This window comes from Bos indicus, chromosome 26 (genome assembly GCF_029378745.1).
Source record: "Bos indicus isolate NIAB-ARS_2022 breed Sahiwal x Tharparkar chromosome 26, NIAB-ARS_B.indTharparkar_mat_pri_1.0, whole genome shotgun sequence".
In the NCBI taxonomy this organism is placed as follows: domain Eukaryota; kingdom Metazoa; phylum Chordata; class Mammalia; order Artiodactyla; family Bovidae; genus Bos; species Bos indicus.
In genome coordinates, this window is record NC_091785.1 from 30662004 (window position 1) to 30906160 (window position 244157).

At 44.9% G+C, this 244157-nt stretch overlaps 1 protein-coding gene and 1 long non-coding RNA gene across 5 annotated transcripts; both read left to right on the forward strand.

The window, feature by feature from the left end:
- Window positions 1-10922: 10922 nt before the first annotated feature.
- Window positions 10923-208115, forward strand: RBM20 (RNA binding motif protein 20). 4 transcript variants are annotated; one of them, XM_019988725.2, is made up of 14 exons: window positions 10923-11525; window positions 151720-152797; window positions 154187-154248; window positions 156858-156949; window positions 157727-157824; window positions 169996-170139; window positions 172929-173060; window positions 182026-182105; window positions 183992-184610; window positions 188916-189020; window positions 190582-191242; window positions 192832-192966; window positions 200919-201040; window positions 205200-208115. In XM_019988725.2, the coding sequence occupies exons 1-14, from the start codon at window positions 11347-11349 to the stop codon at window positions 205308-205310; spliced, it is 3618 nt and encodes a 1205-aa protein (XP_019844284.2). In that variant the 5' UTR covers window positions 10923-11346; the 3' UTR covers window positions 205311-208115. The 4 variants fall into 4 exon arrangements, with proteins under 4 accessions (XP_019844284.2, XP_070636919.1, XP_019844286.2 ...); XM_070780818.1 differs by lacking the exon at window positions 10923-11525 and adding an exon at window positions 11666-12154; XM_019988727.2 differs by lacking the exon at window positions 10923-11525 and adding an exon at window positions 133541-133887.
- Window positions 208116-213825: 5710 nt separating this feature from the next.
- On the forward strand, window positions 213826-237397 carry LOC109578942 (uncharacterized). The gene is made up of 3 exons (XR_002183755.2): window positions 213826-218562; window positions 220255-220308; window positions 230410-237397. It is a non-coding gene; the product is annotated as an uncharacterized lncRNA (long non-coding RNA).
- Window positions 237398-244157: the final 6760 nt, after the last annotated feature.

Sequence of the window (244157 nt, forward strand, 5' to 3'; positions counted from 1 at the left end):
TATCCAACAGCTCAGAAGCCTCTCCAGGGCTAAGATTTAAAACTCCACTTGAGCACTCCGTGGATGCTTTTTTCCACCATTTATTAGGAATACATATTTATTTCATTTTTAAAAGCAGACATTCCTCTGAGTCAGACACCCTGCAATCAGTGCATGTTGCACTTCCCATCAGCATGTCCTTCATTCTCAGTGGGCACTTGCTCTACCATAGGCTGTTCCTATGCTAACATTCTTTTCAGTTAAAGAACAGACGTTTGTCAGGCTTTCACAGTACAGCGTCCATCTGTTCCTGGCACTCTCAGATTTTCCACTAGGGGAATCACAGGCTCTGCAATTTTCAATCTGCCTGCTTCAGGTGGAGTGCATGGGGCATCTGGCACCAGGGGTCAGCATGAGGCTCTGGCTCAGCCAGTGAGATTATCACATTTTCTGGCTGTAGATTGGTTCACAAATAGGCACAGGACTCAATCAGAGCCAAAGAAATGTAATAAGGATTTTGTTAGGGTGATTGGGAGGGGCATACTCACTCTTCTAAGACTTGTACCTAGAGGGAGTGTTGATGTGGAAATGCTGAGAGCCATTTGCCTCAATGGATAAGGTGGATGACCCCAGCCTCAGAATCTCCGTGGAGTTGGTTGAGGTCTCCACTTAGACTTTTTCAGAGCCTGGTATCTCTTTCGGCCCAATTCTGCTTCCTTCTATTCTCTTCCACTTTATTGATCAGCCATGAGCGGCCCCAAATAAAGCTGCTATAGCCTGTCTCAGAGTCTGCTTCCCAGGGAACTTTGGCAGGCATGGTGCCAAGCACTTACATTCATCACACAGATGAATTCTGAAGGCACCCTGTGCGTTACACACAGTGCCGTCACTCTCAGTCTATGAACTTCATTTTAGAGGTGAGGAAACTGAAGCATACACAGGTTAGGTAACTTACCCAAGGTCACACAGCTATTAATTGACAGCATCAGGATTCAAGATCTGGTCTGTCTGATTTTAATGGCCACGCCCCTAATGATACAAACAAGCCAATGGCAGAACTAAAAAAAAAAAAACTACTCTAGATTTCCAGATCTTCATAGCCAACATTCTTGTGCTGGGCTTCCCTGGTGTTCAGTGGTTAAGAAGATGCTTTGCAATGCAGAAGACTGGTTCCATCCTTGGTCCGGGAAGACTCTACATGCCGTGGGGCAGCTAAGCCCATGCATCACAACTACAGAGCCTGAGCTCTGCGGCCTGCACGCTGCAATGACTGAGCCCATGTGCAGCAGCTACTGAAATCCGCATGGTCTAGAGCCCGTACTCCACCAGAAAAGTCACCACAATGAGAACCCCATGCACTGCAACTAGAGAGTAGCCCCTACTCTCCACGACTAGAGAAAGCCCTTGTGCAGCAGTGAAGACCCAGCGCAGCCAAAACACAAAACAAAACATCTTTGGGCTGAATCAAGGAAACAACTATACATTCTACATGGGCAGATCTCCATGTTTGAGGATGAAAGGGCAGTTTGGAGAGGCATGCCCAGTCCTTGCATACCAAGATACCTGATATAGTCACGAGAACAAGGCACGACATGTGAAAACCTAAACCACAAACCAGTAAAAAGGGATCACTTTATCAAATAAAAAGTACACACAATTTACCGGGGAGTACACGATCAGCTGCTAAGTGAGATGCGCAGTCCAGCAGTGCAATACATGCTCCAAGAAGGGAGACATTCCGGGGCTGGAAGGTGCTCCCAGGATGGAGGTGGGCTCAGTTAGGCAGGGCACAGAGGGAGAAAGGCAGACAAGAAGAGACTCAGGGGGACAGAACACATAAGATGCTTTTCCAGGGAAAGAATTAGACTAGCCTGGCCAGATTTAAGTGTCGAAGGAGTTGAGCCTGGAGGCTGGACCACAGAGAGGCTGTGAAGGCTTTTGGGTGGGAGAGTCCTTCCTTCTTGGACCATGGAACTTGTCTCTGGCTCTTCTCTGCTTGGTTCAAACATTGTTTCTCACTTGGTTCAAATATCTTGCCTTCCTTGGTGGCCTCTCGGGCTGGAGGATAAGGTGGGGAGCCCCCAAGGACCCTCTAGCTGGGCATCTCTTCACCTGGCTTTCTGGGCCCACCGTTCCTCCCACGTCCCCAGTCCCTTTCCTCCCCGTATTACTCTCCTCCTGGCTGCTGTAACAAAGCACTGCAAACTAGATGGCTTAAGACAACAGAAATGGATCCTCTCAGAATGCTAGAGGCCAGAGTCAGAAATCTAGGTGTCAGCAGGGCCATCTGAGCCTCTGGGGAATCCTTCCTCCCATCTTCTTGGCTCCTGGTGGAGTTCCCAGCCTTGCAACTGCATCATGCCAGTCTCTGCCTCTGTCGTCACAGGGCATTCTCCCTGCGGAATCGATGTCTCAATTTCCCTGTTCTTGTAAGACATCGGTCACATTGGATCAGAGCCCACTCTAACAACTGCATCTTAACTTGAGGACATCTGCAAAAACCCTGTTTCCAAATAAGGTCACATTCACAGATATCAGGGGCTAGGACTTCAACAGATCTTTTTAGAGGACACATTTCAACCCACAACACGACCTTAGACCTTTTAGACGTGCTGCTTTACTCCTTGCTGGGGAGAGTGGAGGAGAGTGAAGCAGACATATGTTAACAACCCTCCTTCTCCCAAACGAACCCTAACTGGCTTTCTTTAGGATTCTTTAAATCATCAGAGTGAAGTTCCTGGGGGAAATATACCAAGGAACAGGCACTCCTCCAGCAAGTTCCACCTGCCACGAATTCCTACCCCCCAAACCAAACCCAAACATACCTTTCACTTCCACACCCTCTCCTCTTGTGGGCATCCTGCTCTCACCGGATTTGTGTTACCTGTTACAGAGAGTAGGTCATCATTCCAGCCTCTGGGACTGAGAAGAGACTCTGGGCCAGCCTTGGGTTCATCCTCACAACAACAGAAAGGAAATGATTGTTATCCCATTTCATGGATGAGGAAACTGAGGGCAGAGAGCTCACAAAGCAAGCCCAACGTCATGAGACTGGCAAGGGCAACCCAGGTCTGTGAATCTCTTTTCCAATGTGTTCTTCTGACAGTACCCACTTTTCCCCAGTTTTCCTTCCAGATGGTTCTTATGATTACATCCTTTTTCCCCTGGGACTTTTACATGCAGGAGGTGACAGACATCCTGGACTCAGAGCACCCCTCTCTCTTTTAAGAGCAGTCTATGGATTATGATTGTTGATTCTCCATTGGGAAGCCCGGTAATCATAATATTAAAAGCAGCTAACAACAGCTTGCTGACCTCAATCATATGCCTATCTGAAGTGCTTTAAGAAAATAATCAGCTTTATAGAGGTATAATTGACACATAAAAGGATAAGATATTTAAAGTACATATTGTGGTGGTTTGATATACATATTCATTGTGAAAGAGTTCCTGCCACCTAGTTAATTAACACGTCCATCACCTCACATATTTATCTTGTGGGTGAGTACACGGAAGTTCTACTCTCAGCAAATTTCAATGATACAACACATTGTTATCAACTACAGTCACTATGTTTACATTAGATCCATAGACCTATTTATCTCTGAGCTGAAAGTTTGTACTCTTTTACCAACATCCCAAGTGCCTTACACTTAATCCTAACAATTACTTTATGATGGGGGCACTATTGACCCCATTTTTCAGATGGAAACACTGAGGCTCCCATCTGAAGGGAGCACAGAGAGGTAAAGTAGCCTAAAGTCATGCAGCTAACTGATCATGGGGCTGGGCTTCTAATCCAGCTCTTCTGACTCCAGAGTCTACACTGAGAGGGGGCTGGGCAGGACATCCGGCATCAGGTGACCCTGGGATGATCAAAGGTACCACATCGGGGAGTGGCACCAGTTTCCTCACTCAAGCCAGCTGCATGGGTGCCCACTCAGTGAGGTCAGCACATCACAGGCTCTCACTGTTCCTGGCGTCAGGCTGGCATGCAGAGGCCTCCGGTGTTGCCTTCCATAATGGTCACCTGATCTCCGCGCTGGTGGGCAAACAGCTTGAGATGTTTATTCCCTGCAGACCAACTGGCCTGACAGCCCTGGTGATAAGGGAAGACAGAGCAGGCGACTGGGGGGAAGGGCTTGATAAAGGAATCCCCTGCCTCTAAGAAGTGCTGTTTGGCTTGGCTGGGGCCCCGAGTCACACTAGCAGCCTCTGAATGACAGTGACATTCCCCAGGGATTAAGCTTGCAGTGTAGAAGCTGGGTCTCCACGGGGGGTGCGGAGCCCCATGGAACTTAAATCACGCAATTAGCCACCAGCTAACGTTTCTCCCACATTCGCTTCATACCTCCGTCACTTCCCATCCCCCCTCCAAGAAAATTCAGCTGCAACTTGTTTTATGACACCCCTTATTGTACCCTGCTGCTTTGCTTTCTCTTGGTAATAGCAAAAGAGATGAAGCCATTCTCTCCTTCAAAACAAAGCTCAAAATTTTTCTTTTCCTGGAAGCCAGACCCAGGTAACTCTGCCCTATAATACCATGAGCCCCCTAGGATTCTAACTCAATCCTCTGTTGGTTTGTGGCCAGGTCCTGAGCAAGTGCTGGAACAGCAGAGCTCAAGTCACCTGGGCTTGGAGTTGTGATGCTTTTAGAGGAGGCAAAGATGTTGATTTCACCCCTGGTTTGGGATGACTGCTTTTCTGTTCAGGAACATTGGATACACCTAGAGGTCCAGAACTCAGATTTTCTGACTCCCAGTCAACTGTTCCTTTGATTATAATACAAGACTTGCACGGCTCATCAGAGGACAAGGAGCCTGGCTGGTAAATCCACCACCAGAGAGACAGTGGCTAAGCCTTACCCGGCAGCCAATGAGGGACATTCTGCATGAGTTGTTAGGCAGAAAAGAACCATATGGGTCATGTCCTCACTTTTCCTCAGCTAGAGTTCCCTGACTGTCGCCTTCACATTCAAATGTGCATCCAGTTCCATGAGTAACCATATTATTTTTAAACAGCATCCTTCAGCCGCTGCCTCTCTGGCATTTTCAGAGAGGTGATCCTTTCCAAAGCTAGCACAGGATTTTATTTTATGATTGTTTTAAGACACATGCAGGGATTCCATGAAGTTTAAGTAAAAGATTAGGGTGTAGCTCTGAAAGAGGAGCCAGCAAACAGATAAAGCTGACCTCAGGGGGGATGGAAAAAAGAAGCCAGGTTTGGTGGAGAGATGGGAAACCAAAGCATGAGGTACTGGAGATAGCAGAGAGGTCAAACCAGCCATCATTTAGCAGAGGAATATCTGGTCTTAAAAGCCCCATTATACCAAGAAACATCATTGCCACCATGTTGGAATAGTTAAAAGCCCTGTTCTAGGAGGAATGGAGACTGGCATTAGATGTGCAGTTCTTCCACAAAGTAGCTGTCAAGTGGCTGAACTTCTTTGAGTCTTGGTTTTCTTATCTGTAAAATGGGCATAAACACAGCCAACTAACAAGGAAGTTGTGAGGATTAAATGAGAAACATTATGTGCTCAAGACAGCTTGACATAGAGTAATACTAAAGAAATGATAACTGTTTATTAACACCCAGATAACAGTTAATATGTTATAGCTAATGTTGATAGGTTGCTTATATGATTATCAAACTGATAACAGACTGTATCAAAATGACTGTTGGGAATTAATGAATTAATTATCCAGTTGTCTCTACTGGGGTTGTTAGGATAACAAAAGACTACTCTGGACAATACATGGTCCAAGGCATTTCTCCTTCAATCTTCCAGATGATGTTTTGCTTAAAAAAATATCCTATTTGTGTGCTAAGTGCTGTTAAGAAAGACTAGTTGAAGAGGGAAAGAACGGCTTTGTTGTTAGTGATCAGTAATAAAAAACAATACGTTTATAGTAAAAAATTTCAAACGGTACATATACTTCAATAAAATTTTATTTCAAATATTCAAATGTAAGAGAGTTCCTGCCCTATCCCAACTTCCAGAAGTAATTACTGTTAGTAGTTACTTGCATACTTTTCTAGAAGTGTTTTATACTCTTTGGTTTTATACAGATTTAATTATACTGCACTACTGCTGAGGAACTTGCATTTTCTCCTTAGTGATACATCTTGGAAATTTGGAGAAGGAAATGGCAACCCACTCCAGTGTTCTTGCCTGGAGAATCCCAGGGACGGGGGAGCCTGGTGGCTGCCGTCTATGGGGTCGCACAGAGTCGGACACGACTGAAGTGACTTAGCATAGCATAGCGTAGTGCATACAGACCTAGCCTGTGTTTTTTCAGGGCTGCATTGTATTCCTTTCCAGGCAGGGACCATCCATTATGTAACCAGGCCCCCTTTGGCACCCCACTCCAGTATTCTTGCCTGGAAAATCCCACGGATGGAGGAGCCTGGTAGGCTGCAGCCCATGGGGTTGTGAAGAGTAGGACATGACTGAGCAACTTCACTTTCACTTTTCACTTTCATGCATTGGAGAAGGAAATGGCAACCCACTCCAGTGTTCTTGCCTGGAGAATCCCAGGGACGAGGGAGCCTGATGGGCTGCCGTCTACGGGGTCGCACAGAGTCGGACACGACTGAAGGGACTTAGCAGTAGCAGTAGCAGTGATTGTTTCTGGTTTTTGCTGTTACAAACAATGCCACAATCAACTTCCTTGCACATGGAACTTTGGTTGTTGCTATAAATAAACCTACCTATAGGATAAATTCCTAGAAGGATAACTACTGAGTCAGTTTCCTTTGTTGTAATTGTAACAGACAGTGCCAACTCACTTCCAAAGAGGCTGTAGCAACTGACACTTTCATCCACAGTATATGAGAATATTTGCAGTCCTGTATTTTTACCAGCTCTATTTATTATCAAACTTTACAACCTAAGTAAACTGGTTTTTTTTTAATAGTAATTACACATAGGGAAAAACAATACATATGAAACGATCTCATCTGTGGAGCTGAATGCTCACAATCACCTTGAACAGAGGACAGCGAGTTGCAGGGAGTCAGACCAGGGAATGAACTTCAACTCCACTATGTATTATCCTTGTGACCTTGGAAAGATTCATCAAGCTTCTCTGTCTGCAAACTGGTGATAATTAGAGAAATTAGGCATGAGAAAGCTCCTAGAACCACTGTCTGGAACCTAGTAAACATTTATTAACATTACAGAACAAACCAGTGTGCCAGAATCCCTGGCAAGTTTGAGAATGACAGAGACCTGGTTTCTAGTTTTTGTTCCTTTCTACTATCCCCTGCTAGGCTGCTTAATTTCTTTAAATTTTCTTGCTTATGTCAATTTGGACCTTGCCTGATAATTTACTGATTAGATAAATATGAGTGGCAGAGTTGAATCACAATGCAGGGGGTATTTTACATTCACTAGAAGATGCAGGCAGTTATCACAGCAAAAGACTAGGTGGCTTCTCGGGTCTCTGTGTGCCACTGAAGCAGTGGGTGAGGTTTGGGGTCCGATCGGTCTAACTGCAGTTCTGCTTCTGCAGCTTAAAAGGCAGGTGACCTGAGGCAAATTCTTTTAGTCCTCTAGCCTCACTTTCAATTATAAAACATGGGTCAGTAACATGGAAACTTACATTACTATATGTAAAATAGATAGCCAACGGGAATTTGCTGTATGGCTCAGGGAACTCTGACAGAGGCTCCTTATCAACCTAGAGGGGTGGGATGGTGAGGGAGATGGGAGGGAGGTTCAAAAGGAAGGGGATATATGTATATCTATGGCTGATTCATGTTGAGATTTGACAGAAAACAGCAAAGTTCTGTAAAGCAGTTATCCTTCAATTAAAAAACAAATAAAAACATGGGCAGCTACCTCATGGGATTATTATGAATATGAAGTAAGTAATAATCTATGAAAGCATTTAACAGCTGACTCCCATGTAGTCATGTATGGATGTGAGAGCTGGACCATAAAGAAGACTGAGGGCCAAAGAACTGATGCTCTTAAACTGTGGTGTTGGAGAAGACTTTTGAGAGTCCTTTGGACAGCAAAGAGATCAAACTGTTGCAGGACAATCCCAAAGGAAATCAACCCTGAATATTCACTGGAAGGACTGATGCTGAAGCTCCAGTACTTTGGCCACCTGATGGAAAGAGCCAACTCATCGGAAAGTTGACAGAGGATGAGATGGTTGGATGGCATCACCGACTCAACGGACTTGAGTTTGAGGAAGCTCCGGGAGATGGTGAAGGACAAGGAAGCCTGTTGTGCTGCAGTCCATGGAGTCACAAAGAGTCAGACACGACTGAGCGACTGAACAACAACAATAACCTATGAAATGTTCAATATATTCATAGACAGCAAAAGCCTCACTGACCTCAGTTTCCTGGTATGTCAGCAGGGACAGAGCGCTTCTGCAGAGTGGAACAGAGATGTTACCAACCCCTCCCCTTTTCCCATTTGTCAAGTCAGGTGACCCCTACAGCCTTTCCCTCAGGTCAGTAACCGCAAGCACATCCCGGTGTGGTGGGGGTGGTGAGGACGCAGGGCAGACAAAGGCAAACCTACTAAAGGATTCCTGAACGGCTGCAACCCCATCCCGGGAGCTTTCTCATTTTTTCCTGGAAAGGAGTGAAATGACATTACGTTAATAAATATTTTTCACTGGACTTGCTTAATACGCTGAACACCTGACTTGCAAAATGGAAAGTCTCGTTTGTTGTTATCCTGGACAATATTTTGAGGGGATCTGAGGTAGGACCAGAACTAGCTTTAGGTTTTTGCTGCAGTGCTTCCCTCTCCCTTCACATCTGCTTCAAGTTTCAGTTCTTACGTAACACATACATTGCAAATATTCAGCTACACTCACAGAAATGGCGCTTCTTAAAAACACCTTGTGTATTATTAATTTTCTCCATTTGGGGGGAAATTTTCAACTTACAGAAAGGATGGAAGAAAAGTCTAATAAATACCCTATATGTATCCACTGTTATTTTGTCACAAAAGCTAATACCTTATTTTTGAGATACAGAGAGCTGCATTTGTATAATATGAATTTCCTCTCCTCCCTCTCTCCCTTCCTTTTATCCTTTCTCCCTTCTTCCCTCCCTCCTTTCTTTCCTTCCTTTATGTTTCTGCCAGGAAAAACGTTATGAGGATGGATTAAGCTATATCAATATTATGATTTCCAGGCACTCGGCTTCCTAGAGTTTGAGATCTATTGTTCTACTCGGTTGTAAGGTTGGAAGATAAAGAATCACTTTTGTGATAACTTGCCATATCTCTTGTACCAATTATGCATCAATTATGCAGGATACATTATCTCTAATCCTAACAGTGACTCTGCAAGTCAGGGTCTCATCACTGCCAGTTTACATATTTGGTAACTGACGCTCAGAGAGACTGAGTCAGTCAACCTCTCTGGTAAAAAGTGATCTGTCTTTTTTTGACTACAAAGCTTTCTTTCACAAAGGTTTTGCCGGATTCTCAGAGGGATAGTTTAATACAAGCATATGGAAAGTTTTCCTTTCTGGGAGAGTTGCAATGTTAATTTCAGATCATTTCCCTCAACCAAGGAGGTGGGGTGGGGGGTGGCAGTGGAAGGTGGAGTTTTATGAAAACCATGGTCAGTACTTCAGTGATAGAAACTGAAAATGATGAACTAACTACTCTTAGAGCCCAAGAGGACTCTGGGACAGCCTTTTCCTAGCCATATATAGTTGAACAAATAAATCACCCTGACTTGCCCCATTGGCGAAATGAATAAACAATTGGTTCGTCTTTACCTGGGCTTTCTGGTGAGATTCAAATTTGAGAATTATGATTACTCTTACGAATACAAGGCATTGGGTGTATCATTTTATCTGTAAGGGGAAGAAGGGAGAGAGTGAGAGAAAAGAAGGAAGCCAGAGAGTAGACAGGACCCTGTGTGTACAGGAGAGAGGGACGTGGGGGAGGATCTAGGTAGGATGACAGCAAAAGGGAGGCTAAACTTCTTGAAACTGGCAGGAAAGTTGACAGAAACTCACAGTCTAGGGAGAGAAGAAATAATCTTTCAGGGGATTCAATAGTTGCTGGTCCCCGGAGAATTCATCTTCAGAATTCTGCGGGAGGAAGATGGGTTGGCTTGAGACCCCCAGGAAGCTTCGTTCCAGGCCCTGGGGCACCCTGGCGCGCGCTCTGGCTTCCAAGGCACCCAAGGGACGCCTTTCCTCGTTTCTCGGGGCGCCTGTGTCAGGATTTAGAAAGTTATGTGTCCGCCAGACGGTAAGGATCTCCAGGGTAACCACTGTCCGAGATCTTTGCCCAGCTTCTGGACGTTTCCGCGGCACCAGGTGCGTCCCCAGATCTCTGCCGGTGCTCTAGGACATTACGCTGCACCTCGTGGGGTGACTCCTCAGCGCAGGACGCCCGCGTCCACCGCCGTGAACCGCCGTGTGCAGGTGAGCTGGCGCACGGTGGCTCCCGGGCAACCAGCAGAGCTTCAGAGGCGGTGATCCTGGGGAGAGCCATGGTAGCGAACTCCTCTTCATCCTTTACTTTCCTACTGAGATTTGGCCAATAAATAACAAGAATAAAACATACACGTTGTTTTGTCTTTGAGCTCGCGGAACAGCGGCAGGTCTTGTAGAAAAGTGGGGAAATAAATGAAGAGAAATCACGGCGGCCCCACAGGCTGCCTCTGGGGATTGCCAATTTGGAGAGCCCTCGGGTCCGGTCATCTTAGACCTAGGGTTACCAGTCGCATCGACCTGAGGGAGTTGTGGGCTTTCCCCCCCGCGGGTTCGGGCCCCTCAGCCACGAGTGGCGCTGGCTGGGCACCAATCGCGGGAAGGTGCCAAGGCCCGCGCACCTCGCGCTGGCGATGCGCGCAGACGCCCGGGGCGCACTCGGTCCGCCCCGCTTGGCAGGAGCGCGCGAGGCCGCGCGCGTCGTCCCCGGGGACAGTCCGGAGGCCGCCGGCTAGCGGGAGAGGCGAGAGCTCGGCGTCCGGCGGCGGGTTGCCGTGTGTCTCGCCGCCTTACGCGGTGGAGCTGAGCTGCCGAGAGCCGACCCGGGGACCCTGAAGGCGCGCGGGTGGCGGGTGGAGAACGCAGCGCCCAGGAGCTACGGGCAGAGATCCCCTGACCACCCGGGCGCCGAACGTCTCCCGCTGGCTGGGAGACGCCCCCTGGCCCCCACCTCTGAGTGGCCCGGCTGGGCGAGCGGGACCCGCGGGAGGAGGCGGAGGCGGCGCCGCCGGGACTGCCTCCTCTCCGCCCATCGCGTCTCCTCCCCGCGCTACCGGGAAGGACAAGGGGACTGGGCACGGGGACCCCGGCCAGTGAGCGCCCGTGCCCCGGGGCCGCCCCTCGCGCGCGCTCTCCCGCCGCGAGCCCGGGCCGGTCTCGCCTCACATGGTGCTGGCCGCAGCCATGAGCCAGGACGCCGAGCCCAGCGGCCCCGAGCAACCGGACAGAGATGCCCGCAGCGTGCCCGGTGCCCCGGCGCCCCCGGCGCCCCCAGGCCCGCGAGGGATGCAGCCGCCGCCGCCGCCGCCTCCGCCCCAAGCCAGCCTGCCCCAGATCATCCAAAAGTAAGAGGAGGGAAGGGGGAGCGGGGACCTGGATGCGCTTGGGGGACGCGCCCTGGGCGCCCCCTTCTGTGGCTTCCTCTCTACGGACCCGGCTAAACTTCGCTCGGCCGCCTCGCGTTTGAAGTTTTCTTGCCCTCCCTCTCGGCAGGGTTGGTGTCATTCCGGCTGTTCGTCAGCTTGGGGAGAGGAAAACCAAGCTATTTGGGGAAAATAATTTTGTTCTTTCTCATCCCCTTTCTTTTCTCTACTGGATATTTTAAACTCAATTAGCTCAATTCCGGGGGAATGGCCTAGAGACGATATTTCATCTTTCCAGCCTCAGGAGGCCGGTGAAATGTATGGAGAGTCGCGCGCGAGTATGTGCGCGCGCGTGCGGGAGGGCGCGTCAGTAAGACGCCCGCCCGAAGAAACCACCTTAAATGGTGACCCTGATACTGGGTACAAAGGGTACCGACGGTTTGTGGACAACATAGTTTGCTTTGCCCCGCAAGAAGTGTTAACACTTTCCAAGAAGGCCCTTGCGAAGAGTTCTTAGCAGCGGAACCGTTTTCCATTAATGTTACCATCTCGTGGTTCGGCGGAACCGTGCGGCTTGGGTCGCGAATATTCCGGGCCGGACGTCCCAATGCGTGAGTAGGTTGGGGATGGCCAGTGTGCTCTCAGAAGCTCTATTCAACCCATCTGGGGGAGATAAAAGTAAAATGGTGAGGTTCCGTTCATTCTTTCCAGATTTTGTTGGACAGTTTAAGGCCTAGAATGTTGGTTTGTTGAAAGGATCTTTATTTCCCTAAAAATTTTCCTCAGTCTGTAGTGAAGTCCTCAAAACTAGGGTAAGAAGTGTTGGAAAGCCTGGACGATGAGTGCTTTGGTGAAGCTGGAGAAAGTAAGAGAAATAAACACAAGTTCAGCAAAATCAGTCCTATGGAACGAAGCGGAGGTTTTCCAGCGCTGTTGTGTTGATGCTTTGAGTTATTAAGCTTATTAAAATGTAGTAAGAGAAATAACCGGTAATGGGGCGTAAATGGAAGTAAATATTGTTTTTAAGACTAACATGTCATTGAAGAATAGTGAAAATTTATGTTTGACATCAAAGAACATTGGTATCCTGTTGCAGAACAAAATGGTTCCCCCCCTCTTTTTCTTTTGACTGGTAGAACATTAAAAGCTCCATTTATGACAACTTTTGGCTTTAGTTTGATTTTATAAAACTTTTCAACTACCTATAAGTAGCTAATTATTTGAAACTGAAAATATTTTATATTGTTATTCTGTTCCCTTTGTTTTGCAAGTCATTTCAGCTAAGATTTACTAAGTATGATGGACAGTTTAAGTACATCATTATTTAAAATTTCTCTTTAGTCCTTAATATAAAGTAACACAGAAAAGATGTTTAAAACCTAAAGTTTATTTAGTAAAAGAGGAAAAAGCCCTAATTGACTGATTATTAATTGGGAAACATCTAATGTGCTTCTTATCAGTGTCTCCTGGCTTGAAATTAGGCTGCAGGTTAAGTTTACTGAACTTGTTTTGGTATTGTAATCACCCTACATTTTCCAGTCACTTACTTTTAATTAGGAAAAAGCCAAGAATTTTATGTTCACAGAAAAATCTTTGTAAATGGGTGTCTGACTATGAAATATTGCCCGGTTGAAAATAAAGGCTATTTTTGTGGGAGATGAATCATTTCAAGTGTATATCAATTACCTCATGTAATAAAAAATTAACCTTGTAAATTCACCCCAGTTTTGAAAATTCCACCTCTGGAATATTTTACTTTAATTGATGAGCCTGAGCTGTTCAAAGATGGCCCCTTCTGCTAGTAGTTGCAGGATGGAGACCTCAGGAACTACCTGATGGCTTTTCCTTGTTTTGCACTGGTGACGGATCAGTCTTCAGGCGCCAAGTCCAAGGCTGGTGAATGTGCGCATGGGATTTGATGTTTGTGCGCTTATGTTTCAGAGTCTTTCTTTTTATAAGGATGACTTGGGTTTTGTGCTCGCCTGATCACCCACTGTGATTCTGCTGGAAGCAGGCATAACATGACAAATGATTTGCAGGTCCATCTTTAATGCGCTGAAACTTGAGCAGGTTATTTTGAAACTGCGTTTGCATAATTTAATCTGAGCAACCATTTTTATGTAGTTATGAGGTGCTGTTTGCATCAGCCATCTTTGAGAAAATGTGGCGGGGAGAGATTGCCCTCAGCGGCAAAAAGAGTTGTCCGCCTCTTGATTTGAGAATTTTGTGAAGCTAGAGCTTTGGTTGTAATTCTCTAGAGGATGGCATGTTAAATGCATTGTATTGAGGAAACGTGTTTTTTCTAGTTATTTAAATGAGGTTATTATGTAATTTGTAAGAGGAGCTTTGATTGCTTTCAAAATGATGAAGATATCAATCTTCATGTTGCATAGCGTTTAAGGATTACAATAATTTTTTCACTTAAATTCTGTGTTTACTGATCTTCTTTAATAACGTTTTCATTTGGGGTGACATCAAGGATTTTGGTAAAGTAACAGTCATGAACATGATACATACTGAATCCTATTCACCTACGTTACATTTGGTCTCAAGAGAATGAGGTGTGACAATGAATAATGTGATTGACTTTGGGGTTTATTTTATAGAATCCAGTCTCTGTATTTATGAAGACTGCATCAGAAGTTAACTACCCTGGAGGTCTTTCGTCCTGTTCAGGTGTATTTAGTTTTTTCATTGTTGTATTGTTAGCTTCAGTCAAGCATGGTGCATGACCTCTCCACCCTGGTTAACCCCTGACCTCAGGCTAGTATTTGCCTTACCTATGAAGATTATCAGCCATGTTTAGACGCATATAACTAACGTCTTATAAGATATGTGTTTTAAACATGCATTCTTTAAGCTGGCCAGTGTGGAGATATTACTGAATAAAATCTGAAGCATTATGTAAGCCATTTGGGCAAAGGAATTATAAATAACACCTTAAGAGATTTGGAATAAGTTTAGGAAATCAGAATAATTTGAGAGCTTAAAAAATATATATTATCTTCCTATGAACAGAAAAAGAACAACATTGATATGTGTCAGTGAATGTTTTACAAGGATTTATCTCCTCAAATATTCACAATATTTTATTTTCAAAAGTATTTTATTTTTTAATTTTGTGCTTTATAACCAAACCTAATTCTTGATTTATAAGAAGTTATTTATTAATCCTGATGAACATCAGAAATTACAATTTTAGGTTGTAAGTTTTAAAACTCTTCAGAATGAAAGCAGTCATTGGTTCTGTGTGCAGTGTGGAAGTCAGTTGTCAGATGCAGTTAGAAAGTATGATACTAATCATGGTGAAAATTAACCAAGCAAGCATATACATCTACGAGATGAGCACTCAGGTGATTTTCCTAAATTATTTGATTTGCAGTGAAATACTCCTGACTAATGCTTGATGTCAGGTTGCATCTTTAATTTGTATATTGATGACTTATTTTTTTCCTTTCCAGATTATTTTGGTATGAAGTAAATAAAAATCAATTATGAAAAGGAAAAAGTTTTGATTTAGCATTTGATAGTGTCACCTGCGTGTATTGTGATTTATGAAGATATAAATCCAGTTTTGATTGCTTTTTCAGTCTTCTGCCTAGAGTTAAGATGCTGGCCGGCTGTGTCTTCAGTGCACAGTGCTCCCCGGATCAGTCTAGGGAATATTATAAGTAGTCACTCTGATTGCAGATAATTTTACAGATGTCTTGTATTTGGAAGGATCTCCATGTAACTCGTATGGTGACACTCAGACAAGTTGTGTGTGATGTCCACCCACTTTAATGGGCATGTTGACAATTACTTCCAGAATCTGAGAGAAAATAAGAGTTTGCCAAAAAGGGACATTATCTCAACTCATACTTGGTCCTGTTCTGGAAAGAGGTTGGAATTTCTAACATCTGTGCCACTTTCTAACATCAGTTTGGGTCCATTTTTAGAGGAAACAGGGATACACTTGTAGAAGGAATTTTGAAAATTTTAAACACCATCTTAAACTGCACATAAGACAAGCATTCAGCAGGAGAAAACATCTGAGAGGATTAAGCATTTACCCAAAACAGGGAGGGTTCTTGACATTCTGAAAAGTTTCTTTGCTTCACTAAAAAGCCTATTAAGGGTTGTTTTTTAAAAAAGAAATTTTGCTTGAGGGTTTGTTTTGATAAGTACTTTTAGATAGTAAGTGTAGCCATCCAGTGTTTTCTCAAATTGCCAGAGATCAGTTTTATGAAATGTGGTACATTATTCCCATTAGTCACACTAAATGACTGTACATATGGTGTACACAGAGCTTTTCTAATGCCAATGCTGCACGGGAAGAAAAAGAAGACAAATTTTATCACCTATTTTATTCTTCTGTCCACTTATTCTCTTGCTACTGCTTTAGCAGTTCATCAAATTAATAATTTAAAAAACCGTATCTGTCAGTTGGAATGTGGACTTGGATCTGTTAAGTTCTTTTTGCCTATGCATAAAGTCACCAGGGGGGAAAAAAACCCCACCAGGATCGACTCACAGTGAAATGATCCCCCATTATCCAGTTTCTCTCTCTGCTTTATTTTTCTTGTGGCTGTAGGTTCTTGACTCCAGTTGAACAAATATTTCTTCCTTGACCACAACAGCTAATCCTCAAATAAACACACCAGTATAGCTCAGTTCACATCTCTGATAAACAAGAATCTACAAAATGTTAGGAACTGAGATCTAACCAAGGGATAGAATTAAAACAGATCAAACTAAACTTGAAAAACTAGAATGGAAGAAGTTTGAGACAGTGGAATTAAAACTCCAAAGGCAAATTCGTCCTCCTTGGTCCCTCTGTCAGGCAAAAGCTTAAAGGGGTCTCCTGTGCCACGAAATTCCGCTTAATCTGATTTTTTATTTCCTGACACAGTAATTACCTTGTTTGGGATGGTGTAGCCGATACGATTTTGTGTATTTTAACAAGGAAAGTCGCTGTGAATCCACAGCTGGTGTGAGTGACTGATGGCTGTGTTTAGAATAGTGCATTGAAAAGTTTTGCAGAAAGTAAAGTGATCCGTATTCCAAAATCAGGCAAAAGACGGTAATTAGCAGCTTGTAGAAAGGAGCACATGGCAATTCCCTTTCTGGTTAATGAACCTGACTGGATCTTGCTGATGTGTGTGTTCTGGAAGCTTCATGTTGCCTCTTCCCACTAGTGAGAAGACTGGGAAATCCTGACTTTAATTAAGTAGGCACATTTTTAATCAGGAATGTGAATTTGGTTTCCAACAACCACCAAGGGGATATTGGCAGTGGGCTGATATTTTGCCTGGCGCAATGGGTGGTCACTGTTAATTCCACCCAACTAAGGTTTCAGTCTTCGACATTTTCAAGACAGCAAGTTGGGGGTATTTTGGATTTAAGGCGTATATCCATCTAATAGGATAAAGTCTTTACAGTGGCAGAAGTTACAGACAAGTTAATTGAGCCTCTCTTTTACTACAATTCCTGCTGGGTTTTATAAGATAAATAAGTCCCCTGATAGTTTACAAGGAAACTTTTCCAGCTCGCTGACAGCAGCTCTGTCAGGGGGATGGTCCATATTGATGGGAATGTACTTTATGAGCAAAACAGGAGCTGTGAAGCAAGTTGAATGAGGATGTGTTAATAACTTGCAGCTCAATTTGCCAAATAATTCTTTCCATGTGTTCAAAAGCAAAAGGCTGGAGGTCATGCCTGCATTTGGGGGTGGTTGTCACCCCATGAAGATAGTTTTCACGCCACTTTTCCCTTCTTTAATGTGGGTATTTGCTTCAAGGATGCACCAGAGCTATTTGCTGCTCTTTCTTTGCACCTGCTTTCTCTGGATCACAGTGATGACCCACCAGTTCTCAGTTGCCACTTCCACTCCGATCTAAACCTGGAAACCTCCATTCACGGCTGTCTAAACATCCTGAGTACTTTTCATTGGTGCAGCTTGTCTGCAGACTGTCTTCCAGATGTGTTTTTGGTTCTTATTAGACCCACCCTTAAGCCTGACCTCCAGTGCTATGATGCTGAAGGAGAAGACAAGGTAATATATATTTTAAGGACGTATTCATTTCACAGAGTTACTTCTTTGGCTCTATTTTGAATTCATTACTGAATTGAATGACAGGTAGGATCTTTCTGGTGTTGTCAAATGTAAAATGAGTATCTTTGTATTAAATTAATAGTTGGGTTTCTGACAAAGAGGGTCAGAGAGGAAAAGGAAACCCTGGATTGGGAGCGGGTAACCTGGACACATCAATTAATCTTCCTAATCCTGCTTCTCCAGGGTTTGGAAATGATCAATGTCAGTTCCTTCCAAGAATAAAATTATGTGAATCCCCAGGAATATTGCTGAGTGCTTATCACTGTAGGAGGCCTCTCCTTGCCTTCACATGTGATGGAGAATCAGTTACATTTTAATCAAGGGCTCAGGTACATGTTTGTGAGACTGATTACTCACGGAAACAGCAGTAGCCACAAAAAGAGAATTAAAAGTGTTCTTCAGCACTTGCAAAGTGCTGGATCAATGACATTTGGATCAATGACATAATTTTAAAACAGGTGGATTCTAATGTCAGTGAAAAGGAGGGCATTTCATACTGTTTCCTAATTATTACCAACTTAAAAAAAATAAAAACAAATACTTTGGAATGTTCATTATTTTGGAATGTTAAAGTGAATGCTTGAGTTTGTAGAAAGAGTATGGTTCTTAATTTGGGAAACAGATCTAGTAATTTTCATGTGTCTAAATTAGATTGTATTGAATATAGGCAGGTGGGAGTGTGTTTGGTGGCGTTATTATTTTTAAAGGCAGAAAACATAAGCATAGGCCGACAGACATTTGGAGGAGCCTGCTGGCTGCCCAGGCTAGGACTAGATGCTGCCTGCTGTACTCATTTGCCGCAGCCTGGGCCGCAGACTCGCCCAGAACTCTGCGCCGACAAACACTTTGCAAAGAGATCACAGTTATCCAGAAGCTGGGCCTCAGGTTTCTGAGTGCCTCCTTGAAATCAAAGAGATCAAACGTTGCTTCCAGAGCATTCTAAAGCCCAGGTCTCCTCAGGGCCCTGCATGCTCCTGGGCTGGCAGGCTCACTGTAGTCTGGAGTTACGGGAGAGCCTTTATTTAATACTTGAAAAGAGATTTTTTTTTTAAACTTTTATGAAAAGGGAGAGGGGTAGTGTGATTAAATCTTGATTTAGATACTTTGTTATTTACATAATGAGGATGAACTTGAGGATATTTATTGCAGCATTGTCTAGAAGGACAAAAAATTACAAACCACCCAGATGTTTCTCATTGAGAAAATAAATCACGTGCTTGTATAATAGCATGTACCATTCATCCATTAGAATGATGCCTTTATTCTATATTTGTTAATATGGAATGTAAACCATATAATATTGTTAACTAAAAGAATTACAAACAGCACATATATTGGGATCTTATGTTTTTTAAAAAACCTTTATGAGCATGTGCTGGTTCCTCAAGCCTGAAAAACCATCTAAAGAACAAATAAAAGATATTAATAGTGGTTTTAACTCTAGGTGGTGCAATTAGAGTGGTTTGTCTTTCTTTTTTCCCTTTTTATAGTTTTTTTTTTTTTTTTTCCAGTGAGCATGTATTAATTTTCTAATCAGAGAGGAAACACTTATTTCCATTAAAAAAAAGAAGGAATAGACTTTTCACATTGGCATTGCATGTTGTCTGTAAGACTGAATGAGCCATTCGCATCTTAAATTTTAGATCTGGAAGGCATCTGAGAGCTGCTTTAGCCCAGCCGCCCTGTTTTTCAGGGTAAGGCAAGTGAGCATCAGAGAAGTCAAGAGAATTGTTTGAAGTCATACAGCAAGTGGGGGTCAGGCTAGCATAAGAATCCTCATAATTCTGTCTGTCGTGTTTTCTGTTATTTGCCCTTTTCTCCTGCCTGGAAATGAGCGAGAAGGAAATGGAGAGCATTCCTTTTTATCTGCCAGCTCTAGTCGACCTCTGAAAGAGAATTTTGAAAATTATCTCTGGGTGTGTTATCTCCTCCCATCTCTCCCCACAAAGATCTTTCTGTTTTCTTTTTTAAAAAATTATTTATCTATTTTTGGCTGCACTGGCTCTTCATTGCTTTGCCGGGGCTGTCTCTAGTTGTGGCAAGCAGAGGTTACTCTGTTGCTGTGCTAGGGCTTCTCATTGCGCTGGCATTTCTTGTGCCAGGCTCTAGGCACACCGGCTTCAGTAGTTACAGCATGAGGGCTCAGTAGTTGTGGCTTGAGGGCTGTAGAGTGTGGGCTCAGTACTTCCCACAAAGATCTTTCTACGTGTAGGGGTAGACTGGGTCTCTCTAGGGCATCTCACACTCTGTTCCATATTTCCAAACAGAAGCAGTGTCACGTATTTTTCTTTAGCACCTGGAAGTAAATTGCATAGCCATGATGCTGTTGTCGCATCTAAGATGGTTAGTCTTACTTAAATGATTTCTCCAATAAACACTTAATTTTTAACTTTTTCCAGTTGTCAGAAAAATGTCTCATATAGCAATTCTTAAACCCCTCTGGTTCAGATTCAAGTACATTGTTTATGGTATCTCTTTGAATTTAGCACCTGCTAAACTTTGAATTTAGTACCTGCTCTTTTCTGCTCTTCGTGACCAGAGTCCCCACTACAGAATGAACCATGAACTGAGGACTTCCCTGGTAGTCCAGTGGTTAAGACTCTGTCTTCCAGTGCAGGAGGCAGGGGTTCAATCCCTGGTTGGGGAATTAAGGTTCCATATGCAGTGGGGTATAGTCAAATTCTTTTTAAAAAATAAATATGTAAAAAAATAAGAAGGAACCATGATCAGGATGTATTTGTTGTTTCCTCATGGCCAGATTCAGGTTAAGCATTTTGGCAAGGGTATGCATTCAACAGGTGATATATGTTCCACTAAGTTTGATCCCTTGGTTAACATGGTCACTGCCAGATCTCTCTATCTAATCTGTCTATGATTAGGTTGTCTTTGGAAGTGATCCTTTGAGACCCTCTGAATACCCTGTTTCCCAACAAACTTTCGTCTAGTGATTTTATCTTTTAACTTGACCACCTTAAACAAACAAACAAGCAAAAAAAAAAACCCTTCTCAATGAAATTCCTGGAACTGGAAACTTAACTAAATATCACTTTAGAATAGGTAATTTGGATAAATAGATTAAATCAGACAGCCTTGCAAATATGTTTGCATTGTTATCTGGAGCCTCTGGATTTTTCTAGTCTTGACCTGATAAGAAAGGACTTAATTGATGGGCCTGCCGCTTTCCATGTAACCCCTCCAGAGACATTCTGTCCTGAGCTGCAGTACTTTTTAATGTCCATACAAAGTGAATGTAAACCCCTTTTAATGTTGAAGCAGTGAGTGGGCGATAATGTCATTTTTGCTAGCTGGCACAATTTGGGGGGCATCCTCAAAGCTCAGTTGACTCTTTGCAGAAACCTTTAATCTCCTTTTTCAAAATCACTATATGAAGCCGACTTTAAAAATGACTGATGACTTGCCCTGGGGCCTAAACTGGATGAGTCTTGGAGTTGGTCTGTGCCTACCAATTTGTTCATGCTTTTTAGATTTAAGTTACACAACTATTTTTGTCTCTTCTCGATTGGTACTCTTATTTTCATGCACAAAATATGTATGGGTGGGGAAAGTGGTGTGGAGTAGTGAAAAGAATCAGGAATAAGCATGCTCTGTGTTCTGGATTCAGCTTTGCCACCACTAGCGCTGAGCCTCAGTGTTCTCATCTGTAAAAGGGAATAGTAATAATTACGTGAATAACACTGAACATTCATTGAGTGATTCCTGTGAGTCAGCCAATAGTCTCAGCACTTTATATATGTTTAATATCCAACAATAATCCTGTGAAGTTAATGCCCCTATTCACCCCATTTTACAGATGAAGAAATCAAGTCACAAACTTCAAAGGGCTCAACAAAGCTAAAGGAAAATAGTATTTATGAAAGAACTGGTGGTGTGGGGCTGGGATGGGAGAATGTTATATAAATTCAAGTGATCATGTCATCTGTATGTAAATATCTGCATCCTCAGAATAATTATTTAAAAACCCATTATTTACAAAGAAAATATTATTATGGAAAGATTACGGAAATAAATTTGAAACTCTGCCAAATTTAATTTGAGACAAACTAAGCAGTCTGATCAGAAACCTCTTTTTCCATTTCTGGTGGCTTTAAGTATTACTTTTGGTTTAAAGTGAAATCCATATCCCAATTTAAATTCCACGAGCAAATCTGACTCTGGCATTTGATTCACTGTCTTATTCTGTCGTTATGCATGTTAGGCAAGATCTGAACTGGATGCTCACGGAGAGTACATAAACACTTATAATCCTCTCAGCATGTGCTCAACTAATAACAGATATGATCGTTTGATTTGCAGAGTGAGCCTCTGCCAAGTTCTACCAGACCTTTTTTGAACCAATTCAAAAAACCAGGATTCAGCAATGATTAAAGTGTCCTAGGTGCCTATTAATAGCAAAAAGAATTTCTGACTTGAAACATGGCCACATCAAGCTCGCTTAGTCTCCACCAGACATACTCTTGAACGGTTTTAGCAGATATTGTTACAGGTGTTCTTTTGCTTTAAGAAACCATTGAATGTAAAAAGCACACTTAATAGAATCAATAAATCAGGGAAAGATTGTTTGCTTTTGACTTTCAAAAGGGTTTATAGCAAAGATCCTCTAAACAGTTCCCCCGTGTATTTCAAATATAAATTTAGTAAGTGTAAGAATTTAGAGGGCCAGGGATAATTTTTAAAACATTTGTTGATCTTTTCTCAGTTTTGCAGAAGTGTAATTGAAGTTCACTAAGCTGTACATGTTTAAAACATCCATCAAACAATAAAGATAGTAAACATTTGTATCACCCCCAAGAGTTTCTTCATGCCTTTTATAATTTATCCTTCTCTCTTTTCCTTAACCCCTTTCCTCTCAGGCTACTAGTGATCTAGCATTATAGATGAGTTTGCATTTTCTAGAATTTTATACAAATGAAATCATAGTATGCACTCTTTTTGTTACTTGGCTCTTTCACTCGCATAATGATTTGGGGGGAAATAATATTTTTCAAAACTGTGATAAAATACATGTACATTAACCATTTTAATGGTTTTCAAGTGTAATTTGGTCGTTTTAAGTATATTCACAATGTTGCTTAACGGCTACTGCTGTCTGTTTCCAGAACATCTGCATCCGCCCGAAAGGAAACCCTGTCCTCATTAAGCAGTTGTTCCCTCCTCTCCCAGGCCTTTGGCAATCACTAATCTGTTTTTTCCGTGTCTATGGACTTGCCTGTTCTGGACAGTTCATATAAATGGAATCATATAATATGTGGCCTTTTATATTAGCTTTCTTTCCCTTAGTGTAGTATTTTCAGGGTTCATCCATATTGTGACCTGTATCAGTACCTGATTCCTTTTTATTGCTGAGTAATTGTATGGATAGATAATGTTTTGTTTTTCCATTCATCAGTTGATGGATTTGGGCTGTTTCTACCTTTTGACTATTGTGAACCATTCTGCTATGAATTTTGTGTGCAAGTTTTGGCTTGAACATCTGTTTCCAATCCGTTTGGGTATGTATCTTGACGTGGAATTGCTGAGTCATATGGTAATTCTGTGTTTAATTTATTGAGGCACTTCCAAAGTGTTTTCCAAGTAACTGCACCATTTTACATTTCCACCAGTAATGAATGAGGGTTCCAGTTTCTTTTCAGCTTTGCCAACACTTGTTATTTTCCATTAAAAAAAAAAATTTATGGCCATCCTGGTGAGTGTGAAGTGCGATCCCATGGTGGTTTTGATTTGCATTCCCTAATGACTAATAACGCTGAGCATCTTTTCATGTGTTTGTTGTGTTTATCTTTTTCAGAGAAAAGTCCTTTGTCTCTTTTTAAACGGAGTTGTTTATTTTTTTGTGTGAAGTTATGAATCAGATTCACTGAATCCTAGACCCTTATCAGATACATGATTTGCAAGTATTTTCTCTCATTCTGTGAGTTTTCTTTCAGCTTACAATTTTATCTGTTCTTTTGCGCATATCGAAAGTTTGGTCCTTTTCATTGCTGAGTGGCTTTCTGTTTTATGGATATGTCATACATTGTTTACCACTTACCTGCTGATGGACATTTACACTGTTTCCAATTTTTTGGCTATTACAATAAAGTTGTATGAATATTTCTTTGCAAGTTTTAATGTGGACATGTCTTTAGTTTTCTTAGGTAAATATCTAAGCCAATGATAATTCAACCTTTTGGGAGCACAGATGTTATAAATAAGAATCAGTTTGGGGGAGATGAAAATTCCTTTGAATTTTTATGACTGTCTTTGAATGGAACTTATTGATACGATCCTTCAGGGCTTTTAAAGAACACACACTTTATCACCTTAGTTTTCAGTGTCAATCTCTCATTAGCTTGGTTCTTTTCCTTCTATTGATGATTCTTCTGTCAATAAGTTTTCATTTGACAAATAATTATTACTCTGGAAATTGGGCTACAAGGCGAATAAGAAAGCAAAACTTCAAGCTGAAAGGGGCCCTGGAGATCATCTGATTCAGTTCTCTTGTAGAAAAGGAAGCCAGGTCCAGAAGGAAGATGAGATTTACCAAAGGCCACTTAGCTGTCAGAGAAGTTCAGTGAGCAGAGGAAACCTTCGTGTCTGTGAGGGTAAATTTAAGTCTCCTAGCGATGAAGGGTCTACAGATGCGACAGTGCAGGAGGGATTGGACAGCACTGGTGTCCTGCCGTGCTCTGTGGCTCACAAGGCACTGTTTTTCCTCCTAGGTTATCCCATTTAATCCTCCAACAGCCCTGTGAAGTAGGTAGGGATTAAGTAAGTACGAGGAGTTCAGGGTCCTCCCGCCAGTGATTGGAGAGCCCAGGCTCAGAGCCCAGCTCTGACCCGCTCCAGTTTACACTGCCTCCTTCCTGGGGAACCCCTCCCCACTTTCCGTGCCCACCACCTCTTCCCCAGGCCTCCCAGTGGGGCCTGTCCTCAGATCTTTCTTTTCTCTACGGGAGCACAGTGCTAACCATATCATCTGCTTGCTTAAAGCCCTGGGGAAGTTTCTCGTCGCCTGTAGGTCGAGATTCAAGCCCCTTCTGGCCTTGCCCCCCATTAACTCTCTCTGTTCTCTCTTGGCTGCCATCCCGTCCCATTTCCTTCACCTGAACTACCTTCTCTCTCCTCAGATGGAACATTCCTTTTGTCTTCAAGGATGGGGTGAGAGCCTGTTTCCTGTAACACTCTGTGGCCTCACCTGTAGCATTCACCTCAAGCTCAGTCCATGGGGTCACAAAGAGTCAGACACAACTGAGCGACTAACGCACCTCCTGTTGGTCTTCCCTGAACACCCTGCAGAGTCTTTGCAGGCAGGACCACTGTCATTTGTCTGGGTGTCCTCAGCGTCTGGCAGGGTCCCTGGCACATAGTATGTTGAGTCCATGAGAGATGGAGCAAGTTAGCTGCAACCTAACTTTCGATCTCAGCAACTTTGTGACGAGAAAATCCACTTGGAAGGGCCTCATGGCTGAGAACTGATGGGAGACCAAAGCTTGGTGTTTGGTCTTTATGATTGGAGAGGTGGTCTAAGCAGTTGGGTGTGTGGGGGCACAGACTCAGGAAGTAAGAAGCTCTAGCTTAGGGCCGGATGCCACCTTCAAGTCACAATGTGGGCCGAGGTGCAGGGCTTCTGAGAGAGTGCGGGCTTCTCACAGGATGTGAGGTTGGTTGTAAGAATCAACGATGTGACACAGGAATATAGGAAGGACATGCTGAACACACGTTTGTCTCAATGTAACCTGGCTTTCTGTCTCACTCCACCATCTCCAGCCGGGGACCTGATTGTGCCTTTAAAGGCACAGGAAATTTCCAGGCTGAATTTCTTCTCTGAGATTCATTTCAAACAGGGGAAGTTTGAAATGAAACGGGACCACTTGGGACATCCTTTAAGCCCCATTGCCTCAAAGCTTTCCAAGAAAGAAATTTCTAGGTCACAAAAAGGGTTTTCAAGCCCTCCGTGAATACTCTGCTTATTTCAAGCAATTTCTAGAACAACACAATTCAAGACGACTGCAACCCTCAGATACTTTGTTGTTACCTTGACACTGTGATGATGGTGACAGTTTAATTGTGGCAGTGCTAATGACAGTTGACCTGTGACAGCTGCAAAAAGGAGTTGCCCCCGAAATAATTTATTTGTCATGATTTCCCACTGAGATCTACTTTGACCACTGTACTTCAGTTGCATCCTGTATCTTCCAGTCCAAACTCCCTTACTTTGTTCTATCTTTTCCATAGTACTCGTCATCTTCAAACAGATTATATCATTTACTTATTGTACTTATGTATTATTATTATTATTTTGGCCATACCATACAGCATGCAGGATCTTCGTTACCTGACCAGGGATCAAACCCATGTTTCTGCAGTGGAAGTGTAGAGTCTTAACCACTGGACCACCAAGGAAGTCCCTATTTATTATGGTTTCCTTGTCTGTTTTATTTCCTAGCATCCTGCCTGTGCCAGTGAGCTTTACCCAGTGATTTATACCCCCATCAGTGGGTAAAGAATCTTATCTGCCTGCAATGCAGGAGACACAGGAGAAATGGGTTCAATCCTTGAGTCAGGAAGATCCCCTTGAGGAAGGCATAGAAACCCACTCCAGTATTTTTGCCTGGAGCACCCCATGGACAGAGGAGCCTGGCAGGCTACAGTCCATAGGGACGCAGAGTCAGACACAACTGGAGCGACTGAGCATGCATGTGTGCACACCTAAGAACAATACCTGGTACCTAGAAGCAGTTCACTAAATATTTGTTGAATGACTAGATGAAATGCCAAGTTTAGTTAATGACACATGGTACCATTTGTTTCCTCTTTGAGTCCACCTAAGATGTGAACTCTGTGGGCTACTGGATCTGAATTTTGTGGTTCTGTAAACTGAAGCGAAATTCCAAGATGTTAGAGAATCGTAAACTTCCAGATGTTCAAGCTGGATTTAGAAAAGGCAGAGGAACCAGAGGTCAAATGGCCATCTATTGGATAATTGAAAAAGCAAGAGTTCCAGAAAAACATCTACTTATGCTTTACTGACTATGCCAAAGCCTTTGATTGTGTGGATCACAACAAACTGTGGAAAATTCTTAAAGAGGTAGAATACCGGACCACCTGACCTGCCTCCTGAGAAATCTGTATGCAGGTCAAGTAACAACAGTTAGAATTGGACATGGAACAACAGACTGGTTCCAGATCAGGAAAGGAGTATGTCAAGGCTGTATATTGTCACCCTGCTTATTTAATTTATATGCAGAGTACAGCATATGAAATGCCAAGCTGGATGAAGCACAAGCTGGAATCAAGATTGCCGGGAGAAATATCAATAACCTCAGCTATGCAGATGATACCACCCTTAGTGCAGAAAGCAAAGAAGAGCTAAAGAGCCTCTTGATGAAAGTGAAAAAGGAGAGTGAAAAAGTTGGCTTAAAACTCAACATTCAGAAAACTAAGATCATGGCATCTGGTCTCATCACTTCATGGCAAACAGATGGGGAAACAATGGAAACAGTGACTTTATTTTTGGGGGCTCCATAATCACTGTAGATGGTGACTTCAGCCACGAAATTAAAAGACACCTGCTCCTTGGAAAAAAAGTTATGACCAACCTAGACAGCATATTATAAAGCAGAGACATTACTTTGCAAACAAAGGTCCATCTAGTCAAGGTTATGGTTTTTCCAGTAGTCATGTATGGATGTGAGAGTTGGACTATAAAGAAAGCTGAACGCCGAAGAATTGATACTTTTGAACTGTGGTGTTGGAAAAGACTCTTGAGAGTCCTTTGGACTGCAAGGAGATCCAACCAGTCCATCCTAAAGGAAGTCAGTCTTGAATATTCGTTGGAAGAACTGATGCTGAAGCTGAAACTCCAATCCTTTGGCCACTTGATGTGAAGAACTGATTCATTTGAAAAGCCCCTGATGCTGGGAAAGATTGAAGGCAGGAGGAGAAGGGGATGACAGAGGATGAGATGGTTGGATGGCATCACCGACTCAATGGACATGAGTTTGAGTAAGCTCCGGGAGTTCGTGATAAATGGGGAAGCCTGGCGTGCTGCAGTCTATGGGGTTGCAAAGAGTCAAACACGACTGAGTGACTGAACTGAACTGAACTGAACTGAAAGGATCATAGCCTCTGCTCTGGTGTGATTCTTGGACGTAAAAGAAGGTACAGAACCTGAGCTGCTCCTGCTGACATCAGTAACTTGGTCTCTTATTGTGGCTCTGGCAGTGGCCAGTCTCATTGGACTCTCTTTGGCAGAGATCTAAGCTGTGCATCCAGTGGGATCTTGATGTTGGTTGAAGAGCAACAGGACTGGGTCTCATTCAGTCCCTTGAAATAAGGGGATATACTCTACTCCAAGTCGAGCAACAGGCGATGAGTAAATAGATGTGGCTCTATCCTCTCATACTACAAGGACCATCTCTGTGTGCTGTAACAGAGAAATGCCAAGGATATATCAAGCAGAAAAAGTAGGGTGCAAAAAGTGTGTATAGTTGGCTACCTTTTGTGTAAGAAAAGGGGAGAATAGGAACATATGTATAATATTATCATGTAAATTATATGTATATATATTATATACAGATTTTATGTATCAGTTCTGTTCAGTTCAGTCACTCAGTCATGTCCAACTCTTTGTGACCCCATGAATTGCAGCACGCCAGGCCTCCCTGTCCATCACCAACTCCCAGAGTTCACTCAAACCCATGTCCATCGAGTCAGTGATACCATCCAGCCATCTCATCCTCTGTCATCTCCTTCTCCTCCTGCCCTCAATCCCTCCCAGCATCAGGGTCTTTTCCAATGAGTCAACTCTTCACATGAGGTGGCCAAAATATTGGGGTTTCAGCTTCAGCATCAGTCCTCCCAATGAACATCCAGGACTGATCTCCTTTAGGATGGACTGGTTGGATCTCCTTGCAGTCCAAGGGACTCTCAAGAGTCTTCTCCAACACCACAGTTCAAAAGCATCAATTCTTCGGCGCTCAGCTTTCTTCACAGTCCAACTCTCACATCTATACATGACCACTGGAAAAACCATAGACTTGACTAGATGGACCTTTATTGGCAAAGTAATGTCTCTGCTTTTGAATATGCTGTCTAGGTTAGTCATAACTTTCCTTCCAAGGAGTAAGCATCTTTTAATTTCATGGCTGCAGTCACCATCTGCAGTGATTTTGGAGCCCAAAAAAATGAAGTCTGACACTGTTTCCACTGTTTCCCCATCTATTTCCCATGAAGTGATGGGACCAGATGCCATGATCTTAGTTTTCTGAATGTTGAGCTTTAATGTATACTTTGTTAAAAAAAAAAATACTAGAAGGATAAACAAAAGAAGACCTGATAAAATGAGTACCTCTGAGTGCAGGTGGAGAAGAGGGTTGAGGTAGTGAGAATGAGAGTCATGTTATAGCAGGTTTTGTATAGGCATAGAGGGTAGAGGAGAGGGCGTCCAGGAAGGACCAGCCCAGATATTTGAGGAAGCCATTCTGAGCTGGTTCTGAATCTCAGCATAAGAAGGTCTTGTGAAGTAGATGGGAGAGGGTGGGATCTAGATGGAGGTGGGAGAAAAGACTCATTTTCTGAGAGGAGAAAAACCACGATGACCTGGGAGCCTCAGAGTAATTCCACATGACTGGAGATCAGAATGTGTTTTTAACTAATGGGATGGAGTGTCTGGGAATGGCTAGCACTGAGGATGCAGACAGGCAGGATGCTGGTGATACAGAACATGTTTCTCAAGGTAAGGAGTTTGGATGTTCTCTTTTGAGTAGTCATTTGTGAGCAGGGGTCTGATGTAATGAGATCTGTTTTCTGGAAAGATTATATTGGTATTGGAGAAGGATAAATGGCAGAGTTTTGTGCATGTGTGCACAAGTGTTTGTGTGTGTAGGTGCGCTCCTAGAGGTGGGTTGGGTATAGTTGGGAGGCCGCTGCACTGGTTGGGCAAAAGATGATGAAGGTCTGAAACGTGGAAGCACCACAGCACAACAGTTAAAGGTAGGCTTTAGAGCTGGAATGCCTGCGTGCACATCCTGGCTCCCTATTTGCTTGCTAACTGTGTGACCTTGGACAAGTAGCTTCACTTCTCTGCTCTTTCATTTCTTCAGGTTTAAAAGGGGGCTAATAGGGCATCCACCTCATAGTGTTATTGTGAGGTAAATGAGTAAATGAGATAACACATGTAACAGTGCCTAACCTTAGACTCTGGGAGGATCCTGTGCGGAAAAGGAGGCTGGGGGAGATGTTCTGCGGTGGATGTGGACGGGAGCCAGTATCCACGTGTGGTGCCATCATAATGCACATCAGATCTTACTTGTTAAACAGGGGGAAGGAGAGGGCACTGAGGAGTCTCCCGGTCTCCTCCGTGAACTTCAGTTTCAGTTCAGGGAACCACTTGTAGTTTGCAAAGACCTAAGCTAACCTGTGATATTTTCAATCTGAATGTTTAATATTGTGCTTGATTTCTCTGACATGAAAAGAATTATGTGTAAACTGTATATTTAAAAGTCAGGAAAGGTGAGGGATAAAGGCAGTTCCTTGAGCACATCATTGCCCTTTCTCAAAAGAAATTTCCTTTGTCCAGAATATGGAGAATTGAATTAGATGGCTTTGGTTAAAATCCCTTTCAGGGATTTTAAAGGAAGTCCCCTGAGATGTCAAGAGATTTATATATATATATATATATATATATATATATAAAATTTAGCATGTAAGACTTATCACCTCATGATGGGAATACAAAAATGGCACCACCTCTAAGGAGAGGAATTTGACAATATTGAGCAAAATTACACGTACATTGTCTTTTGACCACACAATCCTATTTATAAGATCTATTCCAAAAATACACAGGTGAAAATAAGAAAAGACGTGCAGAGGGTATTCTGTGGTGGCATTACTTGTAATAGCAGTAAGCCACGGGACATCTATACAGTAGGATGCTGTAGGGCTATATAAGGAAGCAGAATTATCTCTCTGCACAACTACGGCTATGGAATGGTCTCCGGGGTGTACTGTTAAGTGAAAAAAAGCAGGGTGCAGAAATAATGGATAGCATATTACCTTTTATCTGAGAAATACATATATATTTGCCTGTTATTAAAAGAAATGGAAGAGTAAACTAAAATTTTACACTAATAAACTAATAAAATTTACGAATACTGAATAACCTATATGGAGTGGGAAGAAATGGATGGGTAGGTCAGGGTCAGGTCAGCTAGACTGTTAAAAAAATATTTGTTTATTTGACTGTGCTGGGTCTTAGCTGTGACACGTGGGATCTTTAGTTGTGGCATTCGGATTCTTAGGTGCAGCATGTGGGATCTAGTTCCCTGGCCAGGGATTGAACTTGGGCCCCCTGTACTGGACAAAACAGAGTCTTAGCCACTGGACCACCAGGGAAGTCCCTAGACTGTTTTGAATGTATTTTGTTTTATAGATTTGACTTTGGAACACTATAAATATTTTCCTTAACTCTAAACAAAATTTAATTAAAATAGAAAAATTCACCCAATCAAGATGAAAATAAAAGGTTTATGTATCAAGTTGGTAGCTTAATCACACAGAGAATTATTTCACATACTTTAAAACATAATAATTTGATTATACAGCTAAGTGGAATATATCTTAAGGTCAAAACAAATTCTAAATAAATCTTAAGCTGTTTTCAGTAATATTGTTAGTAATAATATTGGTTTTACTATTTTGAATCTATTATATATATATGTAGTAATTATGTTAAAATAATCAGAAAGCAATATTTTTAGTATGATTTTATAATCAAAGATGTTAAGTAAAAATCCTGTAACCCTAAATTTTTGAAGATATTGGTGTGAAAGCCTGATATGCCTTCTCTTTAACAAGTGAAAAAGTATTTCCCAACTTTGTCCACTGAGAAGCCAGAAATAAGGACCAGCTCAGTAGCAATGAGCACCTGTAACACCTAGATTGTGGCTTCTAAATGCAAGTCCCCACTAGGCTGAGGGCAGGAGGAGAATGGGGCAGCAGAAGATGAGATGGTTGGATGGCATCCTTGACTCAAAGGACATGAGTTTGCACAGACTCTGGGAGACGGTGAAGGACAGGGAAGCCTGGCATGCGGCAGTCCACGGGGTCGCCAAGAGTCAGACATGACTGAGCACCTGAGCAGCAACACTAAAAGGGACTAAGGAGCCTGAGAAAAATGGCTGATTCCAGTTCTGGGACAGGAAATGTACAAAATGAGTTGACTTATCTTGTATCAGAAAACAAAGGAGCTGTCAAAGACCACTTGTGTCCTGTCAAAAGGACTTGGGAACCAAGTTAAAGGGCTTCCCAGTGCCCAAATATGGAATAATTTGAGCATTAAAAAGAGTAACTATAGTGGATTAACACATATTAAATATGTTCCAATGTGTAAAATGCATGAGTTAAAAATTCAGTGGTTTTTCACTGGAGGATGTTGGGGAACCAACTCATTCTGAACACTGTTCAAGAAAGGGAATGAATCAGACATTCATTCTGTCCTTTCTTATTGGTTACCTCATCCAAACTGGATGAGGAAAAATCCTTTTGTAGAAGAACTTTCTAATGGATGGATCAGCCTGGTGACATCAAACCCACTGATCAATCTTAACGTCACAAAAAAGAAAGACTTCCAAGCATCACGTGCCTACTGTTGCAGTAGGAAGTACACAACACCATAAAAAAAAATAGAAGCTCAATCTATGCCAGACTCAAGATCGAACCACCAGTTCATAGAAAATACAGGGAACAGAGGAACATGTCAAAACAACACCACAGAGGTAGAAATCCACCAATTGGAATGTGGGCATTCTGTGGGCCAGAAAACCTATTTTCTTTCTTTCTTTATTTAAAAAAATATTTAATCTATGTATTTATTTGGGGGCTTCCCTGGTGGCTCAGACAGTAAAGAATCTATCTGAATGTAGGAGACCCAAGTTCGATCACTGTGTTGGGAAGATCCCCTGGAGAAGGACATGGTTTCCCACTTGGTTGTTCCTGGTCTTAGCTGTGGCACACAGGCTGCTTAATCCTTGCTGTGGCATGCAAGATCTTTCAATTGCAGCATGTAGGATCCAGTTCCCCAACCAGGGACGGAACGCAGGCCCCCAGTGTGGAATCCCAGCCACAGGAACACCAGGGAAGTCCTCAGAAGACTTGTTTTCTTCAACAAATCAATTATAAGAATAAGAACTGCAGGAGTATGGATTAAGAGAGACTAAGAATACTTACCCCCATTCTCATGGCTTAGCAGTTAAGTATCTGCCTGCAATGCAGGAGCCTTGGGTTCAATCTCTGGGTCAGGAAGATCCCCTGGAGAAGGAAATGGCAACCCACTCCAGTATTCTTGCCTAGGAAATCCTGTAGACAGAAGAGCCTGGTGGGCGACAGTCCATGGGGTTGCAAAGAGCAGGACATGACTGAGCACATACACATACATAGGAATGCTTAACAGCAAAATGCAGTCTGTGCTTTTTGGGTCTTAGCTCAAACAAACCAGCAATTAAAAAACAAACTATGCTCCAGGTCTTGAATGCCTAACACATACAGACATTTAATAAATATTTTAAAAATTGCTATACTAGGGAAACACAAGATCTACAGGTTAAAATCCTAAAGTAGTTAGGATAAGCTCCCATGGAAGATGCTCATTGTGCCAAGTCACTCCAGTCGTGTCTGACTCTGTGATGCTATGGACTGTAGGCCACCAGGCTCCTCTGTCCACGGGGATTCAGGGAATAATACTGGAGTGGGTTGCCATGTCCTCCTCCAGGGGCTCTTCCTGACCCAGGGATTGAACCCACGTCGCTTACATCTCCTGCATTGGCAGGTGGGTTGTTTACCACTAGCACCACCTGCTCATTAGTCTTGATTAAATAAGGTCCCTTATTTTTTTACAGGCTATAGAATTGACTTTGATTTCTACAGTTTTCATTTTGGCTTGTGCTGGCTACTGGGTGGAAATTAAGTCTTTTAAGTGTAGTGTGCACATATGAATAAAGTACTATCCAAAACAAAACAAAAACTAAGAGATTATTTAGGATGTTTGAACAGACTGGATATTGAGGCTAAAGAATTATTTATGTATTGTTGTGATCAAGATACTGAAATTATGTTAAAATTGAAATGATATATTTTAGTGCTAGATAGCGAAATACTTATAGATGAAATGATGTATCTGGAATTGGCTTCAAAATAATAGTGTGGAGGGTGAGAACAGGTAGTAATAAACAAGGCTGACCAAAAGTTAGTATTAATAATTGTCGAAGCTGGGTGATATGTTTGAGACTTCATTGTATTGTTTTCTAAGGTAGCGCTAGTGGTAAAGAACATGCCTGCCAATGCAGGGAACATAAAAGATGCAGGTTTGATCCCTGGGTTGGGAAGATCCCCTAGAGAAAGAAATGGCAACCCATTCCAGTATTGCCTGGAGAATCTCATGGACAGAGGAGTCTGGCAGGCTACAATCAACAGAGTTGGACAAGACTGAGGCAATTTAGCAGTCACTCACCTTTGTGTAGTTAGAAAATTTCCATAATAAAAGTTTAAAAAAAGCCACAAGCTCAGTCAGTTGGCCAATTCTTAGTCCAACTGTTTCTGAATTTAATTTTGGGCTGTGGAGTATACCCTTGTTGAAGTCACTTGGCTAGTAAGTAGATGGGCTGGGATGGGAACTTGCATCTCTCTGGCCCCAATGCTTAAGGTCTCTCTATTTTCCCCTATATTTTATGCCATTCTATGGCTTGGAGAAGGAAATAGCAACTCACTCCAGTATTCTTGCCTGGAAAATTCCATGGACAGAGGAGCCTGGCAGACTACAGTTCATGAGGTTGCAAAGAGTCGGACACAACTGAGCAACTTCACTCACTCACTCAGGGCTCAGACTATCATGGCATTGTTTAGACTGAGGGTTTATAGGATTTTACAAGTGGCCTTAAAAAAAACACACAAAAAAATAGGGGCAGAAGCAAAACAAAAAGCAAAAATTGAAACCAAAACATTATAATTGTTCCCTTTGAGGGGAGGAAATTAACCCAAGTGAAAGGCAAGAAAGTGGAAAAAGACAGCTTACCTTTGACCTTGACTTTGTCAGGCTTTTCCTGTTACACCATCCTGAGTTGTGGATTGAGAGAGGCCTGATTAAAGCAAGAACTACCCCTTGCTAGTTGTGTGACCTTACTGTTCTGTGCCTCGGTCTCGGTCTCTTCAACCAGCCTCGTCTGGTTGTTGGGAGGATTATGTGAGTTTGTGAGGGCCTTAGAAAAGAACGCAGAATCGCAGGTCACTGAGATCCTAAGAATCCCTAAGCTGGGCTGGGGATTGTGTGTTTAAAAGTGCCCTGTGACCTGGGCACAACACACACACACACACACACACCCCTCCCCCTCAGTCCTAGCACTTTCTCCAGGACCAGGGGCAGCCCTGCCCAAGCTTGGAGTTAACCAGTTAGCCTGGGTGGGGAGGCTCAGTGCCCTAAGGGTGGTAATTTTCCCCACCTGGCCACATTTTATTTTGTTAGGTAGCTTGATAGCCAAGGGTCACTGGAGAAGATCCTTCTTTGGCGGGTCCATCAAAAAGTCCAGCCACATAGCCGGAGGCCAGTTTTAACTTCGCCATCTTTGAGATAAGAAGGAGAAGTTGAAATTGTGTGTCATTTCTGAAGGAAGCATCACATTTTCTCTCTCTTTTACCCCGTGTACCTTCCGCAACCAAAACCGTCCCTCTCTCCTCACTAAATCTTGTAACACAGGGCTCCATCCTGGCAATGAGGATCTTTTCAGGAGCCCTTTAAAAGAGTTCCTGGCGAATGCTCTTGGTTGAATCATTTGGTCACCTGGAAAGTGTCCAGGAGCCATACCTTACTGTCTTTGATCTGGTATGGCCTCTGACCCCTGGGTGTCTGGCTCACTTTGCCCCACTGCGTGTGACAGGCCCACTTGCACACTTGCTGGGGGCTTGGGTGTGAGGGAGCTGCCGACCTGGGGAAACTCAGCTGGAGAGAGTCCTGATTTACGAACTGTCCAGATTTAACTGAGGCTACAGCACTTTTATTAATAGAACATGCTGCATTTCCTTTTTATAAAAATATGAAGATCGCTGCCCTCAGGAAAATGCCTGGTGACTTTCTGTCTTTAGGGCATGTTCATCATCAGGCTAAAATTAAAAATGAAGTCAGGCCCTTCTTGAGCCTATTTTTAACTGAGTTTAGCATATGAATGTGAACGTGAAGTCTTTCTTTAGATCTCCCTTAACTCAATTACTCACTTATGCTAAGCATCCCGCCTGGAATTCCTGAGCTGTGGCTGGATCTACCTACTCTGGGAGGCCCAGAGGGAAGTTAGGGGCACCTCACCGATCCCGGCTTTCTGACTTTTCATGCCTTTGCCCATCCCAACCCCATAGAAGGTTATTCTGGAAGGTTAAGGTGGAGCTAGTCATTATACTGAAAAAAATAAAAGGAAAAATCCCATCAGCCAGCGTATGGCCGATCTGCGATGCTTAGTTATCAAGTAGCCCTTAATTGGTACATATTTTTCTTGGGGCCCCAATTTAGAAGCAGCCACTTGGGTGGAAGAGGAGACACCAGATTGCAGGGGAGACTTTGTCATTCAAGCAGAAAGCGCGAAGGGCCCCAGCATACCACGGAGACTTGGGACGACAGGTGGAGGGAGGGAGACGGGAAAAAACTTAACAAGTGTCATTCCTGTCCAAAGAGTTCCTGATGAGTGATGAGGGTGCCAGGGAAAACTCAGAAACCCTCTTAAATTCCCTCTTTGAAATCTTTTTAATGTCTGCTCTTTGAGGACTGTGAAGGGAGGGGAGGGCAGAGGGTAGAATTGATCCTAACTCTTAAGATTCTTTGGCCTAAAGTTTCACTGGAAGGGCGGGACTGACAAAGGCTCTTTTTTTGAACTTGTCCTAGAGCAGTTCTATGTGAATGTATTTTTTTGGGGGGAAAATAGCCTGTTTATCATCATAAATTCTGGCCCTTGTTTTTTTTTTAAAGTGATTCCCCTCCCCCACTCCCCTACCCACTTCTTTTCTTGTGTGGCTTGTGGGATCTTAGTTCCTGACCAGGGATAGAATCTGTTGTGCCCTCGGCAGAGTCCTAACTGCTGGACCATCAGGGAATTCCAGAAATGTGATTTTTTTTTTAAATGGTGATTTTATGTGAAATAATAATGACAGTTTGCTCGAGTTGTGTCATTTCTCTTTGCACTTTTAAATGGTTATGTATTCAACTCCTGTTGTTTAAGGTGTTGTCATTTTTAAGCAAAGGGAAAACTTCCTTCTCTTTTTTTGGTATGCAAGCAAAGCCACTGTTGAGGATAAGTAGATTAATTTAAAACCCAGTGACTTTTGCTAAGCCGCTGACGGTGAGGTTGTTTATGGCTAGAGAATTTTGAAAATGTCTCCTGATAGAGTCTGAGAGGGGAGCACAGGAAGAGATGTGTGTATATGTATGTATGTATGTAAGTGTGTGTGGTGTGTGTGTGGTCATTTTATTTTAGGGGAGTAGTAAAGATATTTGAACAATGAGCTCCTTCCATATATTAGTTGCATTTTCTGTTAAAAGCAATCAAAATGAAGTATGATGTGTTTATAGTCCACTACCATCTGTTTGGACTCTTATGGGTTTTTGCCTGCACTTCAAAAAGCCATTTGCAGGCTTTAATGATCTTTTCAATAATATTTTGTATTAAATTACAGCACTGTTAGGCTCAGAATGTTGTTGTGAAAACTCTGCACCTTCGTTTGCAGTAAATTTTAAGGGACAGGCTCTCCCAGCCAGATTGATAGTTTGGGTTCTGTCCATTTAGTGAAAGAAGGAAAGGGCAGGGCTGGGGCGGGTTACACATTGTCATAGTCCTTAAGCACAGTGACTGAAAGATGCTCTCCTAGTCTGAATAAGGCAATTTCTTGGGACTTGGTAAACAGACAAACCCCTCATAACCAGACTTCCTGAATTCAAAATAATATGCTATTTCGTTGAAACCATTCAGTTTTGCTCTTTTCACTTGTTCAGATATTTCTGTCTTACTTTTGACCTTAACTTTAATGGTTGAGCCTGTGAAACCTTTCGGTGTCACTTTGGTTGTTCATGTTAAGGAGAGCATTTTTTTGTCTGATTTTTCCCTTGTCTCAACGTGGCTCCTTGTAGAGAAGGTAAGGATTTCACCTCTGGGAGTTTCAGGGTAGATCAAGAAAAGGTCAAGATCACTCTTACATCTTTCCCAGGAACTGTTGGGTGGTGCCTGGCGTTTACAGGTTGGGAAGTGAAGAATGTGGCACTTTCTGAGATGGTCCACTGAGGTGAGAGTGGAGCCAAAATTTCTCACAACTGGACTGTGTTTCTTTAGATCGCGTGCTTGTGTGTGAAAAGCCTCTGGCGTTATTAGCCTTGCTTCTTTCACTGTTACCGTGATTTGTGGGGTTGAGGCTAGGCCTGGAATCCCAACAGTGTTGTCTCAGCTGGAGTTTCCTAGCACAGGGGCTGAGAGCAGTACTAATCCCAGCTGCCGCCGGATCCTCCTCCTTCCCTGGCTAGGGGCAGCCGGGCTCAGGGAACATTTAAATACAATAGAACTATCTCTTAACAAGTTTCCATCTGAATGCTCCTGACTTGTGCAGATTTGGCTTATTCTCTCATAAATCCTTTAAGACAAACTTCCCTTTCTCCAGATTTTATTTATAACAGCTCAACTGTAATTATATAAAGGGAAGTTTTTGAAAGAAAACATTATTACCCGTGATCTTTGTCAGACTCAGTTATTTGCCTGCTTTGTCTTCATTCCTTTAATGTTTGGTTGTGTTGCATGTATTTTGAAATATTACATGCAACTTATTTTTTCTACTTAACAATATATTGTATTTGCAGCTGCATCATCTTCATAATTTAATTTTCCATGACTACTTGATATTCCACTGAGCTGACCTACCAAAATGCATCTAATTATTCACCAACTGATAGAAAACTATGGTCTCAGTTTTTCCCACTCTTAATACTATAGTAATGGATATCTTCATTTCTGGAGCTTTGGAATATTTCCCAGGAATTGGATTATTAGGTCAGAGGGTATGAATGTTTTTATTGCTCTTGATATATCTGCTGTGTTGCTTTATGATGAAGTTACAGCAGTTTACAAAGTTAGCAGTTACTTAGGAGGGCATGAATTGCACTGTGAAACTTCTGATTTTCATGAGTGGATAGGAGGACCTTTGCCTGGGTTGAATCCCAGGTTTGTCAGTTGCCACTTACCAGCTGTGTGTCCTTGCGCAGGCCTTTTAACCTCTCTATACCTCAGTTACATCCTTTGTATAACCATGTATGGGGATAACCATAGTACCTACCTCAAGGGGCTATTATTAGGAATAAGTTAATATTTTTATAGTGTCTTGAACAGAGTATGCAAGTATTACACACTGTGTGTTCGTAAAACATAACTCTCTAGTTCAAGATTTAAGAAAAATTAATAAAGTGACATTTTATTTTAGAAATAGTGACAGAAATGCTGTTAACAAATACGTAAAAATAGAAAAAAACCAAAGTGTCACTGTATTTCTATAAAATCAATTTTTAAAAATCTTGAAGTAGAGAGAGAGGTGTTAATAGTATTTCTAAGTAACATCCGGTTTAAAAATCTATTTTTTTGGAAAACGTAGATTTATAATGTTAATTTACAGAACATATCCATTCTGGTGGGACTATTCACATTATTTAGGAGCCGTTAACTTTCAAAACCGGAGCGCCTGTCTGCCCTTTGGTTCGTGTGTGAAGGTCAGATGTCAGCCAGCCGAGGTGGGAGGTGCTGAGACTGACAGCCACCCATCTCTAAGGAATTGGAATAATTAAATGAGGCCTCCCTCCTCTCCTCCCGACTCGCTAGGGGTGGGGTGGGGATGGGCAAATATGTGGGTACTTTTAGGCCTGTATTAAGGGATCTTCTTCTTCCTCTCCTGTTGAATGGATGGCTGTTAATGTAGAATTTGGGTTTGTGGGTCCGAGATAATTTTCACCTGGGAGCATGCACGGGACCCTTCTTGCGGCTCCCGCGTGTCTTGGCGCACGTGGAGCGGGTCCTTCCGTCCCGGGTGGCGATGCCCGGGACTCTGCGGGCGCGGGCGGTGGTGAGGTTTCAGCTCGCATCGGGCGGCTGGGGTTGGAGGGCGAAAGAGGTGGCAGCGCTTCTCACTTTATGGCTCGATCAGCTTTCCTCTCTAATCCTGGTTGTTTCTGCTGAGCTCTCCGAATAATTCAATCCTTGTGTGTGCTTAAAAACTCTAGAAGCCTGAGAAATCTCCGCGAGCCGGTCAAAGAGAAGGCTGCCCGTGCGCCGTATGTCAACTGCGCCGGGGCCCTGCGTCCTCCCTCGGTCAAGACCGCTTCTCCCTTCTGGGCGGCCGGGGCTGTCGGACTCGTCGAACTTTCGGGGGTCGTCGGTCGGAAGCCCCGGGGCCGGTGCGCTGGGCCCCGGGGGGTGTGCGCGCACGCCGGCCCGGTTCGCCCGCGCCCCAGAAGCTTCTCGGTCCGCAACTTCTGCCGTCTGCGTGGAAACCTTCCCAGGCCTGGGCGGGGACAGCGGCCCGGAAAATGGTCTTTCTTCCTGGGTTGAGAACGCAGGTTCTTTCTTTTGGGGTGCCAGTGTCCCCATCATGCTGGGATGTACCGTGGAGTTGAACCTTACCAGTTTTTCAAACAGGGCTTAAAACGTGCTTAATACAGGACAGTAGAAAAGTTGGGAAAAAACCCTCATGGGTCCATTTCCCAAAATCAGTGGCTGTTTGGGATAGTTCCTTTGCCTTCCTCTTCTATCCATAAATTAGTTTTTCCCTTTTTCCTGCTTTTAATTGTACTATAATGTTGAAGTTTGAAGTCTGCTTTTTTCATTTGACATTATCTTACAAACATACATACTGGCGCATAACAGCCCTTCCTCTGTGGATATTTACACGGTTGGGGTTTGCTTGTTCTTTAAAAAAAAAAAAAAATTCCGTGATAAACACCGTTTTGCCTAAAGCTTTCTTTGTATTAATTGGTAGTCTCATTATTATAATTTTTTGGAGCAAAATGTGGGGTTATTTTTAAGTCTTTCTCTTTGTGTGTGTGTGTGTGTGTGTATTTCAAGTCATTTTCCAAAAAGTTTGTACCAGTTTTCACTTCTGCTGGCTATGTCTGAACTTGTGTTTTATGCCAGCCTCGCCAGCACTGGGTATTATGAAAATCCTCATCAGACACTGAGGTTAAGGCCACAGACATAGAGCATTAGGAAGTACTGACTGGAAGCCTGCCTTCTGTAACCCACTTATTTCCAACTCCCTGCATTTTAAAGATATCAGCCTATACTGAACCTGAGGGAATGAGGTTTAGTTGTGTGTCAGGGATTGAGGTGGGTTCTAGAAGTTTTTCTTGGATTGATGTGTTTAAGATAGAGTGCTATCTGAAATTATCATGGCTTGGCAAGTAACGCAGGAGCTAGAGTTACATATAAAGGGAATATCATTTTCTATGAATATCATTTTCTATCACCTTTGGGGATTGGCTTCCATTTTGAGCAGAATGAGTCCATAGCAGAGAGGCTTTCTTTCTGCAGTTTGAGGTTGTGTCTTGCTGGGGCGAGGGCTGAATCTGAGATTGCTGGGTACACTTCCCCCTCACCAGCCCCAGAGGTTATACTACAGTTTCTTCTTGAGGTTGTTGCCTGGAGAGAGAGGGTCTCTCTTCCAGGATATCAGGTGGGTGGGAAGAAATGCAGAAATCACTTATAACCATTAGTCTGCTAATGTATTAGAAGTGTTGCCGACCAGGGTTCTTGGCCTTTCCTGAAAGTGAAAGTTAGTTGCACAGTTGTGTCTCTTTGTGATCCCATGGCCTGTAGCCCGCCAGGCTCCTCTGTCCCTGGAATTCTCCAGGCAAGAGTACTGGAGTGAGGTTGCCATTCCCTTCTCCAGGGTATCTTCCCGACCCAGAGATTGAACCTGGGTCTCCTGCATTGCAGGCAGATTCTTTACCAACTAAGCTACTAGGGAAGCCTTTCTTAACCAACAGAAATTGATAAAGAGGCCAGACAAGAAATTCAGGCAAGGCTTCATTGGGGCCCTAATTGCAGCAGGAGGGGGCAGAAACAAGCAACCAGTTCCCTTGCTGGCTCTCTGAGCAGGGCAAGCTCCTTCCTTATACAGTGATAAGGTAGGAATCAGGTGGAGGGGTGGCTTAGGTGGTTTGCCCACTGTTTTGGTTGTGGTACGTACAGAGTGCATGCGCAGTACCCTGCTTTTGCTCTAGGTACCTCAGAAGTGGCGCTTGGGTTTTTTTGGTGGGGAGGTTATAGTTTTTTTTCATAAACTTGCCCCAACTGTGCATGCGCACAGTCCCATATTGTTTCTTTGTATTTTGTTTGTCCAGGTGAAGACACTGCAGCAAAGGGTCCCAGGTCCCAGCCTGTCTCAGAAGGGCTAAGTTTTAATAAGTAAACTATGTAGGATGGTATTCATGTTTGACTTGTTCATGGTCAGTACTTATTTTCTGTAAAATCCATTAGAAAACCTGTAACTGTATCACCAGTTCACATATTCTGTGCTTGGCTCTCGTGTTCCTGGGGCTTTGCTTACAACGCTGGTTTCTTAAATCCAAGGCTGTTGTATTTGCCCTACTGCTTTAGAGTTAGAGCAGGGCTTCAGTGTCCTGCAGTTTAAACATGTTCTGAGTATCTTCTTAGAATTATTCTCAACTCCCAGCGCATGTCCAGATGATGGACAGATGTGAATTACGCAACCTGTAGCTGGACATTTGTGCCATGACTACACAGGCTCAGTAATGTGTCCCGTCTTTGTGGCTCACAAGATTAATAGTATTGAAGCTTTTAAATTGCGTAAAGGAAGCCAGCATATTAAGCTGATAGCAAGTGCAGGCATTAAGATCGATACTGCTTAAGGCTTTAAGATCAAAAATTAATAAATAAGGTTAGATAGGATGGTGGATGTAGGTTGGGAGGAGCCCAAGGCCAGGAAGAAAGGCTGATCCTTGAAATGCCCATCATCGTCATCAATAGTGTAGTGTTAGCACCTAGCCTTTATTTTGTGCTTGCTGTATGGTTCCCAGGATTTTACATGTGTTATCTTATTTAATCTTTGAACAGCCTTATGAAGCAATGACTAATATGTCTGCTTTACAGCAAAGTGAGATGTAGAGAAGTTAAGTAACTTCCAGCTGGGGTTGGATAGAGGTGGAGTTCAGATAGATTGAGTCAGGCAGCTTGGTTTCAGTCTGTGTTTTCACCATAATATATTATGGCCTTTTAGTAATAGTTGCGAGCCCTTGATAAGATTAACAAGGTCTTCCCCCCTGCCACTGGCCCCCATTCCCCACGTCCTCCCTTGGGTTTTGGAGGAGATCAGCATTTCAAGTCAGACAGACCTGGGCTCACATTCTGGCTTTGCTGCTTATTAACTGTAACCTTACAAGTTATTTCTCTGATCCTGGATTTCATCATTTATCAAGAAAGGATAATAATAATGCTTACTTCAGGGTTGTTGAGAGGGTTAAATGAGATAATGTATGTAAAATCATCTAGCAGAATACCCAGCAGGGAGTTAGCAGGCAGAAAATGATAGCTACTATGGTTCTGAGATATACCTCTATAAAGAAGCCTCTGAGGAGAAGGATAAGGGTAAGACATGATTCAGGTAGAATTTATTTGGTGTCATTTGCAATAATAATTAGCCAACACAGATACCAGAAGCTGGATTCCTTCTGCCAGGGTGTTCCAGGAATGGACTATAAATTCCAGATGTGGTTCTGCATTGTTTCCATGAACTGAGTGCATTTCCCTTTGTCCTCTGAAACTTGGAGGGTAAAACCAGGACATTGCCATTGTGCTGAAATTTGGCACATAGTTCGGTGCCAATTGTGCATTCCACGGGCTGAAATTGGGATCTGCTGAAATTATGAGTGTCCTTTCTCTGCTGCTTCCTGCTTCCTGATGGTGCTTGACCGCAGATAATTGGCCTGCCTCTTAGAAAGGACCATAAATATTTGAAAGTTTGAAAGCATTTGAAAGCAATTAAATTTGAAAGCATATTTAATTGTCTATAAAGTTAAATGATGCATGGAATAATTATAACTAAGACAGAGACATTTGAACAAAATATTTAAAAGAAAAAAAAAACCAGTAGAAGAAAAGCCGTGGACTAAGATGAAACACTGTTTAGAAACATGACTCTCAGAATTGGTAGAGGAACAGTACCCAGTGCTTCTGTTTGAGTCCCTGCACATTTCAAACTGTCCTCATGGTAGCTCTCCTCTGTGATATTCCATGGCTGTAGTTTTTCTTAGCATTGCTTCCTCTGAGAATTTCAAAAGCCACAATGTAAAGTGAAGTCGCTCAGTCGTGTCTGACTCTTTGCGACCCCATGGACTGTAGCCTATCAGGCTCCTCTGTCCATGGGATTTTCCAGGCTGGCAAGTGCTGGAGTGGATTGCCGTTTCCTTCTCCAGGGGATCTTCCCGACCCAGGAATCGAACCCGAGTCTCCCGCATTTCAGGCAGACGCTTTACCGTACACAAAAAGAACAGTTTCTAGTTTTTTTTTTTCTGATTTTCAGCCTCCTTGGTTGTGACACATCTATTTGTTTCTAGTTTCTGTGCCCTTGGTATAATGCACCTTGGTTTCTTTGAAACTACTTAACATTCTTTGTTGCTCTTAATCCACTATTGGTTTTGACATTTGGGAATGCAAGAGAAGGTATAAAGGGAAATAAATGCTAAAAAATAGGTTGTTGTTCAGTTGCTAAGTCGTGTCCAACTCTTTGCGACCCCGTGGACTGCAGCGCCAAAAAAATGTAGTGTTTCTGAAAATGTGAAAATTTATTAAAATTTTTACAAATTTTAGAAAAAAATTATTAAAGTTCTACAGAAAATTTATTTCTGTAGAAACAGATTTCTAAAAATTTATAGAAAAATAAATGTCTAAAAATTTCTAGAAACTTTATTAAAAATTCTGCAGATTTGCTTTAGAATTTTTACGTTTTCAAATATGGCTAGAGTCAGATTGTAATCTGCTAGATCTGTTTGGTGCTATGGGGTATTTTGGAAAAATTGCAGTGTTGCCCAGTTTTTCATATTCCAGTTTTCTAGATTGGTGCATTTTAAAATGGAGGTCTGAAATGGTTGGTTATTTTGATGAACATATATCTCACGTTGCATGTCTTCATGTGATGGATGACCACTGAAAGGTAATGATGTCAACCTGGTTGGTAAAATAATGGTTTTCTGAACTGTTTTGCTCTAAGAAAAGGGGGTTCACATTCTTCAGAGGCTGGTGCTTCCCAGCCTAACACGTGGGACACTTCATTCAACTAGGAGAAGTATATATTAAACACCTACTAATGCTGGGTGCTGATGTGAAGTGACGTGATGTCAAGTGATAAACAGAACAGGTGTGGGCCTTATGGGTGGAAATTACAGTCTAATGAATAAAACAGAAACCAAATAATACAGATAACTATAAAAGCATAAATTGAGACAAGTAATATGAAGGAAGAAAAAGGAGTTCTTTCTACCCAAAGTGGGAAAATAGAGCTAGGGGAACTAAAACTAAAAAGTTTATTCGTATAAAAAAAGTTTCTATAAAAGCCTAAACAAAGAGCCAAGGTTAAGAATGATTATGCAAAAGATGTGATGTCAAGGTGTTCAAATATATCAAGTTGCCATTAATTGGCCCTGAGGGGGTCACTAATGAATTCAAGACACGTTTGAGCCATGCTGAGACCATAAGCAATGAATCGTCTCATAATTTGGTTCATTTTAGTTAAAACAGCCTTGTACTTACTGCAGTCTCACTGGGGAAAGGACCCCCTGAGGCAGGGCTACCACCGCAAATGTCTCATTGGGTGACTCCCCCTCATTGTTTATTTCTGATGCAATTTTGTTCCGGAAAGCACGCTTGAACATGTAAGGCCAGGGGGATGTGGGGTCTACTCTGTGTTCTGCTGTATCTCCTTTATTCAAGGAGGTTGGCTTCGCTGAAACTAGAAGAGTTGGAATATAAAGGGGTTGAGCTTGATGGCCTTAAAGAGTTTTCCTAGGTCCAAATTTTATCTTAGAAGAAATGGGCAGTAGGAGAATGTTCGGGTAGAATCCCTTTATGCTTAATCAAGACGTGACATTTTCATGGTGCGGTGCAGCAGAGGGAGCTCTGGACCAGAAGTCTGAAAGGTCCAGGCTCAAGGATACCATGGACTCCTGGAATGACTTAATTTGTGCTCATTCAGACCCAGAGCACAAATGAGCTCATGCTTGGCTGCAGCCCACATTCAGAGACGGGAGGGCTCCACAGTGGGTAGGCTTGCAGGCTGTGGGTCCAAACCCAGAAAACCATGCCAAGTAGCTGTGTGGACTTGGGCAGAAAACTTGGCCTTCTTGAGCCTTGGTTTTCACATCAATGAAATGGAGCCTCCATTTCTCATCTATAAACACTCCTCTCTTCCTCTGAATGTTCTTCCTGATAAATGTCCATCATTGCTGACATTTTTCTTATTAATGTTTATAATGGCTTCAGTTACTGCAGTTTTCCAGTTAGGCACATCACAGACCCTGCTGTGTCTTGGTGTCCTGCCTGCGGTGCCTGCCTCATGGGATTGTTTGGAAAGTCAAATGTGATTGTGTGAACGTGCTTTGTGAGCGCTTAGATCCTCTCCAAGGCGCAGGTGGTAGGACTGGGCAGGTAAAAGAGGAAGGCTGGAGGTCTGTCTGTGTGCAGAGTAGCTGTTTTCCGAGAGAGGGCTTGGCTGAGGCTGGAAGGCAGGTCTGTTTCTCCTGCCCTGACGGACTGGGGCACATGCAGACACGCTTCCCGTCCAGACAGACGGGCCCGGCCCGCAGATGGCCACCGAGTCATTCACTTGGTGATTGTCATTCACAACTCCTGCCGGCTCAGGCCAGAGGCAGTCGGAGGTCATCTCCATCTCAGTTTCATCTCCCCACTGACCCTGCTTCCCTAGGCTCTTCCTCTGAGGTGTCCAGAGAAGGGCATAGTAAGGCAGAGCTGTTTTTAAATGACGTTAAAAACAATCATATAGGCCAGTTAACAAGGATAAAATCCAGAAACTGAGTGGTGGCACTGGGGCCGGGCACCTGTTGTCACGCAGGCTGGCCTGGGGGAGAGCAATTAGTTTGTTTGGCAAAACCACTGGAATGTTCCTGGTGGGGGCGGAAGCTGGGGAGTGGGTGGTGGGTGTGCTCCCCGGGTGTGTTGCCTCCTTCCGAGCAGATGGGGCTGAAAGAATTTCCAGAGGGAGGAGGGACAGCTCCGCCCGGGGAAGGCCCGAAGGGCTGTTTTCCTGTCCAGATGGCCCATTCATAAAACGCCTCTTCTTCCTTCTCCACATGGCACCGGCCCTGGCCTAGTTTTCCCCACCCCAGGGGTTCATTTCTCTCAAGGCGGGGAGGAGGAGCACCGTTGGCTGAAGAAGCACCTGGTTCTCCAGGCCCTACCGGGGCACTCTCAGTGGGCGCAGATGCTCAGGAATGGATGGCCGGCCTTTGCGGGGCACGGGTTCGGCCGGGAACCATCATCTGCCAAGGGTGTCTGGCCAGCTCCGGGACTGACTCACACGGTGCCCCAGTTCAGGCTCCGAGACTCTGTCCCAGGGTGCTTGTCACAGCGGCAGCTCACCTGGGGGCCCAGGGCGCTTGGGGACCACGTGATGGACTTGGCCCGGTTTGTCTGGACTTTGCCCTCCACCCAGCTTCATCCGCTTACTCAGGGGCTGATCAGTAAGGTTGCGGGGAGACAGGTGGTCTTTGAGGGTCCTTTGCAGGGAAGAGCTGCACCCACACTTTTCCTTGCCATTCCTCCTGTGTGTTCCCCCTGACCCCCGACCCGTGCTCCCCTTAGCATCTTTTTGCCACGTCTTTCTGGCAGTCTCAAACTGATTGTCTCTCTCTATTCTGGCATATTTATAGTGTGACTTGTTGAAACACGTGAAAAATCCCAACTCTGTGGCTTGTTTTTGCTCAGGGGCAGTTGCCTGATGGGAGAGAAGCAGAGGTCCTTAGCCTCAAGCTCCTTGCTAACCCCGAAGGGCTCAGCCCTTGAGTAAATGAAGAAGGGACATCTCTGCTGAAGGCATTTCACTGCTGTGTCAGGGCTGCACGGGGAACCGGTGACAGAACTGGACGTGCAACCCAGGAGGACGCTATCTCCCCCTGCTGTCAGACCAGGGTCCTCGGCAGTGGGGTCTGCACCCAGCCTAACCCCCTCGACTCTTCCAAGACAGTCTTCCTGTCCACCTACTTGTTATAGCTCGTTAGAGCTGGTTATAGGCTCCGACAGACCTCATGGGAGAAATTTAGATGTCTTAGTTCATCCTTTTATTCAGTACTTTGTATTTAAGGACAGGAATCCCCAAGCTCAAATATATTTTTAAAGGCAGTATTGGTTGAAGCAGGAGTACTCTCTGCTAATCCTGTCTCCCTTCAGGCCACTGGCATGAAGTGCCAGTGACACTGGAATTATTTTCACAGTTGCCTTTAAGCCCCATAAAGACAAACTTTGGAAGGTGATGCTGGCCTCAAGACGGCTGCTGCCACTCCCTCAGCCTCATAGCAGGCTGAGGAAGTCATCACAGTTCTTTCTTAACTTTTTATTTTGAAATAATTTTAGACTTACAGAAAATCTGCAAAAAATAGCAAGCAGCACAGAGAATTCCTGTATACTCTTCATCCAGCTTCCTCTTGTGTTGACTACATAAGCGTAGTCCATTTATCAAAACCAAGAAAGGAATCTTGGTACAATATTTGAAACCAAATTGCAAAGGTTTTTTTTTTTTTTTTAATTTTAGCAGCTTTTCCACGAATTTTATTGTCTATTCAAGGATATTAAACAGGGTGGTCCCACATGGGATTTAATTGTGATGTCTCTGCTTGGATGGTATCACCGATTCAATGGACGTGAGTTTGAGCAAACTCAGGGAGATAGTGAAGGACAGGGAAGCATGGCAAGTTGCAGTCCATGGGGTTGCAGAGTAGGACATGACTGAGCGACTGAACAACAAACTGTAGTTTACTCCAGTGTGTGACAATTCTTCACTCTTGCCTTGCCTTTCACTCTTGAGGTGTCCTTTTTAAAAAACAAGGATCAGCCAGAGTTTTCTGTCAAGGGTCAAACAGTAAATATTTTAGACTTTGCAGGCTGTACGGTCTCTGTTGTGAATCCTCAGCTTTACGGTTGTAACCCCAAAGCAGTCTTAGACACCATGAAAATGAGTGAGTTCATCAACGTAACTTCATTTATGAAAATAGGCAGAGGCCTAGGTTAGGCCCTCAGGTTGAAGTTTGCAACCCCTGTTGTAGAAGGACTCTCTGTTTGAGTTTGTTGGACGGGTTCTCATGATCTGATTGAGGTTAGACATTTTTAAATGGGAATCCCACAGAAGGGTTGTGTCCATCTCAGTGACCTCTTAATCACTTGGTTAAGGTGGCATTAACTGTAAATTTAACAGTTATCCACCACCCCGCCCCCCCGCACTGTGTAATTAAAAATATCTCAAGGGCTTCCCCGGTGGCTCAGACAGTAAAGCATCTGCTGCAATGTGGGAGACCCGGGTTCAATTCCTGGGTCAGCAAAGATCCCCTGGAGAAGGCAGTGGCAACCCACTCCAGTACTCTTGCCTGGAAAATCCCATGGATGGAGGAGCCTGGTAGGCTATAGTCCATGGGGTCGCAAAGAATCAGACATGACTGAGCAATTTCACACTCACTCAAAGCAGATACTCTATGCAAATGTCCCATTTCTCCTCAAACTTTCGTCTGCACATTTTAGCTTCCATCAGTGGATCTTGCCTGTAACAGTTATCTCTGTGGTGTTCTAATGGTGAATTTCTATTTCTATTCCACTCATTTCGTCTACATTTATTAATAGGAATTTTGTGAAGAAAAACTCTTCGTTTGTATCAGTGTGCACTCATAGCTATTTCTTCTGTATTTTGGATTAGGATGATCATGATTTTTGAAGTAGTTGCAAGTGTGTCGTCTTTTGGATTTCTCTGGTCTCATCTAACTCTTGACCATCCTCTTGATTTCATAGTTGGCTTTATTCTGCCTAACTTCCGCTTTGTGGACATCTGGCCCTAGACTAGTAGGTTTGCTTTTGTTCACTTGTCAGTGGCAGAGGCAGTTTTATTTTTCAGCCCAAAATGCTGGCCAAATTTATATTCTGTGTGTACTGCACAGCTGGTTGAGTTGCACTGGGAATGTGAGCCTTGGGGTGATTGAAGCTGGTCAGGAGCTGGCAATAGGTTTTCATTAATTTTGTTGGGTGAAGGAGGAGTTTGGAGTATTTTCTGGTGCATTCTAGATCGGGTTTGAATTGTGAGTGTGGTCCAAGTTACTAGTTCTCCCTCCCTTCTGGCTCTTAAAGAACTTTCTTTTTACTCGTTGGAAAACTGTAAGGGTGAAAAACCTGGCTGAGGAACAGAGTTTAAAGTAAATAGAGTTTCCTTGCTTTTGTATGCATGTTTCTAGCTTGAAGTAAGATGTTGTCTTAAATGATTTGGCCTCAGTTAGAAAGCCCAAAGTGAAGTGAAAGTGTTAGTCTCTCAGTTATGTCCAACTCTTTGTGACTTCATGGACTGTAGCCTGCCAGGCTCCTCTGTCCATGGAGTTCTCCGGGCAAAAATACTGGAGTGGGTAGCCATTTTCTTCTCCAGAGGACCTTCTCAGGAATCGAACCTGCGTCTCCTGCATTGCAAGTGAATTCTTTACTACTGAGCCACCAAGGAAGCCCTTAGAAAGTCAAACAGATTTCCAAAAAACAGGCTGTCCGATCTATTTTTAAACACAAGGTGAATATGTTGAGTCAGCTTTCTAAAATAGGAGAAACTTCTGTTTTTTCCTGTAAAAACCATTCCTTTAATAGCCATACAAAAGATGAACTGAAGAGTGGTGGGTGTGACTGTTCCATTTTTGTAGGTCCTTTAGGTGAGTTCAAAAATGTTCTTTACTTAGGGCTTTGTGGTCAATGATGATAGAAAGAAGAGAAAAGTCAAGGCACGTCCTGTGACAAAGATTTTTGAACTGATTAATTTTGGGGGGACAAGTTACATCAGCCCAGCTTTTAAAGAAATTTGTAGGAAAAAATTCTCCTATAGTATCAGTTTTAAAAAAAAGACACAGAAAGGAAAGAATTTTCATTTGCCCAAGACATTATTGGAGTGAAGAATAGGAAGGAAATTTGGGTGCTTCTGATGTTGTCCTAGACAGAATTTACTAAAACATGGACCCTTAAAAACTGCAGCTTAAGTCCTACCTTCTTTGGTGTAAAAAGGAATGGGTTGGGGAAGTTCAGGCGGGTTCCCACTAGTACTGAGAAAATGCATCCAAATCTCTGGCATGCTGTTTCTCCATAAGTTGTTCATCTTCCCTGATTGTAGGATTGGATGAAAAACCAAGATATTAATTTTTTAAACATTTATGAAAGGGAATCATAGACTTTGTCGCCATGTATTCTTATCAGTGTTTATGAAGCAGCCTAGTAAAGTCACACGCATGAGTCAGATGTAGATCCCTTGAAGCTCAGGGCCTCTAAAAGAACATAATGTGAAGGAGACAAAAGAACTGCTGGTGACATCTGTGTATGACTATGGGAGCTCCTGACATCTCGGGAAGGGAATAAATTCACAAAAGCTCTAGCACAGGTTCCTGAACCTGCCCTTTAGTCTGAAATGAAGTGCAGACTGCGGACGCTGTTTGTGAAATGAGGTGATTGAACGAGCTGTAGGTTTGGGAAAGATGTCGTGTGGGCCACTCCTGGCCTTTCTGGGGTTTGTGGTCACAGTGGAAACAGCGCTGTCACTTTCGACCTTACAGATTCGTTGTCCTCTTGTCCTTGGCGGGCCTGTCAAAGAGGAGTTATTTCGAAAGCATATCGCTGATTGTACATTTCATTCCATCAAGTGCTCAGCGCATTTCACCTAACTGCTGGAGGCTGCTGAGATAAGAGTGGAAAAGTGCCTTGTGCCCTTCTGAGCGGTGGGTGATCTATTTTCGACTTGGAGACTGGTGACAAACCTGTCTTCTGTCAGGTCAAACTCGCGTGGACTTTCTTGTTTTCTGTTCTTCTGTTGACAGCTGTGTCCGTGTGCAGGATGGTCATAGGGTAACTGGAAGATAGCTCTGGCATTTAAACACCTAGATAGGAAGGGGAGATGGAATGCATTTTTCTTTTCTATTTTGGTTAGCAAGTCCCCAGTCGTTCACAACAAGAGGTAAAGAGGTGAAGGGAGACCTCCGGGAGGGTGGGAAAATACACATAGAGAGAGACATTTCTGCCTTTGGATTTAGTGCCTGGAAAGGGGATGGCTGGAAGGAAAGTGGAAAATAAAAGTTGGATTTGGGGTGGCCTTGGGTAGTGGGAGAGAATGGAAGAGGGATGGAGGTGATACGAAAAGTAGGCTTTGTTTTGTTTTTTGCATGATGTATAAAACACAAATTAAAATTGATGCACTGCAAATTACATTTCTATAGTACTTTAAATAGTGTAAGGTTTTGTTTTAAAACCAGTGGTGCAATCTGATGTGATAGAAACACTGTTAGCTCCTCAGCTCTAATTTAATATAAATGTGCAGGTAGCTCTGATGAGGATTGGTTTAAATGACATCTGAATTTCCATTGTCTTGAATCCACATCTATTGGCCACGGAGCTAATCAAAGCTCTTTAGTTTCCTCATCCTCAAAACGGAACCAGGTCTCCCCGCCTGCCTCACAGAGCTGCTACATGGTCTATAATACAGTGCTATACTGCATTCTTGAGGCTTTTCAGATGTTTCATAAAACCTGCAACAGAAACAAGGGGTCTCATGTCCAAACCTCACTTTCTGCTATTTATAGTAGCTAGCGAGTCTTCTCCTCACCCTTCCTTTATTTAAGATCATGGCTCCATTCGAGAGTGTTGTATGGGCTTTCTTTCCACACACACACACACACACACACACAGACACACACACACAGAGTTTAGCATTGATGTCAGAGGTTCATAGTCCAAAGCTCAGTTGAGAACCTCTGATTTGATTCTAGTTTTCTTTTATGGAAATTATAATTCCATTAGAAAGAACTAGGTTTTTACAGATGCCTGGCATTTGGCATTTTCTGTGTCTATGCATCTTTTTTAGATCACTTACTTTTCTAGAAGAAGAAATCATTAAATTGTGTCCTTTTGAGCTCAGTGCTTTTTCTAGGACTGCTGCGGTGTACTGCGTACAGCAGGATTGTAAAACTGTCAAAAGCAAGATCGTAAATGCAATGGAAGGAAAAGCTGAGTCGTATGGTACCAATCAGGAAAGTAGTAAGATAAATCACAGGCCCCCAAATCACGTTTCCCTTTCCATCCTCAAAATGTCCTAGTTAACCAGAGGGTTTTTTTTTTTTTTTTTAGTGATGAGCCCAATCAATGTGATTTAAGTCATCTGTGATATTATATTTATAGCCAAATAATTAAGTTGGATGATGTGACAAAACACTTAAATTGTATTTATGGTCATTGAAGGTTTTACACATTATTAGAGGGAAGCATAGTTACACCAAATTAGATGGGGACATCTGATCCAGACTTCAGTTCAGTAATTTCATGGGAAAAAATAAATCTAAATGAGCAAAAAATGTTTTGGTATTAACTCCAATGTGATGATATTACAAGTTTTCCCAGTTAATTAGTAACACATATTGTAGAACAAATGTTTGAAGCCGAAATCTCATGTTTTTGCATAACAGATAGAACCCTGCACTAGGGGTTGAGCTGGGAGTCTTAGCTCTCCCACTGCATTGCTGTGTGACCTTGGGCAGCTCACTTCACCACTCTGGAACTGTGGAGCCAGGAAATGGGACTACATATCTTCAGTGAGAGAAGATTTCTTGCAGTGTTAGCATTTGGTGACTTTGAATTTAATTCTGTTGATTACTGCTTTTGAAAAAAAAAAGTCAACATTTAATGTACACGCAGAAAAGTGGCCAAATCATACATGCATAGCTCATTGAATTTTCACATTTCTAACCAGCCGTGGATTATGATACATAATTTTAATGTTATCAACATTCTAGAAGCCACCGTGGGGCTTGGATGCAACTCCTAAATGTAGGGAAAAAGTGAGAGAGGGAGGGAGAGAGGAAAAAAGAATTGAGATGGTAATACTTTTTAGAAATTTGAAAGTTTACCATTAACAGTCAAAATTTTTTGTTTAACGTTCTCTTTTTTTAAAAACTTTTTGGCTATGCCATGCTGCATGCAGGCTCTTAGTTCCCCCACCAAAGATCGAACCTGCACCTCTGCAGTGGAAGTGTGGAATCTTGACTACTGGACCCCCAGGGAAGCCCCTTAAAGGACAAAATTTTATTCATTTGGAATCCTCTATAATCCAGTCTGTAACCTCCTGTCTGCTATTTTAATATCCAAATAGCTCTGAAAACTGCAAGTTTTTAGAAAAATTTTTAGGCAACAAGATCTCACCCAAAAGAATGGTGGCTGTTGGCCGTCTTCATTTACCCTGCAGGTGTGACTGCTCACGCATCTTGCTAAAGAATTTTTCATGCGTTTGACAATAAACTGCTTCCTGGACCCCACTGGGGTTTCATGAACAGCACACATCATGTTTCTTCTTTGAAATCAAGTAGATTCTAAATTCCAAAACAAATCTGGTCACAAGGATTTTGGATGAGGAATTGTGGATTCAAATCACAGCATAATTGTTTACAAGAGTAGACACTTAGTGTTTTTTTGCTTGTTGTTGTTGCTGTTGTTGCTTCATCACTCAGTCATGTCCGACTCCTTGCGACCTCATGGGCTGCAGCACGCCAGGCTTCCTTGTCCTTCACTATCTCCTGGAGTTTGCTCAAACTCATGTCCAGTCAATGATGCCATTCAACCATCTTATCCTCTGTCACTCCCTTCTCCTAATGCCCTCAATCTTTACCAGCATCAGGGTCTTTTCCAATAATTGTTATTGCTTAGATTTGTATGATTTTATCTGAAAAATTAGCAGGTGTAGTTTCAGTTAACTACCCGGTGGGTTAACAGATGTTTCTCTTCCAACAGTAAATTTTTTAAAAATTAACTTTTATTTTGGAATAGTTTTAGATTTAACAAAATGTTGCAAAGATAGTACAGAGAGTTTCCATATGGCCTTCACCCAGCTTCCCCTAACCTTAACAGTGTACATTTGTCAAAACTAAGAAAATAGCATTGGGTACCATCCTATTGACTCAATTATAGACATTATTCAAATGTCCCCAGTTTTCACACTAACATCCTTTTTCTGTTCCGGCATTCAGTCCAGGATCTCATGTAACGTTTAGTTGTCTTGTCTCTCTGATCTTTTCCAGTCTATGACAGCTTCTTAGTCTTTTCTTTTCATACCCTGATATCTTTGAAGAATACTGATTAGGTGTTTTGTAGAATATCTTTTAGGAATTTGTGTTATTTGCTTAAATTTTCATAAGCTTCTTAAAATTAAACTTTTTATTTTGAAATTATTGTAGATTCACATGCAGTTGTATGAAATAATATATATAGACCCTTTATTCCATTTCCCTCAATGGTAACATCTTGAAAACTACAGTCCAGTATTACAGTCAGGATGTTGATACAGTCAGGATACAGAACATTCCCACCACCACAAGGTTCCATCATCCAGCCCAACACTTGAACCCTCTTGATTCAGTGCATGTTGACTGAGGGCTTGTGGGGGTCAGGCTCTGTTCAAGTTCCAGGGAGGCAGGAGGTGAACAAGAGAGAAAAAGCTGCCCTCTTGGAGCCTAGCTTCTGGGAGGCAGACATGAACAAAGAAACACGTGCAGAGATAACAGGATGGCAGCTAATCAGTGCCATGAAGAGAGACTACACTCAGAGAGAGGAGGAAATCCAGAATTCCAGCTTCTCTTGAAAATTGAGATCCCTGGTCCCATGGGGTGGGAGCATCAGAGAAACTGCTTGCTTTTGACAGGGTAGCTGATTGTATTTCACATTAAAATCATGTATAACTACTTTACACCCTGTTTATTGAAAATCCTTGGTATTGTTCTGTGCTGGTAGTGGGTCTTTAAAAATCTCAGGAGTTTAAGTGAAATTCCATGGAGAGCCTTGTTTCCATTGCTTGTAGTCCCGCAGCGTAGGGTCTGGCCTCACAGTGGTGGTGTTTTGTGCATTTAGTGACAACAGGTGTGGTGTATAAAGCCTGTTACTTTGTTTTTATTCCTTAGTGTTTTTGGTACCTGAAGAAGTTGTGACACGATCAAAGGGCCAGGGAAGGTTTCGGATTGCAAGTGTTTAGAACGGGCTTTTCATCTGAATGTCGAATTGTGTCCCTCAGAAAAGAGGAATGGGTATTAAAAAATACTTAAATAGGGTTTTCAGCTCAATATACTGAGTGATATCAGTTATTTTCTACTCTGGAAATGAACGATTTCAAATGAACAACTAAGGCCATTTTTTTTTTTTTAATTGGCGGCAAAGTATACATAACATGAAAGAAAGAAAGAAAGTGAAGCTGCTCAATCATGTCCAACTCTTTGCAACCCCATGGACTATAGCCCACCAGTTTCCTCTGTCCATGGGATTCTCCAGGCAAGAGTACTGGAGTGAGTTGCCATTCCCTTCTCTAGGGGATCTTCCCGACCCAGGGACTGAACCCAGGTCTCCTGCCTTGCACACAGATGCTTTACCCTCTGAGCCACCAGGGAAGCCCATAACCATTGAACAAAATCATTCTTAACTGTACAATTCAGTGGCATTATATACGTTTATAATGTTGTAGAGTTATTATCCACACTATTTCCTGGACTTCTCATCATTCCCTAATAGAAATTCTGAACCCATTAAACAGTAACTCTCCTTTCCTTCCTTCCCCAAACCCCTGGTAAGCTCTTGTTTACCTCCTGTCTATATGAATTTGCCCATTTTAGATATCTCATGTAAGTGGAATCAGATAGTATTTGTCCTTTTGTATTTGGCTTATGTTACCTGCTACCTGCTGCAAAGTCACTTCAGTCATGTCCGACTCTGTGCGACCCCATAGACGGTGGCCCACCAGGCTCCCCCGTCCCTGGGATTCTCCAGGCAAGAACACTGGAGTGAGTTGCCATTTCCTTCTCCAATATGTTACCTAGCATAGTATTTTCAAGATCATCCATATTGTAGTATATGTCAGAATTTCATTCCATATTTCAGCTGAATACTATTCCATTGTATGTGCATTGTATGTGTTTTGTTTATCCATTCATCTGTTGGTGAACACATGGGTTGTTTCTATGTTTTGGTTACTGTGAATAACACCGCCATGATCATTGGTGTAAAAGCATCTGTTTGGGTTCCTGCTTTCAGTTCTTTTGGGTATATACCTAGGAATGGAATTGCTGGATCATCTAATTCTATGGTAAGGTTTTCAAGGAATTGCCAAATTATTTTCTGCAGTGGCTATACCATTTTACATTCCCACTAGCAATGAACAAGAATTCTGGTTTCTCCACATCCTCAAAAAATGCTTGCTATTTTGCTTGCTTGTTTGTTTTTTATTATGGCCATCCTAGTGAGCATGAAATGATGTCTCTTTATGGTTTTGATTTCCATTTCTCTAATGACTAATGAGAGCTTCCTCAGTGGCTCACCAATAAAGAATCTGCCTGCAACACAGGAGACGCAGGTAAGGTGGGTTCAATCCCTGGATTGGGAAGATTTCATGGAGGAGGGCATGTCAACCTACTCCAATATTCTTGCTGGGAAAATCCCAAGGACAGAGGAGCCTAGCAGTTTACAGTCCATGGGTTGCAAAGAATCAGACAAAACTGAGGGAGCATGCACGCACGCAGTGGCTAATGATGTTCAGCATCTTTTCATATGCTTATTGGCCACTTACATATCTTCTTTGGAGAAATGTCTATTCAAGTCCTTTGCCCATTTGTTGTAGAAGCATAGTGTCTCATCTACTATATTTTTTTATTTTTAATTTTTAAAATTCTTGGTCTGCACCACGTGGCATGTGGTGTCCTATTTCCCCTACCAGGAATTGAACCTGTGCCCCCTGCAGTGGAATTGCAGAGTCCCGGCCCCTGGACCGCCAGGAAATTCCCTGTCCTTTGCCCATTTTTGAATTGGGTTGTTTGTTTTTTGTTGTTGAATTGTAGGATTTCTTTATATGTTTTACGTATTAATCACTTATCAGCTGTATGATTTGCATGTCTTTTCTCCCATCTGCGGGTTTTCTCTTCACTCTGTTGATGATACCCTTCAGTGTTCCTAATAGTTAAATTTGGAAGTCCTGTTTATTTTTTTCCTTTTGTTGTTTGTGCTTTTGGTGTCATATCCAAGAAATCATTGCTAAATCCAGTGTCATGAAGCTTTCCCCTATGATTTCTTCTAAGAGTTTTATAGTTTTAGTGCTTACGTTTAGATCTTTGACCATTTTGAGTTAATTTTTGTATGTTGCATAAGGTAAGGGTCTAACTTCATTCCTTTGCATGTGGATTTCCAGTTTTTCCAACACCATTTATTGAAAAGATGGCCTTTCCTCTGTAGATGTGAGTTTTTCCCTGTTTGTTTCTTTGGTATATATGTCTGTCCGTATGCCAGTATTATTTTGATTACTACAGCTTTGTAGTAAGTTTTGAAATCAAGAAGTGTTAGTCTGCCATTTTTTTTCTTTATTTTTTTGCAATTCAGAGTCCCTTGAGGTTCTGTATGAATTTTTTGATGGATTTTTTGTTTCTTCCAAAATTTTTCATTGGGAAAATTCCATTGAATCTGTAGATCGCTTTGGGCAGTATTGACATCTTAACAATATGATTATATTTTCCAACCCACGGGCACGAAAAGTTTTTCTATTTATTTCTGTCTTCTTTAATTTTTTTCAGCAATGCTTTGTAGTTTTCAGTGTACAAATCTTTCACCTTCTTCATTAAGTTTATTCCTAAATATCTTATTCTTTTTGATGTTACTGTAAATTGAATTATTTTAGTACTTTATGGTTTGTTCATTGCTACTGTATAGAAATTAAAATGATTTTTGTGTGTTGGTTTTGTATCATGCAAATTTGCTGACTTGTTGATTAGCATGAATGGTTTTATTCATGGAATATTTAGTATTTTCTACATATAAGATCTTGCCGTCTGCAAGCAGAAATAATTTTACTTTTTCCTTTCCAATTCAAGTGGTTTTTGTTTCTTTTTCTTGCCTAATGTTCAGGCTGGAATGTCCAGTACTGTGTTAGATAGAATGGTGAAAGCTGGCATCTTTGTTTTGTTCCTCATCTTAGGGAGAAAGCTTTCAGTCTTTCACCATTGAGTATGATGTTAGCTATGAGTTTTTCATAAATGCCTTTATCATGATGAAGAAGTTTTCTTTTATTTGTAGTTTATTATTTTTACCATTAAGGGGTGTTGAATTTTGTCAGATGCTTGTCTGTATCAATTGAGGTGACCATGTGTTTTTTTCCTTCTTTTTTTTGAATGTGGTGTATTACATTGATTGAATTTTTATGGTGAACCGTCCTTGTATTCTGGGAATAAATCTCATTTGGTCATAGTCTATAGTTTTTTTTTTTTTTCTATTATGCTGCTGAATTAACTTTGCTAGTATGTTATTAAGGATTTTCCATAAATATTCATAAGGGATACAGGCTTATAGTTTTCTTGTAGTGTCTTTGGGATCAGTATCGGGGTTATGCTGGCCTCATAGAATAAGTTAGGAAGTGTTCTCTCCCTCATCGTTTTTCTGGGTAGAGTTTGCGAAAGATTAGTGTTAATTCTCTAAAATTCCCCAATAAAGTTATTTCATCCTGAAATTTTCTTTGTTGAGAGGTTTTAGATTAATGATTCAACCTCCTACTTTTTTATAGATTTTCTCAGGTTTCCTATTTTTTTATGGATCAGTTTTTGCAAATTGTATGTTGCCTGGTATCTATCAATCTCAATTATGACCATTTGAAAATTGAACTTTTGGCAAATTATTTGTTTGATTTTATTACTGTCTTGCCTAAGAGTGAAATTCTCATTTTAAATGACATGTTGTCTCTTTACAAAGTAAAATCCAATGAAATATGAGAGTTTCATTGTATATAGTATTGATGTGTATTCTATTTTTGTCAAATATTTAATAAAATACTTTACGGTGTGTTTTGTGACTCATTCAAGGTGGAGGGTATATGTTATTTTATGTTATCAGGGTATAATATTATATTTATAATATAATATAAAATATTATATTTTATGTTATAAAATATATATTTTATATAAATATATTTTATGTTATAAAATATGTTTTATATAAATATATTTTATAACATAAAATATATATTATATTTTATAACATAAAATATATTTTTTATAACATATATATATTATATTTTATAACATAAAATATATATTATATTTTATAACATAAAATATATATTGTATTTTATAACATAAAATATATATTGTATTTTATAACATAAAATATATATTGTATTTTATAACATAAAATATATATTGTATTTTATAACATAAAATATATATTGTATTTTATAACATAAAATATATATGTATTTTATAACATAAAATATATATGTATTTTATAACATAAAATATATATTATATTTTATAACATAAAATATATATTATATTTTATAACATAAAATATAATATTTTATAACATAAAATATATATTATATTTTATAACATAAAATATATATTATATTTTATAATATATAAAATATATTTATATAAAATATATTTTATAAATATAAAATATTTATAAATTATTTTGTGTTTATAAAATATTATAAATATTATACCCTGGGTATATAAAATACCCAGGGTATATAAAATATTATACCCTGATAATATTATCAGGGTATATATAAATGTTTCCAATATACTGATTACTTATAACTTAGATTATAGGGCTTCTGTGGAGTTTTTGCTATCATATCAGAATAGACTAACAATTATTCTTACTCTTATAAACTGACTTTGTATTTTATGATCTTGAGCCTGTTTAATTGGTATGACATAATGAACCAGTGATATATTTGGCTCAAGTTTAGATTTCTCAAGTTTCTTTTTAGCAACTGGGTCAGACAAAGCCAAGAGAAGCAACCCCCATCTGTGTGGTATAAGAACTTTGTGACTTTCCCCTCTGCTTCTGTCTGGTCCTCAGGCTGGGTGTTTTCTGGTAGAAAGTCATTCATTCAACATTATTTGAGCACCTGTTGTGTCCCAAACACTGTTGTAACCATAGATTTCCCAGTGATGCAAAATGCAGAAACACACAAGAAAGGTAACTTTCCTGTCTGTTGGGAGAATCAAGGGGTAAATCCAAAACCAAAAGGCAGGGTTGGTCCTCAAAAAGAAAATAATTCTGCCATCCAATGGTACAGTCTAGGACCTTTTGTCCTGTTCCTTTTAATGGACTAACTGCATTCCCAGGTGCTGCCATCTTGGCTGTCATCTCAGTCGGTGCTGGGTTGGCCCTTGTGTTGGAAGCTTGAGTAGCTCCTTGAAGTGGAGGGAGACTGATGAAGCAGTAGCTAAATTTGTGCAGGACCTTGGAAGCCTTTCAGAATTATATGTGAAAAGTGATACTGTTGCCACAAAGGAAAATATAAGCAAAATGGGAATCTAACCCTTTCACTGAAACAAAAGATTGGACCTACTAATGCAGGGCTAGACGGATACAGAAGAGGTGAGGTTTGAATTCTAAGTTGGTCTGCATGAAGTGAAAAGCTGATGATGGTTTGGTTAAAATAGTTATTTCCAAGCTATAGGTCTTTCAACAACAGCAAACTAGATCTTACTATAAGAGAGGAGCTAGTTCTATTAGAACATACCTTGGTTTTGCATTTTAATCACAGTCCCTGAGAAGCTGACTGGTGTTTAACTTGAGAATTGCTACAATTTTAAAATATTTTCTACCCAAGAAATTGGAGTAAATATGGCCAGTGGCCTCCTACCACAAGTCAGACGTGTGTGAGGAAAGACATTTTAGCAAAAGTGCTGTGTCCATGGTCCAAATGTTGTGCCTTTACGTCTTGAGTTACGTTGTCATTGAGAGAATAGAATTGGGTTTTTTCAGATATTGTCACTTCAAAGTGTTCTTAAAACTCTTCCTCACATGATCGAATTTCATGAGGACATCCTTCGAGAGTGAGATGATATCCCTAGTTGCTGAAATCACTAAGTTTTCCGGCCCCTGCTGAGTGGTCACCCAGAACCCCCCTGCAGTTTAACTGAGATGCTTTATTCATCTGCAGACTGGAAGCCCAGGATTGGAAATCTAACACGAGATAAATAATTAAATCTCGGCTTCCACAAGTGCAAAGGGCATAAATAATCCAACAGCATGCTGCCCGGGCATTCCATACCATGGGCCATTTCGATTTCATGCCCAGGCACTCACTCGTAACTGAATATGTCAGAACGTGGTTCTTGCCCGGGACAGGGAGAGGGTGCTGTTTCAGAGAAGTGTGCTTGCCTGTCTGCTGGAAGGCTGCCTCCACCCTCTGACTCTCCTGGAGACCCTGTGCTGGCTTAGTCTCCAGGAAAATTCATCTTCCCCATGTTGAGCCCTGAGTACAAAAGATCTGTAATTAACTCCTTTTCTAGTTAAATGAAGGAGGTGATATATTGAAAGGAGACCCAGGAAAATCACTGATTTATTTGAAGAAACAGATGAGTTCACTGATGGCAGCGGACTTTGAAAACTTCATTCTCAGAATCAGGAGTTTGAACCTGAGACCATTTGAGCATTGGGGAGTGGCCTCAAGTTGGTGTCATTTTCTGCTTCAACGGCAAGTCTTGTGAAGGGTACAGAGGAGTAGCAATCCATTTTCTGGTGCCCAGAGGAGAGAAGACAACGGCTGGTTCTAATTATGTCTGCATCTTTTGTATGACTTTGCTCCTGGCAGAGACTTGATAAAATTTTGTTAAATGAACAAAGGAAAGAACACTGATGCATCGTGATGTTTCACACTTCCTGCTTGTGGTCTCGTCTGGTGCCAGTTCCAGGGAGGTCCTTGGACTATCAGTACCAGCATCACTCAAGTTAGTTTGGAATGAAAATGCCCAGACTTTGTTTCAGACCTCCTGATCTGTAAGTCTGGGATGGGTCCAGGAATTTGTTGTTAACAAACTCGCCAGAGGTTCTGATGCTTGCTAAACTTTGAGCACCACTGGCCTGGAGGTGCTTGAACCAGAGAGATGACTTAAGAATCTTACCCATACTCACTTCCTCTCTCAGTAGGAAGTCACCACATCTGGTTACAAGAGAATCACATTTAAAATCCTTACATGGGTCTGTTTCTTCACCCTCTTACCCAGGATGCAGCTGGTCTCCTGGCTTTGTTCTGCAGATGTCATGTTTCCAGATTTTACACTGTCCGTTCTAGGAAAATAGAGATGAGGTGTGCTGGGGGACATCCTTCTATTTGCTGATTGCCCGAAGGAGGATGAGCTGTCATGGCAGACACTAACGCCCACCATGTGCCAGACTGGACCCCAGTGAACAGTACACAGTCCCTGGCTCCAGCACCTCAGGGGCTCCCAAGGAGTCAGACAAGGAGGTGACAGGTGCTGGGGGGTGAAGAAGTCACTCCCTGGACTGTGTCTGGGAGCAGCCAAATGGGCCCAGCTTAAATCTGGGCTGGCCTGGGGTAGGAGAGTCTTCCTGGAAGAGGTGCTGCCTGGGCCACCTCTTACTGGATGGGTTGATGGCAGCAGGGTGTCGAGAGGGAGGGGCTGAAGGGAATTATAGGTGGAAGGGGCAACATCACAGAGAGCACACTCTAGAGAGCGTGGGGAGACTCCATTTAAATTGCATTGTAACCTACAAATAGTCAAGGGTGCAGCTCTTCAGTTTGCAGCTGGGTGAATTTTTAAGTATGTCCTCACTCTTGGGGGGCTTTTCAGGTGGCTCAGTGGTAAAGAACCCATGTGCCAATGTAGGAGACGTGGGTTCTAGCCCTAAGTCGGGAAGATCCCCTGGAGAAGGAAATGGCAACCCACTCCACTATTCTTGCCTGGAGAATCCCAGCGATGGAGGAGCCTGGTGGGCTACAGTCCATGGGGTTGCAAAGAGTCGGATAGGACTGAGCAACAACAATAACCTCACTCTTGTAACTCACCACCCAGATCAAAATATGGAACATTTCTAGTCTTCCTGTACTCATTCTAGTCCAGAGGCCCCGCTCCCAAAGGAAAACCCATTCTCACTTCTGTTACTGGGGACTTTTTTACATTATAAACTTCTTGCGCAGAAAGTTTATCCTGAATAGCCAAAGATCGCTAACAGGCTGGATATGGCTCCAAAGTATGTTTTGTTTGGCTTGCACAGTTTATTTTTTAAAAAATTATTGTCTACATTTTAAAATTGGGGTGTTTCATAAAATAATCAAAACATCTGATAATTCTGGACTCGTGTACCTCTGTGGTGGCGCTGGGCTGCGGTTGGGTGGGGACTTTCCCCCGAAGACGGGCTTCTGCACTGCGGTAGCTCCCCCTGCTTCTACCCATTTCCTGCTCCATTGCTTACCCCTAGCCGGCTATGCTTGTTGCCTGCCTGGCCCTGTGGGCATTTGTGTTTGCAGCCCCTGCCATTGGGTATTGTTTAGTTTCTTGGTTTGGGGCCTCTAGCAAGGATGAGGGTCCTTAGTAATTTTTACTCACTGATTCATCAGCATTTGTGGAGGACAGCCTCTGAGTCAGGCACATGCTGGATGCTGGAAATACAGAGGTGTTCACGGGCAGAAAGATGAGGCATTGCTTGTTAGCTTGCCCTGCAGCTCACTGGATGTGTGGCGTGTCCCGTCTTTGTGGGTTCATTTTCGCTACCCTTTTGGGTGCCACCCATGCTGGCTGTGTCCTGGCCCCTGAGCCTAGGGACGTACAACCATCACACTTCTGCTGTCTCCCTCTCTTTTTTCTCCCTGTCTGACCTTCACCCTTCCCTGAAGCATTTGCTCAAGTTCCTTTTCTTCAGAGAAGTCTTTGCTGACCATCCCTTTCTCCTGTGACGTCTCCCTCCTCTGAACTTTTAATCAGTATATCTCTTACAGCAAACAGTGAGCTCTGTCTTTGGTTTCCTCACATTAAAAAAGAAAGACCTTATTTCTCAAACTACAGGTGGCATGCTCTGTGGGCAGACTTTGCCTTTAATTCCTGACATGGCTGCATAATCCCCTCCATGGCTGAGCTTATAGAGGCATCCAGTAAATACAGGAGGTGGTCTGGGAAAGTAAGTGGAACTCAAAAGAAGAGGCTGCAGATGGTAGCACCTGGGGTGGGAGGCGGAGAGGAAAGCACTGGGAGATGCCCCCGCTGGCGGTTGCCCAGTAGGAATCCAGCCTGGGAGGACCTCTCGTCCTTGTGAGAGTGTTGACACCCACGTGGAGATACAGACATTCTGGCTGGCCATCAGGCTGCAGGCATTCCAAGCAGTGTCATGTGAGGTGGCCTTTGAGGTTCTCCCCTTACAGCCTGACAGAGTGTCCCTGCAGGATGGCAGGAGAAGGTTCACTGAAGACAGCCAGTGGCTAGAAAGGAAAGGTGTCATTTTGATGGCCGTTGCCCCAGCTCTGCTCCATCAAGAGCCTGAGTGCCTCGCTCAGTCTCACTTTCAGTTCCGAACTTGGTGATACTGATCGCTAAGGGTAATCTAATTGCAAATAGCCCCACACCTTGTCACATTGCCTCCTTGAAAAATACCTTAGATGCTGGAAAAGAATAATGACCTTTCTTACTGGACTTCTGCACCCAGTCGGACCCCTTGCAGTGGAGGTGAAAGAGGTAAGAAGAGTCTTTAAATTTAAGGGCACTTGGCAACGAGCCACCTTGCTTGCTAGGGTTCTGTAATATGTCACTTGGTGTGCAGAGTTCCAAGAACTACTTGGCCTCCTGACAGGGAACATGATAGAATGTCAGGACCTAAGCTAATGTAAAATATGCTTTGCTCCGCCAAGTCATGCACAAGGCAGTACCAGAAGCCCATCGGTCATTCGCATGTCTGCACCATGTGGCCGAGGGGCTCTCCTGATGGGATCTGGCCTTCCCAGAGCTCCGTGATGATGGAGATCAGGCACTCAGCTGCTTTTTACTCAGAGTGTGCTGATTTTGAAAGCACGAGGGCATCCCTCAAAAAAAAAAAGAAAAAAAAATGCACATTCTTACAGAGCGCTTGTTTCCTGTCTCTTCTTCCCCCCATACTTCTCTCTTCCTGTCCCTCCCCACCCACCCTCCTTTCCTCCTCCTTTCCATGTCTTTGTGTTTACTCACTGTGCCTTTGGCAGTAACTCCTGAGGTCCAGGTGACACGGCCTGCTAGCTTTATAGGTGCTACACTGTGTTATGTGGGAGCTTCAGATTAAGTACAAGGATAAAGAGGTCTACAGGTTTCATCCAACTTTCAGCCATGGGCCAGTTAGGGAATGTGACTTTGGCAGCTATAATACAGTTGTTGAGCAAAATCATTATGGGAGCTTTATGCCAATTGACAAATGTTTGCCTGACAACAGAAAAGTCAAACAGTAGGTTTAACCTGAGGGACATTTATCATCTTCTTAACAAGAAGTCTGGAGGCAGGAGGCCCAGGGTTGCTTTAGTGGTTCAACAGGGTCCTCAGGAACTCCATCCAGGGTCTTCCCATTTGTCTACCTTGATGCTTTTGTTCTTCTGTCTGTGGCCTCCTTTTCCCAGGGTCTTGACCCAAGTATCATGTACTTTCATGCCAACAGGCAGAGCAGGAAGTTAGGGGTGGATGGAGGGCAACGGAACGAGGTTCCGTAAACGGAACGGCTCTTTGTTTACATCTCTCTTATCTGGGAGCAGAACATTTTGGATCTTTGTTGCAAGTGAAAGTGAAAGTTGCTCAGCCATGTCTGATTCTTTGCGACCCCATGGATTGTCGCCCGCCAGGCTCCTCTGTCCATGGAATTCTCCAGGCAAGAATACTGGAGTGGGTTGCCATTCCCTTCTCCAGGGGATCTTCCCAACCCAGGGATCGAACTTGGATCTCCTACATGGCAGGCAGATTCTTTACTGTCTAAGCCACCAGGGAAGTGCTGTTTAGATGTGAAAACTGACATGGATCCCAGTCATCTGGGTGACAGAGTGAGCCAAGACTCCATTTTCCCAGTGCATATTTCCAACTCCATTCCCAATTATTCTTTCTTAAAATCACAGTTTGAGAAAAACTATTTCCTCTTAGTTTCTTTCAGCTCAGAATTCTTAGTTGGGCTTAATTTTCATCAACTGAAGAGCCAAAGCTCATCTGAGAGTATCTACGAGTTCTCATCTTAGAAACCAATAAATTCCCTTTTCTGAATGGTGCATCGTATCAGCCTGGACCACTGGTAACATACTGTTCACCTCATTCACCCAGTGGAAACTCTGAGCTAGAGTGTTCACGATTAGTGTGAAGTTACAGTGCCCTCTGGTTGGTAGTCTGTCTTTTGAAAAATCTGGGTCTTTAGCCCTCCCTTTGCCCTTTCTAGCACTGAATCTTGGGAAGTGATTTCTCTGCTAAAATGACTTTGGTTTGTCCACACACACCAGCACATGCACATACCCCAGCTCTGTGCAACTCCAGTGGGAAAGGGAGACTGTGGTTTCATGGTAGCTGTCTTTTTGATGAATGTCCCCATGTCCACCCACAGAGGCCGTGACATTCCTGCCTTCCCCACTTGATAATCTGAAAATCTTCTGAGCCAGATGGCCTTTGCTATAGGCCTGCTACTCTAGAATGCCACGCAGGTTCTGGGTTTCAATCCCCAGGGCCCTCCCTGGCTCTTATTTGTAAGAGCTGGTGGGCTTGAAGCTGATAAGGCGGGGAGCTCCCTGAGGTCCGTTCCCAGAGTCAGGAAAGACACAGTGCTGGAGGCAGGGCAGCAGGGCGGAGAGAGCTGGGGTTAGGGTGCGCAGAGCTTGACGCAACTACATGGTCTTGTTTGAGCTTTCCCCTTTCATCTACTCTCAGATGCATTTTGCTTTTTACGGCTCCACACTCTTGCAGTGTGTTCCCAAACATGCCCAACTCTTACCTCCATCTTCTGACCTCTGTTGGCTAAAGTGACAAAGGGAAGTGTAGACTTTACTCTGTGGTGAGTTGTTCCTGTGTTAGAAGTTTTCATCCTCTCACCCGGTGGGAGATTTTTACACTAGAATCTGATAATTCGTTTACTTCCTTTAAAGTTGACAGCTTGGGAAGTTTATGGTTGACTTTCTGGTCAGAAGGATTTGTCAGATATTCGGCCTGGATTTTGGGGACTCTTCTAGAAGAGCCACTGTCAGCATCCAAGGTCTAGTCTGTTTGGTGGTCCCCAGACTCTGAAAGTGAAATGCAGAGATCTCTGAGGGGAGAGTTTTGGATCTTAATTGCCTGCCTTGGGAACTTCCCAGGTGGTCCAGTGGTTAAGAACGTGCCTCGATTCAATGCAGGCAACACAGATTCGATTTCTGGCCGGGGAACTAAGATCCCACATGCTGCGGAGCAGCTAAGTGCATGCCCCACAATGAATGATCCTGCGTGGTGTGATGAAGGTCTCCCATGCTGCAACTAAGACCTGATGCAGCCAAATAAATAAGTAAATAAATATTTTAAAAATTAAAAAACTTGTATGTCAAAATAATCCTCATAAAGAAAGAATCGCCTGCCTTTGGATCAGTTTCATCAGTTAACCTATTTGCTATGTGTCCTTTGGACAAAGTGTTCTAACTTCTCTGTACTTCAGTTTTTCCATCTGTAAAATGGGAATGGTAATAGTCATGCCACCTGTGGTAGTTAGGAGGAGTCATGAGATGATATTTAAGTGCTTATAATATTCAGTTCAGTTCAGTTGCTCACTTGTGTCCGACTCTGTGACCCCATGAACCGCAGCATGCCCAATATAGCAATTTTTAATGTAGAATATACCTAGGCACTATGAACATTTTGTGCTTAATGTTGATGACTCTTCAGTTCAGTTCAGTTCATTTCCGTCGCTCAGTCGCGTCCAACTCTTGGCGACCCCATGAATCGCAGCACGCCAGGCCTCCCTGTCCATCACCAACTCCAGGAGTTCACCCAGACTCACGTCCATCGAGTCAGTGATGCCATCCAGCCATCTCATCCTCTGTCGTCCCCTTCTCCTCCTGCCCCCAATTCCTCCCAGCATCAGAGTCTTTTCCAATGAGTCAACTCTTCGCAGGAGGTGGCCAAAGTACTGGAGTTTCAGCTTTAGCATCATTCCTTCCAAAGAAATCCCAGGGCTGATCTCCTTCAGAATGGACTGGTTGGATCTCCTTGCAGTCCAAGGGACTCTCAAGAGTCTTCTCCAACACCACAGTTCAAAAGCATCAATTCTTTGGCGTTCAGCCTTCTTCACAGTCCAACTCTCACATCCATACATGACATACCTGGTAATTAGTAAGCTCTTTATAAGTGTTATAAGAAATGGCAACCCACTCCAGTATTCTTGCCTGGAGGATTCCATGGATAGTGGAGCCTGGCAGCCTACAGTCCATGGGGTCGCAAATAATCAGACATGACAAATATATTTAAAGTAAATATATTACTTTAAATAAGTAAATATTATTAGTTTGAGATATTCTTGTTAGCTTACTGCTTTTCTGCTATGATTATAGCAGATTTTACTGCTATGATTATAAATTTAGATGTAGTTGTAAGAAATAATACAGACAGTTCTCATGTTCCTTGTTCCATTTATCTAGTTTTCTCCATTCTGCAAAACTGTAGTACAGTAGCACAACCAGGATATTAACACGGATGCAATCCATTTACCCTATTCCGATTTCCCCAGTGTTACGTGTACTCACTTGTATATGTGTGTACATTTCGTTCTGTGCAATTTATCACGTGTAGGTTTACGCTTGCACCACCACAGTTAAGATCCTGAACAGCTCCATCATCCAAGGACTCTTCACATTGCCCTTGTGTAAATACACCCACATCCCTCCTTTTCAAGCAACCCCTGGCAAAGACTAATCTGTTTTCCATGTCTAATATTTTGTCATTTTAAGAATGTTAGAGACTTCACTGGCAATCTGGTTGGTAAGACTCCAGGCTTTCTCCCACTGGGGACATGGATTTGATCCCTGGTCAGGGAACTAAGATTTTGTAAGCTGCGTGGTGCAGCCTTTAAAAACAATACTATATAAATGGGAATCTTACAGTTTGCAACCTTTTTGGATTAACTTGATTCACTCAATATTAATTTCCTGGCGACTGACCCAAGTTCTTGAGTCTATCAATAGTTCATTCCTTTTTCTTGCTTGATAATATACCATGATATAGATGTAGCTCTTTGTCTAACCATTCACTCAATAAAGAACATCTAGGCTTTCCCCCATTTTTAGTTATTACAAGAAAAGCTGCTATGAACATTTGTGTACAGATTAGTATGTGAACTTGTGTTAATTTCTCTGGGAGGAGTGTCCAGGAGTGTGGTTGTTGGGTGGTTTGGCACATGTTTAAGCTTACTACTGTAAACGTAACACTTCGTTGTACCCCTCAACAGTAAATTTATGTTCAGTTCTTTGATTTATAGTAAGTACTTTGTAAGTATTTGTTAAATAAGTTAAAACGGGCCACTGACTTTTATAATGTGTGCAAGACTATATAAGAGATAGGCAAGGGAAAGAGATTCAAATGGTATGGTGATGGTTTTTGTCTTCAGGAATGTTTTACCCTGGGTGTGGGAATTGAGTGGTTGCAAATAAGAGCCCATATATAAAAACTGTGTGCTATCTAATTATAGATGGCTTGAAAAAGCCCAGTGGACAGGTGCAGAGGTGTGAGGTGCGGGATGGGGAGAGTGGAGATCTGGGAAAGGGTTTGCAATGTTGGTGCCACCACTGCTTAAGATTGGGAATTTGCTGGTCTTCTGTATTTGAGAAAAATTTGGAAACGTTTGAATTTGAGGAAAAGCATCAATTTTGCATGAAAAGTATGTTTTGATCAAATACAGTGATCATTGTAGAATCAAATTTCTTCACAAGGGCATTCTTACAAGAGAGAGCAGAGCGTGGCATTGTTGGAACACCAGCTGGATTTAACATTTTACCATTGTGGACAAAGGACTCACACCTGGCCAGGTCACATGCTGGTTTTCCCAGGCTCTGGAAGGATGTTGGGTCTTCCTGTGAAGAGGGGTCAGTTTGATGGAGTGCAGTGAAAACTCACCTAGCACATCTGACATCTGGAGCAGATAATTTTTCACATTCCTATCCTCCAAATGACCAAATTATTTCCAGTAAAAGCCATGTAACCAGTACTTATTATTTTCTTGATTGGTTTCTTTAGTTTGTAAACACCGAAGAATTGAAAAAGAATACATTTAAGGTTTAAAAATACTACTCAAATTTAATATTTCACTAAACTAAATTCACTAAATTTAGTATTTCACTGAATTAAAATTTATACTTCCAAGCAAAATTATCACATCTTGTAGTTTGGTATTATACTGTTTTAAATTTTAAACAGGAATGAAAGCTCCAAGTGGTCTCATAGCAGGACTGAATTAAAGTAACTTAAGTTCTGTTTCTTCATTTTTACAGTCACTGTGCTATTGCTGTTTATTTTAAATTGGCTTAAACACAGGAATATATAGTACTGTAGGGACTGGAGACATGACTGTCTGAATTGAAATCAAGATTCTGATCTATTATAAATTTATTTTTGAGGTCTAGTTTGCATGGATGGGGCCAACTGAAAAGCTAGGGATGCTCTAAGTTACCTTTCCTGTAAATACAATGTTTATCAAAGGATAAATAACACAGATATGCTCATTTGAAGCTTACATATATGTTGTTGTTCAGTCATTAAGTCGTATCCGACCCTTTGCAACCCCGCGAACTGCAGCACGCCAGGCTTCCCTGTCCTTTACTATCTCTCCCTCCAAGTTTAGTCAAACTCATGTCCATTGAGTCGGTGATGCCATCCAACCATCTCATCCTCTGTCGCCTCCTTCTCCTCCTGCCCTCAGTCTTTCCCAGCATTAGGGTCTTTTCCAATGAATCGGCTCTTCGCTACAGGTAGCTCAACAGTAACTGCAGGGATATTTTAGAACTTAAGCCAACAAAATATGCTTTCCAAGAGGAATAGCTTCTCACTGACATTATTGCTGATGGTTGGTGATAAGAAAAAGAAGGTGGCTTTTCGTGGTTTTAAGTTCTCTAGGGACAAAGCCTTGTCTCATTGCCTGCACTGGGCAAGCCCCACATTGGGCTTCATTGCTGATGAAAGGCAGGGGCAACGTCTGTGTGTCTCTGGGACTAGCCCTGGACTCTGAGAAGGGAGTTCAGGCTGGCTGCTCACAGACCTGCCTCCCTTATCCTGTCTGCCATTCCCTCGGGAAAGGCCACAGTTCATTTAAATAGAGTTCACTGAAAGACTCTACTGAAGACTCCCAGGAGAAGCCCTCTCCCTGGGATTCCAAGATGCATCCATCAGAAGGCGATATTGGGTGTGGACGGTTATTCTGGTCTCTCCTGGGCTGAAAGGTTGGGAGTCTCAGCACGATGTGTCTAGATTGTCTATCAGAAGGGTGACCCTCAGGAACACAAGTGATTTTCCTTTGCTTGGGCGAGAAGAGCCCTGCAGCTGTTTCTCTTAAATGAAGAGGCTGGGGTGTAGTCAAGGCTTTTTACAAACCACTTTCCCCTTCTCTCTGCCGCCTCCTCACACTGATAATTGCCAAAGAATGTGGTCCAGGCCTTTGGTTGGCTTTGGTGAGCCTTTTATAGACGTTTAGAAAGAATTCCTGGTATTCTTATCATGTATTAAAGATCAAGCTATTCTTATTCATGACCTAGCTCATGTTAAACATGGAAATACATTTAAATGACCCAGGGAGTTGCTAGGATGACTATTTTATGTAGCAAATATTTGTTGTTGTTGTTGTAAAATGAACCTTTGTGCTTTGGAGAGACTAAAGAGAATTCTTAATTTTATACAGTATAATCTGGCAAGTGTTCAGGTTTTCTTTTCCCTTGCTTTTAAGGGAAGTCTATTTAGTTGTGGTTTACTGGAGCAGAAAGAAGTACATATTTTGTTGTTTTTAAAAAACTGAAAGCTTATTACAAAATTTATCCTAGAAAATTATCTCTTGTAAATAATCTCAATTATAGATTTTTGAATGTGAAATGGAGTTTAAGATTTTATTTTTGCTACATTGATACTCCAGACTGTTTTGTGTTTGCAGTATTAGCTACATAATCAGTGCATTCTTACTGGAAAATATGTCAGAAAACATACAACTTAATCAAAGTCAAGCTGAAAATATACTGTTTTGGGGGGTGTGTTTTGCGTTTGGCTGAGCAGCATGTGGGATCTTAGGGCCCATGAGGGATTGAACCTGTGTGCATTGGAAGAGTGAAGTCTTAACCACTTATGTGCGTGTGCTCAGTCACTCAGTTGTGTCCAACTCTGCGACTTCATGGACTGTAGCCCACTAGGCTCTGTCCTTGGAATTCTCCAGGCAAGAATACTGGAGTAGGTTGCCATTTCTTCCTCCAGGGGATCTTCCCAACCCAGGGATCGAACCCAAGTCTTTTGCATCTCCTGCCTTGGCAAGTGGATTCTTTACCACTCTGCCACCTGGGAAGCCCTTAACCAGTGGACCACTGGGAAATTTCCTGTACTGTTTTTTTTTTTTTTTTTTTAACATTTTTTCCTGGCCTTGCTGCTGCTGCTGCTAAGTCGCTTCAGTCGTGTCTGACTCTGTGCGACTCCATAGACGGCTGGCCTTAGTCTCACCTAATTCTCATTCATTCCTTCGAGAATGATAGACATTTTTAGAAAATAAAATGAATGGTCTTGAAGGCAAACATGATAGATCTGAAGCCTTAAAAATACAAAGATTTGGCAATCATTGGTTAAAGTAATGTGACTGGCAGTGACATGAGCAGTCACACAAGGCCCCATGCTTAGAAGGGTCCTGTGCTTGGTTTAATGCTCTTGTATCACTGTTTGAAAATTCTTAATAATTTTCGAACATGGGGCCCCACCATTTTCTTTTGCTCTGGGCTCTGCAAATTAGGTAGCTGGTCCCATGAATCAGCCACCCGGTAATTCACCTTAAACTAGTTTTAGCCTTGTGAATTTCCAGCTTGATCCTAACCAGATGTTTACCAGTTCTCTCTCCCTAAATATGAATTGTGAGGACCAGGATCACACAGGACTTTCGTTTAGATACATTTCTTTTCAACTATTTTCAGAGTTCACAGATAAGTCTATGTTTATGAACATTTTTATTTTGTTGCATATGATATAAAACTAAAACCCTGGTTTTTTTTTTCTAATATCTATTAAAATATGTAGATTCCACATATTTTTGCTAGGTAAGAATAAGTGAAACGAAACTCTTGTTTCTCAAATTATTAATGGTGGCTTTTGCTAGAGGCTGAGATTTCAGAGGATTTCCACTTTTTCTGTTTTATGTTATGGCTCTGAATTCAAGTTTCTACAACCAGTGGGAATTATTTTTGTAATAAGGGAAGCAGGGGTAGGAAGGAGAAACAATAAAGCTAAAAAACCCAAACTGACTCATTCATTTTAGCTTTCAAAGGAACATCTCCTTAAAGGAACATCTCCTTTTGGTTCTGGCAGGCAGCCTTACAGAGTTGGGATGCTAGGGTTCCCATTCCTGCAGGGCAGTCAGAGAAATGTTAGTAGGGGTCAAGAAATGGCTTGGAGCGTGTGTGGCCGAGAGCGGGTGGTACTATTTTGGCAGAAATATTCAGTGGGTGTTTGTAAACTTGAGGGTAATCTGGGCCTGGGATCCAATTTTACAGGAGGCGCTGATGGCATCTTATTTCATTTTAAGTCCTTGGCTATCAAGTGTTGTGTTCCTTTGTTTTTCTTGTGTGTGTGTAAGTATCATCTATAAGTCTTGCATTTTTTTTCTTGTTTTAAACGCTCCTCTCACCCTTCAACAACAAGATAGGAAATGTATTGCTTTTGGGCAAAGCTGCAGTTGGCCTTTGAACCAGGGCAGGGCTGTCCTTCTTCTGATGTGGGGTCAGATCCAGTGTGAGATAAACAGCTTTGGCCTCAAAACTCTTGTTGACATCTCACCCCACTGCTATGCACAGTGGCACCACTAAAGCCCTCCTGCTGGTTGTGGACTGGCCAGGAATTAAATGCCAGGTTGAGAGTAAGAGAACTAGGGGGTGACCGGGGCGTCCTCCTGGACGCCTGCCTTGGAGAGGGCAACCCTGAGGGCATCCTGGGAACACTAGACCAGACGCCAGGCCAGTCTGGGACAAGCCCCACTCCAGCCAGCCTCTGTCCGGTCCCTCTGCTAAGGGGAATTTCTGCCCTGATGCCCGGGGGTCATCTTTTATTTTTCTGTCTGTGGCCAGAAATGCTTTGGTCTACTCCATGCTTTTTAAAGAGAAATTGTAATTTCAAAAATTATAAGGCTCAAAGTAGAGCAGGATGAAAACCCTTCTGAGGTTAAGAGAATGTTATGTTTGATCCATTCAGCTGGCTTTTGAACTTGTGTCCCCTGAAGCCCCAGGGGCTGGGGCAAAGGGACAGGATGGGGTGAGGGTTCCCTCCAGGTCCCTGCCCTCGCATCTCCCAGAACTCCTTCAATCACATCAGCATTATATTTTAGTCTTCCACCTATTATTTCACACGAGGAAAGAGTTCATTACTAAAAGCCACAGAATTTGACCATTACCTTGCAATGCTGTTCAGCTCTTAGCATCTGCCATCTCTTTAGCGCTCATATTGTGCTGAGGTGTGAAAGCAGGTACCAGCAGTTGGGCCATGACTGAGTTGAACATGGTGCTTTGTATTTGAGGTGGGTTTTAGCATGACAGGTTGGTGGTTGAGCTGAGTAGCTTCACCCCAACAACCTGGAAATGCAGCCAAGACTCCAGTGATGAGGACAATCGCTTCCGTAGCTGTCACTGGCCTAAGTGCTCCGTGTTCACTCATTTAATCCTCACAACAACCCCATGGGGTAAATACTGTTCTTATTCACATTTCACAGCACCTCTGGTTCTAAGTTTAGAGAATAACTAAATGTTGGGGCTCCTGAGGGCTGCTTGGAAATTAAAGAGGAGGCCGGCCCTTCCCTTTCTGAGCCGGGAGAGAAGAGAAGAGAATAGGTGGGGTTCCTTTCCCAAAGTCTCCTGTGGAGACTGGGCACCCCTGTGGCTGGCTTCCCAGTTGGACAGCCTGCTTTGTCAGGATGTGCTATCTGCTCTGGGCTCCTGGTGCAGGGGGAGAAGAGAGATAGGACCCCCACCTCGGAGATAGGTCCCACGTGAGCTTCAGACCCTAGAATGTGGAGGAGAACAGGTGACACTGGGCCACAGTTTGTGGGACTGTCATTACTTGAGGAACGAGGAGGCTACGTGGACAGGTTGTCCGGAGATGTCACCACTGGAAGGGGGCACCCAGGTTTCTCAAGGTTCCTCCAGAGGAGTGGCTTTGGAGGGAGGTTCTCGTCAGTGTCCAAAGCCAGAGACCACAGAGGAGGTTCTGTGTGTGTGTGTGTAGTAGTAGTAGTAGTAATAGTGAACAAAATTGAGTCCTTTTAAACTAATGACTACTGCAATTTAGTAGGGCTTCCCTAGTGGCTCAGATGATAAAGAATCCACCTGCAATGCAGGAAACTAGGATTGATTACTAAGTCAGAAGGATCCACTGGAGAAGGGAATGGCTACCCACTCTAGTATTCTTGCCTAGAGGATTCCATGGACAGAGGATCTTGGAGGGCTACAGTCGATGGGATTTCAAGAGAGTCAGACACGATTGATCAACTAACAGACACGTGATAGTTCAATCATGACATGAAAAGACTTTCTAGAATTTTTCAGTCTTTATTTTGTTAAGATTATGTTATTATTCATATTGCTATTTTTAATTTACTTTTATTTTTTGACTGTGCTGCACAGCATGTGGGATCTTATTTCCTTACAGGGATCAAATCCATGTCCCCTGCTTTGGAAACGTGGAGTCTTAACCACTGGGACACCAGGGAAATTTCTTTCAGTCTGTATTGATTGAGGCTAATAACCTGTTCTGGAGACCTCAGTAACCACTCTCCTGTCATGTCATAGGTGTTACTTTATCACCTAGACTCAAATATGTGTTTCTGTTTGGCAGAAACAGTTTTTGCCTTTTCTGTAATGCCCCATCACATCCATGACTACATTTCTTATATTCTCTATAGAGTGTCTTGAAGTGGTTTTCTGTCCTTTGAGGTCACCCATCTCTTTGGCTTCCATATTCTGAGCGTTTCTTCTTCTCCTTTGAGCCTCAGTTCTGGGCTATCTGCTGTAGTGGTCTTTTGTTCTGCCCACTGTCTCAGTTCTTGTTTTTTTTTCCTGTATTCTTCAGGACTTTCAATATGAGGATCACAAAGATGAGTAGTGGATATAGAGCCTGGACTAATAGGGCACATGCAGAGAAGTGGATTTATTTCATTGTTGTTCAGTCGCTAAGACGTGTCCAACTCTTTGCTGCCCCATGGGCTACAGCATGCCAGGCTTCCCTGTCCTCTGGTATTTCCCAGTTTGCTGAAACTCACAGCTATTGAGTCGGTGATGCTATCTAACCATTTTATCCTCTCTTGCCCCCTTTTCCTCTTGCCTTCAATCTTTCCCAGCATCAGGGTCTTTTCCAATGAGTCAGCTTTTTGCACCAGGTGGCTAAAGTATTGGAGCTTCAGCTTCTGCGTCAGTCCTTCCAATGAATATTCAGGGCTGATTTTCTTTAGGATTGACTGGCTTGACTTCCTAGCAGTCCAAGGGACTCTCAAGAGTCTTCTCTAGTTCCACAATTCAAAAGCATCAGTTCTTCAGTGCTGAGCCTTTTTTGTGGTCCGATTTTCACATCTGTACATAATTACTGGATTTATATGTACATGGGAATAGTCCTGGCCAAGCAGTCTGGACACTCACACTTGGGTTCCAGGCCTGGCTGGGCTCCAGTCCTGCTGGGCCATCCTAAGCAAGTCTCCAAACAGAGTAATACACAGTAAGTGTTAGCTAGCATTATAGCTGCTGTTGATTATTAGTTAACCATTCTGGGCCTCAGTTTCCCTCTATCTTATGTGGGGGACATGGCTGGGATGAGATTCTGAGTCCTCTCCACTCGTATTTTAAATTATAGCCCTGATGAGAATAAGACACTAAGGAACAAGGACCATGCCTTAAACCTCTCTGGGTCTCTTGTGATACTTTGCACACTTAAGGGCCAGAGTAGGTAGTTAGTAATTTAGTATTGTAAGCTGATTAATTATGACATTGATAAGAAATTCTAAAAATTAAATATATGTATTTGCTGCAAATAAAAGAATAAATGAACTAGTACCACCCAGAGTTTGCATAGTGTTTTGAAAGAGTGTTCACATTCACCAATTTTATTATTGATCCAATTTTTTATTTCTGTATCAGTGTATTTTCCAAAGAGCTGTCTTGTTAGATGGGTGGGAAACAGTATAGAAATACTTGCTCATGAAGATCGATTATATTTTGATGTATTTTTAATCCCTAGAAGATGCATGTCCAAGAGGATCAAAACCCAGGAATATTCCAAGGGTGATGCTCACGCATCTATGGTGGGGACCTGGGTTAAGCAGGTCTGTGCCCGAGGTTAGTCTCAGAGGCGATACTTATCCTGCATCTGTGGTTCTGGAGGAAGAATTCGGACTTCTGCAGACCCACTGAGTGGACACTGGAGCCTTGGCACACTTGGGATTGAGGGATAGTAGGAGATATCTACTCTTAAGGGAGATGTGGTGTTCCCTGATCCAAGAGGCTCATCAGCTTGGGTCTTGCCCATGCTGGGCAGCTAGAAATGTTAACTATAAGTCCTTGAAGGGAAGTGAAAAGATTTTGTCAAGGAGGAGTTTGTTGGCAGATGTCTTCAGTACCATTGTTGCAACAAAGAAGGCTGGCCTGGCATGGGCTTATCTGAAGTGATGCCTTGCATTAACCCTGCTGGCAGGGCTGCTGGACTGTCTTAGAACTGCTGGTTGGGTAAGGCAGTGAGGACCCCAAGAGCAGCCATCAGAAGGCAGCCCTGGAAGATCACTTTACCTGAGAGCAGGAGATTTTGCTACCAGGATAGTTGAGTGACCTGTTGATGAGAGCATCTGCTGGCCACAGTCAGAAAGAACCGCTGCCCCCGGAGAGCAGGAATAGCCAATGGGAGCTGTGGGTGCCCTGTAGCCAATGGGAGCCCCCAGTGGGAGCAGCAGATAGAGTTCCAGGCATTTAAGCATCCTCTGTATGACAGTATCTTTCCTGCTATTAATAACAGGGAGCAGGGTGGTTAGAGCAGGCCCAGATCCCTCCATCCAAGGCAAGGTGTGACCTCATTTCCTATGAGGCAACAAGGGCTAGAACACCACCCCATGCCTGAACACCAGAGTGCTGGCTTCTCTTGCTGTCCAGGCCTGGGTGAAGGCAATCTTAATTATGTGGCAGCCAACATAATTAAAAAGTGCATCATCTACCTTTATATACTCAACCACCATTGAAAACGTGTGGTTTGGGATTGACGTAGGCTGGTTGATTCAGTAGTGCAAAATGTAGATTGTATCCTAATTTTGAATGAAGCCCAAGAGTGGTCAGGATTTCAGAAGGCAGAGGGTATTTGAGTAAGCAAGTATTTATTGAATAAATGGCTAGAATATGGGAGTAAAAGGGTTAAACAATATGGAAAAATTGAATCTACAACTGTGCCTGTTATCCTTCCTGTTATTATATTTTTCATTTATCTGTTGGTGACTTTGGGTTGGGTTTCTGTCATGTGCAATTAAAGAGTTTGAACAAGTATCATCAGCCTGTAGAGCTTTAAAAGATTTTGCAAGCAATCATCTGTTGTGTTGTGTTAGTCGCTCAGTCATGTCTGACTCTTGGCAACCCCATGGACTGTAGCCCACCAGGCTCCTCTGTCCTTGGGATTCTCCAGGCAAAAATACTGGAGTGGGTAGCCATTCCTGTCTCTAGGGGATCTTCCTGACCCAGGGATCAAACATAGATCTCCTATGTTACAGGCAGATTCTTTACTGTCTGAGCCACCAGGGAAAGGAATATGAATTCATAATTAGAAACATTCAAATAGCTTAGTGTTTCCTTAGAAGCATTGAGTAGTAAGTGAGGGGCTCCTTCTTCCGCACCCCTACCCAATAGAAATCCCTTCTCCCAAAGTCTAACTGCTGTGAACTTCTAGCTTTTTTTCTTTGTATTTACATCCTTATAAATGTATATACATACTCAATTTGTGTTTTATTTTTTAACATTTAGAGTAACATTATGCATATTATTCTATAATGTTTTTTCAGGTTTTTTTGGAAATCTTTAAGGCTAATACATATAGTTCTACTTCATTCTTTTTAAAAGACTTCACTGTATTTGATAGCGTGGATAATTTGCTTAAGTAATCCCATGTTGATGGACGTTTAATTGTTACTGTCATGGCTTTTTCTTTCTGTAACAGCACTGCTGCAGTGAATAATTTCACGTGTTTTCTTGAACACATATGGGCATATATCTGTAGACAGAGCCTTCTAGCAGAATGGCTGAGTCGTAGGAAATACACGTGAAATGTTTTGACAGATTCTGCCATGTCATGTTCCAAAAAGGCCAGACTGATGACTCAGAGTAATTTCCACTCCCTACCCTACTAATCCCCAAAGTCAAAGCATGAGGTCCTTGTTCACATGAATTCCTCTGAATGCTGGGGAGGTGAGCACCCTGTCACAGCGGTTCTGAATTTCTTCTTTGGGCCAGTGGGTATCCATAGTTTTTGCTTGTTAAAAATGTATTTCTTTGACTTTTTCTTATGGATTTGAATATATTCTTTGCACGTTATAGATAACTGTTACTGATGTAAATAGTTTCTCATATTGCTTTTAGTTTTGTTTACAGATAAGTTTGAATTTGTTTTGTTTTTGTCTCTTGGGTGTGTGTGCATAGTTTTAAGTTTTGTCTTTTTATGTTTGATCAGGCAAACATTTTACATTCTTATGAATTCAAATTTGTTAATCTTTTTCTTTATGGCTTCTGAGTTTTGCGTCTTGTTTGGGAAGGCCTTTCCCATCCCAGATTGTAAAGAGTTTCTCCTATGAGTATTTTTACAACTTTAGATATTTCATCCAGCAATGTCACCTTCATCTATAAATGAAGACATATGTTCTTCCTGAGGATTGTATGAGATACTGTGAAAAGGGTCCTGCCTCCCTCTCCAACCTCCTACATTTCCAAGCACTGCACTGAAGCCTTCTTCCATCATACTGGTGTTATCGGGCTGTTTCTTTGATGCCAGGGAGTTTGGGCACAATATTCGGGAATCCTGTGTCCATTCTGCCACCAGTGGGTGACCAGCTCCTTCCAGGGAGTACCCAGGACTTCACTTGCTGTCCTCGAAAAGCAAAACTCTGCCCATGTCTACTGTCTTAATGCACAGTTGGCACCATAACTTAATGCACAGTTTGAGACTCAACATATTCTCAGATCCCAAACCTTAAAGTCATCTGGGACTTTCATCTTTCTCTCCCACATCCAGTCCATCGGCAAATCCCTTTCAGATCAGATCAGATCAGATCAGTTGCTCAGTCGTGTCCGACTCTTTGCGAACCCATGAATCGCAGCACGCCAGGCCTCCCTGTCCATCACCAACTCCAGGAGTTCACCCAGACTCACGTCCATCGAGTCAGTGATGCCATCCAGCCATCTCATCCTCTGTCGTCCCCTTCTCCTCCTGCCCCCGATCCCTCCCAGCATCAGAGTCTTTTCCAATGAGTCAACTCTTCGCATGAGGGGGCCAAAGTACTGGAGTTTCAGCTTTAGCATCATTCCTTCCAAAGAAATCCCAGGGCTAATCTCCTTCAGAATGGACTGGTTGGATCTCCTTGCAGTCCAAGGAACTCGCAAGGGTCTTCTCCAACACCACAGTTCAAAAGCATCAATTCTTCGGCGCTCAGTCTTCTTCACAGTCCAACTCTCACATCCATACATGACCACAGGAAAAACCATAGCCTTGACTAGACGAACCTTTGTTGGCAAAGTAATGTCTCTGCTTTTGAACATGCTATCTAGGTTGGTCATAACTTTCCTTCCAAGGAGTAAGCATCTTTTAATTTCATGGCTGCAGTCACCATCTGTAGTGATTTTGGAGCCCAGAAAAATAAAGTCTGACACTGTTTCCACTGTTTCCCCATCTATTTCCCATAAAGTGATGGGACCAGATACCATGATCTTCCTGAATGTTTTCTGAATGTTGAGCTTTAAGCCAACTTTTTCACTCTCCACTTTCACTTTCATCAAGAGGCTTTTTAGTTCCTCTTCACTTTCTGCCATAAGGATGGTGTCATATGCATATCTGAGCTTTTTGATATTTCTCCCGGAAATCTTGATTCCAGTTTGTGTTTCTTCTAGTCCAGCGTTTCTCGTGATGTACTCTGCATATAAGTTAAATAAACAGGGTGACAATATACAGGCTTGATGTACTCCTTTTCCTATTTCGAAGCAGTCTGTTGTTCCATGTCCAGTTCTAACTGTTGCTTCCTGACCTGCATACAAATTTCTCAAGAGGCAGATCAGGTGGTCTGGTATTCCCATCTCTTTCAGAATTTTCCATAGTTTATTGTGATCCATACAGTCAAAGGCTTTGGCATAGTCAATAAAGCAGAAATAGATGTTTTTCTGGAACTCTCTTGCTTTTTCTATGATCCAGCGGATGTTGGCAATTTGATCTCTGGTTCCTCTGCCTTTTCTAAAACTAGCTTGAACATCAGGAAGTTCACGGTTCACATATTGCTTAAGCCTGGCTTGGAGAATTTTGAGCATTACTTTACTAGCATGTGAGATGAGTGCAATTGTGCAGTAGTTTGAGCATTCTTTGGCATTGCCTTTCTTTGGGATTGGAATGAAAACTGACCTTTTCCAGTCCTGTGGCCACTGCTGAGTTTTCCAAATTTGCTGGCATATTGAGTGCAGCATTTTCACAGCATCATCTTTCAGGATTTGGAATAGCTCCACTGGAATTCCATCACCTCCACTAGCTTTGTTCGTAGTGATGCTTTCTAACTTGCCACTTCTTACCACCTCCTCTGCCACCCCTGGGGCCAGGCTGCTATGGCCTTTCACCCAGATACTTGGTGTCCTTCCCATTCCTCCAGCAGCAGCCAGAGGTGCCCTTTGAAATGCAAATCCAGTCACTTCCTTTCTCTCTCTGAAACCCTCCCAGGTGACTCAGAACAGAATCCAGAGGTCTTAGCTGCAAGGCCCTCCGTTTTACCTTCAGGTCCTCTTTTTTCACTCTTGGCCTTTCTTGGACACTCTCCCCAGGTATCTTGCTCTTTCTGTGGTGCCCCAGGGCCTTCGCACCTGCTGTCGGGAGTCCTGGTCTTCTGGATGCCTACTGCATTCACTCCCTTGCTTCATGTGGCCACCTGCTCAACTGTCACCTTATCCAGAGGCCCCTTTCTCCATTTCCCATTTTTCTTTTAGCCCTTACCCACGCCAGACACATTATACATTTATCAATTTTTCTCTTTGTGTACTGGAATGTAATTTCCTTGTGAAGAGAGATTTTGTTTCCTGTTGAATGAATCTCCAGCACCCAGACCAGTGCCTGGCATGTCCAAGTCCTTCATTTATTTGTTGAATGAACATAGAAAGGTCCAACCTGGACTCTTCCTGATGAGGGCCCGGCCTGCTGTTAGAACCTTGCCTGCCTTCTCATTGATCAGCTCCAGGACTCGGGCCATGGGATCGCTTGCTCTTGTTAACGCCGTTTCCCGGGGGGTCTCTGGACTGGGGTAGGCTCAGCCTGGACAGGCAGGGTCGGTGTTTGTGTGTGTCTGCCGTACATTTGGGTCCAAGCAGGCAGAGTCCTTCCAGCGGTAAATCATCACTTCTGAGACCATGCCTGTGCGTATGACCCAAGGGCAAATCACCAAGCTCTTCAGCAGCCTCCCTAATTGGTGTCATCTTCAAACACCCCCTGTGGCTTCCGACTCTGGCTTTGCTTATGAAAGCGTCTCCCTGCTTCTCAGAAGACATCTTAATGTAGCCAGGTATTTGGATCTCTCCACACTTTCTCAGCTCATCAAGCTATAAAACGAAGGCCTAAAAATAGGTGTGATAAGCATCACAGCAATGATGCCAGAGCTCCCCACCGCCCCCCCCCCCCTACAGCTCAAGTGCATGCGGAGACCTCAAATGTCGGCCCGAGGTGTGTGGGGGCCGAGTCTTGTTTCCCCTTTTATTTGAGGAGGGGAGGGCTCCCCAGTGGGCACCTGCTCCTGCCCCTGCCTCTGACCATTTCCTTTTCTGTGCCTTTGGTTAATCGTGGGTGGGGGAGGGCTGTCGTTAGTAGTTGGGAACAGTGAATTTAGTTGTGTTTCTTTCGATGGCAATGTTTCCTTGGTAAAGCCTTCCTGGCTCTTGGTTGCTATTTGTGTTTAAATGACTGTTAGAATGGACGATTTGAAATGATTCATTGTTGTTCACTCAGTCCTGTTCCAGTCTTTGTGACCCCATGGACTGCAGCACGCCAAGCTTCCCTGTCCTTCACCATCTCTTGAATCTTGCTCAAATTCATGTCTGTCGAGTCGGTGATGCCATCCAACTATCTCATCCTTTGTCACCCTTTCTCCTTCTGCCCTCAATCTTTCCCCTTATCAGGGGCTTTTCCAGTGAGTCAGCTCTTCCTATTAGGTGGCCAAAGAATTGAAGCTTCAGCTTCAGTCCTTCCAATGAATATTCAGGGTTGATTTCCTTTAGGGTTGATTGGTTTGATCTCCTTGCAGTCTAAGAGACTCTCAAAGAGTTTTCTCCAGAACCACGGTTCGAAAGCATCATTTCTTTGATGCGCAGCCTTTTTTATGGTCCAAATCTCGCATTCATACACGACTGCTGGAAAAATCATAGCTTTGACTGTATGGACCTTTGTTGGCGAAGTGATGTCTCTGCTTTTTAATATGCTGTTTAGGTTGGTCATAGCTTTTCTTCCAAGGAGCAAGTGTCTTTTAACTTCATGGCTGCAGTCACTGTCCACAGTGATTTTGGTGCCCAAGAAAATAAAGTCTGTCACTGTTTCCATTTTTTTCCTATCTATTTGCCATGAAATGATTAATAGTAAAAGGTATTTCTAGCATAGAAGTAGGCATTGAAATTTTAATTTTAATTACTCAAGTAGTATGTGAATATGTTCTGCTTTGAAGTATTAAAACATTGCATATAAAGCTAGTGTTTGTTTTTCTTTGCACCACCCAGAATCTCAGATCCTGCCCCCAAACCAGTCTTCTTGTCCGTCTGTGTCCTTCGTTTTGCTCCCCAGGAGGCCTGGAGCACAGGGTGACAGTACTAGTTCCATCTAGAGTGCTGTTGACCAGAGTCCCAGGACTCAGGTTCAAGGGCGATGCAGCAGCAGGCTGGGTAATTCTCCCAGCAGCCCTGGGAGGGGGAGGGGGAGTACCCATGGCTGGTAACAGCTCCACTGAAGTACATGTCATACGCTATACAGTTCACTCTTTCGTCTGCAGATCAGTGTTCTGTCTAGTCACCGAATTCTACATCCATTGCTAATATCTCATTCCAAAACGTTTTCATACCCAGAAGGAGATTGTAGATCCACTGGAATGGCGGCCACTCCATGTCCTTGCATGTAAGTTGTTCCCATGGGTTGCAGGCTGCTCCAGCTGAATTGGCCCAAAGCAGGGGGCTTGCAGCACTGAGGTGGCTTTGTCGGAGGATGTTGGAAGGTGTTTCCGTGCAGGAGAGCTTCTCCAGGATGACCTCAGTGCTGTTTCTGGGGCTGAAGACGGTGGTTGGGTCACTGGGTCGTTGACTCACTTTACAGTGTGAGAGGAGAGAAGGGTCAGTACTCAGACTGCCCAGCATCCTTCTAGTGAACCTTAGACTTTTCCTCCCAAATAGCTGCGGTGATGCCCAGTGATGTCCCTGCTGCCACTGGTATGCTGGATCATATTGTTGCCCTGAGGGAAGCCAGCCCTTCAAGACTGAGAGAGGGTATTTTTTTTTTTTTTTTAGCCAAAGCAGATTATTTTTGCTGCGTGTGAATTGTCTGAAGAGTGAGAATAGCAGACAAGGCAAGACATGACCATAAAAAGCATTTCCCGAGCACCCTCTGTGCGTGTGTTTGGTTTACTCTGGCTGTGCCAGGCATCTCCTGTGCCAGGAATTTGACCTTTTGGACCTCAATTGCACACCTAGCACGTGCTGGGTGTTCAGTGACTGAGGCCCCATCTCTGTCTTTTTTTTTTTTTTTTTCCGGCTGCACCATAGGGGATCCACACCCCCAGCCTTGGAAGCGTGGAGTCTTAACCACTGGACTGTGAGGGAAGTCCCTCATCTCTGTCTTCAAGAAATGTTAAGTCTTTGGTTTGGTGAAAACGTCTGTGGACCAGGTGGACTGTGATAAAGAAGTCCTGAGCCGCTGATCAAGTTGACAGGCACACCTCCTGAACTTGGACTATCCCTGCCCTTTCCCTCCTGCCCAGCAAGGTGATCATTCACTCGCTGTTTAGTTCACTGGGATGTCTTGAGAGTAAATGAGACAGAGAATGTGCCAGCCCTGGATGTGCTGGTAGCTCTTAACATTTTAGGGTCAGAGATCCCTTTAAAGAGCTGATGAAAGCTTTGGACTTTCACCTCAGAAAAATTGCTCTGGGGCGCACACCCGTGTGATTCTGCAGACAATTTCAATTTCATGGTTTTTATGGACATCCTGAAACCCATCCATGGACCCCCGAGGGGCTGGAGGCTAATAACACCTGTTTTAGAGCTTATCTCTCACAGGGTGTTTTTAAAATCCTGGATGGTAATTCATATTACTGTTATTAAGAATACTGTTTCTCAGTTATTTCTATGTCAAAATCCTTTCTCGTTAATGGTATCATTTTCCAAAGGTTCCTTATGATGCGGTATTATTTAGATTCTTGAGCCTCAAGAATAAAGCAAAAGCAGGATAATCTGATAAACTAAATTTTTTTTGTCCTGGTATACATGTATAAAATAAAGTAGAAAACAATGACATAGGAGCAGACTTTATATATATACAATGCATCTGGATTTTAGGAGTGACATCCTGCTTGGTTGTGTAGTTGGGGGCTGCAGAGCCCACAGAATTGTTTTAGGGGAGGGCAGCATTAAATCCACTGCTCTTATAAAACGAATTTGATGGCGCAGAGCTGGAGGTGGGGCGTGTGGGTAGGAGGCTGAGGGCACTGGCCATGCCAGGTTTCCCAAGACGCGGAGGCAGGATTGACAGGCACAGCTTGGTCTGGCGCGGTCGGGGAATCTGCTGCGTGTGCAGCCTCCTTCCTGCCCCTCCCCACGCTGGCAGGCAGCGGTGCCACCGTTAGCCGCCCCGTCTGCCCCCGCCTGCTGGAGTCCCCTCTCTGAGCACCCCCCTCTCCGCTCCCCTGACGCAGCCCCTCCACCGGCCTCCTGGTGGAATGTCCTGTCCTGGGAGGTGTTGCATCAGTCTATGCAGGCGCCCGCTCCCCAGGGCTGGTGTGACTCTTGACCATGAAAGGGCTGAGGTTTGGGTTTCAGGGCTGATGTGGTATCTGTGTCCTGGGTGGCATGTCTCAAAGCTGAAATGGTAAGGTCACAATACCACGCAGCATCTATATACAGCATAGGATTTTTTATTTTTTCTTCCTACTGAGGCACTTCCTAAGATCTCCCCACGGCATGGCCTGCTGTTCAAAGCGAGGCCCTCTGTTCACTGGTCCGCAGCTCTCGGAGTAGTCTGAGACGTGGTCCGGCAGGTGGCAGCAGGACCACGCGTGCCCAGGTGAGAGTTCCAATACTGATGCTGTGGCTTAGTGGTTAACGCCAGGTCCCCCACCTGTCGGGTGTGGGATTGTGGGTCGCAATGACCTCTATCAACTACTCAGGCTCCCTGTCTCTGAGGTGAGAATGAAACACCTGTTTCCTTGGGTTTACGTGCGAATGAAACAACAATGCCGAGGGGCTACAGAACTCGGAGGCCCCAGGGCCCTGCCTTTACGTCTGACACCAGCTGCAAAGTTTGGAGTCTCCAAGACCATCCTCTGGAGTGATCATTCATTAAAAAGACTTAGAGAACTTATTGCAAACTGTGCTAATTGCAGTTGTGGTGAAAGGATACAGATTAAAATAGGCCATGGAAGAGATGCCAAGAGCAGAGTCTATAAGAATTCCATGCCCAGAGCTTCTGATTGTCTTCTCTTGCTGTCTTTCCGTGAGGCTGACCTTAGTGTCCAGCTTCTTAAAGGTTATGCTGATTCAATATGGCTCAGAGCCACCACCATAAATCATATTGTTAGACTGATGTGGCCCTAAGTTCAGTAACAGACACTCTTACCAGGCAGGACAATCTGAGGGCGTAAGATCACCTCCCAGAGCCAAGAGCAAGGCAAAGGCCAGCTGTCTGTGAAGCTTGACTCTACTGCACGTCTGTAAAATGGGCACAGTACCCGGCCCATGGCTGGCCCTCAGGCCGTGTCACCACATCCTCCTCTCCAAAGCTTGTCACAGTGGGGTGGGGAGCCCCCTCCCGTCTTTCTCAGATTCCTGTGCCGCGACAAAGAGCCCTCGGACCCTGCGCTAAGTGCCTGCCTCCCCCTGTTTCTCTCCTCTTCCTATTTAACAACAATGCTGGGGCAAAATCACACATCAGAGGCTGGCAGGCAGGGAACCAGGCGGAAAGGAAAAGGGAGGCACCCTTTCCTGCCCACCCTCCCAACACACACACCCTGCTCAGGGTGGGCACAGAGGGTCAGTTGTCCCGTACTGTCCCAGGAAAGCAGTGTGCTCGATCTGGCCTTTAATGTGTAACGTACATGCTTTGTGTTGAGTCGTTGCTAAGTATCCCAGTATTTCATTCAATGACTAAGGTAAGTTTTAGGCATGAAACTGTTTTGTCCTTTCTTGGTATGAAAGGTCATCATCCCCTTAGTTACTCTGAGTGCGGTCAGCTCTCAGCATTCGGAAGCTGTTTACTATCCCTGCTGGAAAATAGCCAGGCTCCTTCCTACTTTCTTCTCACTGTGCCTGTCCTCAAACTCAGACACAACACAGGCAAGCAAGCCAAAAAGCTGCTGGCCTCCCTGCTGTATTCCTTTCCTTGAGAGAATGGAAGAAGAAAGAGGGGTATCCTGTTTGACTTCTTGGCTAACAATAAAAAGATGGGAGGGATGAGGGGGGAAGTTGAAACTGTGTTTGGAATTTCAGTCAGTGCAGTGATATCCCTTCCATATTATCTTACATTTGTTCCCCAGGATACAGACTTCCTGTCATACCCCATATATCTGAAAAATCTAGGAATCCGTGCTTTTTAGCTAAATTCATGAATCTGCTTTAGTTCCAGTTCTGTCATTTTTATATGTGCTGCCATCCTGATCCTTAAAATTATTTTTCAGCAGCTCTTTATCTTACACGTCTGTAGATAATATCTTTTTTATCTGCTTTGTTTTGTTGTCTAGGCTGGCTTACCTGAGACTGCTGAGAATATGGTAAAGACAGTGTACAGGCATCTCTTCCCCTAGTCTCCTTTCTCAGATTTTTTTGAAAAAACTGGGGGGAAGCTTTTCTTCTCATCGGGTATAAGCAGTGTCACTTGCTCATTGATCCTGACTTCTGACAGCAGTAACACTGGGTTTTCAAGGGCAAGGCCAGTTCACTGCTTGTCCCTGAGAGTTGGGGCTCATTCCTTGGTAGGTCCTGAAATCATTCTCTAAATTTCTTTTCTTTCCCGAACACCAGTTGTTCCATCCTGAGGCCCTGGGGCCTTCTGGGCTGAGTGTGAATCCCCAACAGTGAGGTTTGTCCTCGCCGGTCACTGACACCCCATTATTGGATTCCGGAGCAGAAATTCTGTGAGAGATGCTTTCTCTTTTTCTTGCCCCAAAAAGACTGAGCTGGTGTTAAGTGTGAGAACCTTGTCTTCTGAGCCTAGGAGACTTGAGGACCTTGCTGAAAACCTTTGACCCCTGGAACCATCAGCAGCTCCTTCTCCCCAATATCTAGTTTCCAAGAACAGACCACAGAAAGCCCTGGTAAACCTCCCCAGGCAGCAGGATCTGGCCTGAAGTCAATCATGGCCTCTCTCAGTTACCTGTATTATCAGGCCTATTAAGCAGGCTCAGAAAACCTCTTCTCTTAATCACTTCTTTCCTTATAGAATCACTCGTTATGGGTGCTAGCATCCATGGTGGGTGTCCTATCTCAGTCAAAATTCTCTGCTCCCTTTCTGTCTCTGTCTCAGCATCATCACTTAAAAATACAACAAGAAGGAAGCTGGCAAGGCTCGGAAATGAAGCACCCTGGACAAACAACGCCCTTGGGACAAATGGAGTTCTTCTGGAAGCCATTCTGGGAGTCCCTTTCTGGCCTGCTAGCTCCAGAGTTTGCTTCATGGTGACTCAGTTCCGTCCAGCCCTGTCCCGCCATGACTTTCCTTCTAGGGCAGAATCAGTGACCCCCTCTCCCTTGCTGAGATGCTGCTTGTGTAGGGATGAGCAGAACTGTCAGGTGAGACCACGGAGCACAGAGCCTTGTGTATGGATGAGAGGGCTGTGCATGTTCCTGCCAGATGTCTACCCAGCGGGGGTCTTGTGGAGGAGACTGCCTCTGGACAGAATTCCGGATATGCTGAGGAGGCAAACATTGTGATTTACGGCAACCTACTCCAGTATTCTTGCCTGGAAAATCCAATGGACAGAGGAGGCTGGCAGGCTAAAGTCCATAGGATCGCAGAGTCAGACACGACTGAGGCGACTTAGCAGGCACTCATGCATGAATAGAGTTGCCCATGCATGGCAAGTTCTTTGGTGTGTGCACCTTGATTAACGTCATGGCAAATCAGGGGTGCAGCCCCTTGAATGATCCCTTGGGATCTTGTCTGGGGTGTCTGCTTAGTTCTGGAAATACTGGCTTGGCTTGGCTACACTTTGCCCACTTTTGTGACTCAGCACTTCCTGGCCAGCTGATGCTCGTGACTGCAGAATGACCAAGAACTGCTCGCTCAGCTACCTTCACTTTCACTTTTTTAAAGGTTGATGGCCTCTAAACCAAGATAATGGACAAATTTTTATACTCAGTAATATGATGTTCCCTTCTAGAGTGCTTTCTCAAGAGAGCAGTCTTACATGTGACTTCAGCTAAGCAGCTTGTGGGGGGTGTGCTGTTTAGCCACACCTGTCTTCCTCATCTTTTCAGTGTGCTTGAGACTGCCTGTTAAACCACGTTCACTAGACTCATTGCTTCCCTTTCTTCGTGAAAATAAAACCAATTCCTTCCTTCCATTTGATGAAGACATCGTTTTTACCGTTTACTAAAAATCTTCCTTCTGTCTTGAATTATTGGTCTTTGGGTAAGAGCTAGAAAGAAGCATGCTAACTCAAAAACCTCTTCTTGATTGATTTGGTTTTTATAATGTCATAAAGTGTGATAGAAGGTCTTATTTGTGTCCTTGGAGAAATTTATTTGTGCCTCCCTTGATGCTGTGAGCTACTCTTGAGGTATTGAGCAGAAGGATGGTGAAATTCTGGGAGAAGAAAAAGGAATGCAGAAGAGAATGGAACAAGGACAGTTAGGTCCAGGAGTCCTGTCTTATCAGTTCAGAAATGAACTCAAGACTTGACTCTGGGAGCTCGTATGTATTGGTGATTTTTAAGTCATGAACTTTCAGGTATGGTTTTGAGTATTTTTAAAAAATATTTGTTTGGCTGCACTGAGTCTTAGTTGCAGAATACAAACTCTTTACTTGCAGCATGTGGGATCTAGTTCCCTGGCCAGTGATGGAACCCTGGCCCCCTGAATTGGGAACATGGAGCCTTAGCTGCTGAACCACCAGGGAAGTCCCTGGTTTTGAGTATTTTCTGAATTTCGGGTTTCTTTGGAAATTATTCTTTCTGTTCAGTCTTTTCCCCTCATTAAAACTGGATTTGCATCTGCATCAAATTTTATGTTTTAGCTTACCTTATGCAATCCTGTGGGTGAATTCATTTTACCCTATAAGTCAAGATGTTAAAACTTTGGCATGGAGACTACATAAAAATTCCCTCGTATTCCTGTTTCAAGCAGATCCTGAATGTACCTAGACCACAACCTACTATGATGAGTAGTAATCTTAATGCACGATATTTTCTCATTTGTAAAATAGGGTTGCTGAGAGGATGGGGTGAGGTTAGGCATATGCCTGACACACCTCTCAGGTAGCTCTCTCATGATCATGTTCCCACTCAGCAGCCCCTATTGAGCCCAGCTCAGCTATTACAATGAGGGACGTTCTGACCAGGCTGTCTGTCCTGTGGCCTCAGGCGGCCCTTGAGGCACATCCATGGTGGAGAATAATTGTCCCTTAGAAGGCAGTGGCAACCCACTCCAGCACTCTTGCCTGGAAAATCCCATGGACGGAGGAGCCTGATAGGCTGCAGTCCATGGGGTCGCTAAGAGTTGGACACGACTGAGCGACTTCACTTTCACTTTTCACTTTCACACATTGGAGAAGGAAATGGCAACCCACTCCAGTGTTCTTGCCTGGAGAATCCCAGGGACGGGGGAGCCTGGTGGGCTGCCGTCTATGGGGTCGCACAGAGTCAGCCACGAAGTGACTTAGCAGCAGCAGCAGCAGCCTCTCTGAAATGAGAGGTGGCTCGGTGGTAAAGAATCTGCCTGCCAATGCAGGAGACACAGGAGACCCAGGTTTGATCCCTGGGTCAGGAAGATCCCCTGGAGGAGGGTATGGCTACCCACTCCAGTATTCTGGCCTAGGAAATCCCATGGACAGAGGAGCCTGATAGGCTCCAGTTCATGGGGTTGCCAAGAGTTGGATACAACTTAACAACTGAGCACGAGCCTTTCTGAAGCCTGAGTGTCAGACCAGAACTGGCTGCCCAGCTGGCTCTGGGGCTCTTTGGTTAGGTTGGAGGCAATGAGGCTCCTTACCTCTGCCCAGGTCCCTGGGGCAGCACCCAGACCCCTCTCGCCTACCCCACTGGAAAGCCAGATGGAAGTCTTAGAAGCCAGGCATGCTCCCCTGCTAACCTGTTAACCACCACTGTCTTCAGGAGCAGGTTGAGTGAGAGGCAAAATAGGGAAATGTGATGATGGTCACTGCCTGCCATTCACTGAGTGCTAACTTCATCCCAGTGGTTAGGGCCCTGGGATAAGCGCGCTTGCCTCCAGGACTTCTTTAACTTTCACAGTGGACACTACCAGGAAGGGTTACTCTCTGTACTTTACAGATGAGGAAACAGAAAGTGTCATCTGCCTAATGACACATGCCGAGTAAGTGGCCAAGCCAGGATTTTAACCCGAGCCCGTTTGGCTTGAAATGTGTGATCTTAACAAGTCCCTAGAGAAATGTATATTTAATGAATATAATAATAATACCAAGATGGGACTTCCCTAACTGTCCAGTGGTTAAGACTTTGCCTTCCAATGCCTGGGTTCGATCCCTGGTCAGGAACTAGATCCCACATGCCTTGTGGTCAAAAAACCAAAACATAAAAAAAAAGAAGGTAATATTATAACAAATTCAATTGACTTCTTTAAAAAGTACACTTAAAACATAATAATAATACCAAGATAACTGAGGCCAAGAGGGAAAATGGATTGAACTTTCTCACAGGCACACCAAAGATAGAAAACATTTCAGAGATTTATTTTATATGTCTGTCTGGGGGGTCTAATTGTGTCATATCCTTCTGGCCCTTGCTCAGAGCTGCTTGCGCTTGGAGTTGTTCCCAAATACCCTAAACAACACCACTTGCTTTAAAGTCTGTTTTGATACCTCCTTGCAAGCTGTGTATTGAAGCTGCTATTTATCTCATATTCATTAGGGCAAAAATCAAGTTTCTGTCTTTGGTATGTGTATTTCCCAGTGAATAAAATTAAACTAAATTTATTATTTGAAAACATTGTGTTAAAGTGTGTTAGTGGTTCAGTCATGCCCGACTCTTTGCAATCCCATGGACTGTAGTCTGCCAGGCTCCTCTGTCTGTGGAATTTCCCAGGTAAAAATACTGGAGTGGTTGCCATTCCTTCTCTGGGGGATCTTCCCAACCCAGGGATTGAACCTGGGTCTCTTGCATTGCAGGCAGATGCTTTACCATCTGAGCCACTTTGAAAAAATTGTGTAAGTATGATAAACATGCAAATAGTGCAAAGTTATAGATAACAATTAGTAAATCTCCCTTCTTCTGAGACATTATTCACTTCTCTGTTTCCGCTGTTGGGTTTCTTGGATGTCTTTCTATTCCCTGCTTATATAAACATCTATCTGCGTGCATACCTTTTTTATGCAAAAAGTAATGTGTGATACTACTAAGCACCGTATGTAACTTTGTTTTAACAATATGTCTCTGAAGAAATTGGTGCCTGTGAGCACATAGAAAACCACTTTGTGCTTTTGTTGATAAAGTAGTATTCCACTGTACGAATTAACCATAATTTATTTGCATAGTCCCTGTTGATCTACATTGTTCCCAATATTGAGTATTTTGCTGTCACTGACAGGGCTCCACTGAGTATGCTAGCACATGTGTCTTTGCATGTATATATAAGTCCACTCGGAGAATACATGTCTGTAAGTAGGATTGCTGGGTGGAAGGAATATGCTTCTTTATCTTGTTAAGGTATGAGAGTACCTGCCTGCCATTGTCTCTAGATTTTATGCCTTCTAAGAACCTGCTCACCACCCATAGAACCCAGGACACTGACCCACACACAAAAGTTATATAATCAAAGTTGCTGCTTAAGATTGATCTTAATAGGCATTTGGAATGTTTGCTCAGGATTGCCAATTTCATGGCTCAAGCATTCAGCCTAAGGAGTGAAAGGCTTAGGAATTTAACCACAAATTCAGGCTGTTAAAAGGTCTGCACAATAGGGCTGTGTGTGTGTGTATCTGGCACCAGCTGGGTGTTTTACAGTTTTAACTCGATTCTGACACTCTGTACCTGGAAAGAGCGTCAGATTCTCACAGGTGAAAGGCTTAGTCTCACAAGACTGTCCTCTTACTCTGTCCCTCGTCTGTAGATACCAGGTGGCTACAGATTAGAGAGTCCAACAGTCCCCTCCTTAAGTTGGGTTAATTTGCTCGAGCGACTCACAGAACTCAGAGAAACATTTTACTTCCTAGATCACTGGGTTATTGTAAAACTATATAACTCAGGAACAGCCAGATAGAAGAGACACATAGAACAAGGTTTGGGGAAAGGGTGAGGAGCCCCCATGCCCTCTCCGGGCTGGCACTGCCCCTGAATCTGCATGTGTCACCAACCTGGAAGCTCTCCAGACCCTGTCCTTTTGGGTTTTTATGGAGGCTTCATTATAGGCCCGACTGAACCTGGGTGAAGACAGCATGTATATTTCTTACTCTAAATCGCAGTATCATAGCTATGAAGGCCCACTATTCCCCACCCTTTGTTCTGACTATTAGCTGTGTGGTGGGCAGACCTGTCCCTTCCTCCTGCCAGCTGGTCTGCCTCAGAGCACAAATGCATTTGCACAAAACATTCACACTTTCAGACCCAGAGAGGATGAAACTCAATCTTTTGGCAGCAAATACTCAATAACAGGCATTTAGGATTACAACTTCTTCGGAACCATAGCATTTGGGAAGAAGTCGCTTAAACCAAGAAATCCATAATGCAGTTTTTACAGAAATTAAAGAGGTTGAAGTCCACTTGCCCAAATGGCATTTTGTCATTTGCTTGCTGCTCTACAGTGCGATTTGCACAAAACAGACCCAGTTCACACTGAATTCCATTTCTTGCTCCTTTCTGTATCACACACTATTTGTGTTTGTCAACACATTTACAGCATATAGGAGAAAGTGTTTTATTTTTTTGGCATTAAATTTCATACATTTTTGGGTTAGGTCGTTCAACAATAATCCTGTTTCTATTAGTGTTTCATGGGTGAGCAAAAGATTTATCCCCATCCTAAAAAAAAAGTGCAAGAGGAAACCCCGATAACAGACAAAGAGGAACACGGTGGCTGCAAGTGCCCGCATGTGCTGAGAGTACAGAAACACGCACATGTGTGCTCTGAAACCGCTCAAACACCCTCCTGGCTTGTTGAGATCCAGCAACAGCTAATGAAGGAGCTGTCCTTCCAATTTTTTTTCAGCAAGCTTTTTATGGCAAGTATAACATACCTACAGAAATAATAAGTGAACATTCGATGGATTTCATGCAATGAACATATCCCTAAAAATTCAGACACAGATCAAGAAACAATATTATCAACATCCCTGGAGCTCTTTTGCCCCCTGGCCTTCAAAGGTCATTCTACTTTTGACCGTTCTGACCATAATTTAGTTTGCCTGATTTTGATTTTCACATATTTGGAATTATATAATATGTTCTTGTGTCTAACTTTCTTTTGCTCAGTGTTATGTTTGTGCCATTCATCATATTATAGCCAGTAATGGTACTTTCTTCATTTTCATTGCAGTGTAGTATTCCATTAAATGAGCATCCTGCAATCTATTTATTTATTTTACTGTTCATGGATATTTAGATTGGTCCAGTTTCTGGTGGTTACAAATAGTGTGGTCATGAACATGTTTGTACATGCCTTTTGGAGAACATGTGCACACATTTCTGCCAGGATATAGAATTGTTGGGTCTTTGGGTGTCTTATTAGGTGCTGTTGCCTGTCACTAAACTCTTTGTGGTCATTCATTCATTTGGCAGGCCCTGTGCAAGACACTGGGATGTGGTAATGAGCAGAAACAGATGTGGTTTCTGTTCTTATGCAGACATTAATCAAACACACTAAACTGGGGTGGTGTAATTGCGACAGAGATGAGTGTTAAAGAGGAAAGAAGCAGCATTCCAAGAGAACGTCTGACTTGGGAAATAGATCTGGACTCAGAGAAGGAGTGGTATGTAAGGGAAGGCTTCCCTAAAGAGTTGACAAAGCTGGGATTTGAAGGATGAAGAGGAGTCAGCAGGGTGATGGGAAAGCTTGCCATGCAGTTGAGAGAGCCTGTGAGTCACATTCCTGAAGCTGAAGGAATGCCAGGATGGCCAGAGCACAGAGCAGGATTAGGTGGTAGAGAGAGGGTAGTGAGGCTGAGATTGCGGTGGGGTGGGGGTGGCAGACCTCTGTGTTAGAGCAAAGGGAAGCCATTGAGGTGTTCATGAATGCAGTCATGTGATCCTGTAGGAACCACAAGGACCTCTCTCTCTGTTTGTTCACCTTCCTCTGCAACAAGATGAGGCTGGGCTGGCAGTGCTGAGTGTGGGAATGACAGCCCTCAGAAGGGACTATTGGCCAACGGGATGCTCTCTCTTGGACCAGTCTTATCTGGACCTGGCGTTGGCTCAGGATCCTTTTAGGTCTGTGTGTCACCCTGTGGACATAATCCAGCTTCTTTTGTCTTTCTTCTGTCTCTTACGTCTCTCACTGGCTTTTGTCTGTGTGTTTTGTTCTGGCACCTTCCCCATAAAAAAGGCAATTGAATCCCATCCTAAAACCCTAGCTGTAGCAGTGACATGAAAAGCTCTTTATAGATTTCACATTAATAAACCTCTTCGACTTTACCTGGCTCCACACTCCATCTGCAGCATTCCTGTCAAAGCAGGTCTCTTTCCTGGCCCCACATTCTCAGAGTCTACTTTCTGCCTTCCATCACGATGTTCCCTTTGCATAGAATGTATGCCTGTTTACTCATGGTTGTAACCTGTTCTTCAAGTCCCAGGTGAGGTCGCTTCCATAGGAAGCCTTCCCTGGTTACTCCCACTCATGTTTATTTGCCCCTTTCCTATTTCTAACAACTACTATTATAACTGGAGAAGGTGATGGCACCCCACTCCAGTACTCCTGCCTGGAAAATCCCATGGACGGAAGAGCCTGGTGGGCTGCAGTCCATGGGGTCGCTAAGAGTCGGACACGACTGAGCGACTTCACTTTCACTTTTCACTTCCATGCATTGGAGAAGGAAATGGCAACCTACTCCAGTGTTCTTGCCTGGAGAATCCCAGGGACGGGGGAGCCTGGTGGGCTGCCGTCTATGGGGTCGCACAGAGTCGGACACGACTGAAGCGACTTAGCAGCAGCAGCAGCAGCACTATTATAACTGGGGACAGAAGCACTGATGAAATGTTTCTTTGGATGGCTGATTAGCTGAATTTCCTCATTTTGAAAAGATCTATTTGTATTTTCACATTATTCTGGTTAATGAAACAATGCCAGCCTTTTGTAACAGAGCCTGTAGGGGTTAAAACCTGGCAGATGTTCTTGTCTAGTGATTCTCCGTGAGGTGGATGGGTATTAGCACCTATATGTGGGGCATAAAGGGGAGCTGGAGGTGGAGAGTATAGAGTATGAAAAGATGCTTCTAGGAAAATGCAGCTTACAACCATATGGAAGATGCTGCTAAACACCAGAATGACTAAACTCTAGGAAGACTGAAAATAGCAACTGTTGGTGACCATGTGGAAAAATTGGAACCGTCATTCATTAATGGTGAAATCATAAAAAATGGTGCAGCCACTTTGGAAAACAGTCTAGCAGTTGCTCACGGATTTACCAGCAAAGTCCATTCCTAGGTATATCCCAAGAGAAGTAAAAAAGTATGTCCACACAATGACTTGTACATGAATGTTCAGAGTAGCATTATCATAGTAATAGTAACAGCTCAATATATATCAACTGATGAACGCGTAAACACAGTGTACTTTAGCCACAAGCTGGAATGTTACTTGGCCGGGAAAAAGAAATGAAGTACTCACATGTGCAACTGGAGCTTGCATACACTGCTTGGGGGAAGGTAAAATGGTACAGCCATTAAGGGACACAGGCAGTGTCCACTGAGGTTAAATATATGTCTACCCTGTAAGCATGTCAATCTGCTGCTAGATATGAAGTTCACAATCAGGTAAACCCATATTTGACATTAGAAAAATGGTGGTTTTGTTGGGGATATATGTAGACCAAAAGGGAGACGTATCTTTTGAGGTGCTGCAACTATTTCATATATCCTAATTTTCATGGTGGTTTAGGTGGATATACATGCATGTTAACAAAATTAGTGCCTTTTATATACTTTATTGTGCATTTATTATTTCACAACAAAAAACATCTTATTAAAAATTAAATGTTATTTTAAAATAAATTTTTTAAACTTTAAACACTTGAAAATCAGTTTAAAAGTTGTCTTGATCTTCACACTAGCTGCAAGCTCTGTGAGACAGAGACCTTGGTTTATTCCCAGCTGGGGGCCATTCCCAAGCTGACAGGGGTGCCCAGCATCTTAGGTGTGGTTTTCTTTCAGGTCGGCAGAAATAATATGGGGGAAAGGGGAGCTTGCCCAGTTTCAGGAGGGTCAGAGCAATCAGTCTGCTCTTCTCTTAAAGGAAATGAGTGCAGTGGAAGGGTCTTCAGACACAGCACCCCCTACAGGGAGTCTGGCTGAGGGGCTCTGTGAGATGTGCAGAGCCCCACCTATCTGTCATTTCCTGGTGGGGCTCAGGAGCCCTGTGTTGGGAGCTCAGGCCAGCAGCACTGATGGGTTAAGAAGGGCTCACTGGCTGCAGGCTTAGTGGGAAGTGTTTGAAATGTTCCACTGCTCAGAGTCCTTCAGGAGCTGACACTGACTGAAAGGGGTGAGGCTTATTTCCTCCCAGGATCCCACTGTTGCTGGGGACATTTCTGGCTGGACAGGGAAAGCCAGATGGATGTCTTTCTGTTTGTTGAGTGAAGGTTGGTCCCATGAAGACTGATAGCTGCCCACAACTGAGTTAGGCTGTCACGGTTACTTTAGCCTAGCCAAGGGCACTTGAAACCTTGCCTTGTCTTTATGAAAGAGACTGACCAGGAACTGTGATATCTTTGCAAGAATCTGCAGTCTAGGAGGGCGTTTTTTCAATGAACTGTTGATTGGATGTCTTCTCTGTGTGAGCACATGCTGGGCACTGTCTCAGACACTGACACTCCAGAGTGAACAAAATATACACAAATTCCCATCCTCGTGATGCTACAGTCATCTATGGTCTTCTCTTAATATGGGGTTGTTTTGTCGAACTGCCTGTTTTCTTAACATCTCAGACAATTTTCCCTTAGGAAAAAGTGCTTATCATAGGTATAAGGAAGAAAGTAGGGAGGAAATTGGGCTTTCCCGGTGCCCCAGTGGTAAAGAATCTGCCAGCAATGCAGGAGACAGGTTTGATTCCTGGGTCGGGAAGATCCCGTGTAGGAGGGCCTGGCAACCCACTTCCATACTCTTGCCTGGAGATTCCCATGGACAGAGGAGCCTGGCAGGCTGTAGTCCATAGCGTTGCAGAGTCCTTCACGACCAAAACAACTTGGCACGCACTCAGGGAGGAAATTAGCAAGGCTTCCAGATAGAACTCAGGGGGCTGATCTGGTCAGGGAGGCAGAGTAGAGGAAAGACATCAGCCTCAGTTTGAACCTCTGGGGGTGACTTCTTGGAGGTAGGGCTTTTGGCAACTTTGATCTGTAAAACGTAAAATAATCCCCACTGGCGGGATTGTTATGAAGACTAAGCTGAAATTGTGGAGGTAGGTCAAGACCCTGGCCTGAGTACTGGTGGGCAGCTATCTTGGCCATCAAGGTGGGGGGCTTCCCAAATGCACACTGCAGAACAACAAGAAAACCTCACCCACTCAACAGCCCCGCCCGTTCTGAGTGTTCTCAGCCTTGGCTGGGCCGTCTTCCACTGCTCCCTGTTCCGGTTCCCAGACCTGCTCCAGCCTCCCTCTGATCCTCAGCAATGCAGACTTGTCTGGGAACTCGAGCGCTAAAGCAGCCTGGCATTTCCGGCCAACTGCTGAGCTGAGACGAGGTTCTTGGTCAATGCCGGGCCAAGGAAGGAAGTCTGATCTGCAGCCCCCTGGGCTGCTTGTCTCAGAGCTCTGGAAAGATGGCTGCTCAGGATTTTGTGAAAGTCTGTTTCTTGGGTGTATGTTTGATGGCCTTGGCATGGAGTAATGTTGACCTTGGAAGGGGAGATTGCTTTTGTTTCTGATGCAGTTGCTCAGTGTAGGTCACTAGGATTGTGTGCTGGAAAGAAAACAATTTTTTTTTTTTTTCTCCTGAGATTGGGTGTTTCTGAGTCAGCCAGATCTATATGGGCTGGGCAGACCCAGGTCCCCTGAATTGGTACAGCTAATGTGAGTGTTTTGTGGGTGAGAGCAGGGTCTGGGGAGTGAAGATTGGCCAAGGTCCAGCTGGAGAGGAAGGCGGCAGCGGAGCTGGTAGGAACCCAGGGGTGGTGGCTGCCTTCTGCAGGGCCGGGCTGAGCATCTGCCAGAGATGGAGCCCACCCTCCCTTTTCTCCCCTCCACAGCTTCCTCTCTCACGAGACTCGGTGGGGAGCATTGTTTGTGGTGGGGGGCAACTTGTGGCCAATCTAATCTCCTTTGGGGGCTTCTTCCTGGGCTGAGGTGACTTGGTTTCTTCACCTTACTCAGGAGAATGGTAGCAGATATGGTATCCTTATTTGTGTGAAAACATGTAACACGTTCTCCACAGAAGACAGTGTTCCGCAGGCGCACGGGTCATCCACCATAGCTCTCGTGGGTTCAGAGAGGGGATTCAGAGGCTAGCTGGATCCTCAGCGATCCTTGGTGTTGGGAGTTTCTGTCTTGGGTAACGTGGCTCTCATATCTGGAGTCCAGATCCTTCTCTACCTGATTATTTTGTCTTTTCTTTTGGTTCTGTGGTGTTCAGCTGGGCTCTCCTTAACTTCTTGACATTCAAGATGGAGCCCCTGCTCTGGGTGGGCTCGGTCTCCCTCAATGGCTCCCCAACACATCCTCCAGCTTGTCTTGCTTCTCCAGTGTCCCCCACCCCTCTAAGTACATTCTTTGTCTTTGCCTTCTGTACCATTTTCCATCTGGGGCCTCTTCCACCCCTCCCCATGCTGGAGGCTCTAGTGAATAAGCTGAAGAGCATATATAGAGACGTGTTAGGCTGTCATGTGAGTCACTGGACACCGCCTTGCTGATATAGCTATTCCTTCCCGAGCAGCTCAGACTTGGGTTCTGAGAACCTCATGGTTTAATCGCTGCTCTGTTGGGGGAGCTAAGACAAACTAAATTCTAATAACTATTTTTAAAAGGTTTATGATAACATGGTGAATTTTATGTTTTGTGTATTTTATCCAAAAAAAAAAAAATTGTAATGGCTTATGAACTAAATAGAAGCTTTCACATATTAATACATTATCTTACTTCATTCTCTTAACCTCCAATGGTGAAAAAGAGTCCCATTTTACCTGTTATGAAATCAAGGCACAGTGAGGTTAGGTGGCTTGCCCAAAAGTATGAACTAACTGGGTTCCAGTCTCCAGTCAGCATTACTTGGAAGCTTATCCCTCTTCCCACCTTCTCACTGCCGGCTGACCCAGTGATCAGAGACACACAAACTCCAGTCAGCTATACTCTGAAGCTTGTCCCTCTTCCCACCTTCTCCCCGCTGTGTGAACCCAGAGTTCACACACACACACACACACACCTTCAGTCCCTACACTGCCCGTTTGCTATATTTTTATTAGGTGTTTCTTCTTGGAAGAAATCAGCTTCTCTTCCCAAGAGAGATTTGTCAGTCATCCACATCTCAGACAGTGGGGGCTCCAGGCCCCTTTTAATGTGGAGGAAGTAGAACAGAATGATCAAGATCACAGGACCTGAGTTTGAACCCCAGCTTCTCCACTTGCCAGCTGTGTGACTCTGGGCAAGTTACTTCACCTTTCTGAGTCTCAGATGCCTCATCCCTTAAGACGAAATGCAAGTATAGCCCGCCAGGCTCCCCTGTCCATGGGGTTCTCCAGGCAAGAATACTAGTGGGTTGCCCTCCTCCAGGGCGTCTTCCCCACCCAGGATCGAGCCTGGCTTGTCTCCTGCATTGGCAGGTGGGTTCTTTACCACAAGTGCCACCTGGGAAGCCCAAGTAGAAATACAAAGAGGATTAAATGAATTTGCGCCCGTCCGTTAGCGAGTGCCTGGCACCTGATAGGCTTACAGGATGCCAGTGGTTCCTGTGGTCCAGGAGCCTGTGAGGAGAGCAGCCCAGACTCTCAGATCTTCTTGTGGGGAGGAAGTGGCAGGGAAGTGTTTCACAAGCAGCCAGCTGATGCTTGTTGGGACAGCTGAGATGGCCACTGATGTGACAAGTCTATAAAGGTGTTGTTCAGTCGCTCAGTCATGTCCAACTTTTTGTGACCCCATAAACTGCAGCATGCCAGCTTTCCCTGTCCTTCACTATCTTCCAGAGTTTGTTCAAACTCATATCCATTGAATTGGTATTGCTATCTAACCATCTCATCCTCTGTCACCCCCTTCTCCTGCCCGCAGTCTTTCCCAGCATCAGGGTCTTTTCCAGTGATTCGGCTCTTTGCATCAGGTGGCCAGAGTACTGGAGCTTCAGCCTCAGTCCTTCCAGTGCAGAGGTGATTTGATATAGACAGTAAAAGGTCTTGGGGGTAAGTTAGAACATTCTTTTTCCAAGTGTGGTCCTGGACCAGCAGCTTCATATCTGGGAACTTCATAGAATGCAGATCCTCGGACCTTAGTCTAGATTTAGGGACTCACAAACTCTGGGGGTGGATGCTAGCAATACTGTGCTCTAATACACCCTCCAGGTGATTCTGATGCCTGCTGAAATTTGTCAGCCATGTCTTAGAATTAAAGAGCCACCCCATTATTTCATTTCAAATACATTTAGATGTACATGTAGCAATTGAGGGAAAAATTGTAAAGATGCGTTCACTTGTACCAAGAAGAGAGAAGAATTTGTGCATATGGGACTCGGCTCTGTTTCTGGCAAAGGCAGTAAGTCCATCCTGGTCTTTGGCTTGTCTTGTGGTGAAACACTGCAACTGGTGTGTGGACCAGAGAAACTGAGTTGAGGATCTGAGCAGTGGCCTCAACCTTGCCTCTTCTGGTACTGACAAGGGCCTGGTGCGAGCAGCTCTTTCTGCTGCTTGGGTGTACCAGCATCCTTCTCTACCCTCTTTGTCATTTCGGTTGGTAGTCAGTGTTGAAAGCAATCGCTCAGTTACAAACCTTCTCCCTCCTCATCCTTGTTCCTCCTGGGCAAGCCCAAGTGGTGACAGCCGAAGACCTCTGAATAGTCACATTTTTCTCAGTGTCTCCCACCCAGTTCAGCAAAATACCCCCCTCTAGTGGCAGCGGAGCCGTCTGTGTACCCATGAGTGTAGCTTGTAGTTGGTGGAATCAGGATGTACCCGTGACAGAACCAACATCACAGTCCTCCCCATGGAAGATAAGACCCTCCTGATACAAGATCTGCAAGGAAGGCGCGATAAAGGAATGGGATATTACTGCCTTTAACTCCTTATTTGTTATCTCTGTTGCTTCCTGCTCCTCTGAAGCCATCACATCACCCTTCTGTACTTTCTGTGGGTATCACAAATCTCTTAGGCAAAGTGTTCCCATTTTCTTCTTCCTCTTCTATCGTTTTTACTGCCCCATGAAAAAGTTGGCTTAAAGCTCAACATTCAGAAAACGAAGATCATGGCATCCGGTCCCATCACTTCATGGGAAATAGATGGGGAAACAGTGGAAACAGTGTCAGACTTTATTTTTTTGGGCTCCAAAATCACTGCAGATGGTGACTGCAGCCATGAAATTAAAAGACGCTTACTCCTTGGAAGGAAAGTTATGACCAACCTAGATAACATATTCAAAAGCAGAGACATCACTTTGTCAACAAAGGTTCGTCTAGTCAAGGCTATGGTGTTTCCAGTGGTCATGTATGGATGTGAGAGTTGGACTGTGAAGAAGGCTGAGCGCCGAAGAATTGATGCTTTTGAACTGTGGTGTTGGAGAAGACTCTTGAGAGTCCCTTGGACTGCAAGGAGATCCAACCAGTCCATTCTGAAGGAGATCAGCCCTGGGATTTCTTTGGAAGGAATGATGCTAAAGCTGAAACTCCAGTACTTTGGCCACCTCATGCGAAGATTTGACTCATTGGAAAAGACTCTGATGCTGGGAGGGATCGGGGGCAGGAGGAGAAGGGGACGACAGAGGATGAGATGGCTGGATGGCATCACTGACTCGATGGATGTGAGTCTGGGTGATCTCCGGGAGTTGGTGATGGACAAGGAGGCCTGGCGTGCTGTGATTAATGGGGTCGCAAAGAGTCGGACACGACTGAGCAACTGAACTGAATTGAGCCGAATCTCTGGGCTGAGATTTTTCTCTGCTCAGACTTTCTCCTACTTTATTAAGACCGGATATTTCTTTTCTTTTGTATCTTCTCCCTCCCTTGGAAAGCCTCCGTCCCTTTCCCCCTCACTCCATTTGAGATATTCCCAGACTCCTCTGGGATGTGGAAAAACATCTCATCTCTAGCAGATAGGGTCAGTAATAGTCCTGGGCAGGCCTGTTATAGCTGGGACCTGGGAGGGCTGGCCCTGAGGTTATCTCGGCAGTGGGGCTGGTCTGTGGGGTAGCAGCGGGGTGCTCCATACTACTCACAGTTGGTGTTGAAGCTCACAGACTTGGATGTCCTCACATTCCAGCTCCTCCCAAATGATTCCAGCAATTGGTGATACATAAACATTTTCCTTTTCCAAAATCATCCCTTAAAGCTTTGAAATAGCAGTAACAGCTACTATTATTGATGGTCCACTGTGTTCTAGCTGCATCAGTGGTTCTCAAACTTTAACAGGCACCAGAATCCCTAGAGGGTGTATGCTGCTGCTGCTGCTAAGTCGCTTCAGTTGTGTCCGACTCTGTGCGACCCCATAGATTGCTGGGCTCACCCCTGAGTTTCTGACTCAGTGTGTCTGGGGTGGAGCCCCAGAAACTTCCATTGTAACAAGTTCCCAGGTGATGCTGATGTTCCTGGTGCAGGGACTCCACTCTGAAAGCCATAGTCCTAGATCATCTGACAGGTGCTCAGGCAGTCAGCTTCATCCTCCTAACACCCTGTAAGTTTAGGAATGATTGCCCCCACTTTACAGACAAGAAAACAAAGGGAGGGAACAGCTTGCTGCAGGTCTTGGATAGCCAGCAGCAGAGCTCGGATGTGAACCCATAGCCCTGGTAGTGGCTGTCCACCATCAAGTCACAGTTTCTCCCAGCCCTGCCCTGTTGTACAGGCTGTAGAGGGGCTCAAGGCTCTCTTCCAGATTTGTCTAAGGACATGAGACCCAAAAGAGCCTTAGCACATCTTAGCCCAGCCCCATACCATTCAGGGAGCAGCCCAAGTTTCCCCCGGGTTTCTCCTCTGGCTGAAATCTTGACTCAACCAGATGCTCAGTCCTTTATCCCATGTAGTTTAGTGCTTCTTATTTAAATGTTCCTCGAGATTCTCCTTTGAGAAAGGCCCATGGAGGCACAAAAGGAATCATGTCACCTCTACTGTGGTGGCCTTTGACCCTCTTTCATGGCAGAGTTAGAACTGCACCAGGATGAAAGATCATCAGAGACCCCGATTCTGCTCCCCCCAAGGTGGGGGAGAGGCAGGTAGAGACATGGATGAGGTGGCATCAAATAACCTGATCATCCCATGAGTTGTAAAGCCTTCTAGCCCACAGCACCCCACATGGCAGCTCCTAAGCCTGTTTGCTGGCATTCTTTCCTGTTCTTCCCGTGTGGTGCTCCACCTCCAGAGTGCTCATCCCCACGGGCAGCATCTCCTTGGCTCCTGCTAGGTTTGACCAGTGCCAGGCACTGGGGGGAGATTGTTGGGGGGAGGGGGGAGGAAGGGAGAGGCCCACGCACTGCTGCCCCTCCTTCAGTATGGGTGGCATCTCTCGCAGTGACTGACTATCTTCCAGGGCTCGACCCACCCCTTCCTGTCCCACCATCTTTAGTTTGCCTTCTCACTTGTATAACAAAGTCCCTGGATTAAATTTTCTTTGTTCTAAATATGTGGAGTGGTTTCTCTTTTTCTAATTGGGTTTTGACTAATATATCCATCCTACCACCCCTCACTGCCCCTGTCCAGGTAGTTGCTCCTGTGTTCTAAACTAACACGTACCCAGTGTTATGATGCATTTGCATATGTGTCTTTTCCAGCCGTAACCTTCTTAAGGGTTGGCATCGTATTTAATTCAGTGCCAAATCTTTTAGTGCCTCTTCAGTCACTATTGTGACATGCTTGGTTCATTAATGAATGAAAATATGTAGCAGGGTCTGAAAATGCATAAGGTGGAAATATGTAACATTCAAAAGTTGTGCATTAGCCAAAATTCATCATGTGGAAATACTGATTTCTCCCCCCATCCCCATGTTTAAAATAGTAATAATAAACCTTAAAGTTCAGAATTGTTTAGTTGCTAAGTTGTGTCCAACTCTTTTGCAACCCCATGGACTGTAGCCCACCAGGCCCCTCTAGTCCATGGGATTTTCCAGGCAAGAATACTGGAGTGAGTTGTGCTTTCCTTTTACAGGGTATCTTCTGAGCCACGATTGAACCCGTGTCTCCAGCATTGGTAGGTGGATTCTCTACCACCGAGCCACCAGGGAAAGCCCCTATGTTAGTTATCTACTGCTATTTTACAAGCCACCCCAGAATTTAGTGGCTTAGAACAACAGTTTACTGTTTCTCATGATCGAGTTGGCTTCCTCTGGTCTTGCCTCGGCTCATTTGTCACTGCATTTGGTAGTGGTTGGGCTGGGACTGCTGGTCTTGCATGGCCTCACTCGCACGTCTGGGACCTTAGAAGAAATGACTGAGATGGCTGGTTCTCTCTGCCTCTGCGTGGAGTTCCGTCCTCACAGAGGTTAGCCTGGGCTTGTTCTAAAGGTGGCAGTGTTCCAAGAAGGGGAGGTGGAAGCTCTGAAGCCTCTTGAAGCAGCAGCTTGGAAGTTAAGCAGCATCACTTCTGTGCATCCCTGTTCCAAAGCGAGTCACCAGCCCAGCCCAGATTCCAGAGATAGACTCCACCTCTTCATGGAAAGGGCTTCATGGAAACATCTTCAAGGAAAGGGCTTCAGAGAATTTGTGGCCATATTTAATTTACAGAAGAGTAGTTATTTCTCATTACAAAACATTTCTGATTAGAATATTCAGTGCCTTAAGTACGCCTTTTCCTGGAGTAGATTTATGAAGAGAGTAGGTAACTCAACATCCATAAAGAGCTACCCATTATCACTGATTTTCTTAGTTCTTTGTCTGACCACCAGATGGCGTCATTGCTTAGTCAAGCTGGAGTTTTGAAGGTCAGCACCAAATTCCATCTGGATGTGCCCTTACAGCTGAGGACTCCTGTAATTCTGCTGGGTGGATCAAGGGCTGGGTGGTGATGATCACAGAGGGGGCCTGGGCTGAGGACCGTCATGGGTGTTGGCTGGGAAACACCAACTCTTCCTTATTATAGAACTGTCACAGGAACAAATACTTGTGAAGCCTCTTCACCTCTGGGATGGGAGATTCTGTAAATATAAACAAATAAGATGCTCCAAATATCATCCCATGACAATGGGTACAACACAAAAAAATACTGTTTGTGATACTGTTTGTAACTGCACACACAGGTGCTGCCTATCAAAATTAACATTGTGTTGATTTCATTCCAATGTTGTAAATTATTCTACACCAGTGCTTTCTTTATCCTCTACCAGTATAGCTGTTTGTAAACTTAAGTGTATGCAAAAACTGTTGACATCCAAATGAGATCTGTGGTCTAGTTCCTCCTATGGATCTCCTGTCAGGTCCTGGTTTTGATAATGTAATATAGTTACATAAGATGTTACCACTGGGAGAAGCTGAGTAATAGGGACAGAGACCTCTCTGTGCTATTTTTGCAACTTCTTGTGACTCTATAATTATTTCAGAATAGAAAGTGAAAAAAAATCCTCTCTATAAATAACCCCCACCTGCTTGTGTATTACTCATATTTGCATTATTGTTTTGGAAGAGTTGAGCCTCAATTTAAAAACCTTGTTTTTTTTTTTTTTTTTGGTTGTTCTGCCAGAGTAGCATCCTCTCCCACTTCAGATCCACTGGCCGTTTCCACAGAGCGCCTGGTAGACCAGCTGACTAGCTGTGCAGAGGGGCTGGAACCAAAGACTTGGGGGTGGTTGCCTCCCTCCCCTCTGGGCTCAGGTCTCGTTCCAGGTGCCTCCTGCACTCAGGGCTCTGCCTTTTACTAAGCACTTTCCCTTTTGGAGTATTAATGATGTCTTACAGCATCCTCCGAGGCTCATAGGAAGACCCTTTCAGTCCCATTTTGTGGATAGAAATACTAACTCTGAAGGCTGAAGGACCTCCCCAAGGTGATGAGTAAGAGATGGACCCAAGGCTAGCATTTGGACCTTGACCTCTAACCTAGGTTTTCCTTGCCAATTCCTAAATAGAGTAAGAAGGGAAAAAAGTTTTTCAAGTGTAGTAATAAAACTTGTTTTGAAGTCTCCATGTTTAAACACTAGGCCACTATTTCATGTGTTTTTATTTATTGGCTTGCTCTATAAAAAGGCAGCCTGTGATGTTCAGTTTTTGAAGTAGAGAAATGAAACTTTCTCTTATGAATAAGTGGAGAAAGTGGTGTTAACTTTTGTTTTTCCCACCCATTAGAAAACAATAGGTAGCAATTGGCTTAGTAGTTCTGTGGCAAAAAGCTATTTCCTGAGATTGAATCACTGGCAGAAGCAGACTGTGGTGTTTTGCTGACCAAAGAGCGTGGGAACTTTTCTGTTAAAATGCAAGTCAAAACCTTGAAAAATATAATGGTGCCCAGGGTGCTTGTCAGTGCCCGCCACACCGGTGAGGTCAGTAAGGCTGGTGGGAAGGCTGTACCGAGGGTTCTGCCCTCGAAGACCTTATGGTCTGGCCGTGGAGACCCAGACCAGTGTGCCGAAGGCCGCCAGAGAGAAACAGGGCGCGGTGGACCTTTTGTGCCAAGCTGCGTAGCACAGTCACGGTGATTCTGAAAACGAGGGCTCCTGAGGCCTGGATCACTCAGAGAGGATGCCTGGACTCGGGCTGCATGTGGCGATGTGGGGGGACAGCTCTTGACTCTTAAAATTGCAGTGAAAAGCTGGACTCTTAAAATCAACTCCTGCAGTCACACTCACTAGCTATGTGCCCCTGGAATAATTGTATCTTTTCAGTCTCAGTTTTTTAAAAGTGAAGTATAGTTGACTTACAGTACTGTGTTAGTTTCGAGTATACAGCAAAGTGATTCATTTATATATATCTTTATTCAGTTCAGATTCTATTCCAGTGTTGGTTATTACAAGATACTGAACATTGTTCCATGTGTTACACAGTAAATCCTTGTTGTTGATCTGTTTTATATATAATAGTGTATATCTGTTAATTCCATACTCCTAACTTACACCCCCACCTGCTTTCCCCTTTGGTAACCATAGTTTGTTTCCAATCTGTGAGTCTGTTTCTGTTTTGTAAATAAGTTCATTTGAATTATTTTTTAGATTCCACGTATAAGCGATATTGTCTAATATTTGTCTTTACTTCACTCAATGTGATATCTAGGTCCATCCATATTGTTGTAAATGGCAAATTTTATTCTTTTTTATGGCTGAGTAATGTTCCTTTGTATGTATGTACAACATCTTCTTTATCCATTTTCTGTTGATGGGCACTTAGGTTGGTCCATGTCTTGGTTATTGTAAATACTGTTGTTATGAACACTGGAGAGCGTGTATCATGAGAGTTTTCATCCTTCAGCTTCAGTTTTGTTTGTGTGGTAAAGTACCCATAGCATAACATTTACCATTTTAACCATTTAAAGGTATACAGTTCAGTGTAATAATGTTGTATAACATCACCACTGTCCATCAGTAGTTCCAGAACTTTTTCATCATCCACAAAAGAGACCTTATACCCAGTTAACAGTCACTCTCTTCTGCTCCCAAAACCCACTAATCTATTTTCTGTCCCTATGGATTTGCCTACTGTGGGTATTTCCCATAAATGGAATTATGCTATATGTGGCTTTTTGTGTCTGGCTTTTTTCACTCTGCATGGTGTGTTCAAGGGTCTTCCATGTTATTTAGGCTTAGTTTTACATCCTAAAAAACCACCATGTAAGGGACACTGTGGGGCACAACTGGAAAAATGAAACTTAGTTCATGCCCCTAAGGGTGCTGGTCTGCTGGAGAAGAGAGGCGTGTATCTGGTTCATTCTGTCCACAAAGTAGGGACACTCGTGACACGGGAAAGAACACCCAGGTTCAGGGTGAAAGATGTAGGTGTGTTTGGGTAAATGCCATTAGTCCAGGTGGCTCGTGCATAAGACCCGTAGAGAAGCAAGGTGGGGGATGAATCCAGCTCAGAGCTGAATGTCTTTCTGGAATGTCTGGATTCATTCAATGTCAAGTAGGAGCCATTGGCAGTTTTGAGCAGAGCAGTGACTGCTCCAAGATGAGCACCATGGTCATGGTAGCATCATGGAGCTCCATTAGGGCCTGGGAATGATGGGAAAGGGTATTAGAATCATTCAGGTGAGAATGTTGACTAGTGAACTGGCAGTGAGAACAGCAAGAAGTGATGAGTTTGCCATTTGCAGTTCAGGCTGACTCAAAAGGATTTGGCCTCTGTGGTGACTGTGGGGTCTGAGGGAGGTGGGGAGGTGAAGATGGGCCCAAGGGGATCCTGTAGGAGGCCCGGCGGTCCGGCCAGCCTGTCCAGCCTTTCTCATTTCTGCTTCATTCCACATTGAGCTGGCTGTGTGCTGAGCCTGGTTGCTAAGTAATAGAGGAGTTCTCATGGCACCGTGAGGGAAGGCTTTATGAGTCTTCCTGGTGGCACCCAGGTAATAACTTATTCCCAGTTTTCTCAGTTTGCCCTGGTCCTTCAAGCCAACCATTCAGGAACTTTCAATCTCTAGCTTCAGCGAAAAATTTCCCTTAGGGGCTTGGGTGTTTCAGGGACTAAGCAGGCTGTCCCTCGTCCCTGGCCAATGCTGTAGTTGAACTTGGGACCGTGGTGCCTGTCCCCATTTTACAGATGAGGTACTTAGAGACTGAAAGTTTGCCTGTGGTGATAAGACAAGTGAGTGGTGGGGCTGAACCTGAACCCAGGCCCCCTGTCTCCAGCAGAGTGTGAGCCTCTCACCACTGCCTGAGCCTGCTCCCCGCTTTGTACCCTGCTTCCCAGGAGCAGATCACTGCCAGCAGTCTTTCTGATTTCACCCTGCATGTGCACCATTATCCAGTTTTCCCTTTCTAGCTGTTGGCTTGAACGAGGCTAAGGAGAGTTTGGGGTGGGGGTCAAAATCATCCCATCTGCTGACATTCTCATTCCTCCATATACCTCAGGCCAAGTGAGCTGATCACTGGGGAAAGTGACTTGGGGATGCAGCTGAGGAGGGCAGGGAGCAGGAACTTGAGCATGAGAGAGAAGCATGGACTGTAGTTCTGTTTCTCTCTTCCTCACCACAGGCATTTTCTCGTCAGCATGAATGGAGTTCCTGGTGGTTTTGTGTGCACAGCCTCAGGGGGACTATGCTGGACAGACTCCCAGGAATTGCTGAGAAGCCAGAGGTGTGTGGCATCACTCCAGCTGAACCGTGAGGACAGTGTTCTCCGGCCTGTGGAGCTACTGCTCTACACAAAGGAATAGATCCTGTGAATCTGAAAAAGTCAGTGACCCATTCGGGGGCCGATTAGTCTCTCTAGTTAATCCTTACTTATATGGGATGAACAAGGAATGAGCAGATAAACAGTCTCCAGAGGTAATCAAATCTCAAGTACTTGCAAGAATTCGCTTTTTGAAAACCTGAATTCTTTGTTTTCTTTATGAACCTTCATAGCCTCACTACTTAGGCTATCATCTCCATGAAGTTAAGTATGAACACATATACACTTGAAGAACACCCATCTTACAACCATCTAGCCAAGGGTTGCTGAAGAGTCTACCATATTTATGCAGGTTAGAGAAGCAAAAAGTGTTAAACATAAGTAGAAGAGTTTAAAAGTATATGAACAATCTCAACCATCTATTGTGCACTAATTATATGACCAGCACTATACTATAATGAGTGGAAAGATGTATGAGATTTAGGCCTTGCCCTGAAGGAGCTTGGGGCTTCCCTGGTGGCTCAGTGGTAAAGAATCTTGCCTGCAAGTCCTGAGATACAGGAGATTCAGGTTTGATCTCTGGGAAGATTCCCTGGAGAAGGGCATGGTAACCCACTCCAGTATTCTTGCTGGGAAAAATCCCATGGACAGAGGAGCCTGGTGGGCTATGGTCCACAGAGTTCCAAAGAGTCAGATGCAACTGAAGCAACTGAACACACAGACGCTGAAGGAGCGTCCTAGTTGTGAAGATGCCATCTGAGGACACAAAAAAGGCAACTGCCATGCTGTGGCCAGCATCGTGCTTACTAGGGTAACCTTAGAAGCATTTACAGCTAGAGTCAGAAATGAGATAAGGATACTAGATATCACTGCTGTTCAACATTGTGCTGGAGGATCTAGCCAATGCAACAAGACAAGAAAAAGAAATGAAGCTTAAGGACAGAAAATAAGAGGCCAAAGTTTTTCTTACGTGAACATGGGATGATTGTATACCCTCGAAATTCAAGAATTTTGAAAACATTATATGTAATAAAAGAGATAAACGTGGTGCAGAGTACAGTATCTACATACAAAGAGCAGTAGCACTTCAGTGTAGCAATAACCTATAGGAAATGCACTAGGAAAAGAGATATTTTAATAGCAACTAATCTGTATGGTACCTAGGAATCAAGTAAAACATATATAAGGCTTTAATGGAGATGTCATAAAACATTATTAGAAAACAGGAAGGAAACCCAAGGGAGAAGGCTACACGTATATGTGTGGCTGATTCACTTTGCTGTACAACAGAAACTAACACAACATTGTAAAGCAATTACACTCCAGTAAAGAATATTAAAGTTTAAAATAAATGGACAATGATACATTCATAGACAGGACAACTTACTGCCACTGCTGCTAAGTTGCTTCAGTCATGTCCTAGATATAAGGATATCTAGTACTAGTCGTGTACTAGATATAAGGATATCTAGTATCCTTATCTCATTCAGTCATATCTGACTCCATGCGACCCCATAGACGGCAGCCCACCAGGCTCTGCCATCCCTGGGATTCTCCAGGCAAGAACACTGGAGTGGGTTGCCATTTCCTTCTCTGGGACAACTTACTGGCATATCATTATTTATTAGTGAATAGTAGAAGGATCTGACTTAAAAGTATACACATAGATGTTGTCTCTGGACAGCGAGAGAGGGGAGAGAATGAGACAGGGAACTCAACTTTATCCATAATGTTAAAAATGAAGAAATGTTAACACTGGTTGATTCTGGATGGTGGGAACATAAAGTTTGTTACATTTATGAATATTTTTTATATTTTCAACATTTTGTTTTATTTTTTTCTTCAAGTTTTATTGAAATATAATTTTTTAAATTATATTTTTATTTATTTGTTTTCGGTTGTACTCAGTCTTCGTTGCTGCGCACGAGCTTTCTCTGGTTGGGACCGGTGGGGACTATGCTTTGTTGTGGTACCTGGGCTTCTCACTGCAGTGGCTTCTCTTGTTGCAGAGCCCAGTCTCCAGGTGCGTGGGCTTCAGTACTTGTAGCACACGGGCTCAGTAGTTGTGGCCCATGGGCTTAGTTGCTGCAGGGCATGTAGAACCTTCCTGGACCAGCGGTCGAATCCATGTCCCCTGCATTGGCAGGTGGATTCTTATCCACTGAACCACCAGGGAAGTCCTTGAGATATAATTGGCATACAGCGCAGTATAAGTGTAAGGTGCACAGCATAATTCTTTGAGTTACATTATGAACTGATTATCACAGTTAAGTTTAATAAACAGTCATCATCTCAAATAGGTGCAAAATTAAAGAAATAGAGAAAAGGTTTTTCTTTGTGATTTACTCTCTTAACAACTTTCGTGTATAACATACAGCAGTGTTGTGCATTACAGCCCTGGTGTTATTACCTTATAACTGAAAGTTTGTAACTTTTCACTGCCATCTTCCAGTTCACCTGCCCCCCCATTTATAAATATTTTTGTATTTAAAATTGTTTTTAAGAAAACACTAAGCAACTCTCAACCCAAATCAGCAAGCAGTGTGAAAGCTGCGGCTGTATAAGGGAAATTGCCTGGACCCCAAAGGTCTGATTCTCACCATAGCACTGCCGTCAGCAAGCTGGGTCCCTGGGTAAGACCCTCCTTCTCAAGGACTTTTCACTCTGGAAAACAAAAGTCTGCTAATGTCCTCTCCCTTGCCAGCTTTCACTGTTTCTCTTCTTTCCATGGGAGAGGTTAACAACTGCTGGAGGAACAGAAAAAGAAGAATGCACAGGCAAGAGCATTGTCACAAGCCTAAGTTCTGTACAAGCACGGGGAGCTGATTATCACTGCGGTCACGTCCTGTTTGCCTGACCTCTTAATTCATGGGCCCCGCCTGACTTCTTTTAAACCTTTGACCTTGCTGTTTTCCTCAACAGGGTGGATCTGGGTGCCCTGTGGTGACAAGTGTGCTCCCTACCAAGTGGCAGAGGTTCTTAATTAGCTGCCACTGAGCAGGAGTGGCGTGCCACTGACACCACTGAGCAGGAGTGGCGTGCCACTGACACCACTGAGCAGGAGTGGCGTGCCACTGACATTGAAGCCCCAGCTTAATTGGTCTCCATTATTACTGCTCTGGAGTCAGAGCCTGAAAAAGAGCCAACGATTCACTCGGGTATGGTTGGGTAGGGTGGGTAAGGATGTCAGGGTCGCCAAGGAGGTGTGATGTTTGGATCAAGGTGGTTTCTGTGGGCTGTTCATTTAGAAACAGGAGTCTTGGAATCCTACCAGTCATCTGTGGATCTGCTGGTCTGTCCTGCCTTAGTTTTCTCATCTGTGAAATGGAACTGACCAGATGAGACCAGAGTGGTGTAGAGGGTCATTTCCTTTTTACCTGCAGAGAGGGAGAAAGAGGACTTTGAAACCAGGAAGGGAGTGGCGCACAGGTTTCCACTGGCTGAGTATTTATAATTACAGTTATCACTGTTCTCAACCCCGGCAGGGCGTGTGACCAAGACCTCCGTCATCTTAAATGATTTGTCTGTGTGGACACATTCTTCAGACCTTACACGATGTCCTTGTGAAACTGGTCGGGTGCTCAATGACAACAAAATCAGAGTGGAGAGGCAGGGCATCCTCTAATGGCCCGTGTTTGCCACAGGAATGAATTTTATGAGACTCAGTTGAGGATCTAAATGGAGTACTGGTTGTAGCAGGATCAGGTTGGGAGTGTAGGCACGCACTCCTTATGTTCATCTCCATCTTTCTGCTGCAGGTACAAAAGAAATTCATTTTCTACCACCACCTGACTCCTATCTTTTCCTCCCTTCTCTGTTTCTTCCACTCTTCACTTCATTTAGCCATCTCCTGAAAGACATGGCTACCCACTCCAGTATTCTTGCCTGGAGAACCCCATGGACAGAGGAGCCTGGTGGGCTACAGTACATGGGGTCACAGAGAGACTGACACGACTGAGCAACTAAACAACTGCATCTTCTAGGTTCTTTCCCTGCAAGGTCATTTGGGAAATCCTCCAGAGGCTTCATTCTGTTGTCACAACAGTGTTTTGTAGGGTAGGCTCTAGAGATGGGGTGTGCATGCTCAGTGGTGTCCAAGCCTCTGGGACCTTATAGACTGTAGTCCTCTGTCCATGGGATTCTCCAGGCAAGGATACTGGAGTGGGTTGTTATTTCCTCCTCCAGGGGATCTTCCAGATTCAGGGTTCAAACCCACGTCTCCTGTGTCTCCTGCATTGGCAGGCAGATTTTTTACCATTGAGCCACCTGGGAAGCCCGAGGCTCTAGAGATGACCCTAAAAAAAAATGCACTGTGGCTTTCTGTGACCTGAAGGATTGTAATGAAAATAGCCACTATGTAATGAAAATGGCCAATAGCTTTTTGCAACACAAAAGTACTGGCTGTGATTTAACTTGGCAACTTTTAAACTTCATCACTAGCTCGTTGACATCCGTGAAAAGACTGTCCTCATTTGAGTGAGTTCACTGAAGGGATAGTGTTTGCGTAGCAGAGGCTGAAGCTGAGAGGGACCTGGGAAAGTGGACATTGCTCAGAGGCAAATATGAAGTTGCTGTGTTTTCAGTGACCAGTGTTGAAAGTCTTGTGCTTTATGGCAGTTGTTTTGATCTGTTCAGTTCAGTTCAATCGCTTTGATCTGTTAGGAGGTTGTAATTAAAAATTAGCAATAAATAAAATTGCTGTCTAAGCAGTTACTTGTATCAAGATGAATATCAAGATGAAATTGATTTCTTTAAAACTGCTGCTACTGCTGCTGCGTCGCTTCAGTCGTGTCCGACTCTGTGCGACCCCATAGACGGCAGCCCACCAGGCAAGAACACTGGAGTGAGTTGCCATTTCCTTCTCCAATGCATGAAAGTGAAAAGTGAAAGTGAAGTTGCTCAGTCGTGTCTGACTCTTAGCGACCCTATGGACTGCAGCCTACCAGGCTCCTCCGTCCATGGGATTTTCCAGGCAAGAGTACTGGGGTCTATGCAGATTTATTTCTTAAGCCACTGTGACTATTTGTGCCTCTCCTTCTCCACCCTGCCTGTTCCTCTCCCCCCACCCCCTCCACAGGACTGTGTGAGGCTTCCTCCCTGAATGAGTTCCTCCTTCCTGGTATGGTGCTGTTTGCCTTTGGTTTGATGCATGACTTGTGGTTTTAGCAGTGTTGTTTTTGGTGAGCATCTCACTGAGAAGCCACGTCAAGTCCGGGCTTGATTATGTGCCCCCCCTTTTTTTAAGTCCCTGTTCTTGTATTATTGCATCAATATTAAGGGGGAGTCTTGCAAAAACACTGTTAATTACAAGCAGTCACACGTTTCTGGCCACTAGCACGTCATACTTAAATATGCAATAGAGGCAAGAGGATGCAAGCTCAGTTCTGGGGCTCTCTCAGTGTGACAGATACCACCCTGGGTGGTATCTTCAGATGTGTTTGTGAAAAATAGAATTTGCTTTATTTTTGAAAAGCAGAAGTAAAAGTTATTCTCAGGTAACTATCTGGATGAAATCACTGTGGCCTTGGATAAATGATTCAACTTTGTTAGACTTCAGTTGCATCACCTATAAACGAGGTAAAACAAGAATTTGCTTCTCTGTAAATAACGAGGCTGGATGAATGTCCTCTGGAGAACTCATTAGGGATATTTGATTTGCTAAACACTGAGCTGAGATGAAAGAGTCTGGACATAGTATGGTTGAAAGGGGTACATATGTGATTGTTGTTTTCAGTTATTTTCCACTGCAAAAAAAAATGTGTATACACCAAAAAATACTTAAAACACATATGCAGAGTTCAACAAATGAACACCTATGTAACTATCACCAGGTGGATGAATAGGATGCTACTGGCTCCCAGAGCCTCTGAGAGTGCCTGATCCATCCCAGCCTCTTTCCTCACTTATGTTTTACAGTAACTTCCTGCTTTCTCTCTAGTTTTACCATCTGTGTTTCCCTTTGCTCCTTTGAAAGTTACGTGCTCTTTGTATTCTAAAAATTACAATATTTGTACTTGGAGTTTAAGGTTGATGAAAGCTTTCATTTCCCACTGGGTAACACCAGGTCCTTGGAACACCCCAAAACATTTACCCCCTCCTCACTATTTTATCTCATTGCCGTGTGTTTTAATTCTGTATGTTTTGAAGAACACCATGAAATAAATTGTGCTACACAGTCAGCGTTCAGTTAGATTTATTCGTGCATTTGTCACTGTCTTGTGCTCTTTCCTCCTTTTTGTGTTTCCAGTCTTCCGTCTAGAATCCCTCTGCTCCTGCCTGATGTACAGCCTTTAGAATTTCCTTTGCCAATAAGGAACTCTCTCAGGTCTTGCCTGCCTGAAAACGCCTGAATTTCACCTTCTTTGTGGAAGGATAGTCTTGACAGTTGTATTGGTTTCCTATGGCTGCTGTACAGATGTGGTGACTTAAATCAGCAGGATATTTATCCTTGGAGAGTTTTGGAGGCTGGATACCCGAACCCTACGTCACTGGGCTTGTCTAGATGTCAGCAGAGCTGTGCTCCTTCCAGAAGCTCCAGGGCAGAAATGGTTTCCTTGCTTTTTCCAGCTTCTAGAGCTGCGTTCCTGGTATCCTGTGGTTCGTGACTCCTTCCCCCATCTTCAAAGCCAGCATTGCAGCATCTTCAAATCTCCATCTCCTCCCACATGCCTTTCTCGACTCTGTGTGGAGTTTCCTTCCGCCTCTCTCTTGTAGTAACATTCATGATTGTATTGAGGACCTACAAATAATCCAGGATAATCCACCCATCTGGAGGTGCTTAACTTAATCATATCTGCAAAGTCTTTTTTTACCGTATAAGGTAATATTGCAGGTTCTAGGGACTGTGACCTGGTTATCTTTGGAGACCACTATTAATCTTTGCACAGGACTGTATAAAACTACGTGTTGATTTTTATTTTCTTTCAGCATATTAAAGATGTGATTCTACTGTCTTCTGGCTTCCAGTTTTAAACCATTTTTTAAAGTTGAAGTGTAGTTAATATACAATGTTGTCTTAGTTTCGGATGTATAGCAAAGTGATTCAGTTCTTTTTCAGATTCTTTTCCATTATAGGTTATTATAAGATTGTGAATATAGTTCCCTGTGCTATACCTAGGCCCTTGCTGTTTATCTGTTTTATATCATCTGTGCTGTGCTGGGATTAGTCGCTCAGTCATGTCTGACTCTTTGCAACCCCATGGACTGTAGCCTGCCAGGCTTCTCTGCCCATGCAGATTCTCTAGGCAGGAATACTGGAGTGAGTTGCCATACCCTCCTCCAGGGGATCGTCCCAACCCAGGGAACCCAGGTCTCCCACATTGCAGGCAGATTCTTTACCATCTGAGCCACCAGAGAAGCCCATATCAATGTATAGTTGTATGTCTATGTTAATCCCAAACTCCTGATTTGCCTCCCCGTTCTTTCCCCTTTGGTAACCATAAGTTGGGTTTCTATGTCTGTTAGGCTATTTCGGTTTTGTAAGTAAGTTTATTTGTGTCATTTTTTAAGATCCCACATATAAGTGATATCGTACGACATCTGTCTTTCTCTGGCTGACTTCACTTAAGATGACAATCTCTAGGTCTACCCATGTTGCTGCACATGGCGTTATTTCATTCTCTTTACGGCTGAGTAATATTTCATTATGTATATATACCACATCTTCTTTTTCTGTTCATCTGCTGGTGAACAGTTAGGTTGCTTCCCTGTCTTGACTATTGTAAATAGTGCTGCTGTGATCATTGGGGTGTGTGTCTTTTTGAACTAGAGTTTTCTCCAAACATATGCCCAGATGTGGGCTTCCCTGGTGATTCAGACAGTAAAGAATCTGCCCATAATGCAGAAGACCTGGGTTCGATCCCTGGGTTGGGAAGATCCCCCAGAGAAGGGAATGGCAACCCACTCCAGTATTCTTGCCCGGAGAATCCCATGGACAGAGGAGCCTGGCGGGCTACAGTCGTCCATGGGGTCATAAAGAATCAGATACTGTTGAGCAACTAACACACACACACATGCCCAGGTGTGGGGTTGCTAGATCACATGCTACTCTATTTTTAGTTCCTTAAGAAACCTCCCTACTATTCTCCATAGCGGCTGCACCAATATAGGAGTGTTCCCCTTTTTCTCCTCACCCTCTCCAGCATTTATTTGTAGACTTTTTGATGATGGCCATTCTGGCCAGTGTTAGGTGATACCTCATTGTAGTTTTGATGTGCTTTTCTCTAATAATTAGTGACATTGAGCATCTTTTCATGTGCCTGTTGGCCATCTGTATGTCTTCTTTGGAGAAATGTCTGTTTAGATCTTTTGCCCAGTTTTTGATTGGGTTATTTGTTTTATTTTTTATATTAAGCAGTATGAGCTGTTTATATATTTTGGAAATTAAGCCCTAGTTGGTAGCATCACTTGAAAATATTTTTTCCCCAATAGATTGTCTTTTCATTTTGTTTATGGTTTCATTTGCTGTGCAAAAGCTTTTAAGTTTAACTAGGTCCCATTTGTTTGTTTTTGGTTTTATTTCCTTTAGGAGACAGATAAAAAAAAAATTATTGCTTCAATTTCTGTTAAAGACTGTTCTATGTTTTCCTCCATGAGTTTTATAGTACATGGTCTTACATTTAGGCATGTAATCCACCCTGAGTTTATTTTTGTGTATTTTGTTAGAAAATGATCTGATTTCATTCTCTTACATGTTGCTATACTGTTTTCCCAGCACCATTTATTAAGGAGACTGTCTTTTCATCATTTTATTTTCTTGCTGGTTTCCATTTTTGATGTTGAGATGTTATCTCTCAGTCTGCTCATCATTTGTTTTAAGGTAATCTATACTTTTTCTTTAAGATTTTTAATCTTTGTTTTGATAACTATGATGTGTCTAGGTGTACATTTCTTTGTATTTATTCTGTTTGGTAGTCTCTGGGTCTTTTGAATTCATGGTATCTTTCAATAGTTTAGGAAAATCCTTAGCTGTTATCTCCTCAAAATTATCTCAACCCCATACCCCCTTTCCTCCTCTTCTGGGACTCCAGTGAAATGTATGTTAGAATTTTTTTACTATATTCTCCTTGTCATAAACTCACTCTTCTGTGTTTTCCCTGTTTTTACTTTTCTGTACTATATTCTGGATATTTTCCTCTGATCTTACCTCTGGTTTATAATTCTCTCTTCCATTGTGTTTAATCTGCTGCCAAACACTTCTATTGAAATTTTAATGTGTTACTATATTTTTTCTTTCCAGAAGTTCTATTTGATCCTCTTCCAGATCTGCTTAGGCATGTTTTATAGTCTTTTCTCCTTAGTTATGTGTGAACTTGTCTCATTTTTTCATGTGGTAAGCATGTATAAGCTTAATAAGCCTATATCTGAAATCTGTCCACGTCTGTTTCTGCTCTCAATTGTTTATACTGGGTCTCACTCGTGTTGCCTTATTTCTCTATGTGTGTACTTATCTTTTAACTGTTTCACTGGTTATTGTCCTTAAAACATTTTTTGTGATTCCCTGAGGCTTGAAATAAGTGTACTGTCCTCCTCTGACTGTCTTTTCAGGGCACTACAAGTTGGGGATCACATCAAACCAAATTCATTGCCTATCTGTGCTGTACATTCTTGGGGTGAAATGTGCATGAGGGTGGGCCTGTGGCCATGTTTTCTCAAAATTATTTTCACCACCTTCCTTTTCCTCCTCCTGCTCTGCTTCAGTATAAAGCAACCTCCCTTAGCCTGTGGAGCTGGGGAGAAATAGGAAGTGGCAGATCAGCTCAGAGTCCTCCTACTTGTGAGCGTGTACTCTGGGAGCCTGCTTCATGCAGGGAGAAGTATCCTGTAAGTCTTTACATTGAATGTCCTCTTTGCCTGGATATCTGTTACCCTTACCCCTCCAGTGTCTTTAAGGTGAAAGCAACTTGGCTACTCAAATAGTTCTCTGGTCACTTTGAATTCAAGCTTCCCCTCAACATTGGCCTGGCAGGGCTGCACTATCTTTTCAGCTCCTAAGTGCTTAAAGGTGATTTATCCAGAGTTTCTTCTTTTCAGTGAGAGATTTATCTGAATAACCTATAACCTAACCTTCCCTTATGGAAAACAGCTATTCCATTTTTATTGTATAAAATTAAGCATTTGTGTTTAACAACTATGTTTACCCTTAGGAAAGTTATAGTGCAAGAAGATAAAGGGAATGTAAGCCCATAAGTTCTTTTGTGTGTGGTAACAGATTTAGTCTTAACCAGTCAATCCTAAAGGAAATCAACCCTGAATATTCAGTGGAAGGACTGATGCTGATGCTGAAGCTGAAGCTCCAATACTTTGGCCACCTGATGAGAAGAGCCAACTCATTGTAAAAAAAAAAACCTGATCCAGGGAAAGACTGAGGGCAGGAAGAGAAGGGGACAACAGATCACGAGATGGTTGGATGGCATCACTGATTCAATGGATATGAGTTTGAGCAAGCTCCAGGAGATAGTGAAGGACAGGGAACCCTGGTGTGCTACAGTCCATGGGGTCACAAAGAATCAGGCACAGCTGAGCGACTGAACAACAAGAGATTTAGCAGTCATCCTTTGGAAGACTGATCTGGAGTAGAATTTGAGGAGTAAAAGGTGTGAGTCTTGGATGGATTGTCCCAGTGACATTACAAACTTGCAGAGCCCGTCTTGCTTGATACCACTTGTTCTTTCCTTAAGGTGTGTCTTCAGCTAATAAGTTGCATCTTTGCCTTGAAAAAATAACCTCCAAAGGAAAAGCTCTCTTAGCCGGTCTCCCTGCCACTTCAGGCTGGCCCTGAACTGCGCTGTAGTGGTGGAGGTCCAGCTTTTTCGAATTCGAGGCAGCGGTGAGGGCAGCTGGTTTTGGCTCAGACGGTGGAGACAGCGCTCGTCAGCAGCTGCCTATCTCGTGGCCTGATGCCTGAGCACTGCGACGTGAGTCTGTGACAGTGAAGGTGGGTTGCTGACTCTGGCGGTGGATAAATGCACATGCTTGGGCCGGGTTTATGGGTCCAGTCTTTGGCCTACCCTCAGCATCACGCTTTGACCAGTTGGTCTTGGATCAAGTCTTCAAAACGTTAAATCTCACATGTCAGGAATGAATTTTTGACCCTTTAGTCTTCCAATCCCAACTTTGGATGGAAGCCTCTGAAATGACAGTCAACATGAGGAAAAGCTTGTAAATCATTTGTTGATTCAGAAAACACTTAATGGACTTCTGCCACCTGGAAAGCATCATTCTGGGTATTGCAGTATCCTGGCCTCCAGAATGCTTATAATCTTGCAAAGTATTAAGGCTGATCACCTAAGAGAGAAACTGAGATTGAGGGGGGACCTGAAGCTGGTTGTGAGGCTGATCTGTGATGTTTGTCATCCCATTGCTCGTGAGGGTTGATTTGGCTGCCCCGGCTGGCTGGAGTTCTCTTTCTTCCCCACATTTCAGGGAGCATCCCTCCCAAAACTGGGTTCATCTCTGAAAGTATGACCTTTTCACCAAGAGGCAGCTGTCCTTTGGTCAAGTATAAAGGTGGCCGCGCTTCTCTTTTTAAGACCTCAGTTCAGTTCAGTTCAGTTCACTCGCTCAGTCGCGTCTGACTCTGCGACCACATGAACTGCAGCACTCCAGGCTTCCCTGTCCATCACCAACTTCCAGAGCCTACTCAAACTCATGTCCATTGAGTCAGTAATGCCATCCAACCGTCTCATCCTCTGTCATCCCCTTCTCCTCCTGCCTTCAATCTTTCCCAGCATCAGGATCTTTTTAAATGAGTCAGTTCTTCACATCAGGTGGCCAAAGTATTGGAGTTTCAGCTTCAGCATCAGTCCTTCCTTTTGGATTGACTGGTTTGACCTGCTTGCAGTCCAAGGGACTCTCAAGAGTCTTCTCCAACACCACAGTTCAAAAGCATCAATTCTTTGGCGCTCAGCTTTCTTCACAGTCCAACTCTCATATCCATACATGACCACTGGAAAAACCATAGCTTTGACTAGATGGACCTTTGTTTGCAAAGTAATGTATCTGCTTTTTAATATGCTATCTATGTTGGTCATAGCTTTTCTTCCAAGAAGCAAGCGTCTTTTAATTTCATGGCTGCAATCACCATCTGCAGTGATTTGGGAGAAGATATAGTCTCTCACTGTTTCCATTGTTTTCCCATCTACTTGCCATGAAGTGATGGGACCGGATGCCCTGATCTTAGTTTTCTGAATGTTGAGTTTTAAGCCAACTTTTTTTTTTTAAGACCTAGCGAAAGACAAAGTGGAGAAAGATGGCAACCAATCTTGCTGCTTATCTTGGACAAAGCTTCATGCAGTCTTGGACAAAGAAACAAGAATTAATGAGTGATTTATGTGTGAGAATAAACTCAGTTTTCTGGAAATCATCTTAGAATGGATATTGGAATTTGATTAATAAAACATGGCTGGAGTGGAAGATGTGTTCTCTTTGCCAGTTCGCTCAGAAGTCACTGCTGGGACTTCCCTGGCGTTCCAGTGGTGAAGACTTTGCCTTCTGATGCAGGGGGTGCAGATTCAGTCCCTGGGTGGGGAGCTAAGATCCCACATGCCTCCTGGCTAAAAAAAAAAAAAAAAAAAAACCCAAATATAAAGCAGAAGCAATATTGTAACAAGTAATGAAGACTTTAAAAATGGTCCACGTCAAAAAATCTTTAAAAAATCATTGTTGTGCATTGTTCTACAAAAATGAGTTTGGTGCACTTTTTAATTAATACACTAAGAGTGCGGGTAGAGCTCAGTAGACAGTTGCCAATGTGTGCCTTTAAGGGGAAACCAGCTTAAAATCAGATTTGTTTCTTCATCAAGAATTAGAGGATACACTAGAAAGATTCTCCAAGCCGCCCCTCTCTTTCTTGGCAAGCGGTCAGGCTGTTAGCTTCTAGCCCCCCAGCTTCCTTGACTATGGGAATTCCTTCCTAGTTTGACTCTGAGCGCAGATTCCTCCTGCTTTTTTGTTTTCTTTTTGCCTGTTGTTCTTCTTTCATTGCACATGCTCTTTTTCTATGTCCTGTTCCTCTGTCTTGCTGAGTTTTTTTTGATCCCAAACAAGGATGACTTTGTATTCAGCTTGCTATGAAAGTTCAATAACATGTGACACGTGGTATGTTTTCCAACTTTTATATCTTAATACTCTTCTAGCATTTAGCCATGGGGTCATGTTTTGCTGAATGTAATACTCTTGCCACTCAAATTTTAATTGAAGTAAATAGTAAAACACAATTGTAGTGGGCCTGTACCTCCCCTCCTCCTCCCTGTCCCCACCTTCTCCCCCTCCCTGTCCCCACCTTCTCCCCCTCCCCACCTTCTCCTCCTACTCCTCTTCTCTTTCCTCTTCCTCTTCTCCCAGGGGAGGTGTCAGAAAGCACAAGAGTCTGCAGAGTAGTAAAATACCAACTCCTTTTTAAAAATTTTACCATTTTATTTATTTATTTTTTAATATAAATTTATTTGTTTTAATTGGAGGCTAATTACTTTACAATATTGTAGTGGTTTTGCCATACATTGACATGGATCCGCCACAGGTGTACATGTGTTCCTCATCCTGAATCCCCCTCCCACCTCCCTCCTCATCCCATCCCTCTGGGTCATCCCAGTGCACCAGCCCCGAGCACCCTGTCTCATGTATCAAACCTGGACTGGCGATCTGTTTCACATATGATAATATACATGTTTCAGTGCCATTCTCCCAAATCATCCCACCCTCACCTTCTCCCACAGAGTCCAAAAGACTGTTCTATACATCTGTGTCTCTTTTGCTGTCTCACGTATAGGGTCATCGTTACCATCTTTCTAAATTCCATATATATGCGTTAGTATACTGTATTGGTGTTTTTCTTTCTGGCTTACTTCACTCTGTATAAATGGCTTCATTTTCATTCACCTCATTAGAACTGATTCAAATGTATTCTTTTTAATGACTGAGTAATACTCCATTGTGCCTATGTACCACAGCTTTCTTATCCATTCGTCTGCTGATGGATATCTAGGTTGCTTCCATGTCCTGGCTATTATAAACAGTGCTGCGATGAACATTGGGGTACACGTGTCTCTTTCAATTTTGGTTTCCTCAATGTGTATGCTCAGCAAGGGGATTGCTGGGTCATATGGCAGTTCTATTTCCAGTTTTTAAAGGAATCTCCACACTGTTCTCCAAAGTGGCTGTACTAGTTTGCATTCCCACCAACAGTGTAAGAGGGTTCCCTTTTCTCCACACCCTCTCCAGCAATTATTGCTTGTAGACTTTTGGATAGCAGCCATCCTGACTGGCGTGAAATGGTACCTCATTGTGGATTTGATTTGCATTTCTCTGATAATGAGTGATGTTGAGCATCTTTTCATGTGTTTGTTAGCCATCTGTATGTCTTCTTTAGAGAAATGTCTATTTAGTTCTTTGGCCCATTTTTTGATTGGGTTGTTTATTTTTCTGGAATTGAGCTGCAGGAGTTGCTTGTATATTTTTGAGATTATTTCTTTGTCACCAACTCCTTAAACTTAGGATAAATCTCATTCTGTCACTTGCTTTTGTATATACACATGGAGGAAAAGTGATCACCTTTTGAAAAGTATCTAATACTGTGTTAGAGGTTACTTTGATCTTTTGCAAAAGCAGAGAAGGAAGACAATGCAAGTGTTGGGCACAGCACTGTTGACTGACTGGTAGCAGTGATGAAGGGTAACCAGTGTTCTAGGAGGAGAATCAGATCAAGGTTGGGTGTTGGCTACTCTGCTATTACGTAGGCACACCCACAACCCTCAATCTCCCCAGGTGATCTCATGAGCCCATGCTTGGATATTATCTCGGCCTGTGGGGAAATAAGATGCAGCTGTGTTGGGTGGCTAGTGTCCTCTGATCCCAGAATGTTGAGGTAGACCCTACTGCGAGTCATTTATGCAATAGTGTTTACCAAGCTTCTGCTTGTGCCAGGTATGGCCGTTGGGAAGGCAGCAATGAAAGAGGCCTGTTCTCATGGGGCTTATATTCCAGGGGAGTGACAGGCAATAAAGCACAAAATAAACAAGGTAATTTCAGATATCGACAAAGGTAGGATAAAGGGACGGAGAGTGACTGTCCTTCCTTTAGGTTCCTGGGTCTGAGGTGGGCCTCTTTGGGAAGGGGACAGGAGCACAGGAAGCTGAGGTTGCGAAGGGGCTGGTCACATGAGGGTCTGAAGCAGTGATGTCCTGTAGAACTTGCTGCATGCTGAAGATGTTGCATATCATGCTGTCCAGTATGTGTGGCCATGACTCTCATGGCTACTGTGGCTGGTACAGCTGAGGAACTGAGTTTTAAATTATATTTAATATTAATAACTTCATGTGTTAATAGCTACTCTCTTGGACAGTGCAAGATCTAGAGAAAGGCCTTGCAAGGAGAGGCCTTGCAAAGGTCCTGAGGACATGGGGCCCCTGAAAACCCAGCATGGGATCTGGTCTGGAAGCTGGGCCCAGTCTTCAAAGAGCAAATCTGGAAAACTTACAATTGCTTCCTGCCTCTGTTTTGTGAGCCCCTGGAGAACCTACAGAGGAACAACAGTTAACCAGATGAGAACGAAAAGCTCCTGCCCAACAAAAAACCTGCTTCCTTTTCTAGGAAGGGCTCATTCCCACATCGTCTGACTCACAACTCTTGACTGGTTTCCTCTGCTCACAGGCAGGGCTGGCCTTTGTCTTGCAGGATGTAGCCATTACATAGATCTTGCTTGTTCATTCTGGGAACGAATCCTGTGTTTGTTCTTTCCTTGAAGCTTTTTGTAATGAGAGGCTGGAATCTCTACAATTTTTCTTTTAAGGGGATCTCTAAAGAGCCTCTTTAGAGAGGTGATGAGGTGAAAGAGGAGTGTGAAAAAGCTGACTTAAAACTCAACATTCAAAATACTAAGATCATACATCCAGTCCCATCACTTTATGGCAAACAGCAGGGGAAAAAGTGAAAACAGTGACAGATTTTTGTTTTCTTGGGTTCCAAAATCACTGCAGACACTGACTGCAGCCATAAAATTAAGACACTTGCTCCTTGGAAGGAAAGCTATGACAAACCTACACAGCATATTAAAAAACAGAGATATCATTTTGCCAACAAAGGTCTGTATAGTCAAAGCTGTGGTTTTCCCAGTAGTCATGTATGGATGTGAGAGTTTTACCATAAAGAAGGCTGAGCACTGAAGAATGGATGCTTTAGAATTATGGTGTTAGAGAGGACTCTTGAGAGTCCCTTGGACTGCAAGGAGATCAAACCAATCAACCCTAAAGGACATCAACCCTGAATATTGATTAGAAAGACTGATGCTGAAGTCAAAGCTCCAATACTTTGGCCATCTGATTCGAAGAGCCAACTCATTTTAAAAGACCCTGATGCTGGGAAGGATTGAGGGCAGAAGGAGAAGGGGGCAACAGAGGACGAGATGGTTGGATGGCATCACTGACTCAATGCACATGAATTTGAGCAAACTCCGGGAGATAGAGGACAGGGAAGGATGTCGTTCTGCAGTCCATGGGGTTGCAGTTTCGGACATGGCTTAGAGACTGAACAACGACAATTCTGCATTCTTCTTACTTCCCTCCAGTTATCTCAGGGGCCAAGGCTCCAACTTTTCTGGCTTAGCTATTCCCTCCAACCCCCTGTCACAAGCTAGGATGGCATAATCAGTCCTGGTTATAAAGAGAAACTGGTCTTTGGAAATAGTTTTACCCTGAATTGCCACTTCTGTTGAAAAGGTTATGAAGGAAAAGAGGAAAGGAAACGAGTGGGAAAAAAAGACTCCAGGAATGTTTGCAGTGGTTTTCTCACATGCCGTGTGTGTGCTGGGATCTCTTAGGCCGTGGAAACCTCTGTACCTCTTGGCCAAGAATTGGGCTATTCACTCTTGCCTGGAAAATCCCATGGACGGAAGAGCCTGGTGGGCTGCAGTCCATGGGGTCGCTAGGAGTCAGACGCGACTGAGCGACTTCACTTTTCACTTTCATGCCTTGGAGAAAGAAATGGCAACCCACTCCAGTATTCTTGCCTGGAGAATCCCGGGGACAGAGGAGCCTAGTGGCACAGAGTCGGACACGACTGAAGCGACTTAGCAGCAGCAGTAGCAGCAGCAAGCAGCTTCTGGCTTATCCCGGCAGAGTGGAGGAGGGAGTGGATGCCGCAGGGACCAGCTCTGCCTCTCCAGTGCAGGGGGAGATTCGGCTCCAGCAAGATTTTCAGCCAAACACAGAGGTGAAGTAGCCCGTCCAGGGTCAGTGTGCTGCAGGTTAGAGGAGGCCCAGCTGTGGTCTCTAGTCCAGGCCTGGCCTGGATTAGTCATTGTGCTTGCACATCCCATGGGAGGTGCAGTTACTTAGTCCCCCTCTGAAGGGTGCGAGAGACTGAGTCTCTGGGCCCAGGCCTGCTTCTGGGGGTTGAGCTATGACTGTCGTTTCCCTTCGGCCTTGCCTAGCCGTCTGCAGTTAACAGAGAGTTCCCCCTCCCCACCCCCAGACCTGCATGGGAAAGGGAAAGAGGCTGCTTTTTTTTTGTTTTTAATTGGAGGATAATTGCTTTACAATGTTCTATATGTCTGCGTTTCTGTTCCTGCCCTGCAGATAGGTTCATCAGTTCTGTTTTTCTTGATTCCATGTATTTGGGTTCATGTATGATATTCATTTTTCTCTTTCTGACTTACTTCACTCTGGCATGACAGACTCTAGATTCTTCTACTTCTCTGCTGATGACCTAATTTCATTCCTTTTTATGGCTGAGTAATATTCCATTATATATATGTACAACAGTGTGTACACGCACCATACGAGAAGCGGTCCCCTGCCGATGACCTTGATCTCTCTGGTCAGAAGTCTGAGGTCCTAAAATGGGCCTTTGTTGACCCCTGAACAGTGTGCTGGCTCCTCCACCTACCTTGTGCAGGTGCCTTCCTGGCATACAAGTGTGAAAACACACCTGCATCTTGCACTTGGGCCTCCACAAGAGAACATGGATGCCTCCCTCCTCCAGGTGCCTTGCCCTTACATTCTGGCATAATGGTTCTCCAACAGAGAAGTGCCTGCTATGGCAAGGAGCCTTGATGGACAATTTAATATAAGGGAGTTCACTGAAAAGTCCTTATGCGCTAGATGGTACAGTATGCTTGTCCAGCTGAATTCAGTTTGTCCCTGAAAAAATTTTTTCCCCGGAAAAATAAATGTGCTTATTAAAGAAAAATTGGAACATTTACCCAAGGAGAAAGGAGGAAGCAATGACCTAAGAATCCACCATCTAAACTCAGCTGCCCTTGTTACTATTTTGGTGTGGTCTCTGATAGTATTTTTTCTTTCTACCTAAGGGTTGTTTTGCCTTTTACATGTCTATAACCATAACGTATATACAATTCTGTGCACTGTTGTTTTTTTTTAATTAAAAAACTTTTAATTGAATTTTAGTTTATTTACACTGTTGTGTTAGTTTCTGTTATACAGTGAAGTGATTCAGTTATATATACATACTTTTATATATCTTTCCATTATAGTTTATTACAAGATATTGAATATAGTTCCCTATGCTATACAGTAGGCCCTTGTTGATTTTTTGTATAGCAGTGTGTATCTGCTAATTCCAAACTCCTCATTTATCCTTCCCACCCCTTTTTCCTTTGGTTACCCTAAATTTGTTTTCTGTATCTGTGACTCTGTTTCTGTTTTATAAATAAGTTCATTTGTATCATTTTTTTTAGATTCCACATGAAGTGGTATCATGTTTTTTGTCTTTGTTCGACTTACTTCACTCAGTATGATACTCTCTGGGTTTATCCATGTTGCCACAAATGGCAGTATCTCATTCTTTTTAGGGCTGAGTAGTGCTCTTGCCTGGAAGATCCCATGGACGGAGGATCCTGGCAGGCTGCAGTCCAGCGGGTCGCTAAGAGTCGGACACCACTGAGCGACTTCACTTTCACTTTTCACTTTCATGCATTGGAGAAGGAAATGGCACCCCACTCCAGTGTTCTTGCCTGGAGAATCCCAGGGACGGGGGAGCCTGGTGGGCTGCCGTCTATGGGGTCGCACAGAGTCGGACATGACTGAAGCGACTTAGCAGCAGTAGCAGTATTCCATTCTGCACAAACCGCCCCCCCCTCCATCTTTTACATCCATTCATCTGTCAATGGACATTTAGGTTGCTTCCATATCTTGGCTATTGTAAATAGTGCTGCTGTGAAAATTGGGGTGCCTGTATCTTTTCAAATTAGAGTTTTTGTCTTTTCTGGGTATATGCCCAGGAGCGAGATTGCTGGATCATATGATAATTCTACTTTTAGTTTTTTACAGAACCTGGTTTTTAACATTCAATAGTAAGTAGATTATAGACTTCACTTTGCATGGCTATATGTTATGCCCTTAAGTTCCTGTGTGCTTAGCACTTGGATGTTTTGAGCTCTGAGGACTCTGCAGGGGCTGGTGGCCACACGCTGAGTCATTGATGAAGCCAGGGGCCATGAAGCAATGCTTCCCACCTCCCTATTCTTAATCTTCCGCTGCCTTCACCATTCACCATGGGCTGTACACGCCTGCCAGGTGTGTCTCATGTTGCACTACTGTGTGTAGCCCCTCCCCCACCTCCACTGAGGGTCACTACACCACCTGGTTTGGGATGTTGCTCCTGGAGCAGAGGCCACATGATCCCCTTCCATCGTGTCACCTCAAGGAACTCATAGTCTCATAATAAACAGCAGCATTTCATCTGGGATAGAATTGCCTCCTGCTTCTTCCAGCCCAGGGCCCCTGAACCCTTCCCATCCACTTGGTGCTGGCTTGGTAGCAGGAGAAAGGCAGAGCCTTAGATCCGGGTTTGGGGAGATGTGTGTGGTGGAGCACTTTGTAGTAAACCCTTATCCTAAGCAAGTCCCGAGTGTAATGAGATGAGACAACAGACAAGAGGAACGGCAAAATGTGGCGCCACCTCGCACCTTGAGGAGGACTAGTTGATTGTGGGAGGGGCCCAGGCCTGAGCGGAAATGCAGCTGCGGCCAGGCTGGCTGGATCCTGTGCGGCAGGATCTGGGACTGGCTCCTTTAGGTGTCTGTGACTGAGTGGGCGGCAGAGAGCCAGGGTGCCTGGGGCAGCCTGTGGGCTATGACTAAATTAGGAAGAAGGAGCCCTCGGGCTCTCAGGGAGCTCAGTGGGCAAGTGGGCGGTGGACCGGCCTCTGGTGGGCAGCTGTTCAGGCAGGCAAGAGTGGCCTTCACTTCAACTCGCCAGTGGCTGCAGGAACGTCACACCCTGAGTGTGTGAAGAAGAGCCTCCCCGAAGCTGATGACCATCCCCATCCCCACCCCGATCCCCACCTAGGAGTCTCAGGCAAACAACGCCGTGAGCTTTCATCCCTCAGCCTTTAAGCTCTTTTGGGAAGGTTTTACCTTGCAAAACGCCTACCCTCCTGAATAGTTTTGCGCAGGGATTATATAGGATTCTGGGCATCACAGATGAACATCAGATGGTCCAGACAGGACAAAGGGGCGATGGCAGCTCTGTTTAACCTGGCAACGAGGCATCTGCAGACAGCAGCATTTGACTTAGAAAGTCATGAGAATGTTTCCTTGGTTTGATTAAGTATAATAAAGAGAAGAGGAGGAAAACTGGCAGGAGAATGGTGACTCCTGGGGAGACAAGTGAGCAACTTAACTTCCTAAGTAATTAAACAGTAAATCAGGCAAGTCCATCAGGGGACCCATGGTCTCTGGTCAGTGCCTCACAGAGAGGGCTTCTTGCCTTTGTTCTCTTTTCTTCCTTCCTTCCTTCTTTCCACGCTCCCCCCTCCACCCCCGCTTTTGGTGTCATATTTTTTGCAAGACTTTTAGAGGTACTTAGCTGTAGGATATTTTCTCAGCTGCAGCACTATTGCCCTCTTGGACTCGTAGTCCTTGTTTATGGGTCTGTCCTGAGCATTGTAGGATTTTAGCAGCACCACTGGCCTCTGTCCAGTAGATACCAGTAGGGCTCCCAATTCTGAAACAAAATGTCTACAGTGTACCCTGGGGGACATTCACCCCCAGTTACGGGCCCCTGCTTATAGCAGAAGACAGCCGGTTCTTCCTGCTGAAAAATGTTGCAGTTACAACTTGGGATGGTGAAATGATGAGTCACTTCACTCCATCTCCTCTTGCTTCACAAAAGTTTTATAAAGAGAGGCCAGCCAATCAGGAGGTTTGTGGGTTGGGAGTCAGTGTGCCCACGCTGTCTGAGGCGGCTGCATTGCTAAGCGTCGTTATGGGGTCCTTTGGGGGTTCTTCAGGACCAGACCCAGAGTCAAAAACAAGCAAATAAACAAAGCACTCTCATCACCGCCACCCACAAAAAATAGGAAAGTAAACCAGAACTGAAGGCTTTGGAATTTTATTAAAAATGGCCTCATGATTAGCACCAGACTCCCTCCTTCAGAAGCGGTCTTAGGCATCCTGTCTGCGTAGAGCTGGCCTGGGCATTGATATGTGAAGAGGCTGAGAACATGTGGTATAAACATCGACTGATATTGTTTGCCATTTACACTCAGCATGTGTAATGCCACAGGAATTGCTCCTGGCGGCATGTGACTCTGCTTCCAGCCGGGTGTGCGGTGCCCGGGGTGCTCCTTCTCTTTCGCTGGCCGCCTTGCTGGCGTCCCCCCTCCTCTGCCCCCTTCCCAGACTCCGGAGAGTCTAAGCGGACGCTTGTCATGATTGGCATGCGGAAAGCTGGTAGAATGTCATCGGAATTTTCTAGGGAGGCACACGCGCAACACCCAAAATGACTCCTGGCTTCGGTGGCCTCAGGTGAGCCTTCCATGCCAGGAGCCCTGGTCTTTTTCAGAAAGGTAAGGTTGCATGACGTCATCCTACCTTTCCCCAGCCCAAGCGGGAAATCAAGGGTTGGGTTTTTTTTTTTAGTTCTCTAGTCCGGGCTGCACTTTAGACCGTGTTCTTGGCGCTAAGCATTTGTGCATGAGTATGCGATTTGTGTGGATCCCCACCCCCTTCTGTTTAAAAAAGTTGTAATAAATGATTCATAATGGCAGGGGTAACATGTGACCTAAAACAGCTCCTCATGACCCCAGTGAAATCACCGATCCCAATGTCAAGGAAGTCTAGATGCTCTTTTTACGCTGGTTACTAAACTCTTTTATAAAGAAAAGTTGCGTGGCTACGGGAAAACAGATTGCGTTGTCACCAGATCGGAGGGAATGGAAGGGGACATTTTCGATATCCCAAAACCTTATGAATTATGAGGGTCTCTGAAGGTTGAGGTTTGTTGTGTTCGTTGCTGGAACTTGTCGATGATGGAAAATGAACTTTAAGGCATTTGAAAGGTCCCGTGTCTGTTGAGTGCAGTCAGACTCATGAACCCGAGGGGAGTGCGGTGTTAGGATTCACGAGCAGGGGTGTTTTGCCAGAAAAGCATGCTCGCAAGTCGCTTCTGAGCACCTCTGCAGGAGCTGTGATACACATTTCAGCAACTTCAGATATCTTTAAATTACAAAGCAAAACTATATTACCAGTCCCCAAGCAAGTACATAAACTTATGTCCTGAGGTTCAGGGGACATAGTTGGACATGGATGTGATGATCTGTTAGCAGGCTCAAGCACAACCAAACATGACTCACCTCATTTCTTCATCTGATGCAATTAAAAGTCGCTTGGACGCATTTGAGAGAGGAATACTGGTTCTCTGCTTACCAGTGTGTCAGAGCAAATCCACACTCTGGTTAAATGGCGTGTATGATGTGTCTTACATTGCGGGAATTTTTTTAACCTTAAAAAAATCCAGATGTTATCTTTGCTATTGGTTTCTGCCTTACATGCATTGGAATCTTTTTTTTTTTTCCCCTCCTTTCTTTTTGTGCCCTTTTTTGTCAAGATGTTAGAAAACTGAAGGGGAGAGGGTTAATATTTTCACACACTCACCCCTCCCCTACACACATACACTAACAGCTGCCACGTATGATTTTGTGGAATTTGATATTTTGAACAAAATGACTTCCTTATTTTCCAGAGTAATATAATAATCAATTTTACCATAGAGGACTGTGTACATGTCAAGCCTTGGCTTCCCCTAATTAGCAATGGATGGGGTGGCAGGGGAAAGGGCTGGAGAACAGTTTTGAGTGAAAAGCCAGCCATTGGGTTTTAACCATTCCTACTTGCCTCAGCCGAGGCAGTTCTCAATCTTGCTTGGATCTGAACCACAGGTTTAATTTGCGGTGATCTGAGAAAATGGCTCCAAGGGCACGCACACGTGTAACCGAGATGGGCCTGTCCCTCTGTTGCTGCTTTTTGTCTTTCATCCTCTCTCCACAGTAACTTTCATAGGACCACAGCTTAGTAAAATAGAGACAAAACTCAGAAGTCACCCACATAGAATATTCTCTGCCTTGGGGGGCACCTGTGTTTTGTCGGCTGTAGTCAGAAAGGTTTTTTAAGGCACCAGAAATTTCTCTCCATTTTCTCAAACAAATAGTCCCATCCATAATACTCTCATTTACTCTAAGGAATTTAGAAGAATTAAACAATGCACATTCCCACAACACGAGGAAACATATACCTCAGACTCCACAATGAATCACTTAGCATATTCTGCTAAGGTCTCTGTTCCCATGGGCTTAGAGACAATCGTAAATCCAAGTGAGTTGAATAAGTGTTTGTTCACCGCCTCTAATTTGCCCGGCACTGAGCCAGACAGACACTCAGGAATTTGAAAGATTTTAGGATGTGGATGATGTCTTCAAGGTGCTTATCATTTAGAAAGCAAGAATCATACGCCAGCAAACCTCACCCAGCTTCCTACAGCAAAAATTATTTATATACTTTGCGACAAGTCTTGCCACAAAAAATATTTTTTGAATTGTGTGAAAGATGCTTCAGTCTAGCTAAGAAATATTGATCGATTGCCCACTGTGTTTGTGACCCTTTGTGGGCTTATAAAAATTTCAATGTTTATTCATAAGTACAATTTAAGACACATGGACATGTTTTTTGTAGTGACAAAAATGGCTTGTGGGGATCAAGGTAAAGAAGAACAGATTGATAGTATTCCTTTAGAGACTGGTGAATCTCAAACTTTGTTTCTGATTCCTCTGAAATCTCCTGGGGTAGCTATTAAAAAATCCCAATGCCTAGGGTGAAAAGAAATCTCTGGAAATGGGGCCCAAGTATCAGTATTCTAAAAAACACCCCGAGTAATTGCTATACCATTGAAATCTAGCGATACAGATGATTTTATCAAAAACTTTGTTTTTAAGTCTAGGGTGAGTTTGGAAGGTAGGCTTTCTCATAATGATGATGTTGCTTGACTAAAGAACTTTTGACATACTGGAGTCTGATCCTCTGTCCTCTGCATCATTGAACTCAGGGTAAATGGAGGTATGCTTTCTTCCTAGTCAACAAAGTTAACATAACACTGAGCCAGTCAATCCACTAAATTACCTGAGGTTTGTGAACCTTGAACATTTTGATTGCAGGAGGTCAAATGTTGTTGAACGTGCCGACTGAATCTCTTAAAGGAAGTTAGGTATAAGAATAACCACATTTTTGCAGTGTCTAAAACCCCCACAGAAAAGGAAGCCCCTTCTTGGGGTACTGCACAATTAGTAGATAGAAGTGGCTCCTAAAAAAATACAACTGCTACTAAATTCTTTATAACTCACCACCATAGATTCTTAGAGTTGGAAGGTCAATTCAAGCTTGTCTTCTTAAGTGGTTCTGAAAGTGCAGCATCAGTTATCACCTGGACTTGTTAGAAACACAAATTCTCAGGTCCCAACTCAGATCTCCTAAGATAGAAACTGGGAGTGAGCCCAGCATTTGTGTTTTGAAACTTTCCTGATTCCCCTTCCCCCAACACCTGAAAATCACTGCTCTGGTTTCACTTTGTCATTTTACAGACATATCTATTAAGCAGAGGTTAAGTGCCCCGAAATTACCCAGGACTAGAGAAGCAGTAGAGGCTAGAAACTCAGATTTCTCAGGGCCAAAATCTGTCTACACCGTGGCCAGATCATCCTCACTTTTCTGTGTATCATGAGTAACAGCTTTAGGAAAACGCCCACCATCCTAAAATCACAAAGCGTAAAGGAGCTTTAAATGTTGTCTCATTTGGCCCTCCCATTTCACAGATGAGAAAACTGAGGTCTGCAGGGCGAATTGATTGCAATAAGATGTACAATTATTCATGGCAGAGCCTGTCCAAGGAGTGGGTTGACTTACCAACAAAAACTGTCTCTCTTGGCATCCTGCCTAAATACCCCATAACACCTCTTCGGTTTCATAGGGACTCCTAGTATTTAGCTTAAATTACACTGATTAAAATGTCCAGGGTAACAGTCAGGCAACTCTAGGAAAGGACCAGCTTTATTTGAGTAAGAATTTAAATTCTTTAAAATTAAACTTTTATTGTGATTTAATATTAACTTGAATTTTATAATCCTCCTTGTACACTTACCAGAAAAAATCAGTGATATAAACTGAAAATAAAATTTAGAAAACATAGGGAGCATTCCTGGAGCATGTGTTTCATCTCAGAATCGTGTAGATTAGACACATAGCTCCTCAGATCACACACTGAAATTGCATTTTCTTCACATTTAGTTAAAAGGAAAAATGTGGCAACAAGTCTGTTTGTTGACTCTTTTAGAATTCTATCCTTGATGTGGATGGTGGTTATTTACATAATTTTGACAGTGTTCAAAGACTGAGTCTAATCCACATTCTCCACGGAGCTTCATCTTCAAAGCCTTGTAGCAGCGCACATGGAGCACTTAGCCAGGAAACAAATTGAGAATGTGATACACAGCTATTATCTCCGCACGCATACGCACAGAGCAGGTGTGTACAAGTATGGGTGTGTTTATTGGTTCCACACACCTACCGTGTGCCAGGCACTATGACATGAAATGGACACATAATTACTGCTTTCAAAATGACCGTGGGGTATTAGATGAGGACATGAGATGAGTGATTGAGTAGATAATTATCAGTGAGGGTGGTAGGAGTTAGAACGGAGTGTAATTGAGGCTTCATAGAACTGCAGGGCATTATGGGGGATGACAGAGGAGACACCAGCACACACTGGAGGGGGGCAGAAGTCAGAGAAGGCTGCCTGGAGGAGGTGCCATGTGAGCTGCATGTTGAAGGATGGCAGTTATCCAGGTGAGGGGGAGTAGGGAGGAGGTGGTCCAGGGGGAAGGAGCGGTATATGCAAAGGTGTTCATGTCTGTGTACACACTGTTCTTCACCGGGGCTAGTGACCTATAAACCCCTAAATACTTCATTTGCATGTAGAAACATTATCATTTGGCTTCTTAGAGCACTTGTTTAACAGTTTTTAAACATGCATTTCAATTTTTTTTTTTTTTGGACGTGCCCTGGCTTTGCAGGATCTTAGTTCCCTGATCAGGGATTGAACCTGGGTCACGGCAGTGAAAGTCCAGAGCCCTAAAACTGGATTGCCAGGGAATTCCCTTAAATACACATTTCAAACAGCTTGTTTTTCCATCTCAAAGACCCTGATGTTCCCCAGAAGAGTTAGTGGGTTGAGAGGTCACCATACCTTATGTCACTGAGAAAATAAAGATCTCTCCTAACCCCTATAAGTCAAATTACCCCTCAGTTTCATCCTTCACAAAATGAGTGAAATTCTGCATGCATTTCCTGAAGAATTATGTCTCAGGCAAACCAACTCCAGACCCAGAGTACTTTGAGCTTCATTTTACTGTGGAAGCCTGGTTCTGTCTATGGAATGCTTTGTAGAAGACAGCATCTTGTGGCAAGGCACTTTTGATATTTCATTTACTCAGTCTTCATGGGTGGAGTTGAGAGCTTGTCCTTGTGCAGAACTGCCTACCCAAGAAAGCAGTTAGAAGAAATTGAATTATTTCATGCCGCCTGGACTGCAACATGTCAGTCTAAACCAAGTTACATGTTTAACAACAGTAGTGTGACAATAGTTTCTTTAAAAGTATTCAGCACTTGCAGAAATAAATCCGAAGTAAGCACATCCTCTACAGGGTGATAGAGGTGGTTGACTTATTAAGGGTTTCCAAATAAAGAAAATCATGTCTGAACTCTGAAAAAAAAAAAAATAAATAAATAAAAGTATTCCCAGAAGCTTAAAAATAGCTTAATTTTAGTGAGTAGTATTAATACTTATTATTATTCAGTATTATCCAACTAATATTATTACTATCATCACTGTTTTGCAGAACACCTGCACATAATGTTTGATCTTTATAACAGTTAGTAAGGCAGACATTGTTATCTCCATTTGACAGATGAGGAGATTAAACCTTAGAGTCATCAGATTTCAAAGGTGGAACAGGCCTTGGAGATCCTTTCATCCAGCTTTCTCATTTTACCAAAAAAAAAAAAGAGGAAGTTGACTGATATATAATCCCACCAGAAGTAAATAGTAACTGTAGGTCCAGGCCTGGATCTTCTGATTTCCAGCTCAACAAGTTTTTCACTGTATCATGCTGCTTTTAACTTTCAGTGTGTAAAAAGAAACTTGAAAGAATATGTATTTGTTTCTTTAAGAGAAATATTGTTGAAACCAGTCTTATGTGCTGTTCTGTAAGCTCATGCAGGTATAGAAAAAGTCTCTTTTATAATTTTTCTATATATAGATAGGTAAACAAACAGATATATAGGTAAATAGATACACAAATCACATGTGGATGTTATTGGGGGAGATGAATGTGGAATTAGACTGGGCAGTCTCAAAGGGATGTCAGTTTTGTCTGTATAATTTTATTATTTTGATAAAAAATACTTGGGCTTAAAATGACTGTAATGGTAGTATTTGTTAATTTTGATTGATGAGCAATGAATTAATAACTATTTGTTCTTTAGATTTTTGTAGTTTTAAAATTCAAAACAAATACTAATATGAAAAATAAATTAGCCCCTACAATACCATCATTTCATAAAAGAAAGGATATTTTAAAGAAAGAAATTTGGTACGAAGGAAAGGAAAGAAAAACCAAAGCTAATATCTAGTTCTTGGTGGTTAAGTTGACATTCATTCTCTCTTTGCTTGAAGTCTTTTCCTGTTATGACTCTAGCAGGATGTGTATTCATTTCTCTGCTTCTGCTGCGTTATCAGTTCTTTTTTTTCACATTTCAAGCACTTCTAATAACTCTGGCAGGACAGGCAGGCCCTCTCTTGTCAGTTATAAAATCGCTAGCTGCACCTTCGTGACTACATGTCCCCCAGGTTCCAAGAATTTTAATCTGACTGATTAAAGTGGTACTGAGTACAGTGGACCAAAAAGCTGGTGATTTGATATCAGATGTGTTATTTAAAATCACATCCTGACTGTGTTCGCTAAACTTATTGTGGTGATCACTTCATGTCGTATACATATATCGAATCATTACTTGTGCACCTAAACTTATAGAACATCGCATGTTAATTCGAACCTGGGTCTTCTGCATTGCTGGCAGATTCTTTACCATCTAAGCCACCAGGGAAGCCCTATATGTTAGTTATATACCTATAAAGCTGGAAAAAAAAAATGAAACACTATGAGAAGTTGGGGGGGAAAGCACAAATTAAAGGAAATAGCTTTTTATTTTAGTAACTTTAAACAAACAACACCCCCCCAAAAAAAAAAAAAACTGGACTCAAGGAAATAGATAGAGGAATGTGGTTTTATAAACTCCCTTTAATGAATGTGTAAACTGGGGATAGGGTACTGGTCGTACGTAAAAAGACCCTCATTCAAGTCCCAGCTAAGTACCTTATTTGCTGGATGCCCTCATATGATTCATCTGACCTTTTTTGGTCTCACTCAGTCTTACTATAAACTAGAAATGGTCGTATCGCTTTTACCTAACCATGTAACTGTCCTAGCAGTCAGGTAGCTAATGAGGTGAAAACATCTATTAACACTCCAACTGAAAGTCACAAAACAAAAGAGAGATAATAGGATTATGATTGCTGTTATGAATGTGTCATGGTGATATGAATCATCACATGATAATGTCATGGCTAAAACCCAAACACGGGACAATGCCAGCATGGACCCAGTCATCTCAAAATTAGTCACAGAGGCCTCTCTAGTGATAATCCAGGAGCCCTATTGTTACCAGGAAGGCAGCACTATCAAAAAAGTGTGTGATCTCACTCTTCTCCCACAAAGAAGACTCCCCTGATGCATGTTGATGGGGACGCATCTGCCACAGTGGCTGCATTAGCCCCAAGGAAGGAGGATGAAGACTGGGTTCCAGCCTCAGCTCTCCCCTCTCTAGCTGTGTTGTTGGGTTAACTTACACTTACACCAACTACTTTAGGTTTCAGTTTTCCTCTGTAGAATGAGTGAGTTAGACTCAATGACCTCTGAGATCTCTTGCTCTTACGTTTGTGATCAGATCAGATCAGTCGCTCAGTCGTGTCCGACTCTTTACGTTTGTGATAATTAGGTGCAATTTGGAATTCCGCCCCAGTATTACTGTGGTCTCATCATTGTCATCTTTGTAACCTGACATTTAGGGGCTGTTCCCAAGGGTCACATCCTGACCTAGCTTCTAAGAGTGTTATAGCAGACTTGAGAGCTTGTGATTTGAGGTTCCACTCCCAGGAAGCAATGGAAAGCCCGTCCCTGACCCTGACTATTGCTCTTGATTTGATTTGGTTGCTCTGTAAGCTGTGAGCAAAGCTGGGAAAACATTCTCTTGTGAGCTCTCTGGTCTGGATTATATTTTGTATCTTAGCACTTAAGAAGAAATGGCATATTCATTGTGGCCTGGAAAGGGAGATGAGTTGAACTGGAAGTGAATTTAAATTCCTGATTGTTTATTGTGGAAGGTATGGTGCTTACTGAAAATGTGACTGGTCCAGTTGACAAAGGTACCGCTGTGCTCTGGACTTCAGTTCTTGGCTTCTACCTCTGGATGGACAAACATTACCAGGGAAAAACTTGGTGTGAGTTCACACACATTGGTACACTACACTTAAGCCGCGCCCTTGTGTTGTTTTACGGCTTTTAAATCTATTGTTGACTACTTATCCAGTTCACCAAGCATCTGTGATTAACTCTGTGTTTTCTCCAAGTCCCCGTCCCCACCCCTGCTATTCCTCTCTCAGCACATGTCTGCATTTACTTTTTAAATTCTTTTTTTTCCCTCAGTGTTTGCATCTCTTTATGTTTTCTTTTATCTGTCTCTATCTGTCTCTAAGGAAGTTTCATCCTCTCTGCCTTGGCAGAGCTCACCTGCCATTTGCCCTGCTGATGACTATGATGCTGGTGATGATAGTAATATTAGTTATGGTAACAACAGTGGTAAGAAGACCAGCAGTGGTGCTGGTCTCTGCTGCATTGGTTTAGTGGCTGCTTACTGTATGTAGGAGCTGTGCAGAACAGTTTATGTCTACCCTGTCATTTAACTCTCAGAACAAACCTATAGCTTAGACATAACCATCTTTACTTTAACAATGAGAACTGAGGCTGAGAGAGAATAAATATTTGCTCATAGTCACTAGCTGATATGTGGCAAACTGAAATTCATATCCAAGTGATACAAACTCTGAAACCTGTGCCCTTAGCCTCTGGGCAATGCTCTTTACATCCCTACCCGCCATATGCGATGCAGAGCGCAGGCACATTGGTATGGTTGAAAGTGAAAGTCACTCAGTTGTGTCTGACTCTTTGTGACCCCATGGATTATACAGTTCATGGAATTCACCAGGCCAAAATACTGGAGTGGGTAGCCTTTCCCTTCTCCAGGGGATCTTCCCAACCCAGGGATTGAACCCAGGTCTCCTGCATTGCAGGCAGATTCTTTACCAGCTGAGCCACAAGGGAAGCCCAAGAATACTGGAGTGGTTAGCCTATCCCTTTTCCAGACGATCTTCCCTACCCAGGAATCGAATCCATGTCTCCTGCATTGCAGGTGGATTCTTTACCAACTGAGCTATCAGGGAAGTCCTTGGTATGGTTCAGCCCTTGGTACACCCCAATATGTACTCCATTAATATGGCTGAATCAATTTTACCTCTTTCTACTTTGAATCCTAGTGGCAAGGAGGTTATCTCCATGGATGTGGGTGATAAATATCACTTCCTCTATAAAGGAACGTTTTCTGAAAAGGAAGAATATGTTGTGATCACACAGAAGATGTTCTCTTTCCAATAATCTTTGGCCAATGCCACGCCTTTACATCTGTAAGTGCCAAATAATTTACAGAGCGTTCTGACAGCTCCTTACTGAACCCCGAATCAGTCCTCAAGATATAAATGAGGAAAGACTGTAAGTTCTCTTTTCATGGTTGAGGACACTGAGGCTCAGAGAGATAAGCTCTGTTGTCCACTGTGACGCAGCTGATAAGCGCTGAGTTAGGGCTGGATCCCCTGGTTCCTACCCCGGTTCGTAAAGGGCAGCCCACAGCCCAATATGTACTCATTGTACACTCACCTCCCCTCCAGGTGAAAGGAGACCAGAGAACTGTATCTGTAATAAAGAACTTTTTCTCCTGGGGGATAATGAGTGTCTGGCATAATAAAGCCAGTTCTCAGTACAGCAAAATTGGCTTGTTAGGTGCTGAGAATTGAAAGGCGTTGCTTAGAAACTCTCTCAGGTGAGGGCCAAGACATTCTGTCCCCTCTCACAGGAGCACCTGCGTGGTCAGCTTTGGATCTGCAAACCTGCAGGATGTTGGGTCCCTTACTCTTGTGGGGACTCTTCCCCGGCACCCTATTCACACTTTGTGATCACAATGCATGGCTTTTAGTCCACCCAGGATCGGGGAGCATTCTGCTTCCTGAATCTCCAGGAAACAGGTCTCTTTGATCAGCAGGTACTCGCACCAAAGTGACCGCCCGAACTTTCCTTGAGTGACCCCTTGCCTCCAGCTGACGAAGCTGGAGTGTAACAGGGGACTCTTGATTTGATGTGGGACCACGGAGGGAACCATCCAGATTACTTGCAGATGGTTCTAGTAGGCTGCTTTTCTTTTTACCTTATTATTTTTATTAAGCACCTAAAGGAAATGCATTGGTTCATGGAAAGAAAAGTCCAAGCAGATTCAGGGTTCATGGAAAGAGAAGTCCAAGCACGGCTCAAGGCAACTCCCAGAGTGGACTGGCCCATCTCCAGGCCAGTGTCTGTTGGTTAGCTTTATTCTCAGGCAGTCTCTCCTTAAGCGGTAGCTTAAATTGAGCCAGTTTAGCAACCCAGGCATGGCCTGACAAGATGACGAGGGTCTGTCTCTTAATGGCTCCAGTAGCATCTGGGAGTGTCCATTCCTGAGTCAGTCACGGTGGCTGGGGGCTCTGACTGGCTGGATCATATTGGGTAGATATTACTATCCCCATTTTATAAATGAGAGAATTCTGAGGGTTGGAAAAAATTAAGCGATTTTCCCCCATCATATGTCTCTATGGCGTAATCGATTAGCGCATTCAGCCATTAACCAAAAGGTTGGTGGTTCGAGCCCATCCAGGGCTTGTTTTCCTCTACAGCAATTCGTGTGTGGCTTCCCTGATGGCTCAGACAGTAGAGAGGCTGCTTGCAGTGCAGGAGACCAGATTTGATCCTTGAGTCGGGAAGATCCCCTGGAGAAGGGCATGGCAACCCACTCTAGTATTCTTGCCTGTAGAATTCCATGGACAGAGGAGCCTGGTGGGCTACAGTCCATGGGGTCGCAGAGTCGGACATGACTGAGCCACCAACACTTCACTTCACTTCCCCCATCACACCACCAGTAACAGGCACTTGGAAGCTGGTCTCTGACCATAACTCACCCTACAACTGCCTTTCACCAACAGCTGATGCATCTTTGCACATGTAGGTGGATTAATAAACCCAGACTGTTTCAAAGGTTTTGTTCAGAGTTCAGGGACAGCCCTTGAGTTGGTCTTTTGTTTCACTTGTGACATTGCTGTGAGACATCTGAGGCTTGAACCACTTCCTTGCTTGCCTTGCTGTTTTGTGCTTACCTCCGTGGGAATATTCATCTTCTCTGCGCTGATCTGTCTCCCCCGTGGTCTCAGGACGTTTCTCTTTTTCCATCTCTAGCAACTTTGCCTGGCACATAATCGGTGCTCAATCCATTCTGGTTGAATCGAACTCGTCCATGTCCTATTGACCCCTCTGCTGGAGTTTGTTTCAGAGGAGAGGCTCTGCAGCCCCTGTCTGTGTCCTGAACACTATCTTTTCCTTTCAGAACAGGACGGATTATGTCACAAACGCTGAATTTCCAGCACCCCGACTTGAACTGAGGAAGGAGAGTGCCTCAGTTACTGTGCTCAAATATTAATCCATCATCACATCCTGCTGGGTACTCAGCATAAAATGTGGAAGAGCTTTGGGGCAAAGAGTGAGCATTGCAGACAGCTGTTGGCTGCCCTGGGAGATGCAATATGGTGCACATCCTTTCGACAGTATGGAATTAAATCATCGGAAACAGTTTTCATCTGGAGCTCCTAAATCTTCCGGCTTATAAAGGCAACTTGTTCTCCTATACATTGTATTTTATTTTTAAAATTATTGAGAGAAATGCTGCTTTAATTGGGAAAAACAACCAACTTTCCAAGTGAGTAGGGAACCAAAGTTTTGGATGTAATTATGCACTGTGAGGTCTTTGTTACAATGAATGGCTCAGGAAAGGGAAGGAAGCCTCAGCTCTGGGCACAGTGAACCTTGTCGAGGCCTGAATGAACCCGAGTGGCTGTGCCGGGAGTGGACGGGCCCTCTGTGGGGCTGTGTGGTAGGTATTCTGGCTCCGTGCCAGGTGCCCAGGTTCTGTGCCTGACTGCGCTGCTCTCCCTCCCTCCCCGGATCTCAGGTTTGACCATGTGACTGTAGACAGAGCTGCCACACAAGACTTAGGAGAGGATGTGGCAGATGCATAGAGCCATGCTCCCCACCCACTCCCAGACAAGAGGGCATCCTTGCTGTCATCACTGGAGCTGACAGGGGTTCCAGAAGGGCCTGCATCTCCACCTCTCTCCAGGGCTCAGCAAATGCCTTGCCTGTGGCAGGGAGTCAGCATCTCACTGAACAGAGAGGAGGACCACAGAGAAATATGGATGGAGATGATGATTTGATGATGAAATAGTTCTGAAACTTAAGACTTTTGGAGGCAAGGCTGTTCTGTCAGGCACTAGAAGCTGGCTTGAAAGCTGTGGGTTCTGATTAGATGGGTTTTGTGTGGCTTTGGGCAAGTCACTTTCTTTGTTGACGAGAGGGGTAGATGAGTTGGTCCCTAAGGGTCTGCATTTCTAAGCTTTCCCAGGGTGCCATTGCTCCAGCTGTTTAGAGAAATCTGACTTGGAAAAGGAAGAGACCTCTGTGTTGTTTCGGCTCCTGGCTAAGTTCCCAGAGGGTCTTCAGATCCTGGGTCGGATGGTCTGTACTCCCCAGGACTGCTGTGGGCAAGAGTTCATACCAACAAATCCAGCCAATGTCCCCATACCCATCCCTGCCTCTCTGTGTGGAAGCCTCTTTCGCATCTCACTTTCTTGGTGGATTGTTTTAGTTTCCTATCGTGTCTGTAACATGTCACCACACATTTGTAGCTTCCAACAATACAAATTTCTTACACTTCCGAGAGTCAGAAGTCCAAAGTCAGTCTCACGGGCCAAAGTCAAGGTGTCAGCAGGGCTGGTTTCTACTGGAGCCTCTAGGGGAAATTTTATTTCCTTGCCTTTTCCAATTTCTAGAGACCACTTGCATTTCATTGGCTCACGGCCCCTTCCTCTGTCCTTGAAGCCAGCAGCATAGCATCTTTTCTCCTCTCTGCCTCTGCTTCCATCATTGTATCTTCTGTCTCTGACTCTAGTTCTCCTGCCTCTGTTTTATAAGGACGTCTGTGATTACATTGGGCCAGCTCAGATAATCCAGGATAACCTCTCATCTCAAGATTCTTAATTTAATCACATCTGCAGAATCCCCTTTACTATGTTAGGTAAGATTCACAGCTTCTGGGGGTTAGGATGTAGAGATATTTGGGATGGTTCATTATTCAGGCTACCACAGGGATTGTCCATTTGATTTCAAAACGTAGATTCGGGGACTTCCCTGGTGGTCTAGTGGTTGAGACTCCACACTTCCACTCCAGAGGGCACGGGTTTGATCCCTGGTCAGGAAACTAAGATTCTGCATGCCACATAGCACAGCCAAATAAATAAAAATGAAAAACACTTCATTTGGAAAAAACAAGCACACAAACCTAGATTTGGACAGGGAGAGAGTGTATTGGAACTCCTGCTCCGGTGACTCTGTACCTGAGTGAAGTTCAAGCAGTATACAACAGCAAAATCCATTTGCTTTCTGGCTGTATTTAGATTCTCCTTCCTTTAATTCATCCATTATCTTCCTTCTTCATTCTGTTCATGGCGGTTACCAAGTGCCCACCAAGTTTAAGCAAGTGTGCCTAGAAAATGCGAGAATCTCTGAGAAATGCTCCCTTCCCCGGTGGAGCTTGTGTCTAACGGAGGGTGAAAGACACATAAGCAGTTGCTTTCAATACAGGGCAGGGATGCAGCAGTGGCAGACTGAGGTGGTGGGAAGACAGGAGGGTGACATCCATTCTGTCCTTTAGGGTTTCAGACCACGTGCCCCAGTTTTTGGTTCAGAAGTTTGATTGTTCCACACACCCGAATTTTATTTTTTAATTTATTTTCGTTTGTAATCTGTTTTGGCTGCACCTCGTGGCACGCAGGATCTTAATTCCCAACCAGGGATCGAACCTGTGTCCCCTGCAGTAGGAGCACACAGTCTTAACCACTGGACCACCAGAGAAGTCCCTGCACCTGAATTTTAAGTTACTAACTCTGAGAATTTTAAGACTTTTTAAAAGTAGGATGATGTGTCATTTCTTTTTAATATAAGGGTCTTTGATTCAAAAGGGTATCTGATTCTGACGATTCTTATGAAACCACTTCTACTCAAGGTTGATTCAAGTTGGGGACCAATTTGCCAGGCAAAGCGGAAGTCGAGAAGAAAATCTAGTCGGTCTTCTTAATGTATGCTGCATGTGAATGAGTAGACTTCTGTAACCTGGGCCATCCTCAGGAAAGCACTTGTTTCCCGTGGCTGACCTACAAATACCCAGCGAGGCTGGCTCTCCTCGTTGGAAAGACAGCTCTTCCCCACATGTCCTTTCAGAGGCGAAGGGGAATCTCCAGCGAGAGCTCCCTCCAGCCCAGAACACTGTTTTAGAAAATACAGCTGACTTCTCTGGGAAAAACAAAACCAACCTTGTCTTACTCTCGTCATGGAAACCAAGTTGGCACCTCATTATCGCCTTGTTAGCAAGGACAGGCTGCATCGGGTACAGACCTGGTAGGAAGGGTTGGCCCTGTGTGGGCAGGGTTTTGAGTTAAGCTTAATTGCTCCTCTAAAGCTCAGCCACTTAATACTACACAAGTAGAAATCTATCACCAGCCTCTACACCATCCTCCTGTGCCTTTCACATTCTTGCCTACGTAGACAGTTAGTACCTCTCCAACTCTGCTGCTGCCATGATGTGTGCCTGAGCCACAGTGGGGCCACCAAGGCTTGGCTGCAACCAGCATGACTACCCACAGGAGAAGAGGTCTGTCACCAGTTTTAACCTCGACCCCTCCCTGCAACCCTGCAGTATCTTAACATGCAACCAGCCTGCTCTGTCCTTGGAGCACAGCAAGGCTGCTGGCTGAGGGAATATCCTGTCTCTTTAATGACTTACAGCAAATACTTGATTTCTCATAGAATGAGAAAGAGTAAGGCAAATCTGTGTTTGTCTGGCTCTGAGATGTGTTTTGTGCTTGAATTTGAACGTGGGGGTGCCTAATGTTCTGAGAACTCACTTTGGACAAAACAGTGAAGCAGCCCATGAAGAGGGCTGCGCCCTTTCTCTTCTTTGGAAAGCCTGACTCCTTGGTCTGTTCTCACCAACAGTGGGCATTTGTTAAATAGGTTATCTAGTCTCTCTGAGCTGTAGGTTCTTGCCCTGCAAAATTGGGATGAAGTTACCTACCCCATGGGCTCCCCAAGTGGTGCTGCTACTGCTGCTGCTGCTGCTGCTGCTACTGCTGGGTCGCTTCAGTCGTGTCCGACTCTGTGCGACCCCATAGACAGCAGCTCACCAGGCTCCCCCGTCCCTAGGATTCTCCAGGCAAGAACACTGGAGTGGGTTGCCATTTCCTTCTCCAATGCATGACAGTGAAAAGTGAAAGTGAAGTCGCTCAGTCGTGTCCGACTCTTAGGCAAGAGTACTGGAGTGGGGTGCCATTGCCTTCTCCAATGCATGACAGTGAAAAGTGAAAGTGAAGTCGCTCAGTCGTGTCCGACTCTTAGGCAAGAGTACTGGAGTGGGGTGCCATTGCCTTCTCCGTCAAGTGGTGCTAGTGGTAAAAAAAAAACAAAAACAAAACATGCCTTCCAGTGCAGGAGACCTAAGAAATGTGGGTTCAATCCCTGGATCGGGAAGATCCCCTGGAGAAGGAAATGGCAACCCATTCTAGTATTCTTGGGCTTCCCTGGTGACTCAGATGGTAAAGAATCTGCCTGCAATGTGGGAGACCTGAGTTCGATCCCTGGGTTGGGGAGATTCTCCTGGAGGAGGGCATGGCAACCCAGTATTCTTGCCTGGAGAATCTCATGGACAGAGGAGCCTGGCGGGCTACAGTCCATAGGGTCGCAAAGACTAGAACACAACTGCAGTGACTTAGCACAGCACATAGCACTACCCACCCCACAGGACTCATGGAGAGGTCCAGTGAGATAGCATAGACAAGCACTGGTCACGTGGCATCACAGTAAAATGTGAAGAATCTCTCCCCCTCACCTGCCTCCCCAACCTGCCTGTGCTCATTCTCTTAGACCAGTACAGAGCACCAACCCAAAGTGGGAGAGATGTGGCATGCCAACCACCTCTCTCTCTTTCCTTCATATGCCTACCCTCTGGCCCTTCCCCTTTGTTTCATTATCATCAGACTTGTGCTGTACAAAGCCTGTGACAGTGGACACCTTGTTAAATGGTCCCAGCTTTTCAGTTTCTCCCCCACACTTCCGTAGGCATGCTGAATGTATAGCCAGGCCTGTCCATGATAACCCCAATCTCAATTGCACAGTTCCATTCTTCCCATTAAGATGTCCTGAGAATTCCAGTTTATCAACATCCCAAACACATTTCCTGATTGCACTCATTCCCCAGAAGGGGAGTTTAAGACCAGGAAATATATGGTCTTACAAAACGGCCCTAACAATGGTAACCACACATACCACGAAAGGGAATGTCTGTTCCCTTTCCAGTTCACAGGTCCTGATTTTTGGTCTAGAAAATACCATAACCAACCAACAGAAGTCACGTGAAATGCACATGTCAGACAGAACACCCCTGCAATAAGATTCTGTGAGAGCCCACCACTGCCTATGATTGAAAATTCAGATTCTTCCCTTGTAATTTTTTTTTTTAATTTCTTTTGCTTGTTGGGTTTGAGAATGGACTGAAGGCCACATGAGTCTTGTTGCTTTTGGATGTGAAATGAGGACAAGGATAAAAATGTATTTGGCACAGATATACACACACAATTCATTCTCTGTGTAATTTTGAAGACTACTTTTTTCACTTAACATTAGAGTAGATGGATTTTCTCTTGTCACCATTTTTTTTTCTTTGTAAAGTATGACCTGACCAAATTCAAGATGATGTCTGTCATTGGCAATGATGAAGGTGGGGTGAGGATGGAGAGAGCAGATGCCCAAGGAGGACTTAGTGTGGTGGAATATCTTCTATCTTAAACTTGATGATGGGAAGATTTCTTTGAATGTCTTAAATATTGCATAACACAATGGAAATTCTTGCACCAGTAGTGAATGCTTACTGAACATTTCATTCTGCCAATGTATTATAATTTACTCGCTTTAAAACTCACCTCCCTGCTGTTATCGGATATTTGTAACTTTCAACACTGGACTCTTAAATAATGTAGTTCTACTAAACATCTTTGCATATCAAGTTTGGTCTGCATTTTAGCTTGTTTTCTTAAGGGCATATTTATAGGATTGAATTATTGGGTCGAAGAATATGGCTGTAATGAGCGCCTGTTGCCAGACTACCTTTGGGCAAGGTTGCACGAGTTTGGATTATCACTGACCTTGTGTCCATTCCACTTTACCTCACCAGCACCGAGTGCTGTCATTTATGCATATGTGTGTATTTGCTACTTCGGTCAGCAAATATTTGTTTCTAATGGTTTGACTTTGTCTCTTTGATTACCAGTGAGTTTGAATATTATACCTTATAAGAATTGTTCTGTGTTAGTTGCTCAGTCGTGTCTTTGCCACCCTGTGGACTATAAACCACCAGGCTTCTCTGCCAGGGCTTTTCCCAGGTGAGAATAATGGAGTGGGTAGCCATTCTCTTCTCTAGGGGATCTTCCTGACCCAGGGATTGAACCTGGGTCTCCTGTACTGCAGGCAGATTCTTTACTGTCTGAGCCACCTATTGGAATTTAAAGGATTATTGCACCGATGTGTATGAGCACAGGTTTTTGCAGACTGGATCATATGTGGGGCCTGTGTGGGAGGTCTTATTTGTATGGGAGGGGGGACCACAGACAGCAAACAAGCAGCCCGTTGCCTGCCAGGTGGAAAGCAGCCGTGCATCTAACCCTTTGTCTCCTCACAGTGCCGCCAAGCTCCTGGACAAGACCCCGTTCTCGGTCAGTAATCCGAACCCACTGCTTCCTTCGCCCGCCAGCCTCCAGCTGGCCCAGCTGCAAGCTCAGCTCACCCTCCACCGGTTGAAGCTGGCACAGACAGCCGTCACCAACAACACCGCGGCTGCCACGGTCCTCAACCAAGTCCTCTCCAAAGTGGCCATGTCCCAGCCTCTCTTCAACCAGCTGCGGCATCCGTCCATGATCAGCACCCCCCACGGCCACACTGGGGTGCCCCAACACGCGGCCACCGTGCCCAGCACCCGCTTTCCCTCTAATGCACTCGCCTTCTCACCCCCTGGCCAGACGCGAGGCCCAGGGCCCACGGTGAGCCTTCCCAGCCAGCCCCCCAACGCCATGGTGATGCACCCCTTCATGCCTCAGACCCCCACCCAGCCAGCGGTCATCCTGGGCCTTGGAAAGACTGGGCCCGCGCCCGCTGCTGCAGGGTTCTACGAATATGGCAAAGCCAACTCTGGCCAGGCATATGGTTCTGAAACCGATGGTCAGCCCGGCTTCCTGCCAGCCTCGGCTGCTACCTCGGGCAGCGTGACCTACGAAGGGCACTACAGCCACTCAGGACAAGATGGCCAGGCTGCCTTTCCCAAGGACTTCTATGGACCCAGTGCCCAAGGGTCGCAGGTGGCAGGTGGATTTGTGGCTGAGCCGGCTGGGGCCTTGAAAGGCGAGGTGGGTCCCCTGCTGCAGGGTCCAAACAGCCAGTGGGAGAGCCCCCATGGGTTCTCTGGCCAGAGCAAGCCTGATCTTGCGGCAGCCCCCAGCCTGTGGCCCCCTCCCCCTGGCCAGCCCTATGAGCTGTATGACCCTGAGGAGCCCACACCAGACAGAACCCCTCCTTCCTTTGGGGGTCGACTCAACAACAGCAAACAGGGCTTCAGCGGAGCCCGGAGGCGGGCCAAGGAGGAGCAGGCAGTGCTGTCCCTGCGGCCCCTGCAAGCGCACGAGCTGAATGACTTCCACGGTGTGGCCCCCCTCCACCTGCCGCACGTCTGTAGCATCTGCGACAAGAAGGTGTTTGATCTGAAGGTGAGTCATCTGAGACCGGCTGGGAGCTCCAGCTGGAGCCTTGGGGAGCCGGCCACCACAACCCAACCCTTGCTGTTCACGGGCTAAGAACTGTGACACTTGGGGGTTGGGTGACAGGATCTTGCCATAGCTACCCTTGGTTAAAATCCTTGGTATTAGAACCAACAGGAATTTCAGAAATGTATCAGGGCCAGTCTCTTGCTTTAAGGCAAGTAAGAGAGTCTTACTTGTATTTATAGATGAAAGAGTCAAGGTGAGTGGGGATCAAGGGACCCAACCTGGGTTATGAAAAAGGGACTCAGGAATTAGAGCCTCTGCCTCCTTGAAAAGGGCTTTTCTCTGTAGAGCACCAGGAAGCTTGAGAGTCTATGTTCCTTGAGAACATACATTGTACTGAGTACAAACAGAGAAAAACTTAGCAGAATTTTGAGTCAGACAAGAAAGTCATTCTCAGATGGGACCTAGACAGATTATTATAGAGGGGCCTCAGCTTCTCCATCTGCAGAATGGAGGTAGAGCCTCATGGCACCTTCCCAGCGCTTGGAAAGTGCTTTGGGCCCCTGCAAACAAAAGCCCATGGTAGTATAAATTTCCCCCTAAAATGTATTGCTGATGCAGTAAAATATTCCAAAGCAATAATAATTACAGTTAACATACTCTTTGTCTGTGTCAGCAATAACTCTCCAAGAGAGACACTATTATTATACCCATTTTACAGATGCAAAGACTGAGGCCCAGAGAGATGAAATGATTTGTCCAGGACCCCATAGTCAGAAAGTGGTGGAGTGGAGATTCAGATGTGGGTCTGACCCTCCCAGAGCCTGTGCCTCTTAAGCACTGAGCTGTATAGCCTCTTGTCTCTTGTCCTGTCTGCAGAGCACAATAATCCCTGTTTAGTGGGTGTCCCACCACGTTGTGTCTTTCACCTCTGCTGGGTCATGTCATCCAAATGCATCCCAGTCACTCTGGTGGGACATACCTTCTCACCTCCATCTCTGAAGGGGGTCTGGCTAATATAGGAGGTGATGGAGGATTGAGCCTTTTCTAGGGCTTTCCACCTGCCGGCTTCTCCTATAGAAATTCATCAGTGGGACCAAGGGCCCACTGAGACGGGAAGAGGGAATCAGACTTGTGAATCTGGGCTCCTGTCTGAGATAGACTTGGGATATGCAGGTGGATGCTGGTGGGGTGAGGGCTGGGTAGGGTGGCAGGAGCGGGCCGGGGAGGAGCCTGGATGGTGGGGGAGGAAGGGAGGGAGATGCGCCTGCAGGGTTGGTCCAGCGACTGGGTGCTCTGCGCTCCCTGTGTTTAGGAGGAAGCCTGCACTCATCCATTGCCTTCCCGTGGACTCAGTTCTACTTCCGTAATTTTTCTCTCCTTCTGGCCTAGGACTGGGAGCTGCATGTAAAAGGGAAACTACATGCTCAGAAATGCCTGCTCTTCTCTGAAAAGTAAGTGCTGTCCAGGAGGACAGGTCCTTGCATGTGCTCAGCAAGCCTTCATCTAGCTGTGTGCTTTGCCCCATTCTTGCTGGGAAAACAGAGGACAAAACAAGCCAACCCCTGTGCTCAAGGAGCTTATACTTAATGACAGGGGGTGACAGATGACACACTAGTGAGGTATGTGTTGGGGTGGCGAAAAAGTTCTTTTGAGTTTTTCCATGACATCATACAGAAGAACCCAAACGAACTTTTTGGCCAACCCAGTAGCATCTCTGGCGGTAAATGCTAATGAGAAAACAGAAAACAGCATCAGGGCAGAGAGAGAGAGAGACTGTGTGTGTGTGTGTGTGTGTGTGTGTGTGTGTACGTACGTATGTGTGTGTGCATTCACTCACAGGGGCTGCTGGCAGGGAGACCTCACTGAAGACATACCAGGAGGGTGTGGAATGAGCCATGACTGCCTGGGGGACCGGCACTCCCGGCAGAAGGAATAGCTACTTTGAAGACCCTGGTGTGGTCCAGGGTTGCTCAGCAGCATCAATGTGAGCAGTGCAGAGTACCTGAGGGGAAGAGCCAGGGAAGTCATGGGGCCCCATCCTGAGCACTTTGGCTCCTCGAGAGGACTTTTAACTTTTGATCTGAGTGCAGCTGGAGCCCTGGAGGGCTGAGCAGATGAGGGATGTGCTCTGGCTTCATTGGTTGGGACCCCAGCTGCCATGCTGAGAATTCAAGTGGTAGGGGGCAGAGGCAGATACCTGGAGACCGATGTCAAGGGTGTTGTAGACACCCACACAGAAAAGAGGAGCTCTGGCCCGGGGAAGTAGAGTAGAAGATGGGGTTAAGCATTTAGAAATGAGCTCATTCAAAAGGCCTCTCTTTCTTATTTACAATAACCAAAAGGTAGGAAGCAACCTAAATGTCCAGGCTAGATGAATGGATGAACACATGTGGTCTATGTTTACGGTGGAATATCGTTCAGCCTTCAAAAGAAAGGGATTTCTTACATGTGCAACAACATGGGTGGAGGTTATGCTAAGTGAGATAAGCCAGTCACAAAAGGAAAAATGCTGTATGATTCCACTTACAGGAGAGAACTCAGATTCATGGAGACATAAAATAGAATGGAGGCTGCCTGGGCTGGAAGAGGGATTTGGGGAGTTAGTGGTGAATGGGTAGAGAATTTCAGTTTTACAAGGTAGAGTTCTTCTGGAGCTGGATGGTGGTGATGGTGGCCAAACAATGTGAATGTAGTTAATGTTACTGAACTGTACACTTAAAAATGGTTAAGATAGTAAGTTTTAGGTTCAGTTCAGTTCAATTCAGTGGCTCAGTCGTGTCCGGCTCTTTGCAACCCATGAACCACAGCACGCCAGGCCTCCCTGTCCATCACCAACTCCCGGAGTTTACTCATGTCCATTGAGTCGGTGATGCCATCCAACCATCTCGTCCTGTGTTGTTCCCTTCTCCTCCTGCCCTCAATCTTTCCCAGCATCAGGGTCTTTTCCAGTGAGTCAGCTCTTCGCATCAGGTGGCCAAAGTATTGGAGTTTCAGCTTCAACATCATTCCTTCCAAAGAACACCCAGGACTGATCTCCTTTAGGATGGATTGGTTGGATCTCCTTGCAGTCCAAGGGGCTCTAAAGAGTCTTCTCCAACACTACAGTTCAAAAGCATCAATTCTGTGCTCAGCTTTCTTTATGGTCCAACTCTCACATCCATACATGACCACTGGAAACACCATAGCCTTGACTAGACAGGCGTTTGTTGACAAAGTAATGTCTCTGCTTTTTAATATGCTGTCTAGGTTGGTCATAACTTTTCCTTCCAAGGAGTAAGCATCTTTCAATTTCATGGCTGCAGTCACCATCTGCAGTGATTTTGGAGCCCAAAAGCATAAAGTCAGCCACTGTTTCCCCATCTATTTGCCATGAAGTGATGGGACCAGATGCCATGATCTTAGTTTTAGGTTATTAACACAATTTTAAAAATTGATTTTAAAAAACCATTTCTTTTCTGGTTCCCCATCATTTTATTATGGTAAAATTCACATAAGATTCGCCATAGTAACCATGTTAAAGTATACAATTCAGTGCTACTTAACACATTCACAAAGTTGTGTAAATAGGACGACTCTCTAGTTCCACATTTTCATCACTTCCAGGGAAACCCATACCTGTTAGGTAGTCACTGCGCAACCCCTTCCCCACCCCAGCCCCTGGGGACCACTAATCTGCTTTCTATCCCCATGGATATGCTGCTTCTAGACATTTTATATAAATAGACTCAGATAATATGTGACCTTTTGTGGCTTTTTTCACTTCGCATAATATTTTCAGTGCAACCCACATTGTAGCATATGCAGCCTTTATATGGTTGAATAATATTCATATATATAAACACATTTTGCTTATCCATTCAACTTCTGATCTATATTTGGGGTGTTTCTACCTTTGGGATGTTATGAATAGGGCTGCTGTGAACATTTGTGTACAAGTTTTGGTTTGAACATCCGTTTTCTACCCTTTGGGGTCTGAGTGTCTTAATGAAATTTCTGGGTCACATGGCAATTCTTTGTCTAACCTACTGAGTAACCAGTTCCCGTTTCTCACCCCCTCCAGCGCTGGTGTGCGGTGTGTCCTCGGTCCTGCAGAGGGAACACTGTGTGGCTCTCCCAACAGCACAGCCGTTTATAACCCTGCTGGGACGGAAGGTGAAGAGGGGCCCACGGGTCAGCAGCTTGAAGCAGAAAGCAGTTTCCCAAAGGCTTCTTTCCTTTTTTTTTTAAGATTTTTTTTTTTATGTGGACCATTTTTAAAGTCTTTATTAAATTTGTTACAGTACTGCTTCTGTCTTATGTTTTGGTTTTTTGGCCGAGAAGCATGTGGGATGTTAGCTCCTCAACCAGGGCTTGAACCCAACCCCCCTGCATTGGAAGGCGAAGGCTTAACAACTGGACTGCCAGGGAAGCTCCCTCCCAAAGGCTTCTTGTGCCTCATCTTTACTAACCAAATGTCCCCGATGTGCCCTCCTTAGACGTCTGTAAAGCAAACAGATCCCAAGATGCTAAGAGGCATTGGACTTGCTCTCTGGGCTCTTTGATGTTTTGTACGTGTTTTAGACCTAAAGCTTTGCTGGTTATCAGCACACTCAGAAGTATAATCATGCCAACCACTAATCACTATATTAAAAGGGAATTTTCACTTTTCCCTTCCCACTTCTGTCCTGATAATGACTTTTGGGGGGGTGGGGGTTAACCCAGTTATTTATTATTATGTTTGCCTTACAACTTTTAAACATTTCTTTTGAATGATTTATTTCAAGAAAGAAAAGCTAACTTTAATTATTTTTAAAAAGAACATTTGGCCAAAAAGTCATTGTTATTTTTAAATGGGGGGGAATGACTCTTGCACATATCCATAAACAAGGACTTCTGAAGGTCAAGGAAATGACTGGGTTTTCACTTGATTTTGTGTAATTTACCATTCAGATTACTCCTCAAACCTTGGAACGTCATACGCGGCCATTCCTGTGAGGTCGTTTACCCAGTCAAGTCCCGCGTTCCCTTCAGCTTCCCCAGGGACAAATGTGAGTACAGAAGCGTTTTCTCCGTTGCCACTCGTTATCATCGAAGCATTTTTACCACCTTCTCTGCCTGGGTGTAGAGGTGCAGAGGAGGCTGGGTGAAGCAGGTACAGATGGCGCTTAGTGAGGGGCAGGAAAGCAGAGGTCAGTGTTTAATTCAGTCCAACTGGGGTTGAAACACACAGATTAAAAGTCTGACTTAATTTCTTCAAATTGAAAGCACTCAAAGACTTTCTAGCATTCGGTCCTGGTTTAGAAAAAAATAAGTTTGAGGTCTGTGTGTGTGTTTGTGTGTTGTGTGTTTTCTAGCACTTTGACATTTTATTGAAGTGGACCGTTTCCTTTGAGTGGGTAATTCTGAAACTTGAGCAGAAAGAGAAAATGTGTTTTAAAAGTAGGGACTCGTTGCGCATGGTTATTTTTGGCTCCGTGGGGAAATGGTGACATCTGCATAACGCTTTTTTTAGTTGTGTTTGTGTTCCTTCTTCTCTGCAGTGTGCACTTTGGTCCCAAAGCTCTAAGGGCTCATCCCTCTTTTTTCCACCAATTGTGACAACTTGCTCTCCCCACTTGCTTCTCCCATTCCCAGGAGCTACCCAGCTTCCTTTCCTCCCTGGGAAACGCGTGGAAGGCGATGAGCCACAGAGCCCCCCATAAAGTGAATTTGTTGTTGTTTATTCGCTAGGTCGTATCTTTCTCTTTCTGACTCTGTGAACTATTATATACCAGACTCCCCTGTCCTCCACTGTCTCCCGGAATTTGCTCAAATTCATGTCTGTTGAGTCGGTGATGCTATCTAACCGCCTCATCCTCTGCGTCTGACCGAACCCTGCTTGAGGCCGAGTGTCTGTGTGGTTTTGCCTGAATCTGTGGGGTGTTTTTTTTTTTTTTCCAGTTTGTCATGTGAGCAGCTGCAGGCTCTTTCTTCTCCAGCTCAGGAGAGCCAGTCTCCCCACATCCCATCCTCTCCACGCATCAGGGCATTGGAGCAAAGCTTGGGAAGAGCACGCTAAGATGTTTAGGTTTAGACCCTGGGTGCTGAGTGAGTGGGGAGGTGAGGAAGTTCATGATGAGAAGCGAGGCCTGCTTGGACCGCAATTTCTATTTGTTTGTGTTTCGGGGAGAAGTGCTTCAAGGGGGCGCCCCTGTCTGTAGCCCATGTTTTGGTGAGAGAGAACGTTGTGGTTTCTCTCTGCAGTCTTCAGATGGAAAGCCACACCTGGTCAGCGGCAGTGTTGGGTCAGTCCCAGGAGAGAGGGTGGGTTCAGTGAACCTGTCATTTGTCTTTGAGTCAGACGCCAGATTCCATGACCTCGTGTCCAATGCAGGCGCTGGCAGCTCTGGCACGGCTCCCACCCCAGGGCCTGTTTCCCACACTGTGGACCATGGAGCCAGCTCTCTGCCCACTCTGAGACCCCAGCACTGAGCAGAAGGGGCTGTGACCCAGATGGGGGAGGCAGGACTGGGGGTCAGGTGGGCCAGGGATCTGGACACAGGAAAGACAGACTATGTCAGATGAGCCCTTTATAAAGGGGCAGGGGCTGAGTGGGGCGAGGAGAGAAGGACACCTCTGTGTCGGCCTGTGCCTTAGCCACATCCTCCGGCCCCGACCAGTGAACCGCAGGGCCAGAGCCCAGGTTCAAGTCCCAGGTCTGGAGCCCGCCACTGTGTGGCCTTAGACAAGTCACTTTACTTCTGGGAGACTCCTTTTCCTCAAGTTGGGCAAATACTCCCCTGATAATGACTTTTGAAGTTGGGTTTCCATTTTGGCTTGTGAGCCTTCTGATGACGCCACTGATCTTGGAGCATCTTTGTGGCCGTTTGAGCACTGTCTTCTGATTCGATGGTCTGAGTGGTAAGGTGGGCGTGAGGCTCAGGGCAGACCAGTGTTGTCCTGCCCTTGTGAAGGTCAAAGGAGACCATGTCGGTGACAAGGATTAGTGAACCGTGCAGCGTGTGAGCAGTAATAATGGCTGGTATTGAGCACAAGACCATTTAACCTGTTGTGGGGAAACCCGTGCTATGGTCAGACAGACCTGTGCTCTGTCTGCTGGCCGTGTGACTAGGGGCTGGTCTCAGGGTCAGCATTCCTTCTGTGCGACTCTGTCTGGGAATCCCTCTAGTCCCGTCGGCTCCCCCTGAGAAGCTGAGAGTTCCCACGGAAGGGCTTTACCCAGGCAGGGGGCAGACACCAGCAATGTGCTGACTCGTGATCATTTGTGAGTACAGCTTCCTCTGGATGCCTAGAGACAGGGCGTTCATCTGGCTTGAGCCTGAGAAGCAGCGCAAGAAACATTTTGCTTTCTGTGCTGTGGCAGCAGAAAGGTGATGGAAAGCCCAGACATAGTCAGATGATAATCACAATAGCTGTTATTATATGGTGCTCAATACTCTCTTAGCGTTTTTGTATGTATTAACTCATTTAATCCCCTAGACAACCCTGTGAGGTGAGGAAACTGAGGCACAGAGAGACTAAATTCCCTGCCTAAGGTCACTCAGCTGGTAAAGGGTCAGCCATGGGATTTGAACTCAGGGGACCTGGCTGTAGAAGCCTCACTTTTAACAACTAAGCCCTACTGCCCATCTCTGAGGTCTCTCCATCAGGATGATTCTCTCCTTAGTACGTTTCCCCGTGTCCCTCCCCAGCTTCCACTCCACAAGCTGCTTAGCAGGCTCTCAGGCTGTCTTGGGAGTGATGAGGTCTCCTTGGGCCTCAGTCAGCAGCTGCCGTGGAGCAAAAGGTGAAGAGGCCGTCAGACCTGGCAGCCGAATTCTTCGGCACCGTGACAGGGTCTCCCGAGATGAACCCAGACGTTTGGAGGCATTTGTACACGCTCAGTGGAGGCAAAGAGGTGTCATCTGACGATTTTATCGTTGTAAGTTGTGAAGTCTCTTTGGTCACATGAGCTTCCCAAGGATATTTGGGGGACAAGGACAGAGTTTGCTCCAGCTGGTCCCTGCAGCATCAGAGTCGGTTCATCCTTCTGGTCCTCTTGTTGCCGTTTCTGACAAATGCAATCAAATGTAGGTATGTTTCTTTAGAAAAACCTGAAATCCAAAATTACTGACTTGTGAAGACAAGCCGAGAAATATGTTGAATCCGCTACTGAAAAATACTCTGCGAGGCTCCTTATGTAGTGCTAGAGTTCCTCAGAGGAATTATTGATTCTTTTTCTGTCTGCAGTTGCTGGTCTCCAAAGATAAGCAGATGCACCAAGGGGTGGTTAATCTGTTACTGAAGGGCACTTTTTTCAGGCTCCATGAGTGCCTAGAGAGCTCCTTTTGCATACGTACATCTATTGTGTTTCCTGCTTACATAATGTGTGCTTTTTGTGAAAACTCAAGCAGAAAAGAAATATTTAAAGAGGACACTGAAATTCCTCCCACTTTCCCCCCTTTCTGCCCCCATAGAGACCCGTGAAGGCTTTCGTGCCTTTTCCTCCAGAAGTGTTTTCCAGTTGAGTGCCCGGGCTTTTTCTGCCTGATTCCGCTTACATACATCTTTTCAGAAACACGTTTTGAGTAAAAGCAGGAACCACCAGGACTCGGCCACTTTCACATCAGTATTGTTTGTGGAGCAGAGAACAGTTCTTCCTTCTAAAAAGTGTGTGTTTTAATCACTCAGTCATGTCCAGCTTTTTGGGACACCATGGGCTATAGCCCGCCAGGCTCCTCTGTCCATGGAATTCTCCAGGCAAGAATACTGGAGTGGGTAGCCATTCGCTTCTTTGAGGGATCTTCCTGACTCAGGCAAAGAACCTGGGTCTTGTGCACTGCCGGCAGATTCTTTACCATTTGAGCCACCAGGGAAGCCCTCATCCTTCTAAAGCCCCCTGTTTTTAAGCAGGGAACAGCCACACGGGGTTCCATGGCGTGACGGAGGCTTCAGGGGGTATCTGAAATGCCACAAAATCTAAAATGACCACACAACCTGTCTACTGGCTGAATCTGCACTTATCTCAATTCGGTTAGCAATGCAAGCTATGCAAGCCTTTCCGTGTTTATTTCTGACAGAGATGGGGCACTGAAGTGACAGTTGTGTGCTCTGCTGAGGGTGGGTGATTTGTGCCTGTCCCTGGCCCCTCCCCTCCACCTCCAGGATCCCGGGAGAAGGGTGTTCACTTTCACTTAAGCTCCTGCCGTGTGAGGGAGCAGAGGCGCTTTATCCTTGGCTGCCTGAGTCGTCATAAACAGAGTAGTCAGGTTTCTGCAAGGGGCCATAGGGGCCTTCTCAGCCTGTAAATAGTCTTCTTGTGCCTGCCTGAGATGCACTTTGCCTGCTGACTGTCCCATAAAGTCACTTTGCAGTTTGCACAGACACCTTAGAGTTCATTCAGTAGTGCTAATGCCTCAGATGGGGCTTCCCCGGCTGGGGACGATATGTATTGTTTTCACGGTTTCTTTCTCACTAGAACCTTGCTCACCAGAAAATGTGTGTAAATAAAGAAACCGAGGCACAGGGAAATAGAAATGCTGTGAGAAGCCAGAGGTTTAAGTCATAGGTTGCCCCTCCGATTGCTGGCTGTTTCTAGAATACCTCTCTTTCCACCCTGGCCTCTAAGTTCCATGGCTCAGAGCACCCTGGTCTCCTGACCCCGCATAGACCATGAAGAGTAGTAACTGATGTGGCAAATACTCTTCCCCTCCTCCACCATTCCAGCTCTGTCCTTGCTCTTGACCCCTCGGCAAGGCTCACCTTGTGCATTTTCAAAGAGAGCAAAGAATGAAGAAGCAGAAGACCCGCATGGGTCTTTTTTTTTTTTTGCTTACAAATATGAATTTTTTTGTTGCTGCAAAAATAGTAAAATGATGTAAATGTTAAACAGTAACAGAAGTATACAGAATAGAAAATCCAACCCTGGAGCGAAAACTAAAGGTAAATGTCTTCAGCTATCACTGTCTGTCTCTAGCTAGGGTACCTGTGCAAATTTACTTACTATAAGTGTATACTTGGGGGGAAATCAGATCATGTTGTATTGTCTATAGTGGGACTTGGTTTTTTCACTATCTGCATGGTATGTTCAAAATCAACCCCATGAGAACTAAACATTTTCCCTGTGTCTGTCCTCAGGTATGTTTAGCACAAACACAGCAGAGGCCCACAAACTGTGTGCCAGGTGAAATTAGGTCACACCTAGAGGAGATGAGGCTGGAGCAGAGAAAATGGTTTATTGAAGATCACCTCTATATTGTAACTCTTAAAAGCAGATTGAGAGACTTCTCTCACCCTGGGGGCCTCTTGCCCAGAGCCACATTGTTATGACAGCTCTGTTAATTATTGAAACTGGGTCTGTTCTTTGAACTCATCTTCGAAGTCTGCTCCCTCTTGCATCAGAGGGCATTGAAAGGTCTCAGAATCTTCCTACACAAGTCTGCTCTTCTCACATTTCCACCCATCCATAAAAGATCTGCGAGGGACTGGAGAGGTCTTAGACCCGGTCGCATGAACCATTAGAAGCAGTGTCTGGTTTTGCTTTATTTATTTATGGCTGCGCTAGGTCCTCCTTTCTGTGCATGGGCTTTCACCAGTTGCTGTGAGTGGGGGCTACTCTATTATCGTTGTGATGTGCGGGGTTCTCATTGCGGTGGCTTCTCTTGTTGCAGAGCACAGGCTCTAGAGGATGCAGACTTCGGAAGTTGCAGCCTGTGGGGCTCAGTGGTTGAGGTGCATGGACTCTAGAGTGCAGGCTGAGTAGTTGCGGCACGTGGGTTTAGTTGCCCTGAGGCATGTGGAGTCTTCCCCCACCACGGATCGAACCCATGTCCCCTGCACTGGCAGGTGGATTCTTAAACACTGGGCCACCAGGGAAGTCCAGAAGCAGCGTCTGGTTTTAAATGAGTGGCTGCAACCGATGAAAATGTACCCAGGGCCCTGACTGCACGTGGGGGCATGCCATGCCATGCTAGCTTGTGAACTGACCGGAGCATCCCCGGGCTGGTGAGGGATGATTGTGCCCTCAGGTTAGTAATGAAGACTTCAGTTACCACCCAGACACCTTAGCTCTCCTAGAGACTTGACCTTGGACTGGAAAGTTTCAAATGCACCTTGCGCCTGTGTGCCTCCCGGGAGAGCATTAGTGGGTGGGATGCTAGCAGAGCCCATCAACACCAGCCTCACGATTCTAAGTCCAGCTGCTGCTCTACCCCCCAGCACATCTTTTAAAATTTATTTTTGTAATTTCAAATTTTAATTTAATTTAGACTTACGGAAAAGTTGCAAGAACGATACAAGAACCCCCATATACCTTTTACTTAGATTCACTACATTTTTACATTTTGGCTGATGTACTTTATCATTCTTTCTCTGTGCCTCTCTGTCTCTCTGTATCATCTGTCCTTCCATCCATCTGTCTATCCATCCATCCAATGATCTATATGCATGTTTCTCCTGAACTATTGGAGTCACTGTACCTCTTCACCCATAACTACATCAGCATGAATTTCCTAAGAACACAGACGTTCTCTTACATCATCATAGTACAGTTATATTTTTTTTCCTTGTCCAGTAGCATCATGTGTGTGCATGATAAGTCGCTTCAGTCATGTCCAACTCTTTGCAATCCAATGGACTGTAGCTTGCCAGGCTCCTCTGTCCATGGGATTTCCCAGGCAAGAATACTAGAGTGGGTTGCCATGCTCTCCTCCAGGAGATCTTCCTGACCCAAGGATCGAACCTGCGTCTGTCTCTTATGTCTGTTTCATTTGCAGGTAGATTCTTTACCCCTAGCACTACCCGGGAAGCCCAGCACATTCTTGAAGTGTCACAGGAAAGAAAGGAACAAGTATTTATTTATAGAAGCTTGCTGACACCAGGCTTTGCATGAAGACACTTTATATAGTAGTACACTGTGGCATTTTTGTCCTATGGAATCAGTTTTTATTTTCCCTGTTTTATAGAGAAGCAAAATCAGCTTGGAGAAATTCAGTCCCTTGCTCGTGGTCGACACTGGAGAGCAGGAACACTGGAGACAGACCCAGGTCTGTCTTGATGCTCCTACTGCCCTGGCCCGAGTGCCTGGAGGCCAGAGGCACACAGCTGCTGTGTCTGTCCTCAGGGTGGTAGCAGGCCCCGTGTGTGTTTAGTTTATCTCAGTGTATGATCTCAACTCCTCTCGTTCCTTCAGAAGGCACAGTCATTCAGGGGGGCAGACACATTGGCAAGGTGCTCCCTGCTGCGAGCTCACCCTCAGCTCTGTAAAGAGGAGACCAATACCAACACAGACAGGCCTGTCTGAAGGATGACGGTCCTTGTGCATGTATGCGTGCTGGAATGGCTGATCACCCAGAGTAGAAGACAGGCATTACATTCATTGGGCAGGGGGTGGAAAAGATGCAGGTTTCCTGTGTTTGCCCAGCACAGTTGGGGAAACTTATCATTATCCTGGGTCTTAGGCTTTAGCTTGGCAAGGCTTCTGAGACGAGTGGAATTTTAGAACGCTGAGCCACATAAGCATGGCTATTTTACATCTGGAAGGGACTTGAGACATATAGACGAACTCCCTCATACCCCACCCTGGGGAACTCACCCCGCAAAGGAAAGCTAGCTTGTCCTTGTCATGCCCCTAATCGGTAGCTGAGCTGGGTCTGAAATCCAGTCCTCTGTCTTCCAAGTTCAGGGTGTTTTTTTTTTTAACTACATCAGAAAGTCTTGTGGTTTTTACAGCCCAGACTCTTTTAAATTATTCACTCCTACCTCAGGCAGCCCCTGTCCTGCATTTTATGTTTGGCAAAGTACTATTTGCCAAAGTACTTATATTAGTGAGTTTAGTGAGTAATTAACTAGTTACCCGTTTTTATTAAAGCAGATACATGAGTCACCCTTTCTCATCAGCCTAGAGATCTAACCAAAGGTTACCTTATTAGTAAAGAAACTCAAAGTATGATTTCAACTTGGGTTTTTTTAAATGTCAAAAGTAACCATCCTTCTTTAGGGGATGTATGTATACCTATAGCTGATTCACTTTGCTGCACAGCAGAAACTGACCCGGCAGTGTAAAACAACTATACTCCAACACACACACACGCACACACACACACGCACGCACACACACACACTCCTTTCTTGATACATTATTACCTTCAAAGACCCTTCAGGACTTGGGCTCCTTAGAGAACCCAGGTTGGGAATAAGTGTACAACATTGTGCTGCCTGCTCCAGGGCACTCAGGGTTGTCTGCGATCCTGGTGAGCGGACTTTAGAAGTACCTCCTGGACCATATCCTCCCTTCCTCCCTCATCATTTAGATCTCCCATGGGACGTAAGGCAAATAATAGCCGTGTTTTATATGAACTGTTCAAGGATGGACTAGAGTGATTATACATATAACTCTATGCCCTTGATGAATCAAATATGATTTTGAACCTAATTAAGTTTAACAAAAAGATATTTTAGATCACTCACAGAATGTAGACTGAACTATATTAAATCGAATATTTGTAAAACAGTACAACACATAGAAAATGTTTCTAAGGACTTCCCCAGTGGTCCAGTGGTTAAGACTCTGCCTCCTAATGCAGGGGGTGCATCCATGAAATGTACTTTTTTTAATATGTAAATAGGTACTTTATTTTTAAATTTTTTTCAAAATGGACAACTTTTCATTGAGGTGCAGTTGATTTACAGTGTAGTATTAGTGTCAGGATGTGAGAGTTGGACTGTGAAGAAGGCTGAGGGCCAAAGAATTGATGCTTTTGAACTGTGGTGTTGGAGAAGACTCTTGAGAGTCCCTTGGACTGCAAGGGGATCCAACCAGTCCATTCTGAAGGAGATCAGCCCTGGGATTTCTTTGGAAGGAATGATGCTAAAGCTGAAACTCCAGTACTTTGGCCACCTCATGCGAAGAGTTGACTCATTGGAAAAGACTCTGATGCTGGGAGGGATTGGGGGCAGGAGGAGAAGGGGACGACAGAGGATGAGATGGCTGGATGGCATCACTGACTCGATGGACGTGAGTCTGAGTGAACTCCGGGAGTTGGTGATGGACAGGGAGGCCTGGCGTGCTGCATTTCATGGGGTCGCAAAGAATCGGACACGACTGAGCAACTGATCTGATCTGATCTGATCTGATTAGTGTCAGGTGTACAGCAAAGCCATTGTTTTATGTGTGTGTGTGTGTGTGTGTGTGTATATTCTTTTCCAGACTTTTTCATTATAGGTTAAGATATTGAATATAGTTCCCTGTGCCATATAGTAGGTTCTTGATTTTTATCTGTTATATATATATATAGTAGTGTATAAATCGGAGAAGGCAATGGCACCCCACTCCAGTACTCTGGCTTGGAAAATCCCATGGACGGAGGAGCCTGGTAGGCTGCAGTCCATGGGGTCGCTAAGAGTTGGACACGACTGAGCAACTTCACTTTCACTTTTCACTTCCATGCATTGGAGAAGGAAATGGCAACCCACTCCAGTGTTCTTGCCTGGAGAATTGCAGGGATGGGGGAGCCTGGAGGGCTGCCGTCTGTGGGGTCGCACAGAGTCGGACACGACTGAAGCGACTTAGCATAGTGTATAAATGTTAATCTCAAACTCCTTATTTATGCCTCTGCCACTTTCCCCTTTGGTTGTCATAAATTTCTCTATGTCTGTGAGTCTGTTTCTGTTTTGTAAATGAGTTCCTTTGTATCAGTTGTGTAGACTCCTCATTAAGTGATGCGATACTTGTCTTTCTCTGACTCACCTCACTTAGTGTGATAGTCTCTAGGTGCCTCCATGCTGCCGCAATGTACTTTTTAAATTTAAATGAAAACCTTAATCAAGACCCATGTATTTTGGCACCTTTGTAACCTGTCTGCAGCGTGACTTCATCTTGTTCTTAGGTGACCTGCAGCAGTGGAGGTGTTTATTTCTCAGAGGCAGGCTCTGCCCTCAGCAGCAGTTGCTGCACTAACCCTCAGATAAAAGCCTCTTGAGTTGCTTTTTTAATCTGCAGGAGACAATCGGGGAGGCGCTGGCCCTCATGCCCGGTCACTAGGCAGCAGGACAGGCAAGGAGCTGGAGGGGCCCCGAACCTCCCTGCGTGTCTGCCGTGTGGTCTGAGCAAACATGAGCCCAAGCCGACCACAGCAGTCACGTGGACAGAGACGTGCCCAGCTGAGAGAAGCCGGCGGAGCACCCAGCCTCAGCCCTTTTGTTGATGAACTCAGAGGACTGGCAATTTTGCCGAGCCCAAGAGCTCAGCTGGGTCGGCATCTTGGTGTGGCCCCCTCGCCCTAATGAGAGGCAAAGGTCCTGCCTCTTAGCTCTCCTCCCGTCACGCCTGGAGAAGGACACAGTTCTTCTGAGCCAGGCTCACACTCAAAGCCTCCCAGCTTATGCAGAGCTCTTTTTGCACCTTAGGGAGGCGCGCACATGCTCTGGGAGCCACCCGGGCCGGGCACGGAAGACTGTCCCACTTTGGGAAATGCTTGACCTCTGGACACTGCAGAGAGGGAGGTCTGAAACAGGCATATGGGTTTCTTCAATTCAGGGCTGAACCATCCAAGGAAATTCTTGACTGACTCTAATTGTCCTCAGCCCAGATGAGAAAAATGAAGACTTTTCATGGTAGAATTACCCAAGTATTAGTCCCTGTGAGGGATGAGACCTCAGACTTTCCCACTGTATTACCATAGCTGAGTAGGACCTACATCAAATGTAATTAGATGTTGAAGTTCACTTTATCACAGAAGATGGTGATTATGCAAATATGGGCTATGCTATTAGTATGGGTTTCGAAAATTGCATCCTTCTCTTCTACTTTAGGTTGGCTTATGGGTACTAATTCTTGAACCTCCTGGAGACTCCAGGCTGATTAAAGTTTGCACAGACCAAACACACACTTCCTCCCTCCAAGAGCTGTGATTAGGCCCAAGTCTTGTTTCTGAAATGTGTTCCTTAGAGGCGCCTTTGGGACTGTCGGATGGAGGGTGGCGGCAGAGTGTTGGACCATAAGGTTTGTCTAAAGCAGCTCCTCTTTAGGTGTTGAATATTTTGGGCTGGTGGGCAAGCTTTTGTTTGAAGAAAGGATTTCAGGGCTAACAAAGTTTTGAAAGCCACTGTCCTAAAAACCAAAGATTGTTGCTGTGAATGTCTCTGTGTATATATTAGGTTCACCAGCCCTTTCGTGTTCTTTTTTCTTTATTGAGTTTTTAAAAAATTATAAGTCAAATAATACGAGGTATATAAGAAACAGGTTAAACATCTCTCCCCTTACTCCCTTCCAGTTCTGCTCTTTGAAGATAACCAGTACTGACAGGTTGATATGCACCCTCCCACATGTTTGTCTGTCTGTGCTGATATCCTTTAAAATGTTTTCATTGTGAAAAATTTCAAACATGCAAAACAGTAGAAACGAGTGTAGTTAACCCATATGTACTCATCCCCCAGTTCCAATAATTATCAAGACTTTACAACACTTGCTTCATCTTTTTCTCATACATTTTTGGGTTTTTGTTTTGTTTTAGAAGAATAGTGTTATACTACATCTGTACTTGGAAACTGTTTTTTACTTAATCTGTCTTAAAAATTTGTCCTGATCAGCTCATTTACCACTTCCTCTTCATGGCTGCATAGGTTTCCATCATATGTGTGAACGATCAATTACTCAGTCATTATCCTATTCTTGGACATTCAGGCTGTTTCCAAAAGTTTTGGCAATAAGTTGTAAATTTATTATAATAAGCTAACTGTAATAAAAGTCCTTGTATGTATTTACATATTGGTAAATTTATTTCTGTAGGTAAGATTTCCAAAAGTGGGATGGCAGGATCCTGGGCTATATATTGAGTTGGCCAAAAAGTTTCCATAACATCTTATGGAAAAACTGAAAGGAAATTTTGGGCAAACCCTATATATTTTAAGTTTTATCCAATATTGCCAAAGTATATTCTCAAAAGATTGTCAATATATAACTTCCCACCAGCAATGTATGGATATGCCCATTTCCCAGTCTCTTTATCAAGCCTGGATAGGATTGCTCGTTAAAAATGTTATGAATCTTCTGTGTAGAGATGGCATAAAATCAATGTTTCATATGTGTCTGCGAATGGATTCTTTTTCTGCATTTGTTTTGTAAATTTTAGTTTTGCAATCGTTATTTGGGGGGGGGGGAGATAGCCATTAGGCTCATCTGGAATAGAGGGCAGGAAGGAAATGTCTTTTGAAGACCAACCACGGGTCTTTGTTCCCATTAGTTTGCCCAGCGGAAAACGGGCGCCGGCCGCGTGGTCCACATCTGCAACCTGCCGGAGGGAAGCTGCACAGAGAATGACGTCATCAACCTGGGGCTGCCCTTTGGCAAGGTCACTAATTATATCCTCATGAAGTCAACTAATCAGGTAAGTCTGAGCATGTTCACACTGGTAGGTACCGGATAAACCACACATTGGGAAGGGAACTATATAATTTTTTTTTATAAAAGAAGCTGTTTGTAACATAAAGGGGTGATGCACAGCTGGCCTCCTGCTGATGCAGCACCGAGATTTTCGTCGGCGGTGGTGGTGTTTTGTTTGCTCTGGTTTCACTTTACCCTTCTTGTGATGGGCCCAGGCCTTTGCGAGTTACCTAGAGGTGAGGATGTGTTTTGGAATGAAGTGTTCCTTAACATAGAAAAGCCAGCTGGTTCCTAAACAGAAATCCATGGACTCGAGTCTTTGCACTATATTACCCACCCCTGAGCTAACGCTAGTCTTTCTCACCTTCTACGTTCCTCATCTCTGATGGCACGTGGATTTTGAGCCAACCAACAACTGACCGGGAAGAGGTATTTTCACTGATCCTTGGGGTTGACATCCGAGGCTCTTGGCTCTCGTAGCAGGAGAGTAGGTGGGAATTAGTGGATGCACGGTGAATCTAAGGAACTGAGAACCCTCAGCCCACGTGGAATGAGTCTTGGGGGTTATGTTTGTCTTCATTTCTAAAGTCAGGAGAGGAATTTATACAGAGACTGGTCAGCAGTAAGAACATTTAGTCTTTTATTTTTAATGACTATTTTAACTTTAGGAATCAGAGGAACGGGCACAGGAGAAATTCTTTTCTTAAGTAAGGCACGAACTTTGGAAAATCAAAGCCACCTTGGATCATCAGGGGTCTTCCTCCGTCAGCGGGCTTGGACTACTCGTGTAGTCTCTTCATTCCTCCTTCTCAGAATTCTATTTTGGGCCAATTTCCAAAATTCAGCTTGCAACATGAATGCAGTGAGATTCACTGGGTTCATTTTATTTCCGTGTGAGGTGAAAGCTAGAGGTGCTAAAATGTTGGCGTGAGGAATGAGGCACCTAGAGTCAGACAGATAGAGCTTATACTGTGGAATCTAAAACATACAGCAAAGTAGTGAGTATAACGTAAAAGAAGCAGACTCACAAATACAGAGAAACAACTGGTGGTTACTAACGGGGTGGGGATAGGGGCGCTATCGGTGGGCCAGTGGGAGGTACAAACCGTTGGGTGTAACATAGGCTCGGGGTGTGTTACATGACACAGAAAATGCAGCCAATGTTGTGTCATAACTGTAAATGGAAAGTAACCTTTAAAAATTGTATAAAAATAAAACATTTTAAAAAAGAGGCACTTAGAAAGCTGAGTGGTAGATTTTGAAATAAAACTGTAAAGAACTCTGACTTGTTGGTCTCCCACCCTTCTGCCGTGGACCGTGACAGCACAGAGAAAGGCAAGACTTCAATGCAAAAGCAAATGTGAGGGAAGCGGGGTTGGTGGGGGAGTGTGAGCTTGTTTAGCCCATGCAGTTCAAGGAAATGGGAGGTGAGGGCTTGCAGAGAGGGGTCCCTGGTCACAGACCGTGTTTCCTTCTCAGCACTGACATTGAGAAGTTGCATTGATCAGTCAGTGGTCAATTGACCAGTTGGTTGCATCGTGATTATGGTATTAATACAAACCCATCGAATCTAAGATACAATAACAGTGACCAATCTGTCACTGCAGCTCCTGGGGCAAACTGACGGGTCAGTCAAAACAATCTATGCAGGGAGTTCACTGGTGGCTTAGTGGTTAGGATTCTGGCTTTCACTGGTATGGCCCAGGTTCAGTCCCTGATCAGAGATCTGAAATCCTGCAAGCCGCTTAGTGTGGCCAAAAAAAAAAAAAAAGTCTATGTAGAAACTCCCTGTAGCATCAATTGAGTGGAAAAGCCCGTTTCTTTGTAAGTTTTTATTAGACCGGTTAAAGGGGAGAAATACTGTGGAACATAACTGTTTCCTCTCTCTCCAGCTCACAAAGACATGGCCTTCCTTCAAGCCTCAGAAACCCCCATGGTTTTTAGAGTATTTCTTTCTTTGCTAAGAAATTGAGAGCTTAGATACCCAGGACTTGTGTCTGTCTCCTGCCACTGGCAGCGCTGACTAGCAAGTTTTGCAGGGATCAGCCCAAGGTCACTTGTGCAACAGACTCAGCCCCTCCTCTCGGGGAACTGTGGGTTAATGGACCCTCCCAACCCAAGGGGCTCCTGTGGCATGTTGTAGCCACAGATGGATGTACGTAATTAAGAATAATGTTTGGTAACCATGGAGATCAGGAGAGGGGCCATCTTATAATGAGCTCTTTTGCTAAAGTTAATAAATAGGTCTCTTTGAACAGATGGGATCAAAGAGAGCTCTTTTCCTTGTATTGAATTTTTTTCCTTTTTATTGAGGTATAAAACAGATACCCTAAAATGCACTAATCTTAAGTGTGTGTGTGTGCTTAGTCACTCAGTCATGTCCGACTCTTCGTAACCCCATGGACTGTAGCCTGCTAGGCTCCTTTGTCCATGGGATTCTCCAGGCAAGAATACTGGAGTGGGTGGCCATTCCTTTCTCCAGGGGATCTTCCTGACTCAGGGATTAAACCCAGGTCTCCTGCATTGCAGGCAGATTCTTTACCATCTGAGCCACCAGGGATTACTGTGCAAGTACAGATAGAGAACATTTCCAGAACCCCAGAAGGTTTCCTCATTTCCCTTCCTAATCAATATCCACCCCCAACCCTGAGGGAAACTCAACTCTAACTTTTACCACCATTAATTTGTTCTGCCTGTTCTTAAACTTTATATACATGGAGTCACATCTTGTATGGAATTTCCTTTAACACCACTCAAGTCAAGTCCGACGTCTGTCCCTCCGTTCTTTCCTAGGCCTTTTTAGAGATGGCTTACACAGAGGCTGCCCAGGCCATGGTCCAGTACTACCGAGAAAAATCTGCCATGATCAATGGTGAGAAATTGCTTATTCGGATGTCCAAGAGGTACAAGGAATTGCAGCTGAAGGTAAAGCACCCTCTCCTTCGTTCAGTTGTTCAGCAAACATCAGCTGAGTGTCTCCTTGTCAGCCACTGGCCTGAGTGCTGGTGGGAAGGAGACAAAGGAAAAGATCCAAAAAGTATCCACTGCCTTTGAGGATATCACATGGGAAGGCAAACCCATTCTAACATGGCAAGAAATATGCTCATTGAGGTAAGGACAGGATGCAAAGGGGTGCTTGAGACAGGATGGCTACCTACCTGGGACCCAAACGATTTTAAGGGAAGTCTTAAACGATAAAGCAAGAGGGAAAGGTGGTTGCTTTTTCAGAGGTTAGAGTTCCAGGCAAACCTCTGAATGTAACCTCCTTCTCTACTTAGACAGGTATTAAGTTACTTTTTCTTCCTCTGTCACCTCTTGATTTTTATTCTCTCCTCCATCCTCTGTATTTATGCCTTAAGTGAAAGTCGCTCAGCCATGTCCGACTCTTTGCAACCCCATGGACTTTACAGTCCATGGAATTCTCCAGGCTAGAATACTGGCGTCAGTAGCCGTTCCCTTCTCCAGGGGCTCTTCCCAACCCAGGGATGGAACCCAGGTCTCCCATATTTCAGGCAGATTCTTTACCAGCTGAGCCATGAGGGAGGCCCCCATTTATGCCTTAAGGTCCATAGAAATTCTTCTAAGCAGCACATGACTGAGTTGGCCATTGTCCAAACTCAGGATTGAACTGAGGTCATTCCAGACAGGGCTTTTGTCTTTGTTTTAGCTTGTTCTACCTTTCTTTTTTCCTTTCTTTTTTGTTTTATTGTGAAGTATAACAACAAAAAAAATACTAATTTTGTATTGTACAGCTGAAAAAGTAATGATGGTAAACTTCCTTAAACCCTGTAAAACCACCACCAAAGTCAAGAAATAGGACACAGACAGCACCCAGAAACTCCCATGAGTCCCTTTTTATGTTCAACTCTTCTTTCCACTTTTCTGACTAAAGATAATCATTTCCTTACTTTTCCATTTATTATTTACTTCCTCTCCATGCCTTTCTTAACATTGTAGTTTAGTTTTGCCTATTTTTGAGTTTTTTGTGAATGGAATCATACTGGATTCTTTCATTCAACATTTTGCCATCTATGTTGGATGTGTCTATTTTCACTGCTATGTAAATTTCCATTGTATGAGTATAGATTTGTTTATCCATTCCACTGTTGATGGACATTTGGGTTATTTCCAGTTTTAGGGTAGTAGGGACAGAGCTACTGTGAACATTTTCAAACATGCTATTTCAGTACCCATGTACATGAGTATATAATTAGGGGAACTACGTACCTAGAATTGCTGGATCACCAGGCATGCTTACCCTCAGCTTTGCTAGATGATAGCATTCCTACTCCGAGCAGGCAATGGCACCCTACTCCAGTACTCTTGCCTGGAAAATCCCATGGGCAGAGGAGCCTGGTGGGCTGCAGTCCATGGGGTCGCTAAGAGTCGGACACGACTGAGCGACTTCACTTTCACTTTTCACTTTCCTGCATTGGAGAAGGAAATGGCAACCCACTCCAGTGTTCTTGCCTGGAGAATCCCAGGGACGGGGGAGCCTGGTGGGCTGCCGTCTATGGGGTCGCACAGAGTCGGACACGACTGAAGCCACTTAGCAGCAGCAGCAGCAGCAGCCGCATTCCTACTAATAGTGTCTGAGAGTTTTCATCAGCTCCCCTTCTTGCTAATTCTTCGTCTTGTCCAACTTTTTTGCCCCTCTGGGAAAGAGTGTGATGGTTTATCATGGCTTTATTTTTTATTTTCCGTATTAATTGAGGCTGAGCAATTTTGTATGTGTTTGTTGGTTATTCCACCTAGATCTTCTCTGGTGGGAAATTTTGAAGTCATTTGTCCATGCATTTGGTTTAGATTGTATCTTCCTATTGGTTTGCAGGAGTTCTCTTGACTGGAGCACTGAGTCCATTTGGATTTGTTATAATTAATGCCATATTTTTGGTTAAATCTAACTTTTTATTTTGTACTTTCTACTGTCCTATTTAATAGGGATTTTCCAGTTCACTTCAGCTCATTCCACATTTACTGAGGGTCCATTTTGCTCAAGACTTGGAGCCCTTAGTCAGCCTTCAAGGCTCAAATCAGAACACAAAGGCTAAGCAGCTGTTTCTAGCTAGGACAAGCTTTCTGACAAGTCTACATATGTAGATTGGTAATACGTCAACCAGCTGCCAAGGTCCTGATTCTGCTTTGCTTGCATTATTGCTTCTGAAGTTCCTTTGCCAACAGTTCAGCTTCAGGCAGAACCTGGCATTCTTTTCCCAGCTCATGAAAGCCTGTTGCTTTTCTCAGACAAGTAAAAGATCCTGCCCCATTCTGTACCCAAAGTTCTTATTCTCCCTGGTTCTGCCCTGGGGGCTAGAATTGAATTTCTGCACTGAATTCCCAGTGGAGCTTTGGTCTCCAAATGAGATGTTGTCATAAGGCTCTAGTTAGGATTAACTGCAGTCCTCTGCTTCTTAAAGTACCAAGGCACCGAGGTCCCTTATCCAGGGAGGTCTTTTGTGGTGGGTTAAATGGGTCAGATGATTAAAGTTTGCATTCAGCTAATGTTCACTGAGTGCTCATTGTGAGTGGGAACTGGGCCATGAATATGGTGGCAGCGAGTCTGTAGAGGAACTCACAGGCTGGTGGGAGGAAGAGCATGGAGACACAGAACCATCAACAACCACGTGACCTACCCCAGATTGGGGGGTGGTAGCACCAGCCTAGGCTCTACCCCTTCCAGCTTTGATGACCTTGGACAAATCGCTTAACCTCTGTGAACCTCAGGTTCCAGATCAGTAAAGGACTATACCTTGTGTTCTTTGGTTTTAAGCATTTTTTTTTTTCACACGTGGTCGCCTTGAGTCTCACAATCAACCTCCCCCGTGACATGTGTAGGGTGGATAATAACAGTAATTAAAATAGTACAACAATAATAATGAGAATATGTACCTTTAATTGAGTCCTGGGTCAAGTAATGTGCTAAGCACTTTAAGATATTATCTACTGTGATCCTGACATCAGTCCTGTCAGACAGGTATTATTATCATTTCTACAGACAAGGAAACTGAGCCTCACAGAAGTTTAGTAACTGGCCCAAGATCATAGTTACTGGAAGAGTCATGATTGTATCTTAGGACTGTTTTGGTTTTGCACTCTGTGTGCATCTCCATATTGTGTTTTTATGATCTCCGTTGTCCATGTGAAAAAAATAAAAGAGAAATCAGATAATTTGCTTACAGTCATCCAGTCATTAAGGAGCAGAGATAGTATTCTAACAGAGCTTCTCAAACTTCAGTGTGCGTACACATGACTTGTGGATCTTGTTGAAATTTCTGATTCAGTAGGTCTGGGTCAGGGCTGTGATTCTGCATTTCTCACACGCTCCCAGGAGATGTCAATGTTTCTGGTCCTTGTAGCACACTCTAAGTGGCCAGAACACAGTGATCCTGACCTTTAGCGAGGATTTTGTGCTCCCCAAGTAGTCACACTGCCTCTACGTGAAAGCATTTTAGAGCATGTTTCAATTACATAGTAACGGGTGTATTATGGTTCCCATGTTGACATGAATCAGCTTGGACTTTCTCTGCAAGCAACAGAAATTTATCTCCATTAAAGCATACTCGCAAATGTAAATAAAATAATTTATTGGCTCATGGAACCGAAAAAAAACAAGAGTAGCCCTGGGTTGCAGGCATGGCTGGATTTAGGACTCGGTTTCTGTTCCCTTGGCCTTGGGGTCTCCCTGGGATGGCCCCTGACAGCCCCCGGCTCTCTCCTCTAGGTGGCGTGATGGCTTCAGTGACTCCAGCATCTTTGGCTCTTCAGCCTCCCATTTTCCTTCACCAAGAGAAAGCCAGAGTTTTTCCTAGTGGTACCAGGGAAGTCTCTCTGATACATGCACTTCCCTGAGCCAGTCCCTGTAGCTGTGGTGTGATTGGTCAGAACATGTCACCTGCTGCATCCTGGGAGCAGGCTGGAGACAGGGGATGGTTCCTGGGGAGGCAGACAGCAAAGAAAGCACCGTGTCCATATGTGTCTCTGGGCCAAAGGGCCACCACGTGGGGTCCCACCAGGGCTTGCAGAGGTAGGGGAGATTTTGATTGGTCTTTCTCCTGTAATTTTACCTTTTGCTCACCAGACAAAGTGGAGGAAGAAGAGATTTTTTTAAGGCATTTCTCCTCTCCTCTCAAATATTTCCTCATGTTGGTAATCTTGTCTCACTCTTTGTGGCCGAGGTTCTCTTCCTCAGGGCATTTGGGACAGAAACTTTCACACAATAGGTGTCCTACAAACATGTGAAATGAGTGAGAAAATCTGAAAGAATGATAAAAAGTGAGTGTTTTCCTTCCTGCAGACCTGCATGAGAAGACTGATTATTCTGTAGAGACTTCTCCAGAATCACAGTATCTCACATGTGGGAGGGAACCTGCAATAGTTGAAAGCTGTGTGTTCCAGTCACTCCATCAGAGAACTGTCAGGGAAGTGTCAAGTCCTCTTGGCCAGAGACTCTCATCAGGTAGCCTGGGGCGGGACTGAGGCTCCCAGGTGGTTTGGGAACAGTGGGCCTGTTTTCAGAGCCACTGGTCTTGCCATCTTCCTACCCACAGGGACGGTCTTTGGCCCTGGGAAGTAGTCTTGTGAGTGATCCATGATGTCTTGGTTAAGGAGAATAAATCAGTAATGACGACTGAGGGTCTTTTCCATGTAAGATGTGGTGCCAAGAGCAACAGTGAACATGAGAGAGGTCCTCACTTGGGGGAAAGTTTGCCATCTCACTGGGCAGAGAAGCTCATCTCATGATTTAAACCTGAGTGCATCCGTTCCAAGTTCCTAGAAGATCAGTGGCAAAAGGCAGTATGACTTGGTTGTGTCAAGAAGGGAGAGATTCCTGAGTAGATCCTTGAAGGATGAGACAACTGAACAGAGAGGGGGCTTCCGGGCAGGAGGTGGGTGAGAAGAGATGTAGAGTCTGGAAAGCACAGTGATACAGAAATAATCAGGGATGCTGTGACAGTCTGTGGCTCTGACAAGTTCAGGGCTCATCTGCAAGGTGTCAGCATCTTCTTAAGGCTCTTGAGACAAATGAAACAGCCCAGGAGGGGTCAGGAGGCACGAAACTCTCTAGCGGCTTCTTTTATGCTGGCCCAGCACTCCGTGACCTCTATCAGGACAGCGCTCTCTGCCCCGAGGCTCTCAGTGGATGCCAGGTGGGCCTCATTATCTCACCTTTATAGGTAGAGAAGGTGAGTCTCTCACAGGCAACAAGCCATGACCCCAGGTGACCCTGCTAGCTGGCAGCAGGGCTGGGCTGCTCTTCCTGGGTGGAGATTCTCCATCCATGGAGACTCCCTGTGAGATCATACTTCCCTGGGACTGTGTGGGGTTTGGAATCTCACTCTTGCCTTAAAGCAGCAAGATGTGTCGACAGAGAGCATTGTAAATGGTCCCCTGGGGGCTGGTTGACAGTGGAAGTGGATTCACCGTTGGGGTGTGTGTGTTAATATACCATCCTGTCCACTTCTGTGTGTGTTTGAAGTATTCTGCAATAAAAAGGTATATCCAAACATCATCACACACCTACTCCATCCTCTTCTTTTTCCACTCCTCTGCAGTGATTATGGCTTTCTTTTACCTGCTTCCTTTATACCTTTAACCACAAGATAATGAGGCCAGGCCTGAAGAGGAAGGTTGAGAGAGGATTTTCTTAGAGTTGTGAAAAGTTGATTCTGTTATTTGAAAGCCTTTGGCCACTTCTGACTCCTTCTCAGATGGCAGCTTGCAGGGTGTTTGGGCCAGAGAGTGCCAACAGTTTGGAATTATCACTTAAAATAGAGGAACTGACCTCCGGTCCTCAGAGCGGGGAGTCACGGTGCCTGTGACCACCATCTCCAGCAAATAGTATTTGCAGATTGTGTGGCCTTTCTCTGCAACCCACCTCTCCAGCCAGTCATCGTGCCGTGAAACTCGTCGTTCCATGAGGGGCCCAGTGCTGCTGCTGGTCAATAAGCCCATTCCCTGCTTCACCCAGCCATGCCACCTGAATAAAAGCAAATTCAGGGGGCTCTGGGCTGACGGTGGCCTCACGAAGCTGTTCTGTGGTTGAGAAAATAAGGGCAAGGAAATATTTAAGCCCAGAAGAGGCTCTTCTAGCCCCCAGAGAACTCTAGAAGCACCTCTCTGACCCCCAGGGGATTGCATTGGGCCATTGAGGATGTTTTTATCTGTGGTGCCTGACTGGCCAGCTCTGCCCTCTCATCAGCAAGGCATCCAGAAAGAGGAGGGCCTGAGGGACTGTTGTCTGTGATGATGGAGGTCAGTAAGGTGCGAGAGCTCCTCGAATGCCTCTGGCTGTGCCACTGGCCTGACCTGCCCCTCCCTGTAGGTCTCAAGCCCACCCTGATGCTGCCCTGGGTAGCCTACAGAACCTCAGCTGCTCCCTGACCAGGCCCCTCCTCTCACCCCAGGCTTTTCTGGGTCCGGACTGGAGGGACAATCACAAGGACTTGAGGTTCCAGAAGGCAGAAGAAAGGTGTTGGGGACCCTAGGGACTCTTTTTGCTTCAGAAAGTCCCTGATCCAGCCCCCTCAGGGAATTTGGATGCTGTGAAAAGTTGCCATGGTACATTTCACCTGGTGTGGGGGCACATTCATTAACCTTGGGCTGTTCCAGCTTGGCAGGGTGAGGACAGATTTGGGCCTGCCTGGTGCCAGCAGATCTTGTCCCACGTCCCTGCTCTTGGCCTTGAGGGCTCTCAAGGGCTTTCCCAGGCTGGCCCACATGGAGGCAGTGATGCTGCGGGTCTCCTAAGGACCAGCCATCCCAGGCTGGCCTCTCCTGTGATGATGCAGGAGGCAACTTTCACTTTGTGGTCCAAGACGGGGGCAGGCAGGAAGAAGGCCACTCAGTGGGTTCAGATCAACCTTCTCGTTCTACCAACAACCCAGGCAGGAGGACAGGTGGTCTGCAGTGGGGTGGAAGGAGGCACCCTGGCAGGAGCCTTCTTCTCCATGCAGGCCCACAGCCCCAGCTCCTTCCCTTCTTGGCCTTGGGTTGCCGGCTTCTGATCCAGTCTAAGCAGTTAGGGTGCTGGTTGCCTGTGCAGAGCCTGGGTGATCTGGGTACTCATAGGTGACACTTCCATAGGCTTATAGAGGGGCCACCTTTATAGCTGTGGTCTGATGAAAGGGATCATTTGCCAAAACTGCAAGGCCTGCTCTCAGGTGGGTATCCTGACCTGTGCTAGTTCCTGACCGTTTTATTGAATAGGGATGGTCTGGCTTTTGACCTCCCCTTCCTCCTTCATAGCCACAGTGGTAGCGATCACTGACTTCTCTTCTCTTCTCTTGTGTTTCAAGTTGACAAGCGACCCTTCCCTGGCTTGAACATTTTACATCCCTTCCCTAAGTCCTAGCTCTGACCTCTCCTCTGAACCCACAGGAGCCTCCTCCTTCATTCTCTCCTCCCTTTCTTATTCCTCAGCACAACCCTCAATGGCAGCAGTAACACAGATCAGTGGCTATGCATCCAGCTCATCATGGAGCTCACTTCGTATCTTGGGGCCTGGGTCTCACACCTATAAGATGAGGTGTTTGATGATACCTGACATTCATATAGGCTCTAAGATTTCATGTTAATTGTTGGGCTGGCCAAAAAGTTTATTTGCGTTTAAACACACTTTTTGGCCAACCCAATATATAGGGGAAAAAAAATAAGGATATAAAGAACAGTTAATTACATTTCCTAAGAAAATTGTTTGTCAAAAATTGACATTATAGACTGAGGGTTTTCTAAGTCTTTTTTAAACATCAGTATTATAGGGACGGCAGAGGATGAGATGGTTAGACAGCATCTGCAATTCAGTGGACGTGAATTTGAGCAAACTCCAGGAGATGGTGGAGGACAGAGGAGGCTGGTGCGATGCAGTCCATGGGGTCACAAAGAGTTGGATATGACTTAGCGACTGAACAACAACAACAATTTTGGGGATATAAATCACAAAGCATAAATTTACCCTGCTCCATCCATTTTAATTGAATGGACGAATTCTGTGTAGTCTTTTGCAAAATGCTTCCATCCTTCTGTGCTCGTGAATTTCATTTTTAACCACTTATTTTTATTGTTTTCTTGTTGTTTGTCCACTCTGGCTTTAGGAAAGGGCTTTGGTTGGGATTTGGGGGCTGGGGTTGGTCCTGTCCTGGCACAGTCACCATATGGTGACTTCTGGAAGGGTGGAGCCTTGGGTGCTTGTATCCTCAACTGTGAAACCTGGCTCACAGCCTGCACTGCCCACCTTGCAGATTTCCATTTAGCACTAAATGACCCACTAAAAGAACCATGCTGTAGTCAGGAGCTGCTGGAAGCGTGGGGGCGTGGAAAGGACCTTGGAGTTAAAATGCCGGTTGTCAAGTCCTAACCATCTCTGTAAATGTGTTCCTTAACCCAACAGAACTCCAGAGGTCCCCCTAGAACACAGCGGGGCTGGTGACTGGAGCCGTGCCAGGCAGAACTCTGCCTTGATGTCTCTGGGTTTCAGTTTCCTCAGATGTAAAATGTGGGGGCTGCATTCTCTGATCTTCAAGTTTCTTTCTAAGTTGTAACACCTCTTCCCCTCCCTCCCTCTTTCCTTTTGTTTCTTTCACATATTAGATATTTTCTTTTATTTTGGAGGGAGGTGGGTAGTAACAAATGCTGCTTTCCCCCCTGCACCTGGATAGTGAGCCTCAGACTTCTTCCTTCCCAGCTTAATGGATGCCATGTGCCCTGGACCACTCAGCCCCGCACTGTTCAGCATTACGCTCATACTTCTCATCCTCTGGATTAAACTTTCTCCCCCTAAGAAGGCTCTTTTCCCCCTTTGGTGGATGGGGCAATGAACCCAAGTCCTAGCTGCTTCCCTCTGGTGTTTGCAAGGCCCTCTCAGGTCTGACAGTGACCCTCTGACTTTGCCTAGAAACCTGGGAAGACCGTGGCTGCCATCATCCAGGACATCCATTCCCAGAGGGAGAGGGACATGTTCCGGGAAGCAGAAAGGTGAGGCCCAGCCTTGGTCTCAGGGCAGATTCTGGGTCATTGGAACATCCTCCCCTTTCTTGGGGTACTTGAGTCATTCTGTGCCCTGCCCTTTCCTCATCCTGTCCATCAGCTTTTTCTGGGCATTACACTTTGTGTCCGATGGAATACATGAGTCCAGTCGAGTACTCAGGTTAAACTTCAGAAAAATTCAAGATGTTCAGCTTCTTCTCAGCTGCTCCTCCTTTGTTGTAAAGGCATATAGGAGAGGGTCTGCTGATACATGACTCTTAGGGGCAAGGGTACACTCTGCTAAAACGGCCTGAAAGTGTGTGTGGTATATGTGTGTTGTGTTTGCTGTGTATTGTGTGGTTGTATTGTGTATGTGGTATGTTGTATGTATTATGGTTATGTGCAGTGTGTGTATTTTGTTTGTGTTACATGGTTGTATTGTGTGTGTTGTGTTGTACATGTGTTTGATATGTGTAGAGCGTTGTGTGTGGTGTCTGGTGTGTGTTGTGTGTGTGTGGTGTGGGTGTTTGTGTGTTGTACATGTGGTGTATCTGTGGGGTCTGTGTGTGTGTTTGTGTGATATGTGTGGTGTGGGTGTATGTGGGCTGTGAGTGTGGTATGTGTATGTGTATGTCTTCTGTTTAGAGACAATCCCTGATTTTTCTTGAGCTGAATGTAGGTGCAGAAACGTCTGTGACTTGACCGGTCACTCACTCAACATTGAGTCCCTTCAGTTGTCCACCTCATTTCTCCCAACTGAAGCTGTGACTCTGCCAGGCTGCGGCTGCAAGTTCACCACTGTCAGCACCCTGCAGAGTGAAGACTGTCCCTGCGGAGGCCACTGTGCAGAAAGCGGAGCGGCAGCTGGCCTGCTCATTCTGTGGGTTTTACCCAGAGCTGCCACAGGTGGCACTCTAACCTTGCTGCAGAGGGCCTAGCCCAGGCTGTATCCCCAGAGGAGGCCAAAGCTGGTGCCAGGGAGCCACATCTCTTGTCCCCTGGTCAGTGAGGACTGCGTGGTTTGCCTGTATTGGGAAACCAAATGGAAGTTCCCCATCCTTTTAGAATATTGGGTGGATGACTCAACTGACCTGTTTAATAACAACCGTGTGTGTGTATGTGTGTGTGTGTGTCTATGTTTGCAGCTGTTCAGGGTTGGGATTTTTGTTTGTTTCAAATATTGTGGCTGTTTGAGTTTTTTAAAGACACGTGTGAAGCTGCAACATGCCCCTGCAGTTCTGTGGTAGAGTCCCGAGGGCAGGTGACCAGGAAGTCTTGCTCTGAACCCTAGATAGGCTCAGGTCCTTTTCTGGATTTCTGTTTCATCATCTGATACATGAGCAGGTCAGAGCTCTAAGGACTCTTCCAACCCCAAATGCCTTCCTAGAAAAATGGAGGCCAAGAGGCGGCCTTTACTTCAGTGGAGGCCAGGTGTAGGGGTGACTTCAGTCTCCTAGTCAAGAGGTCGGCTGATAGAACCCCAGGTTAGGCAGCCTCTCCCACCAGGCTGGACCAGAGCAACCTTGCCAGACCCCAAACTCCACCCCCTTCCCTGGGACAGTCTCCTGCTTCCTGAGTGTAGCTCATTTCCAAGAGGAGATGTGGCTGAGCCAAACCAGCCCAATTATTCATCCCCATTCCCAGGAGCATTATGAGGAAAGAAGCAGAGGGCAGCCAGCATTGCGCCCAGGGAAAATCCCTCCCTGAGGGCGGAGGGAGGCAGAGCTTGCTCCAGGACCACTCTGGGCGCTGTGCACAGTGGTGGTAAGAGCGCATGGCCGGGTGGGGTCATGTGCACCGTGGTTCTGTTGCAGAGATGGGGTGTATCTGGCCAGGGTGGGGGGACCTGTGGGTGCCACAGATTCTAAAGTGGCTCCTTTGCCACCCCCTCACAGGTACGCCCCAGAAAGGCCGCGATCTCGAAGTCCAGTGAGCCGGTCGCTGTCCCCGAGGTCCCACACTCCGAGCTTCACCTCCTGCAGCTCTTCTCACAGCCCCCCGGGCCCTTCCCGGGCCGACTGGGGCAACGGCCGGGACTCGTGGGAGCACTCTCCCTACGCCAGGAGGGAGAACGGGGAGGACAAGAGGGATAGGACGGACACGTGGGCGCATGATCGCAAGCACTACCCCCGGCAACTAGACAAAGCCGAGTTAGACGAGCGACTGGAAGCGGGGAGGGGCTACAGAGAAAAGCACCCGAGGTCTGGGTCCCCCAACCCGCTCCACTCCGCGTCCGGCTACAAAAGCCGGGAAGACGGCTACCACCGGAAAGAGTCCAAGGGCAAATCGGACAAGTACCTGAAGCCGCAGCAGGATGCTCCGGGGAGGTCCAGGAGGAAAGATGAGGCCAGGCTGCGAGAAGGCAGGCACCCCCACGCGGACGACGCGGGCAGGGAAGACGGCCTGGAGCCCAAGGGCACCAAGTCCAAACAGAGTGAGAAAAACAGAGCCAAGAGATCTGATCGAGACCAAGAAGGAGCTGATGACAGAAAAGAAAGGATGGCAGAGAATGAGGTAAGGATGGAATCCCTTTCCCCCAGGTAAGGAGAGGCAGGTCCCAGGGGAGAAGACTAATAAGGATAATTAACACTTATGGAATGAATGAAATGCTTACTGAATGTGTACTCTGTGCCAGACACTGTGCTAACCATGTTATCTCAACTCTTTTAATCCTCGCAGCAACCCTACGAAGAAATACTAGTAATAATACTATCATTACTGTGGACGAGGCAGCTGAGGCCCAGAGAGCTTACGTTAGTTGCCCAAGGACACACGGTCAGGAGATGGTAGAACTGGAATGACACCCAGTCATTGATCTGGCTCTAAGTCCCACGGCACCCTCCTGCCTTTACTAGAAGTTCGGCAAGGACTTGATGCAGAGGCCTTCTGTTGGATTTTGTCTGTTTGTCCAGGGTGGAGCTGCCCTGAAGTGTTTGCACCCACACACTCTGCCAGGGTAGATTAGACCTTTGGTCTGCTCCGTCCTTTCTCCTGCCAGAGCATCCACCAGTGTTGGGCTTTGATGAGAGGTGGTGAAGGAGAAGCCACCACCCCCCGCTAAGTTATACTGGGTGCCCAGGGCTTGGTGTGTTTCTCCAGACATTGTGTTTCCTTCCACTGGAATAAAAATGCTCAGCAGTTGGCTGGCGCCTTCCATCCAAATGCCTCATCCGGGGCTCACCATCTGCTGCAGGACTTCAGTCCTCCTTGTGACCCACTGATGTTAAACTCTCATCACCATCTTGAGAACAGCCTACAACCTATAGGGTTGCCCCAGGAGCCAGAGAACAGGCAGCAACTGAACTTGGGGAATGAAGGCTAAGGACAGGGTCCCTCCCTTTCTTATGATATGAAAAGCCCACCACAGGGCATTCCCCTGCCTGGGAGCCCCTCCCCGGAAGCTCCTCCCCTGCTGACATCCACATGGCTCCCTCCTCAGCTCCTGTGTCTTTATTCATTGTCACAATCTCCAAAGTTTATTCTTGGTCACTGCATAAAATCACAACATCCCAACCCACTTCCCATCCTCCCCTGCTTTCTTTTTCTTAGTGGCATCTGTCTCCTTCTAATCTATCTCCTAATGTTTTTATTTTGTATAGGGTCTCCTCTCCCTCCCAGCCCTCCCCCACCCCAACCCCCTTGTGAGCTCAATGAGGGCAGGAATTTGTGTCACTGCCAGTCCCCCCTAATTCCTGGATTAGGGTTTGGCACAGAGTGGGTGTTCAATAAGTATTTGTAAAAGGAATGAATGATTGAGTCCAGACTCTGGAGGCAGAAGCCTGGCTTTTGAGAACTAGGTCACACCCTGTTCTTTTGGCCTCAGTTTTCTCCTTTGTGAAATGGGTGTGATCACAAGGCTGCTGTAAGACTTTTAACAAGATTGTGCTCAGGGGAAACCCTGGGAGAGTCTGAAGGGAGTGCCCGTGCTGGCAAAGCCATTGTATGCACTGCTCAGTGTTTGTGGGAGGCCACAGCCAGACATAGGCTCAGCCCTGACCATGAGACCAAAAGAGAAAGAAAGAAGACAAGGCAGTGAATAGGACAACATGGGAAAGAGGCTCTCCTCCACTTTTCCTGGCAGGGGCACCAAGGTTTACAGACCCAGATGCCTAGGGCAGGGAAACCAGACAGGTGACACAGACCAGGTAGCATGACTGAAGCCAGAGAGGAAAACTGGGAATGTGGTGGACCAAGGAGGAAATGCCTGTATATTGGGTCAGCCACTTCTCAGGTCCACTCTATGGCTGCCGTGCAGGTATACATACCCTGTGTCTGATTTCCCTTTTCTTAAGGCAAGACCAAAGTCCAGATGCAGATATCTATATGAAATTTCCCATGTTTTAGAAATTATGTAAAACAAAACATGTCTGTAGGTCAGGTGGAGCCCCAGGCGTCCCCAGAATACAGCCCCCAGTATACATAATCCACAGGAGAGAGAAATATCAAAAGAACTCATGCTCCGTTCAAAGCCTAGAGAGAGATCCATGCATGCTGGGTGGCAGGTGTGTTCTTATTACTCACTTCACCCTCTCCTACCAGTCTCCATTCTCATATTCATGGAGCATCTAGCACTAGGGCTGCAGCTGTGAGTCAAAGCTAAAATGACTCTTAATTGCACGGAGCTCATGGTCTCGTGAAAAACACGCTCATAAAATAATTCCTTCATTGAACAGATGAGTATGAGTGTTAAGTGTTAAGGAGGTGGAGGATGCAGTGCTATCAGTGCCTTTAACAAACTAGAGGCTTTCCTGGGTTAGGATGTGCCTGTTGAGATTGAAAGGAATGGTGGGAATTTATTGGGTCAAAAGGAAGGAGAACAGACAGAGGGAATATCATGTGCAAAGGCCCTGTGGCTGGAGACCAGTGTTGCTGGAGCAGAGAGAGCCAGGGATAGAATGGTGGGAGGTGAGGCTGATGTGTCAACGAGAGACTTCATCATGCAGAGCCTTACAGGCAGGTTGAGGGGTTTTGTCTTTATCCTAAGTTCTAGGGGAAGGAAATGAAGCATTCAGGCAGGAAGGTGCAGGGAGGATATAATTGTTTTTACATTTTGGAATCGTCATTCCCGAGGACCTTGGGGAGAACACACTTGGGAGGAGGCTGCCGAGCAGAAGGGGAGACCAGTTAGTAGGTGGTTTAGCAGTGACCCCAGCCCTGTGGTGACAGCACTGCCTGCAATAGTCAGGACCTAATACTTTGCTCCCTAAGCTGGTGGGTGGGGATGGGGTGGGGCGCGAGGGCATTGGTTGCCTTTGTCTGTTCCCTGTAAGCTGCTGTCACCTGGAAATGGTCCCAGGTCTAGGGATGCCCTGAAAGGCACTGCGGTGTGGCCTTTGCCTGCAGGGATGAAGGGCAGGAGGTCCTTCTGGCGAGGGGCTTTCCAGAGGCTGGGTTGTCCCTGCCTCTCCCAGCTAGAACTGGAGGGAGTCTCTTTACTGTGTTGATCTGGATATGTGGCTGCAGAAACTGCCTGGGAAGGGTACAGGCTGTTTATTTTGACAAGAGAGGGCAGTGGGTAATTTATTCAGGAAAAATAAAGAAAAGTGGCCCCCTGTTGGTAGAAGCTCTGGGTTCTGAGGGCTAAAAAGGCATTTGGAGCTGCTTTCAGCTCAGGTCAGCTCAGAAGGCTAGAGCAGAGATTCTGCTGCAAACACTGGAAAGAGCAAAGACTTGAGGATTTCAACTGTCTTTCCCTGTCCGGTCATATCTAGTTAAACCCGTCAGCCCTGAGCTCCCAGCCAGGCTGGCTCCTTGTCAGCAAAGAGAGGTGTGTCTGCTCGTAAGAAATCAGAGCGAGAGTGGTTTACTTTGAGCCAACCTCAGCCAGAGTTGTCGAGAAAATGCAGCTTGCTCCCAAGAACATCCGGGAACACTCATTGCTTTGGTGGCCAAAGTTTAAGTCATGGGAGAATATCCTCAAGCTTCTAAAATGGGGGTTGGCAAATGTTTTTCTACAAAAAAAAAACAGAGAGTAATTATTTTCAGCCATGTGGGCAAGTACGCTAAATTGAGGATATTATGTAGGTACTTGTATCATCATTTAGCATGCAACTGTTTAGAGATGTGAGAAGCATTGTTTAGTTCACAGACTGCACAGAAAAGAGGCCCTGGGTCAGATTTGGCTTGAGGATGGGAGTTTAATGACCCCTGTTTTAAAGGCGGGTCAGAGACCCTAATTCTCAAAGCAAACACCTGCTTCAGTTGTTCACTTTCCCAGACATGAGTGCTAGCATGAGGGACTTAATCTGAGGGAAGGGGGAGGAAGGAAGGTGGGAAAGGATTGCTAGCTGGGGCGATAACTCTAGGACAGACATAAGTCAAAAGTGAGGTGACGGGGCCCTGATTGGATGACAACACGCTTCCTAACCCTAAGTGGCCTGGAAGTGATTTTTTTATGGCTAATACAGATCTGTTATGAGACGTCACCATGATGGTTATGAACCCCAGGATCAGATTCCCCTTGTCCCCTTTATTCACCCTGTCTACAGATATCATGGCTGCAAAAAGTATCCAGTTTGCCAGGGATTTCTATCTCCCTAAAGTCCTCAGGGAAAACATTAGTGAAACATCTCTCTGCCTCCGTTTGTCTGTGTGACCTCGAGCAAGTTACTTAACCTCTCTGAGCCTCAGTGTCCCCATCTGTAAAAAGAAGACGATAACAGCCCCTGCCTCCAAGGGATTTTGTGAGGATAAAGGAAGTGATGTGTGTGAAATGCATCTGGCATCATTAGTTGTTCTCAATAATGTTCTTTTTCTCCTGGTGTGCCCTCTGTCATTGTTCACTATTGATTTGGTTTGTTCTGTGCTTCCTTTGCTAAGGCTGGAAAAGAGGAACAGGATAGCATGGAAGAGAGTCCCCCGTCAGTGGGCAGACAAGAGAAGGAAACAGAGTCCTCCGATACAGAAAACAGAAGGGCAAGGAAGGTAAAGTTTGTGCCAGATGCTGGCAGTGTAGCCACATCGGCACAACGGCTCTGGGGCATCAAGTCACAGGCCTCCCCAAGTCATAGGCCTTCCCGTGCTGCCTGGGGGTGACCTGCTTGCTGCATGGCATGTGTCTGAGACCCCAGCAGTGGGTCCATGAATGAAGCCAGCACTTTCTGGAGTAATGGCTTCACCTGGGACCTTTGCACAGTCTTTATTGAAGAGATCTTTACCACCTGCCTGGGCTCTGTCTCCATCTTCAGGAACTTGGCTGTGCTCATAAGAGAAAGCATGTGCCCACAAAAGACTCCAGGCTACAGAGCCAGACTCCCAAAATAGGCAGGTCCTGGGGAGGGGCTGCAGGCAGAAGGGGGCTTTGGGTACTCAGGCTGGGGCCCTGACCTCAGTAGGCCCTGACGCTGGGATTAACCAAACATCTCCTGTGCTTGTGAAGATTATTTTACTTAATTAAAATGAAAAACCCAGTCACAGGGCTGGGGCTGCCACAGCAAAAAGAAATGTCCTTGGAGCGTGGCCAGCTTCATGCCTTTCCAGTCAGAAGAGGCAGGGAGATGAGTATCACTGGCTGGAAGCTGATCTCCTAAATCTGGCTGCCGGGCCTCTGGGCCACTGGGGACGTGAGGGAAAGTCTCGGGAGGAGCCAAGTGTGAACTGTGGCTATGGAGGGTTGTACCCTTGCTGGGAGAGGGTGTTTGGGGGGACCTTGTAAGGGCTTCGCTGCAGTTACATTTAGTGATGCCCTGCAAGCAAGGTGATGCGTTTAGAGCTTATAACTTATTCATTCAAAAACTCTCTCAAAACTTAAAAAAATAAAGTTTCTAGAAATTAATCATAAAAAGATGAGCAGAGATTATTATCTATTAATAGGAAGTATGTGGAGCTTCTCTGGTGGCTCAGATGTTAAAGAATCTGTCTGCAATGCAGAAGACCCAGGGTTTGATCCCTGGGTCAGAAAGATCCTTTGGAGAAGGGAACGGCTACCCACTCCAGTATTACTGCCTGGAGAATCCCATCGGCTATAGTTCATGGGGTTGCAAAGAGTCAGACGCAACTGAGTGGCTAAGCACCAGTATGGAGTGCTTCACGATAGGAAGTAGGCTAAATACATTTGACTGGAATCCTACATGGGCGTTAACAGTTACGGTAGAGATGTAGATTCTATGATATAGAAGCACCTCTAAGCCATAATACCAAATAAAAATGTAAGCTACCCACAGCTGAAAACAAAACAAACAAAAAGCCCTATCTTTTTATTGAACACCTGTTTATGTACCAGGAGTTGAGATTCTTTGTGCCACTTGGTGGGTTAAGCATTAAGGGCTTACTCCAACTCCTGTGCTATTTTGAGGCCCATCCTAGGGATGAATCAGTGATGAGAGATTGAATGGTTTACAGCTCCTAATTACCCAGGTAGCAGTAAGATTGCGCAGCATCTTTCCGGTTTGAGGGGCCCTGTGGTCACAATTTGCACCCTCTTCTGGTTAAATACTAAGAACCAAGCCTCAGCCACCCTCTGACCTCCATCCGCATTTTTATTCAGGAGCAGGATTCGGAGAGTGGAAGTGAGGCTGAGGGTGAGAGCTGGTACCCCACGAACATGGAGGAGCTGGTGACAGTGGATGAGGTAGGGGAGGAAGAAGATTTTATCATGGAACCAGACATCCCAGAACTAGAAGAGATTGTGCCCATAGACCAGAAGGACAGAATCTCTGCAGAAATATGTCCCTGTGTGACAACTGCCTTAGACCTGGACTTTACCAAAGGTTTCGCCAAGGAGGGAGTCAAGACCATCGGGAATGGGGCTGGAGAAATCAGCCTCAAGTCGCCCGAAGAACTGCCTTCTGCTTCAACGGGCTGTCCCAGTGACATGGACGTGGAGATGCCTGGCCTAAATCTGGATGCTGAGCGGAAGCCAGCTGAATGCGAGACAGGCCTCTCCCTGGAGGGCTCAGATTGCTACGAGAAGCCCGCAAAGGGAGGAGAGAGCTCAGATGTTCGTCTGGCCCCTCCACTTCTGCAAATGTCTTCCCCCAAGCCAGCAGAGGAGAGGGCCTGGCAGCCCGGCCCGTTTCTCGATGACTGCAAGGCCAGGGGGACCCCCGAAGATGGGGCTGGTGAAGGCAGCCCCCTGGAGGAGAAAGCCGGCCCCCCCACTGAAACCGACCTCCAAAGCCAGGCTTGCCAAGGAGCGTCGACCCCGGGTAACTACCTCCCTTTTTCCTCCCTTTTTCTCTGTCGGTTGGGTTGATCTGACCACTGCTTCCCTGGAGCGGTGTGTGGGCAAGTGCAGGCTGGAACCAACAGAAGTCAGGGTTCAGCCAGTGTGAAAGCTGGTGCAGGAGGCAAGCTGAAAATCCTGATTAAACTGCTAGAGCTTTGAGTCAGTGGTTAGCTCTTAGCTTTTAGGTAGGGGACGTTGGGTAGGAGATCGCACATTTTCTGAAAAGCAGACTCAGATGGGACGTACTTCTTTGCCTTGACAGGAGCCCAGATGAACTCTGACAACTAAATTAGCAAGTGTTTGGGATTATCAAAGGAGCTTTGGTTCCTGGGGATCAGCAAGCAGCCTCTCTTGCCTGCGCCACAGAGGACCACCCAGGCCGTTACTTTGTGAGGCCTGAGTGAGGGGGCAGAGCTTCAGAGGGCAAGAAAGGAGAGAAAGGAATGGGCAGAGGGCAGAATGATGGGCTCACAAAGGGGCCTGACTGGTTTCCCTTCTCACCATCTCAGACCCACTTTTCTCCAGGGTCTGATGGTGAAACCAGACTTGTCTTGGGATCTCCTCCACCTCCATTGGAGGTGATGTTGTGTCTGTGCCTGGCACTATGACATCATGAAGACAGAGTTTAAAATAGGCTAAGCCCGGTCCTCTCTGCCAAGTGGAAACTAAGATCCAGCAAGAGCTGTGGGAGGAGGGGGGAGGTGTGGCCCTCCATGTTCTCCCAATGAAAATAGCTAGAAATTCATTTTGCAGAAAGCCTGTGGCATTCCAGAGTTTGAAGGAAGTGGGGATAAGAGTCCAGGGCAGAAAATAGAGAGGAAGGGCTTAAAAATAAATATTTCAACTCAGTGCCCTGTGGTTGGCACAAACTGGTTGGTGAGCGGGTGGTCTGGGCTTCCCTCCATGTCAAGCTGACCTGAGCTCTCTTTCACCTGTGTGGATCTGAGCCTCCATGGAAACTCTGCCGTGAGCTGCCTTGTTGCTAGAGCATTGCTGAGGCCTGGGCTGTGTCTAGAGAAGGCAAGAATAAAGGAGGAGCGAGTGCCATTCACCTTGCTCGGATTGAACCTCCTCTGTGTTGTAGTATAGGTCTTGACATGCACTGGTGTTCATCGCTCATTAGCTTCCCCAGTGTTTGGAGTTCATATTTAATAGCACTGCTCAATAGGCTTGGGGTGAGGATGGCATTGCCTCTTCTGCCCGCCTCTGTGCTCCTGTGGATGTCAGCACAATTTTTGCACTTCAGTGATTCTTCTGCCTGCAGAAATGGAGTGATACTGAATCGGGGGCACGGGTGTGGATCATTCCAACCGAAGGCATCAGAGGCCCATCCCCCACAGAGCCAGTGCAAAGATTTGCCAAGTTTTCTTGTGTGTGGCGTTCTTTTGGCAGCCGTAAAAGCTCTTTATTCTAGCACTTTGGTTCTAATTAGCAGCCCTGGCCCTAGTCTCATGTTATTAAGCAGCCCCAGGACTATTTCCCATTACACAGTGCAAGGAACAGAATTGCAGGGATTCTTGGAGGCAGGTTGTGTTTCATTGGTATTCTGTCCCGGCTCATGTTTTGCAGAAAACTCCAGGTACTCAGAAATGAAATCTCTGGACGTGAGGTCACTGGAAGATGCTGAAGTGGAGCTGAAACAGCCCCTTTCTTTGCCTTCCTGGGAACCAGAGGATGTGTTCAGTGAACTTAGCATTCCTCTAGGTGGGTGAGATACTCAGTCCTTCCTGAGAATTCAGTTCCAGGGGACGATAGTTCTGTAATAATGTCTAAGAGCTTGAGAAGGCTGTTCGTCATTTTGTTGTAGTATTAATGTCTGATGCAATCACCCAGATTAACCTGCAGCTTTAAAGTTTCTTGCAATTTCAGTCTCCCATAGTAGACCAAGATAGCTCATGGGGCCAGACTTTGAACGGCACTGCCCTAGGAGCCAGAGCAAAGAGACTTGTTTTTCCTGTCAGGAAATGTTTTATTCCTAACCGCACAGCCCTTATTCAGCCCAGGTAGTGGCGGCCGACCAGCTGCCACAGAGTCAACAGAAATGCCCTGCTGGCCCCAGCACTTCTCCAAACAACGCTGCTTTTTTTTTTTTTTTGCTCTTTGAGGGACTAGCTTCTCTGAGGCAGTGATACTGAATAGACTGTGTTTAGGGGACTTCCCAGGTGGCTCAGAGGTAAAAGAATCCACCAGCCAATGCAGGAAACGCAGGAGACGTGGGTTCAATCTCTAGATCAGGAAGATCCCCTGGAGGAGGAAATGGCAACCCGCTCTAGTATTCTTGACAAAAAAATCCCATGGATAGTCCATGGGGTTGTAAAGAGTTGGACATGACTGAGCAACTGAGAACACACTCTATAGTTGATAGAGGGTCCCTGGGTCCCTGTCCTTCCCATGTTGGTGACTGCGTGTCCTCAGACAAGTCATAACCAGGAATTTTTTTTCCAGTTACAGCAGGTCCTTCAGCTTCCCTGGGAGCTCAGCTGGTAAAAATCCACCTACAATGCAGGAGACCCCTGTTCAATTCCTAGGTTGGGAAGTTCTCCTGGAGAAGGCACAGGCTACCCACTCCAGTATTTATGAACTTGTGGCTCAGCTGGTAAAGAATCCACCTGCAATGTGGGAGACTTGGGTTCAATCCCTGGGTTGGGCAGATCCCCTGGAGAAGGGATAGGCTACCCACTTCAGAATTTATGAGCTTCCCTGGTGGCTCAGATGGTAAAGAATTTGCCTGCGATGCAGGAGACCTGGGTTTGATCCCTGGGTTAAGAAGATCCCCTGGAGGAAGGCATGGCAACCCACTCCAGTTTTCTTACCTGAAGAGTCCCCATGGACAGAGGAGCATGGCGCTATAGCCCATGACACAACTAATCACAGCATGGCAGGTCCTTCATTAACAAGTCGATGAGCCCCAAGGGAGTTAGTCAGCATGGAGGCTCACACTTTCCATCAAGTTTTCTTTTTTCCTTTTCATCTGCTGTATAAAAATCCCTTATTTTTTTTCTGTCTTCCAGTGTGCCATTTAGTTAGATGCAAAGAGCAAACTTCCTTTTTTTAAAAAAAAAAAAAAAAGAAGAAGAAGGGGTTTGCTACATAGCATCCAGCATGCCCCAGGACAAAAATTAAAAAAAAAAACAAACGGAAATACGTACTGACCTTAGAATGAACTAAGATGATTGCGAGAAGGCCCTGGGTTCTGGAAAATAGTTGCAAAGGCTGCCTTTCAGGAAAAAGGTGCCAGACAGCCAGCAGCCCTTCCTGGATAATGTGGCACTGCGTGAGGCACTCGGGGCAGGGGCACTGAGAAATGGAACACAAGTCTCTCGGCATCCAGGAGCTTGGAATCTGTATGATAGACACAGGCAGAAATTAAGACTAAATTCTGCTGCTTTATAATTCATGTCTTATTTTTATTATAAAAAGTGTGAAAGATTATTATAAATTTATCACCCATATAAAGTAAACATTAAATGTTGTTTCTCTTCTCTCCAGTCTCTCCCCGTCTCCGAAGGTGACCACAGTCATACCCATGGATAGTTTTTCTCCCACAAAAACAGGATCAAACTATACACACAATGTTATGCAGTTTGCTTTTATACCTTAACAGTGAATCTTAGAGCTCTCTTCACATCAAATGCATTCTTCTTAACTACTGCAAATATTTTTTCTTAAAAGCTGTACCATACATTACCGATACATCTCTCTACTGGTGAACATTCAGAATGTCTTTAATTTTTTTTTTCCATTAAAAATTAGATTGACAACAATACTAGGTAGAATATGATTTCCATCATAGTTTAGCACTGATCAATAACCAAACATTTCACATATTTCTACAGAATATATTCTTACATTCTAAAAGTATTGTATATTTGAATGGCACTGCCCTGGGAGCCAGAGCAGAGAGACTTGTTTTTCTTATCAGGAAATGTTTTTCCTGTCAGGTATATACTATATCACAAACTTATTCCTGTTTTCCCATCTTTAAAGTCAATAACGCCTTTCTCTTACGTATTTACTTCTAAGGATTGTAATATAAAATTAAGTAAGATATCCAATGTTAGGAATGTTAAGCAGCCAAGAATAAAAGAACAGTATAAGTGAGAAAGTACAAAGTAACATTATTTATGAAAAATTAAAATTATTAATTTAAATGCTATACAAGTTAGACTTTTATTTTTTTCATTTACCATTGAACTCACAAAACACCTGTGGGGTTGGTAATATTTTCAGCCCTATTTTACAGGTAAGAAACGAGATGCTGGTGGTTTAGTCGCTACGTCGTGTCTGACTCTTGTGCCCCCACGGACTGCAGCCCACCAGGCCCCTCTGTCCGTGGGATTTCCCAGGCAAGAATACTGGAGTGGGTTGCCATTTTCTCCTCCGGGGGATCTTCCCGATCCAGGGATCAAACCCACGTCTCCTGTATTTTAGGCAGTTTCTTTACCACTGAGCCACCAGGGATCTAGGATGAGAGGCAGGTTGCAGAGCTGATGAACAGCCCTTTGACTCCTGGCCCCGTGCTCTTGCTGCCTGGGCACCTCCCACCTTCCGCACATGCTGCCGCCTTTGTGTGTGAACCGGTTCCTGCTGGATAGCACGCTAGCCCAGGGGAGAGGGGGCTGTCCATGCATCTTTGCATTTCACATTTTCATAATTACCACTAAATCGCTATCCAGAAAGATTATACCAGTGTTCTTGAGAGTACGGTTTCTCCACATCCTTGCCAGCTTTGGATCTTAGCAGTTTTTAATCTTTACCAACCAATTGGAGAAAAATGGTAACTCATTTTATTTTTTAAAACAGCTCTATTGAGGTATAATTGAGGTTAATGAAGTACACATAAAACCTGAATTTTGACACATATACACCTATGAGCCTTCACTGCAAGCAAGACAGTGAACATACTCATCGCCCCTGGATTTCCTGATTCTCCTTTGTTACCCCTCCCTCCCAACCCCAGTCCCCAGGTAACCACTGCCCTCCTTCGTGTCACAAAATATTAGTTTGCATTCTAGAATTTTCTAGAAAGGGAATCATACAGTATGTACTCTTGTTGCCTGGTTTGTTTCACTCAATAGTTATTCTGAGATTTATCCCAATTGTTGGGTGTATGGATAATTGTTTATCGTTGAGTAGTGCACTGTGTTTATGGGTGGATCACATTTTGTTTATTCATTCAGCTGTTGATGAGCGTTTGGGTTTTTCTGGTTTGGGGCTATTACAGACTGTACTTTTACGCTTGATGATAGTGTCTGATTGGCTTTGAGACCTATTGTTTCTTTAATCTCAGTGGGGGTGAGGGGTATATGATACTGTTTTCTGCATTTGCCAGGTAAGGAAACTGAAGCCCAGAGACTTATTACCAGAGTTGTTTTTGATTTTTAGTTGCTAACTCGTGTCCGATTCTTTCTGTGACCCCATGGACTATGGCCCACCAGGCTCCCCTGTCCACGGGATTTCCCAGGCAAGAATATTGGAGTGGGTTGCCATTTCCTTTTCCAGGGGATCTTCCCGACCCAGGGATCTAACCTGAGTCTCCTGCATTGGCAGGTGGGTTCTTTACCACTGAACCACCAAGGAAGCCCCTTATTGCCTGAAAGCACACAGTAAAAAGGTCAGAACTGAGGGAATCCTAATTGGAGACCAGGCTGCCCTGCCTTTCAGGCAGCACAGTGGAAGGAAAGGCCATTTTGGTTCAGTGGTTAAGAGCACAGAGTGTGGAATCTGACTCCCTGGGTTCAAATCCCAGCTGGCTGGGGGACAAAGAGCTGCTGATTTAACCTGTCTCCCTGGTTTTCTTCACCTATAAATCCGGGATGTAGTAGTCGCCTACCATGTAGGGTTATTTTGAGGATTAGATGAATGAGTACATGTAAGGTCTCAGTCTCTTTCAGTAGGAGGTACTTATTATGAGTTGTCTATTGTTATTATTTGTTTCTCTCCCTCTCTCTCAAAGTCACTCAGTCACGTCTGACTTTGCGACCTCATGCACTGTAGCCCGCCAGGCTCCTCTGTCCATGGGATTCTCCAGGCAAGAGTACTGGAGTGGTTAGCCATTCCCTTCTCCAGGGGATCTTCCTGACCCAGGGATTGAACCCAGGTATCCTGCATTGCAGGCAGATTCTTTACTGTCTGAGCCATCAGGGAAACCATTATTCATTTATGGAATAGTTTTTGAGACCTACTCTGCTTTCTCTCACTGGGGCTGCATAACCCTTCACACTCCATGGTTTATTACTACCGCAGAGAGACTTTTTAGGGAGTGGGGACAACTCAGGCTTGGTCCCTGTGGCACTCATGGAGGGAGAAGGAGAAGGAGAAGGAGAGGTGAGGCAAAGTCCTGCTGCTTCGGGGCTGGGCTGGGCACGGGGGTAAGAAAGGGCAGCTCCGTGGTTTCAAGCCAGCTCTGGGTGACCCCAGCCAGCATGAGCCTGCCAAGGCCTGAGCTCTTCCCAGAACCAAAGGGAAGCCTACAAAACGCAAGCTCCCCCTCTCCACCCATCACAGGCTGTGCTGGGATGACAGGACTGTAATTACCCGTGGCAGGAGCTATTATTAGAAGGCAGATGTTACTTTAATTACGGTACTTAATAGAGGCTGAAAAATGGGAGGACCAGGTTGCTACAGAACTCTCTGGGTCTGGGGCTGTGTTTTCTTCACGCTGTGCTTCCCCAGGCCCTCACGTTCCAGAGGTATCCTGAGGCGGTGTTGGCATTCTAAGTGCCTGGGCAACTCCTGGTTACTCAAGGGTGAGTTCCCAGGCATTTGGGGATCTTGCCCCAGCTTCTCCCTCCTCAACACTGTCTCTGACCACCTGGTACTGCCTGAGTAGCCCTGGAGGTCTGCAGGGGCCCGGAAGAGAGCTGCTGCCCAGCCATGGAGCCTGGATTCTCCAGGCAGCTCTGGTGAAAGGCTGGAGGGCCAGAAGGCTTCTGTGGAGAAAAGCCTCACACATGTCTGCTATTGTTTTTTGATAAACAGTTTAATAAAGAACTAATGTTTGTTGAGCCCTAGGCAAAATGACATGTGCTTCCCCATTATACCATTTACTGTATTATTATTCCTGTTTCACAGACAAGGAAACTGATCTCAGAGAGGTTAACACACATACCTGAGGTCGCACAGTGTGAGTCAAAGAGCTAGGTCTGACTCCAAATTCCATTTTCTCTCCAGTATACTGTGGCTTCCAACTTTTTTGTTTTTTGGCAGTAGAAGCCTTTGTTCAAGTGAAATCTCACCCCAAACACTACAGATGGTAGCCATGCCCACTGCTGGGGCTGAAATGGGCCACAGCTGCCAGCTCGGGTCTGCTTCACGTTCTGTGGTGGCTTCTGAGGCAGCTGCACCCCTTTGGGGGGCACCCAGGACAGGGATTTGAAGACCTCTTGGGAAACGTGACGGATTCTGGAGGCCTCGTGGGATCTGCACAGAAAACCTAAGGCTTCTTTCTTGGTTTTACCCAGTTGGTCGCCCCTACAAGGTCTGGACTCAGGGAGAGGCTCTGATCCCCTGCCTGTGTCTGCTCCCGTGGCCTCGGGGTGGGGGGTGGGGGTGCTTCCCCTTTTCTGGTTGCTCTTTTGTCCAGTGGGGTCCTCTGCTCCCTGTGGAGCAGCAGCAAAAGGGAGAAGTATTTTGCAGGCACAGAGGAGGAAGGCGCGCCTTGCTTAATGCTCTGTTTGCCAGCAGCAGCCAGGAGCCAGGGCCTGGGGGAGGTGGAGGGGCGGGACGGCCACCCACAAAGCCAGCACGTTCACATCCTTTGCAGTGAGGTTGGGAGGACACTCGGCCTCCCCCAAGGCAGCTGGGCCCCTCACCCAAGGACCTCATTGGAGATTGCTGAGGGCACGGCAGGCAGGCTTGCTACGTGGCAGTTAGAACCGGCCAGCCAGTCCACTCCCCCCCACCACCACACACACACACACACACACACACACACACACACACACACCACACCACACACACACACACACCACACCACACACACACACACACACCACACCACACACACACACACCACACACACACACCACACACACACACCACACACACACACCACACCACACACACACACCACACACACACACACACCACACCACACACACACACACACACACACACACCACACACACACACACGCGCGCGCGCGCGCGCGCGCGCGCGCCATCCATTAAGGCAGAGCGCAGGCAGGCCTCCCAGGCTCCCTCCTTCCTCCAGGCCTGTGCTTCCAGGCTGATAAGTGGCTTTTGTGAAATGAGGCTGGAGGAGGGGCGGGGTGAGTGTTGGGGGGAAGGTTGTAATTAGAAGTCTAAACTGCTCCTCTATGACAGGGTCTCCTGTACATTTAGCTCTGTCTCTAGAGGCAGGAGAAGGAAAGTGGAGGAAGGCCTGGGCTTGTGGTCACACGCAGGGCCTTGGCGGAGACCTGGCCTGTCCCCCTTTCTGTAAGAGGCTGCCCTGGCCTCGTGTGTGGCTCCCAGCCCCACTTTCCCTGACACCCAGGGGGCCAGCTCTCTGACCATCCCTCCATCCGCAGCAGAACTCACCATATGGGCAGCAGCAAAGCACAGCTGAGGGGTCAGCACACAGGGAGCAGCCTTAGCCTGAAAGTGCCCGGGGTCGGGAGTGGGGAGTGGCGCGTTTGTGTGTCCTGATCTCCGCAGTCCTCAGCCCTGCTTTTTAGCTAGTGCCTCAATCAGAAGGCCCAGGAGGGATTCAGCCAGCTCTCCCCAGGCTACACAGATTCTTAGCCTCTGGTCTTAGCCCCTTCTCAGACCTGGGCTCTTTCCACTCTGCTGTGTCCTCAAGAGGAGAACTGTGACCCCAAAACAGCATGGTGTAGGCTGGAGCAGCCACCGTCCCCCTTCAAAGATGAATCCTCTGGGCTGTGACGCAGTCATTTCTCTGGCTGTTGGGTCACTGTTTCCTTTCCTCGGAATCAAAAGAGCTCCCCAAATCCTGGAACTTCTATTTAACGCATCATAAATAAAATGCTACTAACGAATGGCTAAGATTTAAGACTGGAGAAAGACGGAAAAATGTTTATGATAGATCATCACATGAAAAAGGGAGGAAACAGAATTACACTTAGGGTGTCATTAAAAATGTCCTCTTCCACCCCACAAAGGGCTCTATATATAGATAGTGTGGAAGAAAATATTTTGATTGGAATGACTCCGAGTGATTTTTCCTCACTTTTATCTTTAAAAAATTCTTCTTAGTGAACATAATTGTAAAATAAGCAAACAAAAATGAGTGTTCTTCCAGTCTTGGCCACAGCAGCTGCAGAGAGACGTACAGTGTGGAGAAAGGAAATCCACCCAGGGAAATGTAAGAAACCTCCTTACTCCTCCTTTCCCAGGAAGCTGACTGATGTTAGTAGAGCCTGAACCTACTTCTGGAAGGCAAAACATGTGATTTCCCAGCACTCCATCACACTTCATCACACTGCCTGTGAATGAAGCTGATGCTGTTTTCTTCGTGCCAGTTTTATAAATGAGGACAATGAGGCTTGGAGAAGTTGGGTAACCAGCCCAAGCCAATAGCAAGCCAGGGCTGGATCGCGTTGCTCCTATTTCACTCTGACTGCTGTCTGGACCCCAGGGGCCTCCCTCCACCTTCCTAAACTGCCTACCTGTCCATCCCCCATCCTTCTGCAGGGGTGGAGTTCGTGGTGCCCAGGACCGGCTTTTATTGCAAGCTGTGTGGGCTGTTCTACACGAGTGAAGAGATGGCGAAGATGAGCCACTGTCGCAGCGCCGTCCATTACCGGAACTTACAGGTAACTGTTGGTCTTCCTTGCCTAGTGCCCAGGAGGGGCGGTCCCTGGGCTAGGTTTCTGTGAGGTTATATCTCCTTCCATCACATGGAAAATTCATTCTGTGGTCTGCATCCTGATTCCACCAGACTTCTCCACATGGTGGCTGCCTTCCTTATGCTCTCAGAGCATCTGTCTCCACTTTAATACAAAACATTCTATTTGGGTTGGATATTTTTGGCAACGGCCTCTCCCTCTAGACTGAATGACTTGTAGCCCATGGTTGGAGCTGATCCCTTTGCACAAGACCTGGATATTTCAGATACAGATATTTCTTGTGTTTTCCTCTTCTCCTGTGCTAGTATCCATGTTTGGCTAGAATAAAAGTCAGTGTTATGTTCTATTGAAATGTCTGTTCATACTGCAGCTGTATCAAAGACACAGCGTCTGGGACCAGGCACTGGGGGTACAACATACAACAACAAAAAAAGCAGACAATAACCCCTGCCCTCATGGACCTTCCCTTCTAGAGTAGTAGATTCTTTGTATATTAACTGTGACATATACAAAATATTCTATATACCATATTTCATCCAATCTAAGGTGCCATCAGTTGTAAGATACAACACTATTTTTTGATACCAAGAAGAAAAAAAATGTTACGGATTAAACAGTGAGACTCCATCAACTGGAAAATACATCTCAATTTCAGGACTGTTCATACACAGGGAAAAAACACTTCTTAAAATTAATGAGATATAGCAACATATCCTATAAAAATACCTAAATAATATATAGCATATTAGAATGTGATTTTCATATGACTTCTGGTGTAAGCTGGGGATTAGTAATATAATAGAAATCATAGTAGATAGATGCTTGGGGTAAGTGTATCAAAGTACCTTCTGTTCTAACTGCAAGGAATTTAGACTACTTTTTTGAGGCGTAAGGCCTTGGCTCTGGAAGACCCTTGTGGTAGTGAGTGAGTGAAATCTTTCAGTCATGTCCGACTCTTTGCGACCCCGTGGACTATAGCCTATCAGGCTCCTCTGTCCATGGGATTCTCCAGGCAAGAATACTGGAGTGGGTTTCCATTTCCTTCTCCAGGGGATCTTCCCAACCCAGGGATTGAACGCAGGTCTCCCGCACTGCAGGCAGACACTTTAATTCCAGAGCAGATAGTACTGTTCAGTTTAATTGTTAAAGAGTGGCTGCTCTGGTGGTTCTTAGCCAGGGATGTGAACCAAAGTCCTGTACGCAGTGTTTCAGAAGTATTTATACTACATAGGCCAAGGGTTCAGCAGAATTTGGGAGAGACCCAGGAATATGTAATTTGAGAAAATTCTCCAAATGATTTGAATGTGTACCCCTAGTTAAGAAAACTCAGATACAGGCCAACTCTCTTATTTTATAATTGAGGAAACTGAGGCGCAGAGAAACCAAGGATTTATCTAAACCTTGGATTAGTCCAACCCTTGGATTTGTCCAAGGCCATCAAGATGGTGAGTTACCAGGGCTGGAACCAGATTGCCTGATTCTTAATCACTTTGCTGCTTTCACTCGGCTAAGCTGGTCTATGAACTGAGACTCATGTCATAGCCTGGGTCACCATCTGCAAAAAACTGTTACTAGCTGTGCCCAAACTCAGGTCATTTAAGCCTCTTGATTTCCCTCCGGAAAGCAGCTGTTGTATGACCGAGAAAGTCACAGGGCCCGGGGCCCAGGTCCTGGCCTCTCCAGGGTGTAGGCAGTGACTTGGCCAGGCCAAGGGTTCAGCTTGGGCTACACAGAGCCAGCTGGCGGCAGCTGTCTAACCCTGAAGACATCATCACCACCCACCCCACAAGAGGAAAGCTCTAGAATGGAAGAGCTGAACAGGGTCTTGAAGATCATCCAGTCCTGATTTTCCCAAACTTTGGTCTTCAGCTGGAATCTTTTTAAAATGTGGCTTCCTGGACCTACCCTATATTTGCTTATTCATTGTCTCTAGCGTGGGGCCTGAGAATCTGCATTTTAAAGTCTTTCCAGCAGATTATGATACCCCAACATGAGAACCTTCTCATCCTGTCTTCTCGACTGGACTGCATAACCCTCAAGGAGACACACAGCTCAAGGTCACCCAGGAAGGTTGGAAGAATGCAGACTCCCAGGTCCTTGAATTCTAAACCCTGTGTTTTTTGCAGGGCAACAGACTTCACTGTGTTTTGGGCCTCTGGGCCAACCCCCCAGGCACACTCGCCTCCCTGTAGCAAGCCACAGCCGCTCCTGTGGTCCCAGGCCTGTCAGGTCCAGACACTGGCTCAGTCCCTTACGCCCGCCAACTGCAGTTCTGCTTTCCCGGGTGCACCTGTCAGGGAGCTGGGAGCCTCAATCACAGGTGTCCCAGATAGGGTTTCTGCCAGTGGCCTCGACAGACTGTCTCTGTCCACACAGACGCACCCATCCCACCCCCACTCCATGTTACATGTGTGAAAAGGGAAGAATTCAGACGGGAGTGGCCAGTGCTGGCTAACACCTCAGTCAGGCAGCTTGTAAATCTAGCACCCCGGGAGGCTGTGAGGCGGGGGCAGGGGTTGCTCCTGGGGGTAAGGTGGTAGGAATCTTCATTTTCTGTCTGCAGTCCCACTGTTCTCTCGTGCTCTGAGAGAAGCCACAGCAGGTGATCAAAATAGCAGGTGGAGAAGGTGCTAGGTGGGAAAACTAGACATTTGCTCAGTCCCAGGTCCGATACTCGATACATCCACCCACTTGCCTTCCCTGAGACGAGGTGAAGGAGCAACCTAGTCCTCCATCAGCAGCCTGATCCCCTGGAATCCACGGTCTGCCTCTCTCCATCAGTCTCACCCACCTCTCAAAGCCAACCAGTCTCTCCTAGAGACACCAGGTCGACTCCATCACCTCTCCCACATCATCGGGTCTGACCCTCAGATTCACCCCTGGAGGAAGAAGGAGGAAGATATCATCCTTCCATTTAACAATTTAGGGTCTGAGGCTAGGAGAAGATAAGTGACTTTCACAGAATCAGACAGCCAGTGCCAGTTATGATCAAGGGGGCATTGACTTTTTGGCCCACCCGATATATAGCCCAGGATCCTGCCATCCCACTTACAGAAATCTAATCTACAGAAATAAATTCACCAATATGTAAATATGTACAAGGACACTTATTGCAGTTAGTTTATTATAATAAATGTATAACTTATTGCCAACATTTTTGGAAACAGCCTGAATGTCCAGGAATAGGGTAGCAATTGAGTAATTGATGGTTCACGCCTATGACATTGCTAGGTATTTATTCCATGCCAGGCTCTGTGTTTGATGCTTTATGGTACCTCTCTGGGATGTCACAGCAACCTTGTGCAGTGGTTACCGTATTACTCACACTTAACAGATGCCAAAGATATTGAGGAACTTGCGGCTGAGAGCCAGCCTTTGAACCCAGGTCATGTGATGGCAAAGCCCACACATTTGACCGTTGTGGGGGACTTAACCCTGCTGACTCTTAATCCAGCACTCCTTGCACTGCCCTGGGCTCCCCCAGCCATCAGAGGACATCCAACTGGGGCCTAGGGCATCTTCTGGTTCTCTCACTGCATTGAATCCAGAACCTCATGAGCAGCCTGACAGGCTCACCGAGTTGGACTTGGGGGGCCAGTGGGAACATGGGTGCTCTGAGGTGGGGTGCAGGCAGCCCCCTGCCAGCCTGTCTGTGGAGTCTCAGGTGTCGGGCTGCAGTTTTGTCTTTCACAGTAGGTATGGGACAGAGCTGCTCCCCTCCCTGCCCTTCCAGCCTCCCTCTCTTTCCTCTGCCTTTTAAATGTGGACGTGCTGCCTGGATCCTGGGGCTCATTCTGGACAACGAGTAGAGTTGTGAGAATTAAATGAGTTTATAGAAGAAAAGCAGTTGGCGCTGGGTCTGGGATAAGGGCTCTGCACGTGTTTGTTGTTAGGATCTGCACTTCCCTGCATTTCTCCAGGAATCATTTGTAAACTAACATAAAGAGGGTGGAGCTCATCACTGAGCCTGGGTCCCGGGGCCCTGGAAGGATCTGGGGAGGGAGAAGAGGGGTCCCACCCCAGGGGGGGCAAGATGAGAGGAGAGGGGGGCCAGGCACACAGCCCCTTCCTCTCTTCCCAGCTCACCACTGTCTCCCTCCCGACTCTGTCCCTCTTTACACCACAGAAGTACTTATCCCAGCTGGCCGAGGAGGGCCTGAAAGAGACGGAGAGGGCGGGCAGCCCGCGGCCCCAGGACAGCGGAATCGTGCCGCACTTTGAAAGGAAGAAGCTCTGACACCGCGGCTTGAAGAGGGAGAGGAGGGCCTGAGAAGTGGGGCCTTCCTGCCAGAGAGGAAGGAAGACCAGGGAGCCCACGGCGGTGCCTGAGTCGGTCTGCAGAGACTCATGAAAGGCCTGGAGCACCTCCCGGTGCCTTCATCCCGGCGTATCCAGTGACTCGTGTTTCCTTTGAACAGTTTTTCAATTTGCTTGTCTATCTTCCTCTCCATCTCTCACTCCCTCCTTCTGTGCCCATAAAATCCAACTTCTCAGGGATTTTCACAGTGTTCCAATTCTTGGTGGGATAGGATAGGTCAAGCCAGGCTGAGTCCTCCAAAAAAAAAAAAAAAAAAAAGATTTCACGGAGACTCCTGGGTAGAGAACCATGTCTCTGCTTGGCATCCTGTGGGGGTGGGGGTGGGGGATCTGAGTTGGGTCGTACAGTCCTGGATGGGGGAGCCTTGGACCACCAGCAGGCAGAAACTGGGAGCTCCTCCAGCTCAACCACCTTTTTGAAAAGCCCTGATTTTCATAACTCTTTTGTCCTCTCCATTGTTCTAGAAGCCCACCAGATTCAAGCCTTAAAATTTAAGAAGGAAAAGAGCTCTTTATTTTGGAAGCTCTGATCATTTCCCTCCTGTTGATTTCAGGAGATGCTAGGGTTTGTTCTCCTCTGGATGTTGAGTCTGGTCTAGATTCACTTTAAATAAAAATGAAAACAGAAGCATCTTCCCCCTCCAGCTAAAACATTAGAAGGTTAGGACTCCTGTTGAAGACTGGCCTCCCAGCTGTGCATGGTTGGCTTGAGAGACACCAAAACAAGGAAAAGGCATCCATCCTTGACTCGTCCTTTGGTGCCTGCACACTGGGTACCAGCAGCCTCACAGTGGGATGGTTTTTAAATGGTCTCTTAGAGGTGGGGGCAGCTAAGGAGAAGGAAGGCTGCAGGACTGAGGAGCATTGAGGGTTGCCAGGTATTTGTAGGTGGGCCCTTTCCAATTGGGCAGAAGGCCAAAGGCCTCTCAGAGTTTACTCCATGTGCAGACTGATATTAAATGTTACGAAGCGCAGAGCTCCTTCCCATCGGGCTGTGGGTACTGAAGGTCAGTGCCTTCAGGTTCCTGGACAGGACAGGCTGCGGGGGTCTAGGCTGAGGTTCACTGGGAGGGTTTGGGAAAAGGTGCTGGGGAAAATGAGGCTCAGCTGAGCCCTGGAGAAGCCCTTGAGAAGGTCAGAAGGGAGCCTGGGGCTGCTTCCTCAAGTGAGACACTTGCCCGGAGGCGGCTGCCCTGGCTCAGCTCCTAGAGGACGGTTCCTGTTAGTTCTATTCCTGACCACAGGTAGGTAGGCTAGGACGAGATTGCTTGTTTTATTTTAATGTTTTGCTTTTTTTTTTCTTTTTATGGTAGATAAGACTATACTGCATATTCTGTTTTCTGTCCTCTGCCCTAAAAGCAGAAGGTAGAGAGATAGATTATTTGAGTTCCACACTGACATCTGATCAGTGAGAAAATTAAGCCTCAGAAAGGAAGGGAAAATAAAAGATACAAGGATCACGTGTAAACCTGGGGGCAGGTGGCATCGGCAAGGAGAGAACCGCTGGGGACCTGTGAGAGAGAGGAGTTCAGGCAAGCTTCAAACAGACCAGCTTGAACAGGTGTAGAGGGAGGCGGCATGCAGTGGGAAACCTGAGCTTGGCATCAGGCAGCTGTGGGCCTCAGAAAGGTGAGTGTCTCAAAGAGCAGAGTTTGAAAACAGTGACTCAGCCCAGACCTGTTCCCCTGGCTGCCTTCTCTGGTTTTTACCTGGTGTTCTAGAAACCGGCCTCCTCCATTTCTCAGAAACTCTGTGTGTCTTTCTTCCCACTGGTGGGAAGTCAGGGCCAACTCTCTGAACCTCGCTGGGAAAAGCCTAAAGCCTAAAACTGCATTTTTAGAGAAGCTGGCAGCCTTTTCTCCCAGCATAGTGGAAGCTGACCCCACCAGCTCACCACCCCCCTACCAAGCAGTGTTTCCATGGAAACCTGGATGGCTGTTCAAACAGCCATATTCCCTAGTAATGTAATGGCTCTCTTGCTGATAGACCGAACTTCCCTATATTTTAAAGCTGGAGACCGGCCCTGGGAAGGAGAGAGAAGAAGCTCTTTGCGTTTAATAAGAACCTTTAATTTAAAAAGTCATCCAAGGTCCTATATTTGTGTGTATATATATATTTATTTTTATTTATTTTTATACAATTCCATTGGCATAGTTTCACCCACTCTATAATTTGCACTTTTTATTCCTACGTGTGTCATACACAATGCAGTATTAAAAGCAACCAGGAAAATATTGATTTTTTTTTTTAAAGCTTTTCTTCAGTGTTTGTTAACCATTTCAAAATGTCTCCCTGGAAAAGTTGTTCAACAGCAGCTGCTACCTTGCGCAGCACATTTACTCATACCCTGCGTTAATAGAACAAAAGGCCTGTGTACTTTTTATTGTAAACACCTGAAATAAAGTATATTCACATCGTATTCCCGAAGAATTCGGTAAACTTGGTGTTGGTGTGAGCAGCAGCCGTTAGTATCAAGGTTTCTCTTGACAGTCTGAGGCTGTGATCTGTTAGATTATACTTGAACTGGACCAGAGTTTGATTATTGAGCTTGTGAGAAAAAGAAAACCATTAGTTGATTTAAGTTTGAACTTGTAAAGTGTTGGAATTTGTTGAGTGTGTCCTATTAATCGTCACTTTTCCTGATCTGTATAATTGACCTCAAGCGTTTGTTTTTACAAAAGGAAAAACAAAAAAAGATTTTTAATAAAGAGAACTTGAAAGCTTGTGAGTGAGTCGTCATCTGTTACACTGGGATCCCTAAGTGTTTGGCCAAAGGATGCTCACTGAGTGTGGAGGTTGGGATTCAGTCCATCTAAATCTAGAATGTTTCTGAAGAGTTGAAAAAACAAGACAAGAGGTTCCACTTGGGACTCTGGCGGGGAATCAGAGCTTCTCAGGGGTGAAGCTGCAAAAGGGCTGAGTCTAGGAATATGGGGAGCTGCTGTTCCCCAGGCCAAAAGGGTTGGATAGAAAAATCTCTTGGCTTCTTCTAACCCTGTGGCCCTTCTCACTGCCCTCAGGTTGTCTAGTGGCCGAACTCTGTTGTCCTGCACTGGAGTCAGGCCGTTTCTGGAGGTGCCGTCCCTGTGAGGAGGTCAGCCCCTCGCTTGGGTCCTTTTAGCCTTGTGACTTCTGAAGTCCCGTTTCCTTGGGTGCAAGGGTGTGTGATGGTATTAATCACCTCCCTGATTGTTTCTGGGTTAAGGTCATTGCTGGTGAAAGCAACTGCTATGCTGTGCAGCCCTGAATCTTTGCTGTTTGGGGATTCAGAACAACCCTCCAATTTTCAGAGGTTCTTAAGTTCTTTCTCAACCGTTTCTTCTAGCAAAACAATGCTAATCTCTTGGGACCGGTTAGCAAGTCCTTTGAATGGCCTGGAATCTTCTCAGGGCCTTCCCCTCCTGTTGGCAGTGCTCCTGAGTCACCGGGGAGGGGCAGGGCAGTCCGGCCCCAGAGGGCAAAGTGAGTGGGGCTGCCCGTAATTAGTGGGTGCAGATCTGTAGATCTGAAGAAAGTTCCCATCCAGCCTGTTGCTGCCCACCCCCTCCCTGCCCCCCCACCTATTGTGGCCATCCAAGGCTGAGCTCAGGCCTCCAGTTCCCAACCAGGAGGGGTGGGGAAACATCCTTCCCTACCAGTGCCGGCTGTGTCCTTGTGGGCCAAGGCATCCGGTGGGCCCGGAGCTCGTCCTGCTGCCCTAAGTTCAGGATCCAGGGTGGCTGGGGTGCCCCTGGTACCTGGTCCCAGTCCCTCCATGTGGCACAACTCCAGGGGGCATCTCGTACATTGTCTTCTGTAAGACACACCCCCCACCCCCACCCCCGCCCCGAGCTGTGCAATAGAGCCATCCTGCCAGGGAGCCCCCTGAGCTGAGTTCCCTGCCATGCTGGAGGCTCCTTGTTTGCTTTCTCATGTTCCTAAGGGCCTGAGGCCTAGTTCTGAGCCAGTGACCTGGGCCTGGGCCCTGACATTCAGACCCGCTCTCTGGGCTCCCTCTTCTCCCCAGGGATCAGTGCCAGACTCTTCGGCTTGATTCTGCCATGGCCCAGATGCTTGAGTTGCTCCTCACAGTCCCCGGAGGCCAGGCCACTTAGATACTGACCTTGACCCCCACCTGACCTGAGATCTCTGTGCCCCTCTCACATCAACAACTGTCTACCTAGGCAGGGACAGGACCTCTGCGCTCATCCCCAACAGGTCCCCATTCTCCTTTTCCACCAGGCCGGCCCTCCAAAGCAGCCTAATCTAAGTGGATTTCCAAGCCTGTTAGAACAGGATGGCCCCAGGGACCACCCCCGCCCCCCCCACAAGCCCTGGCCTTCCTTTTACAGGTGAGAAAACAGGCCCAGACGGGGAAGTGATTTGCCTAAGGCAATACAGCTTATTGGTATAAGGTAAGGGGATCCAGATCTCCTGGGTGGTCCTAACTGGGCACACATGAGGAGTGTAGTTTCTTTCAGCTGAATTATTTCGTGAATTTTCCAGATCTAGTCCTAGCTGGACTTCCGCAATTGGCAAAGGACTCAAGAAAAATCACTGATTTTTGTGCTTTGTGTGGATCTGAATCACCTGGGGAGCTTGTTAGAACTAGAGACTCCTGCCCCCCCACCCCACCCCCGGTGGAGATTCTGCCTCACTGGGTCACGGGAAGGCACTTGCATCTTAGTGGAGCCTCATGAGTGATTCAGTGCAGGTGGAGTTTGTTCCTCGCGCTTGGAAAAACGGTGCCCTAGCTGTCAACCGGGGACTTCCCCAGCAACTCCTGGAAGAGAAGGGACATTTATTTTGCTGGGGGGAAGGGCAGAACAGATGTGAATGGAGACCATTGAAGGTACGGGAGACTCCAGTGTGGAAAAGGCTTGAAGACGGGACATACAGGGGAGGAGACAGTCTGACCGTAGCAGATGGAGATGGTGGGAGCTGGTGGTGGTAGGGGGTGGTTGTCAGACTGGGTTTGGGGCACGTCAGGATTTTTTTTCAGTTGGAATCATATTTACTAGGGTTAGGCAAAAGTCTTCCAATGGTCTCTTTATCCTCGTTAATGGCTGAAGGCATTGTAATTATCAAGACTCCTGGTGATATGCTAGCCCCTTAGGGCAGGGAGCTGTGCAGTCAGCAGACCCTAGAGGAGACTGAATCACAGGGAGCAGGGGCATTCTCCAGGGCCATGTCACTGCTTGTGAGGAAACCTGGGGTTCACACACCCTCTCCTGTGCTCCATGAGCCACCATTAATACTGATACTAGCCCCACAGATTATTAAGTGCATGTCACACTCTGTGTGTACTCTGTAGAGATACAGTTTCTTGGCCTCTTTACAATATTGAGAGACAGGCGCCATTATTCTCCCATTTTACAGACAGGGAAAATGAGGCTCAAAGATGAAAATAGTTTGCCCAGGAACAGCTAGTGAGTGTCAGAGTTGGGATTCAAATCCAGGTCCACATGACCCTCAAACCATGCTTTTAACCACTATTCTCTAGTGCCTGTCTCAGGGTTGGGGTCTTCTCTTGTTCCTGCTTTTTGCTAAAACTTCTAGATCCTGGGTCTGCCAGAAACAGTGGAGTAAGGAGTATTAGAGAGCCGGATTTAGCTAGACTCAGGAGTTTATGACTGATCCTGATTGTTAAATTCTGAAACTGACCTCAACACTTCCCTCCTTAGACTGTAGCTAAACAAAGGTCTCCACCCACCGCAGGGTAGGAAAACTGAAGGGTAGGAAGGCTGAAGGTGCCAAAGCAACACAGTTTCTTCGTCCCCTCACTCAGGAGGTTTCACCCTAGGAGCTGGATCTAGGGGTGAGCCAAGGGGTTGTTCCTGCTCCTCTGGGGAGGGGAGAAGAGCACCTAGTTTTGTGTTCTTGGGGAATTTAGGGGTATAAGGGTGTCTTCAAAAGGAGATTTCCCATGGCCCCTAGATGCAGGCCAGACTTTGCACTTTTAACCCTCTTTCCTGAGTGAAACTTCATTGTTTATTTACCTGCCACCTCTTAACAACAAGGAATTGAGTTAATATACAACACAGGCCATGTGCGACCAGATTAAGCCAACGGAAACTTTTGAAGTGAGGATTGAGGAAACCTGCAGGTGGCAAGTAGGTGAGTAGGAAGGGCCGAGGCAGTGGTGTTGAATTAGTATGAAATGTGACTGGGAGCGTCCTGGGAGCCAAGGCAAAAAGAGGAAGCAAGCTCCCCTGCTTAGCTCTTCCTGTTAGAATCGAGAGAGCATGCCAGTTAAGCGCCACCCGCTTTGCTTTCTCACCCCCGCAGATCCCACCTGTGGTCCAGGCTTGCTCAGTGCCGCCTGGGTCCTATTTAGGCGCCATCTCAGCCCCTCAGTTTTGTACATGGTCTCCCACTGCCTGGATGCCCTTCTCCTTTCTCTCTGCTTGGGAACCGGGACTTTCTTTAACGTTCCTTCTAAGTAAGCGTTACCTCCATTACGAAGCCTTCCTTGACCCTCTTTGTCCTCCCTGCAGGTGTTTCTGCTCCCACACGGTGTCCCAGCACACCATCTCCACCCCCAGCCCCACACAGAGGCCTCTCTTTATAGCCCTTATCAGGCTGCCTTGTGATCTGTTTACAGGTTGGTCTTGCATTAACCATTGAGTCTACAGGGCAGGAAGCGTGTCCTAGTCCCCTGCGTCTGCACAGAACAGGCACCAGTGACTGTTGAAGGACGAAGCAGCCCCCTCCCCATCCCTGTGGCTGCAGCCACAGAGGCCCAAGCTCCAGGTCTCTATCCAGCTACCAGCTGGCTGTAGGAACAGGACTGTATTCTCAGAGAGGTGCCAGGGAGCATCTCCCTACCTCCCCGCCTTGGCCCTGCCCATCTTTTCCTTCCAGGTTGCCACCCACCGGGGACTGGAAGGTGGCTCTGATGGTTGGTGTCACAGACCCTGCTTGTGTGGCTTGAAGCTTGGCCTTTCAGTGGTCAGATTCTTCTGCAGCCACAGACTGGCTTCCAATGCCAGCTTCACCTCTCTGGGTCCCCAGGGGCACGCCCTCTCCAAACCTATCTGTCCTCACTGCATACCCACCTCGCCAGGCCCACCCATCTCTCAGGGACCTTCCCGGGCGGAGCTGGGAACAAAGCTCAGTTTATGACGCTTGTGTCAACATGGGGTGGATGGCCTCGGTTCACCCTGCATCGTGGAAACCACACCTGCCTGCCTGCTGCCCACACCTAATCAAGGCCTCCTGAAGACCCAGGGGCTGCAGGGAAACTCCTCACACTCTTCTTCTCTCCTAGCGTCTGGGAGGTGCTGGGGGCTTGGGCTAGTGAGTGGGGATTTCACAGCCCCGGAAGAGAGAGACGTTGCTCTAGGCTGATTAGTCTGGTCAGATGATTAATAATTAAACCTGACCTGTTCCCAGCTACACACATACACACCCTGCAGCCAGGAATCAGCAGAGATCAGGGGTAGAGAAGATCAGCATGGGCCCAGCTCCAACTCCCCCACCTCATTCCAGGGTTGGGAAGAGTCTCAGGGCTTCTCCTCCTCACCTACCTAAGGTCCTACCAGTCCACTTCCTATATAAAGCTTTCTTGATTTTTCCCACAGGCCTGAGCTCTGGGCAGGCTTTGGGCAATTCCTAGGCTGCACAGGCCGGGGTGACTCTGTAGGAGTGGGATTTGCAGATCAGATAGGACTTGGGCTCCACCTGTGTCGACACTCAATTTCAACTCCATCTTGACTTCTGCAGCCTCTCCACTTCTTATATATACTCCCACTCCCCAGAGCTCTAGGAAGAGCAGGGCATGCTCAGCACCCTGTCTGATCTTAGCACAGCAGAAACATTCAGCTTGGGGAGGTGGGAGCCAGTCAGCTTGGCTGCATTCTGCCCTCATCATCATGGGCTGCCCAAGTTTTTCCAAAGGTCCTTCTCTGGCCACAGGAATCCTGAGACTCTGGTTGGCTGCTGGGCAGATTGAAGCTGAGAATCCATACACAAGGGTTCAGCTAGGTGGCCAAAGTGGGGTCCCCTCCTACCCTCCTCCACTGCAGATCATCCTTCTAGCTTGTCCCTTGTGTTTTCCAAGGTCTTAAGGAAGCATGATCTCCTCTTCAGAGACCACTTCCCACCCACCCTTCCTCCTTCCAGCTCCGCATCTCTCCAGAGCTCAGAAGCCTTTCCCACTCAGTGGATAATGCTCTTCTAGTACATTGTCCTGGAGAAGGCAATGGTACCCCACTCCAGTACTCTTGCCTGGAAAATCTCATGGACAGAGGAGCCTAGTAGGCTGCAGTCCATGGGGTCGCAAAGAGTCGGACATGGCTGAGCGACTTCACTTTCACTTTTCACTTTCATGCATTGGAGAAGGACATGGCAACCCACTCCAGTGTTCTTGCCTGGAGAATCCCAGGGACGGGGGAGCCTGGTGAGCTGCCATCTCTGGGGTCACACAGAGTCGGACATGACTGAAGCAACTTAGCAGCAGCAGCAGCAGTACATTGTCCAGACTTTTGTAGTTAGATTTTATTTGGGCTGGGTAGGGAGGAGTAGGGTCTCCAGCCCCTGGCCTCCCTCCCTGGGCCTCTTCAACCCAGGAAAGCAGGTGATCATCCTGACCCCACCTTCGTCCCTCCCAGGGCTTTGTGAGGTGGAACAGAAAGGCCTCAGCCTGTTATTTAAACACACGTGTGTATGTGTACATGTGTTTGTGCCTGCCTGCATGTATGCATGCAAGGATACATGTATATGAAGCTTCTGGACAAGCTTGGAGGTTTTAAAATCTGAGCCTCCCCAGGATGCCCCATGTTAGGTAGCACTCCAATCCTTCCCCTGGCCATGGCCAGGTGCACCCACCTCTGTTTTAACCCACACTGTGATCTGCTTGTTCTCTTGTTCCCAGTCCAAGAATTATTTCTATGGGATTAGTCAAAGCCTCTTTGCCTTTCCCTTTCCTTGCTAAAGAAAATTCTAACTGCCAAGCATTTGGCCCTCCCTCTCTTGCTTATTAAAAACAAACAAACAAACAGGTCAAATTGTCAGGTTGAGGAAGAAGCAGAGGAGTGGGGTGATGTCCTTTGAAGATGACTGAGGTTGATTCTCAGAGAGAAGAGGGGAGGGAGGGAGAGAGAGCTGGAGGGAGAGGAAGAAAGAGGATACCCTCGTTCTGGGAGAGATGTCAGGGAGGTTTCGTTACATTTTGGTGGACAATAAAGAGTTTAAGATGGAAAATGAGGCTTCTGGGTAGCTATAGGGGTTAGATAATTGGAAACCAAAAGAAAGCAGGAATTTTGGGACATGTTGCTTTAGGTAACAAATTTGACTTCATGTTTCTCTGAGAGACCCAAATAATATTTTTCATCTCATCTAAGAGAATGTCAATTCTGCGTTTTATTTTTTTTGTGCAACTAGGAAAGAAAAAACTCGGCCAATTAAACCCTAATACAGGTATCCTTATCAAATCATTTGTTAGCTGCAGCCCGACTTTAGGAATGTTAAAATGTGAAAAACTTTTACTAAAGTTTATGAATAAACTAGTTTTACTTACGATTCTTTACAATGCGACAACATGCTAGGACTAGACAGTATTAGGCTCTTAAATTTATTCTGACTACAGTCATGTAAATGTTAGCCCCCCAACCCTAACCCATCCCTGTAAAGAACATTGACCTTCTCACTCTTATAACCTTTATATTTACTACGTGTGCCTGGCATAACATAGGAACCTATTTGCTCAATTAAATTTTATGAGCCATCACGTACTCTCAAAGGGCTGCAGTTAGGTCCTCTTCTACACATTTTTTCACCTAAGCAACAATCTGAAAGATGGATAGACAGACACACATACACACACACCCCAGTCTGAACAGCTGGATGGCCAGATGACCTGATTTCAGTCCTCCTGTGCATGTGTGGGTTTAAGATGGCCTTGGTGCCAGCAGCGTACCAATTGCTCTGATTATCCCAGACCCTTGAGGAAAGTATAGATGGGCCTTAGGACACAAAGAATGTGTTTGAGCCTGCTGAAGGGATGACGGGGTATTTTTACAGCAGTTTTAAGAAAGAAATGTGGCCGTAATTGAAAGCACAGGGACAGATCACATTGCCTGCATAGAAGAAAGGAGGTTTTGTGGCAGAGCCCCCAAAGACTATTGTTGTGGAAGAGATGTGCAAAGGAGTCTGAGAAAAAGCAGCCAGAGAATTAGGAGGAAACCCAGGAGAATATGACATTGAGGAGACCCGAGGAAGGGAGTCTTTTGAAAGGGAAGCATTGGTCACCAGAGCTGAGTAGTTGAATTGATCACCTATAACCCTGATTTGTTATTTGTTGTTCAGTCACTAAATCATGTCTGACTCTTTGTGACTCCACGGACTGCAGCATGCCAGGCTTCTCTGTCCTTCACAATCTCCCAGGTATTGCTCAAACTTGTGTCCACTGAGACAGTGATGCCATCCAACCATCTCATTCTCTGTCATCCTGTTCTCCTGCCCTCAATCTTTCCCAGCATCAGAGACTTTTCCAATGAGTTGGCTCTTTGCATCAAGTAGCCAAAGTATTGGAGTTTCAGCTTCAGCATCAGTCCTTCTAGTGAATATTCAGGACTGATTTCCTTTAGGATTGACTGGTTTGATCTCCTTGCTGTCCAAAGAACTCTCAGGGGTCTTCTTCAGCACCACAGTTTGAAAGCATCAGTTCTTTGGCACTCAGCCTTCTTTATGGTCCAACTCTCACATTCGTACACAAGTACTGGGAAAACCATAGCTTTGGCTATATGAACCTTGGTCAGCAAGTGATGTCTCTGCTTTTTAGTACTCTTTCTAGCTTTGTCATAGTTTTTCTTCCAAGGAGAGTGCCTCAATAATTCTGAGGATAAACAAGTAGCACAGGCAGAGTATGAAATGGTAAATGTGAAACCGCCTAGACAGGTGGAATTGCATTCGAGCAAATGCCATTTTAGAAATGTGATGTCTTGTGTGGCATGACTTCCATTGACCTACGATCGGTCTAAATGATTCTTCTCCATCCCCAGCTTCTAACATCTGAGTCCCCGCTGCCTTGCTCCCCCACCTGACCCCTGAGAGCCCACTGGGTTCTAATTCTTGAATCAAACCTGACAAAGATTGTTGTTGTTGTTTAGTCGCTCAGTCGTGTCTGACTCTTTGCAACCTCATGGACTGCAGCACACCAGGCTTCCCTGTCCTTCGCCATCTCCCAGAGCTTGCTCAGACTTATGTCCATGGAGTTAGTGATGCCATCCACCCATCTCATCCTCTGTCGTCCCCTTCTCCTCCTGCTTTCAATCTTTCCCAACATCAGGGTCAGCTCTTCATGTCAGGTGGCTAAAGTATTGGAGCTTAAACTTCAGCATCAGTCCTTCCAATGAATTATCAGGATTAATTTCCTTTAGGATTGACGGGTTTGACCTCCTTGCAGTCTAAGGGACTCTCAAGAGTCTCCTCCAACACAGCTCAAAAGCATCAATTCTTCAGCACTCAGTCTTCTTTATGGTCCAACTCTCACATCCATACATGACTACTAGAAAAACCATAGCTTTGACTATGCAGACCTTTGTTGGCAAAGTAATGTCTCTGCTTTCTAATATGCTGTCTAGGTTGGTCATAGTTTTTCTTCCAAGGAGCAAGCATCTTTTAATTTCATGGCTGCGGTCATGATCTGCAGTGATTTTGGAGCCCCAAAAGATAAAGTCTCTCACTGTTTCCATTGTTTCACCATCTATTTGCCATGAAGTGATGGGATCGTATGCCATGATCTTAGTTTTTGAATGTTGAGTATTAAACCAGCTTTTTCACTCTTCTCTTTCACCTTCATCAAGAGGCTCGTTAGTTCCTCTTTGCTTTCTGCCAAAAGGGTAGTGTCAACTACCACATATGAGGTTATTGATATTTCTCCCGGCAATCATGATTCCAGCTTGTGCTTCATCCAGTCTGGCATTTCTCATGATGTACTCTCCATATAAGTTAAATAAGCAGGGTATCAATACACAGCCTTAACATACTCCTTTCCCAATTTGGAACCAGTCCGTTGTTCCATGCCTGATTCTAACTGTTGCTTCTTGACCTGCATACACGTTTCTCAGGAGGCAGAGAAGGTGGTCTGGTATTTCCATCTCTTAAAGAATTTGCCAGTTTGTTGTGATCCACATAGTCAAAGGCTTTAGCGTAGTCAATGAAGCAGAAGTAGATGTTTTTCTGGAACTCTCTTGCTTTCTCTATGATCCAACAGATATTGGCAATTTAATCTCTGGTTCCTCTGGTTCTTATTGCTGACCAAGATAGCAAACTTACAATAGTCACAGCCCCAGCATCATTGAAGGGAGACACAGAATGAGACATCTGCCCTTTTAAATACACGTGCAATCTGACCTAACCTGAGCTGTGGTCACCTGGCCCTGCCTGTTGGGCTAAATTAACAAGCTGCCAAACTGGCTGCAGGAGCTGGGTTCCCTCAGGGGCTGGGTACCCTCAGGGGCTGGGCTCCTGCCTGGGAACCGTCACCCCAGCTTTGATCTCTTCTCTTGCCTGATGCTGCCATCAGACTCCCTCTGGAACAGGCCAAGTCTCATAACCCACACACTTATTGCCAATTTCTTTGCCCAGTTGAACTCTACAGTGGGCTGGTTTGACCATGCAGTATCCCTGCCCTAAAGAGCTGCTGCTGCTGCTGCTAAGTTGCTTCAGTCGTGTCCAACTCTCTGCGACCCCATAGACGGCAGCCCACCAGGCTCCCCCGTCCCTGGGATTCTCCAGGCAGGAACACTGGAGTGGGTTGCCATTTCGTTCTCCAATGCGTGAAAGTGAAAAGTGAAAGTGAAGTCGCCCAGTTGTGTCCAACTCTTAGCGACCCCATGGACTGCAGCCTTCCAGGCTCCTCCATCCATGGGATTTTCCAGGCAAAATTACTGGAGTGGGTTGCCATTGCCTTCTCCGCCCTAAAGAGAACCACTCCTTTTTATGGGAACCCATCCCATCCATCCCAAAGGGTACTCTTTCTGCCCCCTTCTGATGCCTATGTCAGAAGCTTTTTCTATCTCCTTTATACTTTAATAAAACTTTATTACACAAAAGCTCTGAGCAATCAAGCCTCGTCTCTGGCCCCGGATTGAATTCTTCTCCTCCGGGGGCCAAGAATCCCGGTGTCTTCGCGTGATTCAACAACAACCTTTCATCTTGGGGGCTCGTCTGGGATCCTTCAGGACAAGGTAAGGATGCTTGGAGCTTTAGTTCTTTGTTCCTCTTAGCGAACACGTTTTCTGCTGTGCTTTACTAACTCTACGGTGTGCTTGTATGAATGAATGGCATGCCCTGTGTGAAGCAAGTAAGGAGCCCTGCTCTGCGGTTCCACGGTTATCTCATACGGCTTATGGCAGAAACCTGTCGGGGCGTTATACCAACCTGCCAATGCCAAGAGGCACCCAATGTCTCCTTCGGGAACCAACCAGAAATGGGCAAAATGTGTGGACCAAACTCTCCTTTCTCGGTCAAACTTTTCGGTTTCTTTGACCATTTCATAACTCCTTGGGAATTAGAAGTACTAACCTAATCTATCGGAGAAGGCCATGGCACCCCACTCCAGTGTTATTGCCTGGAGAATCCCAGGGACGGAGGGGCCTGGTGGGAGGCTGTCTATGGGGTCGCACAGGAGTCAGACACAACTGAAGTGACTTAGCATCCCATCCATTGGATGGATGTGTCTTATCCTTCTCAGAGAACTGCTCACATAATCCAGGCCTAACCAGTAAAAGTGCCTCATTCTCCTCTTCACAGTGATTGATTCAGGTAGAGGAACATGACCCAAATGGAAACATTAAAATCTTCCCTGTGACTTTTGCCAGAACCATACCAAACGAAACAAAACAACAGCAACCTCTCCTCACCAACACATTCTAATTCTGGGGTTGCTAGCTATACGTCACTGGTTCTCCAAGTGTGACCTGCAGTTCTCTAGGGATCCCCAAGGTCTTTTCAAGGAATCTATGAGATCAAAACTGTTTTTGTAATGATACTGAGATTTCACCTGCCTTTTTTGGTATGTTGACATTTGCACTATCAGTGCAAAAGCAATAGTGGGGTGAATTACTGCCACCTTGGAATGAATCGAGGCAGTGACTCCAAATTGAATGCATTCTTCATTGCCACACACTTGCAGGAAAATAAAGGTCAGTTTCACTTAAGAAATGTCATGATGAAGCAGTAAAAAATATCAATTTTATTCAACCTCAACCCTTGGGTACACATCTTTATAACATTGTGAGGATGTCTTGTGATGAAATGAAAGGTATCTATAAACCATGTGGTAATTGGGCTTTCTAGGTGGCATAATGGTAAAGAATCTGCCTGCCAATGTAGGAGATGCAGCAGAAATGGGTTTGATCCCTGGGTCAGGAAGATCTCCTGGAGTAGGAAATGGCCGCCCACTCCAGTGTTCTTGCCTGGAAAATTCCATTGACAGTGGAGCCTGGCAGGCTACAGTCCATGGGGTCTCACAGAGTTGCACACAACTGAGCACAGCACAGCAGCATCATAAAACATGTGGTGGCTGTAAAAATGTGCCACTCAGATCAGCTTGGGGAGGGAGCATCTGCTGTCCTTTGGCCCTACCTCCACGCTGTGTCAAGGCCTTGCTTCTCTCGGTCTGCTCCCTGCCGATGGTTGATCATGAGGGGAGTACTAATGCAGGTTCATTCTTGAGAAACGTGGGACTCCTATCCTGGGTGATTTTGGCTTGAGGACTCCCCACTGGCCTGGCTGAACTTTCGTTGAACTACACTGCAGTCCAAGATTTATTTGACTTGATCCTTTTTCCTTTCCTTCCTCTTCCCCTGTGGTTAGACTAGCATCGTGGTCAAAGGATCTCCTTACTTCTCCAACTCCCTCCCCATTTTCCTTCACAGGTGTTTTCCTTGGCTATGCACATTTCATCTGGCCTTGAAATCTGTTTCTGGAAGGTGCATGAAACACTTCTATTGTACGTAAAGTACTTTCAACTGTGTAACAAAATACCGTGATTGTCTCAAGAAAAATACTCATGTGATTGTTTGAGACATGAGCTGAGCCAGCTACTTTTTTCATGGATTTCCATCTTGCCTGAAAAGAATGACTGGCAAACCACGGTTATTCAGACTTGGTATTTGGCAGACATTTCCATATAAATGAAAGGAGTGAGCTTGCCATTTCAAGGAAAACAAATGATGGTTTTGTTGTTGATGATGATAACATTTGAATTTTAAAGCAAAAATTGGAGTTTTGGAAAGTCATATTCTCTACTGTGAGCTTATTAGCTCCCAATGTTTCAAGGCTCCTGATGTGATTGGTGGTGATATTAAAGAATGTGATTTGGGGATGTTGTGTAAGGAGATGGGTCAATATTGGAAGATCTGCAAAACTCAGTTGAACCAATACTTTTCCAATGACCAATCCATGATGTAAAAACATGAATGAGTAAAAGATCCATTCAAAACACAGGATAGACCAATGGATTTTAATGTAACAGAGTGGGAAAAGTTCATTGACCTGGTTTTATTTTTTAAAGATTTTTTTTTGTTTTTGATGCGGACCATTTTTTAAAGTCTATTGAATTTGTTACAATATTTCTTGTTTTATGTTTTGGTTTTTGGGCTATAAGGCACATGGGCTCTTAGTTCCCTGACCAGGGGTCGAACCCACACCCCCTACATTGGAAGATGAAGTATTAACCACTAGACTGCCAGGGAAGTCCCCACAGATATGGTTTTAGGTTTCACATTGCAATGACCTTTAATGAAACTATCATTTTTGTATTGATATATTATCATCACAGATGTTTCAGACCACATGGACAAGCCACTCCTCTCAATTTGGTGTGTATCCTTTCAAGTAATGTACTGTGTACACATAGAAATATATAGTTTGGGGCTGGGGGCAAAGATGGGAGAGAGAGATATCTATCATAGAACACTCATCTTCTTTTGAATTTTGAACTGTTTGAATGGTTCAAATATAAACACAAATACAAAGGGAAGCTTCAGGCAGAAGGAAAGTGGTCCCAGATGGAATCTTGGATATTCAGGAAGGAAAGAAGGACAGTAGAAAGGGAAATATGGATAAATGCAAATGAATCTTGGTTGTATAAAACCATACAACTAATGTTTAAGATACAGAGAGAAAATTAAAATATAGGACACAAAAGAGTCAGGAAGAGGGTAAACGGAGTTAGAATGTTCTAAGGTCCTTGCATTGTCCGGGAAATGAGTGAAATGTGCTGTGTTGGAAACACTAATTTAAGGATGTCTGTTCTTGCCTGGAGAATCCCAGGGACGGGGGAGCGTGGTGGGCTGCCGTCTATGGGGTCGCACAGAGTCGGATACGACTGAATTGACTTAGCAGCAGCAGCAGCAGCAGCAGCTCTAGCTCTAGGCTAACCCTGGAAGAATCGTAAATGGATCGATATAACCAGCCAATAGAGAGGAAAATTACATCATAAACTTGCCTGCGTATGTATTTTTTAAGAAGACACTACCATTTTTAAATTTCAGTGTAGTATCAAAGAAGTATAGCCACAATTATCTGAAAAAAGTTATTAAAATGTTCCTCCCTTTTCTACCTAAGTCTTTGTGAGGCCAGATTTTCTTTAAATACTTCAATGGAAACAATATATTGTAGCAAATTCAATTCAGATAATGGACAGTCAGCTTTCTTCTGTTAACCCTAAGATTAGGGAGATTTACAAAAATGTAAAACAAGGACACTCAGTAAATAATCTTTATTCTGGAAAACATAATTTTCTCAAAGAAATATGTTATTTATGCTAATATGGAGTAGGTTTATTATTGTTATTTTAAATGAAGTAATTATATGTATTAAAAATTTTTTTTTTACTATAGTTAAATATTGGCAGCTATAGTGTACATTAAAAAGACTCTTTAGGTTCTTCAGTTACTTTAAAGAGTTATTAGAACTACTGTTTACTAGGCAGCCAGCTATCCTTTCATCATTATGTGGCAAGAAGCTATCTGAAAAGGAAGCCAAGCAAGACTGAGAAACAAAGTCAGAATCCAGATATACACAAACATTTGGACCAAATCCCAGGTGCCAGCTATTCTCAAGGAGTTATGAAAGGCAATAAATTATTTTCTTTATTTCACTCTGACTGAGTTGGGGTTCTGTCACGGGCAATCAAGGGTGCTGACGACAGCCTCATCTGTCTGAGAAGCTGGCCCAGGGTTCTCTGTCCTTGCTCACTTGCGTGCTTAATCACTCACTTGCGTCTGACTCTTTGCAACCCCATGGGCTGTAGCCCACCAGTTCCTCTGTCCATGGGATTCTCCAGGCAAGAATATTGGAGTGGGTTGCCATCTCCTCCTCCAGGGGATCTTCCTGACCACAGGGATCGAACCCTTGTCTCCTGCCTCTGCTGCGTTGCAAGCCAGTTCTTAACAAGTGAGCCATTAGGAAAGCCCCTTAAAGTTTTATAAGTACCATCTTGGCTCATGCCTAACCTGGATGCCCTCTGGACATTGTACTTTTTGTTGATTTTAACTGATACATGTTTAATTTTTAAATGCCTACAAAATGTGACATATGGCAACCAGTCTCCTGTAAGTCAACCCATCTTGTATGTAGATGTATATACTTTGTCTCATTGTAGGATTGTTAGAATGTGGGTAGGACCTTTAAAGGCAGGGAACCCTTAGAACGTCTCCCACATTATACTCTTGATCTATCACCATTGACTTTATCATTGGCCTGTATACCTGCCCCCACTTCATTTACCCGGACACTATCGTTGGTTGTCCCAGTACAAACTTTAATGTGCATATGAATCACTCAGGGAGCTTTTAAAATGCAATAGGTCTGAGAAGATACCTGAGATTGTTCAATTTTAATAAGCTCCCAGGTGATAACCCACACCCCTGGTCTGTGGGTAGCACTTGAAGTACTAAGGCAACAAACACTTATTCTTCTCAAGTTTGACATTCAGAGTTTGTAGTCTTCCCTAGGAAGACTTGGAGAAGGAAATGGCAACCCACTCCAGTGTTCTGGCCTGGAGAATCCCAGGGACGGCGGAGCCAGACATGACTGAAGTGACTTAGCACCAGTCTTCCCTAGGAGTCCCAAAGATCCAGAACCTACAGTGATTTGTCATTTTATTAATCCATGAACTTTAATTGGGCAAGTGTTGAAACTGACAAATAGTGTAAGCCGCTTAGCCAGTGACAACCTAGTTAACCTACCAACCATGTTTTACAAAACCAAAGTAATGTGTATATTTAATGTACACAAAAATCAAATGGCCCTAAAAGGCTTATTAAAGAAATGGCAGTTCCCTGTGTTGCCTGCTCACCCTTCCACAACCTACAACCAGCTCCTAATCACTCCCCACTGTTTCAGCTATTTCTTCTGATATTTTCCTCCATGTTTCTAAACATATGCCTAAAATGCATTCACTCCTGTTGAATGAGTTTTACACACTCCCCACTGACTTCTTGGTGTGGTAGAGGAGAATTGTAGCTTGCTTACGCTACCCCTTTCCTACCTCCCTTTCTCGCATTCTAAATTGGTATTTGTGTTTTTATTATTATAGCTAAATAGATACGAATCACTCATGTGTCAAGTAGCAAGCTGTGATCACATTGTCTTTTTTACACTTTATTTTTTAGCTAATAATTACCTCTTTTTGTTGTTGTCGTTGTTATTAGTTTCCTTTGAACCCAGTTCTGTAAATAGAATTATCTACATACTCAGTAATCTTTTGGTTCCTTTCTTTTCTTATTGCCTGGATCTTCTCTGTAGGACCACCCCCTACTTCTTCCTGTCAGTTTCAGTTGGAACCCATTATCCTCAGACTTACCATGTAGCTGTCATCCTTAGACTGTCACTGCCATCCCTGTAGATTCTCTTTGCATCTCTTCTGAGTGGCATCTCTTATTTCCTGGAGCCCATGCCTTTCTCTTTCTTTGTTTATTAACTTTTGTTTTCAGTAGAGCACGTATTCAAATAATTCCTGAAAATCATGGGTAATAGTAGTTCAGAGACTTTTCAACTCTTGAAATGTCTTTATTCTACTCTCAGTATTGATCTGGAATCTGGCTAGGTAGAGATGTCTGGGTGAAAAACCATATTCATTATTCATTTGGAATATTGAAAGCATTGCTGCATTATCTTCTAGTTCCCAGTGTTGCTTTTTGTTGGGGTTGGGCGGGGGGCTGGAATAGTGTCATATTTCATTCATTTATTTTTTTAACTTTTTATTTTGTATTGGTGTATAGCTGATTAACAATACTGTGATAGTTTCAGGTGAACAGAGAAGGAACTCAGCCATACATGTATGAGCCACACATACATACATGTATCCATTCTCCAAACTCGCCTCCCATCCAGGCTGCCATATAGCATTGAGCAGAGTTCCATGTGCTATACAGTAGGTCCTTGTTGGTTATCTGTTTTAAACCCATACAATTTTAATACTTGTTCCTTTGTTACCTGATTTTTTCTCCCCCTCTGGAAGCTTTGAGGGTCTTCTTTATATCCTCAGAGTTTTAAGCGTCACTGTATTGTACCTTGGTATGTGTGTGTGTTTTTAAATTCATTCTGCTGATTTATTTCTACCCAGACACTCACAGGAATGCTGTGCTTCGACCTTCCCTCAGGCTCTCTTTACAGCTCCATCTGTTTTCCCAGCTGCTGAGCGCTGTCTCTGGCCTGTTCTATGAGAAAGAGCCAAGTGGCAGATAGCTGAGTGATAGCTATATGAAACCAGTCTTACCCATGCCTTGCCCTGTAGTTACAGAGATCAGGTCCATTGTCACAGAACTCCAGGGCACCGTAACTGGTAGTCTGTGTGAGTGGTCCCACTGAAGCTGTTTGGTGTACAACCTACATGGCCAAACCCAGCAGTCCTAAGAGCCATGCTCTCCAAACTATGCTCCATTTGACTGGTGCCACAATATGCAATTCACCAGAAAGATGCCATACTTAAATAAGATTGGGAAGGCTGCATTCTATATATCTCTCTCTTGGAGATTCTCAATGGAAATCTGCATACCAAAGGTTCTGAGTCCTCCAATAAAGTAATCTGGTGGAGTTGACTTAATTCCTTCTTTCCTGAACAGTTTGGCATTGTTTCATTTTAATTCAATTCAATCATTTCAATTCAAAGGATGCTTAGTGATATGCCACAAAATACCAGACTTAAGCAAATGCCATTGAATAATACTGTAAACTCCATTAGAGCAGAAACTATGTCAAGTCTTATTTCCTGCACTATGTCAGGGTCTAATACAGTGCCAGGCACATAGTAGACCCTAAAAAAATTATTTGTTGAATAAATCAACAAGTCAGTGAATGACCGATGCTTTCACAAGTCCCTGATCTCCTTGGTACTCTATATACGGACAAAAAGTCAGGTCCTGTTAGTGCATTATTGATGCTGTTTTGCTAGCCCTGAATTTGGGGCTGTGGTCAATTGTCTTTTTCAAATGATACATTTTTCAGGATACAAGCAGATGTTAGGCATCTAAATGTGTTCCCTCTGTGAACAGGGCTGGGTGAACACAACTGTTTCCCATTAGCCCAGCCACACTGAGGCCTCCCTTCTCTCTGTGGTTTGGGCTGGAGAAGCAGCACAAGCAAGCCCATCCCAGCGGTTTTGTGTGTGGTTGGCAAGGAACTAATGCCAGCCTTAGAAAAGGAAGGGCCTGTGGCCGCCCTGACTTCACTCCGCGATGCTGGGGCCCTTTGGCAATAACGAAACTTCTGGAACCCCTTTCTGGGGAGTTGCCAGGCTCAGCCTGTGAGTTCTTTGAGAAAGAAAGGAGTGAAAGTGTCTCAGAAACCTTGGGGTTTAGAAAATGTAGGATTTGGAGCCTAAAGTAAGAGAGAGAATGAAAACAGCCTCCTCTGTCTTACTCTCAAGTGCAGGAGTTAAACTACAGCCTGAAGCCAGACCTACCCCACTGCCTCTTTCTGTATTGCCTATGAGCTGACCATCACTGAAAACAAAGTGAAAACAGTACTATTTTATGACCTGTGAAAATGATATGAAATTCAACTTTCATTCTCAAAGATGAAATACATACTATCTCATTACGTATTATCTTTAGCAGATGAATATTTGCAATAGCTTTTGAAGAAGGAGGACATTAACTCTGAACCCCAAATAAGTGCCATGTTATTCCTCAAAAAAAGAATTTTATTCTTCACATTGGGGGCCCTGTATTATTTTTTTAAAAGCTGTATTATTATTATTATATTTTGAACTTCATCAACAAAAATGTCATGGAAATTTAATTTTTCTTTTGCTTTTTAAGAGATGGATAATAGTCTTGAGTTTGCCTCTTGCCTGCAAAAGTCTAAACTATTCACTCTCTAACCCTTTGCAGAAAAAGTTTTCTGATGGCTGCTCAAGTGGATTATCTGCTCTGTCAGGCTGATTTAAAACTGTTACATGTGGCGGGGGAGAAGGGAGTTTACATTGATTCATCCAGTTTTCAGTCAACAAGTTCTCCTGGGGCCTTCTATGTACCAGGTCCTGAATGTACAGAATTGGTGTTCAAAGCCATCTTGATTCCTGCTCTCAAGGAACTGACAATCCAGAGTCGAGTCACTGGAAATTCACCAGCCCCAGTGTGCCTGTCTATAGGATGATAAGTCAAAGTGACAACAACTCTGGAGTGTTAAATGTGTCAGCTTGTCAGTGGGTCACCTTGGCCAGGGCATGCCTGCCCAGAAGAACTCTGAGAAGCTCCGGAAGGGTGTGTGAGGAAGGCAGGGTCGGCTGAGCACCCTGAGACCAGCAGGGGAGAAGCCAAGTCAGGAAAGGCAACCAGGATAACGCTGCTGTGTCCTATTGGTTCAGGCAAGAGGCCAGAGAGTTTAGCCAAAAGCAGCACCAGCAGATGAAAAACAAGGAGGTGACCCACGTCCGGAGCAAAGTTGCCTGTGCTGAGAGCTCTTTCCTCCACAGAGCGTGGCTAAGCCGGGTGCCTCAGTCGACTCATGGTTCCTGAAGAAAGAGAAGACATAGGGATTGTCCTCTTGGGAGGCTGAGCAATGCAGACTCGCTCCTTCCTTTAGGTCCAGAATTTCTTTCTTCTTATGGCTGCGGAGGCCTCTTTGGATCCACGAGTCCACACACTTGCACAAGATTCTACCAAATCACCTTCCTCCCAAAGTTGTGCAGATTTGCACTGTACTCACAGTGGATGAGAGTATTCACTCTTACAGATCCTTGCTATGTGTAAGGGTTCTATTCATTTTTTTTTTTATGTGCATTTTTGGACAGCAGTGAAGTTGAACATCTTTTTATGTTTATTGGCCATCTACCTTTCTTCAGTAAATTCTTTGCTTATATTTTTTGCCCATTTTTCTGTTTGGATGTCTTATTTGGAAGAACTCTTTGTCCATTAAGCATGGACATCCATTGATAGGAAGAAAAACACTTTATTTTGAAGCACATACGGGCAGGGTTAGGGCCCTTGGAACAGGTACTAAGGAGCCAAAAGTCTTTGTTTGACATTAGGGATGTTAATCTTCTGTCTGTTAACAGCTGCAAATATTTTATTCAAATCTGCTATTTGTTTTTAAACTTTATGCTGACTTTCCTCTTGTAGGAGTTTTAAATGTTTCAGTATTCACACCTGTTAGTTTTTTTTTCTGGCCTCTGGGTTTCCTGTCTTGCTTAAGAAGTTTTCCCCGTCCTCATGTTACATAATTAGTCTACTCTGTTTTCTTATAATGCTATTATGGCTTTATTCATTACGTTTGTATCTTTAATATTTCAGGAATTTCTGTTTAGAGTAGATGAAGAATTTTCTGTTCCCAGCATAGATGCTATGTTTCTGAGATTGTTCCTCTCAGCACTCTGAATGCATTGTAGTGGTTCAGTTGCTAAGTTGTGCTCAACTCTTGTGACCCCATGGGCTGTAGCTTGCCAGGATCCTCTGTCCATGGGATTCTCCAGGCAAGAATACTGGAGTGGGTTGCCATTTCCTTCTCCAGGGGATCTTCCTAACCCAGGAATTGAACCTAGGTCTCCTGAATTGCAGGCAGATTCTTTACCAATTGAGCTACAAGGGAAGCCCTGAATGCATTAAGGGGTCCATACTTTTTTGAGTAAAAAAGTCCTGGGTACAGTATGATCCTATTCATGTACTCATTTATATGAACAATTCTACAGCTTGTTAATGCTGGTTATTAATACAAATATTAATATTGGTTATTTTTGTGTGATAGGGTTGAAGAGGCTTTTAATTTTTCTCTCTTCTCATCTGTATTTTTTTGTTTTGCTACATGAACAATTATTATTTGTGCACCAAAATGTATTTAAAGAAAGAAGTATCAGGAAGAGTGCTGTTAAGCCAACACTTCACATTGATCCAGGCCCGATCCTTGAAAAGCCCTGAGTCTATAAGCTTCTTGAGGGACGGCCCCATGTTCCTTGGGTGCCCGTCCTTCCCACGCAGCTATTGTGGAGCCTGACCAGCAGCAGATGGTGCAGCTCAATTGATTACATTTTTCTGTGAGCCCACAGTGTCATACAGATGTGAAGACAATAGGCTGTCTCATTGAAAAGGATGCTTCATCTGGACAGAAACTTTATTTCCTCGTTCCTCCCTGTCTACTTCCACAGTAGGCTTGCCACATATCTTGGGAAAAGTCCACCCTCTAGACAATAGCCAAGGCAAAATAGATTTATTGACTTTGCCAAAAAGTTCATTCCCGTTTTTGCACAAGATGGTACAAAAACACCAATGAAATTTTTGGCCAACCCAACACATTCCAGGCCAACTCATCAACAAGTATGATAATTAGGATCATTCCTAGACAGCCAGCCTTCAAGGGATTCAAAACCAAGGGATTACCCCTCACGGTCCCCTTGGTTGGGCAGTGTCTAATTGTTCAGGATATTGGAAAATTTCCTCTTTAAGCACCCAAGCATTATTTATTTAAAGCATTTGCAAGGAAATTTTTTCTAAAATAATATTCTATAAAGCCCTGCCTTGCTAACAGTAGAAATACAGTACAGTCATTTGAAATTTCCTTGAAAAGTCCTTGAAGGGTCAGTTATCACAATAGGCTCCTAGGCGCGATGGACTTCAGAGCTACAGACATGTGTAAACATGTTTGCTTTAGTGCTATTGATACATGGGTTGTGTTGCTTTTAAAGGTCTTGTTTCTGCTCAACAGATTTTTTCTCCTTCTTTGCCTTCTTGGTTGCCTTTTGTGTTCCGTCAGTTCCTAGGATGATGACGTCAGTCGTCAGGTCCTATGTTTAGCAGACCCAGCTCCCTGCTAATCAAGCGTTTGTCATTTGTGGTCAGCCAGGAAGTCAGAAAACCAAGCATATTCTTATTATGAGAAAACATAGGTTTCAAGAGAAGAGCTAAAGTAAGCTTTTCTCGGAGTAAAGAATATGAGGTAGGCTGACAGATGGATTAACTTCTTCTGATTTTTCCGAAGCCTTTAGGATTTTCTTCCTGGTATTCACGTTGATGACAGCACTAGTCCCACTTTACAGATGAGGAGACAAATGCCACAGAGACAAGGTGACTTGGTCAAGGTCACAGTGGTAGCTGAGTGGCAGAACAAGCACTGAAACCAGAATGTTTTCCTCAGCTCCATGGCCCTGTCAGGCCCAGCTCTGGACGCGCTCTCCTTGATAAGCCAAGTGGCAGGAGCTCGGCGGGGGTGGAATTCATCATTGTGTCTTCTGTGTTTTCCACCAGTAGGTTGGGCCAGCTGCAGACCCTTGCTTCTCTGGGAGGCTTAACCAAACCTATGATCTACCTGGATCCCTTCTGCTATCGACGTGGGCCCCTTCATCATTAGAAATGAGAGCCTGGCAAACAGCTGTGTTTACATCTTGAGGGCTAGTTGAGCACTGCTGGGTCCTGCCCGGGATCGTTCCACCTTATCGTCTGTAGATAGCGATGTGCTGAAGGCTGCACAGTACTGACCCAGATTGCAATCAGCTGCAAAACATGTAGTCCTGAGTGCGTGTACACGTACACACACACGCTTCTCAGGCAACTTTAGCCAATTGCAACTCTGACACATTCTTTCCTCCACAGGCCAACTGCTTCCCAGGAGGTTGTGAGCTGAGCCAAAGCAAACTGGCAGGACAGCAAAGGTCCCAGGACGCTTTGTCTGTGGAGCCAAGACCATTCCCTGGAGCTGGGTGCCGGCCTCCTGCCCCACAGGCCTCATTCTCACGTCTTTCAGGCAGGGAGGGGGCTCGGTGAGATGCCACAGAGGAGAGAGAGCGGCATGGGGTCGTGCAACATGCAAGAACAGGACCAAGGGGCAGCTTTGGGCCCCTGCACATTGTATGCAAATCCTGAACTTTTGGGTTGGCCAAAATATTCCTTCAGGTTTCTCCATAAGATAGTATGGAAAAATCCAAATGAACTTTTTGGCCAACCCAATACTTTGTGAAGGAAAGAAAGCCCTTGTGAAAAATGGTGGAACCTGAGTCTTTCTGTTTAGAAATTCCACAGTCTGGTGTTCCAGGTGGTAGAGGACTAACTCTCCAGTCATCATGACCCTGATCCGCTCCCCGCCCTAGTCAACAGCCTCTAACAGCTTCCAACAGCCTGGCCCCATAAAGTGCAAACTATCATTCAGGACCCTTCATGGACTGGCCGCAGCTTTATCTCCCTCCCAGCCTAGAATCACCCTCTTTCTGCTCTCCACCTTCATCGTCTTTTATCTGCACCCTCCTAGCATACTTATCACTTTCCACTGCATATTATACTTGTTTTTATGGGTCTTATCACTCCTACTGGTCTAGTCTATGAACCCCTTAAGGGCAGGGCCTATGCTTATCTTTGTACCCTGAGTTCTTAAAACGGTACAGGATGTTGTGGGGTGCTCAGTAAAAATTGTTGAATTAAACCAAAAACCCTCCCCAATGGCTGAGCTCAGCTTGAGAGACACAGCAATGCTTCAAATTTCCCAGTGTCCCATGAGCAGGAAGGACACCTCCAGGCTAGCTTGGTGGAGAGCATTTTAGACAGAAATCTCAAGGCCCAATCCTTCCCTTGCATTTAACTTCTAAAATTTAACAATTTTATTTTCATTAATTTTGGCAATGCCACTGGGCATGTGGGATCTTAGTTCCCCAACCAGGGATCGAACCCAAGCCTTGTGCATTGGAAGTCTTAACTGCTGGACCACCAGAGAAATCCCTCCCTTGCATTTTAGAGATCCAAGTACTGGGCTAGGGATGGTGGATAGTTTTCATTTCGTTTATAGCTGAGAGAGCTGAGGTTCAGCCAGCAGAAGCCAATTTCTCAAAGTGAGACAGCTAGAGGGAGGCAGAGTTGGGATTTACACCTGGGTCTGCCCGACTCCAAAATCTATTTCTGTTGTGAAAAGGGCCCCAGCCTCAGCCTCCCAAACACCCAGATGTCCTGCTGCTTTCCCAGAAATGGGCTCTGTCTGACCAAGGCCAGGGAGGGTGTAAGCACTGAGGCAGGCAGTATGTGGCTCCAGTCCAGCCTGAGCTCTGTGGCTGGAGAAGCTGTTTATGAACTTTGTTTGTCCCAGGCCTGGCAGCCCAGCCACCCCAGATGGGTCTTTTCAGAGAAGACCCGACAGGCAGGTACCAGAACATCACACAGAGCCTTTGTCCCGAGGGTGCAGTGTTTCCCAGTGAGAAGTTTGCATTGGCTGTGATGATGGGAACAGGGGAAATAGAGGCCCTGCTGCCTGCAGGGCTCTGCTCCAAGAAGGCAAAGCCTGAGGCTCCCAAAAGGGAGGAGGGAGGAGGGCAGAGGGGTGCAGAGGGAGCTGGGGCCAACAGGAACCCAAATAGAAACTTAGGAGAGAAACAGCCTGGGTGGTATCAGGGATGTGGAGAAAGAACTCCTCAAGGGCTCCAGCTGGATTTTGTGTTGCCAGGCTGCACTGGGTAGTGGGAACAGCTCAGGCTAACCAGTCCTTAGGTTCAAATCCTGCCTCTTACTGTTTGGAAGGCCTTGGACTATTTTTTAAATCTTTCTGAGCCTCAATTTTCTTATCTGCTGTGTGAGGGGATAATAGAAGTATTTTGCTGGCTGTGGTGAGGACTGACATCATGAAGTATGCTCAGGCACACGTGGTAAAGGCTATGAAGTTTTTTAAGCAGTCCCTCAGTTCCCAGGTTTATGATCTAATGAAAGGAATGAGCTGTGGAGAACACCTGGGTAGGGGTGTCGAATGACTGTTGACCGAGAAAAAGAAAACGGAATCACCATGAGTAGACCCACATTTAGAGGAACTCTGCCCCAGAAACAGATGGGCGGGAGCGGGGGGAGAAGACAATCTGTTTCCAGTTAGGGAGCAGCCAACAGAAGAGCTGTAAAGTTTAGAGTTGTTGATTCATGAAGGTTTTAAACTTGGCAGGAGTATGTGTGTGGTGTGTGATGTGTATGTGTGTGGTTTGTGTGCATGGTGTGTGTAGGTGTGTGTGGTGTGTATATGTGTGTAGTGTGTATAGTACATGTACATGGTGTGTATAGGTATCTGGTGTAAATGTGTGTAGTGCATAACGTGAGGAGGGCATGGTGACCCACCCAGGATTCTTGCCTAGAGAATCCCCATGGACAGAGGAGCCTGGCGGGCTACAGTCCATGGGGTTGCAATGAGTCGGACACAACTGAGTGACTAAGCACAGTGTATACAGTATGTGTCCATGGTTTGTATAGGTGTGTGTGGTGTGTATGTATGTGAGGTATGTATGTAATATGTGTATGCTGTGTGTAGTGCATGTGTTACCTCTGCAGTAAAATTTCATCTTCTTACTGAAGACCTTGTCCTTCACCTTTAATAGTGCTTAACAGAGAAGGAAGGAAACATATTTATTACATAAAGGCTTAATCCTTTAGCATATATTTTTGGATTAAGTCTCTGAAAGGGTCCCCAGATAAGGAGGATAAGGCTCAGAGACACCTCCTGTCTAAGGTCAGCCATCAGTGGTGGCAGAGGCCAGCTCTAGACCCCAATCTGCCTGACCACAGTAGGTGTTACCAACTTGACTCCTGAAAGAAGAAACACCCAGATGCAAATCGAGGCAGGGTGTTGTTGTCAGGACTGGTCTTCAGGCAGCTTTCATGTGGTGTGTCACCCAAACACCTATGCTCTGCTCTGGCTTGCAGACCCACAGACTTCCTGCAAGCACTTCAACACTCAGGTTTTATTTTTGTCAGCTCTTCCTCTGCACCATGCTCTCCCCAGTGAAGCCAACTCAGTGAGAGCAGAAATAGCTCAGGGGCTGTTGGGCCCGGCCCCTGCGCTGAGGCAGAAACATCACCCCTGGCCCAGCTCATCAGGTCAGCACGTTCCCGGGACAGCTGGAGTGTTCTTCTGCACGTTCTGCCTGCATCCAGCGTGCCTGGGCTCCCTGGAGACCTCCGGTTTCCTGCAGCTCCTGGAAGCCCCTCCAATCGCCACAGTTCCCCTCCTTGGCACGTTTTCAGCACAGCCAGGCTTCAGCTGCGAGCTCTGAAGCCAACTTGTTGCCGTTTATTCTCCCAGCAACTTCCTGCAGACCCGGAGAGTGACAGGCAGACATCTGCTGGGTCAGACCAGGAAGTGAAACTCCCAGCGGCAGCCTCAGACGCGCTCTCATACAGAAAATCGAAACTGTATTAGTTCCAGACGTTTATTGACAATCCCCTATTCTGTGCCTGATGCAGGAGCAGGGTTTAGGACTCTCAGGAGCCCACAGACTACTGGGGAGCCAATGTGAAAACAAAAAGCTGAGCCTGGGAGACCAGCATGAGACCAGAAAGGCTTACTGTGGGAATGATGGAGAAAGAAACACTTCATTCTGCCCGGACCTGGGCAAAACTTCTCATATTTTATCCAAGTCAGAAGGATCAGTCAGAATTCAATAAGTACTAGTAATATTAACAGCAACCACAGTATTATTATTAATTAGGTATTTACAATATGTCAGGCATCCTGCTGAGTACTTTACAAACAGTTTTGAACAGAGCCCTAATGCAATAGGTACTATATGATTCAGGTGACTTTATAGGTGAGGAAACTGAGGATCACAGATGAGTAACTTGCTCAAAACTAGAAAATACAAGAGCCAGTATTTGAACCTAGTTCTGTTAATTCCAGAACCTAAGCTGTTATACTTTATAATACGTCCAAAAATTACCAGAGTATAAACAGATATATGGCTTTCCAGTGGTGCTAGTGGTAAAGAACCCACTTGCCAATTCAGGAGACATAAGAGACATGGGTTCAATCCCTGGATCAGGAAGATCCCCTGGAGGAAGGCATGGTAACCCACTCCCGTTTCTTGCCTGGAGAATCCCATGGATAGTGGAGCCTGGCAGGTTACGGCCCATAGGGTCGCAAAGAGTTGGACACAACTGAAGTGACTTAATTAACATGCATGCATGTGGGCATATAAGCAATTATAGGGCTTCTCAGGTGGCTCAATGGTAAAAAAAAAAATCCGCCTGCAATGGAGGAGACCTGGTTCAGTCCCTGGGTCGGGAAGATCTCCTGGAGAAGGGAATGGCTAACCACTCCAGTATTCTTGCCTGGAAAATCCCATGGACAGTGGAGCTTGACAGGCTACAATTACCTGTGGGGTCACAAAAGAGTTGACATGACTTAGCAACTAAACAACAACAACATCAAAACAGGTACATGCTGAAAAACCTGTCCCATCCTGGACCCAGTATATCTCATCTCCCCTTAGTCCTTATAGATGTAAACAGTTATATTCATTTCTGGTATATCCTTTCTTTACACAAATATAAACACATCAATAAATATTCTTATTTGTTCCTCTTTGTTGTAAGATAAAGTGGCATATATTAACACTGATCTGTACCTAATGCAGTCTTAGAGATTTTTCCACTGGAGTATATAGAGACCGTCCTGTTCTTTTATATAGCTGTATAGTTCTCCATTTGTTGATCCCAGCCTTTTAAAGACAAGGTAGTGTGTTCTCAACTGGGAAGATGTGGGTATGTTTTGCTAAACTGTTTAAATTTCACGGGGCACCAAGGAGCAAAAGGGTGTTGAGAGAGACTTAAGATTCCCTATTCGAGGCAAGAAGATGCGCATAGCACAGCCTGCCTGAACATGTGGCCCCACCTGGGTAGAAGGACACATACGCTGCCACAGTGGTGGCTGGGGAAAGCCCTTCTGTGGAGCAAGTTCCGACTTGTTTCTGGCCCTTTTCCCTGCAGCCTGGGGCTCCTGCTTTTTATGACATCTTCCCTATGTTATGCCTGCAAAATTTTTATAGAACTTCCATGCAGAAGACACATGTCGTCTTACTGCGTCACCTTGGGCTAATTCTCCACTGATTGTGCAAGAGTCCAAGACGTTCACAGGTAGTACTTAGTGTTCCCAGGCCTCTAGTACTCCATGGGAAAGCTTGCCATCAGGTTGTTAAACACCTTTGAAAGGGAGCTGGAGTCAGCACTCCTTTTCTCTGAGATAGGGGATTCTCCCAGAGGATAATAATGCCTATGGAAGTAACTTTGGTCCTTTGAAAAGAGGCATTTGCTTTTAAGGTCATGCTTAGTAAAAACCTTGGTGGCTTCAAAGAGGTTGTGCGGCTTCCAAAACAGCAGCCCCATCAAACACACACAGTCTCCTGTGTGTTGCCTTTGTGTTTACTAAGATGTAGGGCTTTGAGCCTTCCCCATGCACTCATCACAGTGATAAAGCTGCCCCTACTTGGCAGTGTGGTTCCATCCTGTCTAGTGCTTAGAAATTTACTTTCTGTCTTCAAAGGATTCTTAAGAGACTGTGGCTTATAGGATAGCAGGTACTACTGAATAGTCTCCTGGATAAAATATGCATAATTGTAGAAAATAGCTATATGTGGAAACCAAGATATCATACTGTATAGATCATAGTTCAGGAAAGAATCTGGGAGACCTTTTAAGCTCTACACTTTTAGAGCTCTCAAGTGGCCACATCCAATGAGTAGCAGATCTAGGATTGTAATCCAGGCTTCCAGCCTTCTATCTCAGGTGCCATTCTACTGTGTCACTGCTTTCCAGGGTGTATTTCATAAAATCTGAATAGATATTATGTAAAAAAAAAAAAAAAAGAGTGCCATGGTCAAGCTAGGTCAGCAAACACTGGGCTGAAGAAAATGAAATGAGCTTACTTCTGCTAGGATTTTTCAGAACCTTTAGAAAACCATTGCTTATGGTGATCCTACAACAGGGCAGATGATCAGGAGTTTTCTTCAAGTTACTTCATCCTAGGATGCTTTTGTGGTGGAACATATGTGGAGCATATTTTGAGAGACAACACCTACTGCTTCCTCTCTTGAGTAATTTCAAGAGTTCTTAAAAGATAAATTCATGGATATGGGAGCTATGGCCTTTGTTTAGGAGGCTCAGGGGTTTTTTCTAATATTTTTTTTAATTTATTGATGATTGCTTTGTAATATTGGTTTGATTTCTATTTATATACCTGACCTATCGAGGTCAACAAAATGAAGGGTGCTGTCATACCTGACTGGAGTGACTATTAGGATGTCCTAAAATGTCATTCCAGCTCTTTTTAGGACAACTGTTATCTCCAAAACCACCATGATTTTGTTTTAGTTCCCTATTGTGGTTACTTTGAAGGCACTTGGATTCTGCACCTGGTTTGACATACCAAGGAGAGGCCAGAGGCATTTCTTGGTGGAGCATCCACTCTGAAGATGAGCCTAAAAGTAATAGTATGCTGTGTTCCAGAAGTTCTTAATCTTTTCTGGGACATGACTCTTTTGGGGGTCTTATTATGAATGAAGTTACAGACCCCTTGGGTCAGAAAATACATACTCATCATAAAATTTGCATACATTTTTGACGTATTTGTGCACCCTTTGAGGCTTATCAATAAATCACTGACCTAGATTCATTGCCCTCAAAGAGAGCTTTCTAGAAACAAAACACACACCATGAACACGCACATACACAAAACAAGAAATGGTGGTAAGATTTTAAGTGACCCTGTCAGGAGTTATTTTTCTTTCTTTCTTTGGAATTCTTGGTTCTTAGAGGGTGCCTTGTTTCCTGCTAGTCCCTGTTGGCATGCTGGCTTTGTCAGTTGTGCTGGAGGGCTGCCAATCACGTTGTGTTAAATGCAGAATTGAGGGATTTCCTGGAGCTGCTTTAAAATGTCAGTCCTTGTTTTTCATTCTGAAACTGCCCTTTCTGGAAAGAAAGAAAGAAATAAAGGAGAAAGGAAAGAAGGAAGAAAGAGAAAGAAAGAGAGGGAGAGAGGGGGAGGGATGGAAGAAGGATGGAGGGAAGGAAGGAAGGGAGGGAGGGAGGGACGGAGGAAGAGTGAGGGCTGAAGGCCAGGCTCTGCATAGACTCACATGGAGCAAGGGAGCCAGCGCATACAGGAGGAGGGATGTGGCTCTCTATAACATGCCTGGAGCCAGACCTCTTCCTCTTTCCAGGCTTCAGTTCTTTCATCTGTATTCTGAGCAAGTTGGCCTCACTAGGCCATCTCCCAGGATCTTCATCTGTCTCTGACCTTCCATGGGGTTAACTTCACTTTATCATAAACATTTCATAATAAAAAGCAGTATACCTCTTGGCTCACTCCCATTCTTTTCTTACTTTCCACTACTTTTCTTTTTACCCCTGAAATAGATAGTAGTTTGATTATTAACTTCCTTTTCTTGGTATGTTTCCCTCTGTCCAGCACTGACCTCTTCAGCCTGCTCTCCACCCCCTCAAGCCTTCCCTGGTTGTGTTTCTCTGTAGATCAGGCTCTCATAATCATAACCCTTGATTGTTCCTCTTATTTCCCAGCACACAGTCCACATCATTTCCACGTCAGACTCCTTGGGCCTGCTTTGGGTGGCAAGCAGCAACTGTGCAGATACAGTGGGGTATGTAATGGCAGTTTACATGCACTCAGAGCTTACTGGAGGAGAGGGGATGAACTTCATAAAGTGCAGAGCCTAGCCGAGGACCCAATGTTCCAGAAGAATGAAAAAAAAAAAAAAAAAAAAGCTCCAGAGACACAACTGGAGAACTTCTTTACTCTGACCCAACACAATTAATTTGATGCAGGGTGTGGCAGTTTGTAGAAAGCATTGGAAGCACTGGGCTGAATGGTACCATAATTGCACAATTCTGAAGAGCCGGAGTTTTCATGAGCTTACAACTCAGGCCAGGTGTAGGAGATGTGTTACAATTTACGGGCTCTTTGGGAAAAGATGATCTGCTGGAGTTCTTTGACCCTAATTTTGCTTATTTCTAAATCCTCAGGTAGCAGGGGTGATATGGTGGGGGTGGGGGAAGAATACAATGACAAATGCACCAAGAAAACCCCTCAAAACTTGAAATGGGGAAGTAAAACCTCATTAGCCTTTCTTGGTACACACTATTTTTAACCACTGCATCTACTTCTTCGTGCCATGCTTCACATGACTCTATGCTGTTTACTCTAGGAAAGAGATTCTTGAAAATGCCCCCAAGAACAGCTTCTGAACATCATCCAAAGCCTCCCAGACCCTATGTTAATACCCTCTTTCCTCACTTCCAGAAAGCCCACATCTTCAAAATGGGTTCATCTGAGGCTCTGGGAACCAGACATGCGTTCATGTATTTAACTTATATCCATGAGACTCAGAGTTGAGTGGCAGAGATAATGCAGGCCAGGACTGAATGCCAGAAGGTCTGGACTCTTCCTGTCAACATGTTCCCTACCTGTGCAAGGTTGAGACCCTAGGACTTCATTTGCACTCTGGCTCTGCCACTAACTAGGTGTGTTGATTTGAGCAACTCACTTAACTTCTCTGGTTCTCTGTTTCTCCACTTGTAAAACAAAGGGTTTGGATTAGAGATCCCCCAGTTTCTTTACAGGATAAAATATAAATTCCCATGGTTACCAGTGATCTAATCAAGTCTAATTTTCCTCATCTGTAAAGCAGAGAGAGTGATATCTGCTTGTGAACCTTACAGGGAGGGGGTGAAAGTGCTCAGTAAGTTAACACAAATGTCAGCTACTGTCATCGTTAGGATTCTTTTTGCAGTTCTCTCTTTCTTCAGAGCATGTTTTTCATGTCTTCTACCATTTGTGCTAAAGAACAACTCAGTGCCTTACAGGAATTCCTGGAATTCAGTTTTTGGTTTGATTGAATAGAAGGCAAGATGTCAGTTCAAACAGATAAAGTTGTTGTAAGTGACAGCAGTGTTTGAAAGTTCTTTGGAAGGAAGTGGGCAAAGGCCTCCCGTAGTGCCCAAAGAGGGGTGGCTTCTTCTTGATCTCACTTACGGGCATGAACACTGCTTACTAAGAAACTTGTGTTCTCAAATGGGGCTTTGCCCAGTGAATTAAAAGGCCTTAGAGGGTTCTACAGGCAATAGCAGTAATCTGGGGTGCTTATCTTTTGCCTAGCATCTGTACCTTTCTAAGTAATTTATCCACATTAACTCATTAGCACTCCCAGCCCTACACTGGCTTTGGGATGGAGGGAGGTGATATTATCTGAGTGTTGCATTCAGAGAAAGCCCTGGGTTGAGAATGATAGTCCCTCTGTTCAAACCTGGTAGAATTCTCCCCTGCCACTACAGCAAACCCTCTCATCACTTGTCCCCCCACTACCAGAATCCCAGAGGTGCCATCTTAGTGCCTTGCCCAATATCATGGGGTATCAGAAGTGAAATAGCTCTTTCAAGAGTCCCTGCAGGGCCAACTCCTTTACAGTACAAGAAATCAAGACATTTGATCAACCCAGAGGGGAAGTGAAACAACCAAAGCAACACAGCTAGCTATGGATGCAGTCAATAACTTGTTTTAGGAGGCAAAAACTAGAAACCACCCTCATCCCGCCCCCATACACCTTAACAAAGTAGACACTCTTTGTGCCTTTCTAAGTATCAACTGGGAGAAGGCAATGGCAACCCACTCCAGAACTCTTGCCTGGAAAATCCCATGGGCTGAGGAGCCTGGTAGGCTGCAGTCCATGGGGTCGCTAAGAGTAGGACACGACTGAGAGACTTCACTTTCACTTTTCACTTTCATGCATTGGAGAAGGAAATGGCAACCCACTCCAGTGTTGTTGCCTGGAGAATCCCAGGGACGGGGAAGCCTGGTGGGCTGCCGTCTATGGGGTCACACAGAGTCGGACATGACTGAAGCGACTTAGCAGCAGCAGCAGGTATCAACTAGTGCTTAAGCATGAAGGGTCTGGAGAAGACAAAGTACATAATGTCTGACCACACAGCCCAGAGTTTCTGTGGCCACCTCTGAAGGGTTATCTCATCCTCAGCCCTAGCAGTGACCCTTCATCTCTTAAGCTCCTGCAATGGGTCATTCTTAAGAGAAATGAAAGTTGTAATTCCATCATTCTGGAGAGAATGAATTACAGGGAAGGGCTCTCTCCTTTTCTCTCATTCAGCAGCCAATTTAATAGAACCCCTAGGAACAGGGCTTTAGGAAATGGAAAAGCCATTTTGTGAGCAATTATAATGTAAAATGAAAAGGTACATAGTGGTCCAAGAGCTTGGGCAGCTCTATGCTTCAGATATCACCTACCCTTTGGAAGGAATGATGCTAAAGCTGAAACTCCAGTACTTTGGCCACCTCATGCGAAGAGTTGACTCATTGGAAAAGACTCTGATGCTGGGAGGGATTGGGGGCAGGAGGAGAAGGGGATGACAGAGAATGAGATGGCTGGATGGCATCACTGACTCGATGGACGTGAGTCTGAGTGAACTCCGGGAGTTGGTGATGGACAGGGAGGCCTGGCGTGCTGCGATTCATGGGGTCGCAAAGAGTTGGACATGACTGAGCGACTGATCTAATCTGATATGATCTGAATGTAGAACACAATGCCTTTTGCCAAGAACACACCTGGATCAGCTCTGTGCTTTTCATAGAATTAGCACACAGTAAATATCTGAGGATTGATTTGGCAGTGCTTGGTTGGTGCTTTTTCATTTTTCAGCTTATTCTTCTGTTTTTTAAATTCTTTTAAAGTGTTTAGTAAAGACACAAGCAGCCAGTGTTCAAAACAGCTGGGAGGAATGTTGATGATAGAGGCTGTCATCTGTATATTTCGAACTGGTTTCTAACACTGATTCTGTTACTTTTGTTCTGGGTTTAAGTCAGTCAGAAAAACGTTACTGAACTTCCTACCCTGGTCCCTCAAGATTCTCAAGGCACATCAGCTTCTGAAAGATACAGAGGAGAGTTGGGGCAACAAACAAAACAAAAAAACAAAAACCAGTTTTAGCTTTGTTTAAGCAATTGATTTTCAAGTCAATTATGAAATAATCCCTCCTCCATTAAAAAAAAATTCCATTAAAGTTCCAAAAACTTAGGTTCTTTGGAAAATATCCTGGGAACTCGTAACTGAGGCCAATTTCTGAACTTTACTAGTGAAAAAACAGAGGTTCTGAGAGGGGCTGAAGTTCTTACATGTAGCTAGTGAGGAGAGCTAGGACTAGAACCCTACTTCCTGACTGCCTGGTCCAAATTGATCAATCACATCCAACAACAGGGCATTCCCTAACGTGGGTCCTGAGATGCCAGGCATCATGGGTAGCCTTTAGATAATAGGTAAAAAGAATGTGAACATTTTACTTTATCAGATCAGATCAGATCAGTCGCTCAGTCGTGTCCGACTCTTTGTGACCCCATGAAATGCAGCACGCCAGGCCTCCCTGTCCATCACCAACTCCCGGAGTTCACTCAGATTCACGTCCATCGAGTCAGTGATGCCATCCAGCCATCTCATCCTCTGTCGTCCCTTTCTCCTCCTGCCCCCAATCCCTCCCAGCATCAGAGTCTTTTCCAATGAGTCAACTCTTCGCATGAGGTGGCCAAAGTACTGGAGTTTCAGCTTTAGCATCATTCCTTCCAAAGAAATCCCAGGGCTGATCTCCTTCAGAATGGACTGGTTGGATCTCCTTGCAGTCCAAGGGACTCTCAAGAGTCTTCTCCAACACCACAGTTCAAAAGCATCAATTCTTCGGCGCTCAGCCTTCTTCACAGTCCAACTCTCACATCCATACATGACCACAGGAAAACCATAGCCTTGACTAGACGAACCTTTGTTGGCAAAGTAATGTCTCTGCTTTTGAACATGCTATCTAGGTTGGTCATAACTTTCCTTCCAAGGAGTAAGCGTCTTTTAATTTCATGGCCGCAGTCACCATCTGCAGTGATTTTGGAGCCCAGAAAAATAAAGTCTGACACTGTTTCCACTGTTTCCCCATCTATTTCCCATGAAGTGGTGGGACCGGATGCCATGATCTTCGTTTTCTGAATGTTGAGTTTTAAGCCAACTTTTTCACCCTCCACTTTCACTTTCATCAAGAGGCTTTTGAGTTCCTCTTCACTTTCTGCCATAAGGGTGGTGTCAACTGCATATCTGAGCTTATTGATATTTCTCCTGGAAATCTTGATTCCAGTTTGTGTTTCTTCCAGTCCAGCGTTTCTCATGATGTACTCTGCATATAAGGTAAATAAACAGGGTGACAATATACAGCCTTGACGAACTCCTTTTCCTATTTGGAACCAGTCTGTTTTTCCATGTCCAGTTTTAACTGTTGCTCTCTGACCTGCATATAGGTTTCTCAAGAGGCAGGTCAGGTGGTCTGGTATTCCCCTCTCTTTCAGAATTTTCCACAGTTTATTGTGATCCACACAGTCAAAGGCTTTGGTATAGTCAATAAAGCAGAAATAGATGTTTTTCTGGAACTCTCTTGCTTTTTCCATGATGCAGCAGATGTTGGCAATTTGATCTCTGGTTCCTCTGCCTTTTCTAAAACCAGCTTGAACATCAGGAAGTTCACGGTTCACATATTGCTGAAGCCTGGCTTGGAGAATTTTGAGCATTAGTTTACTAGCATGTGAGATGAGTGCAATTGTGCGGTAGTTTGAGCATTCTTTGGCATTGCCTTTCTTTGGGATTGGAATGAAAACTTTACTTTATAATAGGTCCTTTTAAGGGTAATTTGCTTGAAGATAGTGGTTGTTTTAGATGCTTTTAAAAATAGGTAATCATATCCTACTCTTTCGTTATTTCAGTTCTTGGGGGGCTTCCCTATTGCAGTCTGTGTGTGCCATAGGTTATATGTTAAAAGAATAAATGAAAGAATCTGCAGGAGTCAGAAAAAGAGAAACTGAGCAGAAAGAGCAGGATGGATGAAAAGAGCCAGCAGTCAGTGCTCAGTGGAGGACAGAGGTGCTCTGTCAGAGAAGGGAATGGAGACAGTTGCAGGTGATGGGAGAAAACAACAAAATGAAATTGACTTTTGATCAGGAAGCTTTGCTTTTAAACAGTGACTGGTAAAGCTAATTCAGAGCCTGGCCATGCCAGGAGGTGTGGATGAGCACCAACTGCTGAGAACCTTTGTGAACCTGGATCAAGTCGGATTTATTGCACTGTTACAATAAACGTGCAAGACATTTTTTAAAGCCCTACAACAATAACAGATGAATAACACAGGTCTCGCTCTCCACGAGGTGAAAGGCTAATGGGCAATAAGAGAGATTCAGATAAAATGCCAGGTAGAATGTGAGCAGTGTCTCTATAGGTGCAACAAGTCCAAACTGAAGAATTAGGGGACTGCAAGATCATATCAAAACATATGGAACATAGAGCGGTCCAAGTGGGCTCCAGTCGGTGGTGTGTGTGTGTGTGTGTGTGGATTGGGAGTGGTGTGGAGAGACATGACTAGAAAGTCTTGACGTCACAGCCAAAGGGCCATGAAGGCGGGGCTGAGGTGATGCTCCAAGCAGGTAGCGGGAAGCTGGTGAAAAAGGTTTTCGTGTTGTTTATGTGTTACAAATGATTCCCAGGCAGGGTGACTGGCAGAAAGAGGTAAAC

Excerpts from the sequence above, each read along its gene's own strand:
- RBM20 (XM_019988725.2), top strand. The coding sequence starts at position 11,347 with ATGGTGCTGGCCGCAGCCATGAGCCAGGACGCCGAGCCCAGCGGCCCC. Across the intron at positions 154,249-156,857 it reads TGCCTGCTCTTCTCTGAAAA|CGCTGGTGTGCGGTGTGTCC; the intron begins GTAAGTGCTGTC and ends CACCCCCTCCAG. Across the intron at positions 173,061-182,025 it reads ACAAGGAATTGCAGCTGAAG|AAACCTGGGAAGACCGTGGC; the intron begins GTAAAGCACCCT and ends GACTTTGCCTAG.